The following is a 288358-nucleotide window of genomic DNA, read 5'->3' on the forward strand; positions in this document are numbered from 1 at the left end:
GACTAATGATGCTAAGGTTTTTTTTCCCTTGTGCTTCTTGGCATTTGTAAGTCTGCTTGGGAGAAAATCTACTCAAATCATTTGCCTCCCCTTAGGTTTTGAAATCTATTTTGTTTTCAAATACACAGTTCTGTGTCAACTGGTTACACCCTGCACACTAGGTTGGGATTTTTTTCTCCCTTTAGCTCCTAGGGAAAGCTGGGTCTTTATCTATTGTGGGAAATTCAGCGAGGCTTTGACAAAGTTAGGATTTACTCTGAAGTCATGTGATATTGTATAAACTGCAGATTTTATTCAGTACATGTAGACTTTCTGAGAAGAAATCTTATTTGAAAGCAAAGGAGCAGCCAACCTACAGGACAAAATGGGATGAGAGTATAAGTTAGTTTCCATTTTCTAGGTTCTCAGGCTTCTGAAATATTAATTTTAAGAGACAAGTTACAAAGCTTTACGAATACTATTTAAAAATATATAAGCAGGATGAGCATAGTGGCTCACGCCTATAATCACAGCACTTTGAAAGGCTGAGGCAGAAGAATTGCTTAAGCCCAGGAGTTCAAGATCAGCCTGGGCAACACAGTGAGACCCCTGTCTCTGCAAAAAATTTAAAACTTAGCCAGGCATGCTGGTATGTGCTTATAGTCCCAGTTACTTCTGAGGCTGAAACAGGAGGGTTAATTGAGACTGGAAGGTTGAGACTGCAGTGAGCTATGATCACACCACTGCACTCCCACATGGGTGACAGAGTGAGACTCTGTCTCAAAAAAAAAAAAAAAAAAAAAAAGGAAAAAACATAAGTGGTAATGACCATATTAACACACAATTGAATGATATAACTCAACTTTCTGTAATTATGCAATAATACATATAATGCTGTTAGCTAAAAATAATGCTTTCAATTATTTACATCTATTTAATATTTTGGTTAAAAAATAATGCTTTTGATTACTTATATCTCTTTCCACAAGTGATACTGAACATAGCCTATGAAACATATTTTGCTTGAAATGTGAAATGCAAAGTCAAATAAATACTATATCTAATTGTGGAGTCCTACACTATTTCATTAACGAAGATGCTACAGGGAGACTGAGGGACAAAAAAAAAAGACAATATAATGAAATGGAAAAAATGCTGACTTGGATGTCTAGAGTCAATGTTTTATTACAGAGTAAATCACTTAACCTCTCTGGACCTGGGTTTACAAATCTAGAAATGAAAAGGTAGGGAGCTATATAGATTTCTGAGGCCTATCTCTAAAAGTCCTATTTCCTGTTTTAATGGTATTTTATAAAATGGGTTGTGTTCAAAATGTGTGGAAAACTGTGGGTCAAATAGTTGTGATACTCTTTCAGTTACTTATCCAAAATCTATTCCCCACTTCTTCCTTGGTTTAATGTTAATTTGATTTGAGACAGCAATATGGCTAGGTCCACAGTGATGAATTGTGACTGGCCTAAGGTAATCATTGCAATTCTATTTTCAGCTTTCCTTGCTTTCCTTGCCGCTACTCATGGCCAAGTCAATGTATATGGCCATGGAACCCTCTTCATTCCAGAAGTATCTCCAAAGGATTACTTTTTTCGAGAGTATGATGGCCTAGGCTAACTATATTACAAATAGTAGATAGATAAGTGCATTTCTTGGCCAGTAAAGCCAGAATGTGTTATCTCTCAGACATTTCTTCCATAAAACATTTACTCTAATTTCTTTTTTTTTGTGAGACGGAGTCTTGCTTTGTCTCCCAGGTTGGATTGCAGGGGCGCAATCTCAGCTCACTGCAACCTCCGCCTCCCAGGTTCAAGCAATTCTCCTGCCTCAGCCTCCAGAGTAGCCGGGATTACAGGGACCCACCACCATAGCCGGCTAAGTTTTGTATTTTCAGTAGAGATGGGGTTTCACCATGTTGGCCAGGATGGTCTCGAACCCTTGATCTCAGGTGATCTGCCCACCTTGGCCTCCCAAAGTGCTGGGATTACAGGCGTGAGCCACCGCACCCGGCCTCTAATTTCTACAAATAAATAAAAACCTAAGCATTCATTTGTGTACTTGGTCTTACCTTGCCCCCATTTTTGGAAAAAAATTTAAAACAAAGGAAAAATCTGTTGGTCAAGAAGGTGCATGTCTATTAAACCCCTTGTCTATCATAAGCCTAGAGAACTTGGGAGTTAGTGAAATATAACATTTATGTTAATCAACCTTTTAGACATGGTTGTGTTGTGAAGTAAAAGCTGGAATCCAGTATTCTCAGTTCTGTGTATCATTATCACCAGCGGTGCTTTAAAGAGAAAATTACAGGTCTCTCTACATCTATCATACACCTCTTCAGATTCAATAGGTCTAGAGGTGGCTTAGACATCTATAATTTTTTAAAGTCCTACATTTGATTCTGATAGGCAGCCAAGGTGAAAACACTGTTGTATAAATCACAGAAGCTATGACTCTTCAAGATGCTTAGGTGAGTAAGGCCTTATGGCATGGTGAAAATATAACATTCTCACAGGTTTCAGGGACTCAGGTCTTTGTTCCGGCACTCGACAGCTAGGTGAGCAGATTACTTAAAACTCTTGGGCCTTAATGTGCCAGACTTAGGATAACTTTTGCTCTAGGTTTAAACAACAAGTGTTTATAAAAGCACATGGAAAATTATAAAGAGTTCAAAAACTGTTAACACCGTACTTAATGCTATTTTCCTCTTTACGGAATGTCCTTTCCCTTCTTGTATGCTGTGAAAATCCTACTATTCATTCCAGAGCACCAAGTTTAAATCTCTGAAGCCTTCCTTAAACCAACCTCACAGAAATGTTACCACATTAGCGTTTCCGCAGCACTTTGCATACTACCCCTATCACACTGGTAGTAACAATCGACAACGTCTTGTCCCCTCATTGGTCTAGTGTAAGCTCCTACAGAATCGGGGAGGGGGCGGGGGGTGTCTTAATCTCTTCAGCGTTCCCTGTGCCTAGCAATGTTAGTTGAGGTGAACCAAAACCGCTATCCTCTCATTATTGAAAACACAGAAAGAAATTGCCTTTTTAGAACCCAATTACCTATTTTTCTCTTCTTTTTCAAAAGTGGAAACTTTTCTTCAATCTACCTTTACTTGTGGAACCCCAATCTGAAAAGAAGATTGAGGGGCTGGGGGATGCTGAGATCTGCCCCGGTAATCACAACACTTATGATAACACAGGTAACAATCTATTAGTGCCTGTACCTAGTAGGTGCCTGACTACCCATGACACACATTTATCTAATTATCTCAACCATTTATAAAAGATGTGCTATTATTACCCCATTGTATTGCTACATAACTGAGGTCCAGAGGACTTAGGTAACTCGCTCAAGCAAGGTCACAAGGGCAGAAAATACGGATTTCACTCCAGAGCACCAAATCTGAACCTCTACATGCACCTTCTTCATCTGGAAACATCTGGATGATTCAGTTCCTTTAGTGTGGCTCAGAAACAAGTAACCCGGAGTTCATCTGGGCTCCCATTTGATAGAGACTATGGTAAAGTGTAACTGATCAGATGTGGAGGTGGAAGCATCGCCATGAGAACCATTTCCTCATGATGCTCCTGTCACCTGGAAGTGTCCTAACTGTAACTTTATTTTTGTTTTAAAATTTATTGTTGGAGACAGGGTCTCACTGTGTCGCCGAGGCTGCAGTGCAGTGGCGCAATCACTGCAGCCTCTACCTTCCTGGCTCAAGCGATCCTCCCGCCTCAGCCTCCTGAGTAGCTGAGACCACAGGCTCGCGCCACCACACTCGGCTAATTTTTACATTTTTTGTAGAGGTGGGGTCTCGCTTTGTTGCCCAGGCTGGTCTCGAGGTCCCAGGCTCAAGCGATCCTCCCGCCTCGGCCTCCTTAGGGATTGCAGGCGTGAGCCACAGCGCTCGGCCGCTGCAACTTTAAATTGCCCGCAAGGACTCTGCAGCCCAGCCCTGCCCACCTCACCCGGTCACCCGAGGATGCCTGTCAACGTCTGGGAGCTGCGAGCGCGGGCCGGCCAGTCGTCTGCGCGCGGCTTTTTCTTCAGGACAACGGAGGCACACCGTGCTTTGCGGTTCCCGGGTCCTTCAGGTCTCAGACCCGTCAGCCCGCCACACTCCAGCGTGTACGTTGCGATCACCTACGGCCACCACGCCCTCCTCCCGGAGCCCGCCGGCCGGAAGTGACGGCCCGGAACTACTCCCACAGGGGGGCGGGGAAGGAAGATGGCGGCGCCCGGCAGCCCGTGAGGAGAGAGGACACGGGAATCCCGGGGAGCGGCCAGACTCGTGAATTATGGCCGCATCTCCTCACACTCTCTCCTCACGCCTCCTGGCAGGTACTGTACCTGCCTTGGGCACGACCTTGGGGGAAATTCTTCTCTTATTGCCACGTGCGAGGCCGTGGTTCCGTCTGGCTGCAACCTTGGGGAGCCCTTGGCGAGGTTGGCCGGCCACCGGTGTGGTGGGGGAACTGACCTCTGGAGTAGCTTGGAGCGAAGAGGCTACGGAACTAGGGTCCAGTCTTGCACTGTGACTTTGGTGGTCCACACCGCCTCTTCCATCCGGCTTCTGCGGAAGAGCGGCGTCTTAGTGCTTCTTTCGGTTTTCAGATAGCGGAAGCTGGAGGAGAGGGCAGAGTAGAACCTTGGGGTTCCGCAGTCCTCCTTATCAGATCCTCAGCTTCTAGCCACTGGCTTGCAATGACAAGGAAGTACTTTGCTTTCCACTCAGAAGCCTTGTTCCAATATAAAGGATCATGATGACAACGGTGATGATAATGACAGTTGCAGACAGCGGGCTGTAGTCCCCCTGAGACTTTTGTCTTTGTACCGCCAGAGTGGTCTTGAATAACCTTTCACTCGAAGGAACTAGTGACAAATGTATATTGGAGCTATAATGTTCTTCCTTGACTCTTGGTAATGTCTCATCTCAAATGTCACCTTTTCAGAGAGGCCTTTATAGGGACCACCCTATATAAACTAGGGCCCCCTACCTCTTTCTGTTCACATCATTCCATTTATTTCTTTCATTATGGTTAGCACAGTCTATACTTGTTTATTTATATACTAGTTTATTATTTGTTTTTCCTAACTAGAATATAAACCTTGTGATGGCAGGGACAGTGTCCATCTCTGGTTTACCTCTGTTTCCAGTACCCAGAACATTACTTAATGTACATTGTTTGCTCCTAATAGTTATTTGTGGATGGATGCAATTTGTCCCCATGGAGATATGAAAGAGGACGTTGGGAATTGTCTTGCCCCCAGTATCTTAGATGATTAACTAATGGTTGTGTGAGGAATGCGATGCTGGTAGTGCATATTAGAGGCCAGATAAGAGAAGCCAGGGACTGCCTTTTGATCACATCCCGGAAACTTTTTTCAGTTGTCACCAACCACACACAAACTCTCTGTACCATCTGGTGATGTTGACACTGTGACTCCATGAAATTGCATTCTTCTTTTTCATAATGTTATTTTATGGCTCTCTTCTGGTCTGTGTGATCCCAGGGCAATTCATTTGACTTTTCTGGAATTGAGTTTACTCATCTGTAAAATGATGTAATTGAAGTAGGTGATCTCAAAGGTCCTGATTGGTTTGTAAAGTGGAGAGGTAGAATAGATGAAACGGGATTGGCTAGGGTTTGGTAATTGATGAAGCTTGGGGATAAGTAATGGGGGCTCATGGTACTCTTCTGCTTTTACACATGGCTGTGATTTTCTATAATGAAAAGTTGTTGTTTTTTAAAGTCCCGTGATTCTTTTTTGAATCACTTCTTTGTTACCTTCTACCATCCCTGACTGTGAATTTTCTTTGATCCTGATCCTGGGCACTCATTCTCAGAGAACTCATCCTTTTCTAGTACTTGAAATATTTCCTCTGTATGTAGGTTTTTCCAGTATGCATCCTTCAGATTAGCTGTTTTTCTGCCTTTCCATTCTATATTGTCAGCTGTAGGTCAATTCTGCTTGACTACTATGAATTCCCCAGTTCCAATGGTGGGCTGTATATGGCCCACATGGTTTGTTGCTGCATCAGTCTTTGCAGTGGTGGTATGGAAGGAATTAATGAACAGCTTACTCCCTGAAGCTGTGAACATAATTGCCAAAAACTCTGCTAGTAAGTGGCCTGTATAACTTCCTGTGATCCACTTGGAAGATTGCTAAGAGAGCTTGATGAGGAAGCAGCATGGTGGGACGAGGTGGCAGAGAAGGTAACCTGGGACAGTGTTAGTGATCGAGTAGTATCATGCCTGATTTTGCTTCTAAAAGTTCTAAGTATTTTATAGCCATTTAAAAACTAGGCACAGTAGCTCACGCCTGTAATCCCAGAACTCTGGGAGGCCAAGGTAGGTGGACCACTTGAGGTCAGGAGTTCAAGACCAGCCTGGCCAACATGGTGAAATTCCCTCTCTACTAAAAATACAAAAAAAAAAAAAGAAAAAAAGAAAAAAAGAAAAAAAAAATTCGCCAAGTGCATAGTGTGCGCCTGTAATCCCAGTTACTTGGGAGGCTGAGGCAGGGGAATAGCTTGAACCCAGGAGGCAGAGATTGTAGTGAGCCCAGATCGTGCCACTGCACTCCAGCCTGGGTGACAGAGTAAGACTCTATCTCAAAAAATAAAAAAGTAAAAATAAAAAATGTCAGCATTTTTTAGTTACTTGTCTCCTTACCTAATTTTAAACATCCTAAAATCAGGAGCCAGTGTTGATGGTGAATAATAGATATGGTGTTATGCTTCCAGAATTTTAATGTATAATCTTTGTGTATCTTCAAACTTAAATTTGTTTACACAAGGTTGAAATGTCTTTCAGTTTCTGGGCATTGATTCATAGAAATGTGACGTGTTTCAACTAAATGAAATGTCAGTTTCCTGACTGTTTTTTCTTCTTACTACCATTCTGTAAAATCTCAATTTGACCCACTTAATCTTTTTTTTTTTTTTTTTTTTTTTTTTGAGATGGAGTTTTACTCTTGTTGTCCAGACTGGAGTGCAATGGGACAATCTTGGCTCACTGCAACCTCCGCCTCCCGGGTTCAAGCAATTCTCCTGCCTCAGCCTCCTGAATAGCTGGGATTACAGGTGCCCACCACCACGGCTGGCTAAGTTTTATATTTTTAGTAGAGATGGGGTTTCACCATGTTGGCCAGGATGATCTTGAACTCCTGACCTCAGGTGATCCGCCCACTTTGGCCTCCCAAATAGCTGGGATTACAGGCATGCACCACCATGCCTGGCTAATTTTTTGTATTTAGTAGAGATGGGGTTTCACCAGGTTGGTCAGGCTGGTCTCAAACTCTTGACCTCAGGTAATCCACCCACTTAATCTTGAGAGTTATTTTCCAAGGTAGTTCCAAGACAAACACATTTTCATGTTTATGGAAAACAAGCATGTCAGTTAACTCAGGTTTGAGACTGTAATTTCAATGAAGAAGTGATTTATCTCAGTCTAAGAAAATTGTGATGTATTTCTTGGGGTTGTGATAGTTCTCCTTCCCATAGTCCAGGTGTGCTGTTTGGGCTATCTAGTCATCAAACATTATTTCCTTATTATATAAAAGTGCTCTGCTAGCTGTTGTACAAAGGTGGTGAGTAAAGGGGAATTCTTGCCATCAAGGAACTAAAATATTAGATGATGGGAACAATTTGCATGAAGAAGTGTCATACAACATGGCATAAAGTGATAGAGTAGTTCAAAAAGACAGAAAATTTGACAGAGAGTGGCATGCAAACAAGGAAACAATAGAAACATGAGCAAATTGTGAAATGTGTGGTGTTTTTAGTGGAGGGTCATGGGCAATGTTGCTTTGGTGGGTTGTGTGAGTAATATGTATTCAGGGCCGCAGGAAGAAAACTGTTGCCTCTGGGAACGTGGATTAGAGAGGAAAGGAAGTATTGAAGGCAGGAGGACTGGCTTGAATGCTGCTGTCATTACCATAGTCCAAATATAAGATGGTAAATGTAAGATGATCAGTAAAAATGGAAAGAAGTGGGCAGATCTGACCTATATTTCAGAGTAGATTGGACTTGATGGTTGTTAGGTGATAACAGGAGAGTTCAAGATGTTCCTGAAGTCTTAAATAAGTAATGGTTTTATGTGCAATAGGGAACAGAGTAGAGATTGATTGAGCATAAAACGCTCTTACAGACATTTTGCAATCCATCCATGTAGAGACACCAAGAGAGGAGATGGAAATAGGCCCAATGACTCTAGAAATGGTTTGAAGATCAGAAATTATCCTATAATTACATTTGCTCAGGGACAATATTTAGTGTTCAGAAAGAGGGAACATGACTACCTTAAGGTGGCATACATAGCAAGAATAGACACCATCTGCCACTGAGAAATAGAATGCAGAGAACCAGGAACACTTAGTGTCATGGAAGCCATCAGGAGAATCTAGTGTTGTATGGCTTGTCGGAGGCTTCAATAGGATGAGGACCAAGGCAGAGAAGCATTGAATTTGTTGATACTTGAGAGAAGTTTCAGTAGAATCTAAAAGCCAAATTTAGATACAACAAAAATAGCTTATTCCTAACTAGACTGATAGAGTCATACTTTATCGGGAACTGTTTCTTCTTCCTTTGTGTTGTCTTACCCTGCGTAGTTAAAATGTTAACCTGAAATCCATCTATTTCAATTTATTGTCATTTATTAAGAAAAATTAATGCTTTTTATTTTCTACTTTTGAAAAATTGACTGAACGGATCATTTTATATTTTCTTGAAAAGATCTGTAGCGTGGTCATTTCAGCATTAAATGTGATAAAGCATAGTGATCCTGAAATGAAAATTTTCCCTGGCCCTTCTGAAGGCTTACACTGACTTGAACAATGAGTAGGGCTGGTAAATTGCATTTATTCACAAATCTGGATTAGATTATTTCAAAGCTCAGACCCATCACACAGTGTAGCACTTACCGTAGTGGCTGGCTTTGCTTCTGGGGAGGTGTACTCATCATTTAATAAGAAGTACGAATCATTTAACCTTTCTTCCACTTCTCTCTCTTTTATAGGTTGGGTAGGAGGCTGTGTCTGGTATCTTAAAAGAAGAACTATACAGGAATCCCCTCACAAGTTCTTACATCTTTTCAGGAATGTCAATAAGCGGTGGATTACATTTCAGCACTTTAGCTTCCTCAAACGCATGGTATGTTTAGAAGACCATTCTTACTGTTACTTTCTGCCTTTGTGTTTCTCTGTTGAGGGAATTTCAGAAATTCCTATTTAATAAAAGTTTTAAGAAATACTGTTTGAAAACAACTTGTATTTAGTGTCCTTAAATTTATCCAAATCTCTTGTTTTGATTATTCTTAACCGAAAACAGAATAATTCTGGTGTTTGAGGTTAAAAGTATGATCCTGAACTTACTGATTAAGTTTAGAGAAAGACTGAAAACTTGTGGCACATTTCAACCTGGCCAAAATTGGGAAAAGCTGAACTGTTGTGATACATCTTTTAAAATTCTTTGGAGTTCTGTGACTACATCAGTAATAGAGAAATAATTGCTTTAAAAGTGTGACCCTCTCATTTTCTTTCTTTTTTTTTGAGACAGTCTCGCTCTGTCGCCCAGGCTGTAGTGCAGTGGCGCAGTCTCGGCTCACTGCAAGCTCCGCCTCCCAGGTTCATGCCATTCTCCTGCCTCAGCCTCCCGAGTAGCTGGGACTACAGGCACCAGTCACTACACCCGGTTAATTTTTTGTATTTTTATTAGAGACGGGGTTTCACTGTGTTAGCCAGGATGGTCTCGATCTCCTGACCTTGTGATCCGCCTCAGCCTCCCAAAGTGCTGGGCTTACAGGCATGAGCCACCGCGCCCGGCCAACCCTCTCATTTTCTTAAATCAGCAGTACATTTAAAAGTCTTTTTTAACAATTGCACTTCTGAGTAAATTCAAACAATTAGACACTTTTTATAATTTTCTCGGCATTTTATAATAGGTATTGATAACATACATCAATCCAGGTTGACTCTGTGAATTTGTGGGCAATATGGAACTTACTGTTAATTGCCAGCGAGGCCATTTGCATTTTCTCAGATAGAAAAAGGGTCGTAGAATGGCAGAATGGTAGCTGAAAACTCATAGTGCCAGCCTGAAAGAACAGCAAACTTATAATTTAAAGTCCTATTTTACATTTCTCTCATCTTTAACTTAAAACTTAAAATTAAATTAAAATCTTAATAAAACTCGATATGTTGATAAGAAATTTAAATTTCCAGAAATGTTCAGGCTTTTTAAGTTGGGGGGTCAAGGATAATGGTGGCTATTCAGAGGAGAAATTCAAATATGTGTAATGCCCTTTTTTATGTAAATAGAACTCTTCATTCATGAGTCTGTAATTCTTTATTAAGACTAATGTATGTAATTTCACATCTTTGCAATGTAATGGAAAAGGCTCTTAAATAGTTATCAGCATAGGTGGCTCCACTCCCAGGCCTGCCTATAGCTGGTTGTTAGCTGTTGATATGCCAATTTATTTCTGAGGCTTAGTTTCCTTATCTGTAAGTTAAAGAGAGAGAAAGAGAGAGAGATACTAATAATGATGTATCTTCTTTGACAACTGTTTAGAAGATTAAATGAGATATATATTATATAAAACTGTGAAGTACCTCACAAATAGTAGTAGTAGTTATTAATTTTGCTAGTAAGTGGTAGAGACTGTCTGACTCTGCAGCCCACGTTCTGTCTTCATCCTGCCGTGCTAGAAAATCATTCAGCCCTGGATTATGCCCTACCACTGAGCCCCTCCCTATGCTGTTTGCCTGAGAACATGGAAGGTCAACAGGTTGACTTGGGCTCTTTCTTTTTTTGTGTGTGAGACAAGGTCTCACTGTGTCGTTCAGGCTGGAGTACAATGATGCCATCACAGCTCAATCTCCTAGACTCAAACAATCCTTCTGCCTCAGCCTCCAAGTGGCTGGGACTGTGGGCATATGCCACCATGACCCACTAATTTTTTTTTTTGTTTTTGTAGAGACATTCCCTGTGTTGCTCAGTCTGGTCTCATACTCCTGGGCCCAAGGATCCTCGGATTACAGTCATGAGCCACTGTGCCCGGCTGGGCTCTTAATTATTGAAAACTTTTTTATTGTATTTGGAATGTTAAGCCTCCAGGGCAAATTCTAGAGGAGATGGATAACAAGTAAATGTATTTTTCTTTCAAGGAACGTATATTTCTATGCTTTTCTAAACTACAGAAATTGAAAACCATTACTGAGGCCTAAATTTTATTCTCCATATCTCTTAGTATAGTGATTTCCATAATTAACAGATATTAAAGCTGTGGGAAAAGCTTTCAAATAATGTAAAAGCTGAACTGATTAAAGAGATTGCTAAACAACCGTTTGAGAGCATTTGGGCCTTGGTTTTATAGTAACTTGTGCTTTTTTGTTTAGTATGTCACACAGCTGAACAGAAGCCACAACCAGCAAGTAAAACCCAAGCCAGAACCAGTAGCATCTCCTTTCCTTGAAAAAACATCTTCAGGTCAAGCCAAAGCAGACATGTATGAGATGAGACCTCTTTCACCGCCCAGCCTATCTTTGTCCAGAAAGCCAAATGAAAAGGAATTGATAGAACTAGAGCCAGCCTCAGTAATTGAAGACTCAATAGATGTACGGAAAGAGACAAAAGAGGAAAAGCGGTGGAAAGAGATGAAGCTACAAGTGTATGATTTGCCAGGAATTTTGGCTCGACTATCCAAAATCAAACTCACAGGTACTTTGTTTTTCTGATATACTTACTTATTTGAAACTTTATTTTTAGTTAAACAAAAAGCTCGTTTTATTTACCACCCGAAAAGAATAATTTGGAACTGCAGGTCCTGTCTTAGTATTTTTCCTGGCTTCAATTTAACTGGGATTTGAAATTAAATTTTCTGAATTCTATTTACACAGAATTGTAAATAGTTTTGCACTGTAAGTATTGTACTAAAAATAGTCACCCTTTCCTTTGCAATTAAAGTTGAATGTTTATCCTGCTTATTTCCTTGTCGTTAGTGTTTTTACACCTACTGTAAAGATGCATAAGATAATAAGTTTTGTCGACTTGAGTTCTGGAATGGGAAGAATTGCACTGCTGGACTTGATATGAATCCACAGTGGCTACTGAGTCTCCCAGTTCACTTCTGTGGTTTGCTTCTTGTAGAGCCTCTGGGCTTGTCACAGGTCTGTGGGGATGTAGGGTGCATTTTCCCTGAAAGGAGATTTGAACCAGATTTTGTTTTTTAACCTAATTCTAGCATCTTATGCCAAATTGTATTACCATAATTAAGTTAAGTTATTATTACAGGTTGTTACAATCACCCTGTAAGTCAGGTAGAGCATCATTATTATCCCATCGTATAGCCAAACTTTGACTTAGCTTATTCTGGGCTAACCTTGTTTAGAAGGTATGTTCTGGGTCACGCTGCAACTTGGGGGAAACCTGGTTGATTCCTCTTAAATGAGAATAAAGAGACTGAATATAATGTGGGAATAGTAAGAGTAAGCCAGGCCTCTTTGAGGACAGCAAGTGGTAAATAATGTTGGAGTCAGATGAAAAGATGAGACAGGGAGGCTTGTGAGAGCAGAGAAGGATCAGGGAAAGAGTGATTTTTTTTTTTTTTTTTTTTTTAAGAGACTTGAGCCTGAAATCCAGGGCAAAAGCAGGCAACTAGACAACTTCTCTCCTTAGCGACCAGCCTTACTTAAAGAAAGTTGTTTTTAAAGAAATGATGAATAGACACAGAGGGGTTGGTGAAGGAGCTAAAACGTCTTAGTAAGACTTACGTAATGTAACTCTAAGACAGTGAGATGAATTCTGTGTGATAACCTTGAAAACGTGTCTCAGTGGTTTATGGTCACTAAGCAAGGAATCAGCATGTTTCTAAAGAAATTCTCTTTTGTCATTTACACAAGTGGCCTGAGTGTCATGCTGCTGACATGTTAAGAATGACTATAGATAAGTTATGCTTATAAGGATGCCACCCCAAAAACGAGGCCTCTCAGCCCGTAGGCATCAGATGTGGCCTGTCAACAGCAGGAGCTTCTTTGTGTGTGCCATCACTTAGCACGTCCACCCGGCAGATTAGCTCTTGTCTCTTATCGTCCCATTTCTGTCAGTTACAGCATTCTTCACTTCCTTCAGAGGGGAAACCTTAGAACCAGTCGTCTTCACTTTTTGCTCTCCGCTCTCCCCTTCATCTTTAGTGTAATTTCTGTCACCAACAGAATCTTTCGTAAGGCCTATGAGATTTGCTTTCCCATCCTCATTTCTGAAGCTGCCATCCCAGTTTAGGTTAGAAACACGGGAGGCTGTTGGTTTTTGCAGCAGCTCCTCACTGTTCTTTTCTTTTGTCCTCTGCCCTGCTTTCCCTGCAGTTCACGCAGCCCAGGGTTGCCGAACTAACTTTCCGAAAATATTGCTTTCGATTTTCCTAGCTTATATGAGTCTATAGTTTCTCCATGTTATCTTCTTTTTCAACCCTGCTTAGTGTTAAAGGAACACTGTGACCTGGAATGATCAAACTGTTCCTCAGAATCAACCTTTTTTCCCTTTTCCCTGTCCCTCCACCCTACCATTTAGGCCAGTCCTTCCACCCCACCATACTTGTTCCCCCACCTCCATGGGAAACTGGTCTGCCTGTCTTATATCCAGTCAGATCCTTTCAAGGCCTCTGTTAATCCTGCTCTTGGTCCCAGTCTCCCTTCTCAAAACTCGGAATTGACAAGCACACTTGAGTTCAGATCTTGGCTGTCACATTTACTAGCCGGTGAGACTTTGGGCAGTTCCTTAACTTTACTGAGATGATTTCCACATCTGTAAAGCAGGAATAATAATAGATCATTTAAGAATTAAATCAAATAATTAATGTATAGAAAGCATCCAACAGCATGCTCAACACGTGGGAGACACTGCAAATTTCCAAGTAAGTATAGGTAAACATTTGATTGTCTGCTTAATGTGTGTTATATTTCCCCTAAGGTTGTTTTTGCCTATGGAGGGACTTGAGGTGAATGAATATTTACTCAGCAGGGAAGATGAGGAGGAGAATTTTAAGTAGAAGGAAGAGTCTTTGCAAAAGCAAAGAAGTCTGAGTTATCCTGGCACATTCAAAAAGCTTCAGTGTGACTTATGAGTAGCATAGTATGACCTGAGTATCATATAGGAGAGGTGCTTATTAAGATTGAAGAGTTAGGCAGTGGTCATGTTGTCATATTGGTATGTATATCAGGCTAAAGAGTTAGACCATAGCCATGGAAAGTCCTGGAAGCTTCTATGGAGGGATATGATGACTTTATGTTTTGTCTTATTTACCTTTTAAATATTTTAAAATTTCTATTAAATTAGTATAGGCTTATTATAAAAAAGAATTCAAATAATACAGAAGCATATATTTTAAACTGAGAAAGTATCCTTTCCCACCATTCTAGATTAAAAACCCCTGTGTGAAATGTCGCCTTCTGTATATAGACACATATGCAGATAGAGCTATGGTTGTAAGTTTTCTTCCACAGAAATAGGATCATTTTAAATATATATATATATACACACACACACACACACAGTTTTGCAACTTGCCATTTTCTTATGACGTATAGTTTTCACTCACAGTATTCACTGCATACTATTCCATTGTATGAATCTGCCATTATTAACTAGTCTTCTGCAGGTAAACATTTGTGATATTTCCAGGTTTTTTACCATTAAAAGCAATTCTGTGATTAACTTTTATGTATGTCTTTGTATACTCATGTGAGTCTGCCTTTAGGATCAGTATTTAGAAATGTAATAGCTAGCTTTGAACATTTAAATCTTTGGTGGAACAACAAATTTGTTTCTAAAAACATAGTATAATTTACCCTTCCCCTCAACAGCATTTGGGAATTAGACTTTCTTTTCTTTTTTTTTTTCTTTTGAGACGGAGTCTCCCTTTGTCACCCAGGCTGGAGTCCAGTGGTATGATCTCGGCTCACTGCAACCTCTGCCCCCCAGGTTCAAATGATTCTCCTGCCTCAGCCTCCCGAGTAGCTGGGATCACAGGCGCCCACCACCACACCCGGCTAATTTTTTGTATTTTTACTAGAGATGGGGTTTCACCGTGTTAGCCAGGATGGTCTCGATCTCCTGACCTTGTGATCCGCCCGCCTCGGCCTCCCAAAGTGCTGGGATTACAGGCGTGAGCCACCGTGCCCGGCCAGCATTTGGGAATTAGACTTTCTCTGTAGAGTCCACTCCTGCATAAGCAGTCTTTCCCAGTTTTGCCAGTTTGATCATTGAAAAAGATTTTGTGTGAGTTTTCATTATTTCCATTTTGGTAAGGTTTAGCATCTTTTTTCTATTTTGATCATTTGTGTTTTTTCTTCTGTTATTTAGCTCTTATATCCTTGGTCATTCCTTATTGACTTTTTAGAATTCTTTGTAAATAAAGAAAATTAGCATTTTATACATCATATGCATTACAAATATTTTTTCTCATTTTGTCCTTTTCTTTTTTTGTGGTATTTTGTTGTTTTGTTTTGTTTTATTTTGCCCCATGGAGATTTTTGACTTTTATGTATCTGTTTTTTTCATGCTTAGAAGGGTTTCATCACCCTGTGGTTACAAAAACATTCACTCATGTTTTCTTCTGATGCTTTTATATTTTTGCATATTCTCTAATGCTTTGAAACCATCTGGATTATATTTCAGTGGAAGGAATAGGCTTGATTAAGAAAACTGCTGTGGGTAGTACTATAGAGCAAGGATCACCTGTTTTTGTAGATGCAGTTTTATTGGGACACAACCACGCCCACTTGTTCTGAGCATAGATCATGCCGCAGTGACAGAGTTAATTGCAACAGAAACCTTGTGGCCTGGGAAGCCTGAAATGTTTACTATCTGGCCTTTACAGAAAAAGTTTGCTGACCTTCTATCGGAGAGCACAGACTAGTGAGAGGCAAGAATGATGGCAGACAAATAGTGGTGGTTAACTGAGAAACAACTTGGGCCTGAACTGAGGCTGTGGTGGGGAAAGAGAACAAGGGAGAGAGAGAGAAAGATAGATATATAGAGAGAAACATTAAGGGAACTGAATGAGTAGGACCTTAGCTTGATGAAGTGGATTGCTAAGGAGACATGAAATAAGAGCTGAGAGCATGGAGCTGCAGAGAGTTTGAATACCTTGAGGTGAAGCAGGTATTTTCCAGCTTCATGGGCCCTTTTGTCATTTATTATTCTAGGCTCTATCCTGCTCTCTGAGAGAGAGCAGAGTGAGCCGTCTTCTGGAGTGAAGATTCCCTGCATTCAAATCCTGGCTTTGGCTAGCTGACTGACCTTGTGCAAGTTTTAGAATCTCACCGGCTTCAGTTTACCCATCTGTAAACTAGGGGTAATAATAGTACTTCCTTCATAGGGTTGTTCTGAGTAATAAGTGAGTTAACATTTGCAAATGACGTGCAAGTGCCTAGTACATGTCAAGAACTATACACATATTTCTTAAAAAATAAATTTAATACCTGGCTACCCCCATTGGCCTTTGGATTTGCCACCCCTGCTCCAGACACGATTACGGGGTTTCAGAATGAAAAACTAGATGAATGGTGGTGTTGAGACTTAAGAGTGTAAATATGGAAGAAAGAAAAGATTTAAAGAAAACATGATGAGTTCAATTTTGGACAAGTGGAATTTGAGTTGCTACTGGCATATCCAGTGGGGCAGGGGGCTGTGAAAGGCAGGAGCTCAGAGAGAACATTAGGCTGGAAGAACCAGGGGTCTTTAGCCTGGAGCTGGCAGTGAGGTCATGGTAGTAAATGGTGTTACCGAGGATCAGTGTGTGGAGTGACCATGCTGATGGTCACCTGAACTTTGGAGCATGTCCCCTTTTAAGGATTGGATAAGGTATATAATGGACCCGACAAGGAAATAAATGGTCAGAGGGAGGAAGACCGGAAAAGACCCTGTCACAGAAGCCAAAAGACTAGATCCAGTTCATAAAGGGCAGTGATCGGGACTGGATGTCAAATGCTGGAGGTCTCCTGAGAAGCCTGGCCGGTGAGAGTTATTTTATTTGCCAATTAGGAAGTCAGTGTTGGCTGGTTGCTAAATCAGAGAATAATGATTGCTGTGTCTTCTTAGAGTCTTAAATGAGCTGCTTTAAATAATTCATTTTAAAATAATTTTAAGTTTATTATCATAATGCTTGTTTCATTAGGAACACAGGAAAATAGGATAACTTGTTTCAGATCAACTTTTCTCTTGGCCACATCTTCCTTTCCTTCATGCTGGCTATTGTTGTATTATTTCTCCTTTTATGTAGCTTATATGGTTATAAATCTGAATTGTCATTCCAGATGCAGGGTTTGATATCTAAAACATACTATCTGAAATCTCAAGAAATTAATAAAGTAATGATCTAATAGTACATACTGTGATGTATAGTGTACATCAACTCATTGGCTTCCAAATGTCAGCATGGTGATGTACACTCATGGTGGGCTTCTTAAAACAGTGGTTCCTGGCCGCTGTTTCCACTGATTCAGATTCCCTAGGGCTGGGACAGGACCCAGAGATCTGCATGTCTGACGAGGACACCAGATGATTCTGATGCAGGTGGTCCTAGACCACACTTCGAGAAAGCGAAGTAGGTGTTAGGCAGACAGCGAGTACCAGTCCCAGACCAAGTGGTCTAACTGAATGTGGAGAGAACTCACCTAGTGAGAGCCAGCGGAGCCGGTCGCTACCACTGGCAGCAGGAAAAGCCAACTGGGCAAAATCTGGACCACACAAGAGAGGCATGCAAAGCAAGACGGATGCACCACAGAAAAGGGGAGCAGCCTCACCTACACACACAGATGGAAAGGTCCCAGGGCAGTAAATTTCCCTTGTATTATTTTATATATTCCACGCCCCAGGTTTCTGGATGAACTAATTGAATTAAAGTCATTTCCTTCTGCTTATTCCATTTAAAGAAGCAGCACCCTTTGAGTGACCCCTACCCTCTTATCTGACCTTTTACCTCTCTATTTAGTTTATTACTAGAAGTCACATGTGTCTTGGAGTCAGCAGGATTTTTTATTTAAGAAAATACCTGATATCTATCAATTGATTTCTTTTGGACTCTTAACATCTCGCAGAATTCATTTATAGCTAATGATAGCCGAGGCAGAAATATCTGGGAGTCAGCGATCCCTTTCCTAGAACTAGCCTTTCTTTCTTTGCCTTCTTTTGTTTATAGCTGCAATATACGGAGGATAATTAACTGTAGAATAAGTGAAGGGCCATATAGTACTCATTTCATCTGTGGGATAGAAGGTAGCAGCAGCCTGATGCCTTGGCATTTAGGCCAGGATAGGAACCAAACATTTGCTGGTGCTAATGCCATTTAAAGATTTTTTTTTTTTTTTTAAATGAAGGGAAGTAAGACTGAGATTATAAAGAAGGAATAATATGTCTCCCTTGAGTTTCTCTTGCCAACTGAGCTATTTACAATATGTTTTTGGAGTTCATTGCATGGACCACACTGGGGTAAAGAAATTTTATTTGGATTAGGATCATAAGAGGCTTTGGTGACTCAACTGAGTTTATACTTAATATAGGTCAGTAAAAAGCAGAACTTTTTTCCAGAGGAACATCTGTGCTGAAACGCTGCAACGCGTTTTTTGAGACCAGAACACTGAAATAGATTATTTATTGGAACCAATAGATTATGCTGTTAATGGAACTGGTATGAAGTATGGTCTATCAATTTATAAATTTTTTTCTCCTAGAGCCTAGAATGCTGTTTTTTATTAAAAGAAAAAAGCAGAAATGGAGGATACACATTCATTTTAGACCACTTGTATAGTTTAAGAAGTCAACTTACTGTAATCTTCAGTTATTAAATATTTGTATTAAGGGGTTATTAGCATTCACTCAGTATGAAATGAGTGAATTACTATGATTTTTTGAACTTTATTTTTTGAAATAAGTACCTTAATAATGATATACTTACTAAATGTTATAGTATTATTTTTAATTATATGACTAATAAGTATTTATTTTTAGAAAAAATAGAAAATACAGATAAGCAAAAAGAAAAGATTGAAATCCTCCTATAATTTCACTATCTCAAAATAAAACCATTTTGAATATTTTGGTATATTCTCTTCCAGAAATTTTTTCTATGCATCTCATATATTTTTGCTTTATAAACAAATATACGATCATAGTGTAAATGCCTTCTGTGATTGAAAAAAATTAATATTCTGCTTATGTCTTTTTGTGTATCAACATGTTTACCCTGTTTTTAGTGACTTTTAAAATTTAAAAGTAGCATTTTCTTAAAACACAATCACATAATATACAGAAAGTCCCTTCAGGCCATGCAATAACCAGGGTTTTTATTTTTTTTGAGAAAAAGTTTTGCTCTTGTCGCCCAGTCTAAAGTGCAATGGTGTGATCTCGGCTCACTGCAACCTCCGCCTCCCGGGTTCAAGCCATTCTCTTGTCTCAGCCTCCTGAGTAGCTGGGATTATAGGTGCCTGCCACCGCGCCCAGTTAATTTTTGTATTTTTAGTAGAGATGGAGTTTCGCCATGTTGGCCAGGCTGGTCTTGAACTCCTGACCTCAGGTGATCCACCTGCCTCAGCCTCCCAAAGTGCTGGGATTACAGGCGTGAGTTACCATGTCCAGCCAGTAACCAGGCTTTTTGCATACAGTTTTTTAGCCTTTATCTGTGCATAGTCTGTGTTTTAATATTAGCAGTACAGCCTCTGGAGTCAGACTGGCTGGGTTGGAATCTCTGGTCTACAATTTATTGGCTTTGTGGTTACAGGCACATTTTTTTTCAAGTCTCTAAGCCTTGGTTTACTTGTCTGTACAATGGAGATAATCCTCCCAGAAAGGATTATTGTGATGATTATAAGCAATAATGTAAGCAAATGATTCACTGCCATATCCAGTAAATGTTCAAGAAAGGTTATTATTACATTAGTGCATAGATAGTTTCTATTTTGTTAGTTTTATAAAAATGGGGTTATATTACATGTTTTGTTTAGTTATTTGCTTTCTTCACTAATTGGTATATCTTCCTCATACTTCCTCATCAATATAATTAAATCTGCCTTCTCTTTTTAAAGGTTGAGAGTATTCCATACTATAGATGTATTTAGTTTATCGAACCATTTCCTTATTAATGGACATTTAAGTAGTCTCTTCTTGTTATTAAAAATAAAGACTTGTAATATCATTTTACATATATCCTTTTATGTATTTTTTCTCAAAGTTAGCTGTATGGAAGTATACCTTTATTTTTGATGGGTATATAGCATGCCATTGCATAGTTATACCATAATGTATTTATTTATTTCTCCTGTTTTAGATGTTTTTTATTTTGTTATCCTTATTATTATAAATAGTACTATAATAAATAAGCTAAATCTATAATGATTTTCTTAGGATAAGTGTATATAAGTGGCCTTGTTAGGTCAAAGGGTATGCATGGTTTTAAAGCTTTCAGTTTTCATGAACAGATTCCCCTCAAGAAAAGTTGCACCAATTCATGCTAGCCACCTCACCAATTCATGCTAGCCACCTCACCATATCTTCACCAATGAATGCTTGATGATAATGTATTTTTCTGAATAACTCTGTCAATTCAGTGTGTGAAAGTACACTTAGGTTTTTAATTTTGTACTTAATTCTGATGAGGTTTTATATTTGTCATATGCCGAGTGGTGATTTGTATTGCTTTGTTAATGGCCTGTTTGCCTCCCAGCCTTCTCTTCTGTGTTCGTCTTTGTTTATTGTTTGTAAGGATTCTTTATATATTAAAGATTTGATCTCATTATATGTATCTGTCACAAATGTCTTATGTTGTTTGTGTCTTGTTTTCATTTATCTTTGTTTTCATGTGCGAAAGTTAATTTGATGTAACCAAAGCTATTTTCTTACAAGTTTCTGGTTTTTATACCGTGCTTAGGTTTTCCCATATGACGATTTTGTAAATACAGTATTTATCTGCATTGTTAGTATTATATTTTTATGATTTTATGTTTTATAATAAAATTTATTATTGATAAGAAATGTAGTTTGGTCAGTGGTATAAGATAGAGATATTGCCAGTTTTGAATAAATCATTAACCAGTGTTTGAATGTTCTATTCACAAAGAATTTATGAAGCTCTATCCCTGGAATAAATACCTCAATTCTGCTAATATTTTAATTGGGATTTCAATGTTTATTCAGGGATGAATTGAGAACTTTACCGTTACGTCAGCTTCATTTATACAAGTCTTCTTTTATGCCTCTTGAGTTTCATAGTTTTACTTAAATAGATCAGTACATGTATTGATAAATGATTTTGGAAGTATTTAAACATTTTTTTTCAGTTGATTATTTCTTGAGTTTTTCAGGAATACAGTGAAATAATGATCAAGTTATCTCCTTTTTCATGTTTATGCTAATTATTTCATTTTCTGGTAATTGCCTCTTTGTTGTACTTTCTCTACTTGCTTTCTTCATTATAATTTTCTGCTTCATTCTGAAGGGTCTTCTGAAATGTGTTATGTAGAGTGCTGACTTGATTTTGTGCCATCTACTTTTTATTACATCTCATGACTTTTGACATTCTGCTATGGCAGTTTTTGTTTCTTGTACTACTTTTCTTAACCTACTTTGTTTCATGAGCTTTACTTTTTTCTACAGTGTACAAATTTACTTGTTCTGTTCATTCAGCTGATGTTTGTTGAGCATCTATTATATTCCAAGTATCCGCTTCTGAGTGTTGTGGACAGAATAAGGTGCAGGTGACTGACACAGTCTCTGCCCTGATAGGTCTTACTCTTCAGGAGTTTATAGTCTAGTGGGTCTGTGGTACATCTTTTTAAAAATATATTCAGCCTCTTCTTCCATGCTACTTTTTTTTTTTCTTTTATACTGTAGAATCTTTTTTAATGAGTCACACTGATTCGCTTTACCTCTCTTTATCTTCCTCTATTCCGGCAAGAAGACAACACTATCCAGACAGTAGTTACACCCCAAATGAATGTAAGCTTCATGGGGTGGGGCATTTTGTCTGTTTGCGCTGTTCTGTCTTCTGTACCTACAGCAGTGCCTGGCACATAGTAAGCGCTCATTATGTGTCGATTGAACGGATGCAGGGTTGGGTTTGTATTCATCACCTAACAGTTTCACTTGTTGTTGGAGTTCTCTCTCATTTTAAATGAGAGGAACCAAGGCCATCAGTTTGCATTTATGGAAACGAGGAGGGCACAAGCAGTGAGGGAACTTTTTCTCCAAAAGGTTTTTTTTATTTACCATGTTTCTGAAACAACAGTGCCAATGTCCTGTTTCCCAAATCTGGGTTTTGGTGTCATCTGTTTCTCCTCTCTGCATATGGTATGTCTGTGTCCAGCCTCTTCTCTGGTGCTGTGGCCTGCTGAGTTGGAAGAATACCACAGTGTGCCAAAGTATGGTGGCAGTGGGTGGCTTGCTACACTGTGTGAAGCCATCAGAAAAGTGTTCTCCCTTGTCTCAGTGAGAATTATTTCAAGGTGAGGCCCTGCTTTCATTTTTTCATGACCCTCTACTGCTTTCTAGCCCTCTAGCTATGATGTAGCTGCCTCTCAGCTCTCCTACACTGTGGTGACAAAGGGGCTTTCTGAGGAGTGGGCTCATCTGGCCATGGTTCACCCTGGCTTCTGTCCTTGCTCCTCACCAGGAAGGAATAATGAGTATGGTTAGAATAGCCTTGATTGCCCATATTTATTTCCCATATTTATCCATTCCTTATTAGTAGCTATTTATGTAGTATATTCTTTTGCTATTTAAATAATGAATGTAGTGACTCAGCCCTCAGTAACTGTCTTCAATTTAGTCTCATCTGTCCTTTATTTAACAAATGCTTCTTGAGGTTTTTAGTATCCTGTCTTTACCTAATTTATTGCTGATGCAGATTTTTCTTCGATTTTCATTTTTATTCCATCATTTCAGTTGGTTTCTGTGGGACTGGGGCTCTACAGATACTTTAGCCAATGTTCCAATTTAGACAAAAAAAAAAAAAAAAAATTTAGCTAGGCTACTCTGTTTTCTGATGATTTAGTTGTTAAGATGGGATTTAATTGCCTTAAGTTCAATATGATTTTAATTGAACTGGTTGTAAGTATAAGATGTTGTGATAGATGCTAGGGGAAGGTAAAGATAAATTTTGTAAGAATAATAATCACTCTCAAAATATATTGAGAACTTTAAAGAGGAAGAAAAAAAAACTAAGTTGAGAATTGATTCAACATCACATAAGTGAAAATTTGAAAATAAATGACTTAAGTAAAGGGTTTATTATTTCATGTGTCAAGGATTCTGAGGTTCCGAGTCTGGAGCTGGTGCTTAAGGATGTTGCCAACATACCTGGTACCTTCTTTGTCTGTTATCATTAGCTTGTGGTTTTTGTCCTCAGGACCGCAAGATGACTTCCATACCCTCATCATCATATTGTATTCTGAGCAGAAAGAAGAAATGAGGGGAAAATGTGGAAAGGCAGAAACCTCCTTATAAGACTTTGCCTTTTAATTTGGGAGGCAAAGTTCTTCATAGGAACTTACTATATCTTATTGGCCAGGAGTGTGCAACATGGCTACCTCCAGCTGCAAGGGAGGTTTTAAAGTAAGGCATAATTCTTACATCTATCATTTTAAAAGCCCAAATATCTTAAATTCAGCCTAGTCAACTCTGACAGTAGCCGACTTCTCTGTCCTGATAGCCCTCACTGGGCTCTCTCATTATGCAGTACATCCCCTTCTTGGAGGAGGACATGAAACTGCCTGCCTCTTCCCTACCCAGTTTTTCCAAAGAAAAATACAATACCACTCTTTAGTCTGCTCTGCAACTACCACCACATATGTGTGCTTCAAATGCAGTATATTTAAATGAAGACTGACTTGCCAGCTTGGCATTTACTTTTCCATTAGCAGTTGTGAATGTGTACTAATCTGGCAGCAGTTTCTCCCTATCATCTTGATAATCAAATACACATTTGGAGACTCCTGGTTTGGGTTGGGTTGTATATAGTCAGTACTGGACTGTACAACAGAGGAAAGCCAGCTAGCCCAAGTGTACGTCTTCATGAAAAAGTGTTAGTGGATGATGGAACTTCAGCCAAACCAGAAAGCAAGCCAGGTGGCAAAGCTGTTAGTGAATGTTGAAGGAGTTGAAGATCACCATAAACTTTCCTGTCTTTCACTTCTTGTTGCATTCCAGTAGTTGTTGAGGGTTTTGCCTTCTTGCTCAGTTTTCTTCTTTATCCAAGATTCTACCATCAACCTAGAAAACTTCACTATTCCTAGGAGTTCTCAAACTTCATATGCCTTCTGAGATGCTTGTTATAATGCAAATGTTTAACCATCACCTCCATAAATTCCTTCACTCTGGGTCTGGGGTAGGGTCTAGAATTGTATATTTTAATGGTCCCCATAACATACTTTGAGACACACTCTTCTAATCTGTAGAACTGATTCAGCACTCTCTCTCCTAGCTCTTCTTTACTCTCAGCACACTGCCTTGCTTCCCATTACTCACAAGAATGTTTATTTCCCATTAAGAGAGACCTCTACAACTTACAGCTAACCTAGTTTATCTGAATTCTTACCTTTTTTTGCTTTTTCTCTCCTCTGCCTGTTCTCCCCTTGTCCCCTTCCGTGGATGGCACTTTTAGCCTGACACCTGGGGTCCTCTAGATTCTGCACGTCCAAGCAGATCTCCCTCTATCTACTATGTGGAGAGGATGTTATCTGAATCACTCGAGGGAAGCAAATGATTGCCTCTCAACCTGCAGGTCAGACTTGCCTGGGTACTTAATCATCATTTTGGGTTTTATGAAAGGCTTGGTTTTTACTTCAAAGCAAAGCATTGTAGCATCTTATTTATTAAGATTAAGGAATGAAACACTTAAGATAAATGAATTTTAGAAGAATGTTGCAAGATTGTCTCAAGTTTTTGCTCAACTGTTTATTTTGGAAAACCTTTCCAAAACGTATATAAAGTTTTAAATTTACTGGTAGCTTTAAAAAATAAATAAGAAGGAAGAATAGTAAACTTGACAATTAAGAAAGAAAAGAAGAATGCTGCATGTCAGTGAGCTTTTACAAGGATGCAGAGATGCATTTTTGTTCATAGTTACTCTGCGATATTTTATCTGTAGATAGAGAGTGACTATTTGGAGCACTCTCTCAGCCTGTGGATTTTGTGCTTTCTGTTGCCCCTGTCTCAAACGCGTATACCTCACCATCTTCCGTGTTTGCCAGGTTAACTCCTTTTTTTCCTTCAGTCTTCAACTTTGACATCACTTTTGGGAAGCCTTCTGAGTTTGGAGGTCCTTCTATGTTCAGAGTTCCTCATCTGCTGAATCACTGTCACCTTGTGTTGTAATTCATGCCTGTTGACTTTTCTGAATCTTTATCAGGGTGAAAGCCCCAACATGGCCAGGACCACATCTGTCTTGTTGACTATTACATTCCCATTGCCCAGCACAGTGCCTTGCAAATAATAGGTGCTCAAAAAATAGTAGCTCAATGGAGAAAAGAAGTGTAGCGATCTAGCTTGCCACCATTTGTAGAATTTTGAACAGCTTAGCCTTTTAATTACAAATAATTATTTTACTGTACTGTAGTAGTTTAGTGGTTAGTGATGACTGAAAAGCATTGTATCTAAACTGTTAGGCAGCTGTGCATTTATAGTTACTTGATCTGCTTTTCACAGTGTCTCTTTCAAGTGCTGTGATTGTGTCTTGAAGTTTTTAGTCTGTTACGCGATTTTTGTATTCAGGATAATTGTGGAGGATTGGAGATAGCCCCACTGTGTTTCTCATAAAGTTCATCAAATTCGTGAAAACTACCGATGGAAGCTCAGAGGGATCCGCAAAGACTTTGCTTCATTCTGTTATCAGTGAATTGCTATTAGGTTTGACAAACTATCGATTTTCAGTTTTGCTTAAAGGAACAGCAACACCAATAAGGGAATTCTTTTAGTTGTTCATCATCTCAAAAGTATTTCTAAAAGATTCTTGCTAGAAAGCTCTTTTGAATGCTTAGAATGACATAAGCATCATTCTTGCCTAAACAATTAATAAGAATAAATGAAAATTCCCAAAGAAAAAGAAAACAATGATACATTAATATGTATGTATGCAGTTAGGTCCAGATGTAAATCACAAGTGAGTAATTGCACAGAAATTGCATCCTAAGTAGGTATTTCAAGGAAGTTGATTCTTCTGCAGTATTTTCGAGATTTAAATAAATGTAAAATCATTCTGGCATTTTACTGATTTGTTACATGTGTTCTGCAAAATAAGCACAGGTAGCTAAACACTAAATACCATCAAAATCAGAATGATACTCGAAATGGAGACTTAATTCTTTATTTTAAGTGTTTGTCTTGTACAATATGCTCTCTGGATAATCACAATTGTAATTTTGATATGAAACTGAGATAAAGCTTTATTTTTGTGAAAACTGTCCAACTAACAATTTCTTTTCACCAAACTCAGTTTTGAAACTACATATTTCTGCTTCTTAAAAGTTTCCGTTTTATTCATCAGTTTTAGTTTACAGGCACCAGCTTTATGGAATTTGTTTTAGTTAATTAAAAAGGTTATCAATTGTTGGTTATTGAGTATATGAAGTAAATTGAGTTTATTGAGAAGAACAAACTAAAAGCAGGATGATAAGGTAAGAAAGCTCTTTGGTTCAAGGAAAAGCTATGATTGAAAGAACAAGATTAGGATGTCACTCAGTGTTGCAAAATTAGCTTAATATAAACAGCTTTTATTTATGTATTTGTCAAGCCTGATAGATACTTCATTTTCCTTTTTCTGAATGCTAACTGTAAGTGTAAACCAAATGCTTCCTGGTGAACTGCCTTGGTGACCATACTTAAATGTTTCACTTCGGTGTCATTGTTACTTAGTAAATTTGAAGGTATGCGATTTAATTTGGTCCTAGGACTTTCAGTCTAACTTTCATCATTAATCCTATGAAAAATAAGAAAGGAAAACAGGAAGCCCTAATAAATTCTTACCTTTGCAGCTGTGATGTTAAAAACCTGTATTAAAAGTTTTATCTTTTGAACCAGAAGTGGTTATAGTTTGTAATCAGTTAGGCCCCTGATTGATATCTTTTAACGTGGCTGAGAAAAAAAAAATACCATGTCTCATGTCAATTGACTTTTCATCTGAACTTAACAATAAGCATGAGAATTACCACCTTCTGTGATATGTCTGTTGGGAAGACAACTATATTATGTGGTTCACAGAATGCTGCCTAGCTGTGAAGCCTAAAAAACTCACTTAAGTTAGAAATTCAACTATTCAAAGTTTAAGGTGCTAATAAAAAAGAGATGAAAATCATTAAGTACAGCTATTTAGTAAAAAGTACACTCTCATTTAAAAATCAAGAAAGACTTAACTCCTTCCTCTGAATTAAGTTACACGATTTTGAACTTTGAGATCTACTAACAAAAGCTTAACTCCATTGCTTCAATGCACACATAAACAAAACCACATACAAATTCATTAACTGCCTACTCTTCGTCAGCTTTCCACGTTAAACAGCTTTAAAGAGATTACATCTCAAGTTTATGGGACTTGGATTACAATGTTCCATAGTATCTGCTATCAAGGATAATGAGATATAATAGATTACAAGGGTAATTTGAAATCTAGAGAGAATCTCAGTCTCATTTAGCCAGTGGCTTTACTCTTGCTACCAGATCTTTCATCAGAATTGATAGTTATCCAAATTGATTTTTTGGACTTTTGTTTTTCCTCTTAGTTCTTTTGTGGCCAGTGCTAAAAAATAGTGAGGCGTTAAGAGACAGAGAAAGAAGAAAAGGAAGATATAGCTGACCCATTTTTTAATGTAACCTTTACAGTTATTTTTAGTTGATGATTTTAGAAAATTAAGTATAGTCATTATGCTTATGCACAGAGACCAATAGTCTCAAAGTATTGAGACTTAAAAAAAAAAAAAAAAAATTCTTGATAAAGCTGCTTCTCCAAAAAAACCTCTTATGTGTTGGAAAAGGCAAAACATTTCAAGTGGTTTACTGCTGCCCTGCAAAGTATGCTGTGAGGTTAGAACTAGGGGCCTGGCTAAATTTGTACTGCAAGTCCTGTAAAAGCCTCCATTTATGGGTGACAGATAAAGCCCCCTCTGTTGCAGAAGTAACAGCATGCGTAGCAGGGCTGCTTCTGCCCACCCCCAGTATGGGGCTCCCTCTGTGACTCCTTCCAATTCCCCCTTAAAATCTGTAGAGGAAGAAGCGTTATCATGGATCCTATGCTAAGGGTACAGTGTTAAAGCCTGTCTTGCCTGCTTTGTGATTTTATGATCAACTAGGTGATTGTGTGTTTGTATGTGCTTCATTCCTTTAGTTAGTGGAATTTCCTTTTTCTGAAAATGAGTCTCTGTAGTACTTACTAAAGAATATTCTGGCTGGGCATGGTGGCCCATGCCTGTAATCCCAGTGCCTTGGGAAGCCGAGTCAGAGGTGGAGGAATCACTTGAGGCCAGGAGTTGAAGGCTGCTGTGAGCTCTGATTGTGCCACTGCACTGCAGCCTGGGTGACAGAGCAAAACCCTGCCTCTGAAAAAAAGAGAGAGCCAAATATTACACATAAACCATATGATTCTCTTGATTAGACCTTGGTAGGTTTTACTACCAGTAATTTGCACATGGTCCTCCATATAGAAAATCAGACTTTGTACCTACAATTGCTTGCTTTGCTTTTTATTTTAGAGCCAGGTCCTCTAGTTTGTTAGTCCCGTACTTTATAAGTAAAAAGAGCCTTAAGTGTACTTAGGTATTTATGCTATATATAAAATAAATGAATAATTATATATAAACAAAATTCATGTATTCTTACTCTGATATATTCATTTTAAGATATGCAAACTGTGGGTTTAAAAAGAAAGGGTTAAAAAATTAAATATAAGTGAAAGTTCTCCTGTTTTCTTACTGTGTCCCTGAGGTATCCACACCTTTCTTTGAAGTGCAGTATTTTTGAGATTTAAATAAACGTAAAAGCATTTTGGCACACTAAAGTGCTTTGCAAATGTAAATTTTGTTTTTATCATTATTATTTTTAATGGTTAAGGGTTGCTATCTGTTCACTCCCCTGAAGGAGACAGAGAGATAACTTAGATTATAATACAGTAGCATAAGGAGTATGGTGTGAAGTGTTTTGTTGTTTCTCTAAATTCTTTTAGGCATTACTTTGAAATGTAGAGTCCAAGTGTAGTGGCCAGAGAAATATTTGATCTAGAATTTTATGAACCACATTTTAATAATTTCCAAGAGCACTACTTATTAAGCCCTTATTATTTACCAGACACTGTACTCAGTGCATTTGATATAGTCACAAACTGTTGTGTCTGTAGAAGATGCCCTCGGCATGGACAGGAGCCTGGAAGTCAAGCATGGTTGGTTACTAGCGACATTTAGCTTGGAGGGACAGAAACTGTAGGAATAGTTGGGTTTGCATGATTGAAGGGTTGTGCTAAGAAAGAAAAAGTTAATTCACTGCTGCTCCAGAACACAGAAATTGCATCTTAAGTAGGTATTTCAAGGAAGTTGATTCTGACTTGGTTGGAGAGGGAACTGTTGAGCAACTAGAGCTCTTCTGTAGCAGAAGGGGTTGCCCAGGGAGAAATAATTTCCTGTCACCAGATTTGGAGAGAATATACACTGAGATGTTGGAGAAGGGATTTACATTAGGAGAGAAATTAGACTAGTTGACCCTAAATCCTCTTTGACCTTTTTGGATTTGATTACTTGAAGTGCTGGATTTTGTTTAGCTCCTTCTACAACTGCTTAAATTTATTCAGTAACGAAGCCCTTTGTCACCACTTTTAAAATACTTACAGCGAACTCTGTTTGCGCTGTTGCCATCCTACCCAGGCCCTCATCGCCTCCCACCTAGCGCCCTGCAGTAACCTTTAAGTGGTTCCCTGGGTAAATTTTCCTCCACTCCAATCAGTCCTCTGTGTTGCTGGTAGACTAGTCCTTCTTAAGTGCTACCCTCATTACAGTACATATTAATTTTCTATTGCAGTGAAGCATATTACCACAAATTTAGCAGCTTAAAGCAACACAAAGTTATTGTTGCACTGTTTCAACAGGTAGAAGTCCAGGCATGATGTGGCTAGACACCCTGCTCAGGGTCTAACCGGGCTGAATTCAAGGTGTTGGTTGAGACTGTTCTCATCTGGGGCTTAGGGTCTTCTTCCAGGCTCACTGGTTGTTGGCAGAATTCATTTCTTTGCAACTCTAGGACTGAAGTGCCTGTTTTCCTTCTAGCTGCTGGCATGGCCGGCTCTTAGCTCTTGGAAGCAGCCTGTAGTGCTTGCTTTGCCCTTAAGTACATGGCCCTCATAAGCAGTTCTCATTGTGTATGTTTGCTTTCTTCCCGCCCAGTCAAGGATGTTTTAGTCTGTTTTCTGTTGCTTATGGAACTAGGTAATTTATAAAGAAAAGGCATTTATTTCTTACAGTTATGGAGGCTGAGAAGTCCAAGGTCCAGGGACGCCTCTGGTGAGGGTCTTCTTGACGGTGAGGACTCTTGTAGAGTCCCCGGCAGCACAAGGCATGGCATGTTGAGAGGGTTGAGTGTGCTAGCCCAAGTCTCTCTTCCTCTTCTTATAAAGCCACCAGTCTCACTCCTATGATAGTCTATTAACCCATTAATCCATTAATCCATTCATGAGGGTTGGGCCCTCCCTTCCCAATCACCGCTTATAGGCCCAACTTCTCAGTACTGCCACACTGGGGATTAAGTTTCAACATGAATTTCAGAGGGGACCAACTTTCAGACGGGGGCATATCTCACTGCGATTGTTTCAAAATTTTAAAATGCAGGCTTTTTTTTTTTTTTGAGACGTCCTTGTTCTGTTGCCCAGGCTGGAGTGCAGTGGCATCATCATAGCTCACTGCAGCCTTGAACTCGCAGGCTCAAGTCATCCTCCCACCTCAGTCTCAAGTAGCTATGACTAAAGGCACATGCCACTGAGCTGGGATAGTTTATTTTTTGTAGAACAGGGTCTCACATTGTTGTCCAGGCTGGTCTTGAACTCCTGACTTCAACGGATCCTCCCACCTCAGCCTCCCAAAGTGTTGGGATTACCGGCATGCGCCATGGCATCTGGCAAAAAATGTGTTTTTGGTTTTTGTTTTTTTTTTTAATTTTGGGAAACATGGTAGGAACTTATTCCTGGAGGAGGCAGAGGCAGATAAGAGAGCATCTGGAGCAAATGAATCCTGGACAACAGATGGGACCTAGTAGGCAGGACCATCTTTAGTGAGGGCTGCTACTGGATCTCTTCATGGAGAAGCTTGAGGTTCTCTACCTGGCCTTCCACTCAGGAGTGGGGATGAGTCAAGCTCTGTTGGTTTGGGAATATTACTCTCCTATGGGCTCCCAGAGCTATTTCTGGGCCTGCAGTGCAGTGCCTCTGGGCCTATATTAGATGGGCCATGCTTCATTGACAACATTGATTTTATGTTTATTTGTGAAAGGGCAGAATATGAGATTACCAAATAAAATATAATTTCAGGTGTTATTAATGAGGGAGTATATTGCATTCACTTTTAATGAGATTCTGGTGTTACAAAATGATTCCATGTAATGAACCCCAGGAAATCAATGAAAAGTTTAATTACAGTTATGGCAGTGTTGTATGAGAAAATCGCTTTGGTCAATTTTACTTGTACAATTTATCAGTCCTCCCTGCCTTTCTTTTTCAAATTAATTGCTTTGATGAAATAAGTATAAATACATTCTTTGTTAGCTTTTGGATTTTTTTTAGAAATGTGTTACAAAATTCAAATTTCCTTCTCTCTAGTAATAGTTGTTATTCTTTTTACATGTATTACCATTTACAATTCGTACATTTTAAAATTAGGTAGTATTTCCATTTTGTAAATTTCATCATTGTTATGTCTTACTAAAACACTGTTCTTTTCCCTTTGTTAGCTTTTTATAAATCACTTTTTGTCTCCTCAATTTATCAGTAGATGCAGTCAAACATTTGATGTACTTTCTCTATGCTTTATCACCCCATCAAGCTCGGGGGTGAATAAAAAGAATAACAAGATACTTCCTCCTCTGATTAGCAGTTTTCCTTTCATGTAACTACATACCCTTTTCAATTTTAGACAAAATGAACTTTCTTTTTAGAACATTTCTATTATTGACAGTTCAATGATTATGAGGCTTTCTTGTCCACTATAATGGTAATTGACTTAAAAAAATTTGTTAAGCGCAATACAAAATGTTGATCTGGATATTTAGAGATCTTTAAGGTATAATACATCATCCTTTGGAGTATCCCTGGGGGCTTGGCTCCAGTATCCCATCTCTAGTTTACTTATAATACCTAATGCAATGTAAATGCTATATAAATAATTGTCATACTGTATTGTTTACAGAATAATGACAGGGGAAAAAAAGCCTGTACATGCTCATTACAGACTAACTATTTTCTTTCCGAATATTTTTGATCCAAGGTTGATTGAATCCACAGATGTGGAACCCATGGATACAGAAGATTGACTATAGTCTTCTATTTTTGTGACTCTGGATTTTACTAACTATATATTGAGAAGGTTGTAGTAGATTTTCTTTTAACTATTACAGTTGTTTAAGAGTAGTAAACAACTCTACTTTTGTGTTCAGGGCCTTAAAATATAGTCAAATTTTTTTGGCTGATTTACTCTATGGAGAGAAGCAATTTATTTAGTTTGATTTTAAGAGAGAAACCTCTGCAGTCTCTTTTTCCTCAAATTCTCCCATTGATACCATCAGCCTTTCTTCTTCATGGTATCATTCTGATACAAATGAGAGGCAGCCTGGATGTTAAGGATTTTTCTTCTAGTCCTGGTTGTCACTGATGCACTGTGCAATATGTGAAGAGTCGCCTAACCCATCTGGAGAGCTCTTAAGTCTTGCAAAACAAGATTTGTCTTGTTCTTTCACACTGGCCTGTCCAGGAGGTTTTGCAGTTTACGGTGTGACAGCTACAAAGAATGAAAAAGCTTCCTCAAAGATGGGTGCTGTTTGAATATTCTAAATGGAGCTTTGTTGTTTGCTTTAAAAAAATAGTGTCTTTCTTGATGGTCATTAAATGTGTGCAGGTAAAACTAAATGGCCTATTACAGGAGAGACTGTTTGTTCCCCGTTGGCACAAGGGTGAAATGTACCTGTGACTACTGTTGTCAGAGTCTGTAATCACCATGGCATTTCCCTTTAGGCATAAGCTGTTACAGAATTAGATAGCTAAAACTTTTTCCGGAATGTTTACTTTGAAATTGAGTATTCTACCTTTGATTGCTGCCTTCTGCTCCATGTGATTCTTTGCTACTGTTAGGTACCTTGTGTGCACTTGTTGTGTTATGACTTGTAGTACCATATAAGAGCCAGAACAGGCTGTACCCCTAAGCGGAGGAGATGTGAGAGGGGACAGCACATGCTTTCTGGCCTAGACTCCCCACCTCAGCCATGCTACCTTTCTCCTAAATGTGTGTGTCTTCATGACTTCTGATTAGCCTCGTTTGCCTTCAGCTCCTAATCTGCTCATCTTCCTGTAATCTTTATCCACACCTGCACCCTCATTCCTGAACCTTGCTCTCTACTTACATCTGTGCATGTTTCTCGTTTCCTGGAGGTAAATCTTCCCCCAGGATATTCGGATGCACGCCATGTTTGGTTGGGAACGACTGACTTGAAGGAAGGACCCCTTGCCAAATACTTGTGCTCTAGGTACTTTGAATTGAGATAGTTATACTTAAGGCACCTTACAAACTACCATTGAACCCAGCCAAAGTATTTATTTGATTTAGCAATATCAAGAAATCCGTGACCCCTATTGATACTAGGGAAGGGGCTTGTTCATATGGTAGAACTATAAAGGATTATTGTAAGTTGCTGATAAGACTAGATTGAAGAACATGCCAGCCAATTCATGATGATTAGGAGGAACTACCAGTTTCTCCAGTATGTACCTGCTGATGCCGATAGTGGTGGCTTCCTGTCCGGCTTCCTGTAGCCCCTCACATGGTTACTGGACACCTATGCCCCCTTATCGTCTTGATGCATGTCTCCAAATATTCTTTATGTCTTTCATTCTTTTCCTTCCCCACATCTGTAAAGGTCTGACTTTTTCACGTACTTCTCTGCATTGTACCTGCTGCCCCTTGATTTCATCCATTCCCTCAGGCTCAGCCATGGCCTCTGGGCGACTCCAGAGCTTCATGCCTCTCCAGTCTCTCAAGTCTCCCTCCTGAGCTTTAGTTTCATATTTCATCTGTGTTCTTTCTGTTTCTACCTGGATGTCCCACGATTTCTCAAAACAGCACATGTTGCTAAGGCCACTAGCTTCATCACCTCTTTCCCTAATGTCCTTACTTCTATTAATGTTATCATTCCTTTCCATGTCACCCAAGTGCATGGCAAATGGTAAAGAGCACTTTTCCATTCATTCTTTTTTGTTGTTTTATCTTCCTACCTCTCCCAATTACCAGATCCTAACAATTCTCTAATCAAAATATCCCATTTTTACAACCCTTATTCACAATGAATTAATGGCATGGCCTCCTAAAATGTTTCTCTGTAAAACTCTCTGCCTCTCTTAAGTCATAGTGCACAGATACTTGAACTTATAGATTGCCTTCTTGCATTAGACTTTCAGTGAATCTCCACTGCCAACCAACCAAACTACAAACTCCTCAGCCTGCTATTCTGCAATCTGACAGTTGCCACCTTTTCTCCTGTTTTTCCAGTAAATACTGCTCTATGCCTAGCATAGTGATGGCCCCCCAAATACAGCAGTGAACTACACAGACCGGGGTCCTACCTTCATGGAGCTTATATTCCGGTGAGGAGTCAGTGTAGTAAGTGTCGTGAAGGAAATAAAAGGAGGATGTGAGCGAGGAAGTAACAGGGGAGGCTTACGTTAGATGAGGTGATCAGGAAGGTTTCCCTTAACAAGTAGTATTTCAGATGGGATCTGAAGGATGAAAAGGAGCCAGCCATGGAAAGAGGCAGATGAAACAAAAGTACAAGAACCCAGGGACAAGAAAGAGCTTGGAATGCTCAAAGAATAGAAGAATTCTCATGATCAGAGAACAGTGAGTGAGCTAAAGAGAGGTGTGAGATGCACTGACTGGTAGAGAAAGAGTTTACATTTTATATCAGGTATAGCATCGAAGAATTTTCAGTGTTCAAAGCAGCGATGTGATTTGATCTGTTTTCATTTTAAAAACACCACTCTGAAGAGAAGCAAGATGGAAGCAAGGAGACCAGTTGGGGGTGAGCTCTTATGGTAATTGCTTGGACTAGGTCAGGGTTTCTCAAGCTCAGCACGATTGGCATTTTAGGCTAGAAAATTATTTGTTGTTGGGGGGTATCCTATGCACCATAAGATGTTAAGAAGCATCCTCAGCCCCTGTCCACTAGAAGACAAGTAGCACCGTCCCCTCCAATCAAAAATGTTTCCAGACAATGCTAAATGTCCCCTGGGGGGCAAAACTCCCCCTGGTTAAGAACTGCTGGACTAGATGCTGGCAGTGTGATGGGTTTCTATCTCTACAGTAGGTACTATCTCTACCTCTACCTACTATAGAGATAGAGCAGACACTACTTTGTAATGAATGAGATGCAGCGAGTGACAAAGGAGATAATCAAATATGCTTCCTAGGTTTTTGGTTGGAGAATCTAGGTAGATGGTATCACGCATACTTTAGATTCTTGACATTGGTCTTCCCTTCTCTTGTGCCTGTTCTTGGAATTATCCTTGTACCTGTAATGTTGCTCACCCCACCATTCTCTTCCTTTCTCTGCATGCCCTCTAGAAGATCCATCTTAAATGCCATCTTCTTGAAGCTTTCCCAGATTTGCCCACCAATGGGGATCCTTTTTCCAGCGGATTTCTACAGCTCCGTATCAGCACCACTCTTGGACACTTTCTGGGCCTGTCAGCTTTTATAAACCCCAGGAAAGAAGCAGCAGGGCCTACCAAAAAGGAGCAGGCTTGGTGGATGCTTGAATTGTCTGGCTTTGCTTCTGTACCTCGCCTCTTCACTTGGTTCCTGTTGATGGCTTGTAGGATTATCATCTCCCACTACACATTCTCTGACCCCTGGGACCATCATCTCTTATAGGCAAGCCCACCCCTAGGCTTGTCTGGAGTTTGTCACATAATTGGGATCCTTGTTATTTGTTATTTGCTATTTTGTGTTACAATTATTAAGGTATATCTGCCATCTCCCTTTCAAATTACCCAAGAGCAAGAATAAGACCGTATACATCTTTATCCCTGACAGTACATGCTGATTACAAATTTGGTGTTCAGTAAACGTCTGTTGAATGAATAAGTGAATGATTGAATCTAGAAGACTGACCTTATTTTTTTCTCTTGAGTATGGAATTAAAAGAAAATTAACAGTTTTATATAATTAGTACATGTGGTTTTTATAATCAGGAATATGTGGATCTTTTTTAAACCAAAGATGAGCCTGTACTTTGTATTATTAATATAATCAATTAGTTTATATGAAAGATGGCTTGTTTTTTGTCTTTTTGGCCTTTACAGTTGGGACTCTCGTTGGTAACAGTGCGTCTGCTCTGTTTCTGTATCACAGGTCTAGTTGTAAGTACCACTGCAGCTGGATTTGCATTGGCTCCGGGCCCTTTTGACTGGCCCTGTTTCCTGCTTGCTTCTGTTGGGACAGGCCTCGCATCCTGTGCTGCCAACTCCATCAATCAGGTCAGTTTCACACTTCACCTAAATTATGATACTGTCACTTTTTCCTAGATGGCTGTATGGTCATATTTTTAAAAACCTTCCAAACTCATATATATTGATGAAGAAGCATTTGTAACACTATATATCCTACAGGAGCCTGTGGGTTTCATAACCAATTTGTCTTTTCTTTTGAGATGAATGGTTTTCAGATATGTTCAGGTGAGAGAGCAGTAGAGTAGATGCTTCAGATGACTAGGATTCCTCGGGTTAAAACATGTTTTTGAGCTGTCATAACTTTCTACTCTTAGCGGTATCTTTGTTTATCCGTTTCAGATACATTTCCCTGAGCTTGTCATTTTTATGCACTATTCTTTCTTGGTTTCATTTCTTTGCATTTTAAACCACCACTATAAGGAACAGAATATATTTTAAATACACATATTCAGCTATTTTTTTTAAAAATCGGTAATTTAGTACTCAGTTAACTTGGTATATGGAATAAGATTATACCCCAAAATTAGCACATTATTTTTAATACATGCCCCCCCCCATTATTTTAAACATCAAAATAATTCTTCCAAATAGTTTTTTTTTTCCCCATCTGGTCATTGTGGTCTGCCCTAACGTTGTGGCTTTCTCATTAGATACTATAGTGAAAAATGTTGGCTAGAACTTAAGGAAAATCGTTTTCATCACCAGAACACCCAAGAGGAGTTGGCACAGTTTTAAAACAGGAATTCAAGTTACCAGCAGGAAAACAGCTTGGCTGAGTGGATATATAAGTTGCTAGTCTGCAAAATATGTGAATTTAATGTGATAATGCCTCTAGCCATTATGGTTCTACAATATCTTGTCAGCTATTTGGAGAAGGATCAATCTATTTCAAATAAGTGTTTGGTCGTTGTTGTTATTGTGGATGTCAAAACAGTCTTCCAGTAAGGTTCAAATAGTGCTACCACTTTACCAAAAGGATCATCCCCTTCTATAAAGCAAGACACCATCTCTTCCAAGTAGTTTCTTCCTTTTGCTACCTTCCCATGTTTTCTGGTAGAGAGAATAAACATGATTCCGCCATGAACATATTTTTAATGAAAATGCGAATAAAAAGCAATATAAGCCAAATTGATTTCTTTGTCCACTTGGGTCTATTTTTTATTTTTTAAAGTTATTACCTCTATTTGGTTATACATCTGGGACCCGAGATTAAGCCAGGAGCACATTCTAGTTTTCAGCCTCCTTTTCTTAAATTGAAAAGCCCCATTTATCCTTGAGATACTGATTATCTCAAGGATTTAAATTATGTAGATTCAAAGAAAATGTTTAAAATAAAATATGGACATTCGGAGAAAAAAATAACTAGAAAGCATCAAATGGTTCAGAAACTCCTAAATATTATAAAAAAGAGGAGTTGTTTGAGTTGGAGCTGCTCCTCCTCCTCCCCTCTCATCCCACCCCTTTTCTTTTTAAAAATAGGTAGCTCAAGAATTTATCATGGAAAAAACCTCTCAGTTGTAGCAAGAAAGTATTTGGAGGAATAAAAATGGAATGATTTGCATTTAGGCAGAAATTGACAGAAATTGAACATAAGCCAAGGTTTTGGAAATTTTAAAAGGATGTGTTTAGGTGGCTGCTTGATTTTTAGTCTGTAGAACTATTTTTGCTATAGGGAGCGAGTTGGATTCTGTAAATTTTAAAAATACGGAGGAAAGCCACAGAATGCATGATGGGATTCTTTCTGGTACTGAAAAAGTGCAGTGTCTGCCTCTTTCCTCCTTAGGCTGGTTTTCCAGCCCTGCTCCGTATCCCACTTACACAGCGCTCTTGATCTTCCGTTGGAACTCGGTGTCATGTTCCTCCATGTGTCACTCATCCCACACAGGCCTCTGCAGTGTCCTGAGTGATGTCAGTTCTTCATCAGTGCTTGTGGTACAAATGAATTTCTCCATCTTTTTGTACCCCTCATATTGCTTCCTTCCACTTGTCTCAGGCTCTGATTTCATTTGGAAGCATCACAACACTTTAAAAATCTCAACAATTCCCGGTATAGTAGAATCCTAGTGTTATCATTGTGGTATCAGTCAGCTTCCCAAATTATAGTATTTCCCATTAATGTTAGAGATATTTTAGTTCCAGTGTTAGGCAATCTTATAAATTTAAAATAAAGGAATGCAAAACCATTTTGATTAGTGTTTTTAAATAGTGTAAGCCGAACAAAGAGCACTGAGCAATAAGGGTTCACCAGAGTTTTTGAGTAGCATATACATAAAGCAGTAGTCCTTAGCAAAAAGGAAGAGTTTACGATTCTTTTTTTAGAGAGCTAGTGTTCAAATTAAAAATACATATATGTGGTTGGTCTGTATAAAAGTTCTTCACTTTTAATAGAATTCTATGGGAGGAAAACTTTCCTTCTGTTCATATTTATAAAAAGATTCACATTTTATTTATATTTTTAATTTATTAATATTTTAGCAGTTATTCATTTAGTTCTCAGTATTCTTTGTACTCTATTTCTGTGATCTCTGTGAAAGTAGAAAAAATAAAACTTTGGAAAGCAATTTTTACATTTGTTTTAAGGAGAGAAAATGAGATTCAGCTTCTGAATTATGAAGAAGTGACTAGTGCATAAAGAGATATGTATAAGAAACCACTAACATTAAAATGTTAAAGTAAATTACATACATATTTTGTAATATATACACATGCTTCATTCGAAACTGTAGTGTGGCTTTAAAGTGCATACGCCTTCAAAGGATGGAAAAATCCATAAAATGTTTTGAATTTTGCAACTGGAAGATAAAATGTTATGGATGGTTTAACTGATCAAGTCTTGAGAAACAAGTGACAAACTGAATAGCTGAATTAACAAATTTAAAAAGATAAGAATTATCAAAAAGCTATAACAATTATTTTGAGGATTTGACATAATAGTGTTATAATAAGCTGTAATTGGGATTATTTTACCTAGGTTACATATACATGATGTTTTAGAGTGGTTATATCAGTCAATGTGTATGTCAATAAATACATTTCTACAAGATAACATTTTAGTGGTGAGATGGTATTTCATTTTATGGATGTGCCTCAACTTTCTCAACCAGTTTTCCATTGTTGCAGCTTTTTGCTTCTATAAGTAACACTGCACATGTCTCTAATTGTTTTTAAAGGACAAATTATTGGAAATGAATTGCTGGGAGGAGGGCGGCCAGTGACAGCACACATGAAACCGCTTTAACTTCAGAATATATGATCTTAACAAAATAATTAATTTTCTACATTTATACAGTGCTGTAGAATTTACAGAGCATATTTACATAAATTATTCTTAAAGGCTTATAATCCTTAAAGTAGGTGGCATTCCTTTTGTTTCTATGTGTAAAACATTTTGTTTTGCTATTGAATTAGTCTTTCAGAAGGCAACATTTAAAACGTGTTATGCAAATAATGTTTTCACTGCATATCAGTGAGAAAATATAGATAAACAAAAATAACAATAACAAATTTTATTTTACTTTTCCTTTATGCCAGACATTGTTCTGTGTTAGAGATACAGCTGGAAACAAACAAATATCTTGCTTTTGTGGTGCCTATATCTCACCACCCAAATAGATCCATTTGTTAATATTTTGGTTTATGTTATTATAGACTTCTTCACATACACACATATCTTCACATATATCACATATATGAAACATATTTAACATATGGATGTCTTCACATATATATCATATATATCTATAGTTTGGGTGTATTTTTTCATTTTAATAGTATGTCATGGACATCTCTCCATGTCACTATTTGGTATAGCATGATTTATTTTTTTTTGAGATAGGGTCTCACTCTGTCGCTCAGGCTGGAGTGCAGTGGCGCAATCTTGGCTCACTGCAACTTCCTCCACCTCCTGGGTTCAAGCAGTTCTCCTGCTGCAACCTCCCAAGTAGCTGGGATTATAGGCGCCTGCCACCATGCCCAGCTAATTTTTGTAGTTTCAGTTGAGATATGGTTTCACCAAGTTGGCCATGCTGGTCTTGAACTCCTGACCTCAAGTAATCCACCCACCTCGGCCTCCTAAAATGCTGGAATTACAGGTGTGAGCCAGTGCACCCAGCCGGCATAGCATGATTTTAAGAGTTGTATATTGATTTGTTTAATCAGTTTCTCCTTATTTGACATTTTAGGAATTTCTAGTTTTTGTCCATGTAAACAATGCTGAGCTGAAATTCTTTTAGCTAAATCTTTGCATATATCCTTATTGATTTTGATAGTTTTCTAAAAATATGTGGTCATGTCAAGAGATTCTGAGGTTTTCAAAATACAAAGTTAAAATTAAGAAAAACTACTTTAAGTAAAACTAAATGTCTTCCCAGTCTTTTGTTTGTTTGAAATCAACTTACGTTTCTGTTTATCAGTATGTTAAAGTGCTCATTACTAACGCTGTGAATTAGAAAATCTTGGCTGGCTTTATAGGTAACCCATCAGAAGTGTTCTTTTAGTTCAAGTTGTTTTGATGACTTGCGAGGTGGAGTGTGTTTATTTTTTAGTGGTTATTGGCCACTGATGCGTTTTTTTGGTCAGTTGTTTGCTAGTGAGTTTTGCCTGTTTTGTTGTTGGGATGCTTGCCTTTGTCTAAGGGCTATTGCTGTGTATAGATTGCATTGACATGTAAGGTGCAAATATTTTCTTCAGTTTTTGTCTTTAATGTTTTACAGTGCAGATGTTTCATATGTTTTTGCAGTGAGGTCTTTTTATTTTTAACACAAATGTAATACAGACATTTTAATAATTTCGCATCTTAGCACTATTAGCAATTTGGACGAGATGACTGTTGTGCGGACTGTCCTGTGCATTGCAGAGTGGCTCCAGCACCCCTATCTCCACCCACTGGACACTGACGGCGCCCACCCCCACTTGTGACAGCTGAAAATGTCTTCAGACATCGCCAAATCGTCCCTGGGGCCTCAAATCACTCCCAATTAGGAACCACTGCTTTAATAGTTTCTACTTTTGATTTTTTTTCTGAGATGTTTACCCAAGATCCTGGCTATAATTTTTGTCTCAGGCAAACCCTGGCCCACATTTCTTTTTGTTTAATTACTCGTGGATAGCTAGGGTGATCATATGTACTTCTTTATGCCTGTGTTCATGGCATAATTACTAAGAATGCCTCTTTTACTTTCAAGTGTCCTAGTTTGGACAAGTAATTATATGATCTTGCTATTCATAGCCCACCTATGCCTTCAATCTTTTATCGTAAATAAGATGTAAAAATATCTTTGTATCGAAACAAATCTCATCTTGAGTTCTTTTTTTTTTTTTTTTTTTTTTTTTTTCCTTTTTTTCCAGCAAGTGTTCCCATGAGACAAGTAGAGATTTCCTGACCACAGCCAAGGTCACCTGGCTGGCCTCAGCTTTCACCCTCTTTGTAGCTACATCTTGTTCTACTGTCAGCCTAATTGTAGTGTTTTACACACACACACACCCCCCACACACGACCGTAGAAAACATTTTATATCCATTATTACTCTGCTCTTAGTAAGTTGTTCTAGAATCTTGATGACTGATCTCCTTAGTTTTTACAATATTCCTGGCAGATTGTCTTCTCATTACTATGGCTCTGTAAGTGGACAACCTTGATGACTAGAATGCTCTTTCTCATCCTGAGCCAAAGTCAGCCTCCTTATAACTTCAATCTGTTGGTCATAGTTCTGCTATGTGGAAAAACTCAGTGTTCTTTTTTCTTTCATGTGATAATACTTCCAGTGTATCACTTTCTGACTATGGTTAGTAGCCACTTGTGGTATTGCTGTATAATTATTCATTTATATCTCTTTCCTAGAGAACTCTTGACTTCCGGAAACCAATGATTATGACTTACATATTTTGTACATCCATCACTTCTGCCTACAAGCATATAGAGCAAGACAACAGAGTACAGCTTTGAAGGAATATGTATGAGGGAGGGGAAAAAGTAGCAATAAGTGTTCATGATAACAATAATTGCAGCAAACACTTGTGCTATATGCCAAATAATGTTCTAAGCATTGTACATACATTAGATCATTTGTTTGAGTCTAGATTCATCAGGTTTCAAAAAAAGAGAGTTCTTTTGAAAGATCAAATAAATGGTGAATGAATTGATAACTTAGTCTTACCTTTAAGGAAAACCATTGATGTTCTCAGCGACTTTACTTTGGAGAAAATTAGAAGAAAGGCACAAAACATAAGTAGAGTTTCAGATCTGAGAAGCAGGTTATAATTAGAAAGGTAAGTGTGACAAGGGGATGTTATCTTTGGGATCTAGTGTATCTGTGAATGTTGCATAATTTTTGTGAAAGCAAATGAAAGATCAAGAGGTGTGAGTAAAATAGGGTCAAGAAGAGACATGCTTTTTGTTTAATACTGACAATACTTGAGAGACGTTCATGGCTGAAATAAGGTAAAAAAGAAGGGCTTTGGATAAAGAGCTCTGAAGTATAGAGTAGGTAGGGCAAAAGAAAATTTACATCTTTTTAAACTCTGAAAGGAAAAACAGGTAAAGATTTTTTTGTTTTCCCAGTGAATACGAGATTAATATCTAATGCATTTTTCTCCATTTTCCTTTTCTCTGATGTTTCTTGTGTTTTGACTATACAGTCTGCCTAGAGCAATAGAAATTGACTTTCATCTTCTATGTTGAACAAAAGTGGTTATTAAATTTGGTGTTGTATTCCAGGAGAATAAGACTTACGTTAGTGAATACCAGTGATGTGATTTATTGAACATCATACATATAAGAAAAAAATCAATATGGGAAATATATTTTTCTTCTGAATGTTGTGATTTGTTTGACTTTGATGTTTTAGCTGCTGGGCAACTAGCATTCATTCAGTGGTCTCTGAAGTTCATAACTCGTGGCTTATTCAGATGATTCAAATTAGCTACTGCACTAGATCAGGTTTGCATAGAGAGTTCTTGAATACCATGTGGGAAAGAGTCTCTAACTAAATATGGTTTTTATATATAAGGAAAATGATGAGCATTACTGAACAATGACAGAAAGAAAATGCATTTTGAATGCAGACTCTCTTTTCCTGAATTTAAATAACCTCAAATAATTTCTAAATTACATTTGATTCCCCTTTCCAGAATGATCCATCTCAGTGGAGTGAGTTTGGCATTGGTATTTATAACCAAAATAACTCCAGGTGAGGTTTTGCCAACAAATGTGGAAATTATGATAATTCGAACATGTATTTGTAAATAGTTTTTCAATAATTTACATGCCACTGGTCATTATTCACTTCTTACAACGACTCTGTGAGGTGGCATTATTCCAGTATTGTAGAAGAAGAAAATGAAGCATAATGGTACGATTGATCACACATGTCTGAAAGTGGTCAAATTGGGAGCAGAACCTGTGGACCCAGTTCACTACTATTTCCTCTCAAATGAGATGTCTTATTCCAGTCGCTACCTTGGAATCAGGCTATTCTTTATTAATATGAGTCTTTCTGCCACCAGGTTAACTGCTGACATCCTTGCCACGGTGTAGTAGAGGTGGAGTTAACATAGTGGGTGTGGTGATGTATCTACCTCTGATGACATCGAGAGGATCTAGAGCATTTACGTCTTAGTCAAACTAAGTGTTCCATTAATGTTAGCTATGATTATTGTTATTAAGATAAAAGTTTGGTCTGGTTTTGGCCCACATCTTTCACATATTCAGAATCTGAATATCTTGCAGTTATCTCCAGTCTTGGTTGAGTCTAGATTCCTGGGATTTCAGAAAAAAAAAAAAAAAAAAAATAGCTCTTTTGTAAGATGAAATAAATGATGAGTGAATTTATAACTTAGCTTTAAGGAGAACCATTGATGTTCTTAGAGACTTTATTTTGGAGAAAATTACAAGAAAGGCACAAAACATAAGTAGTTTCAGATCTGAGAAGCAGGGTCTTAATAGAGAATGAGAAGGAGACGTGTTTATTTTTCTCAGGGCACTAAGACTTGGGTTATACTGGCAAACTTTAATATGTGTATGTTACGAATATATGTATATATTTATGTCAAGTGTGTATATACTTGTTTATGAATTCTTCATATTTGAATATGTGGCGATGACTTGGGTTCCGCAGACATCGATTTTCTACTCTTCGGTAAACATTGTGGAATTATGTATGAGGTTCTGGTAAATCAAAGAAATATTGGTGGAAAAGAGTGATTCAAAAGCAGATAATTAATTGAGACATAAGGGAAGTGATACAATGTGGACTTGGGGAGTTATAATTCTTGGTGTGTATCTCTGGGTAGCATGTTGTAATTAAACCTGATTTGGGTGGCTTGGGGACTTGCTTCCTTCATCTCCCCACCACCCCCACCTAGCAGAGGTCAAAGTAGCGTTCTTTTCTAATTATCTCTTTCTTTTCTTTTCTTTTTTGAATCTTCAGTTACATTTTGCCATTCCTGATGGTTTTTGTTCTTCTGAATCCCATTAGCCTCCTAGTTCTCTGCTCTGAACCACAGACTCCCCTCCCTGTTATCTGGCTTAGATTGACTCTTGGTTGACTGATGACTGATGGCACTGATGTAAAAACTGACTGTGTGGCTGATCCCTGAGAGACTGTATCGTTTGTCTCATACTCTCTTTGCCTTAGTGACAAACTGCTTTTAAGGTTTAATTTGTGAACATTTCGATGCCTTCATATATATTTTTTACTTTAAAATTGGAATCGTTATATGATTCTGAATTCTAAACTGAGCCCCCAGACACAGAAAGGAATAGGAATTGGGGTGTCAGAGGGTGGTGGGGATGGACAGTAGAGCAGATGTTAATTGTTATACCTATGCTTCTTTAACCCAGACTACCTTTTGAGACTTCTTTGTCTGTTGCTGTTTCTAACTAGTAATAGAGCTCCAGACTGCTTTAGGCAAGCTATTAGACCTTTAAAATTTGTGTGTAAGTGATTAAGTAAATCCTAAAATTCACATTTTCATGACCACCCATTTCTGTCTTACCAATTTTCTAAGAAGTTTTAGAAAATATTGTTGGGCGAGAAAGGGAAATTACTTACCTGTGTGATTAATCTTAAGGAAAATTTCACTGTGGCATTTCCTTCAGATCCTATGCCAGATTTCTTCCGGAAGCAACGATCACAGGGGGAACAAAGAAATTCTAAAGGATTTGAATGATGGAATGTAGAGATAGGATGAAACAAAAGAGAAATTTTGGTAGTTAATCAGATTTATGTATACTTGTAATCTAGAATATCTTTATGCTTTAAAATATACCATGTAACCTTAAAATACTAAGTTAAAGTGCAGCTTTAGCTTTCATTCTGACTGGGCTTTCCTTAGTACTAAAAGATATTTACCTGCTAGCTTACAAGAAAGAAAACTGCCACTTACAAGAAGGAAAACTTTTATTTCAAAAAAGAACTACAAGTCTAATTTAATATTCCAACATTTTCATTGATATGTCTGAATAAAATTATGATCTGTTATTGCTTTTAGCAAAAGTATGATTGGTAATCTAGAAAATGCCATTGTGTTGTATTGCTGTCAGTAGATGAAGTAAGTAAAAAGGATTAAATAGTTCTGTGTATAATTCCCTTAAACAGCTAGCTGAAGATATGTGGATAAAGATTCTTCCCCTAATGTTACTGATGTAATCTACTAACTTAAAATAATGGGGATTAAATACAGCTTCTGACCTTAAGAACATATTGTTAAGACCACATTCTCAGTTCTTATAAACATGTTCAGGGATTTATAAATTAGGATATCAATAAAAGACAGAATTTACTGAGGCTGAATTCCTTTCATGATTTTCACTTACTCTGAGTGAGTGAGTGAGTGAGTGAGTGAGTGAAGAGTGTATTTGAGTGAGCATGCACAAAGTGTAATGTATTTTTCCACAAGAGGAAAAATAGTTTATAAGTTTTCCAGCAGAACATACTCAGCCATCCTAAGTACCTAGGACTTAAGTAAAGTCAGGTTACATCAGAAATGACCCTTTTTGTAAACCCTCAGTGAACCTTCAGGCTTTAAGACTTTAATACCTTTGAAAAGCAGTTCACACTTCCACAGAATTTTGTTTATTCTACTTAGTTCAAATTCAAATTATTGAGGTTGGGGAAGGCAGTTGAAATCCTCTTGACATTCACCCACCTATTAGAAAGTAATTCTGATTTGGCCGGACCAGAAAGCAGAATGCCATTACATAGTAGAAAGTGCTGATATTCTTTGCTGTTATTTTCTTGAAAGCTGTTTTCTGGAAGGATCCGTGTATATGTATTGATTACTTTTGCTGGAGATAAAAAGATTGGTCCCTACTCTGAAGCAGCTTACAGTCTGGTAGAGGAAGACAGTTGAATAAATAAGTACAATAAAACAATAACATTTGTTGGCTTTGTAACAGAATATAGGCAGTGCCTTAGGCATGTAAACGAAGGTGTAGGGAGTGGCCATTTCTACCTGTGAAGGTCACGAAAGCTTCTCAGAGAAGTGACCAGAGCATCAAAAGGTTAGATGGGTTTTTTACTAGGTATGTGCATGTGATAGGGGAACTTTCCAGACAGAGGGAGCATCATGAGTAAAGACCCAGAGTTGTGAAATTTTATAACATGAGGGGCCATTTGGGAAACTACAAACACTGCAGTGTAGCCGAAGCACAAGGTTGGGAGGATACTGTGAGATATTTGGCTAAAGAAGCAGGAGGGCAGGCCAAGAAGGGCATCATGTGCTTTGCTAAAGCAACCAGGCTTACCCTGTAGGTGTCCAGCAGCCATTGGTAGGTTTTGGTAACATAGTTAATGGCTTTCTGTTAATGTTAGGCTAGAGAAGGAAGACCTGACTTTGACCTGTAGACTGTGCATGATCTGATTCTTCTCAAGCCCCTTCTCCTTTCACTGTCCATGTCTGAACTATAGGATCTTCTAGATTTCAGCTAAAATGTCATTCATTCAACAGACATTTCAGTTGACCTAGTCATGCTCCTCTGGCATAACTTTAATTCTGTTTGTCCAATATCTTCATTTTCTCATCACAGAAAGCACCAAAAGTCAGCCCATGCATTTCAACCTCTCTTCTGTCCTCTGTTCTTGTGTACTCTGTCCCCTTGCGCCTTCCTCCCTTCACTCCCTTCATACCCAACAAAACCTGTCATTGGGTTGAACTTGTCTTGACTCCTCCACAACAATTCTGGTCTTTGAAGGAGGACATATAATTTCTATATTATCATTTACCAAAAATGGATGATGATGAAAAAGAGCTTTTTTTCTGAAAACGGAATTTTTCACAAGTAAGTAATAGAATGTAGTTTTGTCTCCTTATTTTCATGTTGAGAAAGTGAAGCATGAAATATCTCAGCAGCTTATATAGCATCAAGCCATAGGTACTGAATTTTAACTCATAGTTTCAGCTGCTAGCCATGGACAATTGTGTCTTCTTGAATTATACCCTAAAAGAGCTCATTGTTTTTAAATTTTGAAAGAGGAGGAGTGTGTTACTGCTTTAGCATTCAAAAGGTAAAATCACAGAGACTCAAAATTGCTTCAAGAAACACCTGGAAATTGCAAATGTGTTTACAATTATTTCTTTACTGATGGCATTATGTTTCAGAAAGTGCCATTAATTGTGATAGAGTAACACACAGCTCTTTGTGAAATTTAAGTCTATTAAATATCAGCACCTTCAAAGACAATAAAAATTCCAGCCTGCATTGATCTATTCCCATGTGAGGCGTTACTACAATGTATATTGTATCTTTCCATGTGAAATTCTTTGGCCTAATCGCCTCTCATTTATACTCAGTTGTCTGAGGTCAGTTTTCCATTTTGCAGTTGTCAAACAGCTGTCAAATTAAAACAGCAGATCCTAAAGTTAATTTACTTTTTGTGTCATTCCATATTAGTATACTTTTTGACTTCAGTATTTAAAGAGTTATCCACATTTCTTAAGCATCCTTTCCCTCAGTTATCCCATTTTTTCCTGCAACTGTTCACACATACATTAAGTATGATACTCTAGATACCATTATTTTCCAAGCATAGTGTTTAAAAATTCACATGAACTTTAAAAATAAACACTTGAATTAGGCATTCAGCCAATTAACTCCAGTGTTCTTTCTACAAGAAGAGAAAATCAAATCACTTTAAACATGTCATCCTTATTTTCATTGTCATGCTTATTTTCATCCTCATTTTCATCATCATTTCTATCAAGTTGAAATCTCAATAGTAATTGTACATAGAATTCATAATTGCATTCTAAATGTCAGTATAGGTTAGTATAATAGTAAAAAATTCAGCATTCATTTTTAATAATTCATTGATCAAAGAAATATTTCTGATTATGCTATTGATGTTTTACTACAAAGTACCTCAAGTTGCCAGCGGGTGACATTAACACCGTAATCCTCTGTAAAAGAAGTCCAGCCCTTAGGTGTTTGATGAATACTTTAGAGTTAAATAATTTGGTGAAAGACCTATAGTCATATCCATGTAGAACTCTTAGTTGTTAGATAGAAAATACCTAAAATGAATATTCTTAAGTTATGATAATTAGGGATTACATGTAGTTGCATAAAAATGTCTGTATATTAGTTTATTTAACCTTTTCCACTAAGGTCATTTTAATCAATAGTTGTTTGCTAATTACTTTCCATAAACTTGCAAGTTAGATAGGGTTTAATGTAATCTTTTCTAGAATTTTGACACATTCTCCTCTGAGATCTCCTAACTCCTTGTATATGGCTCTGTTACATCATTTATTAAATTGCACTTCAATATATTTTTATGCATCTGAATGTTCCACTAGCCTATGAGTCCCTCTCTTGCTATAAGGGCATATTTCATTCATCTTGATTCTTGGTACCTGACAGGCACTCAGTGAATGGCTGCTAAATAAATGAAGGAGAACATGGGTCAACAAATGAGAACATAAACTCAACAATTAAAAGGGGCTAAACACACAGTGTTACTTAGTTTCTTTATTACTCCAAATTCATCAGAGCTGTCATTTAAAAATGAAATTACATTTTAGGATGTACAGAGGAAGATAGTCCTATTGTTCGTACACATTTTCTTGGAAATCTATTAGTCAGTGAGCTTATAATAAAACAAGTTGAATTAAAATTTGGTTAACAGTCACCAGTCAGAGTGGCTATTATTAAAAAGACAAGAAATAACAGATGTTGGAGAGGATGCAGAGAAAAGGGAACTCATACCCTGTTGGTAGGAATGTAAATTAGCACAACCTTTGTGGAAAATAATATGGAGATCTCTCAAAACTAAAAATAAAACAATCATTTGATCCAGCAATCCCACTACTGGGTGTCTACTTAAAGGAAAAGAAATCAATGTATCAAAAAGATGCCCGCACTTATACATGTATCACTGCACTACCACCATAGCAAAGATATGCAGTCAACCTAAGTGTCCATCAATGGTTGATTACATAAGGAAAAAGTGGATAAGAAAATGGAATACTATTCACCCATTAAAAGGAATGAAATCATGTCTTGTGCAGCAACATGGAACCAGAGTACATTATCTTAAGTGAAACAAGTCAGACACAGAAAGATAAATACTGCGTGTTTTCACTTGTAAGTGGAAGCTAAATAATGTGTACACATGGCCATAGAATATGAAATGATTGACAGTGGAGACTCAGAAGGGTGACAGGGTTTGGAAAGGGTGGATGATGAGAAACTGGTACAATGTAAGTTACTCAGTTGGTGAATACTCTAAAAGCTCTAACTTCACCACTGTGCAATCTATACATGTAATAAAATTACATTTCTACCCCATACATTTATTTTTAAGAACATGGTATACTAAGGGAAGAGATAAAATTAAGCTAAAGTTAGTGGCAATGTAAAAGTTATTTACAACAGCAAAGCAGTTTTTTTCATATAACGCTAAATGAAATTGTGTATTTATTTCATCTTCTTTGTCATTTGAAAGCTTTTAAAAGTTACCCTTCATTAACTGGTACATCAGTCCCCCTTATCCTTTCTGGTGTTTCAGTGACCCACAGTCAACTGAGATCTGAAAATATTAAATGGAAAATTCCAGAAATAAACAGTTCCTAAGTTTAAGTTGCCAGCCATCCTGAGTAGCTATTAGTGAAAATGTATTTCAAAGATACATTTTCTCATCAGAAATTTCATTACTAGAGGAAAACACAAGCTAGGAGATACAGAAACCCAGACTCTTTCTAGATCTAACTGCCTTCTCACCAGCTCCACCTAGACTTATGCAGGACACTACAAGTGTAACATTCCTACGGCTTCTGATCTTTCTCCTCAAACCGGCTCTGACTTCCATCTCAGCTACTGTTAATCCAATCTGCTGGTTGCTCAGGCCAGAAATGCTGGAGTCATCAGTGACTCCTGGTTTCTCTCAAACCCCACATTCATGCCATCAGGAAATTATGCTGATTGCGCACGCACGCACGCGTACACACACACACACATGTGTTAGCTGTGGAAGTTGTGAGGAATGATTAGAGGATGGCTGGACTTTCCAGCCAGTTCTCACAGCCTTCACATTAGCACCACCATCATCTCTTGCCAGGGTTGTAATGACTTCTTTATTGGTATTACTACTTCTACCTTCTCCTTCTACAGCATCCTCAGCACAACATCCAGGGTGATCTTCTGGAAATATAAATGAGATCATATCCCTCTTCTCATCAGCACCTTGCAGAGGGACTCCCCTCATCCTATGTGAACATTGTGCCACCCACCCCCAACTCCTGGTTCTTCACACACTGGTCAACACGTTCTTTTCATGTTAGTTATCTTAAATTTTGAGAAAAGTAACATGGGCTTATGTTCGTGATGCTTTAATTACAAATACTTATTCATTATTTGTATTTCCCTTTTTGTTAGTTGCCAATATTGTTGTCATATCTTTTGTCCATTTGAGCATGAAGACATTTTCTTTTTAAACAACATACAAGGGCTTTTTTTTACATTAAAAACGTTAACCCTTTGTTACAACTATTTTTCTGATCCGGTCCCTTACTTAGCTCTTTATGTTTATTTTGGGTTATACGGAGTCTTTACATTTCAAAATATCACATCTTTTTTTGTTTTGTTTTGTAGTTTCTTCCTTGGGAAAGATCATTACAAAGGCTTTACATAGTAATATGTGGGTTAAAAAAAAATGTGTGAGATGGTGATTTAACTTAATTCGGTCCTAAACTGTTAGCTGGTTTTTCTGGTCTTATTTTTAAATGCCGCTCTTACAATGTGCTACATTATGCTGTATTTTGAATTTGTTACTGACTCGTTATTACAATGTGCTACATTATGCTGTATTTTGAATTTGTTACTGACTCGTTATTACAGTGTGCTACATTATGCTGTATTTTGAATTTGTTACTGACTCGTTATTCTGTTTTCAAAATCACATCCTATGTCTCTGAAACGAGAGAAGTTCCCTTATCCCCCTTGCAGGGCGTGTGACAGGGGTGTGGCTCGCTCCTTCGGTGCCCCGCTGCTCAAACCCCAAGGGGGAACATGCAGACAGGCAGGTGCAGAGGTCGTGGGGAGCATTTTTAGGCCCTGACCCAAAATCTGACCCAGCGTCTAGGGGTGAATGTTTGCAGCTCCCGAAACCCAAGTGGGCATATATTCTTTCCACTTTGCTGTCTGCTGGCGGCTTGTGTTAATCAGCTCAGTTAGACCTTCTGCCTTATCCCAAGAACAGAGGGCTTTCTGTATCCCACGTTCTTGCCCTGTATTATACCAGAAAAATCGGATCACATGTGGGCTTGGAGGATGAGTGCAATATTTTATTGGGTGGTGGACGTAGCTCTCAGCGAGATGGATGGGGAGCCAGAAGGGGAATGGAAAGGGAAGGTGGTCTTCTCCTGGAGTCAGGCCGCCCGGCTAGCTGGACTCTCCTCTGACCTTCCCGGCTGAATTCCCCTCGGCATCTGCGTTATTCCGCCGTTGATGGCCTGCCAGTGTCTGCTGATGTCTCTCAGTGTGTTTTTCTGCTTCTCTTGAAGTCCAGCTGCTCGTGTCTGTGCTCGCTAGGATCTCGAGTTTTTATGGGCACAGGATAGGTGGGCATTGCAGGCCAAAAGGCAACTTTCGGGGTGCGAAAATGTAAATGCTTGTCCTCATTCAGGTCCATGGACACAGACCTGGGGGTGGAGCCCTCACCAGGGACCCCGCCCTTCTCTACCCAGCATTTCCCTGCCACCCCCCACTCATGTAATCTGTTATTTACTTTAATATCTGAGAGAGCAAGTCTTCCCACAGTGCACTTCTTTTCCAAGACGTATTTAGTTCTTTTAATTAGTTTATTGTTTCAGATGAGGTTGAGAATTACTTTTTTAAGTTCTTTTTAAAAAGTAGGATATAATTAGAACTACATTGTATCTGCCTATGTATTTGTATAGAGTATACATCTTTGCACTATTTTAATCTTCTAACCAAATGTATTTCTTAGACTAAGACCATGTACTAACACATGATGGCAGGAGGGTGGCTAACATTAGACAATATTAAATGTGCAAATCAATGTGAAGATTAATCCATTTCAGAAGTACGGGAGAAAAGACTTAAAATTTTTTTTAAATGCTACTTTTTTCCTGATTTATCATGTTTTATATTTCATGGTAAAGTATATTTCAAAAATTTAGATCTGTATCTGTTTTTGAATGTTCCTTTCTAGGTTTTCTTTGCTCTTAGACTTTTTAGTTTCTTTAAAATAGTTCCATTTCTCACCCTTTTTCTTTTTATTTCTATAATACGTGTAGTCAGGAAGCTTTTTTTTTTCATACAAATATGTTGTCATATCTTCTCTTAGTTCTTTTAGGTATTGAGAGTAAAGGACAAATGCTTTTCAAAATTTGTTTTTCTCTAGTAGGATTGTTTTTTTCAAATAAACTTTCCCTCACCTCTCAGTATTGTTTTCCTTTTTTTATGTCGGGGAGTTTTGACAGTTTCAGTTGCTATTGTTTCCCTCTGTTTATTCATCATTGAACTCAGTGAGGTACATTCAGTTGCAGTATTTGCTCATATGCAGAGTGTGTGATAGTGTGATATTTACTGGAATCTGTAGTGTCTACAGACTTGGTGTTACAGGCCTCCTCTCTGCTCTTGTGATTGCCAATCATTGACAGGTATGTATCTCCTACCTAATGTTTATGGAGAGTTCATCTGCTCTGAGGTTACATTTCCTGGTCCTATTTCAGATATTTTGTGAAAATTTGTAATTTATGCCTTTATTAAAGCAATTTATTCATGTGTTCAACTTGTGTTCAACTGTTATTTGTGTCTTCAACTGAGCGTCTGTCACTCAGCTCTGGGGATACAATGGTAGGCAAAAAAAACCCCTGCCATGATCTTTGTTGTCAGTGGACCTATTGCCTAGTGAAGAATGAGGATAAAGATAATAATTAAATAATTATACATTTTATTTTAAAATTATAAAATTGGTTTAGTGGGAGCTGCAAATTGAGTGATACCTGGTACTACTTGAATTTGTAAAAGGGATTGAAGTGATGCTTGAGCTGAAATCCTAAAGATGAATAGGAGTTTTCTGGGCAATAGGACAAGGAAGAGGGTTCTGGGCAGAGTGAATAAGATGTGCACAAGCCCATTGACAAGAGGAAGCGTGGTTTAGAAAAACTGAGAGCCCTGTGATGAGACAGAGACAGAAAGGGGAGTGTCGAGTGAGATGAGGGTGGAGATCAGACCATGAATAGTCTTATAGACTATGTTAAGATTTTCTTTGATTTTAGTTTTGGAGCACTAGGAAACCATTGTTAGGCTTTAGAGAGAGAGACCTGATCAGATTTGTTATTTGAACCAGACTGGATACAGAGAGAATGCCCAAAAGGCCTTCTGCCATACTCTAGACAAAAGGTGATGATGCTTTACACTAGGGTGATGGTTGGGGGGATAAATTTAAAAGATATTTAAGAGATAAAATAAATGATATTTAGAGATTGATTAGCAGTGGTAGAAAGAGAGAAAGAAGTTTATGAGGATGACTCCTAGGGTGTAGCTTACAAAATTAGGTGGATAGTGATATCATTGACCACCCAGAGAGGACCTAGGTTTGGTGGAAGGATCATAATTTCGGTTTTGGACATGTTGACTTTGAGGTTGCCTTCAGTGTAGCCAAGAGGAGACATCAAGTGGATAGATGAATATATAGGTCTAGAGGTCAGAATAGAGGAGCATGTTGCAGATAGAAACTTAAGAATCATCGGCACAGAGATGGTAATTGTAGCCATGGATACTAATGAGATTAAATGACCTAGGATTAGCCTTGAAGAGCTACATAATTGAACAGCATATGGAAGAGGATGATGTTGCAGAGGACATAAAGAAGAAAACCAAGGTATCACAGAAGCAGAGGGCATATTTCAAGGAGGAAGGAAGCTTAATAGAATGCTGTCATAAGGTGATGTGAGCTGAAGACTAGAAGAGTCCATTGGATATAGTGATGAAGACACCAGTGATGACCTTAGGAAAAGCTGCTTTGTTGGTCTGTTGGATGGGGAAGCCATAGACCCACAGTGAGACAGAATTCCAGAAGATGTCATTCAGATGGGATAAAAATGAATGGTAGTTCCAGGACTTATGCAGCACGGTAGCCATGAGAAGCCAAATTAGAGACAGAAATAAGTGATGAAACATAGACCGTGAGTACAGATAATTTTACACAAAAATGATGAGTGAAAACTGTATCCTCTGGAATATAATGTCCCACAATTTGTGAAAGCTTGGCCTCTCTAATCAATGGCTTTATATCCTAAAGCTTAGATCCCTAGAAATACGGGAATTATGATGTGGAGAACCTACATCTTTGTAACACTTCCCATATAGGCACTGGTTATGTTTTCCTTCTCCATTTTCTTTCCTGACATTTTCATCTCTTTGTCCTTTGCTTCTGTAACCTGGGTGAATGTGTCATGCTCACTCTGCCTGTGACTAACTGGCTTAACTTCCTTGGGGATGGATTTTGTTCTTTAGCATTTCTAGTGCTGATTTCAATTCTGAAAATGTATTTTTAAATTTATTTGTTCATAACTTCCTTCTCTTTTTATATCTTGTCTGCCTCAGCCAGATGTATTTCATCTCACCCTTGATATCAGGCTTTATGATCTGAATTTTGTGAGTAGGAAGTAATGATTTTAAAAATTGTATATTTATTCCCAGGCACTTTCTAAAAACCATGGCAAGGAAAAGAGAATAATAAATTGAAAAACTTAAGTCAGAAGCAAGGTTAATGCTGAGGGATGCATATATTAATATCCTGCACTGTTGCTATCATGGTTGCAACTTAGTCACTTGGGCTTCGAGCAACCTAATAATTAAAGTAACAATGAAAATATCGTGAGTTCTAACAGTTGCAGTATCCTGATAGGCTGCGTACCACAATGGCTAGGAACACAGATGTGAGCCCTGGCTGTCACTACTTGTAGTTGTGTGACATGGGGCAAATTACTTTTCTATGTTTTGATTTCTTCATCTGCACAATGGAGATAGTAATAATAGTATCTATCTGCATCATTTGCTCTCATTGGAGACGGGTAAGACAGACATTACTTCTACTCCCAAAACCTAGTGGGAAATATAAGATACTTACACAAATAAATGCAGTTTAATTTATAACATAAATAAAATAAAGTGATAGAGAATATCACAGAAAAAAGATTATCTCTGGCTTGTGTGGTGGAAAGTGGTAGTGAATGCTTCCAAAGGAAGTGGTGCATTTTAGCTGGAGTACACAGGGTGTACATGATTTGCAGATGAGGAGAGGAGGATTTTAGTCAGAAGAAATAACCTGAGCCCAGAGAGGGAAGCTGCGAAGCATACTCATGTGCATGTGTGTAGTGTGGGGAGGCCTAGAATGTTAGATGGCAAAAAGGAAGTAGTTGGCCATACTGCTTGGGTCATGTTGTTGAGTATCAGAATTGCCCAGTTCTAAAGAGTTGAGATTTGATTCTGTAGGCAATAGGGAGCCATTGAAGTGGGCAAAGCCTAGAGGCATGTTGACCAGTTCAGGTATTATTGCCATCACCCCAGCAACTACAGGAAACAGGAACTTGGAAATGATGGAGATAATGCAGAAGAGGAAATGGATTTGAGGCCAAAAAGGGCCTTCATTCTGAGAAAGTTGATTTAATTTGAGCTGTAACTTTATTAGTAAACAAAGAGGCACTTGTTTGCCTGGGTGTCAGGCACCCCTTTGTGATCAGGGTCCTTATACTTATAAAACACACGAGGCTGCAAAATCTTCCGTGTGCTCTGGCAATCCCCATCAACCAACTAAATGAGTTGATACTCACCGTCTGTAATCTTACCAAATCCTTGCTTATCCACTTACAGTTTATCATCATTTGTTCAGTTAAATTTTTAAAAATAGAGGAAACCAAGAGACATTTAATATGATCATATATGATTCTGGTGAGAGAAAATTTTTTTTTCTGTACTTTTATTTGCTATTAAATGATTTTCTGTACAGGGCTGCCTGAAGCCTTGGTTAGGGGCAGTGACTCTTGGGATTATCTGAGGGAGAAAAATGCCCTTGTCCACCTATAAGGAGTCCTGGCAGTTGGCGATTGGTGCCAGGATCTCTGAGACTTGGCCTGTTCATTGCCACAGAATACATTCATTGTACCATCTCTTAGTTATCTTAAACACGAGGTTACTGGCCAGCCCATTGGCCAAAGTACTGTTGCTTCAATAAACCACATTAAATTAATATCTTTTATAATTATACATTAGCCGGAAACCAACTCAATCCTACCTGTACCCAAAGAAACCAAGATAATATTTCTCTAGTGCTTGCCTTTGGAGGAGCTGCTTCTACATGGCATCTGCGCGGTTCAAAAATGGTTTGAGAACAGCAGCCAAGCCAGGTCAGCACTGGAAAGAGAATAGCACCAAAGCGGATATGTCAGTTGGATGTGGAGAGGGAGCTAGGAGTGACAATGATAGTATAATGCCTTAGATTTTTAAAGCACTTTACAGTGCTATTTCATGTACCCTGTCTTTGATCTTCCCACAGTTCTCTGAGGCATATGGAACAGGTTTCACCACATGAGTAAAGATTAGGAAACTGAGGCCCAGAGTTAAAATTCCTTGCCTCAGCACCAGAGCTTAAACTCCAAATTCCAATTTCTTCTATCATTAAACTTACTTTTTCTACCAGCTCATGCAGTAAACTCTTGATTTGGGGAAGTTATTGCTTCAGAATTTTAAGTTGCATATTCACAATCTATCATAGTGAATCTGAAATCCAAAATGCTAAATCTCTTCTCAGCAGCATTAATTACTCAGTAATTTTCTCAAGATCATTTGGATAGAATGGACTCACAGGCCATATTATTGATGTGTGAGCCGTGAACATTAAAACTTCTTTAAGAATTCAGAATTTTTTTTCCAGTGTAGATAAAGTAGCCTAGAGCATGATGGAAACACATGAAACTAGTTTGTCTGATTAAAAAGAAAAATTTATACAAATCATAAAATTAGGAAGGCGGTTTGTAATGAAAGCCATTAAATAGAGAATGTAAATGTTATTTCTGTAGTCTATTTAGTATTACGTTTTAAGGTAGATAATGTATCCCAAAGAAACTGTGAAATCGATTAATAAATTCACTCTCCTCCAGTGTTAGGCAACGTGAGATGGAGTTAACCAGGGCTTTCTGTGGATGGAGAAGCATTCTTGTGCTCACATGGGGTGTGGAAGGGCTAACACTATGAGAACAACAGGTGCATGCAATTTCTGTTCAAGAGTAGTTTAAGTATCTTTAATCATTCCGTTTTAAGTCAAACCATATGATCTTGAGACATAGACATTTTTTCCTTTCAGTATCAAGTACTTTTTTTTCCTCAATGCTCCATATTAGTAGTACCCAGCTGTGAAACTAGGCTTGCCTTTTGTTACTTAAAAGCAGATAAAATGTTTACAACAGTTACAGTTGATTGCATGGTGGTTAGTTTCACATTTCTCACTCCTGTCAAGGTGACTGTGGGTCTCTAAAGAATAAATCAGGTTGCCTGACTCTTGTTTTCTGCTCAGTTCAGCTATAAATAGGTTAGTTGTTGCATTGAATATTGCAGGGTGACCACTCCGTTAGACTTGACAACTCTTTTTTAATGATAGAAAGAATTGCTTCGTCTCTGTAACTTGGCACAAAATTTGTGAATTGCAAGCCAAGTAGAGAGATTTGTATTTAGAGTTTATTATACTTTATTACCATTTTATCAAAGATAGGGAAGTAGAATATTTTTAGGGAAGCAGAGCCATACCCTAAGCATATTACACAGTAAGTTTTTTCCTAATTTCCATTCGCATAAAGTTAAGGGGTGAAAATCAAATTCCCTAGGACAACTCAAGGTAGATTATTTTTTCTTATTCTGTTCAGAATGTTAGAGTTTGGGAATGCTGTTGCCAGTCCCACTGTGCTTTTTTGGTCAATGTTTGTTCTCACAGTTCATGTTGCACGTGTAATTTGTTAATGGGCTTCTTGATAATTAAGATGGTATATTCATTTCATAACAGTAGGTTGTTAGGATTACATAAGAAAGGAAAAAAGTGACTTGCCATGTTCTTGCCCTCGATGGTCCGGTGCAGATACCTCTGTGGAGTGTTTTGGGGTGAAGTTCAGCTAACTGTGCTTTCCTCTTTCATTTCTTTATCTATCATAATGTGACATCTTCCTTCCCCTGTAGGATGGGCTTGTGCGGACTGAGTGTTTTGATGTTATGAGAATGTTCACATTTTAGATCTTACTTGTTTAATGTTGAGTCACAACCAGGTTATGAGCTATACTTGAAACAAATGTGCTCCAATTTTAGAAATCTTCCCTTTTGTGTAAAACTTACTTCAATCTCGTTATTTTTTCTGTTGCTTTACTAGTTTTCACTTTGAATTGAAATCCACTAAAAAATGGTCAGTAAAAGCAAGTGACAAATTGATTTATGAGATGCTGGTTGGGTTTCCCCCACTAAAATGTGAACAGTGAAATGTGAACTTCATCTTTAAACGTATTTACACAGGTTGTCACTGACGAATGCACACTGGTAAAATAGCTACAGGAATGTTTTTATCCTGCCACATCTAGTTGAAACGTTTCATGGAGGCTGTAGTTTTCAGTATGCACTGAAAATAGAAGGCTGTACTCCTACAGCTGATAGGAAGCGACAGTATGCCTGTTTTGCACAACATTGTCAGCCTATTAATAAAACTCTAAGAAAATCTTACAACTCTCTAAAATGGAATTTTAGGTTGTTATTTGTAATGTTTACAGTGTCAAATTCATTCTTTGTTGAATTAGCCTTGTGTTAAGGGGATTGCAATGAACAGGGAAAAAAATTGGCTATTGAAAAGTAAATTTTTACTTTAATACCGAAAAGCACATTGTAAAAATTTAAAACATATTCAGAGCCAGACGATGAAATGCAGCTCTTTTGGGAGGCAAATACATTTGAGAGAGGATTACAAAGGGAAATGCCTATGAGTTTAAAGAACTAAACCAGGGCTCCTGCCAGTGTTAGTAGTTGAGGCATGTGTGTATTCATCTTTATTGTATGTTCTCAGAGAGGACTTCACGGCTAATGTTCTGGGTAGTAGATGGCATCCAGTTCACTTTCGGTTTTTAAAATACATGTCAATACTTAAGTAGGGTAGACAGCAGCACTAATCATATTAAGCACAGTGTCTGAACTCGCAGTGAATGCATAATTAATGCATTGTTTTAGAGGACCTAATATATTAGTCAAGGGCAAGAGCTTCATGCATAACTTGTTCTGTGGGTGAGGAAGAGAACTATTCCACGGTGCTGTTTGTACCACCACAGCTAACTCTGCTCACTAAATCTATTTTGTTACACCTCTATTAGGAGCCAAAGCCATCAGACAACCTCCATTACAGTGTTTGCCACGGAGAACTCTCTCTGGGATAGTAAATGCTAATTCAGTGTCAATTAGAAAAATGCTTCTAACAAAACACTGCGATTAATAAGGGGTACTTGTGTTGATTCATTGCTGGGTTTTTTTTTTTCTGATTCCTTATAAGGATGCATCTTTCATTACTTTCTATTTATTATTTTAAATATGTTTAGCTTGAAGGCACTTTGCCATTTCATCTTTATTTTAAAATGTATCCAAATGTTTACTTCTCCATCAATATCCATTTAAACTTAAGCCATTTGGGTCTCACTAATTTAAATTCCTTTAGCCAATCCATTGAATAAAAGGTTCAGTATAAACTCTTGAATTACTGCATTCAAACACACTTTTAAAAGTTTCTGATTTCTATAATCCTCTTAGTTTTGAAGATGTATAATGTATATTTTAAAAATAAATTCACTTTTAATAAACATCCTGTTACCACAGCTAATTAACAACTGAAAACTAAAACTCTTTTCTCTTTGCAGTATTCTGACTTTATATAGTAGATGTGTTCAAATTTTAGTATGGTATTCTGTACTTTTATGCATATACATTTTTTAAGCTGCCTAATTGAACTGTGTGTGTTTTATGGTGACAGTGGTCACGGTTTTGTTGCTGTTATTATTTTGATGAAATTCATCTTTTGTTCAGCTCATCGATATTAGGGTGTTGGTGACAAGGGATGTCTGTTGGGTGGGAGGATGCAATGGAGTACAGCATGAGGGGGAGAACTTGCTAAATGTCCCTTTGATAACTTGGTGTTTTATTTAATTCTTTCAAGCTCCTGAAGTATTGATGTCTCTCTTTTTTTGCTTTATATAATGTTTTATTAGTATTTAAAATTTATGGGGAGATATTTACTTTAAATATTAATCAGTATGAGCATTACTGAAATATGCTAAATCTTATTGATTTGGTCTCTGATTTGTTTTTAACTTTAGAAAAAAATAGATTGTTAGTGACTCGAATTCATGTTTCCTTGAGTAATAAATAGAATCACGAATTTGGTGCAAATGACTGAATGTCCTAATCTTCATATTTTAATCTTTGAACTATAAACTTGAAAGAAAATAGTTTAATTTGACCAAAAGTGTGTTATAACTTTTGAATTACTTTTGGCTTTTTAAAAGAGAGTTAATTTTAAGGAAAGTTATAAAGAAACTTGTTTTAGCTATTTGCCATCTTCACTAAACCAAACTTTCTACTATAGATGTATATGTTTTAAAAATTGATGTTTTGAATAGATTATTGTTTGAAGAATACTTTTCCTCTGTCTCTTTTCCTGGTGTGCTACCAGTCAGTAAAGTTATAACATTGAGACATTCTGATAGAGTTCAAGACAGCTCACCTGTAAGCGTATTTTAGCTGTTTATTATTCTTACCTCAGTTACCTCAGTTTTTTCATATATTTATGTACTGAGTGCAGGGAAAGAGAAAGTATATTCTGATGTAAAATCTTCTTAATGATTATAAATAAAAATAAGCCAGTCAGTTTAAATATTTTGTACCTATAGGAATTTTTTAAATCACATACAAAAATTCAAGTGCAATTAATGCATTCTATTTATAATATTCATGTAGATCAAAGCGAAGAAATAATATTGCACTAGTGATTTCTATTAATATTATATATGTGTGTGAATGTGCTGCACTGCGAATGTATGCATTAGCCTTGTGTTTAAAATATTAACATTGTTACTCTGTCTTTTTGTATTTAAAAATTAAAAGTAATATTTTTTGTCCACTTAATGTCCTTTTATTAATTACATACTACTGAGAAGCTATTATTTTGCCCTCAAATACCAAAATAGTATTTGACCACATCAAAGTTAGCACCACCTTTAGAAGTGTTTTAAATTTTTTTCAAAAGTTGCATTTTTAATAGTAATTTGAATCTTTAAGTGTGTGTGTGTGTGTGTGTGTGGTTTTTAAATTACAGCATTGAACTTAGAAGGCCTGCCTAGCCAGTACCTCAAATTTGTTGCAGATGCTGTATATAAATCTGATTTATCTTTTTTTTTTTCTTTAAGTCTAGACGTTTTCTGTTTAATTTTACTCTTTTTGGTACCTCTAATACTAATAAGAACATTTCACTGAACTGAACTCTTAGTAAAAGAAAAAGATGTGAAAAATGAACCTCCAAATGCTTATAAATGAAAGGATTATGTAATTATTTCATTTGTATCGACTTTAATGTATTATTTCATATTAATCTATTTTAATGATGCAATTTTGAGCATTTGCATTTTCAGCAGCAGTTTTCTTTTAATTTGTCATGTATTTATGAGATTAAAATGTTAGCTGTGAACATTAGAAACAATGCTTATTTGACAAGAAAGCTCTCCCTGAAGCCATCAATTAAAAATACTAAATATCAGATATGTATTTCATTCAGTTATAACTTAATTACATTACCTGTGTTCTTTTTATTCTATTGTCTATTTCCAGACAGTAACTATTCTCAAATATTCATTTAGTCATAATAAACAATTAATGTTTAGTAGCTTAGGGTGCAAATTATCCAGAATTCTCCTGATAGGGTGTTCATATAGTAGGGATTCTGTAGGTTTTTTACACACATGAATCCTCATAAAAATGCTTTCACCAAAAATATTTAGATAATTAAATAAAAAGGACATTGGAAGAAGGGAACAGGGTGCTTCAAGAAGGAGAACTTAAGTACATTATGGATGGATTTATGATTGTACAGCTGGACTGAGTTACAGCAGGACTATAGAACCTAAACAAAAGCGGTCAACTTTAAGAAGAGCATATCTCCAGGCACATTTCAAAAATCTGTATTTCTACATTTATTTTATTTTATTTTTTATTTATTTATTTATTTTTTTTGAGACAGAGTCTTGCTCTGTTACGCCCAGGCTGGAGTGCAGTGGCGTGATCTCAGCCCAATACAATTTCTTCCTCCTGGGTTCAAGTGATTCTCATGCCTCAGCCTCTCGAGTACCTGGTATTACAGGGAAGCGCCAGACACTGGGCTAATTTTTGTACTTTTAGTAGAGACGACGGTTTCACCATATTGGCCAGGCTGGTCTTGAACTTCCGACCTGAGGTGATTGGCCCACCTTGGCCTCCCAAATTGCAGGGATTACAGGCATGAGCCATTGTGCCTGGCCTTGTTTTTTGTTTTTTTTTTTTTTAAACACTGGTTTTGCATTAGTTAAAAAAAAAATCTTCCTTTTTTGATTTCGGGTACTGCTAGATATATTGTGTTTAAATTTTAGTTCACAGAAATGAAATTTATTCTCTTTACTGAAATAACACTTTATATTTCAAAATATATGTAAATATGTCAGTGTATAAATAATGTAACCTTTCCTCAGCCGATGAGTCCCTTGCCACTAAAAACTATTTACTCAAGTTCTCAGTTTGTCCTACCTAAATTCCCTTGTTTGATTTCTAGTTATACACATTCTGGCTGAATCAGTTAAAACTTCCTATAGTATTTATGTCTTTTGTAATCTTTACCAGGATCTGATTCTTCTGTAGCAGAGCTATTTTTATTTAGGCTTATATGGATAAATCAACTCTTTCAGCCTTCTGTATTTTTCTTTGCTTTGACTGTTTCGTTAAGGCCCCTTGAGAAAACTCCCCATAATTATTTTTTTTTCATTGTGCTGAAAGCATTGTAAACCATGTGTTCCTTTAGCAAAAGACATGAAGATGCAGGCTGTTTGTGCTCAACAAAAACAGACCTCTTTACCTTGAAAAACCAACTTTAGCAGAGCTATGCTAGCAAAAGGATAGGAGGACTCTGGGTAATATAGGGGTATATAGGGTTGGTGGTCTTGTTTTTACCTATTGAGGAATCAGATTGCAAGCCCATTTCTTTTCTTCAGCCTGTGCATCAGCCTGTCTGGGAAACTCTACAGTCACATACTAAGAAGTCCACATAAATTAGTTCGTGAGGCTTCTTAATCCTAGGTGGGTATACCTGTGAGCCCTGTGTATATTCTTTCCTCTCTTCTCTTCCTGGGAGAATGTAGCGAAGGCGCTGAAGCCACCCAGTGCCAACCTGGAGTTTCAACAAAAAATTAAGAAAGTAAAAATTCTTTGGACATAAGTGAGGAGTTTCTACTCCCAATTACATTACACTGGAGAAGTGATTATCTTATAGGTGATTGTATTCTGCCTCCCTCAGAATAATTCCTCCCTTTCTAGGAAAATATTCCTCCCATTTTTGTGCATATTTTTACAACTAAAGGCACTAGATATAGTGTTGTTCTTAGGGAATTTCACCTCTTTAAGATAAAATCCGAGTAATGTCTACCAATGATTAGAAGATTTGAGACCCATCACTGGCTCTAAAGTGCAGCTTCATAGGCAATTAAAAATTCCCCGGGACTTCTGATAGAGTTAATTGTAATAGGTATTACAAATAATACATATAGTAATGTATTGCTTAAGGTCAAAGTTTGAAACAGGCCTAGAATCAAATTCTAGCTCTACTTATTAGGTGTTTGGCTTAAGTAATTCCTTCATCTCATTTACATTCAGCTCTTTCATATGTAAACTGAGGCCTGTACCATCTACCCTTATAGGATTTTTTTCTAAGAGTTAAAGTAAATCCGTTAATTTTTAAATTTTCTTTTTTGTTATCTTCTTCACCACTGTCTTTGTTTTTTGGCTGTTTTCTTTGCCAGCCTCATTGTCTTCATCATATGCATTTCCATGGCCATCTTCTTCATTGTCATCTTCATCTTTGTTGTTTGCTGTCTCTCCTTTGCTTTCTTTTCTTTCCTCCTCATTTTTCTGTTCCCCATCTTTTTCTTCTCCTTTGCTCCTCTTCACTAAATAGTCTCATCATCTCCTATAGAGCCCTTTCAAGAACCTTCTAGGACCTGTGATTCTTCAAACACTGTTTTAAAACCCATGATTTAGTCTGTGTGTGAAAAACCATCACAAAATAGGTCTTTGGTTGTACCTTCACTAAATATTAGCTTCCCAGGATAAAGAACCTAGTTCACCACTATTCCTAGTAGCACGTCATAGTGGCTTAGTAAAATTCTTCACAAGTAAAAGATTGAATTTTTATTGTGAAGTGTAATTTGGATATATTTAAGTCATTTAAATGAATGACCAGCTCATTGATTTGTAGACATCTTAAAAGGGCAGTTTATTGAAGAGGGAGTCAAAGGGCATTCCTAAGTAGTTACTGTAATTTATAAGAATAATCAGAAAGCAAGTTAAGAGAAACCAAAAGGAGATTGTTTAAATACATCTGGATGCATTCATTGAAGACAATATGCTACAACAGATGATAAGGTAGCTCTATCTGTATATAAACATATTTTTTAATACACATGATGTTTATAAAGTGAAAAAGCATGCTGGAAGGCAGTATATATGAAAATATAGATCAAAATACTAACTCTTCATATATGAGTATCAGTACTCTGGCTTATTTTTTTATTTTTCTATAAGAAATGAATTTTCTCTCATTTGTTCCGGCCCTGGCTTTTTGTAGTGAAATACTTTTAGATAACTGAATGTGACTGGATGGTCACATTATGCCATAAAATACACTGGATGAAGCAAGTAAAGCGGGTCAAGAAATAAAACATTTCATTTTAAATGTCCTGATGACAATAATTTAAAAAACAGTATTTGGAAATATTACAGGACAGATTTTCCCCTTAAAATAAATCATTCTCTTACAGCCTGTATTGTTCCCATGTAATAATAGTAAATACAAAGGAGTTTCATGAGACTGAGACAGTCACTGTAAAAAAAAAAATGTTGCGATACTGACATACATCATGCCTGGAAAGTAATTATGTAGGAGATTCTGAAGCCTAAATCAGTAGCTTTGTACAAAGTCCTTTTCACTTAGATCTTCTGACGAAAAAAATTGGGAAATTAAATTATAAAGTGATGCAAAAGTAGATTGTTTATGGGATGATTTCTTCCTTACTAGAAGTTTCTTTAGCTATTACATTGTCATCGTTTATATCTTCCTTTAAAAACACCTACATTTGCTTTCATTGGGTTTATTTTTCATAATATTCCTACATCCTATGTTAGAGTTTAATCATGAACCAAATGCCACCTCATTCTTCATCCAAACATCATGAAATCATTGCAGATGAGGTGAGGAGATAAAGTAATTGGATTAGAAATGGATGGTTTAAGTTTACACTATTTTATTATATCAGGAATTTTTGATATTTGAGATGTAGCTTTCCACAGCTGTGTGATCACTCCGTGCCTAACATACGTATACGATACCAGGTTCTGTAATTTTGTTGTTTTAAATTCTGAAGGAGGATCTGTGTAGATGGTCAAATCTATCACTTAGAAAAGTTTCATCTGAAGTAAAACTACTGATATCTCAATTGAGACAGCACAGAGGTATGATCCTTGTATTACTAAATATTTCTTCCCTTGATTTTCTGCTTTCTGTCACTTTGCATTTATAAGCACTTTACTGAATGGTGGTGGTTGTATGTGAGCATAATAGTTTGTATTTTAAAATTTTTTAGCCATAATATTTTCCTAATCTTAAACAATTAAATTTTATATATTTTATTCAGTCTTACAAATACATTTTCCCATCTTAGAATATTTTTATGAACTGTTAAATTTTCCAGAGGATATATTCGTAGTTTAACCTCTAACCTGTTAAATAATTTGAAAAGAAGAAAAAAGACATGTTTGTAGCATTATGAAACGTCTATATCAAAGAATACTCCTGGTTATTTTTTACTTTTCCATTGTTTATTCTGATGCAAAATTATAGCTTCAAATATTTATTTTCTATTTTAAAATGATTAAATATTAAGGAAATTAAATATTAAGGAAAAATATGCAATGTGACTATAGAAATATTAATAGTAATCTAATAATGTTGAAAGTACTGTGTAATTAGAACTTTAATCATTCTTATTTTCATTTCATTTTAGATTTATTTTCTAAAAGAAATAGTACAACTCAATCACTTTGGAAATTGTGTTGAGATTTTTAACTTAAAAGCTTATAACATGGTAACACTTACAGCTTGTTTAGAAATGTGGGGTGTTTGTGAAGTTCTTTACAAAGGAACCAGGTAAATCTTGGGTTAATGTTGATTTGATAAAATTCCCTAAAACTTCCCTCAAATGTATTAAAAATAAGCCAAGTTTATTAAAATAAGTCAACTGTGATTGTATTTTGTTTAATAATCAAATGTATTTTAGAAGTACATATTTACATCTAAACATGAAAATTATTAGAAAATGTTTTCATGTTTTCATGAAAGCTTCCTCATAAAGGAAGCTTTGAGAGAACCTGGTTATCCGTTAATCTTTATTACACTAATTTGGACTAACTGGATTTGTGAAAAGTTCAAATTGTGAAATAGTTTTGAAGAAATATAATATTATTATTTTTAAAATTAAATTAGAATAATTAAGTCCTTGAAGAGTTTCTTATTGTTAAAAGTAATCTGAGTGGTGGGTATTTATGTCTATTTTTGCATGACCCATAGTAGCTAATAATGTTATAAGTGAATTAACGAACATGAGTTGTAATTATACTCAATGTAATATAAAACACTTACTAAATATACTTAAAGGTACTTAAACAGTTGGGTATCAGTCATTTAAAATGCCTGCCATCACTACCAACACCACATATTATTAAAACTATGAAATGGCGCTACATGGAATAAAAGAGTTTGCTAGATGTTAATTGCTTTCATCCAGATTTCAGTCTGAATGATGGAAAAAAAACGGTAATATCTAAATTCATGAGATGGTATCATAATTGCAGATAAGGAATTTTCTTTAAAATAGTGTTTAATTCAGATTTTTATGAGTTTCAGTGTAGTCTTAATTAGTGAGATTTTAGTCGGCTTGACTTACTTTATAGGGCATAAGTGAGACTATATGTTTTCATATAGAAGTCTTTTCTTTTTTAAAAATGTGTTTAATATAGTAGATGATGGATGACTTTTACCAAGAGGAACCCTGGTATTCATAATGGTTGAGTCAGTGTTTCTGAACTCTTTTGGTTTTTCTTTGCTTTGGTGTTAAATAATTCCTTTTTATACTATAAATATTAGTAATACTTTTTAGTTACTTGTACTTTAAAGGCTTCATAATGTAGACTCCATGATGCCCTCAAATTCAACAAATATTAATGCCTAAAGGAAAAACGAATGATTCTTTATAATTGATTATATATAGATCTTTACAGAATATTTTTAGGTTTTATCTAGTTGTCTTGTACTCATGACCTTTAGGAATATTATTAATCATATGCATACATGCTTGTTAAAGTATTCTTAAAGAATGTGACGAGATAAAAAATACAGAGTTATCTTTTCTATCAGCTTTTTTTTCAACCATCAAGAACTCCAGTAAACAACATACGTGTTAGAAAATGTTTGTTTTCTGGAAAAAATTAACTGAGTTCTTACAAGTATTTTAATGGTTGTTCACATTGGAAGATGAAAAGCATCCGCCTTTGTCAGATAGTGTTTCAGAGCACAGAATAACTCTGTAAGATGCCTAATTTTGCTTTGTATGTGGGACACAGATGTTTTCACCTCCAAAAAGGGACAGCAAGCACATAAAAGGAGATCAAACTCGTTCCCAAAGAATATGTGTGGTGTGACACACGCTTGGAGAGGATTTTGAAAGTAATTAGCTGAGTAAGCTAAAAAACAGCAATGCTATTTAACTTTAATAGCAGAAAGTGTGCCTTTTAAGGTAGTAGTTTTTTAACTAGACATGGATAAATTAAATGCCCTTGGTGTTTTTTTTGTTTTTGTTTTTTTTTAAGTTAAGCTGTTTATTTAGAGATCGTCATAGATTCACATGCAGTTGTGAGAAATAATATAGAGAGATTGCATGTAGCCTTTACCTATTTTCCCACACTGGTAATGTTGCAGAACTATATAGTACAATATTACAAGCAGGATGTTGACTTTTTGTTTTAAAAATGTTTTTTGAGTCTGTCTAAATGGCCAAAGCATAACACTGTTTTATTTTATTCTGAATAAAAGGCAACAGTATATAAGATGCATATAAAAATTATCTTAAAAATTAGCCTAATAAATATATGATGAGATGTCTGTTCCAGTGTGGGCATGAAGATTCATACTATATAGAGCTGTTCATATTTGAATAGGTAAAACATTTCGAAATTTTATGTAGTATTCTCTTTGCTTCCTATGCAGTTTGTTTGTTCTAACGAAATATTTTATTTTAATCTTTTTCTTTATCTGTGTAGTATACAGATTTTATTAAGTTGAAATCTTTGAATAATTTTGGTAACCAATATTTTAATTATAAAATTTCTTTGGAACTAATGTAGCTATTTTGTTATGAATGAAAATGTGTTTATTATTAGTTTAGCAAACATATTACCAATTTTAGATATTAGGTTGGTAGTTCTCAAATTTTACCGTGTATAAAGAATCACCTGGGGACCTGACTGAAAATGCAGATACTTGTCTCCACTCCTAGATATTCTACTTTAGGTCCGAAGTGAGACCCAGGGATCTGCATTTATAATTAAGGACTGCAGAAGATTTTGATGCAGATGAACCCTGAACTGCACTTTGAGAAACACTTAATATTGAGCTTTTTACATTGTATTGTAGAAGCAATAGCGTGTTGATTTTGTACTCTAAATGTGTATAAAAAACATCATTTTGTTTTCCAAAAATAGATTTTTATTCAAATATGTAATTACTGTTTTTTCATAGTCTTACTACGTAACCTATTGGAATTTTTAGATTTCAACATTACAGTTCGGTAATACCTGTGCTCTGCAATTAAAATCTTTTTCAGACTCATGGCCAGCAACTCAGGAAAAGTAAAGGCATTTGGGTAGCAAAGAAAAGAGCTTGGAATACGGATTGAGAGCCACCCAAAAGTGCTCTGTCAATAGTTGTGTTTCATCAAATAAGTTGTTTGGATTTTGTTTTCTTCAGGCATTTTTAATTTTCTTTTTAAGTAATGACAAAAGAAATTAAAAATAGCAAGTTGGGGATTAGAGATGGAGATAGAGAGGAAGAAAACATTGGCATCAAACAAAGCAAAATGTAAAGGTGATTGATTTTAAGAAGCTAAGGAGTTTGAGCAATCTGATGTGACAGCAAGTACACTGAGTCATTCATTGGGAAAGAGATGAAATGATATTCAGTAAATTGTTTTGAAGGCTCAGAAATATGAGATATTTTAGAAATACTTCCATCAAAACTGGTTTCAGTTTCATTAATATTTGGATATGCATACAAGAAAATTACTTCATTAATCTAGAAAATTCATTTATATGCAACATCTTATTTCCCAGAGATGCCATAAAAATGAAGGGTGACTTACTCATTTGAGTTTTGAGTAACATCTTCCTTCTAAGAAAAAGCTAGGTAATTATACATACCTTTTTTTAGACTTTTTTCTTTCTGTTAGCAAAACAAAGCCTAGATGTGCTTTCCATTCATTTCCAGTTTGCTCAAACCTTGACATTTGGCTTGTGTGGGACATACTGATGTTTTAGGAAATTTCTTGCTATAAAGCACGGCTGAGACTTTGGCCGTTTGAATCCTGTACTTATTTGTTTCCTTGGTATGTACATTTCAAAACTTTCAGTGAATCTCTGACCTCAAAATACATTTTTATGGTAGCTTTTTTTAAATCATTATAAAGTTAGCAGAACAAGAACTTCAGCTTGTCTTCCAATGTTAGAAATTAATTATAGTGAAAGATGGCAAAGATGGACATGTATGGTTTTAGTCTGTTCATAAAGATATTTGCATGTGATAATTGCCTCATCTAAAAAATCAACACTTTATTAAATCTTTGGATTTTTTCATAAAGTAAAAGCTATAGTGTTTAGTATCCATTTGACATTGAAATCTTTTTGGTTATTTGTTTGTAAGTTTATATTTTTCATTGAAACTTCAAGTTTACTTAGACTGTCCTAATGATTTTTTTGTGTGTGTTTCTTTTTGAAAATCAATAAGAAGGCTGTCTAAGTCTGTGTGAGGTGGTGAGCAATTAAATGAGTAAAGGTGTTTTTAGGTGGTGTTTTTTTTTAAATTGTTTTACCAAGAGTTGGTGAGGATGCTAGAAGGCAGGCCTTCTCACTGTTGGTGAAACTAAATTGGTAATGCCTTTCTGAAGGGAAATTTTAGAAGCATAGTTTAAAATTCTTAAAAACATATATTTTCTTCAACCCAGTAATTCCATTTCTACAGGTTTTTTTCTAAATTATCAAAATATGTGCAAATATATTTATATATTATAAACGTATTAAATATTTCAATATAGAAAAAGTGATCTCAGTAAATTACGTTTTATTCATATAATGTAATACTATACAATATCATAGAAATTGCATTTCCAGATGATATTTAATGACATGGAAAGTTTCTGAGTCCTAAATGAGAAACTATTAGAATATAATAGTGTGCACAGTATGTATATGTCTGAGTGATTGGATCAGAAAATATTTATACTTTTTAACTCATTCTTCTTTTAGAAATTAATATATTCTAAGTGAAAGTAAATATTTACATCTCTTTTTAAACTGCTGAACAGAGGTAGGAGAATAAAAATAATTCTTCCCGTGTGGGTTATTATATATTTAATGCTTCCATACACAAAATTTTAAGAATAGTATTGTTAAAAGAGTGTGATTAGGGTTTCCGACTCATTTATAGGCTTTAACACTATCTAATACAAATCCCTTTAAAATAGTAAACGAATAAATGAAAGAAAAATAAATAGTATTAAGGTAGACTGGAAAGGGTATCAGTTACTGAATGCATTTTCTATGTCTAGATTAATCTTCGTGTCCTTCAACAATTTGCCTGTGTTCCTGGTTTTTCTTTCCATGCAGATTAGGTCATTATTCAGACAGAGTTTTGTGATTCTGTCAGAGCTCTTAATTCCAAGATGTTCTTAAGTGGCAGACACAATTAAGTTGTTTTTTTGTTTGTTTGTTTTGTTTTGTTTTGTTTTTACCATATTTCTACAACCTAGCAATCTTACTACACTAAAATCAACCAGATTTCTTACTGTGATTCTGATTGTTTGAAATATTTCATAATGTGGTGGTCATTAAAGGGACACAAATGAATAAAATTTCCTTACAAAGGGAATAGCGTGACTCAGCTATAATATATTGGCTTACAGCTCTTGATCAGTTCTTTTCAATAACACACACATGCACAAATAGACATCATACTGTATATGACATGTCAAAATCTGATATTTTCTCTTAATATCAAATCATGGACTTTCCAGGTCACTAAATATTATTTGTTTTTAAGGGGCTCTTAGAATATTGCGTATTGTGCCATTTTACAGATAAGCCAAACTTTACATTAACGTAGCCCACATTGTCAGACATTGAAATTATATCTAGTACATTATAAGCAACTCCACTAAAGATAAACATGCTGATTGTCCTTGTTGAAAAGAACAAAATCATTTAAAATGTTTTCTCCATAGTATCCTCCTAATGGCAACCACTGTATTGGTAGCAAGAGTAATTTTGTTTAAGTTTACATTTTATATTGTGAAGGGTTAGCCCTACCGGTTCTTGAGTGCTAGCTATATAAGTAAACATAGATTTTTGTGAAAAGCGCTCAGGTGTTCTGTACCCAGTGCCTGGTGGGCCACATTTTGGATGTACAGTATTGAGACTCATAATCGGTCCTTTCTCTAAACTTATTGTTAGCACTTTTCATTTGCATTTCTGTAGATCTTATTGTACTGCTTCCTATTATTTTATAAACAAGTGTCTTATCTCCTAAGCTGGGCCCTGAGCTGAAGCCAGGATCTTTGTCTTACACTGCCTGATTGTCTCCTCATCCCAGCATTGTCTCTTGCTCAAGTATAGTGTGCTGTGTGGTGTATTCGGCAGTAAGGAAGCAACAGAGACTCAAGACAGACTGCCTGGGATCATATCCAAGCAGTGCGACCTCCATCATTTACTTTATTTGTCTGGGCCTCAGTTTCCTCATCTTTAAAATGATGATAATGATAATGCCTCCTGAATAGGGTTACAGTGAGAATTACGTGAAGTAATACACAAAAGAACTTAGCCCAGACTTGGTAATAGTAAGCCCTTAGTAAATAGTAACTAATGGTAGTAAATTGTTCTTGATTTTTGTAAAAAGTAAGTTGGGGCATTGCTGTAGTCTCTTTTTATCAGTATAAAAAAAGGCACTGGTGTTCAATGTTTTGCATGTCTGTTATAGTCATCCAGTTACTAAACTCGCTATAGATTTTCACCTGCTTTAATAAAATTATGAATGACTATCATGAGAGGCTAACACATTAATTAACCCTCGTAATATTAGCCAGTATTGGTCTAATGAATTGTTTATAGCAAATTTGCTGGTTGACTCATAGCAAATATACTGCCTTAATCACTAAACTAAACCCACAGCTGAGAATATATACTACTTTTCAAGTAGAAAGTTGACAAAAATAAAAGGTTTTATAATTTTATTATTGAAATTTTCATAAGAAAGTTTCACATGAAATAACCTAGCTACACCTTTCCTATACCTAAATAAGTAAATGAGATTTCTTAGCAATAAAATAAATAGGTATAAAAGTTGCATAGTGATTGCAAGCTTTGGTATTTCATTCATAACCATCACCGTGTTAAGAGGAAAAAATACAGGTGGGCACATTTGAAGCCTTATACTTGGAAGGATCCCTGTGTTGACTCCAGTATTTAGTATCCAAAACTTTTTCAGCTTGCAGTGTTTGTTGATTGCCTGTCTTGCTGTACTAGATGTCTGTAACTTCTTGGAAAAAATTAGAATGTGCTAGGCCAGGCGCAGTGGCTCACGCCTGTGATCCCAGCACTTTGGGAGGCCGAGGTAGGTGGATCACCTGAAGTCAGGAGTTTGAGACCAGCCTCAACATGGAAAAACTCCATCTCTACTAAAAATACAAAATTAGCTGGGCATGGTGGTGCATGCCTGTAATCCCAGCTACTCGGGAGGCTGAGGCAGGAGAATCGCTTGAACCTGGGAGGCAGAGGTTGTGGTGAGCCTAGATCGCGCCATTGCATTCCAGCCTGGGCAAGAAGAGCGAAACTCCGTCTCAGAAAAAATATACAAAAATTAGCCAGGTGTGGTGGCAGATGCCTGTAGTCCCAGCTAAACTGAGGCAGGAGAATCGCTTGAACCTGGGAGGCGGAGGTTGCAGAGAGCCGAGATAGTGCCACTGCATTCCAGCCTGCGTGACAGAGGGAGACCCTGTCTCAAAATAAAAACAAACAAACAAAAGAAAAAGAAAAATTAGAATGTGCTATAATAGTAGTAAAAATAAAACAAAAGTTCTGAGCAATGTAGGCATGGAGAACTGCAGCTATCCATAAACAAATAAAGAAAATGTCATTCTGAAAAGCACTCAACAGTAAAGAAACCTTTTCTGATAGGGCTTCTCTTGTAAGTCTATTTGAATTGCCATCTTTTTACAAGGAACTTTCTTCCTCAAACTAACCTTCAAAAGAGTTTCTGATGAAAATTTTGCATTTCCAATGTGTTTTGGAAAGCCTGAAAGATTTAATGTGGTTTGGAAAATGTAATGTAACATTCAATTTTAAAAAATATTTCCCAACCATGTGCAAATCTTTTTGAAAGCATGTAGCCACATCGATCTGTACTTATTCTTTGTTTATGATTCGTCTCCTTTTTATTTTAATAAGATTTTTTTGACAAGAGAACAAAAAACTATAGACCTACCACTCTGAAACAAATAACAAACTGTAAATTATATTAGTATTTTAGGCATTCTTCCAGATTATTTCAGAGTAATCTTAGTTAACATTTTTAATGACTGCCTGATATTCTATCAAGTTGTTTACCATGTTTTAATCATTCTATTAGTGTTTCTTCTAATCATACCTGTTAACAACCACAGTAGACACTTTTTATGGTAGATAGATAGTTTTCTCCTCTATTTCTGTATGTATTTCCTTAATATGTAGTTTCAGAAGTGGAATTTATTAGAGATAAACTAAATTCATTAAATTTAGAGTCTCTTATGTCTTTCATGAGAACATTTTTCCTTTTCATTCATAAATGATTTTGAAACACTGTATTCTTACTTTCATATTCCTGTTTATGTTTTTGTTTTTAATGTTAAACATTTTCTATTCCAATAGTAACCTCATCTACCTGTTAAGAGGCAATATAAAATTTAGATTATTAAATAGCATGTAATATATGTGATTAGTAATCGTCAGCTAGTAATCTTCAGTGAGCTTGTTCTTCATTTAATTGCAACATTACGTCTGATCTTTTTGTTGCAAAGCTTTCAGAATCTTGACGTGTGGTGATCTGCTTTTAAAAAAGCTTTTAACAGAATTAATAAGTTGTCACATTATGATAAATGATGCCTCTAATACATTGAATTATTAAAACTATCATTTTGAAAAATTATATTAGTACAAACTAGTTTCTACTTTACTGCTATTACTCATACATTTCAAAATTCATACATGGATATCGTCTAGGATTTTTTTTGCCTAATCATGAGTTATAGTGTTAATTTAAAGTTGTAGTGTTAATTTAATTATGTTATAGTGTTAATCTATGTGTTTTAGATCTCACTTTTTATCTGAAACCGTTCGAAAATATGTATTATTAAAGGCCAGTTGACAAAATTTCCACTCCCCCTCCTCAGTGTGACTTTCCTTATTTGTATTATACCTATAAAGACTGCCCCTTACATTGGCCGGGCACAGTGGCTCACGTCTGTAATTCCAGCACTTTGGGAGGACAAGGTGGGCAGATCGCCTGAGCTCAGGAGTTGGAGACCAGCCTGGGTAATATAGTGAGACCCTGTCTCTACAAAATATACAAAATTAGCCAGGCATGGTGGTGCATGCCTGTAGTCCCAGCTACTTGGGAGGCTGAGGTGGGAGGATGGCATAGAGCCCAGCAGGCAGAGGTTGCAGTGAGCTAAGATGGTGCCACTGCTCTCCAGCCTCAGTGACAGAGCCAGTCCCTGTCTCAAAAAAAAAAAAAAAAAAAAAAAGACTACCTTTTATAAGAATTAGGAATATTTCAGTCTATTCTCATAGTGGAATAAAAATCACTGTAAACTGGATAGGCTAAAATAAATTTAGTAAGTCTTAGATGATTTAGCATTACAGACTTTTTTTTTGTAAAGACATTTATTATCTAACATTGTTTTATGTAATTGCAGATTTGATTATATTTCAGGAGTCCACTTACCTTTCAATTTGTTATGAATTTTGTTGTTGTGGTAATGATTGTTGTTTAATGTTTCAACTTGCCACATATAATTTAGAATTTCACTGCCTCACATAAGAGTAGCAGTATATGATCTGGAAGATTTTTTAAATATAGAATTGTACTAAATAGAGAATTGTGGTCCATATGACATTTCTAAAGTAAAATCTCTGCTTGGAAATGTACTCACATAAGTTTTAAAATGTCTTTTCTGTCTTGAAGTGTTCAGAATTTCTCCTGGGATCAGGTTTTCATTATGATTTTAACATGGTCATTGTCAATATCAAGCCCGTCCGCGCTGCTGTCACTCAAATAAGGGGTAACAGCCTCTGTATTAGAAAACCTGCCCTCCCAATTGCCAGAAACTAGTATTCAAGAGTCAAGTCTAGTTAGTAAGGTTAAAACCTTTTCTTTTTGGAAGTATTTTACTAAGACATTAATGCTCTTCCTTTAACTCATATTTGTCAGAAAATTAGATGTTACTTTACACAGATAGTTGTGCAAACATGGAAAAATCACATATATTTCTGGATTTTAAAAATTATGTCGAAGACAGAAAACTGTGACATAGGCAGACAGCCAATAAATACATAACCTATTGTAATTCTCTTAATATTGGGATTTGATGACCAAATGCCATTTATCTAAAGCTGCATAATTATGCCAATTAAATCATAGTCACACATCAATTATTGTTATTTATGAGTATTTAAAAATATTTGCCTGCTTTCTGAGTTAAATTGGTATTTGGCAGAAGAGTTAGAAATAAATTCCCTTTATGCCATTTTTAACTAATTAAGTCTTTTTTTCCTTAAAAACAAAGCACCATTGAAAGACTGAAAATGAACCATTGAACCCTATTATATCTTTTCTTTATTAGAAACTCTTAATAATTTGGAATTTTTATCTACGTATTTTAGAAAAGCAAACATTTCTTCCCACTTTGCTATTAAAAAGAGAACTGAAAATATTTTGTGTGTATATCAAAAACTTTTCTTCCATAGATGGACCACGTTGTTATCTTTTTCATTCTTTATGGTGGTAAGTTCATACATTACTCTCTCAGGACGTGATGACTGTGCTTGCAACACATTACAGCTTTTTGTTTGGCCTCTCAGGAAAGAAGCTATGTACTTCAGTTTTTCAGGGTTCTGGGGAATTACCCAATATTCTGTCCACTGTGCATGACAAATGTCTCACCCCGCTGTAAGAATTTTCAGCCTTTTTACATCTTTCAGCAAAGGAACTCTAGGCCCCCTCTATCATGTGGATGGTCCAATTCTACTATAAAGGCATTGCCAATAATCAGTTTGAAAGAAAAGCTAGGAACAGTTGTAAAAAGCTGTCAGTATTCAAATTAACAACTATCTTATAGATGCATATTGCCCGTGTTGTCTTCTTAAGACCTCTTTGAAAATGTCCCAGAGTATTTCAAGTACTGATTTTATTCTTTAATGCAAATATTATTATTTACTATTTATTATTGTTTTAATGGGATAGTCATTGTTTTTATTTATGATTCCAGTGTCTTCCATTGAAATGTATAAAGAAGCACATTTTGTAAGGTATTTGCTTGAAAACATACACTCCTTAAACGTGAAGATTTTTAAGTTATTTTAAAATGCTTTTCTGGAATTGGTAAGAAAGTCTTTCAGGATGGTGGAGAAAATGGGCAGTAGAGCAATTTTGCCTAAGATGAAATGCACTAGAATTGCTTGTACTCCCAACACAGCATCTCAGAGATGGAAGAAACAGAATCGTTAAAGAGAGGTTTCAAGTCACTTTGCTTAGATAATATAGTAGAAAGCTGTTATCTCCTCTCTGACCAAATCACTTCCCGTGTCATTTGGGTAGGATCTGAAGTTCGAAAACAAACTGTAATCTTAGAGGAAATGTGTAAATCTTTCAGGGTGTTATTGAACATTTTGAACATGTTGAACACTATAAAAAGCATACGCAACTGTCTTTTAAAGGTGTATTCTATATTCTCTGATAGGCAAAATGGATGAGACCTACTTTTTCCCCATTCCCCCTGGCTTCCCCTTTTTTGTTTCCCTCCTTCCCCTTCTCTCTGTTGTATAGCGTCAGGCTTTTGCTGATGATGAAGGCAACAGGTGTCAGGAGTGCTAAAGCAAGCTGGCTTTGTGCCCACAAGCCTACAGTGCAGATACTGTGTCACCCTAGCTTTTGGTGAATTGTTGTGTCCTTCCAAGAGAAGGGATAGCCCAGTTGAAATACTGCAACTCCTGAGGGATTAATGTGTTTCCTTTGCTTTATAGTTCAGAATTTTACAGTTTCTTTGTTTGGGAGTTCTCAGGTTGCTTAATGATTTCTCTGGCCTCCACCCCCACCGTGTTGTGACCAGATGTATATCATAACTGTATTTGGACCTCTGTAGATTTGCCAATTTTATTGATTAGTATGTGGTATAACCTTTTCTTTTTGAGTATATCATTTTTCTGCAGTAAATGTTCATGTTCTGTTTGTTTGTTTTTAAATGATGGCATTTTCAACTCTCTAGTATTTTTGAGAATGGATTCCAGGGTCATACTGTTGTCACATTATTTTCTCCTTGTTAATGTTGTCAGTAAGCATGCCTATTTTGTGTTATAATTGTGAGGGGATCTGCAAGGATTTATTAACTATGAAAGTCTTGTATTCATATACGATTGTGATGAAGTAGCACCAGTGGATGAAAAATTTTCTAATCTTTTAAGTCCTAGTTTGAAAGGTGTTTGGTTTTCTTTCAATTTTGCAACCTAAATAGTCTGTTAACATTAGAAGTTTTTAGTGAGCTTTAATACATTTATTTATTGTTCTTGAAAACTGGCCTTAAGAATGAACTGTTTTTAAAACAGTTTTTGCAAAGATGGAATTGTAGCCGTTGGCAGCTGTTAGAGTAGAAATTCCTTCGAGCTTATTTGGAGATTTTAGAAGGAGCTTAACCCCACCCTGGATACCCCTGTTAACTAAATATGCTGCCTACAATGTGAGCCCAAAGTTTTCTTTTCTTTTTTTTTTTTTTCCTTTTTCTGTCTCCCAAATGCTAACCTTGTGCTAAAATCAAATAATGATGCTGGGAGATTTGTGGGATTTGGGAGAGGGGTTGGGATGGGGCAAAACTGAGCATAGTTAGGTATAAATGGGAATAATACAGTTAAAAGACAACAGGCTAAATGTGCTCTACAGAAAAGGATAATGGATGGAATACATTTCCTAGAAGGTGGAAGTGGACAGGATTACCAGTCCAGGTTAGGAGAGAAGAGGTTACACAGTGGTAGCAATCATAGTAGGAAAAGGAGGGAGTGTCCTGTTTGAGGACCTCAGTGTTCAATAAAATAGAAGGCTGTGCCCTGTATTTTAGGTGTGGGGTGGGGGGTGCTATGTAGAAACATCAGATTCTTGAGAATGGACCAGATATGAAACCCTGTGGAGAGAAGCAGATTGAGTTGACTAGAGAGCACATTTGAAGTTTGTGGTTGTGTACTTGTAATGAATCCTCTTGTCCTATAAGGTGTCTTTTTCCAGCATAGCTCCACTGCTTAGGCACATGCACAGAGAAGAGTCGAATATTAGGGTAAAAACTAATAAGCCCTAGGTAGTTGGATACGTGCTTTCAATGCTGTGATGGGTCTTGACAGCCAGGGGGTAGAGTGAGTGAAGACCTGAAAGCATGCCATCCTTGAGAAACCAAAAGGTAGCTCAGAATGCTTAGAGTATAGCATGAAATAGGTAGAGAGCAAGAAAGAAAAGAGCCTGGAGAGGTAAAAGGAGGCAAGAGCTGTTATGAAGAGCTTTATAAGCCGTGTTAGAGTATTTAACTTTATTCCTTGGTAGAAAGTAACATGATAAGATTTGCATCTGACAAGATCACTTTGACTATTCTGTGAAAAATTACTAGGGGAGGATCAATACTGGACGTAGGGGAAGTAGTCAGGGGGCTGTTGTAATCTAGGCAAAATAAAATAACCTGAATTAAGGAAGTGGCACTGAGGATAGGATTAAAAAATGGGTGTATTTGAGAAATATTTTGGATCAACATTTTGCCTTCCCCTGACTTTCTGGAGAAAAAAAGGTTAATTGACTAAGGCTCCATTAATGTTGGTTTTATATTACCTCACTTTAGTAATACTTTATTAGTTTACCTAAAGAGGGTCTGTCCATATTTTGTATCATTTTGGTAGAATTTTTTTATTATCTTTTTTTCCTGACTGGAAAATTCATGGTCTTATCACGTTCTTCATAGAAATGGAAAAAACTATCCTAAAATTTATATGGAACCACAAAAGACCCAGAATAGCCAAAGATGTCCTAAGCAAAAAGAACAAAACTGGAGGAATCATATTACCTGATCAAATTATACTACAGAGCTATAGTAACCAAAGAGCATGGTACTGGCATAAAAACAGACACATAAACCAATGGAACAGAATAGAGAACCCAGAAACAAACTCACACACCTACAATGAACTTATTTTTCACAAAGGTGCCAAGAACATACACTGGGGAAAAGACAGTCCCTTCAATAAATGTGCAGGGAAAACTAGGTATTTATATGCAGAAGAATGAAACTAGACCCCTATCTCTTGCCTTACACAAAAATCAAATCAAAATGGATTAAAGACAAATCTAAGACCTCAAACTACTACAAGAAAACATTGGGGAAACTCTCTAAAACATCAGCCTGGGCAATGATTTCATGAGTAATACCCCACAAACACAGGCAACCAGAGCAAAAATGGACAAATAGGACCACATCAAGTTAAAAAGCTTCTTCACAGGAAAGGAAACAATCAACAAAGTGAAGAGACAACCCACAGAATGGGAGAAAATATTTGCAAACTACCCATCTGACAAGGGATTAATAACCAGAATGTATAGGGAGCTCAAACAACTCTCTATAGGAAAAATAATCTAATAATCTCATTTTTAAATGGGCAAAAGATTTGAATAGACATTTCTCAAAAGAAGACATACAGATGGCAGACAGGCATATGTAAAGGTGCTCAACATCATCAATTATCAGAGAAATGCAAATCAAAACTACAACGCGATATAATCTCACCCCAGTTAAAATGGCTTGTATCCAAAGGGAGACAATAACAGATGCTGGCAAGGATGTGGAGAAAAAGGAATCCTTGTACACTGTTAGTGGGAATGTGAATTATTAGTAGAGCCACTATGGAGAACAGTTTGGAGGTTCCTCAGAAAACTAACAATAGAGCTACCATATGATCCAGCACTTCCACTGCTAGGTATATACCCAAAAGAAAGGAAATCAGTATATGGAAGAGATATCTGCACTCCCATGTTTGCTGCAGCAGCTCTGTTCACAATAGTCAAGATTTGGAAGCAACCTAAGTGTCTATCAGCAGATGAATGGATAAAGAAAATGTGGTCCTCATACACAGTAGAGTACTATTCTGCCATTAAAAAGGATGAGATTCCGTCATTTGCAGCAACATGGATGGAACTGGAAATCTTTATGTTAGGTGAAATAAGCCAGGCACAGAAAGACAAACATTGCATCTTCTCAGTTATGTGTAGGATCTAAAAATCAAAACAATTGAGTCTATGGAGATAGAGAGTAGAAGGATGGTTACCAGAGGCTGGGAAGGATAGTGGGATGGTGGGGATGGTTAATGGTACAAAAAAATAGGATGAATGAATAAGGCCTAATATTTGATAGTATAGCAGGGTGACTATACAATAATAATTTAATCGTACATTTTAATAACTAAAAAAGTATAATTGAATTGTTTGTAACACAAAAGATAAGTGTTTGAGGGAATGGATATCCCATTTTCCATGATGTGACTATTATACATTGCATGACAGTATCAGAACATCTCATGTACCCCATAAATATATATACCTACTATGTACCTACAAAAATTAAAAATTAAAACAATTAAAAACAATCTTTAAAGAAAACACATGGTCTTTATAGACAGTTGAAAACTACAAAAAGGTAAAGAATAGTAAATTAGCTTACCTCTCACTATCCAGAGACAAGGATTGTAAATATTTTGATGTTTTCTCCTTCCATCTTTTTTCAGAAAGCATTGCTTGCAAATTGAGATCTCTCTGAAAGGAAAAAGGGGTCAGTTCCATAGCAGTGATTCTTGGAGCTAGTAGAAACCAGTTTAACTTTCTGAGTGTTTTACTTGTAGGATGTGGCACTTTGCCTCTGATAAGTGCTAGGTGACCTTTTAGATCCTTTATTTTTTCCTTCATGGATGAAGCCTTAAAATCCAGCCTAATGAGAGACGGCCTGAGTAATCTGTTTAGAGGAGAATATTGCCCCAATCACCACATGGAGTGAAAAGCCACTTCTGATGAATGCCAGAGCACACACATTCATTATTTCAAATGCCTCATAGGGGGAAAATCAATGGGAAGGAGTCTTACTTAGTTTGTTTATTCTAGGTAAGGCAACAGAGCATTGGTAACGAGAGAGTAATGGCTGACTGGGTGTCTTTACTGATTTGTAAGCTGAAAGTAATGGCATGTGGAATCCTGCTGGATAAGGTGCCTCTCCCTGTGCTTTATTTTTTTTTTTTGTTTGTTTTTAACATCCCTTTTAACTTGGTCTGAGATTGATTGAGACATTATCTTGAACCCTGGAAGCTGTGAGCCATATTGGAATGACAAACACTTGTTGACAGTGTTGAGAAGATGGATGGAAAAACAAACTCCCACGAGGGTCACATGTTTGTTTTCCTGTTGACTCTCTAGAAGAATGTTGCGTCCATTATTTAACGCAGGGGAAGAAAAAGTTATTATCAAATTCAGTATTTTCTGAGCCTGTCTTACAAACATCTCTGGAATACATCTGTCTTTTGCATAGGATATAATTAATCAAAGTAGGACTAGGAAGTACATCACTTAGGCTGTTCTATTTCTAGCCATTTTTGTTATCTATGTATTTTGGCTCACAGAGTTCAATAGTATCATAAGTATGTATTGTCTGTTAGAAGGATTAGTAAGTGTGTATTTTGTATCTGAGCATTAACTATTTGGATAATATATAATTATAATTAATATATATTTTAATGTATTACTCGGTAATTATATATACTATATTAAAATACAACATGTTATATTTTGTAATATAAAAGGTATTATTAGATAGGCTATAACATATATAACAATATAGTTATAATATATTAAAGTTAATATTCACTGACATTAAAATGTATATAAGAAAGCACAAACATTAGAATAGGTGTCTAATAGATATATCCATTAGTATAACACGCCCTAGATTTTTATCATGTGACCATGAGGAAAAAAAAAATGATCCATTTACTACTCTGTTAAATAGAACTGTTAATTGATTCCCAAACCGATTATGAGACGAAGACTAGTATAAATACTTACTATGTTTATATCAATTATTGCCCTTCAGATACTTAAACTAGGAATACCGTTTCTACTACAGGCAAGTTATTTTGTAGGTATGATGTATGTGAAATGAAATGATTCGAGGTTGTTAGCTTTACAGTGTATTATAAATAATTTAACTGCATCTGTCTACCGAGCATCTTCTCACTTTTTTGTAATAAAATTTTCCTTTGCTATGGAGAAAATAGTACATGTGGTTTTAGTGGCTATACTGTGTCTTTGTGTCTCTCTACCAACACCCTCCGCATGCTCGCAGGATAGTTACCTCATTCCTTGGCCATGATGATTCATGGCTGTGATGGTTCTGGACTTTTCTTGGAGCTAGGCGGAAATAAACTAGTTTTTAGGGTGGCTAGGAGTGTGGAAGGCAGGGACTACCGTTGTCATTTTGCCTGCTTCATGGAAAAAGCCTGCATGCAGGAATAAACCAAGCCAATTTAAGAGATGGGAGGAGCCCGTGTCATGATGGCATCATTTGAAATTCTGAATCTTGTCCTTCCTGAAAGCAGGTACAACCCTGTTATAAGCAATAATAAAGCCCCATTTTCCTTTGAGCTAGTTTGAGTTGTGTTTCTATCACTTGCAATCCCAAGAGCCTGAGTACTATAACAGATCCCAGGATTGCCAGAGGGCAATAAATGTGGATAAATGTGCGGGAGGATATGACTGATTGGGAAGGGAGATGGTGAGGAAGTGAACCTGAAGAAAAAAAGGAAAAGTTTACGGCCAGACACAGTGACTCACACCTGTAATCGCAGCACTCTAGGAGGCTGAGGCAAGTGGATCATTTGTGGCGAAGAGTTCGAGACCAGCCTGGACAATGTGGTGAAACCCCATCTCTACCAAAAATACAAAAAATTAGCTGGGTGTGGTGCCGTGCACCTGTGGCCCCAGCTACTTGCGAGGCTGAGGTAGGAGGATCCCTTGAGCCCGGGAGGCAGAGGTTGCAGCCAGCGTGATTGTGCCACTGTACTTTAGCCTGGGCAACAGAGTAAAACCCTGTCTCAAAAAAAAAAAAAAAGAAAAAAGTTTACAATGAAAGGAGTTCTAAAAGATTGGTGGATTTTAATGACGAAAGACTGAGAGGAAAACCTCTTTTGAACATTTAACCTAGACAGAAAATAAGTTGATTTCTGAAGAAAAGGTGTTATTCCTTTCTGTGCAATATTAACGTTTGAAATGTTTAGTCTTTGTGTATTAGGATGTTGGAGGTTAAAGGAGTCAAACCCCGTTGTAGGTTTGATTTCAACTGGAAAGGGTGGAGGCCTTGGAGGTAACCTGACCATTAGAATCGATGTCCAGTCTTTCCCTCACTTCTCTTTTATCCCATTCTGTGGCCACAGACAACTAAGAGAAAGGAGGGCATGTTTTCCGGGGGTTTGGTTTGTATGGTTCCAGGGAAAGACGTTTCAGTTGGCCCAGTTTGAATCAGATAATACACTCAGTAATCACTGTGTCCAGCAGTAGTGTAAGGTACTGGATTCTTTAGCATTTGAGACCATGAACAAGAGCCTTCAACTAGAAGAAGGCAGGTGCAGTACAAGACTGGTCCCTGACAGAATTAGCTTGACCTGGACAGCTGCCCAAATTCTGTTTACTACAGCATATTACTTTCAGTGTTCTCTGAAGTAGTGAGGGCATATGAAAAAGGGGGCCAAACAGTATATTCTAAGGGTTGATATGACTGCATTTGTCTTGTTTTCAGCACAAGTTGCCAGAGTTTTTACTTCACTGCTTCAGAAGTAGTTGGAACCAACTGAAAATGATAACATTATGAAAAACTAGTTATTATAAAGCACAGGAAAAAAAATGAGTAGACTAAAGCCAGCTGTATATAGGTTCTGAAATAACTGTTGAAGTGTTTAAATTGCTCAGTGAAATATACAGTGCTTTATATTTAGGAAATGTGGTTTAAATATCTAAATCAATAGAGTAACCCTAACTGAAAGCATTATAGTAAATGCATGAAGAACAGAATCAAGTAGCATCATGAGTTCTGATCCCTTGGTGCTAGGAAGAATTGCTGGGCCCTCGCTGAAATGAACCAGGAGTCTTGGTTAGCATGGTATTTTTGCCCAGATGTTGCTTGTCCTGCAAAATTTAAGCATTCATGGGAGTCAGATGCTGCTGCCAAGTTATGGCATCCTGGAGTTCAATTGCTATTTATTTCTATCCTTCCATGGATGATGTACCAGAAACATAGAAAAGATAGTATCTATTTTCATTCATCCAGATGAAATGACACATTAGAATTCCTGAACTAAACACACACACACACACACACACACACACACACACTCGAGAACTGCCAAGATAGTTACTTAACCACAACTTTATTTGTTAAATTAGATAACACCTTACAAGCATTTAAATCACTTGATTTGTAATTGGAATCCTCTTTTATCCCATGAAATTCAATTAAAGTACATATATCAAGTCATGAGGAAAGATTATTCCAAATACTTACAGAATGTGTTTGAATATTGGGGAAGGGAAAGAATGTGAACGTTTCAGGCAGGACCTTTTAATTACATGTAATTTCAACTAATTCAGTAAAGAAGATAGACCCTAACAAGCAAATAATTTTTCGACACTTATTATATAAATTATACATCAGTTTTAAATAATATAGTGCAGTCTGCAGATATGTTTGTTTGCACTGATGGTTTATTAAATAAATTATTTATTGAGTGCCTATTTGCATGGTACTACACCGTTTCCCCTTAACATTAAGGAATTATGAATTCACATATCTCAGGAAGTCAGCCATTTAGATTGTTAGTTAAGAGGAATATATTGAAAAACTAAATACCTTTAAGCAGTGGCTCTGTTGAAAGTAAGAGAAATTTGTATCAAAGTTTGATCAGAATGTCAGAACCACTATGCAGGATATCAGGGCTGTGTATTAGTCCGTTTTCACGCTGCTGATAAACACATACCCGAGATTGGGCAATTTACAAAAGAAAGAGGTTTAATTGGACCTACAGTTCCACATGGCTGGGGAGGTCTCACAATCATGGTGGAAGGTGAAAGGCACATCTTGCATTGCAGCAGGTAAGATAGAGAATGAGAACCAAGCGAAACAGGTTTCCCCTTATCGAACCATCAGATCTTGTGAGGCATATTCACTACCACAAGAACAGTATGGAGGAAATCGCCACCATGATTCAATTCTCTCCCACCAGGTCCCTCCCACAACACATAGAAATTATGGGAGTACAATTCAAGATGAGATTTGGTTGGGGACACACAGCCAAACCATATCAGGCTGATGTAGGGGTTAGACCTTATGCATTCCTTTGAGTTAAGCAGCCTGTGAGGCTGTTGCCCCAGTATCTAGTGCTGGGCCTGACAAAAGCAGAGCCGTCTGTAAGGGAAGTAGAAGAGAGCAAGAACAACCTGGAATCTGTGAGGATGACCTAAAATCATCAGAATAAACTAGACCACATGACTGTCTCTTGCCCTTGCCACTTCTAAACATCGGACTTTGATAATGCACATGACCTACAGAAGAGCTTGTATGTTCTCCCAAGGAGCAGCGCACATACTTGGCCCAGGATAATGAGAAGCTGGAAAAGCTCGGGGATCAGCTGCAACCCAAGGATATCTGGCAGGAGCTACAGAAACTGCAGGCCCAGCACTGCTCCAGGCCAACAGTGTGAGCCAACAGATTCACAATTGTGTGTGCTCCACTGTAGTACCTGACCTTATGCCAATTTTCCAAGTGTAAGCATGGCTACTGCTTCATTTCCAACTTCCACATCTCATGTAAGCTTCTTTTGGCCAGCCCTAACCTAAAACTGTACAGAAAGGGAATTCTGGGTAATGTAGTTCTGGATTAACTAAATTGACACAGCACAGAGCCATCACGGTTCACTCTTGTCAACTTGGCAGTCAGATACATCTTTCAGCCATACTAAACTTCCAAATAAGGTGATAGCAGAATCATGTTTTATGCCAAACACAATAAAACTTTCCCTCTTACAACCAAAAAATCACTAATTTACTCCCCAAAAGAGAATACAAGTCTCTGTTCATCTTTAGGTGCCATTCATTTCTCTTCAAGCTCCTTGATATTGCATAACTTAAATAGTGAGGTGTGAGTCTAAATACTGTTAACATATTTTACATTAAATGGTAGGAGGATAGGAGAGAGGAATAAAAAGTTTCATATATACAAATACAGTTCTATCAAAATATGAAAAAAGCATTTAGAACTGTTCTAGTCCTCATTTCTGCAACTGATCACAGGGTCATTGCTGGTATTTATAACCACTTTCTTCTGATAGCCAGTCCCTATTCTCTTTGTCCTTGGCAAACACTTTGTCCTTACCCCGTAACACAACCAAAACCTGGAACTGGAGCTTTCATATACTGCTGTGGGAATGAAAAAGTGGCACAACCACTTCGTGAAATAGTTTGAGAGTTTCCTAAGTAGTTTAAATACCTCATCTATATGATATATGTGTGTTTAGCTTTGAGAGTGAAAAGCATATGTCCTTACAAAGACTTGCACACAGATATTCATAGCTGCTTTTCTGTAATAGTTAAAAACTATTAGAAATGTTCAAATATCCATTAACCAGATATCCATCCAAAAACCAAATATCCATCAGCAAGTAAAAGGATGCACAAACTGCGATACAATTGAATATTACTCAGCAATAAAAAGGAATGAACTATTGAAACCCTCCGCAAGATGGTGAATATCAAAAGTTGTTATTTGGAGTGCTAAAAATTCAGACAAAAAGAGTCCATTTTATTTACATAAAACTCTAGAAAATGCAAGTAATGTATAGGAACACAGAACAATTCAGTGGCTGCCTGAGGACAAGAAACTTGTGAATTGGGTGGAAGAGGGGGACTACAGGGAAACATAACGAAACATTTTGGGTTGATTTGAATATATTCAGTACCTTGATTGGTGGGTGTTTTGTGGGTAAATACATAAGTTGAAACTTACCAAATTAAATAGTTTAAATATGTGTAGGTTATTGCATGTCGATTATACCTTAATAAAGATATAACTGTTAAGAAAAAGAGATTGACTCTAACAATGGATAATCTGTATTTTTATTTACCAACTAGAGTGACATTGCTATGTTGTAAAATTATAAAAGATTTATTCACTTGACCTGCTACTTTTAAATTATGTAATTCTTGATGAGTGTTTGTTCTATTTGCATTATTTTGAATTCACATAAATTGCAACCACACATCTCTTCAGTGGTTCAGACAAGTGCCATGGGGATTGAAAGGAGAGAGGGATAACATTTAAGTCAGAAGTTTAGGCTTCAGTCTAGGTAGTTGAATTTGAACTTAGTGTTAAAAGATGGGTTGGGTTTGTTAAGTGAAGATTCAAGGAACATCAGTCTAATCAATGGATGCAGACATAGGCGAGAAATGAGCAGAAGTGCATGATGTGCTACAGTCCATCACTTACACTGTCTTTTCAGATCCTCATAGTAACTTCAATAGTTAGAGAAATTATTCCCATTTGCAGCTGAGGAAACTAAGGCTTCCGACATAATTTTCTCCAACTTCAGAGTCAGAAACTGGCTGAGTCTCCAACTCCCGTGGGCAGTTTGCTCTGTTCCTGAGACAGCGACGAGTGTGACCAGGGGATAAAAATAAAGTAATTGAGAAGCTTGAAAGTAGTGTGAGGGCTGGATTAGGGATAGCCTTTGAATAACTTTCTAAGAATTTGGATTTTTCAGTGTCTGTTGGAAGTGAGCAGTGTGAGGAGTCCCTTCAGTATTTTTGAGCAAGTAATTTCATTAGGCTTCTATAGTAGTGGCAATAGCAGAGTGAACCAGGAAGGGTAGGTTCGAGAAATATTATGAAGTCCAAATAATCGGGATGTGGTGATGAATTGGATATGGTTGGCCAATGCATGGAAGAAATCAGCTGATTCTAAAGATTCTGACATAGGTTATAGAGAAGTTGTATGTTTAACAAAAAAGAATCTGGAGAGGCACTTTGATTTTCATAGGAATGTGTTGAATTCAATTTGAGACACATTGAGTCTGTGATGTTAAAACACCTAAACGAAAAAAAAAAAAAAACCAGTAATCAAGTGACTTTACAAAATTGGAGCCCAGGAGAAAGTCGGGGCTGCACACGTAGTGGTTTTATTGAAAGATAGGAGAGTGAGGCCGGGCACTGTGGCTCACGCCTGTAATCACAGCACTTTGGGAGGCCGAGACGGGTGGATCACGAGGTCAGGAGATCAAGACCATCCTGGCTAACACGGTGAAACCCCGTCTCTACTAAAATACAAAAAATTAGCCGGATGTGGTGGCGGGTGCCTGTAGTCCCAGCTACTCGGGAGGCTGAGGCAGGAGAATGGCGTGAACGCGGGAGGCGGAGCTCGCAGTGAGCCGAGATTGCGCCACCGCACTCCAGCCTGGGCGATACAGTGAGACTCCATCTCAAAAAAAAAAAAAAGATTGGAGAGTGAACACAGAAGGCAAGGGTCTGCACTTTGGGTAAGGCTCATTGTGTTGGAGGGAAAGGGAAAGATTGCTTCCTCTTCATCTCCGCTGTCACAGCCCTTGTTCAGGCCCTCATCATCTCACCTGGGGCTTCTTTACAATGTTTTCTGTCAAAATCATCCTCCAAGTGGCGGTCATAGGGATCAATCCAAAATACACCTCATACACAGCAGAGTCTTGGCATATTAGCATGGCACGTGAGACTCTCCGTGACCCTTGTCTACCTCTGGAGCTTCATCACCAGCCATGCAGCAACACTCATGGTAACAGCAAATAAACTAATCTTTAGTGAGCACATTCTGTGTGCCAGGCATCATGCGTATGTACATTATCTTAATCCTTACATCACCTGACAAGTTCTATATTATATGAAGAAATTAGGTTTACCCAGGTTGCACAGCCACTATTCAATGGTAAATCTGAATTTTTTTTTGCTTGTTTTTTGAAACAGAGTCTCGCTCTGTCATCCAGGCTGGAGTGCAGTGGCGTGATCTCAACTCACTGCAAGCTCTGCCTCCCAGGAAGGTTCACGCCATTCTCCTGCCTCAGCCTCCCAAGTTGCTGGGACTACAGGTGCCCGCCACCACGTCCAACTAATTTTTTGTATTTTTAGTAGAGACGGGGTTTCACCATGTATCCAGGATGGTCTCGATCTCCTGACCTCGTGATCCGCCCCCCTCGGCCTCCCAAAGTTCTGGGATTACAGGCATGAGCCACCGTGCCCGGCCTAAATCTGAAATTTAACCCTAATTTCTCTAGGTACAAGACTGGGCTCCTAATCGGTCTGCTGTGTTGAACTTCTCCTAGGTACTCCAGCATTTCATCAAAATTCTGCCTCCTGTGCATTTGTTTGTGCTTCCTCTGTCTGGAGTGCTTGTCCCTCCTACCCTATACCCTTAACCATCTAGCCCTGCTCAGCCTTTAAGCTTCCCTTAAAGAGTACTTGAGGAAAATCGTTCTTGCCCTTTTCTGTCTCCCTACCTGGGTTCAGAGCCCATTCTCTGGACTCCCATAATCCTTTGCACAACTCTGTCCTCCTACTGCACATGTGATTATAATTAACCAGGTTCTCTTATCTCAGTCCTTCTAGTGGATTAGGGGTTGGCAGACATTTTCCACAGAGTAAGACAGTGAACATTCTATGCTTTGTGGGATATGGGTCTCTGTTGCAACTGCCCAGCTCTGCTGTTCTGTAAAAGCAGTCATAGCAATACTTAGGCAAATGGGTGTAGCTGAATTCCAATAAAACTTTGTTTATGGACCCTGAAATTTGACTTGCATATAATTTTCACATGCCACAAGTACTCTTCTTTTAACTTACTTTCCCAATTATTAAGGAGATATAAAAAGACAGTGGCTTGGTGGGTCTTAAAAACAGGTGCAGGCTGGATTTGGCCCATTAGCTCTAGTTTGCCAACACCTGCATACTGCATAGAGTAAGAACTTCTTGAAAGCAGGTTCTGAATCTAATTGACTTTTGTATCCGCATTGTATGGTGTGTAGTAAACACTAAGGAAATTGTATGGACTGAATAGTGACCTAAAGAGGAGCATTGAGAGAATGTAGAATTAGGAGAACCCCTTTTAAGTAGTGTGTTCAAGTCAAGGCAGGACTGTTTTCAAAAGGAGGGGAACATTCTAGGCATTTATCCTGTAACAATAATTGCACACATATGCAGATACATGTTTAGGGATGTTTGTCATATAGAATGATGAACAATAACCTACCTGTTCATCTCTACGGGATTGGTTTTATGGTATATCCATTAAGTGGAATATGCTGCAGTAGATAAAAACTGCAGCTGCCACAGTTTCTTCCAACAGAAACCAATTCAAAAAAGCCACCTGTAGAGTGAACACTGCCATTTCCTAATCTAGGGTCTTCTCATGCAGCCATGGCCTCAGGCAATGCAGGTGAGGCAATGCAGACTCCTGACATTTAGTTTCTTACTCTGACTACAGCCACACACACAGGAACCCAGGTGCAGCAGTGCCCAGGAAGCTCTGAAAACTCAGGCTTGGTATACAGCTCCTTTTGCAATGCATGTAAAATGCTTCACATGTATAGCCCATTCTTCGTAAAGGTTAGCCATCAAGAGAAGAATATCTTGTATTCTTACAATTATAGATAATATATGCTCTCTTAATGCTGTGGGGATAGTGGTGGTTATCATTATTGGTATGCAGTTTTCTTTTAAAGGTCTGAGAATCACAGGTAGCTGACCATTGGTTAAATGAGCTGTAACTGGATGGTCAGTATGCCCCAAGTGTGAGGGGCTAGGGCTAGTAGATACTTAATATGAATGACAGGGAATCCTCACTGTGCGTAACACTCAGAGTGTTGTGAGTGAAGTGACTATAGTAATGTGAAAGGAATGAGAAAGAAAAAAGTAAATAATCATACTGGAAAATGTCATTGTGTTTAGGAATATCAAGACATTGTAAAAAAATTAAAAGTAGATAGTCTGTAGTACAGGATACAGGGAAAGGAAACGTATGTCAAAGTTTTTTTTAAATTAAAGGGAACACAATTTACCAGATGTCCCAAACTTACAGGGATAAATTCTACATTTCTCAAATAGTTCAGAATAAATTTTCTTTCATTTTTAACCTATACTTCTTAGCAAATCATGCTAGATGACTTGTAAAAGTACAATAAAATACAATGTTACTTATTCGTCTTTTTAGCACTAGTGTTTACTTTTTTCTAACATTTATAGAATGCATATCAAGTACAACACACTCTACAAAGAGCTATGATTCATACAGACATTAGTAAGACATGATTCCTGTCACTCAAATCTAATCAGACCAGGAATTTCTGAAATCTGTTGTTTATGTTTCTCTTGAAAAAAAAATTTTGTGGTCAAATAAATTTGGGGACCACTGCCTAAAGTAAGGTTAATTAGGTTTCTTCACTTTGGGATTTCTCAGAGATTTTATTGTACTAATATGGTTTGACCATAGAGTCAGTTATTCTTCCTGGAGCAACTCCAGGGACAGTAAGGGAACATAGCTGGGGAAATACTGACTTCAGCCTTCCATTGAATTATTGTTTCATCTGTTGATTTGGTTCTAGCCCATTGAGTCAAAGATATGCTTAAATAATAACCTGATCAGCACATTTTTTGAGTATTCTGTTTTAGCAAAAAAAGAGACAAGTAAGAGACATTAATAACAAATTTAAGAACATACTGTACAGTTTGTCAAGGTTTTGGAAAATTAGTTTTGATAATCCCTTGGGCCTTGTCTTTTAATAGGTAAACAATTAAAACTGTACTTCATTATTAGGATGACCATACCAATCTATTGTCCAAGCTAGGATGCTTTCAGAATGAAAGAGGTTTCTGTTAATGATGCTGGCACCAAGATGTGAGTTAGAACTATCCTGGACAGAACAGGATGGTTACCTTCATCACAGTATATCCTCAATTTCATCTGAGATCTTAATTATGTCAGCCCTGGTTCTTGACATCAGTAGTCCATTCCCCAGGGTCAGTTGATTCTTGGTTGATTCACAGGCTTTGGGTTGTGTGAAAGATTCTGAAATTATTTACAGCGCTAATGCTTCAAATCTGAAACTATACAAGTGACCCTTGAGTGACACGGGTTTGAACTGTGTGGGTCTACTTATACATGGATTTATTTCAATCAGCGTAGACTGCAGGATGTGAAACTTGAATATAGAGAGGGGCCACCTTTTCTCATAGGCGGGTTCTGGAGGGCCTACTGTGGGAGTTGAGTGTGTGTGGATTTGGTTATCCACACATGGGGGATCCTAGAGCCAGTCTTCTGCATTTGTCAAGGGACATACCACTTGTATGTTTAACAAGTGATTTTCAAAGTGGATAAAAGTAGATATTCCTGGCACCTAGTGCAAATTGTTTTCTTTTTTAATTTTTCTTCAAGAAGTGCCAGAGTATTGATTTATACTATCAAAATTAAAATGAAGTTCACTATAGAAAAAATGTTCAGTACTAAAGCAGAAGAAAGGAACTGTTTTATAGTTAATGTTGTCTGTCTTTTTACAGTTTTTTGAGGTGCCATTTGACTCAAACATGAATAGGACAAAGAACAGACCGCTGGTTCGTGGACAGATCAGGTAAAATCATGAACACAAGTGTCTTCCACATTATAAAGCATTCATTTGCTTGTTCATCTGAGTCATTTCCCACTATTTTGCTTTGAGCTGTGAAGTGAAAATAAAATACCCACAAAGGAACAAATTGATATGGAAATGCAGTACTTTCCACCTCTAACCAAAATGTTTTATAAAGCACTTGAGATGGATGTAAGAATGGCAGGGTTTTTTTTTTATGGTAGTAAATTATGTGATAGATTTTTTTTGTTAATTCTACTTTGAGACATAGACTTTCATTTGTAGTGGCTGAAGATGAAAACATTGCATTAACGCAAATGATTTTCAGACAGATCCATCTAGGGTCTCAGCAGAAGGATGTCTGAAATCTTACTTTTTCAGATAAACTGATAATGCTGTTGTATGCCAAGTAAAGCACTGCCTCCATCACTCTCCACCAATTTCAATTAGGTAGAACTAAAAGGCATATAAATATTTTAATATCACTAATGCTTAATAATTAAACATTTTACTTCCTGGAGACCTCTAAACCGGCATTTAAAAACTTTTTTTTTAACCTAATATATATTACAAGCCTAGAAGAATAAAAAGGGCCAAATGGTTTATACTGACTGTGATAAATCACTGGATTCTGTCTTCACGTTTCTAGGCAATGCCCTCATGGAGCTTAAAATTTATTGTGGTAACACTTGTGAATCAAATGATCACACATATTTAGGTAAAACAATAAAGGAAGCAAATGTATATGCAGTCAGATTAATCTATGCAAAAATGATCTTTAATATTATCTGGTTTTAGACATTTCTCAATGAATTTATTAAAAAGGGCAATAGAACCAGATGAAAAGATGTAAGAACAAAAAACTCACATCTACTGATACTTTATTTCTTTTTTCTGAAATATAAACAAAGGTATATGCTGTGTTTGAGGTTTAGAAACTGTCAAAAGTACTTTTATTTGGGTAGATCTGTTTTAGAGGGGAAAATGCAAAGTCTGTAACCTATCTCAAGAGCTAAAAGCTGCTGTTGCCCCTGGTAATGCTTTGGAATTTCTGTTCAGTCGTTTTTCCTCAGTGAAATTATACCCTCCTTTAGAACCAGGGAAGTGTAGGAATAGGCCCAGCAAGTAGTCTTTAAGCATAATCAGATAAAGGCTCATCTTTTTTTTTTTTTTTTTTTTTGAGACGGAGTCTCACGCTGTTGCCCAGGCTGGAGTGCAGTGGCGCGATCTCGGCTCACTGCAAGCTCCGCCTCCCGGGTTCCCGCCATTCTCCTGCCTCAGCCTCCTGAGTAGCTGGGACTACAGGCGCCCGCCACCGCGCCCGGCTAATTTTTTTTTTGTATTTTTAGTAGAGACGGGGTTTCACTGTGGTCTCGATCTCCTGACCTTGTGATCCGCCCGCCTCGGCCTCCCAAAGTGCTGGGATTACAGGCCTGAGCCACCGCGCCCGGCCAAGGCTCATCATTTTAAACAGCCCATCTTTACTTTGTCCAGCCCATCTTACTTTGTGGTGGATGCACAACCTGTTAGTACTCAGGAGGGAGCACTGGGGCCTTAGCTGTTGTAATTGGCAACACTCTCCTTTTAAAGGGGGTTTGGATCATGATCCCAAAAGACACAGTCCCAAATATTGAAGTCCCAAAAGATCAAAATTCCTAAAGTCTCGAATCCCTAATGTCCAAAGTCCCGCAAATTCCAATCACAGGATAGTAAAATCATGTTAGGTGGAACTATCACTTTATTTTTATCTTTATTTAAAGCTTAAGTATGGTTTAAGGAGATGCATATGGATGCCAGGTTGACAAGGGGTGAACTTGTGGACTTCATTATAGGTGTCAACTTGACTAGATTGAAGAATACCTAGAAACCAGGGAAAGCATTATTTTGGGTGTGTCTGTGAGGGTATTTCCAGAGGAGAATAGTGTGTGAATCTGAGTAGATAGGGAAGATTTGCCCTCAATGTTGGTGGGTAACATCCGGTTGGCTGGAGGCCGGAAGAGAACAGATAAAGAGAGCGAATTGGTGTCTCTGTAAGAGCTGGGACAGACTTATCTTCCGCTGCCTTAGACATCAGAACGCCAGGCTTGCTGGCCTTTGGACTCTAGGACATATACCAGGAGCCCCCTGGGTCCTGAGGCTTTCAGCCTGAGCTGAAAAGCTCCTAGGGTCATTGACATCCTAGGGTCTTCAGTTTGCGGATGGCCTGTCGTGGGACTTCTCAGCTACCATAATTGCATGAGCCAATTCCCCTTAACAAATCCCCTCTCATATATCTATATACACATCCTATTGGTTCTGTATCCCTGTAGAACTCTGACTAATACAGATTTGCCACTGGGGAAGCCAAAGATTATTCCTTCTTATTGTATTTCTTACAGCACAATGGAAGAGATCTGTGATATTGTTCCCTCTAAAAAAGACTGTGATAAGTTAAGTGTATGAGGCTACCTAATGGTGAAAGATAAACATTTTCAAGCTAATTATTATTGGTGCTTTGAAAGCAGAAAATTGCTTAATTGCAACAGCTGGCAATAACCAGACTTTCAAATGGATAGCATATACTTAAAAAATTTGTAGACCACAACCACTTTCGGAAAACAAGTGTAGTGAGTGTTTCGAAGACCATAGAAGTGAAAATACTGGCAAAAAATACAAGAAATCTTCCCTGTCAAATTATTCTGTCATGTACAACTTCTGCCCCTTCACACATAGCACCATGTTTGCCTTCAAAAAATGCCCTTCATCAGAGAATAAAAGGAATTCAACAAGCCCAGGAACCTTCTGAACCAAAGACACTTGCTGATATTGAAGTTCCTCTAGTGTCACAAAAAACCATTAAATGGTGACCTGTTCTTGATTAGTGATTTGACTGTCAAAGAAGACAGACTTGTTATACTTACCACTCAGTCTAATGTAGAAAAATCAGCACATGCTTCACGTTGGGTAATGGATGGCACTTTCAACTATCCCCACTTTTTTTTTTTTTAATCAACTATATAGAATATGCCCCTGTTGGATCCACAAATTCTAAAAATTATTCCCTCCTTTATGTATTAATGACTGGAAAATGTGAAGCAGTTTATGAACACTTATTTGAAGATTTGGAAGACTTTGCAAAAGAAAATGGATTGTAATCAGATCCTCAAACACAGATACAGAGTTAGGTGCAATCAAGGCATCTAAAGTGAATTTCAAGATGTTACCAATAAAGTGTATTTTTTCCATTCAGCCCAATGCATTTGGCGGAAAATTCAGATGAGCGGGTTGGCTACACGATTTGGCAACACTGAAAACCGAAAACCTCACTTTAAAAATACATTATTTGCCTGCATTGGCATTCCTTCCAACTTATGACATTCCAGGAGCTTTTAATAAATTAAAGCTGCATTTGCCTGAAGAAACCAGTAAAGTTACTGACTGGTTTGGAAATAATTATGTGCATGTTAGGATAAGATGACACGAAATGGTGCTGCTCTTCGATCACCAGTATTGTTTCCACCAAATTTATGTTCTGTATATGGGTGCATATGGAATGGATTTCCTTTTACCCAAAATAACATAGAAGCATGGCATAAGACGGGAAAATTTATTTATTTATTTATTTTTCTATTTAGAGACAGAGTCTCACTCTCTTGCCCAGGCTAGAGTGCAGTGGCGTGATCTTGGCTCACTGCAACCTCCACCTCCCAGGTTCAAGTGATTCCCCTCCCTCGGCCTCCCAAGTAGTTGGGACTACAGGTGTGTGCCACCACACCTGGCTGATTTTTTGCTATTTTTGTAGAGACGGGGTTTTGCCATGTTGGCCAGGCTGTTCTTGAACTCCTGACCTCAAGTGATCCTCCTGGCTTGGCCTCCCAAAGTGCTGGGATTACAGGCATGAGCTACCGTGCCCAGCCGGGAAAATTTAATAAGGCATGCTCATGTCAGTTTATATCAAATCATAGAAGAGTTTCAAAAAGATCAGAACCACATTGAAAATGAATGTGAATGTATTCTCCAAGGAGAGCCGTGTCTTAAAAGAAAAAAAGCAGCTATTCATCGTGATGCAAGAAATCAAGATATGGGTAATGATTATGAAAGTCGGCCTGCTCTAATGGACTGTCTCTGTTCAATTGCTCATAATCTATCCCTGTAATACTCTTTCATTTGTCTAATTTTCTTTTTTAGTTTTTTTCTTTCTCTTCAGTTTTATTCACCATTTTAAATTGTCGGCATTGTTTTTACAATTCACTATGCTATGTATTTCATCTTCACATCATTTCCAATTCCGGAGGTGTAGATTGTGTAAGGCCTTTTAGAGTTCTAATTCAATTTGTGCGTTTTTTGCAAACCTGACTCCACAAAGTGCATTATCACAAATTTGACTTTGTGTATTAGCATTGTGCATGGATGTAAAAACACTGACAGTTCCTCAACAAATGGAAAGATGTCCTTTTTATCCATCTGTGTTTGTGAAAGATAGAAGTTCTCAAGATCTTGGCTCTGGGGACTGCGTATGTGGTGATGGTGACCCATCATGGTTTTTGAGCAGTCTTGTGAAAAGACTTAGGTTGTTTGTCATGGCATTTCAGAGGAACACAGTTTTACCGCTGGCTGCACACCATCACCATTCATAGTGATACGGATTTATACATTTCCTTTGTTTGACCTCTTTCTTTATGAATAAGGTTTGTCTGCTTTTAACTGTTATGCCCATGTGACTGTCATTAGTATACCAGAGTGTTTATGCTTGCACAAATGAATATGTTATTATTGCCTATTTTATTGTGTAAAGTGGCTTATAAAGTGTTCTATCATGTTTTTGTATGTTTCTCAAATTCCCTTTCAAAAATGTACAGATATCTTTTAAAGAATTTTTAAATTATTTTTTCCAGAATTATATTTTCAGGATTTTGATCTTTTGGGATTTTAGACTTTAAGGATTTTGATTTTTCAAGATTTCAACATTTGGGATTATGGCGTTCTGTTGAGGAAAATAAACAACGGGTTTCTAAAGCGTCCCTTTGTGCAAGCCATAGACAAAATGGCAAAGAATAGATCCCAGTGAGAACCATTTAGAGTATGTGGCCTTGAAGCAAGTGAGGAACAAGAAGCCATTGGCCAGACATTATAGCCCAAAGATGTATCTCTAGCTATTCAGCTAGATCCAGAGATTAAATTGAGTCAGTGAAAGAAAGAAGAGAAGGTGTCATTGTTACGTGTATATCAGGTGATTAGGATCAAAGAGATCACGTAGGGAAAGTGTTCTCCCACATAGCATGATTGTAAACTGGGCTGAAGGTCAAATGGGTTTGCCCAGGACAGTCCTGGTTTGCCCCCACAGAATTATTGATAACGTCCTGTTTCCCTTTCAACAATGCCCAGTTTGGATGATAACAATAATGCCACACTGTACAGAGGGAAATATGATTCTGATGCTCACAGAATTTCCTTATTTCTGAGGCTGTTTCATGCAAATTGGCATTGCTTATTTTGCTTAGAAGAGAAAAACATATAAATGTAAAGTATAATGTATCTAAATTATTATAGTTTCCAGGTATGCAGGCATACCTGATTTTATTGCACTTTGCTTTATTATGCTTCACAGATACTACATTTTTTACAAATTGAAGGTCTGTGGCAAGCCTGCAGCAGACAAGTCTGTTGGTGCCATTTTTCCAGCAGCACATGGTCACTTTGTGTCTCTGTGTCACACTTTCATAATTCATAAAATATTTCAAGCTTTTTGTTATTATTATATCTGGCATGGTGATCTGTGATCAGTGGTGTTTGATGTTACTATTGTAATTGTTTTGGGACACCACCAACTGTGCCTATAGAAGACAGCAAACTTAATCGATAAGTGGTTGTGTGTGTTTTGACTGCTTCACCAACTGGCAGTTTCCCCATCTCTCCCCTGCTCCTTGGACCTCCTTCTTCCCTGAGAACCAACAATATTGAAATTAGCCCAATTAATAACCCTACAATAGCCTTGTGTGTAGAAGTGAAAGGAAAAATTGCATGTCTCTCACTTTAAGTCAAAAGCTAGAAACGATTAAGCTTAATGAGGAAGGTGGCATGTTGAAAGCTGAGATAGGCTGAAGGCTAGGCGTCTGGCCCCAAACAGCCAAGTTGTGAATGTAAAGGACAAGTTATTGGAGGAAATTAAAAGTGCTACTTCAGTGAATACACAAATGATAAGAAAGTGAAATAGTCTTATTGCTGATATGAAGAATGTTTTAGTGATCTGGCTAGATCTAAGCAGCCACAGCATTACCTCACACGAAAGCCTAATCCAAAGCAAGGCCCTAACTCTCTTCAGTTTTATGAAGGCCGAGAGAGGTGAGGAAACTGCAGAAGAAGCGTTTGAAACTGGCAGGGATTGGTTCATGAGGTTTAAGAAAATAAGCCATCTTCAAAACAAAAAGTACAAGGTGAAGCAGCAAGTGCTAATGGAGAAGCTGCAGCAAGTTATCCAGAATATCTAGCTATAAGTTCATTGATGAACGTGGCCAAACTAAACAATAGAGTTTTCATATCAACAAAACAACCCTCTATTGGAAGAAGATGCCATCTAGGACTTCGATAGCTAGAGGGGAGTAGTGAATGCCTGGCTTCAAAACTTCAAAGGATAGGCTAACTCTCTCATTAGAGGCTAAGGCTGATGCTATCTTTAGGTTGAAGCCAGTGCTCATTTACCATTCCAAAAATCCTAAGACTCTTAAGAGTTACACTAAATCTACTCTGCCTGTACTCTATAAATGGAAAAACAAAGCCTGGATACCAGTACATCTGTTTACAACATGGTTTACTGAATATTTTGAAACCTATTGCTCAGAGGAAAAGATTGCCTGTAAAGTATTACTGCTTATTGACAATGCACCTGGTCACCCAAGAGCTCTGATGGAGATATACAAGGAAACTAATGTTTTCATGCCTGCCAACATAACATCCATTCTGCAGCCCTGGATCAAAGAGTCATTTCGACTTTTTTTTTTTTTTTTTTTTTTTGAGACAGTCTCCCTCTGTCACTCAGGCTGGAGTACAGTGGTGCAATCTCTACTCACTACAACCTCCACCTCCTGGGTTCAAGCGATTCTCCTGCCTCAGCCTCTTGAGTAGCTGGGATTACAGGCATGCGCCACCACTCCTGGCTAATTTGTGTGGGTGTGTCTGTATTTTTAGTAGAGATGGGGTTTCACCGTTTCGGTCAGGCTGGTCTCGAACTCTGGACCTTGTGATCTGCCCGCCTCAGCCTCCCAAAGTGCTGGGATTACAACCATGATTGACTTTTTAGTTTTATTTAAGAAATACATTTTGTAAGGCTGTTCCCATAGATCGTGATTCCTCCGTTGGATCTGGGCAAAGCAAATTGAAAACTGTCTGGAAAGGATTCACCATTCTACATGCCACGAAAAACATTCATGATTCAGGGAGGAGGTTAAAATGTCAACATTAACAGGGGTTTGAAAAAAGTTGCTTCCAACTCTAATGTATGACATTGGGGAGTTTAATACTTCAGTGGAGGCAGATATGAAAGAAATAGCAAGAGAATGAGAATTAGAAGTAGACCCTAAAGATGTGACTGGATTGCTGCAATCTCATGATAAAACTTGAACACATGAAGAATTGCTTCTTATGGATGAGTAAAGAAAGTGGTTTCTTGAGACCTAATGTATTTCTGACGAAGATGCTGTGAACATTGTTGAAATGAAAACAAAGGATTTAAAATTTTATATTAACTTGATAGATAAAGCAGTGTCAGAGTTTGAGAGGACTAATTCCAATTTTGAAAGAAGTTCTACTGTGGGTAAATTGCTATCAAATAGCATTGCATTCTGTAGAAAAATCTTTCATGAAACGGAGAGTCAATCAGTTGGGCAGTGTATTAGTTCATTTTCACACTGATACAAAGAACTACTGAGACTGGGTCATTTATAAAGAAAAGAGATTTAATTGACTCACAATTCCACATGGCTGGGGAGGCCTCAGGAAATTTACAGTCATAGTAGAAGGTGAAGCAGAAGCAAGCACCTTCCTACATGGTAGCAGGAGACAGAAAGGCAAAGGGAGAACTGCCACAAACTTTTAAACCATCAGATCTTGTGAGAACTCCCTATCATGAGAACAGCATAGGGGAAACCACACCCATGATCCAACCACCACCTCCCAGCAGGTCCCTCCCTCGACATGTGAGAATTACAATTTGAGATGAGATTTGGCAGGGACACAGAGCCAAACCGTATCATTCCGCCCCTGGCTCCTCCCAAATCTCATGTCCTTCTCACATTTCAATACACAATCATGCCTTCCCAACAGTCCCTCAAAGTCTTAACTCATTCCAGCATTAACTCAAAAGTCCAAGTCCAAAGTCCCATCTGAGACAAGGGAAATCCCTTTCACCTATGAGCCTATAAAATCAAAAACAAGTTAGTTACCCACAAGATACAATGAGGGCACAGGCATTGGCTAAACGCTCCCATTCCAAGTGGGAGAAATTGGCCAAAACAAAGGGGCTGCAGGCCCCATGCATGTCCGAAACCCAAAAGGACAATCATTAAATCTTGAAGCTCCAAAATAATCTCCTTTGACTCCATGTCTCACATCCAGGGCACACTGTTGCAAGAGTTGGGCTCCCAAGGCCTTGGGCAGTTCTGCTTCTGTGGCTTTTCAGGGTACAGCCCTCATGACTGCTTTCACGGGCTACCCTTGAGTGTCTGTGGCTTTTCCAGGCACATGGTGCAGGCTGTCAGTGGATCTACCATTCTGAGGTCTGGAGGATAGTAGCTGTCTTCTCACAGCTCCACTAGGCAGTGCTCCAGTGAGGACTCTGTATAAAGGCTCTGCCCTGGCAGAGGTTCTCCATGAGGGCTCAGCCCTTGCATGCAGCAGACTTCTGCCTGGACATCCAGGCATTTCCATACTCTGAAATCTAGGCAGAGGCTCCCGAAGCCCAGCTGTTGTCTTCTGTGCACCTGCAGGCCCAACACCATGTGGAAGCAACCAAGGCTTGGGGCTTGCACCTTCTGAAGGCATAGCTTGAGCTGTACCTTGGCTCTTTCTAGCCACAGCTAGAGCTGGAACGGCTGGGACACAGGGCTGTACAGAAGCTGTACAGAGCAGCAGGGCCCTGGCCTCAGCCCATGAAGCCATTTTTCACTCCTATGCCTCTGGGCCTGTGATGGGAGGGGCTGCAGCAAAGATCTCTGGAATACTCTGGAGAGATTTTTCCCATTCTCTTGGCAATTAACATTCTGCTCTTCATTCTTATGCAAATTTCTACAGGCAGCTTGAATTTCTCTGCAGAAAATGAGTTTTTCTTTTCTACCACATGGTCAGACTGTAAATCTTTCAAACTTTTACATTCTGCCTACCTTTTAAACGTAAGTTCTAACTTCAGACCATCTATTTGTGAATGCATATGACTGTACACCTTCAGAAAAAATCAGGTCACCTCTTGAATGCTTTGCTGCTTAGAAATTTCTTCTGCCAGGTATCCTAAATCATCTCTCTCAAGTTCAAAGTTCCACAGATCTCTAGGACAGGGGCATAATATCTCTTTGCTAAAGCATAGCAAGAGTGACCTTTACTCCAATTCCCAATAATTTCCTTGTCACCATCTGAGACCACCTTAGCCTGGATTTCATTGTCCATATCACTGTCAGCATTTTGGTTAAAACCATTCAACAAGTCTCCAGGAAGTTCCAAACATTCCCACATCTTCCTGTCTTTTTCTGAGCCCTTCAAACTTTTCCAACCTCTGCCCACTACCCAGCTCCAAAGTCGCTTCCACATTTTCAGGTATCTTCATAACAGCACCCCACTCCTGGTACCAATTTTCTGTATTAGTCCATTTTCACACTGCTATAAAGAACTACCTGAGACTGGGTCGTTTATAAAGAAAAGACATTTAATTGACTCACAGTTCCACATGGCTGGGGAGGCCATATGGACAAACAAACTGACTTGTTTGAACATTTCTGGCAAATCGTTCTGGCTATAATGATTGTTGTAATGAGGGAGTTAGACTTAGAGCCTCCTTTTATTCCCTGGCAAAGAACACACCTTTGAGTTCATATGTCACATATTAGGGACTCACATTGAAGAGTGAATCCTTTGGTTTGGATGTGGTTTGTTTGTCCTCACCAAAACTTGTGTTGAAAGTTGATCCCTGATGTGTTGGTGTTGGGAGGTAGGGCCTAGTGGGAGGTGTTTGGGTTATGGGATCAGATTCTTCATGAATGGCTTGGTGCTGTTGTCATGGTGAATCCGTTTTTGCTCTCAGGAGACTGGATTAGTTCTCATAGGAATGGATTAGTCTCTGAGAGAGTGGGTTGCCATAAAGCAGGATGCCCTCAGGTTTTCCCATTTGTACATGTCTGCTTCCCTGTTGACCTTCTTTGCTGTATTTTGATGCTGTGTGAAAGCTCTCACCAGAAGCCAGAGCCATGCCCTTGAACTTCACAGCCTACAGAACAGTGAGCTAAGTAACTTCTTTTTTTTTTATAAATTACCCAGTCTCAGGTATTGTTTTATAGCAACATGAAATGGACTAATATAGTGAGTAAACCCACTTTACAAGTTGAGTCTGCAAACTCAGTCATGCAATTAAGGAAAATGTCGGAGAAGTTTAACCTCTTAATAGAAAGATTAAATATTATCCAGTTTTAACTTGGTGACTGGAAAAAGCCAATTAGCAATTTTACAAATTTTTATGTAATAAATAACATGTGAGTCTTCAGGCATTCTTCATATGATGATCATGGTCTAATGAAAAGTGTTACTTAACTGACTCTAAGCATGACAAGTCATTTAATTAATCTCTCCACATTACTGGTTCCTCATGTGTAAAGAACAATCATAATTGCTAACCTAGGCCAGGTGCATGGTTCACACCTGTAATTTCAACACTTTGGGAGGCAAAGGTGGGCAGACCACTTGAGGCCAGGAGTTTGAGACCAACCTGAGCAACATAGTGGGACCTTGTTTTTACAAAAAAAAAAAAAAAAATTAAAATTAGCTGTACATGGTGGCACGCTCCTGTCATCACAGCTACTTGGAGACTGAGGCGGGAGAATTGCTTGAGCTCTGGATTTGGAGGTTCCAGTGAGCTATGATTGCACCACTGCACTCCAGCCTGGGGAACAGAATGAGACCCTGTCTCAGGGAAAAGAAAAATCCTAACCTGTTCATCTCATAACATTATTATGGATATAATAATAAGATCACTAAAATCATGTAAATAAAAGTACGTTGTTAGGGAAGAGGTTTAAAGCTGTAGAGAAATGTTGAGTTGTTTACAGAATTTGAATGTCTTTTTAAAATTTGCTTTAAAATATACTTGTCAGCTAATAACATAAAAAAGAAATTCAAGTTATTTTCAAAGGATGGGGAGGAGTAAGCAAAAACACTTGCTGAATAAGTGAACTCAGAGTGAAAACTGTGTGTTTCCATTATGATTAAGTTGGTAGGCAAAAACACTCAGTGGAAAGTAGAGTGGCGGGTTATTGAAACTTTCCCTCATACTATCATCATCAGAACACTTTTGTGGAGAGTGTTGTCTATGTAGAAAAGGGTGCTAGTTCCTAAGGTTGCAGAGAGGTGAATAACATGGTCTTCATTCTCTTGCAATCACGTCAAGGAGATGGCAACACACGTGCATTAAAAGGACACTAAGTGTTGTCAAAGGTACATTTCACTCAACAAATGTGTTTTTTTAATGCACACGCCAGCCGGGCATGGTGCTCGACCCTAGAGGCGCAGTGGTGATGAAGACACACTTCTGTGTCTCGTGGGATTCTGAGTCATGAAGCATCTCATGTGTGTAACGTGCTAAATACCACAGACAGGCCCACTGTGACGTGGGAGCACAAAGAGGAGTATCTGCCTCAAACTGAGGAGGACAAGGATTACTTCTCAGGGAATGAGTCTTGAAGCTGAGAACCAGAGGATGAGTAAGAAATAAGCCATTCTGCCTGTTCCCTGCTGAGCTCTTGTTTCTGTTCCTTCCTCCTCCACCTACTCTAGTTTGGTGGTCCTTAACCTCCTCCTCATCTCACTTCCCTGCATTTACTACACTCCACACTGTCTGTACCTCCAGCCCAGATTGCTTTTCTGAGCCTAGTTCCTTTGAAAATCTATTGGGCTGCCCCTGCAGGCAGCTCACATTTGTATGTTTTACCCCAATTCACTTTCATTCCCAAATCTTTTTCCTTAATACCTTAATTTATGTTCCAAAGTCAGGCACCTATAAAGCCATCCTAGACACTCTTTTTGTTATCCCCTTCATCTGATTACTCAACAAATTGTGTCTTTTCAACCCCCTGGTTTACCCTGGAATCTATGCCCTCTCACCTCAGTGCTTTAGCTTCAGACCATCATCAGTTTTGCGTGGGTTATTACAGCACATCCCAGCTGATTTCTCTGCCTTCTTCCTAACCCTCCTTCCATCTGTCTTCCACTCAGCTGGCAGATAGGTCTCCCGTAAGTGATCAATCACTCTTTCACCAAACATATTCAAGACAAAACACGTATCTTTGCTGTGGTGAAAAGTACTGCAATAAACATGAGTACAGGTATCTTTTTGATTTATATTGATTTCTTTCCTTTTGGGTAGATAGTAGTGGGATTGCTGGATCAAATGGTAGTTCTGTTTTTAGTTCTTTGGGAGATCGCCATACTCTTTTCCATAGAGGCTATACTAATTTACATGCCCATCAACAGTGTGTAAGAGTTCCCTTTTCTCTGCATCCTCATCAACATCTTCATTTTTTGTCTTTTTATAATAACAATAGCTATTCTGACTGAGGTAAAATGATATCTCTTTGTGGTTTTAATTTGCATTACTCTGATGATTAGTGATGTTGAGCATTTTCTTGTATACGTTTTGGCTATTCGTATGTTTTCTTTTTTTCTTTTTCTTTTTTTTTTTCTTTTGAGACAGGTCCTGCTCTGTTACCCAGGCTGGAGTGCAGTGGCAGGACTATGGCTCACTGCACCCTCAACCTCCGGAACTCGTGATCCTCCCACCTCAGCCTCCCAAGTAGCTGGAATTACAGGTGCCAGTCGCTGGGCCTAGGTAATTTTTTTTACTTTCTGTGGCTGGTCTCGAACTCCTGGGCTCAAACGTTTCTCCTCCCTCAGCCTCCTGAAGTGCTGGGATTACAAGTGCAAGCCAGCACACCCAGCTAATTTTTTTTTTAATTTTTTGTAGACACAGGGTCTCACTATGTCACCCAGGCTGGTCTCAAACTCCTGGCCTCAAGTGATCTTTCCATCTTGGCCTCCCAAAATGCTGGGATTACAGGCATGAGCCACCATGTATGGCTTCTTTCAAAAAATGTCATGTCATTTGCCCACATTTCCATGGCATTATTTGTTTGTTTGTTTTTACTATTGAGCTGTTTGAATTCCTTGTACATTCTGGGTATTAACACTGTCGCATGAACAGTTGTAGGCACCATTGTCAATACTGTATTACAGAGGTGAACAAAACAGACAAAATTCTTGCTGTCGTGGAGCTTGCATGCTAGCCATTATATGTGGCAGGTAGCTAATGCTTAATAATGGATGGATGGACAGGTGGATGGATGATAGAGAAAGAAATGACCTCCCAGGTGGGAGAAATACAGAAGTAAAGATACCAAAGAAGGAATACATAGCTTCTGCTGTCAAGGCGATGAGAAGGTTATTAGGACAGGAGTGGAGAATGAGGAAAGAGACAAAATGAACATCAAGATAGAGAGTCAGGCTGTAGACCTTGACAGAAATATAGGTTTTGGATAGGTAGAGAATGAAGCAAAGACCATATCAGGCAAGATGAACATGGTGAGCAAAGGTGCAAAGACGGGAGTGCAAAATATATGTGTAAGGATAAAAACAGGCAACCCGGCCAGCGGTGGAGGGAAGAATGTGTATAGGAGAATTGTGAGGAAGTTAAACTGGGAAGAGGTTAAGGAAAATGTATGGACCAGACTACACTGTGAGGGCTGTTCTGTGGGAATTGGACCTTGGTCCATGTTGTTCTGGAGCTCCTAACTAGTACATAGTAAGGCAAGAGAGAGAAAGAAAAGGCACATACATTGGAAAGAAATGAAATTCTTTTCACAATGTGATTGTTTACATGGAAAATTCAAAGGAATCTACAGAAAAGCTACCAGCAGTAATTAGTAAATCTAGCACGGGTAAAGGATACAAGGTCAGTATACCAAAATCACCTGTGGGATTCCACTTCCAGCATGGCAACATGGGCTGCTCCCCAGTGAAACTGGGCTCGGCAAAGGACTCTTCGATAAAGCACAAAAGCCACAAACCACGCAAGAAACGTAGATAAACTGTACTTCATCAAAATTAAAAACTTCTGCTCTTCAGAAGACACTTAAAATGAAAATATAAGCCACAGAGTAGGAGATGACATTTGTAAAACACAGACATGGTAAAGAACTCATGTCCAGAATACAGAAAGAAGTCTTAAACTCATTAAGAAAACCATCTTAAAAGTAGACAAAAGGGGCTGGGCACAGTGACTCACACCTGTAATCCTAGCCCTTTAGGAGGCCAAAGCAGGAGGATTGCTTGAGCCCAGGAGTTTGAGACCAGTCTGTGCAATATAGTGAGACCTCATCTTTACAAAATTTTTTTTAAAAATTAGACAGGTATGGTGGCATGTGCCTGTAGTCCCAACTACTTGGGAGGCTGAGGAGGGAGGATCACTCGAGCCCAGGAAGCAGACATTGCAGTCAGCTAAGATCACACTGGTGCACTCTAGTCTGGGTGACGGAGCAAGACCTTGTCTCAAAAAAAAAAAAAAAAAAAAAAAAAAAGTGCGTAAAAGATTTAAATAGGCCCTACTCCAAAGATGAAATACAGATGTTAAATAAGCAAAAGATTTTCAGCGTCAGTAATCATTAGGGGAAATGCAAATTAAAAACACAATGAGATACCACTACACACCGATTAGCATAATTAACATTTATTAAAAGCAACAATACAGTGCTGACAAGGGTGTGGAATACCTGAGGCTCTCATATATTGCTAGTGTGAATGCAGAATGGTACAATCCATTCGGAGAACAGTTTGGCAGATTTCAATAAATTTAAACAAAATTTACCATACAATCCCACTCCTGTGTATGTGTGGACACATGTCCATACAAAGATCTGTACATGAATATTAGCTTAAATATCCCTAAAGACAACCTAAACATCCCTCAGCTGGTGAATGGATGAACAAATTACGGCTGAAATACTACTTAGAAATAAAAAGGAACAAACCACTGGTACATGCAGTGACACGGGTGTGTTTCAGAAGCACTCTGTTAAGTGAAAGAAGACAGAGACAAAAGACGACGTGCCGTATGATGCTATTTATGTGACATTTCAGAAAGCCAAAACTAGGCACAGAAGTAAGGTCAGTGGTTACCAGGAACTGGGGGGTGACAGGAGGGAACTGGCTACAGAGGGGCATAAGAAACTGTTTGAAAAGATAAATTTATATGCTCTATATCTTGATTGTGGTAGTGGTTACGCTGTGTTTACCTTTTTTTTTTTTTTTTAACTCAGAACTAACGGTACACTTGAAATTGATAAATTTGTATATGAAAAATTAGAGTCTGTTTTAGACTAGATTTTCAGAGCACTTGGTTTTTCCTTGGGGAATAGAATGCTATAGTTTGTAGAACATAAGATTTTGGGGTCCGACTGCCTGGAATCAAAGCCTAGCTCCTCTGCCTGCTTCACCATGCAACCCTGACCATATTACTTAACTTCTCTGAGGCTCTATTTCCTCACCTATAAAATGAGGATCGTGCCTTCCACCTCACAGAGTTATGTGAGAAAACGACTGTTCTCATAAAGCCATCAGTAAATGATACTGTTGTCCTCATTGTTACTACTTTTTTCAGAACTGTGTCCTAAGCATCTCTGGATGTAATGCTCTGTGCTAAATGCTGGAATATGACCAGCGTGACCTGATCCCTGCCTTCATTCCAGTCCAGTGGGGAAGGTAGAACATCAGCCAGTGAACAGATGAGCTCTAAAACATCATTCTAGGTGGGCATCAATGGTACCAAGGAAAGAGACAGAATGATAATACAGAACAACTGGGAGAGAGCACTCCAGAGCAGGAAGGCACTGGGAGGGAGTGGATTGGAGTTGAGACCTGAAGGAGAGTGATGCGGAGATCTGGGGGAACACACGGTGGCTAGAGTGGGCTTGTACCTGACACTATAAATAGAAAGGCCAGTGTGGTGAGAACATAATGAACAAGGGGCAGGGTGGCACAAGATGAAGTCAGAAGGGCTGGAACGCCGTGCGCAGTGGGAGAAGCCAGAAGTGAGTTGTACAAAGGGGGCTGGTGTGACCAGATTTAGGTTAAAAGAACCCTTTAGCTGCCTGGGTAAAATAGACCATAGAATCCCAGGAGAGAGACTTGGGACAGCTCCCGGCATGACTTGATGATAGCTTGGACCAGGGTGGTCACAGCAGAAGTTCTGCTGTTACTCAGCTCAGAATTCAGGCTGGCTACCATTGCCTATCTTCTCTGAAATGTTCCCATCTCTATTACCTATGTGTATCTTCACCTTTATTACAGTGCTATAGCTCTGTCTACCTGTAATTCATTACAAGGGAAAGGAGCAAAGGAGACACTAGAACATAATCCCAGAGAAGGTGCCACTGCTTTGTTCACTCAAATCCTCATAGCCATCACCAACAGAAATACATTTCTGTTTAGCCAGGCTGCCGATGCTTGTGCTGTGAAGACAGAACAGCGTAAACCCCGCAGGGAAACTGAACGCCATAGAATTCTCCACCTCTCCTCTACTGAGAGTCTTCTTAAAGGCAGAATGGTTTGAATGCCCAGCCATCTAAATATAGTCTTTTCTTTGTTCCTTCTTTTAATTTAACTCAAATCCTAGTGAGCACAGTCATTATTTTCCAGAATTGCACATACATAACCTTCTGTGTACTTTATGGATGAGTTCAGGGGATTTTAAAGGATAATTTTGAATATAATATAGTTTCACCTTAGGGCTGACCTAAATAAACGGAATAAACTGCAGCTCTACTGTTTCAAGAAACTGAAAATGCATCTGGTCCTATTACAGCTTTGAGTGCCCGTCTTGGTGCTGCTTGCCTGTTTGTTACTGGGCTCCCTTTTGTCTATGTTGTTTCAAACGATGGAGAAAGTGACCTTGAATATATTTAATAAACAAGGAACAGTAAGATAATTGACTGTTTTTGAAATAGTTACAGTAAAAACCCTTTACGTTTTAAGCAACATAGAAATTTTCTATAAATTTTTTTTTTTTTTTGCAAATCAAAGGGGAAAATGTTTATAGCTAAAATACCATTAAAATACCATTTAATGAGAATAAAATCAATGCAATGACATTATCATTTGTTTCATCTTCCCAAGGAGAATAGAGAGGACAGTAGTTAAGTTTTAGTTATGTTGATTGCTTATGTAAAATGCTGATTCCTGCCAGCAGTCGCCAGGTGTCTCTCACACTGCTGGGAGAGGAATGTCTTGTCTTCTTCATCTGGTCGCCCACGTCACAGTTCTAGGGGCTTCTGGCACTGGCGCAGGGCAGAGCTGTGCTTCCTTGAGAGGGTGCCAGGCATTTACTTTGGTTGCTTCATTCTAGTCTGGGAGCAGACACAAAAGGGAAAAGAAAGAAAATACCATTTCCATATATCTGAGGTATCACTTATAATTTAAAAAAAAAAAAAAATGGTTGTCTTATCATGTTCGGGAAAATTCTGGTCTTCCTGTTTTCCTTCTATTTAAATTCATCCAAAAACTTCCAGGGACACAATTTTGACCATCCGTTCCAGAAAAGACTGTGGCCTTACAATAATTGCAAGTGGTTAATAGAAACATCCTTTTGCAGCTTCTATTTACCAAATGTAGTTCCTGTAGAAACACTTGACCCCGTGGCTTTCTGCTTTTTATGTCAGCTCTGGGGCCTTTATGATAGAATTATTTATCAGAGTCTTTAATGGCTCGGGGCCACCTGATGAACTTGAGTACGCTGTACATCACATCACTTAGGAAGCTTCCCAGATGCTCATGGGTAAATCTAGAGTCATGGTGCATTTGGCTAAAGAGCTGCACATGAGGAAGTCTGGAGAGAACTGCTCCAGAGGGGTCACAATGGAGCTGTCTTAACCTCTGCTGTCACCTTCTCACCACAGAGTTTATCCCTGTTAACTTGGAGCCACACAACTGCATCTGTTCCCCTTAGGCTGTGTCAGCACAGCCACCTCACAGCCTCAGGGACCCATGGCTTCCATTCTGGATACCCACACTGGTAAGTGGGACTTGGCAGAGGCAAAATCAAGTAGTTTGTTTCTGACACTTCTGAGCCCGTTTCTTCGCCACTTTTATATCGTCACTAGTAACTCCCTTCCCTGTACCTCTTACATGTCACACAGGCAGCCGGTGTCCTTGAACGCCTTCCACTTAACAAAGCTCCATATCTGCTTGCAACACTGGCCCTAATAGGATAAATGGATTTAGTAGTTTTAGAGTGGCCAAGAGGAGGGGACGGCAGAAGAGACAAGTGGTTAAAAGTGAATGTTCTCAATATTTCTTCTAAAATATACCTCAGTTCTTCTCAGGAGGATATAAAACCAAGTGTTTTGCCCCAGCAGATTATATAGCTGCACAGTCTAACACCTATTTTGGAATGTTTCTGGGGGTCCTTGGGACCCCTTTTCTATCTTATGGTCTTCCGTGCTGTAAGACCTGGAGACCAGCTGGCCTGAATGGAGGTTGTGGGGCCTGAGGGCTCTCCCAGCACCTCTGCCAGCCCTGCTGCCTCATTGGTTCCTTCTCTTCCGACTTCATATTTGACAGGTTGTCCTGTCTTAGACAAAAATCTATTAAATTTGCCGCTCCATCCAGTTACTCTTCTGTTTACCTTCTTTGTAGCCAGACTTCTGGAAAGAGTGGCCTGCTCACCAGTTCACTAGTTACAGTTCAGCTTCCAGCCTTACTATTCATCTCTGCTTTTCTCTGTACTTTCACTGCATTTTTCTCTCTGTGTGTGGGCCCTTCCAATCCTGATCACTCTTCACTTAAATGGACTCATATCAAAATGGCAACCTCAGCCTTAACCCTTAGGTCCTCCAGCTGAGTTCCCTATCCCAACTCCAAATCTTTATGAGAGAAAATTTGATGGCTCCAGCGTGGGCCTGATAGTTCCTCCCTGGGCCATTTCCCTGGGACAAAGGAAAGGGTTATGAGGACAATTAAGCATTAGGGATGGGAATGGGAGGACAAAAGTACCTAAGGCAAAGGGAGGGATCCAGGGCAGCTTCCACAGCACTTGGCCAGATGTGTATCTCAAGCTATGATTCTGCTTTGTAACTTTCTAGCTGTAATCCACCTCCCCAACTTTCAACACACACGTTACGTCAAATTATTTCTGTGTGTTATAATTAAAGCCAAAAAGATTCTTAATATTTACCAAGTCTTATATTTTGCTTCAGAGATGTGTTTCCTAGTTCCATTAAAATTGGAGTTTCTGTTCACGTTCTCCTTGTTTTCAGAGAAGACAGAGAGATAGACACCTTTAATCTACCATCTCTTATCAAACCTGAGGTCCTTGAGACTTACATTTTTAAGGTATCTTACACATTTTTTTAGTGATATCCTTTTTGCTGGTCTATCCTAATTTAATCTTTCTTAAGGTTGTCAAGACCTACTGTTTCTTTTAAATATTTTGGAATCATATAATTATTTTCTTCAATTCATCAAGAATGTATTGATCACCTGTAATGTACAAGCACTGTCAGTTTTATTTTTATAATGCTCAAAGCTTTATAATCTGGGTGAAAAACCTAGCCACATGTATAAAATGCTTAACAGACAGCATAAGGCAGCCCAGAAATATGTGTTGAATGAAATGAATAGAACGGTACAAACAAGAATTTCTCTGGAAAGTCAGACAAAGAAGAAGGACAGAGTGGACAGTGAAAGCTTCCTGCAGGCGGAGCCAGGACCGGGCCTTTCTTCTTGTTATTTCAGAGACATCTGTATTTTGATTATGTCTCTTTTGAATTATCTGTTTTCCAGCTTGGTGACGCTGACAGGGAAATAATACATGTCAGCATTAGTTTTTCCAACTTAATGGGTCAGATGAGAGTGATCCATAACATGTAAGCTTTAGGTGTGGGCTGTAAGCAGGAGAGATTGCATGATAAGAGCAGAGCAAAGGGTTATTTAGAGAGGATAAATTAAAACCCTTGGAATCGGGGTCAGTCAATACCTGGTTTTGAAATGAATGATGAAAATGGAGTTTTAGAAATGAAATGAATGGATTGTTTAGTTGGCATTATTAACTTAAAGAACAGGGTTTAGCTTAAGTATTATAGGGCTTTCCAGGAGACATTTTTCAAATTTACTGAGGGTTTTACCAGTAAGCACTTAAGCAAATGTAAACATTTTGTGGGCTGCAGGGGAGCTGTGGATATTATTCATCACCCAGGCACACTAGTCTAGTAGACGGGTACCCAGCCAGGCTAAAGCTCTGCAGAGTTTCTAAGGATTGTTATGATTACTCTCTTGGTGTGTATATATTGCTAATGTAATAAGAACATAAACATTTTACAAGTATAGAAATTTCTTTTTTTTTTTTTTTTTTTAGTGTTAACCAGTAAAGTGGCAGGAAGAACAAATTTGGCCTCAACTTAATAATAGTGGTGTTAATGTAGAGAACTTACCCTTAAAATAAAACTACTCTCTATTAACCATGCTATGAAGAGTTCACAAAAACTTTTTGTACATACTGTGATGCTTAGTCGTTACAAAGGTTGAACAAGAGGAACGCTGCTGGGATTTTCTGAAAGTTACACTCCTCTCATCATGAGAAAAAAGAAAGCATTTGTGACTATTTTGAAGCATTGTGAGTTGTGGCAGTATTCCTAGGGATGAAGGATTCTTCTGTTCTCATCTCCCTTTTTATAACCAGAAAATACCCAGATATTCTAATAAATATGAATATGAAGAGTTAACTGTCATAGTAACTTAGTCTGTCACTTGTAGCCAATTAAAACATATGTTTTAGGAGCAAATATCTTTTACTAATAATCTAGGATCATTTTACCTAATGTCCCTTGACTTTGATTCCTCTCTTCTCACATAAGATGATGTGAAAAGATGGGACACAATCAAATGCTGTTTTCATTGGTTGGTGTTACATGAGTGGAAGTCTCACGATAGTGTTCTCTCTTTTGCATGGTTTGTAAAGGTTCATTTGGGCACCATTCTTAAGTACAGAGAATATAAAGATGAATAGTGCAGAGTCACTGCACTAAAAAAAATATGGCATAATGGGATGGGCAGGCACAGCAGCAGCTCATGTTAGTATAAGGACTAAGAAGTGCTGTGAGAACTCAGGGACAGACATGGAGACCAACCATGGGGAGGGGCTCAGGACGGCGAGAACAGAGATAGAAAATGTCCTTGGAGGAGTTTTTTGATGTCTAAGCTGAGTCTTAGAGGATGAGTAAGAGATGGCCATACAAAAGATAGAGAGAAGTGTTTCGGGGGCAAGGGGGTCAATTCTAGGGCAAAGGAGCTAGATAGATGCACAGTTAATTAGATACCTTCACAGAACAGATCAGAGATGGCAAAATGATGGCCAACAGACCAAATCCCAAAGAGGCAATTTTTTGTTTGGCCTGCTGTGCCAACCTGGTCCTTGTAGATGTCTGCGTTTGTAAACACGGTCCCTGGCCAAAGGTCCTGGTCCTGAGGGGCAGGTAAGGAGATGGAGTCAGAGGTCAGCACCTATACCTTCAGGTAGCTACACGTGCATGCCACTCCCGGTCTCCAAAGCAGCAGAGATGGATAGTTTTATTTCCCAGCTTCATTCTTTATAAATTTCAAAGACTCTTTAAAATTTGTTGACCCTATTTTGTGCAGGTGAACAAAGGTATTTTTTTGATAGAGTCCTATAAATTAAAAATAAGGAGGCAGATCAGAGAATTCAACTATCTGACTCAGTGAGGAGAAAGGAAAAGTATGTGTCTCTCACGTGGCAGGCACTGGATGTTTTGGAATCCAGGAGCAATGGAGGGATTCAGTAGGTGGTCCCTGCCCTCAAGGAATTGGAAAAACAAACTAAGAGATTGGACTACTATGCTGGAAACCCTGATTTTCATGACTGGGACAGTAGGAATCACTTCTCCTTAAAAATCCCAGAGTCTTTGTACAAATTACCCTTAATTTAAGCTGAGTTGGTATAGCATAATTCAGGGGTCACCACGTGCTCCCCTGTGAATTCGAAGGCTGAATCTCAGTGGTCAGCAATGGGGAAGATTCATTTTGGTCTTTTTTTTCTTTTTTTTTTTTTTATAGGCAATCTTTCTTCTCTTCCTTCTAGATTAATAAGATTCTTTCAGTCCGCTTTCAAAACTCATACAGTGTAGATCTGGTTTGTTTTCTTCCTTGAAAAAAAATTGTTAATATAATACCACAATCTCTGAGCCAAACATCATGTTGCATGCCTATAATCGCAGCTACTCAGGAGGCTGAGGTGGGAGAATCACTTGTCGCCAAGAGTTTGAGCACTTTTTAGAGATGGGACCCCATTTCTTAAATAAATAAATAAATAAATAAAAAGGTGTCCGTGTGTGTGAAACCACAGTCTCCATGTTCTGAATCTAATTATGCCAAATATATTTTCTTATATTCCTCGCATTTCTTTTAAACATGTTTTAAAATTTACTTTTCTCTTAAAATAGATTTTGTTTTCTCCTTTTCTTCACAATTTCCTTAAGTTCTGAATTTGCATCAGTCGTCTGCCAGTCTATAGTATCTATAACTTGAGACATGTTCAGAAATAGAAAACTCCTAAATAAGATTCTGGGGAGACATTTTCAAAACAGTTTTCGGTAGAGACTTTCTCCAGAAACTCATTTCCAAGCTCCAGTGTGGGATTTATGCAGGAAATTAAAGTTAAATTGTCTTGGTTTGATTAAGGTTCTGCATTCTCTTTTGTTTTTGAAGAAAGGATATTTTATTTTGTAATTTCAAAATCATTTATTCTGGAGGAATGACCAAGAAGTATGAAATTAATTTTTGTCTAAACTAATTACCTGCAGAGCTGCTCAAAATATAAAGCTTTCTTGACTGAACATTTCATAGGCTTCCCTGAGACATTGCTTAACAGAAAGGCCGCGTTTCTCCAGGAAGTTATTTAAAAGTCAGGTAATTTAAATTACATTTATTAAGTGTAATACATAGGCACCAAATTAAAGCTTGTTTCTCTCTTATTTGTTCTTAATTTCTGTAGAAAATTATACTTTCGTAGAGCTATGTAAGGGCTGATGTTTAGTAAACAAAACAGTGTTATATTTAAATAGGAGAAAAAAATAATTCATAGAAATGTGTGGACCAATTTTTCCCCACTCTCAATCCATCAGTTTGTGTTCTACAGTAGCCTTGGGCGGGAAAGGCAGAAGTAGAAAAATCCCAAGCATTGATGTTCAGTAAAAAGACATCTTAATGTAAAATGTAATTCAGTTTTGTGTATAAGTTTTGAAACAAATCATCATTCAACCCTCAGCATGAACCACGAACCTATTTGCATGCATGAGTGAATGAATATAAAAGAATTTTTTTGTTCAAGAAAATTACTCTTTTTCTGCCCACCCCCTATCAAGTAGTGCTGTTTTTCTTATTCATACATTTATTCTGTGTTGTTGAACATTAAAACTTTTTTGCAATATTATCACACCCTGTTCTACTCTATTTCAGATTGTTCCTATATAAATTCAGTCCAGCAAGAATCACTCACAGAGATATTAATTCCTCTGTTCTTAATAAAAGGCCATTATAGCCACCAGTGCAGTGGTGCAAGAACACCAACATTTAAAAAACATGTTTTGTATGTGATCAATCTAGCTTTTCAATATACCACTTTTTGTAATTTGGTATAATAAAATTAAATTCTAAATAAAATTAAAATTGAAGATTAAAAGAGTGGTATATTCATAAGTCTTTATACGTCTGACAAAATACATCGGGGAAACAATTTATGGCAAGTTTATCAGCCCCTCCCTCCAGCTCCATTTACATAGGTCCTTCCTATTTAAATTATTCTGTCTTATTTCATCTGTTCTTTCTTGTAGCTGACTTTACAATTGGAGAGTTCATAGTACTTACATGTATTCGTTTAAGGTCTGTCTTCCTTTCTAGACTAAACTCTTGTTGTTTTGTTCACTGCTGTACAGCCACACTTAGCATAGTGACTGACTCTCTAGGCAATGAGAAATTTTAATGAATGAGTGAATGAACAAGTCAACACTATATGCTCATTTAACAAGCACTTTTTAAGTGCTTTATTTACATCATTGTATTTAATTCTTAAGACAACTCTATAAAATACCTCCCATCTTACAGATGAAGAATCTAAGGCCAACAGATGAAATAATTTGCTCAAGATCACATGACTAAAGTGAAAACCCACCTTCCCTATTGTCTTTTTATTGAACCTTTTTACCTAAGCAAGTTTGCCTTGAGTTTCAGTCTTGCCACTGAAAGAGCCCTACTACACCCTTTCAGGTGAGGAAACCAAGGACCAGAGAGGTTAAATAAGTTGCCCACTTTTAAATACCTAGCTAACATCAGAGTCAGAACTAGAATGCAGGCCACCTGATCCTACTCAGCATGCTTAGTTATGCCAACATGAGGAAACCAGAATATAACACTAATAATAGAAAGTATTAAAGTATTTTTAAAACATATTTCCTATGAAAAATCCCAACAGTTGGAATAGTAGAGTGAGTACAGTGGACCCTCGACATACTCATGGCCCAAAATCAACAATTATCAAGACTTTTACTACACTTGCTTCATCTTGCCCTTTAAGTACTTTTAATGATCAAAACACTTGTAGCTGTATGATTAAATTAAAACAAAGTAGATAGTGCAGGCAAGTCAGAAGTCTAAGGATATATCCAAAGTTCCTCTGCTAATTGATAACAGAGCTAGTTCAAAGCCCTCTGTTCTTCCACTGGAACATGCCAAGAGGCATATAATGAAAGACAACTGAAAGTGGGTGACCTAACCAGGCCTGCCACAGTCGGCACTGGAGTGGTGCGGTTTATGTTGACTCAGCATATGTAGCATGACCAGATGGGGACCAGCATCACATTTGTAATGGTATAGTAGTTATCAAATCTCAGAGAGCTTCCAGACCACAGGGATTCCTAACAAGTTCCCAGGTGATGCTGATGGTCCAGGAGCCACACTTAGAATCATGATGTGGAGGATCTACCTGGAAATTCCAATGAGGCCTTCTTTCCTAAGGTAACTGAGTCCAGAGATGCCAAAGGAGGCCAGCTTAGCCTTTCTCCTCCTTATCTTGCTTCTAGAAACCAGATGTCAGGGTACCACTTGAACTGGAAGCAAACTGCTAAGGAATTTAAATGATAAAAAGGAGTAAAAGGACTAATAAAAAAGAAACATATTTCACAAAAAATTTAAATATTGAATAAATTATGAAAGGAGAAAACTCAGGTGTGTGTGTGTATATGTGTGTGTCTCCAGGCTTGGGGTGCTTTCAAAAATCCGTCTAGGAATGGGAAGAGCAGATGGTTTTTGTTTGTTTGTTTTATCAAAGGCTAAATGGTATGATTAGGAGAAAAAGTATATAGAGTAATTGACCTGAAATAACAAGAAATCAGTCCTTGACATAATAGTGTTTGAGATCGCTGAGATTTAGGTCTGACCACATTTTATGAGCACTAAGGCAGAAAATCATAGTTGTGTTTAACTGAGATGAAAAATGAACACTCTTTTCTAACCCTTTTCTATCTAAAAGATAGATCTCTTGATTAAAACAGCTAAACTTCAACAACCTGAATATAACCATGATATTTAAAGATTTCATGGTAAATCAAACTTAATAACCCACATATCATTTGCTATATTCTCTCTTTATTCCAAACCCGTTATTATTGCTTGTCCTTTTTCTACATACAGTTCCAAAGAGAGTCCTTTACTCTTTTTTTACTGATGTCTCATTATATACAAATATTCTAAAGAAAATCCTGTAGTTACCCCTTTATTTAACTTTTTTCCTCTGCCTTATTTCACATAAGAGTTCAAGTAACTTGCAAAGATATGTAAAATGTGACAAAATAGTCCAGAAAAAGAAGACTAAGGAGAGACAAAGTGGAGCCAAGAATAATAGAACTAAAAGTGGAAACCACGATCACCCTGGTGTCATTAGACCAAAGAGCCATTCAGTGGGAGAGGAGGGCCCGCTCTCTGCTGGTCTAATGTGCTCCACCAATGCATTTTAGGAAATCTGGAAGATAGATTAAAGATACAAGCTAGCTGAAGGCTGTTTCTCTCAACGAAACATTTGATAAAAATTATGTGGTGGTGTGCCCATGATTCTTCTTCCTTTAAAATGCCTAACTTGAGCCTCTCTTGGGAGGTGAATTAAACAAATGCTTGTCTCTCTTCGCTGACTTTCACATGGCAGGCAGAGTAATCCTTCTAAAAGGCAGATCTGATCATTTTCTTCCCCTTTTTAAAAACTAGAAGACTCACTGAGTCTGCATTTGCCCAGAGGTCTCTGTATGTGGCCTTCCTAATTTCTGTGTTCCCTTGATACCTCCTACCCTCATTCTGCTCTCCAGATAGGTGGAACATAAATTTGCCATTCTTCTCCCCTTTGGCCCTCTCACATGCCGTTCCCACTGCCTGCAACTCCCCTCTCCACCCTTTCCGCCCATCTCCCACCCATCCATCAGGTCTCAGTTTAAACATCACTTCCTCCTAGAAACACGCCCTGTCCACCACCCGGCATAAACTAGGTTAGGTGTCCCTGACTGCCCTGTGTTCCACTTGCTGTGCCACACGTGCTTGCCTTTGCCCACTGAACTGACCACCACTACAGCATCAGTCCCCCAGGACAAGGACCACACCTGTCTTGCTTACCATATTATATCCAGTTGTTTTGATTTCAGGGAATGCAGTATTAGGCTATGTGCATAATGGAGTAAACTGAAGGTGCTTTTAAGCCCACAGGAGGCTACTCCCAGGTGTTGGCATCCCAACTCAAGACTCTGGCCACCCCAGGCCCTCAGCAGACCCAGGAAAGAAGAGGCTCAGCAAGTTGTATTACACTAGTGTGCCCCACGTACAGTTGGGAGACTCTGGGTTACACCGAAGAGCCAACAAATGAGCCTGAGTATAGATCCTGTTTCCAAGTTATTTTACTTGCCTTGAGTCTCAGTTTCTCATTGCTGAAATGAGGTAATGCTATCTCAGTAAACTTGTCTTGTTTGTTAATTTTAAGGTGTTATTTTTTTTAAGAAACTCAATACTGTTTTTTAATCCTATTGGCAAATTTTATTTTTTGTTTTGCTTTGTTTTTAATGCCACACCTAGTGTTGATACAGGTTCTAGGAGATGGTGCTCTCACATAGTGCTGGTGGGAGTGTCAACTTGTGTGCAGACTCCCTGGAGTACAGCCTGGCAGTACATGTCAAAATCCCTACAACATGTGCATATCATCTGACTTCGCAGTTTCACATCTAGGAATTTATCTTCAGAATTTCTCCTAACCAGAGCTGTGAACAAAAGTCTACCCATAAGATATTTATCCCAGCATCCTTTTTGATTTTTAAAAATGGAAAAAGACTGAACATCTAAAAAAAAAAGTATATTGGTTCAATTAATTGTGGTGTATCCAAAGAATAAGCCACTATGTGTTATAAATATTAATGATGATTAAAATATATATTTAATAGCCTGGGGAAATTATTAAGATATATTGAAATGAATCAGGGAATAAAACCACAATTTAGCATATTCTCAATTTTTTTAAGTAGTTATATCATTGGAAAAAGGCTGGGAAGATATCAACTAGTATGTTTCTCTGAATAACTCATTAAGAATTTCTTCTCTGTGATTTTCTAGAGTTGCCAATTTTCTGAATTGGATGTATATCACTTTTGTTATAAATGTTTTAGGAAAAATGAAACATAAAAGGAAAAATAAATTTCACACAGTTTGCAATTGGAATACCTTTGCCCATAACACAAGAAAGCTCTGAAGTGCACCGATTCAGGGCTCCTCATGCCAGGGGGGGATGGGTTCCTTCAGGTACCTGAATGCTGAGAGTGATCATGGCATCCTGGGTAAAGAGGTTCATTTTCGTTTGCATGGCCCGTCAACCTACCCAGTTCTCATTCATGGCCTTGTGCACATTGATATAAATACCAAAATTGAGCCACATCATTTTCTGTGATTTTAACAAAGGTCAGAAACTAAACTTTACATAAAATGGCCTATCTCAATAAATTAAATTCATGTGTGCTTTTCCAAAAGGGCTTTTCATAACACTAATACCTTTGAATCCAACTGGCCTCCACAGAACTTGGAGAAGGAATAAACAACCTTCTTCAATTTTTTTTTTTTTTTTAACACAAGGGCCAATTCACGAAAAATAAAATGTTTATCAGCCACCACATTTTTCTGTCTCCCAAAATAAAGCTAGTTTTTTAGAGTCTCATAGGAAAAAAAAAAAAAAATCTGTTCTTATGAGCTATAAATTACCTTATTGGAAGAACAACATTATAATATGTGTACTGCTTTTTAGCTATTTCAGTTTCCTTTCTGGGTATATGGGAGATGTAACAACACAGAGGTATCTTTGTAATCTTTCATCTGGAAATTAATATTGTGTGCCATGTTGGGAAGGTAGATGGTCCCAGATAATATGATGTATGAGGGAACTTCAAAAAGTTTATGGAAAAAAATAGAATTAAAAGATTAAAATTTAAAAAAAAAACAAAAAACAAAAAACTTATTTCTCAACCTAATCTCCATCAAGGTCAAGACACTTTCGTAAGCAATGATACCAGCCATTTAGTCTATCTGTAAAGAACTCACGGAGTCCTGGGAATTTAACCATGGCAAAGCATTCTTTTTTACATTATTAACTGAAGAGAAATGGATTCCCTTTAAAGACTTTTTAAGATGAGGAAACAAAAAGAAGGCAGAAGGAGCCAAATCAGGACAGTGAAGTGGATGCTTAATGATTTCCCATCCAAATGCTCACAAGGTTGCCCGTGTTTGATGAGAGGAATGAGCAGGAACATCCTGGAGAAGGACTGTCTGGGGAAGCCTTCCCAGTCATTTTTCTGCTAAAGCCTTGCTAATTTTTTTCAAAACACTCTCATAATAAGTAGATGTTATTGCTCTTTAGCCCTCTGGAAAGGAATCAAGTAAAATACTTTCAGCATCCCAAAACACTATGGCCATGAACTTTGCTCTTGATCTGTCTACTTTTTCTTTGACTGGACCACTGGCACCTCTTGATAGCCATTGCTTTGATTGTCTTTGTGTTCAGGATTGTAGTGGTAAAGCCATGTTTCACCTCCTGTTATATATTCATTTTCTTTTTTTTTTTTTTTTTTGAGACAGAGTCTCGCCCAGTCGCCCAGGCTGGAGTGCAGTGGTGTGATCTCAGTTCACTGCAAGCTCCGCCTCCCGGGTTCACACCATTCTCCTGCCTCAGCCTCCCGAGTAGCTGGGACTACAGGCGCCCGCCGCCACGCCCGGCTAATTTTTTGCATTTTTAGTAGAGACGGGGTTTCACCGTGTTAGCCAGGATGGTCTCGATCTCCTGACCTCTTGATCTGCCCGCCTCGGCCTCCCAAAGTGCTGGGATTACAGGCGTGAGCCACCGCGCCCGGCTCTTCTTTTTTTTTTTTTTTCCCCCCGAAGAAATGCTTCAGGATCTTGATCCCATTTGTTTAAAATTTCCATTGAAAGCTCTGCTCTTGTCTGCAGCCAATCTGGGTGCAACGGTTTTGGCACCCACTGAGTGGAAAGTTAGCTCAACTTTAATTTTTCCATCAGTGTTGTGTGAGCTATACCAATTGAGATGTCTATGGTATTGGTGGTTGTTTCTACTGTTAACCGTTGGTCCACTTAAATTAGGGCATGACAAAGATTCATTTTTTCCTCACAAATTGATGTGGATGGTTTGCAGCTATGGACTTTAATCTTCAGCATCATCTGTTCTTAAACAAGTTATCCATCTGTAAACTGCTGATCTGCGGGGGCATTGTCCCCGTAAACTTCTTGTAAAGAATCAATGATTTCACTGTTCTTCCATCCAAACGTTAGCATAAATTTGATATTTGTTCTTGCTTCTGTTTTAGCAGAATTCATGTTGCTTTGATAAGGGCTCTTTTCAAACGGATGTCTTATCCTTCTTAGTGCCTCAAACTCGATCCTATTCAGACATGTTATAACAAGTTAGTACCAGTTTATTTTGGTGCAAAAAATTTTTGAAATCCATGCATAGTCTTTTCATAATATGCATTTTCCATAAACTTTTTGAAGTCCCCTTGTTTATCTCCACCTTAGAAAAATGTGTTTCAGCAGTTGGTGAGGGATACAGTTGAGGAACAAATAGGAAACTGAGGGATGGAAGAGATAGAGACAAGGAATGCATGTGGTCCACTCCATCAGGATGCTTGGCTTTGAAGAGTGTTGAAGCAAGAGGGGTATTACCTTGGGGGAAATATGAAGAAAGTAATTTATTTGATGCTGGAGGTTAATAGACAGTAGATATAAAAGATAAAAGACAGATTAGGGAGGAGATTAAATAAAAACAGTTTAATCTTTAAAAGGAGTGAAGACAGCCTCTTCTGAAATGGGAGAAAGGAAGTAAATCTGAGGGCATTTGTCACTGTTGTATAAGAGGGAAGGGCATCTGTTAAGGCGTCTTGGGAGCTAGAGTGAACCTGGAGCCTTGAGAAGGCAGGAGAGGAGTTAAAATAGCCACTATAAGGAACGAAAATGGAAATCAGCCCTGGCTAAGCACCCGCACTGTTAAGCCATCCCTTGAAATGGGGCCAGTTAGTATGAGTGTAGGGCTTTCCCAGCAGGAGCAGAGACAGTAGGTTATTGAGCAGATCCAGGGTGGGAATGTTGGACAGAAAAGGCAGAGTGGATTATTGAGGGTACCTGAGTGAGTGTTGTGGAAGTAACTGACCACAGGGTTCAGAAGAGATGGCCCAGGAACAGGTGGGTGGAAATGCCCCCTCAGGGCAGAACATGCACTCGGAAGTCTCTCAGCTGTAATTTGTGGTTCTTCTGTCACAAGCACCTTGACAGCAACATAGCCCTTGTATTTTCTCATTTTTCCATGAAAATTCCCATTCTGTTGGTTCACTCTTTGGGCACAGTGGCTGCAGGCCTGATAGGAAAGAGTCAGGCCTGGCCCCCATAGCAGAGTGGTAGAGTGGTGGCCAGAATTCTCCATCAAGTCACTACTCGCTTTCATATTCTGTTGCCCTGACTTCATTCAGTACTGTAGTTCCAGCTGCTAGGCTCTCCCCTGACTCCCTCCCAGCTGAATTCTAACTCGTCATAATTCTACAAGTTGGTCTTTTTCCTGGACTAACATAATTCTACAAGTTAGTCTTTTTCCTGGAGGGGCCGTCTCATAGATACAGGCCTTCTCTCCTGCCATGGGAACACTGCAGCCCTGTGCATAGAAGGGTATCATCTCACATGTGTGCACGTAGGGTAAAGACTGCCTCTTTAGGGAATCGGCTGTTTTTAAAACCAGAGCACCCTAGAAGCTGCACACTGGTGACTCTTGCTTGCCAAGAAGCGCGTCGTGGAATCTGTAATCCAGCAGGGTCACTGAACACTACACAAACATACCTTATTCAGAAGTGGAATTATGGCTTCTGCTAGGAGAAGGCAGGCTTGAGTAACCTCCTTAGGTTTCTCAAGAAAGAATAAACAAACATGCATATAAGCAGGAACTAGTAGATCCAATTTATCTAGACTCTCAAAAAGCCTTTCACAAGATTCCATACAAAGTCTACTTTTAGAAGTTGGCTCTTTTGAGCAACAGGCTTATAATAATCATTATCGTTGTAGAGTTTTAGATGATGGGTTTCATTTACATAAATAACATTGTGCGACCTCCCCTTGAAAATCCCGTGTCCATAAGTCACTTTACGGCACTGGTACTACACAACGGCCACCTGGTGTTTACTGTTATCGGGAACCGGTAATGCTGAGCCTGTAATTCATTACAGACATTGTAATGAAGGCAGTCAGAGGCACACCATTGTTACTCATGATCACTAATTAAGTGACATTATAATAAAGTATAAATACAGGGGGAGAACTGCTTCCAGAATTCAGGTTCTATTTTCTGCTCAAATCTTCCAATATTGTGTTTGAAGTGGTTTGCTCATGACTAAATATAAAATGGAACAATGTGCAGAGGAGGCATTGTCTCAGTCAGGCTTCACTTCAACCCTAGGAGGAAGAGAGGATCATTTCTCTTGTAGAAAGGAGTAAGTGAAACCTAGCTGTCTTATAGCCAGGAAGGGACACAACCTATATGAATCCAGAACACTCTAACCCTGACTCTCTTAACCACTCTACTCTTAGCCAGCAAAATCAAGAAGAGCAGCCAGAGCTCCCACACACATATTCTGTCTTATTGTAAGTTTGTTTCCTAAGAGGATTCCCCATATCCAGGAATAAGCCAGATCAGTACTGCCTCTACTGGATGGGTGGATTATTTGCACTTTGTCAGTGCCGATTCTAGGTAGTGCGATTGAGTTGCGTCGGAGATGATCACTCCATGTTCTCTGCTCTTTTCCAGCCCATTGCTAGCTGTGGCCTTTGCCACTTGTTGTGCTGTGCCGGGAGTTGCCATTCTGACCTGGGGGGTGAATCCACTCACAGGAGCCCTGGGGCTCTTCAATATTTTTCTGTATACCTGCTGCTACACACCACTGAAGAGGATCAGCATTGTCAACACATGGGTCGGAGCCGTGGTTGGGGCCATCCCGCCTGTCATGGGCTGGACAGCGGCCACGGGCAGCCTCGATGCTGGTAAGTGTTCCGCGGTGTGGAGTCTCACATGAGCACACTCTGGTCAAGGAGGCATTTCCTCCCCGAGCTGTCGCACTTGGTTCGGTTCCACTTCATCCCACACTAATTCTTTTGGCAAATGTGCTGATGCCGCAGACTGAAATTCTGTGGACGCAGAGTCAAGGGAGACCATGTCATCGTGGCTGGTGGGTGGACATGACATACACTTTCCCTTGTAGGGAATGACTGAGAGAAAACAAAAGAAAGAGTGCTGCCTGCCTGTGACTACAGGTGGATAAAGAAAGTACCTGAAGCCACGATGAAAATCACAAACCAAGCTAGGACTAACCAATTCATGGGGCGGGGAGAAGGTATCTGGATCCGACCTCCAGTCTCCCATCAAAGGGGTGTCATCTCACGAGCCAGCCTCTTGTGTTCTCCTCTTATGAAAGGGCAGATTATTTTCATTAGTTTCTCATTTATTTTTATATGATTTGCTTAAATTGTTCATACTGTCTACAATAAAACCATTGAAAGATTTCTATATTTTTTTGCTGATATGTCACAACTAAATTTGTGGGGTGAAAATAGCTCATTTTTACCATCTGTAAGGGAAGTTTCACAGTCTAATTAGTCAAGTAATTAGTGTTTTTGACCGACACTTAGGAAGGAAGTGGTGAGGTTTCCTGCAATATATGTAAGTACATATTTTTCACATGAGAGATCAAAAGGCAGTTGACCATAAACCGTTACCCTGTAAGCCACATTTCTGAAACTTTTCATAAAAGCTCTTACACTCCAATTTGGCAGGCTTACAAATGCGATTACACCTTTACCATGATTGTCTCTTAGAATGGTTTTAATATCCTGTAAAGGTCGGATTTTAATGAATCTACAAATATCATATTCTAAAGCGTATGTGCTTGTGTGTTCTCTGATAAACCTAAAACCAGAGCCCCACCCACGTGGGAGGTAGTGTCAGCAAAGCGGTGGTGAATAAGGAAGCCAGCAGCGCTGCCTGGATTGGGAGCCCGACCCCACCACTCGTGAGCTGTGTGCATCCTTCTCGGCTGAACTCAGCCTCCTTCTGCCACTGTCTCCTCATCTCCCACGTGGGGCTAATAGTCTTCTCCCCTCCTGGAGTCACTGTGAGGATGAAACAAGTTGTTATTTGTAAAGTGCTGGACCATGGCGAGGGCTCAATTTGGGACCCGTATGCTGTTGTTATCAATCAGGAGTCCTCCTTCATACAGTGGAGGGACTGGCACAGATCAGGAACTGGAAGATTTTGTTTGGTTTGTAAACTGAGCAATGCAGCCTTGTCCTCTGGCTGTTATTTTGAAGACTGAGGCGCCTGCAGGCCTGGTGGGAAAGAGTGCTGGGGTCCTTTTGTGAGGTTTGGATTGGGAAAGAGAAGCGAGGGTTTAACGCCCGGGCTTGGCATCCCTAGGCTAGACGACATCTGCATGTTCACCCTGGTTTATAGTTGACCTTCACAGAGCACAGCTGCACACCACCAGCCCTCCCGCTCCCAGTCATGTTCCTCTTCCTTAGTTCCACCTGGAGCTCATCTGACTTGACCCCAACTCCCTCTCTCCCTTAACGCAAGTATCCTCTTCCCTCTTATTCCCCTCAAACCTTTGTAGTGATTGTGCAGACATTTGAGGTGGAGACCATGACAGACAGTGCGGAACTGCCTAAGCTGTGCATGGGGAGTATCCCCGTCCTCAAGGGTGTAGCCCCACTTCAGCACTTGGGTTCCTGCACCGAGTCACCTGCCTATCTGATGGAGACACCCCATCCCTGGCAGGAGTGCCTGAACCCTATTCAACTTCCTCAAACCTGGCACAAAGCAACAAGAACCTTCTGTATCTGGGAAGACCCAGACAGGGCCAGAGTCAGAGCCACGGATTACAGCCTTAGGGACAGGTAGCACAGGAGACTGATATGGGCAGTTCAGTCCCCGGCCATGGAGAACTTGGTCACCACTGTTGTGCAGTGTTGTCCTAGGGCCCAGGTTCTTGCTGAGGGCTAGAGGCCCTTGTCACACTTCCAGGCAGTTTCTCTCCTGAAGAGAGCCTCAGCATGTGCAGGCTGGAGTTGCCTCCCCGGAGGCTAGAGAAAAAGAACTTTTCAAAAGTCCTCACTTAGGAGTGCACATTCAGGCAAGAGCCCTCATTTGTTTAGGGATAGTCTGGATTTGGCTAAACTGCTAATAGTCATATTAATTTTTTTTTTTTTTTTTTTTTTTGAGACGGAGTCTCGCTCTGTCGCCCAGGCTGGAGTGCAGTGGCCGGATCTCAGCTCACTGCAAGCTCCGCCTCCCGGGTTCACGCCATTCTCCTGCCTCAGCCTCCCGAGTAGCTGGGACTACAGGCGCCCGCCACCGCGCCCGGCTAGTTTTTTGTATTTTTTAGTAGAGACGGGGTTTCACCGTGTTAGCCAGGATGGTCTCGATCTCCTGACCTCGTGATCCGCCCGTCTCGGCCTCCCAAAGTGCTGGGATTACAGGCTTGAGCCACCGCGCCCGGCCAATAGTCATATTTAAAATAAATGTTTTTAATGTTGATTATAGTCTTTCTATAATACAGATTGAATCATTTGTATACCAACTCATTAATGATGGACAGCTAAGGGCAGCTCATCCCTTGTTTAGGTAGCAGAATGAAAGTACATATTTGTCTTGGAAAGCGAGACCCCTTATCTACCTCAGTAGAACCTGGTATAAAACAGAGCAGCCTGAAAGACGTGTATAACTACAAAGAGAAGTTCCCTGGGCAGTTTTTGAGGTTGGCATCTATTACAGTATATCCTTTTACTTTAAATCTTAAAGATACATTGTGGGGCACACAGTAACAACATGACTTACTGCCCCCAGAATCCTAATTAATTGCAGATCAAACCATAGGCTTAAAGCCTTGTCAAGATTATACAGAAAGAATACTGCTACTTTACATAATGCTTTAAACTACTTCAAAAAAGTTTCCAAACATTAATTCGATAGAACCAACTTGAGATAAGCAGCAAATACTTAATTGAATGAACAAATCAGTGAATATAGGTACCTTCCATTTTACAGGTGACAGAATCTAAGAGAATGTATTTTTAAAAGATTTTTATTGCTGGGATTTTAGGAACTGGGTTGAATATGGTTTTATATTGCTTAGTCATCTTCTAGAGCTGTACTGTCTTATATGGTAGCCACTAGGCTCAAGTGGCTATTTAAATTTAAATTTATACTAAACTTTAAAATTCAGTTACCCAGTCCCATTAGCCGTATTTCAAATGCCCAAAGGCACATGTACCTAGTAGCTACACTATCCAGAGCACAGATGTAAAACATTTCCATTATTGCAGAATGTTCACTTAGACCGTACTGCCTAGGTGGAAAGATTGATGTCCTTATGAATCTATATTTCATCATCCTCACCTGAATATGTACTTCAAATAATGAGACTGTACCTGTGGTCTCACTGAAGTCTAAAACAGTGGTTCGCAAACTTCAGTGCACACGATAATTACCTGGAGAGCTTGCTAACACAGAAATTCCCGGGCCCTACCCCTGGAACTTCTGAGTTCAGTGGGCTGGTATGGAGTCTGAGAATTTTTATTTCTAACAAGTTTCTAGTTGTTGCTGATGCCCGTGGTCCAGGGACCACATGTTAAGAACCACCAGTTTGCAAAGATAGAACCAGAGAGAGCTCTAGCCATTAGAATATCTTAAAAATACCTAGAGATTAGGGCATGGGCAGATGGTATTATTTGAGATGTACTAATGATATCAACAGGGGGGATATCTCTCATCTGGGTTCTTGTCTTAGGGGACGTGTATAGTTATAAAGAGCCCTTCTGAGAAAAAAAAATGGCCAAAAAGGCTTCCCTTCTTCTGTGGTATTGCCAAGCACTTAATCTTTGAGCCCCTAAAGATGGATCACTTTGGATAGCCACCTTTATAAACTGGTCCCCATCATCGCTTCATCATGCAAGTGTCAACTGGGGGCCTACTGTTTGCCAGGCATTGAGAGACACTAACATCACTAAAATCCAGTGAGTGTCCTCAGGAAATCATGTCTCAGGGTCTTTGGGGAGAGGCAGGCAGGTAATCAAATGACTGAGTGATCTAAGAGCTTTCGCAGGGTATCTTCAGAGGGCTGTGGGCTCTCTTAACTTATCCCAAACTGGTCCCAGATGACTTTGGTGAAGAAAGACTACAGAATTAAGTCATGACCAGTCTACTTGAGGAGGAAGTATGCTTTCCAAGAAGAGGGAAGAGCCTGTACAAAGGCTTACAGGCCTGAAAGCCAGTGCACAGTGGGGTGGGGACACGCGCAAGGATGAGCCACCTATAGAGGAACTCATACTTCATTCAGTGGTGAGAAAGCCCCACTGGAGCTTGAGGCAGCCTAACAGCAGGGCCATACTTTCAGGATCATTTAACAGTGTGCTGCAGGTTCTCCGAGGTATTGGAGAGTCAGTACATTGCAGAAGCCTGCCTTTATTGTCCTTCCAAGCCTGTGTGCCTCCTCTCACCTCCTACTTCCTCTCCTCCACTTCCTTCTCTCTGCACTAGAGCTCCACCTACCCTAGACCTGCCCCCCCCACACTCTCTTTGCCCTACCTAGTTAATTTAACATTTTGCCTCTTAAGTAGTGAAGCGTCAATCTGATCATCCTTTGAAGAAACAGCTTGTTACCACCAGTGACCCTCCAAGTGGGGAAATGGATGAAGGATACGTGTTTGAAGGGAGGCAGGTTGCGCTGAACATACTCCCTTATGAGCCAGGACATCAAATAGCCAGCACCAACCTTTAGTCACCCAGTCACCTTGACTGTGGATACTTTTGCAAAAGCCCTTCCTGGGGCTCAGTAGATGGTAGTCAAGATGGAGAGGAAGCAGCTGGGCAAAGATTTGAAATGGAAATCCTGCAGCCTCGTGTATTGAAGGCCCAGCTAACCATCTGGTTTGGAGGGGAGATATTTCCAGATTGGTAGATATAGAAAACACTGTGCATTCGAGGCAGCCCGTGGGTCACAGGGCTCCCCCAAGCAAGGAAATGCAGCATGTCGGGAAGTTCCTTTTCCCCTTTGTGGTGTCTGGATCATTTCGCGGTTTTTGTGGTGGCTACGAGGTCACATTAAGAATTCCAAGGGGCCTTGAGCACCGAAGAAATTGTGATGCCCTCTCTCTTCCTGCAAAGACATAAAATATAAAATAACTCTAAGGATGTTCCATGGGATTCTGATTGTTTTTTCCCCCCCACAACTACTTTGACTTTTTAAAAAATCAGACAGTGTAAAGGAACTTCTAATTGTTCTCGATGCCCGGTGAGAGGTGTGGGTCCCACGCAGGTGTCTGACCTGCCTGCTTCGGGAATCCAGCATGGGGTGAGTGAGGTAAGATGGCAGGGTGAAGAAAATGACACGGATGAGAAGACAGCCGTTGTAAAAGCTAAGCAAATGTGAATTGTTCTTAATGTTTGCTGTTTTATAACTGCACAATGAACTGTAAGCAGCTCAGCTTTTGTCCCCATCACAGTGCCAACAGCTTTCAGTCCAGTGCTTGCTACAGAGAGTGCTGTGCTGCAAAGCGCAGGTCCAGCCCAGAGAACACTCCTTGTGGTCATTCTGTCAGGAAAGTCGGGTCTCTGCAGTCCCGCTGCTTCTGTGCACAGGAAATAACTTCATTTTACAAAGCCCTTCTGTCTATAAAGGTAATCATTACAATGGGATTTTACTTGTGTCCATTTTCCTCTGAGCCTCAGAATTAGGCCTTTTCCTCTCACCTGCCTAATTACCTTGTCTTAATTCTTTTTTAGTATTCTGCTAACAGCAGAAAACATTAAAAATGCTTCCTAGCTAAAATTCAGGAAAGGCAGAATGAGAGGGTTGCTTTCTGACCCCTGGTCTAGCCAGCTTGTTGTCACCAGAACTGCAGTACTGGGTTTGATCCTGCACACAGGGAATGGCAATGACAGAAGTGACCTGCTGGAGCTCCGGTGAAGGAGTCCACTCTGAGGAGGTAGCGGAGGGAGGGGACTGCAGATAAGTGCCCAGCCGACGTTCCAGCTGCAAGCAGGCCTGGAGCCACACGCATTAGGCCTCTCAGCAGTGTTTATCTCCAGAGACTATTAGTGTATCTCAGAGGCTTTGAGTTAAATCCCCTCCCCCTCCTTCTGGCCAAGGCCCCCTCTTTTCATCACTCCCATATCTTAGAAAGGTTCAGGTTCTTTTTCCTCATTTTCCTAAATTTGAATAAATCCCATGTTTTGGGAGTGTATGGATTGGGCCTCCGTAATGACCATCTTGTAGAGTGGATTTGCAGTCGCCTGTGGCTTGTAATTCAAATGTGTGTTAAGCATTAATTATGTCACCCAACATTTAGTTACAAATGAGGACTTAGAAATGGGCTCTTATCAGGAAGTGACACTGGGCAGATGGATGGTTTTAGTAACAAAAAGAGAATGAGATTTTTTGCCCTCAGCTGGTAAACTACAAAATGTTCAGTGCTGTTTCACTTTATTTACCTCTCTTATTCCTGGATGAGAAAGTAGAGTCAGAGTGAATTTATTCACTCACTCATTCAACAAATATTTATGGAAGGCTTACTAAGTACCAGGTACTGTTTAACCCACGCACTTAACGATTTCCTTTATAATGCTGCCTCAGTTTGAAACCAAGCTTGCAAATGAGTATCTGTGTCTGTGTTCACTTTGTATAAGATTTTACTATAACTAGCCTTAGCACTCCAGATTAAGTTATAGTAGCCTTGGAGCTCCAGATTAAGCTAAATGATGTTTTTAAAGACAAAATAAGGAACATTTTCATGGGAACATTAGCAAACAAACAATATTTAGAACACTATATTCTCTTGAAAGACCAAAAAAAAAAAGAGAGAACTATGAAAGAACATGCTAGAAATTATGTTGCAAGCCCCCAGATTGGTGGTATAATTGGAGGCAAACTGGTACCAAGGGCGCTGAGGTCTTGTCAGTTGTGCTGTGTTGACCATAATTGATCACTAGCTTTGAGGGAGCTGGGCCAGTGCCTTCCTGAATGAATGATAGATGACGGTGTGGTAGGCCAGCCTCTGGTAGACGTGTGCCTGGAGCAGAATGCACATGTAACTAGTATTCTTCAATGAATTAATATTTAAGTGATAAGGATGGAAAGACCTTCCAACATGAGCTAAGGGAGTAGGAAGCATTTGAATTTCAGAGAGGATTCACAGGTGCTTGAAATGTCCTTCCAAGGAAATGGCAAGAAGAGAAAAAGGGGAGCACTGTTTTCAGAGTCAGAGCTTTTTGCTTCCTTTACTCCCGTCTTCCTCTCTAAGTGAAACCTCCCCATGACTCTGCCTGGAGGGAGGCAGCACACAATGAGGTGAGGGAGAGGAGAGAATCCAGCTCCCTCCCGCCCCCTGAGCCTCTCCATTATTCCTAAGCTACTAGCAAAGAATTCTTCAAGGGCAAGCAGTTATTGCCCACTCTATTTCCTATTTTCAGGGGACTTTTAATCTTCCCTTTTGTCGCCTGTGCAGTTGATAAACTGGCCCCACATCCTCTTCCCTTTATCTGCAGCACCATAGAAGTCTATTGCACTGTTGAGGCTGATCTGTTTCACAAGCTCCTTTGTGTTGCCCCTCAAAAGAAAGGCTTTGAAATCTGTGACCATGAAGCTCTGGGTTTGGCTTTGCTTCCCCAGCTAGCCCCCAGTCTACATAACCACATAACCCTGAAAGCACAAATAGAGCCGGCCATGGAGCAGACGCGCTACCGTGGGCCCCATCAGAGAGGAGCCTATTGTACTGGCGAGGGAAGACCTCCCAAACCCAGCACCAAGGTTCACTGGAGCTAGGGTTCTTTATCCTTTGCAAGGCCATGCGTGGATGGTGAGTGACAATGGGTTTGGGGGGTGGGGTGGGAAGGTGCCCACTGGGCAGTCAGAGAAAGCAAGCCGAAACCGATGAACTCCATTCCACAGGGAATTTCCTGACAGAGTCAGCTCCAGCTTGAGGATTTTTGTCTCCATTCCATTCCGATACCATTTAGCTGGAATTGCCTTAGTTTTGTCAGCAAAGTGATGGAGGTGTGCCGTGGACAAGAGCATTTCTGAACAATGGACAGAGGTGGAAATAATTGCGATTCTCCTCCAGTCTGTATGTCGTCGGATGTTTGATAGAAGTTTCAAGAGAATGTAAAAATACATACATTTTCAACGAGTCATCAGGAAGATATTAATGAGCCTTGCCCCACCTAATACAGCCCTCTAATCAGAGCCAGGTGCCACTGGATGAGGGTTCCCTCCAGCTGTTCTCACACACACTACTGCGCATGTGCCCTTCTCCATTTTCTGAGTAAGGAGGGAAGTAATGATGCCCTGCACACCTGGACATTCTGTGGAGTTGCCTCTGCAGTGGGATTTCGGCCCCATGTTCTCAGGAAGCTGTCGTGCTCTGGAGAGCCATGTCTACAGATATGCCACGTAGATTTTCAGAATTTTCTATGTTCATAGACTAGCAAGTAATCGATTAACAGAAAGGAAGTGCACGTTTCTTTCCAATGTGATTAAACCAAATATGTACAGAGATTGTGCAGGGTTAGGCAGGAAAATGGGAAGATACGGTTAAAAGAAGTCAAAAGCACATGGTTTGTGTGAATGGATTGAAACTCAGAGACCAGTTTTAGATCTCAGTTTACAAATTCTTCCAGGAAGCCTTCCCTGACCTCTCAAGGCTGAATTAAGTGTTCTCCTGCCCTGCACTAAGTAACATTCACCGTGGACTGTAATCCCTTTGTGTTGTCTTTCTCCCTGGCCAGACACCAGCAGAGGACTTTGAAAACAGACTGTCCTATATCTAGGGGCACACAGTCCAGATTTGTTGTCATAGATGACAGACCCAATAAAAATGGACTGCTTTAGGAGCTTGAGGCAGAGGAGATGAGTGGAATACTTATCTTGAAGGAAGGTGAGGTCTTTGAATTAGTCCACTGAGTGCTTTATGTTTACTCCACAAGGAAGGTGGGTTCCACCACAGCCCCGGCACTAATTCAAGTCTTCCTGTTCTAGTTCACCTTATCTTGATGAAGAGAGTAATTAGTTTTCAGCTTTTATAGGAGGAGAGGCAGTTGAAGCATATCAAGTAAAGCTGTGTGTGGGTGGTGGTTTTCTGATTACAATCCATTAAGGCTAGGCTGTGATTTCCAAACCTCCTTCATTTGCGACATGAGCCAAACCCACACCCAATTTCCTCTTACAGAAAGCAGCATGCTACTCTCAGGAAAATGATTTCTTTAATTATGTTTATTTTAAGCAGAAGCATTACTGAAAAAGTGTATTGAGCAAAACAAAATACTTCGGTTGACACACACAAGAAAAGGAGGGCTTTTGAGAAAGACAAGGAAAATCCCACATTTGGAGCTGGTGTTTTAGCCATTTTCCAGCTGAGGTTGCTCATTCTGAGCCATTTCTAGAGCAAAGCAGACACTGAGCCCTGAATGATCCAATCCCTCCCCCCATTTCTAAGTTATCACTGATGTTGTTTTTCTTGAAAGACACTTCCCCCTGTGCTTGTGGCTGTCATACTGCAAACTCTGAATCTGAGACAGCTTGTGAGCTGGGGCTGGGCTTCTCTGTACGTCGTGTTCAAAGTCTCAGCATGACCCTGCGCCCCGAGACAACACTTCCTCTTACCAGTCACTTTAAAATCCAGAGGTCACTTTATTTCCCATCAAAATATAAAGAAGTCTCCTTGCATCACCCTGTTTACTCCATCAGTTGCACCTGAGCATTCCAACCTTTCCTCTGTCCTTTTGAATTCCCTGGCAGTACTCACTGCCAAGTGAATGCCATCTGGTTGATGGTTTTGTTGTTAAAACAGATCTCTCTCTCTTTTTTTTTTAAGGTACTAGAAAATGCTTCTGCAATTTTTTCTTTCAGCAAGCCTTCCTCTGCCCACAGCATCCAACAGTCCATTGATGTAGGAATGTCACTAATTTGAGTCTCTCGTGTGGCAACAACTTTCTTTTTTTTTTTTTTTTTTTTGAGACGGAGTCTCGCTCTGTAGCCCAGGCTAGAGTGCAGTGGCCGGATCTCAGCTCACTGCAAGCTCCGCCTCCCGGGTTCACGCCATTCTCCGGCCTCAGCCTCCCGAGTAGCTGGGACTACAGGCGCCCGCCACCTCGCCCGGCTAGTTTTTTGTATTTCTTAGTAGAGACGGGGTTTCACCGTGTTAGCGAGGATGGTCTCGATCTCCTGACCTCGTGATCCGCCCATCTCGGCCTCCCAAAGTGCTGGGATTACAGGCTTGAGCCACCGCGCCCGGCCTTTTTTTTTTTTTTTTTAAGAATTGGTGTCCTTAATCCCAGCACTTTGGGAGGCCGAGACGGGTGGATCACGAGGTCAGGAGTTCGAGACCATCCTGGCTAACACGGTGAAACCCCGTCTCTACTAAAAAATACAAAAAACTAGCCGAGCGAGGTGGCGGGCGCCTGTAGTCCAGGCTACTCGGGAGGCTGAGGCAGGAGAATGGCGTAAAAACCCGGGAGGCAGAGCTTGCAGTGAGCTGAGATCCGGCCACTGCACTCCAGCCTGGGCGACACAGCGAGACTCCGTCTCAAAAAAAAAAAAAAAAAAAAAAAAATTGGTGTCTTGCTCTGTCACTCAGGCTGGAGTACAGTGGTGCAGTCATAGTTCACTGCAGCCTACAACTCCCAGGCTCAAGCAATCCTCCCTCTTCAGACTCCCAAGTAGGTCGGACTATAGGCATGTGGCCCCTTGCCTAATTTTTTTTTTTTTTTTTTTAGAGATGGGGTCTTGCTATGTTGCCCCAGATAACCAATCACATTCTAACAGAAGGTGCTAATATCTTGTGCCAGTAGTGCTGAATATCATCAGGCAAATTAATCTTTCTCATCTATAAGACGATGATAATGGTACCTATAGGCGGGGTTGTTGTAAAGATTAGAAAGCATATGTGTAACTGCCTGGCACATGACAGCCACAGGCATTTCAACTGAGATGTCTATCATGTACCTCAAAGTTAAAATAGTCAAAAATAAAACTGGTTGTGTCTCTACCATGAGCACACTCACTAGTGTCTGTCCTAGGGTTCCCCACCTGAATAACCCCCCTCTGCCATCCCCTCTGTCTCTCGACTCCCAGCCTGTTCTCCCCCTGCGCTGGGGGAAGACCCCACTCCTTATCTTGATTTCCAGATGCCTTCCCAGCCCCTTCTTGTAACTCTCCCTTCCTCATTCCAGCCTCCATGCTGTCCCAGAGGCCTACTGGGACCTTTCCCAGCATCTGATAGAGTTCTGCTTGCCATTAGTTGAGTCATGGCTTAAATATCACCTATGGAAAGGCTTTCCCCGAGCACTCAGTCTCAAGTCACCCCCATTGCATTACCCTGTTTTGAGTCTAGTCTCAAAATAGCGATCAGCACTGTTACTTATGTTTATGTCCATCTCCCTCTAGACTTTAAGCAGGACTTTGTCTTGATTGCCACTGCCTTTCTAGCACCCAGAATTGTGCCTACATGTGAGACACCTGTCAACTGTTTACCAGGTTAATGGATTCAATAAATAGTAGCTGCTCCTATTATCAGCGTTAAAATTAAATTTTTATACATATATATACACGTATGTATCTTAGTTCATGCAAACACACTCAACTATATATACACATATATATGTATGTATAAATACATAATTTAAGGTTAAAAATGAATTTGGGGAATTTGACAGTAACCCTACTGAAATAGGGACCCTAAAATCAGGTCTTTGTTATATTTCCTCCCATACTGGAAGACTGAAAAGGGGTTGACTGACTTATGGAAGCCACAGAAAACTATTCATGGATATAAAAGGAAGCCCTCATCCCTCTTAAATCATCTGTACCCACACAAATTCCACTCGGTAAACTACAACTGCCCTGCCTGATAAACGTAACTCAGAAATGATTAAGTTTCTCTCCAGAACAATGTGCATTAAAAATCCTCCTCCTTTCTTTTAGATGACTTGCAAAGCCTGCCCCTAGTGTCACTCTGCATTCTCCGCTGTTGAGAAATACAGATCAGAGATTAAAGGAGGAGCTGGTTCCTTCTCATGCTCATTGGCATTTGCACAAACAGGGGCCCCTCAGTGGCTTATAGCCTCAGACTTATTTTCTGAAGTATTCTGCATTATGTAAAGTGCTCTGTCTCCTGGTGAGTTCTGCCTAGCAATAGCCCCCAGCTCCCTTTTTCTGAACATTCCCACAGACCAGAGGCTTAAAAGATCCTCATTACCTGAAATAGGACTGTGGTTACAAATCCTCAACCTCTTCTCCCTCTGGGCAGGATGGCGCTTTCCAGGGTAGATGACACAGTGGGTTGGTGAACTCTCAATTCTCTGCCAGGGACCCCATGGGAAGGCAGTTCCAAAGGAGGGGAAGGAGAAGGTAGACAGAATCCTACAGTTCGCCTGACGGGTTCCCAAGCCAGTGTTGGGAAACAGTGATCTTGGGGATAGCTTAGAGTAAATCCACTTTTTTTCCACATTGGCTCCCACGATGAGTTTGGGCGCACTTTACTACAATATTATTACTTACTTTCTATGTTCTAATGCCTGGAGATTCACAGGTAAGTGAACATACCCTAAGAAGTTCACCTCAGGTAGGAAATGCAGATACATAAATGTCTGCCTGGATTACTCAGGAAAAGACGCTTACAGTTGCTTATCAGAGACCATACCCACACTCTGGCTGCCAGACCCTCTTTGTGACTTTCCCCTTAGATATCCCAAAGGCATCTCAGACTGAACACACCCAAGGTCACACTTACAACCTCCTCTCCTCTTCTTCCCTGCTTGTCTCAATGAGTGGTGTCTCCATGGACCCATAAGCCCAGGACTTGCTATTGATACCTCCTCCCTGTCTCCTCCCCTCCTTACTTACACTGCATGCACATCCTGTCCCTTTGCCTCCCAAATTCCTTCCAAATTCACCTTCTTGGCATCTCTACTGTCACCATCCTGATCCTAACTACTGTCATCCTTCATCCCCTCACTCCTCATCTCCTGATTGATCCTTCCATACCTGCTTTAGGCCCCTCCAGTGTGTCCTTCACAAATAGGATCACTTAGCACTGGTGCCCCTCCCCTCACCCCCTACACACATAGGTGCACACACTCACGCAGGCACACATGCTCAGCACTCATATACGTTAAGATCCTTCCGTGGCTTTCTGTTGCTTTTAGAATAGCAAAGTCAAGGCCGAGTGCAGTGGCTCATGCCTGTAATCTCTGTACTTTGAGAGGCTGAGGCAGGAGGATTGCTTGGGGCCAGGAGTTCAAGGCCAGCCTGGGCAACATGGTGAGACCCCATCTCTACAAAAAATTGTTTTAAAAAGTTTTCTGAGTTTGGTGGCGTGCACCTATCGTGCCAGCTATTCAGGAGGCTGAGATAGGAGGATGACCTGAGCCCAAGAGATCGAGGCTGCAGTGAGCTGAGACCATGCCACCGCACTCCAGCCAGCCTTGTCCTGAAGAACTTTCCCTGTCATTCTCAGCACTCCAGCCAAGCCACACCACCTTCCTTTTTTTCCTCATGCGGTAAACTTGACTTTTTTAACATATATAGTTCTGTGACTCCTAACACGTGTTAATCTTTTTTTTTACACCACCCACACCTCAAACCTTCCAGCCCCAAGGCCTTTATGAATACTGTCCCCTCCACTAGCCCTGACTTGACAAGGTCACCACTCTGTCCAGCTCAGCTCAGACATCCCTTCCTCAGAGAAGCCTCCTCTGGTCCCCTAGACTCAGTCATCTCTTGTTGTGTGTCTTCACTGCACCATGCTCTTTTCCTCACTGCATTTGGAGTGGTGACTTTAGAGTGACTAGTGTGGCTCTTGACGTCCACCTCCTTGAGCGAAGGGTCTGCTCAGTGCAGGCAGGAGCACGTGTAGATTGTTGCTCGCCATGGTATCCCCAGTGCCTAGCACGGTGCTTACCCCATGGTAGGCGCCCAGGGAGCATTCTTGGTGTGAGTACTCAATCACCTGCACAGGAATAGCCAACCCTTGCCTTCCAGCCCCCACCCTGCTGCCTGTCCTTAGGTGGCTTCGTGCATGTCATAGAAGGACGCTGGCCTAAAAATCAAGCAGCCATGTTTTGAATTGCCCTTCCACCTCTTTTTGGAGAACTTGACATTGTCTGATTTTTTTTTCAATGAAGATTATGAATCTACCTCAAAATCCAATGGTCAGGATTAAATGGGGCAAACTATGAGAGTAGGGTCTGTCATATAATAGGAGCTCAGCGGACAGCAGCCTTCATTCCACCCGTGTGGGTGCTGGGGAGACTGTTCCAGAGAAAGGGGCAAAATGGTGCTCAGGGTATTATGTCCTTGTTGAAAACTTACAAAGACATGGACGAGTTATCATTGTACTCTGGGACCGTTTTGCCTTTATGACTCATTTTATTTAGCACATGTGGTTTTTCACACCTCCTGCTTGTGCCATTGTGCCAGGCTCTGGGGGATGGTGAGAGGAATGTGGCAGGCATGTGCCCTGGAAGCCCTGGTGAAACAGGTAAACAGATCAGAGCCAGGGTGTGACAAACCCGTCTGCAGGTACATCCAGCTCTGTGTCAGTGCTGAGCCGGGAGCGCCAACAGCCCTGGGAAGGGAACCAGGGTTCACGGAACAGGCAGAGCTGACTCGCAGCATCCTCCAGGTTACAGCACTGCTTCCACCTGCCTGAAGCCACACACCCAGGTCCCAGCAGGCGGAAATGGAGCTCAGCGCTCTAGCACAGAGGTTGCACCCGGAGGTGGTACTGAAGTAGATACTGAATTCCCTACGGTGTTTGTCCGTGTGTAGGGGCTTCTTTCCTCCCCACAATGTGGGAAGGCATGAGGAGCACCAGGTGGGCAGGAGCCACCGATGCTAAGGGTTCTGCAGCGCAGGCAGCGTTCCTGTGAAGCAGGGTCCGAGCCAGACCCCACAGCCTCCTGCCCCCAGGCACGCAGGCACCCCCAGGTGAGAAAGGAGGCATCTTAGCTCATCGGCTGCCCCACCAGCCTGATGTAAGCACCTGTCTCCCAGCCACCCTGTGATATAGGCAGGCAGTGATGAGAGCACAGGGTGGCAGAGCTTCTGAGCTGCCAGGCAGACTGTCCCAGGAGAGGAAACCATTCTTTGGAAATCTCTGGTGATGACTGCCTCTGTCTCCCTCTCCTGCCCTGACCCCAACACAGGTGCATTTCTCCTGGGAGGAATCCTCTACTCCTGGCAGTTTCCTCATTTCAACGCCCTCAGCTGGGGCCTCCGTGAAGACTACTCCCGGGGCGGCTACTGCATGATGTCGGTCACCCATCCGGGCCTGTGCCGGCGCGTGGCGCTGCGCCACTGCCTGGCCCTGCTCGTGCTGTCCGCAGCAGCTCCTGTCCTGGACATCACCACGTGGACCTTCCCCTTCGTGGCCCTTCCCATCAACGCCTACATCTCCTACCTCGGCTTCCGCTTCTACGTGGACGCAGACCGCAGGAGCTCGCGGAGACTGTTCTTCTGCAGCCTGTGGCACCTGCCGCTGCTGCTGCTGCTCATGCTCACCTGCAAGCGGCCGCGCGGGGACGAGGACGCGGCGCCCCCTCCCAGCTGAGCGCATGGGGACGCCCACTGCTCCTTTCCCTCCACTGCCAGGCGAGCATGTTGTGGTAATTCTGCATCACAAGAAGAGAAAATGCTGGGCTTAGAACAAGATTATAAATGAATTTGGTGCTCAGTGATCACTTGACGGTTTTTTTTAAGAAGAATACCCAAAATGTTCCCCAAAGAAGAACTGCATCAGCTCAGTCAGTGAACACAAAAAAGGAATATTTTTCCCGTTGAGGGTCTTTATATATAATCTCTCCTCCATCCCCACCCTCCATTCTGTTTCTTCTTCCTCACATGGGTATACACATACACAGCTTCCTCCTTACCCCCACACCACACACACACTCCACCTGCCCAGCGGAGTGGCACTTTGTGGCCAGACAGCGTGAACCTCATGATCTGCTGTCTGTAGTTCTGTGAGCTCAGGTTCCTCAAGGGCCTCGTGGCATCCCCTTCGTGGTGACTGAGCCAGGGCCTACATTTTTGATTTTCCCCACCCCACACATTCTCAGCCATAGTCCTTCTAACAATGCCAATAGCTGGGACCCGGCTGCTGTGCCCTGGGACTGGGGATTCCACATGCTTGCCTAGGGAGTCTCAAGCTGGACTGCCAGCCCCTGTCCTCCCTTCACCCCCATTGCGTATGAGCATTTCAGAAGTCCAAGAAGTCACAGGCATCTTTATAGTTCACATTAACATACACTATTGGAAGTATTTCCTTCAGAAAGGGTAGCCCTGGACTTAATACCAACCGGATACCTCTGGTCCCCACCCCATTACTGTACCTCGGTAGTCACTACTGTGGGTCGCCGCTGCTCTGCTACACAGCACAGCTTTTTCAAGGCTGTATTGAGAAGGGAAGTTAGGAATAAGGGTGTGCTGGGCTAACCAGCCCACAGAGCTCACATTCCTGTCCCTTGGGTGAAAAATACTTGTCCATCCTGATATCTCCTGAATTCAGAAGTTGGCCTCCACATGTGCAATGGCTTTAAGAGCCAGAAGACGAGTTCTGGGAATTTTGCGAGTTATCCTGTGGCCAGGTGTGGCCTCAGGTACCAAACAGGGTTACCTGTAGCTCTTTGGTCCTTTGTACTCCCACGGGTCTGCAGAGTCCCATCTGCCCAAAGGTCTTGAAGCTTGACAGGATGTTTTCATTACTCAGTCTCCCAGGGCACTGCTGGTCTGTAGGGATTCGTTGGCCGGAGTGGGAGAGTTGCACAGCATTTAAACAGAGTTCTCTTGAAAATGTCTAAAGGGATTGTAGGTAGATAACATCCATCACTGTTTCCACTTATCTGAAATCTTCCCTCTTGGCTGCCCCCAGGTTGTTTACTGTGGAGAACAATGCATAGGAATGTCCGGAAAGCGCCTCTACAACTTGTTACAGCCTTCACGCTTGTACAATTCATGGATTCTCTTTTCCTTCCACAATAAAACGGTATACAAGAACAGGAGTGCGTGTGACGTCATTGGAATTAATCATCCTGTGCCGAGTTCACACCGTTTCTGGTAGAGCTGGCAACACTTGATCACGCCTTCAAGAGCTGGCAGAGGGCGCGTGGGGAGGTTGCTTTTGTTTTGTAAATTTACAAATTATAGTTGTGTATATTTATGAGGTAAAAAAGTGATGTTATGATTTATGAAGACAATTGGAATAATGAAATCGAGCTGATGAATGTATTCATTACCTCAGACACTTATTTTTGTGGTAAGAATATTTTTAATGTACTCAGTAATTTTGAAATTATAATACATTATTTACTGCATTCATACAGCGTGTGATGTATGTCAAAGGGAGGAGACATAATCGTCCTAAACTGACTTTGTACCCTTTCACCATCTTGTCCCCGTTCCGTTCAACTCCTGGCCTCTCTAACCACCATTCTATTGTCTTCTTCAAGTCTGATTATTCTGGATTCCACATATAAGTATGAACCAATGCAATATTTATCTTTCTGTGCCTTATTAAGTTGAGAACTTTCACCTTTTCATTTAAGAGCAGCACTTTCTGGCTCCTCTGACATCTCTGGATTGCCAGCATCACTACTCTTGCACTGTGAGGCCATGATTAAGCAAAATAAAGGTTACTGAGCACAAGCTCAGTAAGCAAAATAAAGGTTACTGAGCACAAGCTCTGCCACCACAGTCGGATTTGATAACCGAGTTGGCTGCTAAGTGACTCATGGGTGGGACGGTATCCAGCATGGATCTGCTGGACAAAGAGAGAATTCAGGTCCCGAGCAGGTGATGCTAGATTGCATCACACTACTAAGTACAACACACAATCTAAAACTTCTGGAATGTTTATTTCTGTAATTTTCTATTTACTATTTTTGGACCTTGGTTGACCATGGGTAACTGAAACAGTGGAAAGAGAAACCACGGATAAGGGAGAACTGCTATACATATCTGCCTGCCTGGAGAAAAATAAAGCAATATACCTGCTTCTTGTTTGTTGGAAACCCAAACATAATTGACCTGCTGGACAGATTACACTTTTTAGCATCTTTTGGCCACTATTTCCTAACTGCAAGATGTGAAGATATGCTCTGCATCAAAGAGGCTCTCGTGTTCACTTACTAATTCAGAGTCCATCACTCAGTGGCTGGGCTCCGCCATGCACATCACAGAGCATCTGAGAGGCAAGGTATCCACCAGCGTGGAACAACTCTGTGCTTGCATTCTGATCATGCCTCATGCCTCACACTTCAGCTTGCATGACGCCACCAACTTGAGCCCTCTGAAAATCCCGTCTGACCACTGCTCACCTCCTCTACCACCACCAGGTTGGTTGAACCACCCGTCTATCCGAGACACATGCCTGCAAGACATGCCTGCAATTTATTTTCCTCTTTGCCCCAGCCCTGTCTGTTTTTCACACGGCAGCCAGCATGATCCCTCTAAGCTACCAGGCAGATCCTGCTATTCCCATTCTCCACCCTGTCATTGCTTCCCTACTTGGTCCCATGCCATCTGGTCCCATGCCATCTGGTCCTGCTCCCCTCTCTGATCTTGGAAATACCTTCTTGCCACACCTACTGTCCTGCCTACAGATCTCCATGCTTTTCCTCAATACTCAAGCACACCCGCTGTGGTGTATTCATATTGATAACTCCTGTTCCCTCTGCGTGGGGTCCTCTCATTTCATTGAGATGACACCTCCTTAGAGAGGCCTTTTTTGGCCACCTTACCAAATAGCACTCCTGTCCCCACCCCCAGTGCTTATTACTTCCTTGCTGTGCTTTGCTTTTTGCTTTTTTTTTTTTTTTTTTTTTTTGAGATGGAGTCTTATTCTGTTGCCCAGGCTGGAGTGCAATGGTGCAATCTTGGCTTACTTCAACCTTCGCCTCCTGGGTTCAAGCGATTCTCCTGCCTTAGCCTTCCAAGTAGCTGGGATTACAGGCACCATCTTGCCCGGGTAATTTTGTATTTTAGTAGAGATGGGGTTTCACCATGTTGGTCAGGCTGGTCTCGAACTCCTGACCTCAGTTAACACTACTTCATGTTCTATGTCTGTTTACATATCTCATTATTTAATGACTGTCTTCCCTGGAATATAAGTTCCGTGAAGGCAAGGACTGTATCTTTGCATCACTTTATCTCCAGCTTCTAGAACAAATGCTTAGCACAGAGTAGGTGCTCAATAAATGCCTTTTCCTGAACAAATAAAAGAATAATCCCATCTGGGTTGTATGAAGTCCCTGTGGTCAGAGGGAAACAGCCTGTTAGCCTGGGATAAAGAATGAATGGATTTGGAAAGGTATTGAAGACATGTGGTTCCATGAGAAAAGATGGCTTCCACATAGTCCTTATCTGGCTGGTGCAATCACTCTTCCCACTCCTGACTTCAGGACTCTGTCCCCAGGCTGCACCAACCAGAATGCACTCCACTGCCTCCAGGCCACCACCCCACAGCTTCTACTTGTTTCTGGAATTGCCTTTTCTAACTTCAAACTTCCACCCCCCCACCCCCCCCGCCCCGCCGCCACAGCCATTCCTGATGTATTCATTTCCCATAGCACCTATTAATATGTGCCATACACTTTTCACTTGTTACTGACTACCGACCACCACCCCTGAACTGTAAACTCAGTAGGGCAGAAATATCTGTTTCTCACTGCTGTGTCCACAGGCACCTAGAACAGAAGACAATCCATAAGTGATCATGTGATGGGTGCTTCATCAATGATGAAAGGAATGAACGAGTACCTTTTATGGCATGGTGGGAGGCGGAGGTGGTGGGAGCACTTGAAGGTGGAGGAGATTGGTACATGCCTGCCCCTTGTGACTGAATCTGGAACAGGTGCACCCTTCTACCTGCTTTGTTAAGAAAACTGCCAAAGTCGAACCAAGGCAAGTGACTATTTCTTCCTAGTTTGACTCATTCATCAATTTTCATCATTTTCTGTATCTTCAGGGGTACTTTGACTTAACTCCTGAAGGGGTGGCCTGCCTCTCCACACCTGTGGGTGTTTCTCGTTAGGTGGAACGAGAGACTTGAGAAAAGAAATGAGACTGAGACAAAGTATAGAGAAAGAAAAAGTGGGCCCAGGAGACCGGTGCTCAGCATACAGAGGACCCTCAGTATTTATTGATCATTATCTTTACCATCGAAGAAAAAGGGAAGTGGCAGGATAATAGGATCATCGTAGGGAGAAGGTCAGCAGTAAGACATATGAATAAAGATCTCTATGACATAAGTTTAAGGAAAAGTGCTGTGCCTTGATATGCATATGTAAACATCTCCATAAACCTTTTTAGTGCATAAAGAGCAGCACTGCTAGCAAGTCCCACCTTTCGCCCTAAGGCGGTTTTCTCCTTTCTCAGTAAACAGAACATACAATCGGGTTTTACACCGAGATGTTCCATTGCCCAGGGACGGGCAGGAGACAGATGCTTTTCTCTGTCTCAACTGCCAAGAGGCCTTCTTTCCTCTTATACTAGTCCTCCTCAGCACAGACCCGTCACGGGTGTCAGGCTGGGGGACGATCAGGTCTTTCCCTTCCCACGAGGCCATATTTCAGACTATCACATGGGGAGAAACCTTGGACAATACCTAGCTTTCCTAGGCAGAAATTCCTGCGACCTTTGGCAGAGTACGTGTCCCTGGGTACTTGAGAATAAGAGAATGGTGATGACTTTTCACAAGCATACTGCCTTCAGGCACTTGTTTAACAAAGCACACGCTGCACAGCCCAAAATCCATTAAACCTCGAGTCACCACAGCACATGTCTCTTGCAAGGACAAGGTTGGGGGTAGGGTCACAGATTAACAGCATCTCAAATTCACAATAAAATGGAGTCTCTTATGTCTACTTCTTTCTATATAGACACAGTAACAGTCCGATCGCTCTTTTCCCCACAACTACTTAGTAACAAAGAGTTTTCAGCCCAGTAAATTAAGTTGGATTCTTGACCAATATTTTTACTTTTTAAATGCATTAGCAGAGAATCTAGTGTCTGTCTCCATCTTCATCCCTCATCATCTGCCACTAAAGGCTTTGCTTTAACTCACTTCCACCAGATAGGAGCTCAGGCGTCACCTCCTGAGCACCAGCGTCATGCATCCAGATCACCGTAAATGAGGGGGTTTATAAATTGGGGACCTGCCTGTGAAGTAGAAGCCAAGACAATGAGGACTCCCAGATGCAGAGAAGGTCAAGAGGGCAGGTGGACCCCATTCAGGGAAAGAGGGTGCAGTTCCAGGGTCGTGGGAAAAGCCTGTCTTTCCTCACCAGCCGGCAGCCAGGGGGCGCTGCAGGCTGGGGCGCTGTGAAGCTGCTGTTGGCTGAGGGCACCCCACTCAGCAAAACGGGGCCAGAGCCGGGGATTCAGGAGAGGGCGGGGCGAGGACCGCACAGGGCACAGTGGGCGAGGCAAAGCAAAGTTCTTGGTTGAGTAACCCCACTCCGCCCCATCCCAAACGTCCAAAGAGAGGCAAGGTGACCGAGACAATCTGAAGATGAGCCAGACACACCAAACAAGGTCCTCAGCCCTCCCCAGCTTCAACAAACACAGAAAGCAAGAAGCCAGGAATCAAAACAGAGACCCATGGAGAGGACAGCCACCTTCCGCCCACCCGCCAGCTATCCTGTGCCCACTGAGCACGAGGCTGTGAGTGAGGCCTCGTGTCGGGGAGTGAGATGCACCCGAATATTCCCAGCCCCCAGGAGCACACTCCGGAGGTTTCCGGGAGAGGCAGTGCAGCCATGAGGTGAGAGTAAAAGGAGCCTTCCCCTCCCTCCCACCCCCAACCCCCGTTCCTAACCTAGAATCCTCCAGCCTCGCCTGTGCCACTCTCAGGACCCGCCACCTGACTTAGGGCTGCCTTTGTGCAGCCTGGCTGGGGGCTTCTCAACATCCGCTTCTCCATGATCCTGACTCTTGTGTCCCTTGATCTGGCTCTCAGGGTCCTTCCTTCCAGGCTCCATCTCTGTCACAGGGCTGGTCTGGCCATAGGCCCTGACTCTATAAGGGGACTTGAGCCAAACCGAGCACTCAGCCCAGCCCATGACTTTTTTTTTTATGGGATATTCTAGCGTCTACGCATCACCGCAGTTGTGTTTCTGTGTCTCAAAGGAAATAGTTCAGCATAGGTGATTGGTCATTAGGCCAAACACTAGTAGGGGGAGTGGGGAGGAGAGAAGGCACTTCAAGCAGAGAGCAGGGTGAGCAAAGGCCCAGGGTGAAGGGGCATCGAGTGTTTGGGGAGCATGGTCAGTTCTGCATGGCTGGAGTATAGGGGCCAGGAGAAGCTGGAGGATGAGGTTCAAGAGAGAAGTGGAGGGACCAGATATGGCCAACTTTATGTTTGCCCAACTAAGTCGTCTAGACTTTACCCTAAGGGCACTAGGGAGCCATTGAAGAGTAAAGCTAGAAAGTAGCATGATCATGTTTGTGCTTTAGAAAGAAAATCCAGGCACAGAGCAGAAGGTGGATGGGAAGAACTGGGAAGACCAGGGGAGCAATCATGGGTCTGAATCTGGGCAGACGAGGGAGAGGGAGAGCAGAGGAAACTCCGCAGGGTTGATTGGGGTGAGAGAAGATCCTGGGATATTCCCGGGGTCCCAGCTTGAGGACAAGGTGGTGCCTTCGCTCAAGGGGAGTACCCCTTGCATTTCTCATGTCCCCTTTTCTCCCTTTGCCTGTGGTCACCAGTATCCCAATTGCTGGTCTCAGCTCTAGTGGAAGACCCAGGCTGCCTCAGCCTGGCCCCCAGCCCCTCACGCTCACATAATCCTGCCTCCCCCGACACTGCAGACTCCAGGCCACCCAAGCCTCTGCCTGGAATCTCCCCACTGCCTGGCACTTGGGAAATAGCTTCCCTGGCCAGTCCCAGCTGCAGTCTCCTGCTGTGGTGTGGTGTGGTGTGCTGAATGACCAGCTCATTGAAGACAAGGTGCGTTGCCTTTGCTCTAACAGAGTGGCCCCACGGTTCCCCTCAGTCAACTGCCTCTGCCTGGAAGGTGCTCAAAGCAGGAACTCCTCTGATTTTTCTCTCCATCCAAGTCTCCCCAACCTGAATAACCCACCAACCTATTCAGTCAGAGGGTCTGAATTCATTTGACAAAAAGGAAGAATGGGATTGCTTGCCTTAAAACCGACCCAAACTATGGCTGATGTCCAGAACCCTCACACAGCCATTTGACACTTAGTCACGTCAAAAATAGAAATGATCTCCCCAGAACCAGACAAGCAGAAAAAACTCTTCCCTACTAAGCCCGTTGTCTATTTGTAGACAGCCATTCCCATAGGGCTGCGTCCTCATGAGCTGACCATTAACCAACCTTCCTGTATCCATCTGGACACTTAATTGCAAGTGACAGGAATTCCAACTAAAACTGAATTGATCAAAAATAGGAATGTGTTGGTTCATATAGTTGGAAAGAAGCACACTGGCTTCCGGCAAGACTTGCTCCTGGCCACAGCTCTTTTGAAGCTCTCTCCCTTTAAGATACTGAGACCCCTTAAACAATTATTCATTCCTTTATTTCTCTATATTTAGCTACCTTGGGCCAGGTACTGTTTCAGGTACTGGGAATGCAGCAGTGAACAGAAGAGTTAAAAATCCCTGCCCTCGTGCCTATAATATATCTCTAGAAAAAAAATGCAAAAAACCTAGTAACTGGGGTTGCCTCTGGGGTGAGGAACTGTCGGGCTGGGAAAAGCTTCTTACTCAAACCCAGTAAGAAAGAGGAAGTCTTGGAATTGAGATGCAGGACCTAATTGGTCTGATTCAGGGTTGGTGCCCATTTTTGATTCACTGAGCCTGGCTCGAATCAATCAGAGGCTGCGTGTAGAACACAGTCTTCCCTTCCCATGACTAAAGGTTTGGGAAATGTGGTAGGAAGAGGGCGGAGGAAGGGGAAATTCCTTCCAGTTTGGTCATCAGAGACTTTGGGGTCAGGAGCTCTAAGGGAGTGGGCCCCAGGGCCTTGGAGAGGAGTGCCAGTCAAGGCTGGGCCCAGCTCCTCTGCAGACCCTCAGACTCTCCCACCCACAGCCAAGAGGCAAGGCTGTCCCGAACATTTTACACCTGTGGTCTCAGTTTATTGTAAGGAAAGACCACATTTATATATAGTCCCAGATTAAGGTCAGCCTATTACAAGGCCATTAACACGAAGACAACCCAGGACATTTTACTACCTGCTCTTTAAACCAAATCCACCCCTACCGCCTGGGATTTCCCAAGACAGCGCCATGTTCAGGGAAGACAGAGCCACAGTCAGGGCTAAGGCCACATCCCGTCAAAAGCACCTGAATCAGCACCTTTAAACTTCAGCAGCTTTCTTCTCGAAATAAAATGTGGCTTGGAAGCCACTTTCACTTTCTTAGGAATGCCTTAAGGAAAATCCTTCGGGGTTGAAGAGCCAGAAATGAGCTAGCAATGTTTATTTTTCACAGTAGCCCCATGCTCTGAATTTATGTGGGGAGTGGAAAGGGAGGCCACTAAATTCTCCTTAGCCCCAACCCTGCTGGGGGAACAGCTCATGCCCAGATACTTCAGGAAAGAGGAGAGCATCTGCCTCAAGCACGGCTGCTGCCGCCCGGGAAGTGGTCCTCTTCCCCAGAATTGTCCCTGCTCCCTCATCTAGAAAGGGACACTTGGCATTCTCCACGACGCATTTTCATGCTAATGCGTTTAGTCAAAAAGAGGAGCCCAAACAGATGTGGGCCATTTGGCAGGGATGTCGTTCATTTGTTAGCAAGTGCAAAAGGCTCGTTGGCAGGATATTAAATATTACCTTGGCTATTCACAAACACTTCATATTTCAAGAATGGAAGGGAGGCGAGGGCTGCATCCAATAAATCAGCCTTTGTCAAAGAGGCAGAAAGAGGCAAACATTTGATAAATCTATGTCATTGTGCTCAGAGATCAAAGGCCCTAACATATGTATTTGTGCAACTGGCATTCCAGCAGACAACTATAACAAACCGAGGTTGGGACAGCTGGGGAAGAAGAATTAGCCAGTTCTAATTCGTAATTAGCCTGGCCTCGGGAGAGGTGAGCGGGTGTCCTGGCTGAGCTCTCAGAGGGGTAGAGGAAAGAGACAGGGCAGAAAGGGGGCTCCTTCTAGGCCCTGGGTTGTGCCAATGGCGCCATCTGGTCTCTGAACCTGCTCCAACATGAAGGCCACTTCGAGACGAACATAGTTAGTGACAGCCTCACAGTCCCCAAAGTCAAAAGACAAAATGCATTGGCTGTTGGGCACAGCTGGAAACCAGAGTAGTCAACATGGTTTGTGGAAGATCCCAGGCTGGCCCAGGACCTCCTCGGTCTCTGCTGCCCCTCGCACTGGTCTGACATTTTCCTATTCTCCCATGGCCGCCTCCTTTCTCTCTCCTGCCTTCACTCTGCTTTCTCTCCAGCCTGTGCTCTGGATATATCCATGGTTCTAAGTTGGAACCACCTGTGTCTCTGGAAAGACCTTGACAGCCCCATCCACCAGCTCCTGTCACCGTGCCTGACGTGTCCACCAGTGCAGGCTGTGCTTCAGCGTGACCTTGCCCTCTGCAGGCAGCCTCTGGTGAAGGGCTCGTGTGCTGTTGGGCAGAGCGGTCCCTACAGTTTCAACAGGATGGCTCAGTTCACTGAGAACCAAGAGTCAGGTGATACCTGGAACCGGGCGGGTGGGAAAGACTCAGTTGCAATCCAAGCAGACTTTTCACAGTGGGTGGGTACCAGGGGAGAGCTGGGCTTCTTTGTTTCAAAGAAAAGGCCATGTGCTCTCTCCTTACCTGGCTCCCACTCCAGCTGCCCCCAGCCCCGTACCCACCCCTCAGCCTGCTCCTGACATCTTGCTGCTTCATTTGGTCATGCTTACTTGGCAAAATCTTCAACCGCCGGGGAGAGCCAACTTTGCGTACTCACACCTGCGCTTGACCAGCTGCTGGCATCAGGGAAACATGGACCGGCCTCATGGCCACTCAGGGCCCAGCGCTGATGCCCCAGGACCACAGCCCTGTCACATCTTACATCCCACACACTCTTCTCTGCCTCTCCTCCCCATCCCTGGCTCTCTGTTCCCACGGTGATCTGTCCCTGCTCCTGTCTGAAGCCGGTCCCTCTCCTTGTGCGTTTAATTTCATCTCCTCATCCACTCAGACATTGCTCCAGAAACTCTCCTGTTCCCTCTCCTACAAAGCCAGTTTCTTATTTTCTATTAGATCTTTCTCACAAACTTAAAAAATGCTATTTTGCCCATTTGAAGAGAAAACAAGACAGACACCCTCTTGATTCCTCTTCCCCTGCTGGCCACCACCTCATTTCTTTGCTCACATCTGCAGCAGAATTTGCAAGGATCGTCTACACTTGCTGTGTTCATTACCCTCTGTGTCAGCCTGCTCAGGCTGCCATAACAAAATACCATTGATTGGGTGACCTAAGCCACAGAAATGTATTTTCTCACAGTTCCAGAGGCTTTTCAGAAAAGACCCTTCTGGATTTTCAGAAAATCTCACTGATATCTTCAGAGTATATCCAGTACCCACAACCAATCTTGGAAGTCCAAGATCAAGCTTTCGACCTATTCACTTTCTGCCAAGAGCCCACCTCCTGGCTTACAGACAATGAAGGCACACTGTCCTCCCTGGCCTTTCCTCTGAGCATGCTCCTGGAGTGAGCCAGAGCAAGCCCTCTGGTGTCTCTTTCTTTTGTTTTTTGATATAGGGGCTCACTCTGTTGCCCAGGCAGGAGTGCAGTGGCACGATCACAACTCACTGCAGCCTCAAACTCCCCAGACTCAGATGATCCTCCGGCCACAGCTTCCAAGTAGCTGGGACTACAGGCACATGCACCATGCCTACCCAGCTGATTTCTTTGTATTTTTAGTAGAGACAGGGCTTCACCATGTCCCTCAGTCTGGTCTCAAACACCAGGCTCAAGAGATCCATCTGCCTCGGCCTCCCAAAGTGCTGGGAATACAGGAGGAAGCCACCACACCTGGCCTCTGCTGTCTCTTTATAAGGACGCTAATCCTCTTAGGTCAAGGCCCCACCCTCATGACCTCATTTAACCCTAATTACTTCCTCACTCCAAATACAGCCATACTGAGGATTCGGGCTTTCATGGATGAATTTGGGGGGGACATAAACATTTAGTCCCCAACACCCTGCTCCCATGATCCCTTCAACCCACCAAACAGGCTCCTGCACCCACCAGTCAACTGTAATCGCTCTTGTCAACATCACGCCTTGCCGCCACACTGCTAAATCCACAGGGTGAGTCTTCACCCTCATCTTACTTGACCTCTCAGCAGCACTTCACCCAGCTGAGTACTCTCTCCTCCTTGATTCACTTTCTTCTCTTGGCTTCTGGTACACCATGCTCCTTGTTTTTCTTCCTACTTCACAGTTTGCTCCTTGTCTGCCTGTTTTCCTGGTTCTTCTCTCTCAATCTCTTAATGTTGGAGCACTCCAGGGCTCAGTCCTCAATCTTCTTCTTTCTTTTTTCTGTTTTTGAAACAGAGTCTCACTCTTGTTGCCCAGGCTGGAGTGCAATGGCGTGATGTCGGCTGACTGCAACCGACAGTAAGTGGAACTCACTGAACCCTCCAGGGTTCAAGCAATTCTCCTGCCTTAGCCTCCCAGTAGCTGAGATTCCAGGTGCCCACCACCAAACCCGGCTAATTTTTGTATTTTTAGTAGAGATGGGGTTTCACCATGTTAGCCAGGCTGGTCTTGAACTCCTGACTTCAGGTGATTCGCCCACCTCGGCCCCTCAAAGTGCTGGGATTGCAGGCGTGAGCCACTTCACCCAGACTGGTGATGCAATCCAGTCTCAAGACTGTAAATACCACCTAGATGCTTAGCAACTCCTAAATGTGCCTTTCCAGCTTAGGTTTTTACAGCCATCTCCAGACTTATCGATCCAATTGCCCCTTCATTTCTGCTGAAATGCCTAAAAGACATTGCAAACTCAGCATGCCCCAGATGGACTCCTCATCTTCCCCCCAGATATTCACAACCTTCCACATCTTTGTTGACAGCAACTCCGTTCTTTCATTTGTTCAGCTCAATTCTTTACACCCTCCTCTCTTTCTCTCATATCCCAATTTTTCAGGAAATCCTGCTGACTGTATCTTCAGGGTGTATCCAGTATCCAGTTGCTTCTCACTTCTCATTATCTGCACAACTCTCATCATCTTTTGCCTGCGTTGCTCGAAAAGCGCTCTTTCCTTCCAATCTTGCCCTCTTTTTTTTTTTTTTTTTGAGATGGAGTCTAGCTCTGTCGCCCAGACTGGAGTGCCGTGGCATGATCTTGGCTCACTGCAACCTCTGCCTCCTGGATTCAATCGATTCTCCTGCCTCAGCCTCCCAAGTACCACGCCCAGCTAATTTTTGTATTTTTAGTAGAGATGGTGCCCACCACAGCTGAGGTGAGGGTTCTGCTATATCTCCCCAGCTTCTGGGACCCAGACTGATAGAGTAGCCATCATCTTAAATGTTGGTGGTCTCTGTAGTGAAGAGAAAGGCCCAGAAAGTCTCACACTGGCAGTGAAATGCTCCAGCTTACAGATGACGCCCATCATTTCCACTTAAAATGTCCCTCCACCCCAACAAGAGGCCATGATGTGCAACCTACTGTTCATAAAGACACGGGCTGAGACAGAACAGCACTCGACTCCCATAGGAAGCGTCTTCTCTGAGACAAGGCAAACACGGAGTTTGTCAATAAAAAAGTTCAAAGGAGAAAATTACCTGGAGGAGACTTAATGTCAAGCAGATAAGAGCTTTGTGTAGCTGTAGAGAAAGTCTGTAATGGTCCTTCTCCAAGGTAAAATATTCAAAAGTAGGGAGAAGATATGAAGTGATCAGTAATAATAAATTAGTGAAGGATGGCTAATCGCTCCTAAATGTGCTTGCTTCTTCTTTAGGGTTATTGTTTTTCATCTATGTTTGCACTTTTTTTTTTTTTTCCCCCGAGATGGAGTCTAGCTCTATCACCAGGCTGGAGTGCAGTGGTGCGATCTGGGCTCACTGCTACCTCCACCTCCCGGGTTCACGGGATTCTCCTACCTCAGCCTCCAGAGTAGCTGGGATTACAGGCATGTGCTGCCACGCCCGACTAATTTTTATATTTTTAGTAGAGATGGGGTTTCACCATGTTGGTCAGGATAGTCTCAATCTCCCGACCTCGTGATGCGCCCACCTTGGCCTCCCAAAGTGTTGGGATTACAGGCGTGAGCCACTGCGCCTGGCCCGCACATTTTTGCATGTACCAAATACGTTAAAACTTTTAGCTTCCAAAGATTTTGCCACCATTGTTTCATTAATGAACTCTCATTGCTCATGAAGAAGGTAGTTTGTACCTGGAATGGAATATTACAAATGACTGTCCCTAAAATGTAGACTTGTCTCACTCAGAGTGAGCCAGTGGCATTAGAGGTCCTTCCATCTAAGGTTTGGACATTTGAGGTCTTTGTCACATTGTAATGTAGTGGTTAGTTAAATGTCATCCTTGGTATCTTGGAACTTAGTCCATTGCATTATTGAGACCGAGATCCTTGGGCTATTTTTCCAAAGACTTGCTGACAGATGAAGACATACATCAGAGACAAAAAATAAAGTTTCTTTCAACTCTGATATTCTTCACTGTTCTAATTATGCCCATCCTTGAGGAACTGTTTCAAACATCACCACCAAGAGAAATGCTTGTTTACTCCTAGCCTTATGAATTGCAACTTTGGTTTGCCAGGGGCCAGCATCTCCCTTCTACTAAGTGGAGACAGTGCTCAGTACGTGAATACATAGCACCTATTTCGTTCCAAGTGATTAGGTTCCTAACCCGACCATTGTAATCCCATTTCATTTATAAGGAATTGGTTTAGAACAGGCATGTGACTCAATCCTGGCCAATGAGACATGAGGGGACTGTGCTACACAGCTTCTGGGAAAGGCCTTATTTGTAAGATACAAGGCCCCTCCTCTTTCTCTGTGTGTGTGGTACTTGGATGGGATCCCTGTAACTATTTCAGGGAAGAACAAACCTAGAAGATCTGTAGCAAAACAAAATCAGGACCTCTGGACTTACTGTTATTTGTGATGATACATTGCCCTTCTATGTAAAACAACTTGAGCAGGGCCTTCAGTCACTGGCAGCCAAAAGCATCCTAATTGACAACGTAAAGAAGACTTGCAAGGTTCTTCACCTAGCTTCCCATGACACACATCATTTCTATAGGGATACCATTGGAAGCCCCAAGGAATGTGCTACCAAGGCCCTGATCCTGGTGCTATTTTTACCAGCCAATAGGAACAAAAGTAAAATAAGTGCAGATGGGTAGGCAGCTTCCTCCGAGCCCTGCCTGGTGGAATACATGGAGCCATTTGGCTGATCTTCACGGAGGAGATCACAGGCGAGTGCCCACCATCTGTTGTATTAACTCTTGCCCATAATCTTGATTTATAAAAGGCCCTCTAGGATTTTCCCACCTAATTGCTTTGGATCTGAAATGGTCACTTCAAAGATTACAATTCCTGATATATAGATGGATGGGGCTGGAAGTTTAACTCATGAGTTAAGGGAAGCAGAGAAAGATCTGAAGCCTCTTTCTCGTTGTGACGGGCCAACAGGTATTTGCAAACTGCAAGGACATGAATGTTCACAACATATCTGTACAGAAATCTTTTGTTATCTAATGACATGGACCACAGCATCCTTGGCAGCATTTTTGGTCATAGGCCAGGGTTTCTTATCTTCAGCACTGTTGACATTTTGGGCCATGTAATTCTTTGTTGTGGGAGGCTGTCCTGTGCATCATAGGATTTTAGCAGCATTCCTGGCCTCTACCCCACAGATGCCAGTAGCATCACCCAGTTGTGAAAAACAAAGATGTTTTCATGCATAGCCAAATGTCCCCTGCCAACAAAATCTCCCCCAGTGAGAACCGCTGTCTTAGAACTACACTCAAATATCTTCAGATTTAAAAAAAAAAAAAATGTAGTGAGCATTCTGTTATTTTCACCACCAACCTATCCATTTATGTTTATTCTGGTAAGGGCACCCTGACTTCCCTCTGCTACTCTGTCCATGGGGTTTGGATGGGGCTGACTCTAACCAGGTACCCTAGGTGGCATGTTACATGGACTTGATCAGTGGGAGTACAGCATCCTCTTGACCACAGTGATCTGTTCGACGACTGATGCTGGGTCCAATTCATGATCTGTACAGTCATGTTGAGGACTTTGACATGAACTCTTGGACTTGCGTTTGTGAGAATATAAGCCTGGAATTGCCAGCTGCCGTCCTGCCACCCCAAAAAGAGCCTCTCTGGAAAAGCAGCCAATAGAGATGAAAGTAGAACAAAGAGAAGGGGAGAGACCAGTTCATGATGACATTATCTAAGCCTCTGAATCCAGCGATGTCTAATGCCAGGTTTCTCTCTTGGATTTTTCATAGTCATGAGCCCATCAATTTATTTTGGGCATAAGCCATTTTGTGTTACATTTCCTCTTATATGCAAAGGATCCTTATGGTAACATTTAATTAGATTTTTAAAAATATTTTTAAATTGATGCAAAATAGATGTGTATAATTTCAGGATGCATGTGACAACTTCATAAATGTATATCAGGTGTAAAGATCTAATCAGTGTACTTTGGATAGTCATCACCTTAAATATTTGTCTTTTGTTAATGCTAGACACATTCATGTTATTCTCTTCTAGCTATTTTGGAATGTAAAATAAATTATTGTGAACTATAACCATCCTACTGATCTAACACTGGGTCTTAACTTTTTCTACCAAAACATATATTTGCTGATCTGCTTGCAATCTATAAACTTGCTTTCCCTTTACAATATCCATAGCCTTTTCTGCACTAGAGTTATAGGTTACCCGGAAGATTACAGTTTTCCTCTTTGCTAGTTTCTCTATGTTTAGGCAATTCTCAAGAATGCTTTGGGGTTGAACAATAAGGCTGAGGACAGGTAGAGAAATTCACTTTGGAAGAAGTGGGACCCTCTTCCTCTGGGCTTAGATAGCAGGGTAAACAGGTGGTGCAATGGTCAATTTTATGTGTCAATCTGACTGAACCATGGGGTACCCAGATATTATTCTGGGTATATCTGCAAGGATGTTTCTGGATGAGATTAACATCAGAATCAGGAGTAAAGCAAATTGCCCTCCCTAATATGGGATGGCCTCATCCAATCCATTGAAGGCCTGAATAGAACAAAAAGGTCAAGTAAGGAGAAACTTTGCCTGTCTAAGTGCTTGAACTGGATATCAGTCTTCTCCTGCCTTTGGACTTGGATTTGGACTGGAAATTACACCATCGGCTCTCCTATTTCTCAGCCTTTCAGACTCAGACTGGAACTACGTCATCAGCTCTCCTGGGTCCTCATCTTGCTGAATGCAGATCTTGGAACTTCTCAGCTGCTATAACCACATAAGCCAATTTCTTATAATAAATCTCTCTCTCAAAGAGAATGCTTATACACTGTTGGTGGAGATGTAAACTAGTACAATCTCTATGGAAAATGATATAGAGATTTCTCAAAGAGTTAAAAATAGAACTACCATTTAATCCAGCAATTCTATTGCTATCTACTCAAAGGAAAAGAAATCATTATATCAAAACACACCTGCACTCATATGTTTACCACAGCACTCTTCACAATAACAAAGTCATGGAATCAACCTAAGGGCCATTAATGGACGACCAGATAAAGAAAATGTGGCACATATGCCGTGGAATACTGCTCAGCTATAAAAAAGAATAAAATCATGTCTTTCACAGCAAAATGGATACAACTGGAGTCCATTATTCTAAATGAAATAACTCAGAAACAGAAAGTCAAATACCACATGTTCTCACAAATAAATAGGAGCTAAACAATGTGTGCCTATGGACACATGGAGTGTAATAATAGACATTGAAGATTTCAAAAGGAGGGAAGCAGGTGAGGGATGAGAAATTACATCTTGAGTACAATGTACACTATTCAGGTGAAGGTTACACTAAATGCTCAGACTTCACCACTGCAATATACCAACGTAACAAAACTGTACTTATATGCACTTATATCCCCTAAATCTATATAAATTAAAAATCTCTTTCTGTCCGTATATACGTGTGTTTGTATGTGTGGCATACACACACACACACATATATATATTATCCTGTTGGTTCTGTTTCTCTGAAGAACTCAGACGAACACAAATGGGTTTTGGCAGAACAAGTGTGTAAGGGGGAAATCTATGCCTTCCCTTGATTCAAGCTTTCTCGCCCCTACCTTTTTATACTTCTCCAATGTGGATGAGGCTGCCCTGTTAAATTAACCTTTGCCACTTCACTGAGAAAGGATCCCAGAGCTTTAGAAAGTTTCAGAGGAAGGAGTAGGGCATGGGGGGCACAAGGCTATAAAAAACTTTAATAAAATCTTTATGTAATTCGGAATAACTTGGTAATTTCTGAGAACTACACTCAACTGTCTACAAATTGACAAAACTTTATATAGTGGACACCTTGTTACTTTCACCATCAAGCTATCCATTCATGTTCATTCTGCTATGGGTACCCTGACTTCCATGGTAGGGGGACACCTTTATATCTTTATTTCATATCTGGTTGGGACCAGAACTGCCTGGACAGAAGTTGCCTAAACTGGAAAAAAAAAAAAAAAAAAAGCATATTTATATGCAAATGTTATAGATTCCTCCCAAAGCACTGTTTTTATTTGTGGGCTATAGGCAGGTGGCATTAGAAAAATTGATGCTTATTCATAAAACCTGGCATGGTTTCCTATGTTTAGAATAGGAAGATGAACACACCTTGAGACTCTGGTAAGAAGTAAGGTCTTTGTCACCCAGAAAATGAACATATGCCAATTCTGCAAACACATTTAGAGCATGTATGGCTCCCCTGATGCTTATCCATGGATTTCCTGAAGAAATCAGGCTGTGGGGAGAAATCAGGCTGTCTCTAGTATGGTGGGGTGGTTTCTTAACAGATCTTTGCCCTACTCCTTTCAGATGTCTTAGTTCCCTGACTAAGCCAGACTGCTTCTGAAGATCCAATGAGCATCTGGATTCATTCAGTCTGCATACTGCTGGAACAACCATGCATTTGAAAGTCATACACACCCAGATTCAAATTCTGGTCTGCTATTCAGTTGTGTGATACGGGCATGCATTGCCACTCCTGCAAACTCTGGCTTGTACCCTCATCTGTAATAATCTGGTACAATAAGCTGGGAGGAGGTATTGGAGTAAATAATCCATATTCTTTCCTCTTCTATAGAAAAAAAAAGAAAGAAAGAAAACAACTGTCTTTTCTTCTACTACCCACAAACAGAACTTCTGGATCCCAAATGTGTGATTGTTTTTCCCACACCAAGCAATTCTCTGCAGACACCAACTGGGTGTCCTGCAATTTAATTCAATTCTGACACTGTCTACCTGGAGTTAGTGCAGACCCCTCAGGTTAAGGGCTTGGTCCCATGAGAGTGTCCCCACATCAGACACCCAGTAGCATGTCAAGGCTGTCACCTGTACTTATGACCAATGGCTATAAATCTGAGGTTTTCACAAACCCCTCCTTGGGTTAGATAATTGGCTAAAACAGCTCACTCAGGAAAATAGTTTACTTACCCCATTCCTGATTTATTATAAAAGGATACAACTTAGGAACACAGCCAGATGGAAGAGATGCTAAGAGCAAGGTATGGGAGGGACATGGAGCTTCCATGCCCTCTCTGGGCGTGACAGCCTCCCAGCACCTTCATGTGTTCAATCTGGAAGCTCTCTGAACCCTGTCTTTTTGGGTTTCTATGGTGACTTTGTTATGTAAGCATGGTTGATTAAATCATTGGCCATTGGTGATTAGAATCAATCTCCAGCCCCTCTCCCCTCCCAAGAAAATTTCCCCTGAAAATTCCAATCTTCTAATTATATATTAGTTCCCCTGGCAGCCAACCCCCTATTCTTTGGGGCTTTCCAAAAGTTACCTCATCAACATAAACTCAAGTGTGTTTGAAAGGGCCCTGTATGAGCAATAGAAGATGCTCCTTTCACCTTTAGGGCTTTCGTCACTTAAGAAATTATGAGGGTGTCAGGAGTTCTATCCTAGGAACTTGGATGAAGACCAAATATATATTTATTATAAATCACCATATCACACCTCTATGGCGTGCTGCCTCACTGAACTTTTAGTTTGACTAATGGTTCAATTGAATTGCCCAATTGTTTTGGCCTCATGTAGACACAGCCAGAGGCTATGAAGTAGAACAAGATTTTTTTTTTTAAGTCATAATGCCTCAAAGTGTAGGGTGTAGGCGTGTGTATATGTTTGCATGTCAAAGCGTCTGGCTGAGTCTCCTTGTTTGCTTTACCCACTCATTCAAGGCAACTGGTGCTTTCTATTTCTGTTTAGGTGCTAAGCTCATGATCTCCCCACTACTCCTACCTTCATACAACAAGGCTTCCTAAAGAAGACGTAAATCTTCTACTCATGCTGTTTCCTCTTAACATCTCTATAGCAGCATTTGGTACCTCGCATTTCTGTTCTTGTGCTTCAAGGGTAAGCGTTTGCATTTCATAGGCATCGAACAGTGCCTGCTGCAGAACATGTTAATGGAATCATACCCTCCATCTCTTCAGCCTTCATTTCCCCCCTGTGTACCCCTAGATTCTCTAGGAGCCATGGTTTAGGATGCCTGACCAGCCCTTCCTTCCTTCCTCCTCATATGCATTAGTTTCCTGGGGCAGCTGTAACAAGTCGCCATAAACTGAGAGGCTTAAACTAATAGAAATGTGCTTTCTCACAGTTATGAAGGACAGAGGTCCATAATCTGTATCACTGGGCAAAAATCAAGGTGTCCATAGGTGTGAGTTTCCTCCAGAGGCTCTAGGGGAGAATCCTTCCTTGCTTATTTCAGCTTCTCATGACCCCTGGCATTCCTTGGGTTCTAATGCTATCACTCCAATCTCTGCCTCCTTTGTCAGTTTGTCTTGTCGTGTGTGTGTGTGTGTGTGTGTGTGCATGTGTGTGTGTGTGTGCATCAATTCTCCCTCTCCCTGTCTCATATAAAGATATATCCAGCTGGGCGCTGTGGCTCCTGCCTGTAATCCTAGCACTTTGGGAGGTCAAGGTGGGTAGATCATGAGAGCAGGAGTTTGAGACTATCCTGGCCAATATGGAGAAACCCCGACTCTACTGAAAATACCAAAATTAGCCAGGCATAGGGGTGTGCATCTGTAATCCCAGCTACTCGGGAGGCTGAGGCAGGAGAATCACTTGAACCCGGGAGGCAGAGTTTGCAGTGAGCTGAGATCACACCATTGAACTCCAGCCTGGGCAACATAGAGAGAATCTGTCCCCTAACCCCTGCCCCCCCCGCCACACACACACACAAAAGACATATATCCTCACTTAGAACCCTGGGGATAACCCAGAATAACCTACCCATGGCAAGATCCTTGATATGGCCTGGATGTTTGTCCCGTCCAAATCCAATGTTGAAACGTTATCCCCAGTGTTGGAGGTAGGGCCTACCGGGAGGTATTTGGGTCATGAGTATGGATCCCTCATGAATGGCTTAGTGCTCTCCCTGCAGTAATAAGCTAAGGCAAGAGCTGGCTGTTGAAAAGACATAGCATCTCACTTGCTCCTTCTCTCATCATGTGACATGCCTGCTCCCTCTTTGCCTCCTGCCACGATTGGAAGCTTCCTGAGGCCTTCACCAGAAGCAGATGCCAGCACAATACTTACTGTAACTTACTGTTACAGTCTGCAGAACCATGAGCCAAATAAACCTCTTTTTAAAAATAAATTACCTAGGTCCGGTCCGGTATTCCTTTATATATTTAGCTAATCTTTAGATCTGGTTCTTCCCTCTTCCCAGTTCTGGAGGAGGACACAAAGAGACTAATACAGTCCTTCACTTAATCTCATCTTTTGTCACATAATATAATATCACAGTTCCTGATGGTTAGAGCCTGATATCTTCGTGGGACATTTTTCAACCTACTGCACTATAGACAGCCCAAGGGAAGGAGCATGTGCGTGCTCCAGGCAAACGTATCTACCTGACCACAGCTGAATGCTTTAATAATGGGCTCCTGACTCAGAAGAACCACTCCACAGGCTGGATAGAACCAGTCAGATAGTGTGTGGGGGCCAACTTCAAATTGCTAAGAGAGCCCATTAGCAGTTAGGAGCCGCAGAGTAACATGGTATCTATAAGGTCAGGAGGTGGCATGGCAAGCCATATCCACATGAGTACATGGTAAAGGTGAGGGACAGCCCAGGAGCCCACAGGGGCTGGTCTGCAGAAGATTGGAGAAAATAACAGAGGTTTTCATAGGGGACACCCTTCAGACCCCTTAGAGAGGGAAGGCTCCTTCTCAGTTATGAGATTTATGTTCCAATTTCCCTGGTGATCAGCCCACTTTATCCTAGATATCCATTAAGTTAACTTTTGCATCCTTAAAAAAAAAAAAAACTTACTATGTTTAAAGTAGTTTAAGTTAGTTGCTATTCTTTGCACCCTAAGATCCCAACCCAAACACTCCTCTCCCTCATTTGCATGACCTCAGTGGAGCCCTGTATCCCACTGAGGGTAGATTCTCTTTTACCTTAAACTTTCTTCTGTTTCTTCTAATCTCTCATCCTAACTGAAGCCTCCCCAGTGGCAGCTAACTTGCGCAATGGCGCTAAGACTGTCTCCCTGCACCCTCACAGGGGTGGGCAGAAGACACAGACACCCTCCTCCACATCTACATCCCATCTATACCCATCCCTCTCACCAGTTTCCCATTAGTATCACCTAAAATTCAAGCCATTTGTCTGTTCAATTCTTGCCAAATAATCACTGCTTTCATTCCCTTCCTACCAGAACTCGTCTCCATCTCTTAGATAATTTCAACCCTGTATTTATCCTTCTTGTTCTCTTTATATCCCCTGCCATAATCCTCATTGACAACAACATCCATTTTTAATGACCCAGTGGTTCCCTTTGATCTCATAGCTTTCAGCCTCCCAGCCTTGTTTGATTTCCAGCTCCACTTCCCATCTGCCACCCACAGGCAGGGCTGCATCTTTAGATCTGGTTCTTCCCTCCTCCCAGTTCTGGAGGAGGAGTTACGCTGGACACAAATGTTGCTCACCTGAAATTTCTTCTACTTCCCTTTTCTTTTTCCTCTGTAGGCAGCCCCAGCTGTGCCCAGGCATCCTTTGTTTTAGTTTTCTGGGGCGGCTGTAACAAATTACCACAAACTGGTGGCTTAAAACAACAGAATTTATTCTCTTGCAGTTCTGGACACCAGACATTTGAAATCAAGGTATGGGCAGTCATGTTCCTCCTGCAGGCTCCAGACGAGAATCCGTTCCTTGCCACCTCCCGCTTCTGGTGACTTCAGGCATTCCTTGGTTTTGGATGACGTCACTCTAATCTCTGCCTCTGCCTTTACGTGGACTTCTCCTCTGTGACTCCCTTTGATCTCATAGTTTTCAGCCTCCCAGCTAAGAGAAAACCCTCCTTTTCTCTGTAAGGACACTTGTCACTAGATTGAGCGTCCACCCTAATCCAGCATGATCTCATCTCAACATCCTTCACTTAATTACATCTGTAAAGACTTCTTTACCAAATAAGGTCCCAGTCACAGATTCCTGGTGGTCATACCTTTTGAGGGGCCTTCCATTTGAACCACTGCACCTCTCTACTTTTCGAACATGAAAGACACACCACACCACAGTGTATGGGATTTGGCTTCCGGAGCAGCCAACACGGAATTGATGATGCAATCTGGAAGTGTGACAAAGTAACCAGACTGATGAACACTGACCATTGAGAGGCAAGAGAAGGAGGAGACTGGGTAGATAAATGCCTCCACCCTCTCCTGTGAACCCCCTTCCACACTACCGGGGACGGCATGTGTGCTAAGAGAACAAGCCTGCTAGGCCGGGCTACCATCCAAGCTCTTAATGAAGTGAATGCCCACAAGGTAACAACCTCACTCCCTCCCTTCACTACTCATCCACACCTTGTTCTTCTCAAACTTTTGAGCCTTACCTCTTGTCTCAAGCTTTGTTTCCTAGAGGAATCTGGGCTATGGCTCATGCCCTGTGTTTCCATTGAACAGAAAGTGGTGCAGGTCATTTCCCCAGCATAAGTTGCTCAGTTCTTGTACCACTTGACTTGTTCTGCAGACCACAGATGATTGCAGGAGAGATCTGTAGGCTGCCTAGTGCCCTACAGGGGTCTTGGAACTGCAGCCCTGCCCGGCAGGGGCTTGCCAAACCAGAGACAGAATAACTGGAACAACCAGAATTGCTGTCAGAAGCTGTGTAGATGGAGCGTACCCCATGGGGAGAGGGACAGCAGAAGAAGGAGAAGCTGAAAGACAAGGAAAAGAGGCAGGTGCAGAAACAGAGAGCAACTGGGCTATAGTAAGGGGATAGACCAGAGGTGCTCCCTGCTGGAGGGTGGAAGAGAAGCAGGGTGATCGGTCTCTCTGAGATCTGATTGAGCAGCATTGGTAAGGTGTCTAGAGGGATTAGGGTGGCTGTGGACAGTGTGCTCTGTGCTTCCTCTGCCCTAAGCATCCTTACAATGAACTCCTATCCCCAGAGGTAAGAGGTCACCCTGACTCCTTGCAGCCTAAAAATGCTTAATGAACACAAGTAGAGGGTGTTGGTGCCTAACTTCCCTGGAGCTCCCACTAAACGTGCTCTTGGCATCACTAGACATTTAATCATTGCACCATTGTCCCCGCCCACAAATAGGCCACTTCCTCATTTTACCCAGTTGACCACTGAGTATGACGATTATGTCATCAATGTAATCATCCTAGGCTTTCATGTCTCAATCTTTTCCTCTGTCATGCCTCACAGATTTATAAATATCTTATTCCCTCTACTTTTTTTATTGTAGTAAAATATACCTAAGATTTACTATTTTCACCATTTTTAAGTGTACTATTCAGTGGCATTGAGTACACTCACAATGTTGTATAATCATCACCACTATTTATTTCCAAAGCTTTTAAATCATCCCAAACAGAAAATCTGTATCCATTAAATAATAACTCTCCATTCCTTCCTACCCAATCCCTGGTAACCGCTATTCTATTTTCTGTCTCTATGAATTTGCCTATTTTAAGTACCTCATATAAAAGGAATCATACAATCTTTGTCCTTTTGGGTCTGGCTTATTGTACTTAGCATGATGTTGTCAAGGTTCATCCATGTTATAGCATGCATAAGGGTTCATATATATTTGCATACATATGCATATATACACATACATATTTATATATATATGATTTATGTATAGACTATATTTTGTTTATTCGTCTGTTGATAGACATTTGAGTTGTTTCCACCTTTTAGTTATTGTGAATAATGTTGCTGTAAACATTAATCTACAAGTATCTGTTTGAGTCCCTGCTTTCACTTTGAGGTATATAACTAGGTGTAGAATTACTAAATTATATGGTAATTCTATGTTTAGCTTTGTGAACATATGCCAAAGTGTTTTCTCCAGCAGCAGCACAATTTTAATTCCCACCAGCAATGTGTGAGGGTTCTAATTTCTCCACATCTTTGCCAACAATTGATATTTTCCATTTTTAAAAAAATTGGCTGGGCACAGTGGCTCATGCCTGTAATCCCAGCACTTTGGGATGCCGAGGCGGGTCAATCACCTGAGGTGAGGAGTTCAAGACCAGCTTGGTCAACTTGGTGAAACCTCGTCTCTGCTAAAAATACACAAAATTAGACTGGTGTGGTGGCAGGCGCCTGTAATCCCAGCTACTTGGGAGGCTGAGACAGGAGAATCGCTTGAACCTGGGAGGCGGAGTTTGCAGTGAGCTAAGAGCATGCCATTGCATTTCAGCCTGGTGAAAAAAGTGAAACTCTGTCTCAAAAAAAAATTTAAAAATCATAGTCATTATAATGTGTGGGAAGTGGTGTCTAATTGTGGTTCTGATTTTCATTTCCCCCAGTGGCTACTGATGTTCACATCTTTTCATGAACTTATTGGCCATATGTATACTTCTTTGGAGGATTGCCTATTCAAGTTCTTTGCCCATTTTTGAATTGGGTTGTTTGCATTTTTGTTCTTGAGCTGTAGGCGTTATTTACATATTCTAGATATTAATTCCTTATTAGACATATGATTTGCAAATTTTTTCCCACTCTGTGAATTGTCTTTTCATTTTCTTGATAGTATTCTTTGATACATAAAAGTTTTTAATTTTGATCATATCTATTTATCTATTTTTTCCTTTTGTTGTCTGTGCTTTTGATGTCACATTGAAGAAATCACTGCCAAATCCAATGCCATGATTTTCTGCTAAGTTTTCTTGTAAAACTTTTATAGTTTTAGCTCTTGGGTTTAGGTCTTTGATCTACTTTGAGTAAATTTTTGTATATTATGTAAGATAAAGGTCCAATACTCTTTTGCTTAGAAATATTCCATTTTCTCAGAACTATTTGTTGAAAAGGCTGTCTTTTCATATTGATTGATGTGGCACCCACATTGAAAATCAATTGACCATAGACAAAGTGTTTTGGTTTTTGTTTTTTTCCTCTCTGTTCTATTCCATTGGTCTATGTGTCTGTCTTTATGCCAGTATCACATTGTCTTCATTACTGTAGCTTTTAGTAAGTTTTTAAATCAGAAAATGTGAGCCTCTAAGTTTGTTCTTCTTTTTCAAAATTGTTTTGGCTATTCAGGGTCTCTTGAGATTCCATTATGAATTTTAAAATGGGTTTTTCTATTTCACAAAAATGCCAATGGGATTTTGATAAGGATTGAATCGAATCTGTAGAATATTTTGTGTAGTGTTATTATTTTAACAAAACGAATTCTTCCAAACTATGAATAGATGCTGTCTGTTCATTTATGTATGTATTCATTAATTACTTTTAGCAAAGTTATATAGTTTTCAGTGTACAAATCCTTCACCTTCCTGGTGAAGTTTATTCCTAAGTGTTGAATTCCTTTTTATAGTAATGTAAATGAAATTACTTTCTTGATTTCCTATTTGGGTTGCTTATTGTTAGTGAATAGAAATGAAACTGCTTTTTGAGTGTTGATTTTGTATCCTGCAATGTTGCTAAATATATTTATTAGCTTTAGAAGTTTGCACGTGTATATGTGGATTCTTTAAGTTTTTTTACATGTAAGATGGCATCATCTGCAGATTATTTCCCTTCTTCCTTTTTTTCCCAATTTTAATTTTTTAATTTATTTTTTCTTGTCTAGTTGCTCTGCCTGGAATTTTCAATACTATGTTAAATAGGAGCAGTAAAAGCTGACATTATTATCTTTTGCCTGATTATAGGGGAAAAGCTTGCAGTCTTTCACCATTGTATGTAATGATAACTGTGGGCTTTTCATAATGGCCTTTATCATGTTGAGGAAGCTCCTTTCTTTTATTCCTAGTTTACTGAGTATTTTTATAATGAAAGAGTGTTGAATTTTGTCAAATGTTTGTTCTACATCAATTAAAATGAACATTTAGGTTTTTTCTTCATTACATTAATGTGGACTATCACATTGATTGATTTTCATATATTGAACCATTCTTCCATTCCAGGAAAAATCCTACTTGATCATGATGTATAATCTTTTTAATATACTGCTGAATTCATTTTACTATTATTTTATTGAGTAGTTCTGCATCAATATAGAATAATTTTGCTGCTTTCTGTAAGTTTTAGCATGTAGTTTTTTCATTTTCATTTTTCTCAAGTTATCTTTAAATTTCTTTTCTGATTTCTCTTTGACCCATTGGTTTTTTAAGAACGTGTTTAATGTGTTAAGAATTGTTTGATTTCCACATACTTGTGAATTTTTCTGTTTTCACTCTGTAATTGATTTCTAATTTCATTCTATTGTGATTAGAAAAGATACTTGGAATTGGCCAGGCATGGTGGCTCATGCCTTTAATCCCAGCACTTTGGGAGGCTGAGGCGGGCAGATCACAAGGTCAGGAGATTGAGACCATCCTGGCTAACATGGTAAAACCCTGTCTCTACTAAAAATACAAAAAAATTAGCCAGGCATAGTGGTGGGCGCCTGTAGTCCCAGCTGCTTGGGAGGCTGAGGCAGGAGAATGATGTGAACCTGGGAGGCGGAGCTTGCAGTGAGCCGAGATCATGCCACTGCACTCCAGCCTGGGAGATAGAGTGAGACTCCATCTCAAAAAAAAAAAAAAAGAAAAGAAAAGATAAAAGAAACAATAATCTGTGATAATGGTAAATACATGAGCAAATAGAAAAGCCAGTATTATTTTAATTTTGGTTTATGACTCCAGTTATTTTTTTCTGCATAATTTAAGGCAAAGGCATAAAAATAGTTAAAATATGTTTTTGGACATACAATGTATAAAGATGTAATATGTAATATCAATAATATAAAGAGGTAAAGAAAGAGTTGTATAGGAGCAAGATTTTTATATGATATTGAATGGGTATCAATTCAAATTAGATTGTTATAACTTTAGAGGGTTAAATGTAGGTGTCATGGTAACCACAAAGAAAGTATATATAAGTATATGTAGAATATACAGAAAAAGAAATGAGAAGGGAATCAAAACATGTCACTAAAAAAAAAATCAACTAAACACAAAAGAAGGTAGTAATAGAGACAATGAGGGACAAGAAAAGCTGTAAGACACACAGCAATCAAATAGAAAAATGGCAGATGTCCTTTCTTATTAGTAATTACTTTAAATGTAAATGAATTAAACTCTCCAATAAAAAGGCAGTGACTGGCAAAATGAAAAGAAAGTCACCCAACTATATGCTGTCTAAAAGAGATCTAAAGTCACAAATAGGTCAAAAGTGAAAGGATGGACTACGATACATCATACAAATAGGAACCAAAAGAGAGTTATATGGGCTATACTGTTGTCAGACAAAATCAATTTTTTTTTTTTTTTTTTTGAGATGGAGTCTGGCTCTGTCGCCCAGGCTGGAGTGCAGTGGCCGGATCTCAGCTCACTGCAAGCTCCGCCTCCCGGGTTTACGCCATTCTCCTGCCTCAGCCTCCGGAGTAGCTGGGACTACAGGTGCCCGCCACCTCGCCCGGCTAGTTTTTTTGTATTTTTTAGTAGAGACGGGGTTTCACCGTGTTAGCCAGGATGGTCTCGATCTCCTGACCTCGTGATCTGCCCGTCTCGGCCTCCCAAAGTGCTGGGATTACAGGCTTGAGCCACCGCGCCCGGCCGACAAAATCAATTTTAAGTCAAAAACTGTTACTTGGAATGTTTTAATTTCTTTCTCATTCTCGAAAGACAGTTTTGCCAGATACAGAATTCTTGGTTGATATTATTTCCCAGCACTTTAAATATACCATCCCCCTGCTCTTAATTTGTGTTGATATAAGTCTCTTTGAGTTTATCCTACTTGGAGCTTGTTGAGATTCTTGGATTTATAGGTTCATGTATTTCATCAAATGTAGGCCATTTTTGGCCATTATTTCTCCAACCTTATCGTCCCTTTATCTCTCTATTCTCATTGTTGGGGGCCCCTAACGTAACGTTGGTCTACTTTATTATGTCCCACAGGTCCCTTAGGCTCTGTTCACATCTTTTTATTCTTTTTTATATCTGCTTCATACTCAGTAATTTCAATTGTCCTATCTTTAAGTTTGGCAGTTCTTTCTTCTGCCTGTTCAAATCTGCTTTTGAACCCCTCTTCTGAATTTTTTTTAAATTTAAGTTATTGTACTTTTCTTCTCCAGATTTTCTGTTTCCTCTTTATAATTTCTTTCTCTTTAATGATATTCTCATTTTGTTCATATATTGTTTTCCTGATTTCATTTTCTGTATTCTCCTTTAGCCCTTTGGACATACTTAATGCAGTTGTCTTAAAGTCTTTGTCAAAAGAGTCTAAATGTCTGGGATTCCTTAGGACAGCTTTTGTCAGTTTATTTTGTTCCTCTGAAAAGTGGGTCATGTTTTCCTGTTTCTTTTTATGCTTTGTGATTTTTTTGTTTAAAACTGGATATTTTACTATTATTATGTTGTAACCGAAGATCAGATTTTCTTCCCAGTTTTCTGAAGGTTTCTATTTGATTAGTTTTGTTTGGGTTTTCTGTTTGTTTTGATTGTTGAAGGCTACAATAGTCCAATTATTTTGAGACTTTTCCAAACCATTTTTGTGACAACAATTGCTTGTCATTCGTGGTCATTTAAGTCTTAAATTTTTTTTGGCTTGTGTTCAGCTAAAGATTGAGAGAGATTTCCTTGAATGCTGGGAGGTAAAACAAACAAGCAAACAAAAAATATGCACACAAAACATACTCATAGATAAAAGAGGAAAAAACACCTCTCCAGTGTTTACATATTGGCTTTGTGCTAAGGCACTCCTTCAACACTCAGCTAGGCTTTCACTAAGCCTATGGCAAAATCTTAAGGTCTTTTTAGGTCTTTTCCAAGCATGCATCTTGACCTGGGCATGTACATGGCTCTCTCAGTTCCTCCATATATATGGAGCAGTTTTTTTGTTTGTTCGTCTGTTTGTTTTTGAGACGGAGTCTCGCTCTGTCGCCCAGGCTGGAGTGCAGTGGCGTGATCTCGGCTCACTGCAAGCTCCACCTCCCAGGTTCACGCGTTTCTCCTGCCTCAGCCTCCCGAGTAGCTGGGACTACAGGCGCCTGCCACCACGCCTGGCTAATTTTTTGTATTTTTAGTAGAGATGGGGTTTCACCGTGTTAGCCAAGATGGTCTTGATCTCCTGACCTGGTGATCCGCCCGCCTCAGCCTCCTAAAGCGCTGGGATTACAGGCATGAGCCACCATGCCCAGCAATATGGGGCAGTTTTTAAAGCCCAATTTCCCAAAGAATCTCACCCCAGGCACTTGTGGGTCTTTAGTCCACCTTGCAGCTTTATGAGCAGTGCCTACTGTTCTTCCCATCTAAGTTCCAAGTTAGGTGAAGCAGAGATGAGTGCCTGGCATGTGTCCTTCAAGTATCCCACAGACAGGTTAAAACAGACACACAATAATTTGTAAATGAGGTCTACTCTGTTTCCTCTGGTTTGTAGAACCAGGGTCCCAAATCGGAACATGAGCTGCTACCACCTACTTCGAGGCCAAGACAACCACTGTGCCAGGAAAGAGCTGGGGTGAGGACAAGAGAAAATGCCAGAGATTTGTCCCACTATTTTGAATCTGATGTATGTATTCATTTTAATTTGTCATTCTCAGGAGTTGTGTAAACTCTTGACATTTTTTCAGAGTTCTCACAAGGTTGATTCTGTCTGTTTCTACTTGTTTTTTCAACGTTTCTGTACAGGAGTGAGAGCTTCTAGCTTCCTAGTCTGCCATTTTTCTCTGCTCTTTCCTCCAGTTTTGCCACCACTTTGTGTGAAAAAGACAAATAGCATTTTCTAAGTATCTTCTATGTGACTGTAAGCACTAGGCATATTGCAGCAAATGAAATATATGCAATTCCTTTCCTCATACAGCTTCTCTTCTAGTGGGAGAGACCAATAAACAAATAACAGAGATAATTGTAAGTTCTAATGTGTGATATGAAGGGGCGGGGGGAAAGACTAATATAGCATCTAATATAATATCAGGAATGACTGGATTGGTGGGGGCTGAGGGTGGGATTTTTCTGGGATTCCAGGGAAAGTCCCTCTGAACCGGGCATATCTGAGTGAGATCTGAAGGCTGGAAAGCAGAAAACCATGTAAAGAGTGTGGACAAAGAACACCAGGCAAATGGATGGCATTGGCAATCCTATGCTGTATGAACCTGCTTGCAGGACTGAAGGGCAACTGCTGAATCTGCAGGGCTGTGAGTAGGAGAGAACACATGAGGAGGCAGGGACTGGACAGCGGTTGAAGGTCACTTGAAGTTCAGTGGGAAGCTGTATGTTAAGCAGGAGAGTGACGTGCTCAGATTGATCTTTTTTTTTTTTTTTTTTTTTTTTTTGGAGATGGAGTCTCGCTCTGTTGCCCAGGCTGGAGTGCAGTGGCACGATCTTGGCTCACTGCAAGCTCCGCCTCCCAGGTTCACACCTTTCTCCTGCCTCAGCCTCCCGAGTAGCTGGGACTACAGGCACCCACCACCATGCCCAGCTAAATTTTTTGTATTTTTAGTATTTCACCATGTTAGCCAGGATGATCTCGAACTCCTGACCTCATGATCCACCCGCCTCGGCCTCCCAGAGTGCTGGGATTACAGGTGTGAGCCACTGTTCCCAGCCTCTGATTGATCTTTTAACCTTACTTGTTGCTGAGTGGAGAACTGATTGGAGGGTGGTATTATGGGAGTAGGGAGGCTACCTGGAAGGATGTTTGTAATAGTCCAGAGAGATGGAGTAGTAGTTTGGACTAAGGTAGAGATAGAAATGCAGAGAAGGGGGATATGTGGCTATATCATGGTGGAGGATGTGGCAGGGCTTTGTGATAGAATGGACAGGATAGATGAGAGGAAGAGCAAGAAACTTAAGAATAACTCCTGGTTTTGTATACATGATGAATAGATGATTATGCACTTTATTGTACTGGGGGAAATTTGAAGGAAGAAAGATTTCTCTTGATTTATCTTGAAATATCTATAAAAGCTCTAGTGGAAATGTTGGTTAGGGAGAACATATGAGGCTGTGGTTTAGACATGAGAAGACCAGGCTGGAGATGTCAGTGTGGAAGCCCTCAAAACATAGAATTTATCAAAACAGAAGAATGGATGAGATCACCTAGGGAGAGTGTATAAGAAGAAAAGAAGAGGAAAACCTAGAAACCACCATTCAGAGGCCAAGTGGATGGGGCGGGGGGGAAGCAGCAAAAGAATGGCCTAACATTAGCTAGGCCCTAAAACATGTCCAGATCAGACCGCCTGAGTGCCAGGATTTACTGAAATAAACTTTCTCCAGAATTACTCAATGGAGTCTAATGGCTGGAATCATGACTTAGATAGTATCTGTGTTTATACTCAGCAGTCACTGACGCCAAAGGCAGATGGAAGGTCACGGAATGCTGCTCTAAAAGGTTGGTAAATGCTTTCTGTAGGGGCAAATAGATCCCCCAGGCCTCTTCCAGAACTATGCTCCTATGATGCCAACTTGCTGTGCAGGAATTAGTGAGGCTTCCTCAGTTGCTTGAGGAAATATTTATTTGTTTCTGAGCCACCGAAAGGATATAGGACAGATGGAGGGAGAGAGAGTCCTTGTATACAGCTGCCTCAGTTTCTACCTGCATTCACTTTTTATGTTCATGAATTAAATCAGTATGTCTTTTTCCATTTTGTAATGAATGTATATCTTTCTAATATCTATACTTAATTATATCAAGATTGTTCTATAGACTGTGTCTGAAAGAGTGCCCTCGGGCATTCTCATTTCCAACCGTGTCTCTGTTGCCAGCACAGTACCCAGACCAAGGAGTAAATAAAGGCCAAATGGGTGAGCAAACGAATAAGTGAATGGAGGCTCTGAGCTAGTGGAGGATCCAGAAACTCATTTCCTTTAGAATCTCAGGGGTCTGAAGCAGACCATAGACTGATATTATCCATATAAGTCTTTAAATGGACATTAAAATTTCTTACTGTAATGAAATAATCCAAGGCACTTAATTGCTTTTGTGACTTTCAGAAACAACAATTTGTTGGTCGTTTACTGGAGGTCTAGGATTGTACCAGGCACTGGGTGGGGGGGGGGGCAGGATTGGAGGAGGGTTTACAAAGAAGTGGAAGAAAACTGATCTTCAGCTTGCAAACTAAGACATAGGGAAGAAAATGAACAGTACAGGAGAGGAATGGCTGTGTCAGTGGTGGTCTGCGGTCTATGCGTCCCCCTACGAGGAGACTTATGGAGCAAGAGGCTCTCGTGTGGAGGAATAGTGACAGTGTTACAGTCTAGATGACCTGCAGCAGGAGGTCACTTCACTTTGTGGAAAGTTGGTGTTCTCCTTTATAAAAAGGGATGTTTTGGCCAGGTGCGGTGGCTCACGCCTGTAATTCCAGCACTTAGGGAAGCTGAGGCAGGCAGATCATGAGGTCAAGAGATCGAGAACATCCTGGCCAACATGGTGAAACCCCATCTCTACTAAAAATACAAAAATTAGCTGAGCATGGTGGCGGGCGCCTGTAATCCCAGCTACTCGGGAGGCTGAGGCGGGAGAATCGCTTGAACAAGGGAGTCAGAGGTTGCAGTGAGCGGAGATCGCACCACTGCACTCCAGCCTGGTGACAGAGCAAGACTCCGTCTAAAAAAAAGGTGGGGAGGGAATGTTTAGATTCTGTGCACACAGAAGTCCTTTCCACTCTAACACTGTCATTCCTCTTTGTCTTCAGTAACTATCTAAAAGGAGGGAACAGGAGCCAGAGGTTACAAGCTGGAGTTCTACCGTCTGAATCGATGGTGCAGGCTTGTGTTTGGCTCATCAATGAATGGCTCCACAGCTCTTTTCAAATTTTATTTCAAATTTGTAACCCTTAAAATCAACTCATGTTTAACATTCAGGTGATTTCAGTAACCCCAGTTTTCCAGCTTTGCCGGAAAGATCAGATCTGACAACACCAGGCAAATAGCAGTCTGGAGGTGGCCACGCTGCTTTCCTGTTGACCTTGGGCCTCATCTTTGTCTTACGCGGCCTGTCTGTGTCTGTAGACCAAGTTTCAAAACAGGTGTAAGGATCAGAAGGAATTCAAAATGTAACCCGCAGGCAAGTGATTCTCGGGGAGCATGTGGATGTTGGTGTGGGTGGGAGAGGGCTCCCCAGTGGGGTAGGAACCTAGCAAGGTTTTCCAAGCCTGGAGATTCCGATGGTACCCTCCCTTCATATCCTTAGCTGAGAATCACAGGGTGTCATAAGCAACAGCAAAGAGCATCCCGTCAGGGCAGGTGAGGGGCGTGCACTGATCATTTCAGTGATGATAGCAAGATCCAGTGTTCACTGAATGCCTGCTTGGGCCTGTCACTGCTCTAAGGCCCTTCCAAGCATGATTGACCCCATTTTACAGAGGAAAGGGGGGCATGAAGAGATTAGTAGCTTTCCAAAGAGCTCCAGATGGCAAGAACAGAGCTAGACAGTCTTACTTCACGTGAAACCAAGGTGAAGCAAGGTAACACAAGAACAAAGCTAGGGCCAGGTGTGGTGGCTCATGCCTGTAATCCCAACACTGGGAGACCAAGGCGGGTGAATCACCTGAGGTCAGGAGTTCGAGATGAGCCGGACCAACAGGGCGAAACCCCATCTCTACTAAAACTACAAAAATTAGCTGGGCGTGGTGGAGTTCTCCTGCAATCCTAGCTACTCGGGAGGCTGAGGCAGGAGACTTGATTAAACACGGGAGATGGAGGTTTCAGTGAGCTGAGATCGTGCCACTGCACTCCAGCCTGGGCAACAGAGCGAGACACTGTCTCAAAAAAAAAAAAAAAAAAAAAAAAAAAGAACAGAGCTAGATAGTCTCTCTGAAACCAAGGTTGAGGGCCACAGATGTGCACAACCAAGGAGCCCCACAGGCCTTTGAGTGGGAGGGCGACAGGCAGAAATTGGTGTTGGTGAGGATTGATCTGGATGGCTGGAACAGAGCCTGGGTACTGCATACTAATTGAATTGTTGATAATGGCTGGAAAAGCAATTTCCTGCCAAGCACTTTTACCGTTAACCTCCTCAGGATGAATTCTGAAGGAAACCAAGTAAGAGGCAATCTGGGTTTTGTAAGTCAGGCTCTTTTTTTGATAGATTCACATTTGTGCTGTTGTGCCTCCCAGATAGAAACAAGGGTTAAAAGTGTGATTGTGGGCTGGGCGCTGTGGCTCAAGCCTGTAATCCCAGCACTTTGGGAGACCGAGACGGGAGGATCACGAGGTCAGGAGATCGAGACCATCCTGGCTAACATGGTGAAACCCTGTCTCTACTAAAAAAAATACAAAAAACTAGCCGGGCGAGGTGGCGGGCGCCTGTAGTCCCAGCTACTCGGGAAGCTGAGGCAGGAGAATGGGGTAAACCCGGGAGGCGGAGCTTGCAGTGGGCTGAGATCCGGCCACTGCACCCCAGCCTGGGCGACAGAGCGAGCCTCCATCTCAAAAAAAAAAAAAAAAAGTGTGATTGTGGCCTCCGGAAGTTTAAAAACTGGGCAGAGCGCTGTGAAGACAAAGCCCGCCATTCAGTTACATAACTGATTTTCATGGATGGCTTATGAAAGTCAACATCATTATTTTATACTCACACGCTTACCTCACGAAAACTACCAGGCGTTCCTATTTCAAGCGGGTTTCCCAAAAGCTCAAAGTTTGGGGAATCATAAGCTGCTAATGGAAGTCAATGGGAAAATCATATTCCTTGCGTGGCCAATTTTTCCATAATGCACTTAGCAAAGTGAAGGAGACGAGTCTAGCATTTATGACGACAGGAGACTCACTTATCTCTTGCTTCAGCCTGTTTGGAGACTGCTGGGAATTGAAAATGAGGAATAGGTTACAAAGGTGATTTCCAGAGGGAGAGAGAGTGGAAAATGGAAAAGAATGGTCAGAAAGGAAAGGAGAGAATGCATCAGCAGTGAGGTGAGTGTGGATGACGTTTCCAGTGGAAATAAAGGGACAGTGACCCTCAGCATGGAAACCTCTGGAATCCGCAGCCCTTCGGATGAGAAATGGAGCAAGGGGTAGTGAGCGTTTGCATTTATTCAAACCAGGTTGGCAAATCTGGTGACTATTCACAAAACAGGGTAGCAAACATCTGCCTGGCTGCAGGGAACATTCCAGGGTGAACAAATCTCAAGATTTAGAAGGAATCCCACATTATATTTCCACGGGTTTGGTTTGGGAAAACTCCCTGTATGACTTCGGCAAGTCTGTGGCTGTTCGTGGATCAAATACAAGGGCCAATAACTTCTTGCCACTTTAAGAGGAATCGGATTGAAATGTATGCAGGCCTTTGGGAGGTAGGTTATCAGAATCACTGATGCCTCCACATACCTCTGAGGATTTTCTCTTCGATTAAAATGACAAGATTCCTTTTTAGCCAATATGTAAGTCAAATCTGGTTCAAAGGCTCTCAAACTACCACCTGCTACTTCAAAAGCTCTTTCAATTCCCTGAGCAATTTACTTCAGGGCAATTGAACTCCTGGGTGTGGTTCGTACCATTTTCTAACCAGGCCGTCTCTATTTGAGGAAGAGTCCGTTTCTGCAAGCAGATTTTCAGCACAGACCTGTTCATGTAAGTGTGTGTTAGCCTTTCTAGCTGTGATGGTGGAGGTGGAAAAAAGGTCACATTTCGATGGCTGAAAAATACACATAGGCCAAAATTTTAAGGGCATTGATAGGAAATTTGCATTTTCATCCAATTTAAAAAATTAAATGTTGCAGTGACTGAAAATTCCCCATCCCCAGCAGTACTATAAGTTTGTTATCCTATAAACTGGGCTCAAGTATTAGTAAAAACACGCTAAAGCACACTTATTAGGAAAACACAAATCAAAAATACAATGAGATACCACCCCACTTCCATTAGCATCATTACTAGTAAAAAAAAAAAACCCACAAAAAAATCACAGGTGTCAGTGAGGCTATAGAGAAAGTGGAATGTTGGTGCTCTGTGGGTAGGAGTGGAAAATGGTGTAGCCGCTGTAGAAGACAGCATGTTAGTTTTTCAAAAAATTAAACATAGAATTACCATATGATACAGTAATTCCAGCTCTGGGCATCTGCTCCAAAAAAAGTTAAAGCAGGGTCTCAAAGAGATATTTGTACGTCTGTGTTCATAGCAGCATTCTTAACAATAGCTAAAAGGTGGAAACAATCTACTGTCCATCAATGGACGAATGGTTAAGAAAAATGTGGTATATACACAAAATGGAATATTATTCAGCCTTGAAAAGGAAGGAAGTTTGGACAACATGGATAAATCTTGAGGACATTATGCTAAGTGAAATAAGCCAGTTACAAAAAGACAGGTATGGTGTGATTTCTACTTGCATGAGGTACCCAGAGTAGTCAGATTGCTAGAGACAGAGAGTAGAATGGGGGTTGCCAGTGGTTAGGGGAGGGAGGAATGGAGAGTTGTTGCTTAATGAGTTTTGCAAGATGAAAAGAGTCTGGAGACTGTGAGTGTGAACAATGTCAATATACTTACCACTATGAACTGTAAACTTAAAGAGGGCTACCACAACTACAAATAAAAAGTAAAAATTAAAAAAAAAAGAAAGAAAGAAAAGCAAAATGCTAAGGGAGTAATTCTCAAACTTGAGCACACAGCAGAAGCCACCTGGAGGTCTTGTTACAGTAACACAGAGTGCTGTAACACTGCTTCTGAACCAGTTCCCAGGTGATACTAATACTGCTGGTCCAAGGAGCACACTTTGAGAACCACTGTTCCTAGGGTTCCACAAAGGACATCTTTTCTCTTTCAAAAACAAAGGGAACCTGCTGGATTGTTTGCAAACAACCCATGGTACCTTTGTAGAAATAGCCACATTCTACAAAGTGAAATTTAAATATTGCTGAACTTGTACAATGTGTCAGGTATATTATTAGGCACCTTACACTTACACTTTAATTTAATCCACCCAAGCTAATCTATTTATTCAACGAATATACATGGAAAGCCTGTAAGCAGGTATTTTCCTAGTGGAGGAGAAAGATGATCCAATGAGTGGGCACATAAATTACCAATAGTACTGGGAAGGAAAAAAATGGAGTTGAGCTGGAGAAGACCTACCTTTAATAAAATGATCAGAAAAGGACTCTGAAGAGTGGCATTTAAACTGAAACTAAAGGTTGAGAAGGAGGCAATCATTCAAGATTGAGGTAAAGGGCAGTTACAAGGAGAGGAATTAGCAGTGCAAAGTTCCAGTGAGGAGGAAAAGCACTTGGAATATTTAAGGGGTTGAAATAAGGCCTGTGTAACTGGATTGCAGTGATCACCTAGAGTGTTGACGGGATGAGTTGAGAAGGTTGGCAGGAGCTGGGGCATGCAGAGGCTTACAACCTGTGACACAGTGTGAGGACCTGAAGTATTTGGGGAAGATACTGGTAACTTATAAGCAGCAAAGGGGATATGGTGAGTGTTTTAAAGCTCCTACTGGCTGTAATTGGAAAGTGGGATTGGAGGTAGGCCAAGGATGGAAAGAGGGAGGTGGGTTAGAAGACTGTTGCGCAAGACCGGGGAAAAGAAGACGGACACTTGGATCAGACCAGTAGCAATGATGGTGAAGAGAAGAGTGGAGACTCAAGCTTTGAGTCTCAGTGGAACTGACAAGACATGCCGATAGATTGGATATGGAAGGTGGAGGGAAGAAGGAAATCAAGGATTCATCTCAGGTTTCTAGCTTGAAAAATTATGAGAGATAAGGATGAGGGGAGCAAAACTGGGGTGAAATCAAGATTCCTATCCTAAGTAAAATTTGATGTTTCTGGGAGACATCCAAGTGGAACTGTTAATAAATCATTGGGTGTTATGAGTCTAGACCTCAGAAAAAAATCTAGGCTGGGCGTGTACCTTTGGAGTCATCGTAAAATGGAAAATATTTTAAGCCATTGGACTCGGCAAAATCATCTAGGACAGGACTTCTCAACCTAGGCACTTTTGACTTTTGGAGCCAGATAATTCTTGGTGGGGTCGGGGAGGGGGACTGTCTTGTGCATTTTCGATGTTTAGCAGCATCTCTGACCTTTACCCTCTAGATGTCAGTAGCACTTTTCCCAGTTGTGACAACCAAAAATGTCTCCAGGCATTGTCAAATGTCCTTTGAGAAAGGGGATGAAGACAAAATCGCCCCTGCTTGAAAGCCACTGAGCTAGGGAGTGAGTACGGAATACGCAAAGGAAATGAAGATGAGATACAGTGAACAGTTAGGTGCGTCAACTTAAAAGAAAACATAGAATCTATACATTTGGAAAAGGAGACTATTTCTTGTCAGGGGTTACAGCCTACAAGGTAGTCATCCCACAGGCTGGGAAACACAAAGCCTGAAAGACAGACACTTTGAAGGAGGAGGGGTTGAAGCAGGAGCTTTATACTGGTCAGGTTGACTAAACATACATATTCAACAGATGACAGGAGGAGCTATGAATATTCACAAAGGTGGTCCTGACACATACATCCCGAACAAACATGCGTGTCACATATAACCCATGTTCACTTTGGGTGGAGACTGAACATATAAATGTGTTACAATTAGCCCCTATATGTCAAAAGGCCTTTTCAGGACACAAAGATTACTCAAGTGTGCAATCTCTGTCAACTGGCCAGAACCAGTCCATGATCACTGGTCTCATCAGGAGAAAGCTACTGAAATCAGTCTCTTGTCCAGTCCAAGCTACGAGACTGATTTCAGTAGCTTTCCGTCGAACACGGATTCAGTTAAGTCAGCATCAGTGAGCTGGATGAGTTTTAATTGTTTTAATATTGTTTATCTTGAGGCCAGTACTTGTTTAGCTGCTAGAGAAAAAGAACAACCTTGTGGTAGTTAGAACGTAATTTCTTCTTGAAATGTAGGGTACATGAATTAACCCTTGCCTGGCATGGCCTTCTGTCCTGTTTATAATTTGTTTGTTGTGGTGGTGGTTGTTTTTGAGACAGGATCTCACTACAGTTGCCTAGGCTATAGTACAGTGGCACGATCTCGGCTCACTGCAGCCTTGAAGTGATCCTCAACCTCCTGAGTTCAGGTGATCCTCCCACCTAAGCCTCCCAAGTGTTGGGACTACAGGCATGTGCCATCATGCCTGACTTATTTTTTGTATTTGTAGCAGAGACAAGGTTTTGCCATGTTGCTCAGGCTGGTTTCAAACTCCTGGACTCAAGCAATCTGCCTGTCTTGGCCTCCCAAAGTGCTGGGATTACAGGCATGAGCCACCGCACCTGGCCTATAATTTGATATCTTATTGCCATAAAGAGTTCATTATGTCAGTCTTATAATCTCTATTTTAACATTAATATTAGCTGGTTGTGATGGCTCACATCTATAATCCTAGCGCTTTGGGAGGCCAAGGTGGGGGACTGCTTGAGTCCAGGAGTTCAAGACGAGCCTGGGCAAAATAGCGAAACTTCATCTCTATAAAAAATACATAAATTAGCCAGGCATGGTGGTGCATGCCTGTAAGTCCCAGCTATTTGCGAAGTCATGGTGGGAGAACTGCTTGGCCTATAAGTCTCAGCTATTTAGGAGGCTGAGGTGGGAGGACTGCTTGAGCCCAGGAGGTCCAGGCTGCAGTGAGCTGTCATGGTGCCACTTCACTCCAGCCTGGGTGACAGAGTGAGACTGTCTCAAAAAATAATAATAAAAAAATAATAACATTACTGCTGGTCAGTTGTGTCTAAACCACAGACGGGAGAGGGGGCATAATGAGGCATGTCTGACCTGCCATCCCATCATGACTGGGAACTCAGTTTTAAGTTTTTTCTGTGGTACCCTTGACCAACAGGGAGTTCTTTCATTGGTGAGGGTGGGGTTAGGATTTTATTTTTAATTTAGAGATGAAGGAAAAAAAACAAAACAGAACAGTGTGAGGTATCAGGAGCCAAAAGAGGTGAGTATCAAGCAGGACACAATGGTCAACAGTATCTAATGCTGCTGAGATCCTATGCAAGATAAGGACAGAAAAGTGTGCACTGGCTCCCTGGGGGAATCAGGGGACTCTGGGAAGATGGCGTCATCCCAACTGTGTGCAACTTCCTCTTCCCTCCCAACCTCAATGCCAAACTCCTTCCAAGAGACAAGCAGCAGCCAAAAGCAAGTGTCTGAATTTTGCTACTACAGACTCATGGACAGTTGGGAGAGAAAGTGCTCTCCATTCCCATGAGGGTTCCGGTTCCTGGCCTTCCTGGCTCCAGAAAGTGTAAAGAGGTGGCCCAAGTCGTCTCTTTCCATTCCGATGGGAGTTCAAAGACATGGCGTCTTCCTTGTATGTTTCTGTAGGGAGTTGACAACCTTGCCTCACTGGCTGTAGGCTCTTGGGGACAGGCTGCTGACCCTGTCACCACTCAAGGCGGCACCATCTATTGTCCTACAGCAGCAGGAACGGAGCCCCATTGAAAGGACTTGGGGAAGAGAGTAACATACCAAGGGGACCCAGCAGGCGGAGAGAGAAGGAGCAAGCAGAACCTTCACAAGAGATCCTTAAAAAATAAAGCTCTTGGGGGAAGACAAGACAAAGGAGCACAGTTTAGGACATTTAAGTATAACACAAACAAAACATTGTGAATTTTTTGTTTGTCTGTTTGTTTTTAAGACGGAGTTTCACTCTTGTTGCCCAGGCTAGAGTGCAATGGCACAATCTCCGCTCACCACAACCTCCACCTCCCAGGTTCAAGTGATTCTCCTACCTCAGCCTCCCGAGTAGCAGGGATTATAGGCACCCGCCACCTCGCACGGCTAATTTTGAATTTTTAGTAGAGATGGGGTTTCTCCATGTTGTTCAGGTTGGTCTCAAACTCCCGACCTCAGGTGATGCGCCCACCTCGGCCTCCCAAAGTGCTGGGATTACAGGCATGAGCCACCGTGCCTGGCTGAACATGGTGAATTTTTTAAACCCATAATTTGGAACAAAACATTCAGTAGATGGACCAGGTAGACCCTGGTGAGTTCCAAACAAGTTGCTTGGAAGATCAAGTGAAAGAAATATTTCCAAGACCAGAGCAAAAATACCACAGGAAAAGAAAATAGGAAGGAAAAGATGGAATACTTGGCGTTAAGTCAAGGAGTTATAACAAGTAAAAAATAAAGATGCCAATGGAAGTAAACTGAATGGAAGGGGAGGCAATAGTTCAACCAACAAGAAGGAATTTACCTTGAGAGGAAGATTTGACACTCTGGGTTGAAGAGTTTTACTAAATTCCTGAAAGGATTGTCAGGAACTTTACCTATCATGAGAAATCTGACAACTCCAAGAACAAAGAGAAATACTTACAAGTTTCTAGATAATGCAGTTACATAGAGGCAAAAAAACCAATCAGACTGACACATAACCAAAAGTTTATAAAAATACATTTACAGACAACCAACATTTTGAAAAATTTATTAATTTCTTGCATATGTCTATAGCAAACTTAAAGATACCCACTGTTTCCATTATCAATTGCTGCATAAGAAACGACCTCAAAACTTAGTGACTTAAGATGACAGTGTATTGTTTCTTGTGATCGTGTTGGCTAGCTGGGTAGTTCTTTTATGCATCCCACTTAGGTGGCAATGTTCATCTGGAGGAGCAGTTGGGAACTGACCTCAGTTGAGTGTCGGAGGCAGATGAGCTGGTTGGGCTTCTGTCTCCAAGAGATCTTTCATCACGAAGAAGGTGGTGGCAATGTTCCAATATGCCCCAATGCACAAGGGCTTCTTACAACTCCACTTGAGTCATGTTTGCTGATGTGTCATTGGACAAATCAAGGCGCATGGTCAAATCTGTGTCAAATGAAATCAGTATGGGAGATGAAAATGTAAGGGTATAAATGCCAAGTGGTGTGGATTAATGAGGTCCGTTAATGTAACCGTCTACCACAACCACCAGAAGAATAAAAATACCATCTATAGCTTCCAAATCAGGAAAAGAACAAGGGGTGGAAATGCAGAAAACACAGTTCAACACAAGGTAGAAAATTAGGGGAAAAGAAGCAAAGATAAAGGGTGGCAAATAACATCTTAAATAAAATGGTAAAAATAAGTGCAACTACTTCATTATTTGCAATATAAAAAGGGATTCAATTGTCTCTGTAATACTTTATTTAAAAATAAGTTATGAAGGCCAGTCGCAGTGGCTCACACCTTTAATCCCAGTACTTTGGGAGGCTGAGGCAGGTGAACTGTTTGAGCCCAAGAGTTAGAGACCAGCCTGGGCAACAGAATGAGACCCTATCTCTACAAAAAATAAAAAACAAAATTAGGCGTGGTGGTGTGCCTGTAGTCCCACATACTCAGGAGGCTGAAATGAAAAGATTGCTAGAGTCCAGGAAGTTGAGGCTTCAGTGAGCTGAGACAATATCACTGCACTCCAGCCTGGGCAACACAGCAAGACCCTGCCTCAAATAATAAATAAATACATACATACATAAATACATAAATAAATGTAAAATATTTGGATAATGGAATCACAGATGTTTGTTATATCACTTTCTGTGTTTTTAAAAACTATTCTCTAAATATTTCTGAATACATTGTTTAAAATGTATTGTTTTAAACTGAGTAAAAGAAAAAGGCATAGTTCACAGAGGAATTGTATTTTAAATCTTATTAAAAAGTGAGGAGTAGACAATACAAAATGCTAGCAAGGATGTAGAGCAACGGGAACTCCCGTTTGTTGTTCATGGGAATGTAAAATGGTACCGCCACTTTCAAAGACTGTTTGACAGTTTTTTACATATTCTTACCATAGGACCCAGAAATTGCACTCTTTTATCTTTACCCAAATGAGTTGAAAACTCACATCAATGCTGAAAACTAACTGTAGATGCTTATAGCAGCTTTATTCATGATTACCAAAACTTGGAAGCAACCAAGATATCCTTCGATACGCAAATGGATAAACAAACTGTGGCATCTCCATACAATGCAGTAAAATAAATGCACTATCAAGCCCTGAAAAGAGGACATAGAGGAACTTTAAATGCACACTACTGGCCGGGCGCGGTGGCTCAAGCCTGTAATCCCAGCACTTTGGGAGGCCGAGATGGGCGGATCACGAGGTCAGGAGATCGAGACCATCCTGGCTAACACGGTGAAACCCCGTCTCTACTAAAAAATACAAAAAACTAGCCGGGCGAGGTGGCGGGCGCCTGTAGTCCCAGCTACTCCGGAGGCTGAGCCAGGAGAATGGCGTAAACCCGGCAGGCAGAGCTTGCAGTGAGCTGAGATCTGGCCACTGCACTCCAGCCTGGGTGACAGAGCGAGACTCCATCTCAAAAAAAAAAAAAAAAAAAAAAAATGCACACTACTGAGTGAAAGAAACCCATCTGAAAAGGCTACATCTTGCATGATTCCAGCCGTATGACTGTCTTAGTTCATTTGTGCTGCTACAACAAAGTGCCTGAGACTTGAGTAATTTACAAGGAATGGAAATTTATTTCTTACTGTCCTGGAGGCTGGTAGTCTAAAATCAAGGTGCTGATGGGTTCGGTGTCTGGCAAGGGCTGCTCTCCACTTCCATGACATTGCATTTGTTGTTGCATCCTCTGATGGGAGGTACACAGTGTCCCCTATGGGAGGGACAGAAGGGGTGAAAAAGGACAAGCTCCCTGTTGAGCCCTTTCATAAGAGCACCAAGTACCATTCATGAGGGTAAAGCCCTCACAGCTCCATCCCCTCTTAAAGGCCACACTTCTTAACACCATCACATTGGCCATTAAGTTTCAATATATGAATCTGGGGAACACATTCAGATCATAGCAATGTCATTCTGGAACAGACAAAAATGTGGAGACAGTGGTTGCCAGGGGTTAGTGGGGAGGGAGGGATGAACAGTCAGGGCACAGACAATTTTTAGGGCAGTGAAACTGTTCTATATGGTGGATTCATGTCAGTATACATTTGTCCAAACCCCTAGAATGTACACCACCAAAAGTGAACCCTAATGTAAACTGTGAACTTCCATTAATAATAATTTATTAATATTGGCTCATCAATTGTAACAAATGTACCATGCTAATGCAAAAAGTTAACAACAGGGGAAACTCTGTGTGTGTGTGTCTGTGTGTGTGTCTGTGTGTGTTTCTGTGTGTGTGTTTGTGTGTGTTTCTGTGTATGTCTGTGTGTCTGTGTGCGTGTCTGTGTTTGTGTCTGTCTGTGTGTCTGTGTGTCTGTGTGTGTGTCTGTGTGTGTCTGTGTGTCTGTGTCTGTGTATGTGTGTCTGTGTGTCTGTGTTTGTGTCTGTGTGTGTATTTGTGTATGTCTGTGTGTGTGTGACTGTGTGTGTGTGTCTGTGTGTGTGTGTCTCTGTGTGTGTGTGTCTGTGTGTGTCTGTGTGTCTGTGTGTCTGTGTCTGTGTGTGTGTCTCTGTGTGTGTGTGTGTGTGTCTGTGTGTCTGTGTGTCTGTGTCTGTGTGTGTGTCTCTGTGTGTGTGTGTGTCTGTGTTAAAGGAGATATATAGAAACTCTCTGTACTTTCCACTCAATTTTTATGTAAACTGCTCTAAAAAATAAAACTCATTACAAAAAAAATTGCTGAGGAAGAATAATAATTCCCTAACTCTCAAAGAATTACAAATAACATGACCCTTCTGAAAAACAAGATTAAAGAATGGACAGGTTCATATAAAATGCTAAAAAAAAAAAAAAGAAGAAGAAAAAGAAAAGCAAGCTGCTGACAGATGGCAGAAAAGAGTGAAAGAGAAGAACAAAATGAACAAGTAAAAAAATGAAAATAATTGAATTGTTCAGAGATCAACTAGACAGGCTAAAGGAAATGATACACACATTAAACATTGGAGAATAAGATTTGAAACTATTATACAGAAAAGTATAAGCATGAAAGACAAAGGAGATGTATTGAGTTCATAATTAGTATAGTTACATGTTGCCTAACGACAAGAATATGTCTGAGAAGTGTGTACTTGGTCATTTTGTTGTTGTACAAACATCACAGAGTGTATTTACATGAACCTAGATGGCATAGCCTACTATATACCTAGGCTGCATGGTACAGCCTATTGCTTCTAGGTTACAAACCTGTAGAGCATGTTACTGTACTGAGTACTATAGGCAATCATAGCATGAGGGTAATGGTTTGTGTATCTAAGATACAGTAAAAACACAGTATTATAATCTTATGGGACCACTGTCTTCTATGTGGTCCTTTTGTTGACCAAAAGGTTGTTTTGCAGCCCATGACCGTATTCTGAAAAATAGAATAAAACAAGCAAAATAGAAAAAAAAAAAAAAACTAAAAATATACTCCTTAAGCAGTGAGTAAACCATGAAGGTGGAAACATATTATGTTTCAATTAAAATTGATACAGAAAAGTCAACGTCAAAATAGCTGCTAGTGAAGCTATTCGGCTTTAAAAGTAGCAGATAATTTGAGTCAAAGTTTTGGAAAAGCATGTTTTGCAAAGTTCTTCCCTTGAATTCAACTGTAAAGATGCCACCGAAGCAAGAGATCCCAGACTTTAGGGTGGGGAAAACACCAGAAGCCTTAGGAAGGTAGAAGGTTTTTGTATTTCATTGTGGGGAAGAAAAATGGTACCTAAAGTAGAAGGGGGCCAGTTGTCACCATAGGAAATAGGTGAAGGAGGAGCTTTGTTTCCCCACCACCTCCCCTACACGTAATTACAATGTAAGGATGCAGCAATTAGAAATTACAGTGCTAGCTGGGGTGTGGTGGCTCACGCCTATAATCCCAGCACTTTGAGAGGCCAAGGCAGGAGGATTGCTTGAGTCCAGGAGTTAAAGACCAGCTTGGGCAACATAGTGAGACTCTGTCTCCACAAAATAATAAGCAAAATTAGCTGGGTGTGGTAGCACACACCAGAAGTCTCAGCTACTCCGGAGGCTGAGGTGGGAGGATTGCTTAAACCCAGAGTTCAAGGCTATAATGAGCCATGATAGCACCACTGCACTCCAGCCTGGGTGACAGAGTGAGACCCTGTCTCAAAAAAGAAAATAAAAGAAATAATGGTACCCTGAGCTCAGGTACTTGAAGTTTCCCTGACAGTGGGAGTCATCTGAAGTTAGTAGGAAGAAGGTTCCATAGGTAGTAGTTGAACTCCATTGACAACACCAGACTTCCTGTTACCCTAAAAAAACAAGTGGAGCAGGCACAGGCTATGGCCTGGGATTTTTGTCCTTCCCAACTAAATATTATCTACTAAGCGGCTGATAGCCCCCAGGAACATGAGCTCACTGAGAAAAAAAATAGACAATTGAGGCATGCAAACTAACAGTTAAAAAATAGATACGGTGGATATAACACATATAGTGGTTGAAATAAAATATTCAATGGGCCAGGCGTGGTGGCACACGCCTGTAATCCCAGCACTTTGGGAGGCCGAGGTGGGCGGATCATGAGGTCAGGAGATCCAGACTGTCTTGGCTAACACGGTGAAACCCCATCTCTACTAAAAATACAAAAAATTAGCCGGACGTGGTGGCGGGTGCCTGTACTCCCAGCTTCTCGGGAGGCTGAGGCAGGAGAATGGCGTGAACCCGGGAGGCGGAGCTTGCAGTGAGCCGAGATCAGGCCACCACACTCCAGCCTGGGCGACAGAGTGAGACTCCGTCTCAAAAAAAAAAAAAAAAAAAAAAATTCAATGAATGTGAGAAATTGCAGAATGAACACAAAGAATGAACTAGCAACATCCTTTGCCAGTAGAGAACAAAACAAGTTTCATTCAATTCTAAGTGGAAAGAAATAGTACATTTTAACCAAAGATTCTCTACTCCGTCAAATTTTTCATCAAGTATTAAAGGCAACAGACAGATGTTCTCAAGCAGGTAAGACAACAAAAAATACAGCATCAGTGAATACTTCTCAAACAACAAACAATAACCAATCTTTCTATGATCGCCAGCCAACTATAATGTATCAAAAATGAAGTTTTCAGATTTCTTGGCTCCTGCGAGTCACATAAACATAAAACTGAAAGTAGAGAACTCCAGGAATTGTAGTTAAGACTACAAATATTATCAATCGTGATAGAGTAAAATAAAATGTACACTGCTTCATTTTTTTAAGTTGGAAGGATGAAAGCAAGTATATATGCTTATTTACCTATTTTTTAAGATTAAGGAGTGAATAAATGCTGTCAACAGGGAAAATGTGTAGTTTAAAAAATGAGTCCAGACACAACCATTGTACTTTTTTTTTTTTTCTTTTGAGACGGAGTCTCACTCTGTCGCCCAGGCTGGAGTGCAGTGGTGCGATCTCAGTTCACTGCAACCTCTGCTTCCCAGGTTTAAGTGATTCTCCTACCTCAGCCTCCCAAGTAGCTGGGACTATAGATGCGCACCACCATGCCCAGCTAAGTTTTGTATTTTTAGTAGAGACACAGTTTCACCGTGTTGGCCAAGATGGTCTCAATCTCTTGACTTCGTAATCCGCCCGCCTCGGCCTCCCAAAGTGCTGGGATTACAAGTGTGAGCCACCGTGCCTAGCCTGTACTCTCTTCTTAACTTTAGAGGTACCATTTAGGAAACCATACTCCCATGGCATTGGAGCGGCTCCGATGCCCGCCCGGAAGGGAGGGCTCTGGTCCCGGCCTCGCAGCAGCAGGACAGCCTGGAGGAGTGGAGCAGGGGGCAGCCGCGGAAAGGAAAATGTGTTTGGAGGTAAGGAAAGCATAAAGAGACATTTATAACTTCGATCATTTTTAAGTTGTCGTTACTTATAGTCAATGTTTCTAAGAAACATACACTGATAGACAGCAATCACCCACACCACAGAACATTGGTCTTTAATGCTGCCATTTGGGAAAGGAAAAGAGGGGAGGAGAGGAATGTATACTTTTTTGCTTATATGCGCAAACAATGTTTGGCAGTTTGGGGTCAGAGTCATATTCTGTATTTCTTACACATTCGATCCTTTTCAGGGCGTGTATAAATTTTTCATCACTGAAGAAAAAAACTAGCTTAATAAAAAGAAAATGACAGGTGAAAGGTAAAAACTGTTCATACATTTTGCTATGAAGAGAAGCAAAAAAAAAAAAAAGAGTATGTTTGGATGCTGATGGGAACCATACTATAGAGGAGAGGTGCAGGTTGAGTTCCTTGGGAAGTGTACAGGAAGCATATAAACCAACGCATATAGCACCCGCACCTGTAGAAGGGAGGAGGAGGAAGCAGGCGTGGGCACGGGGAGAAGATCAGCTATGATGGAGCCCAACATCCTTTGCCCGACTCACAAGAAGCTCTAGAGATTGAACAGCCCTTTGGAGATGTCCGAAGTTGGATTGAGAAGAGCAAGCCTTTAGCTTCTACATCAGTCACTGGCTAGGGGTCACCCGGGAAGCAGCATACCTACCCTTCAGCCTAGCTGCTCTCTGCAATGGTGGAGAGGCGGGCTGCAGGAGGCCATGTTGACAGCATGCCAGTGGCTAGGGCAGCAAGTCCTTCACTGATGCAGTGCTGGTGGCCCATCAGTGTCCACCACAGGGAGATGGCTCAGGGACAAGGAGATAGCAAAGGCTGAGAAGCAAAGCACTATTGAGGTTCACTGTCTGTTGGAATTAGCCTGCAACTTCCTCCGCTATGACAAGTGTGGAGTGCCAACTGGTGTGGAGGCTTGGTGGTGGAAGGGATAGATCATCCCCTGTCAGCATCTACATGCTCAAAGACACTTTGAGAAATGTTATCTCTTGCAGGACAGAAGGCTAAGAAATGTTTGTCTCAGAGACTGGGAAAGCGGGCCTCCTGGGAACACTTAGGAGAGTGGCAGAGCACCTTTATGTGCTTATAGGAGTGGGAAAATTAAAGCAGGACCAGTCATCTCTATCACGTTTCCCTCCATCAACTCCGTGGCTCAGGCCAGGAAAGTTGAAGGCAGAATTGTCCTGGAGGATTTCCAATGCTAGAAGCATCATGGAGGAAGAGAAGGGCTGGAGGTATTTGTAGGAGAAGAGGACAAATGGAGGACCACAGGTGGCTGGGGGTACTGAGGCTCAGAAGTATTCTACAGCTTGACTAGACTCGGAAAAGCAAGGCAGCTCTGGCGTATCTTATGCCGGTAAACAGAAGAGCATGTGACTTACAAAGGGGCTGGAGGAGAAGAGTACACCCAGGAACGGCATAGTGCCTTGGCTCTGGTGAGTGGGAGCTGTCCTTGATGTCCGAGGCCTGAAGCGGGAGGAGAACAATGGTAACAGAACCAGGTGATTGGCAGGCTGTGCGGAGAGGGCTTCCCGACAGGGGCCTGGACTTCCAGGTGAGGGAAGCAGCCAGCCCTTCAGGAGACAGCCTGCGGAATAGGGGCCTCTCCCTCAGTCTCCCCATCCTTCCATTCCCTGCCCCATTCTCTAGGAGACAAGGGAGGCTCCGGCCCAGAAAAGGATGCCGCGTGGAAGAAGAATTTGAAATCAGCCCACACCTCTACTCCTCATGACACAAGTCATCAAACCAACCTGAGTGTCAAAATCTTATTGATAGGCCAAGAGCAGTCATCCTTCGCCTGTAGTTTGCAGAGGGCTCCTCATACATGGCAGCGCTTCCTGTGACAATGTCAGAGGGTCCAACTGGGACTGGAGAGTGCACCATTCCCAAGGCGCAGTGGGAGCTCGCTCTGGGAAGCATTTATTCCCTCTCCGCAGAGCCTTCCAGCCACTCTTGCAAGGAATTTCTCATCCCTGTCGTCGGCTTGGCCAGCGGCATCCGCGGGGCTGCGCCAGTGCCGGTCTCTGGCCAGGGGCTCCCGAGACATCCAGGAGCTCTGACGACGGCAGCCTCCCCACTAACCCCCAACAAAGGTACAGCGGGAGTCTAGGCCCAGATAAAGTTCCCTTCCCAGTCCACTGGGGAGACAACTGACCGCGGCTGCCCCTTGCTCCGCTCCCGGCTGTCCCGCAGCTGCGAGACCGGGGCCAGAGCGCTCCCTTCCGGGCGGGCATCGGAGCCGCTGCGGCGCCGACCGCGCTTCACGCCCGGGCCGCGGAAAAAGGCGGAGCGAGCTGGCAGCTGCTAACCCCCGAGGCGCCGCCTCGCTGGCTAGGGGCGCGGGAGGAGGGTCCGGATTCCGGTGGCAGGAACGGGGGCTCTGGACCACCGGTTCAGGCGGCCCTAGGAAATGCCTGCTTTGCGGTCCCGCAGAGGGTGTGGGGGAGCTCGGCCCCGGAGGGCGGCTGTTGGGGAGGCGGAGCTGGCCGCAGGGCCGGAGCAGCTGCGGAGCCTCCCATCACGAGCCTAGAATCTGAGAAACTTCAGGCGGAAAATACTGCGGGGATCTTTTGGCTCAAGTCTCCCATTCTACAGATGTGAAATTTTAGAGTGACCCTATTGGGGTCGCACAGAGGGTTGTTGGCAGCAGTACCTGGGGAAAGAGGGAGAGGAGAGAGCCCCTGTGGCGGCCCTGCCCTGTCCTAAAGGAGAGGGGCTGCCTCCCAGATGCCCTCAGAGGCCCTAGCTGCGCACCCCATTAGGTAATACCAAACAAATCCACCAAAATAAAACACAAACCATATAGGCGTGCTGAAATAGAATTCTCTCCTTTCTCCATTTCCAAATGCAAACATTTTGAATGAGTTTATCAGAGGTAAACCCTTTCCCTCGGTTTTAGTGGTGGCAGTTTGATGATGCCCAGGGTCCAAGCGTGGGGACCCCCGCACTGCTGAGCTAAAGGTTAAGGGCAGAAGCTCAAACTGGGTTCACGGTTAATTTGGCTACCAGTTCTGTCCAGGTTTGAGCCTTGGGTTCTGCATCTGCGGAATGGGAATATGGTTGGGAGAGGTAGCGCTTGCCAAGGGTGAACCAAGAGCGACGGCTGAGCGTGGGAATTTCACGGCGCAGCCTGCGACTCTCTAGAGCAATGGGAGGATCAGCTGGGTGGGCCAAAGGGCCAAAGCGTGAGTTCGCCGCCCAGGTCGTCCTCTGGCGCCGCTTCCCAGCCCGCCCGGGCGCTGTCCAGGCCCCAGACGACCCTCCAACGTTGTGCCGGGAAGGCCCCGCGGCACGGTGAGCACCGCGAACTCCCTTATCGTTCTCAATAGTGACAATTGAATAGACGCCAGGTGGGCCGGGCCCTAGACTCAGCTGTGGGAGCTCAGCTCTGCTCTGCAGTCAGAACAATTTCCGACGCCCACATCTTTACCTCTACTCCCTCCTTCCCTCAATCCACCCCCGGAAAAAAGAAATGTCAAATGTATTCAGCTGCCTCGATTTGTAATTGCTCACTTATTAGACTGTACTAATCCTCAGAACAGGGACCTTTTTTATTGGGATTATCAAAATCCTTAAAACACTGGAAGACTCACACCCAGGCAGGCCTGAAGTTAGCCACATGGGAGCTACAATTCGCCTAACACACACCTATACAACATGAATTTTCCACCTAAATAACATAAAATTTGAAGACACTCCCTACGGAGACACTATTTTCTCCTCACATTTCCAAGTAGAGTCGGGTTAGTGCTCAGAAATATATTTGTTCTCATGTTTTAGAAGTTTAAAATAAATGGATTAGATTAAAAAATTAAGAGCGAATAAGTCATTTCGAAGAACAAACACAACCTCCCAGTGAGAGAGGGAAAGAAAAGCTAGAAAGAAGTTATTGCTGAGAATATAAAAGCGGGAGGGAAATCCTCTGCCTCATTTATTTCTCCCTCAACAGTTTTGTAAGAAAACGTCTTGGGCTCAAAGTAGTTGCAAAGAAGTGTCCCGTAGCACAGCCAGGGCACACGGGTCCGGTGCTGGCGGCTGTGCTATCTGAATCCTCTCTGACCATTACCGCTGCTCAGGCACATTTTCAAACCAGAGGTGCTAACGTCAATCTGGATTTCTCAGTCTGCTTCCGAAGGTGGGGGACCGGGACCCAGGGTGGGGCTGCGTAAACTCGGGGACACTTGGGAACATTTACTCAGGAAGTGAGAGGAGCCGGCTGCTGGCGGCTGGTCCTGGACAGCGTGGTCGAGGGACCAGGACTCAGGTCGGTTCCGCTGCGCCAGCCTTCGCCGACAGTGATGTAAGTACAGTGCGGGCGGCGGTTCCCGGTGAGTCACTTCGTGAGTGACAGTCAGTCCCGGGGGTCGCGCTGGGGTCAGAATCGGAAGGAATGTTCTGTCCCCGGAACCGCTTGCAACCGGGAGTTGGAGGTCCTCTGGCCCCGCAGAGGCTGGGTTGCAGGCATCGAAAACTTCCTGAACACGACCAGTACGAACTTGATCTCGAGCTTCCGAACTCCAAACGCCTGGGCAAGAATTCAGCACAGCGTAGCACCGCTCACCCGCACTTCCCCCAGCTAGCGGTGGTTGTTTCTTGGAAGACGCGCTTATCCGCCCCGTCCTGGGTGAGTGGGTCATTTTGCCAAAGAAAATGTGGTTGGGGGTGCCTTCGAGTAGACTTTCACTATTAAATAAGTGCACCTCAGTGATGGATTTGTTCCAAATTGATGTTTGACTTTTAAAAAAGCGGTGGCGAGTGACAACACGAAATAATCAGTGTCACAGGTTAGCAAATCAAACTGTCTCCTAAATTAAGGCAAATGTTGGCTTTATATCTATTCAGGGAAAAGGGGGAGATGGAAAATTTTCTCAAACCTAAAGTCTCCAACAAACTCATATCCAGATAAAACTGCCTACACGTGACTCCCACACACACGTTTCGACCAGGAAACTTTCATTTACCAGACTCTCTCTTCCTGTTAATTTCTCCTGTCTCTTTTCCCCTCCCCAACCTACTTTCGGCAGTTTGGAAGGCTGGAGATTTTTGTTAAGGACACTTTACACTGATCTCAGTTAACCGGCAGGCCAAGCTAACCAGGCAAAGAAGGAAAGACACACACACACACACACACACACACACACACACGACAGCGATTTCCAAACACTCTTTCTGCTTTAACTTCCTAATCCCGTGCCTGTTCAGGAAGGGCCTCCGAATAAGTCTCCGGCGTGGGTTGGGGAGGGGGGGTTCGAGTGCCTAGTGCATCTCCGGCCCTGCTCTCCCTCCTCCAACCGCCTCCCTACTCTGCAACACGTAAGCATCACGAAACCTCCTGCGAAACATCTGGATGGGGACTCGTGTCCCAACATCTGGGCAACTACCGCCAAGGCTGACTTCTAGGGAACGAGTGCGGAAATGCATGCGGGTGCGGGAACGCACCACTCAGTAGGGTGGGACCTCTCCCAGCGCTCGGTCACTGCAGTATTCTTCCCACCATCTGCTCCTGTCACCAGCCCCTAACTCCGCCCCTCTGGGCCCGCCCCTTGTTCCGCAGCCAATGGCAATCCCCGACCGCCCTACACCGCCCAGAAGCCTTTCCACACCCCCACGTCTTGGGAGAGGGTTGGCTGCTGAGAGCTCGGCGAAGTGTCTGTATTTGCATGGCGTTCGGGATTTTTGGTAGGTAGAGCAGCCCGTCACTCTGGAAGGCCGGGACCGCCCACTCCACCTCGGTCCTCAGCTCTCTTCCTGCGCAGTTCGCCTCCGCAGCCTCTGCGGGGAAGTGCCGGGGCTGCTCCAGGCTCAGTTCTTAGGACTGCAAGGAGGCAGCCCCGGCGTGCGGCGGGGCGCACCGTCTAGAGTGGCCAGGGCGCGGGAGTGCAACGTCCTCCAGGCCCCGAGCGCGTCGTCGCGCCCCAGGAGCAGACCCTCGGCCAGCAGTTACCGCCGTCCCGACTTTCCGTTGCAGTTGCAGCTCCTGCCGGGCAATATGTCAAGAGCCGCCGCCGCTACAGCTGCCGCCGCCACCTGGGGAAGAGCAGCAGCAGCAGCGGCGGCCGCGGGCACGCGGGGGCAATAAACCCAGCCACACAGGCGTCCAGCGGGCCGGGAAACCCTCTCTGCGCTCACTGCCTGGCGGGACCCACGCCATGTGCTGAGCCATGCCCCTGGTCGCGCCCGCGGGCAGCGCATGGGGCAGCGCCTGAGTGGCGGCAGATCTTGCCTCGATGTCCCCGGCCGGCTCCTACCGCAGCCGCCGCCGCCCCCGCCGCCGGTGAGGAGGAAGCTCGCGCTGCTCTTCGCCATGCTCTGCGTCTGGCTCTATATGTTCCTGTACTCTTGCGCCGGCTCCTGCGCCGCCGCGCCGGGGCTGCTGCTGCTGGGCTCCGGGTCTCGCGCCGCACACGCCCCGCCAGCCCTGGCCACAGCTCTGGACGGGACGCCCCCCAGGCTGCCGTTCCGGGCGCAGCCAGCCACCCCACTGGCTTCAGGCAAGGAGATGGCCGAGGGCGCTGCGAGCCCTGAGGAGCAGAGCCCCGAGGTGCCGGACTCCCCAAGCCCCATCTCCAGCTTCTTCAGTGGGTCTGGGAGCAAGCAGCTGCCGCAGGCCATCATCATCGGCGTGAAGAAGGGCGGCACGCGGGCGCTGCTGGAGTTTCTGCGCGTGCACCCCGACGTGCGCGCCGTGGGCGCGGAGCCCCATTTCTTCGATCGCAGCTACGACAAGGGCCTCGCTTGGTACCGGTGAGTTTCCCTGCCAGGGGCAGGGTCTCCATCGTCGATTCAGACCCCGAGCGAAGGGAGACATGGCGTATGATAGGGAAGTGGCAGTGTTACCGCTTCGGACCACCCGGGGCGGGGCAGGGAAACCACCGCAGATTGCGCCGCGCATCCTGTCGGGGTGAGGTGAGGGTTGCGCTCCGCTCGGTTCTCGTCAAAACACCAGAAAGTTCTCGCGGAGCACTGGCGGCTCAGTGGTCTATGGTGCCTTTGAATTAATCAGGCGACCTCGCCGCAAAGAAGAAGGGCAGCGTCTGAGACCGCGCTCAGCAAAGCGAGCCACCCTCCAACCATGGCGGTATCCGACTCGAATAGTATTTTATGACCCGTCTTAAATTTTTCCTCCCGGAGCCCGAGACGCTGGGAATGTTCTGCGCCCCTTTGGTTGGTCTCCGCCCTCAAAGAACTTCTAGAGCAGCTTCTGCTTCCCAGATGGGGAGAGGGGGTGGGGGCCGTGGCGTCCCGCCGAGGCTGCAGAGTCTCTTAACTTTTTGTTACAGTCCGCCTGGTTACCGGAACCCCAAGGGGGTCAGACCCGCCTCGCTCGCGAGCTGCCTGGGCTCGGGAGGGTGAGCTGGGCGGGTGGCCCGGCACCTCCGCCTGGCGGGCGGGCGGGCGGCGCGCAGAGCGTGGAGTTGTGCTGGTCCCTGTCGGGCAAAGGCGCGCACTGCAACCGGCTGGAGCGGCGCGCGGCTTTGAAGGCGTCCGGGCCCCCGGGCACCGCCGCCCGTTTCCGCCTCCCTGGCCTCGGTGCTGGGATAGCGAAAGCAAGGACGCGTGTCTCCGCGGGGCTTTTACACGTCCGGGGCAAAGAATATTCGGGGGCCCATTGATTGAGAAATGAGGGTTGCTTTGAGGTCGCGGTTTCCGGAAATTCTGTTCTCGACTCGGGTTGCGGGTCAGGTTCCAAAGGGACAGCGGCCCCCGGGTCATAATCACTACCTCTGCCCACTGCTTTCCGCAGCTGCTGGTCTTTGGGGTGAGCTGTTGGGATTCCCGAGCTTCGGGTAAGGTGCGAGTGGGCAGGAGGTCTAGATTTCGACCTCCGGTAACTGTCTTCAACCAGAGGCTCAGGTACCGACCCCCACCTTTTTGTTGGGGTCTCCACCCGCAACCCCAGCCAACACGACGTTCAGGCACCCCTCCAGGCCCAATTAGCTTCACAGAGGCTCGAGACTTGGGAAAACAAAAGAGGAGAAGAGAACTGAACCCCTCTCCCTGTGCCCACCCCACTCTCGGGACCTGGGTGGGATGGAGAATAAAAGAGGGCTGACCCCGCGGATTAAAACCGCTCCCTTCCCAGCCTCGTCCTACCCCTTCCCCTTTGTCCTTAATGTTTTTTATTATTGTCAGGAGTTGCCCAAGTCTCGAGGTTTAGCCAGCTGTGACAGTCACCCTTCCCACCGTTCCCAGGCTGTGACCCATTCTCGGGATACTGGTGGACAAGAATGGGGGGCTCTGGAGTCCGACGCCTGGATTCACGTCCCGGTTAGTCGCGTGAACCTCGATGCTCTCATCTGTGCAGTGGGAGTAATGCAAGTTCTGGGCAGGGATGGGAAGAGTGAATGCGCTGGTACGGTAAGGTGCCTCGCAGGCACGTGAGGACCTCTCTAATTGTTAGCTATTGTCATCGATTGTATTGTTATTACTTCTACCACCACCACTCCCCCTCCTCCTGGGATGGTGATTCCAGGGCCGGGCGGCAGGCTATAACTAGCGCCCTTCCAGGTGGAACCCGCCAGAGCCCCGAGGCAGCCTAGGATTTTCTGAGATCAGACACACTTGGGGCCGGGTTGGGAGGGAACTGGCAGGAAAAGGACTGAACCCTTAATGTCAGGCGGTTTTGAAGCACCTGGGGCAAGCTATGGAAATCCCCACAGGAGGGCTCACGCAGTCTCGTAGGCGGCTGCCCTCCACCTGCCACGTTCTTTTTGATTGACTGAAAAACGCTGAATGAAGAACGAAGTCGCATGGAAACCCTCGCCGCGCGCCAGCAGCGGAGAGCGCAGCCCGGGAGGTTCGGGTGGGTACTTGCGCCCGGGGGGCTGCTCTGCGAGCGGCCACGCACGGCGGCTGGACCTAGGGGGTCGCAAGGGCTTGGCTGGGCCGCCGGAGGCGGGAGGTTCTTCGTCCTCCTGAGCCATCTCTCAGAACTGACAAGCACGACTCCCGGGTCCAGGAGGCACAGGGCGGACCGGGCGGCCGGAGGAGCCCACTGTAAATGCCGCAACTGGCCCCAAACACTGCGTTCCTGGACTGCACCAGCACCGTCTGGCGCGGCCGCAGGGTTGGTGGATATTTTCTAAGGGGGAAAAAATATTTCAAATGCTATCTGTTTACTTTAAAAATTTCAATTACCTAAGAATAATGAATGGATGTCTGGGCAAAGATATGGACGTCACAATTATTTTGAAGGCGGCCTTTTTAACTTTAAACAGACCACGCCGCCAGGAGGAGACTCCTGACCCAGAGCGCTTTATCTGAAATCTGGTGCGCAGAGTGCACCCTTCGCCCGCGTTGGAGTTCTCTCCTGTCTGCCAAGCTTTGCTCCTTGCCAGAGGTGTGCGCCATTGTACCTCCGCTCTGTCCCTGCAGTCAGGCAGCCAATTGGAGAAGAGTATAAATAGTAATTAACCAGGGAGAGTTGTAATTCAGAAACCTGGTTAAAACAAGTCCTCAAAAACTAGAGAATATGAGAGTGGGGAGACATTTTGAAGGCATTAAGAACAAAAAACGATGGGCACGAATGGTTGAGTCTGAGGATCAGCATCGTAATCTGTTAGAGAACGAGGTCGTGGCTGTGTCTGGGAGTCGTTAACGGGTTTAATCGGTTGATACACAGCCTGCTAGTGGCCTAACCAGTAGCCCAGGGCCTGGCAGATTTGCATGACATCTCGGAATTTGATTGCTCTTCCTTCCACTTGGCAAAAGGAGACACCATCAGCAGGATCAGGAGGGGTCACGGAGAGATGGAACCCACCGAGGTGGTGCCCAGAGCTGACCGTGCCACTGGCCAGAGAGTGGGAGCCTTTCTACCTCCTTGACCCCGCAAAAATCAAACGTGCTAGTACGGACTGTCCATCCACACTGGAACTGCAGTTGGTTTTAGTCTGCGATGATGACTCTTCTCGGTTGACTTTTCCAATTCGTTATGCAACCCTCTTGAATCAGGCCTCCCAAACTTAGCAGGCACCACAGAGAGGTTCATCAAGCAGGCTGGTGAAACTGGGTGTTATCTCCTGTTCCATGGGTACCCCATAGTGTTTGGGAAACATGGGGCTGTGTTTCAGGACAATTTCACATATGCCAAGGTGGAGAAAGCACCTGCCCTGTACATTTACCCTTGGGATGTTAATTTAAACTTTGAATGGTCAAAAAAATAAATCTGTAACTTTGAAAGTTTCACTTTGTGATTTTACTGAAGTGTTGGTAAATATTCTGAAATTTTAATGACCTCCGTTTGGGAATTAAGTTAGCGAAATATTGCGTAATTATCGTTTGTTATACAAAAATATGCCTTAGACTGTACAGCGGCAGAAACCCCCTCTACCACCTCTGCCTCCCTTTCCCAGTCTGGGTCATACAAAATAAGCTGACACTTTAATGCTCTGGCCAACATTAAACAAAGTATATTGTGTGTGTGTGTGTGTGTGTGTGTGTGTGTGTGTGTGTGTGTGTGGCATAATAATGGTGGTAGCTAACACTTACCGAATGTTTTCCCTATGTGCCAGGCACTGTTTCAAGTTTTACAGGATTAGCAAATTTAATCCTCATTACAGTTCTGTGAAGTAGGTGCTTTTACAGATGAGGAAACACAGGCACAGAGAGGTTAAGCAATGTGCCCAAGATCTCACAGCTGGGAAGAACCAAAGCTAATGTACCAACTCAGGCAGTTCTGCTTCAGAGATCATTCTGGATCATTCTGGATCACGCTTCCTCGCTTAAGTGATCGAAGCGGGATATTTATCATATAGCATGGGTCCAAAACTGAGTTTGCCTTAGAAGAGTTTGACAGCTTTCTGACATGCCTTTAGTGGTCTCAGTGCAGACTGCAGATTTTGTCATTCACTTGAAAACAATATCAGCCCCCAAACAGGCTAGTTACTACATCTAACATTGGTTAATAACTAGAGTGAGGATAATCACACCACTGTGTCAGTTTCATTTTTCTGCAAAGGACAGTTGGAATCAAGGGAGTCATTAAAATGACAAAAAATCCCTCAAGCATCCGGACAGAGAAAACATAGTGAGTGTCCCTCTTGAGATTTATCTTCTGCCATTTGCCCTTTTTAAGGCTGGGAGGTTGTGGGGTTAAATGACATGTTCCAGAACTTCGTGAAATTAATTTATTCATAAAAAAGAGTGCCCTCAAATCAAGTCCATAATTAACTTGTACTGATTAATCAGCAGACAATTACAGCTAACACTTTCAGCAGATTTTTTTAGAATGAAAATAGAAAACTCTGTAACTTCAGAAATCTCTCGCTTGAAGGCTAATAGCTGAAAATAGCAATATTCCCTACATTTTCAATGTAACAAATGCTGAGAAAACAAAACTGCCCCCTATTTTTGTAGTCTACTTCAGAAAACCTGGTAGCAAAGAATGTTTCTGTCTTCACTGAGGGAAATTTAAGATAAGATCTGATTGGGGATAATCCATTTTGAAGTAATTGCACTCTCTCAGTCCCAGAGTTTAAACCAAGTATGTAACTCACTTCCAAGATGCTGGGTGAAGATTAAAAAAAAAAAAAATCTACATTTGTATGCAACAATTTGAAATACAAACCATCATGTTACAAAGCTGTCAAGATTTATTAGCAAGACAGTGGAGCATGTGTTGAACTCTGTTTTTAATTAGGCACCTAAATTAGACCATAAAATGGTTGATTAATCTTCTACAAGTTGAAGGGAAAATATAACATAAATTAACCTAATCATAAGTGTTTTCCCAGATGCTCTGAGTTAATAAAATAGTCAAAATTTAATAGCAACCCATTTGTTTTAGATAAATATGATGCTAAAATATATGAATTAGATTACACTTATTATCTTCCAAATGATATGTTATTATTGAACAGGTCTCTAAAAATTAGGTTGCAGTACATGTCTTCAAAAATATTTATCAAAATAGAATACTACAAGTAGAAATTACATGTTGGCTAAACTAGATTATGTTTTTTAATTGAATCTGATAATTGAAAATTTATAATTTAGCACAGACTAGTATTTGTGAAAGATAGTTTTCCAGCTAAAGTTGTATTGCTTGAAACTTTAAAATGACCTGTCACAGCTTCTGAGTTTCTAGTTTGATGTTTTAGTCTGAAAAAAAAAAATTTTTTTTTTAATATTTTGAAAAGTCAATGTCACATAACCTCATCCCACGTATGTATGCTAATTTATCTTTTGGTTTATAATATGTTGTAGGAATAAGGTTTTCTGGTTATACGAAATGACTCCTTGAATCACTAAAATTATTTATAATTAAAAGCACACCAGGAATTTTTAAAAAGACAAACTCACCAGTCAGCTAGTTTTATGAATCAGGGAGGTGGCATTTATTTAAAGCTTCAGAACTGAAATACGTGACTTAGGCTGCTTGCCGACTGGTTTCTATGTCAGTAGTTTTTTGAATACTTTATGTTCTCACTCTATGAACATGGAAATTAAGTTGATTGACAGAAACACAAAATGCCTACTCTAAAGGCAGGGCATAATGAGCATTTCTTTTGCTGTGAATAGAGTTAGTTTCCAAATAGGGCGCTACCTCTCTCATTTAACAGTCGATGATTTCAGACAGTAAGAGAAATTTCAATCCTAGGCTGTTGGGACAGTCAGGAATTCCAGCAAAATGAGTCCCCCAAGTATGTGGCATATTTTAAAGGGTAATGAAAACAATATGCTGCCTACCTCGAATGAAAACATTTACCATGACCGAAAAGAAATGAGATACTGATATCTTTGAAAACTAATTTTAAGTAGAGCATGAAACTTTTTATATATTTAAAACATTACCTTGTTGGAACTCTCGGGTTTCTCTCAAACTATGCCAAAATAAAACTAACATCAAATAAAACTGATGTTCGTGCATGCTGATTTTTATTTCTGGTTTTTTCTTGTCAAGAGATTTGGGGAAAAGTTTAGGATGTGAGAAGCAATTACCATCTTAATAAAATGATAATAAATAATTTTTATGGCAACCAAGAGGCTATGTGTTAAAATACTGCTAATGCTAATAAGACCCACCATTAATTTTATTTGTACATAGATAAAAGTGGTATAAATTTCCTTTATGAGTTCTTTTAAATACAAATTTCACACAATTCCTGTAACCTGAAAAATATCAAAAATATATTTTTACTGGCTCATTCAGAAAATGTACTTCACTGTGTCGTGGATGAAACATGTTTAAATAGCAAAGTTGTACTGCACAGGTTTTGCCTCCCAAAGATTGCTGTTTGTAAAAATTATGAGTGCGTATCTTTAGATTTAGAGCTGGTTGAAGAGTACTGTCCGAGCGGAGTTTATATTTTCCGGACAGCAAAAAAAAGTACACCCACCATACAGTGTTGGAATAAGATATTTTTGTTCTAAATATGGCAAATGTGAAAAAATAAGACTCTGGTTTAACATCAAGTTGATTGTGTTTCGGCCCAGACTCTCTCGCCAAGGGGTCACTGTTTTAAACACCGTTGCCTAGAATGTGAACGATTCCATGTGTGTCCGTGAAGCACCTTACACGTAGAATTCAGAATCCCTGTTTTCTCCCAAGTTTTTTGCCCCACACTACTTAACACTGTCACCCTTGCTTAGAAACCCATAAAATGCTGAAAGATGGTTCTGGGCAACGTGAGGTTTGAGAAGCAAATGGAGAGTGAAAGAAACATTGGGAAGAGCAGTGAGAATCCCACTCGTGATTTAATGAATGGAGCTGGGGGGAGAGCCGTCCCCCTTTTTCAGGTCTGGGGACGGAAGTGTCCAGCAGGGCCCCAGCGGCCCACGACGTTGCCACGTGTCCGCTCCTTTCGGGAGCAAGGGGGGCGTTGGCTTGGACATTGCGTTGTGGAAGGGTGGCCGGGGGCGCTGCCACGGGCAGGGAAAATGGCTCCGAGTCGCCCGGCCTCGGGCATCAATCGGCGAGGCCCTGGTGTCGCGCGGGATCGCCGCCTCTGGCCCAGGGGCCGCTGAGCCGGAGACAGATGGCGGAGCTTCCCAGTGCGGGGGCAGGGCTGGCAGCCGAGACTGGGGCCGCCTCCCCCGCCCCTCTGCCGGCCGGGTAGTCTGCCGTGGCCACGTGACCAGCCCCGCCGTGCGGCCTCACCTGTTGGGCTGAGCCTGGCTGAGTTGCTTGCACCCGAGGTGGGCGGTGCCGGCGGGACCCGTCTTCGCGCTGATTGGGTGGAGGGGCTGCGGAGAGACCAATGGGGTTCCGCCTGAGAGGAGAACCCCGCCCAGAGAGGCGGGCTGAGCGGGTGCGCCCCGCCCCCGCCGGTGCTGGCCTGGCTGTTCCGCTGCTCAGCTTCTACTCCGCGCTGCTGATTTGGTCCTGAGCTGCCTTCGCTTTCCAAGTCGAGCCTATCAGCTGATCTATTGTACTCTATTCCTTTGGTTCATCTCTCTTTGTCCTGTCTGCACCCTCCTGCACAAATTCTCCTGTTTTCTGGAGCGGAGATGTGTGTTTCCCGAATGTTCGGCTCCCGAGTCCTGCAGGGAGACCGCCTCGCCTTAGGCAGCCCTCGCTGGCAGGACGTGGGCCCTAGTGGATTCTTTACAGCCAGAGAGGACACTTCGGCTTTTTCCGACCTTATTTTGGATCTGGGAAGCGGGAGGGGTCGCTGGCAAGAAAGTGAATTTAGTTGAGTCAGTTTGCAAAGAGCACGCTTTTCGTTTCTCCCTTTCCCCGCCCCCTTTTCTCTTTGGGGGAAAGAAATGGATAATCCTTTTTCCACCCACTTCTATAATGGGTGCCTGTAAGGCGATTCCGCAGATTCGGGAGATAACATAGAATACCTTGATTTCCATAATTTGGCCCATTAAGTGACTGGATGAAGAGAAAGTGAGAAGGACTGGGATGGAGAGGAGAGGAGAGGAGGAAAAGGCCAGTAAATCTCAAGCCCCCTCCTATTCCTGAATCTCACCTGGACTCAGACCGAGTGGTCCGTCCTCTCCCCAGCACCTTCCCCGCTGCTCACTCATGTAAGGCTAGTCCTAACCCTAAGCCGTGTGCACAGGACCCTGCAGCCGCTCTTACCCGGAGGAGGGGAAGGAAGGCTCTCCTGGACAGTCTCAGAGGGGAGAGGGGATCTCTCCTCGTGGGCACTGATAAGCCCACCCATTTCTAGTGCTGCCCAAGGTGGACTCAGCCCACAAACGCCCCAGCCCCAGCCTTTGCGGATAGGCTTCCTCCGTGGTGCCAAGAACTCTTGTGGATTTGAAAAAGGCAACCTTTTTCCTCGCGTTTCTAAAGGCCTATGAAAAGGGCACGTCGGGAAGTGCACATAAGACGTTGAACATTGTTGCATGAGATGTTGAAGAAATACAAAATTTCGTGATTACTTCCATTAAAAAAGTACAGTTTCCCTGGGGAGAGACACACACACACAGAGCACACAATTAGAGACCAGTAATTCTCTTCCAGATAGCTCCTGGTGCCGTTTCCTAGCTGAGCAGCCTCTCCCTGCCCGTCCTGGCCTTGTGCACCGGAAACTCTCCTGGCTGGGTCCAGCCCTTCCTCTTGATGTGCTGTCGGGCTGGTCCCTGGTGCCCTCTTCTCTGATTGTTCCAGTCTGCCTCCGGGCACTTAGCATATGCTAGTGCTGCCAGTTGACACAGATACACAAAGCAGTAAACATCCTGTTCCCACGGAAGATCCCCAAGTGTGTGGGTGGATGAGTGTGGGAAGTAATGGGGTAAAGAGAGAAAGGCAGTGATCATTACCTTATCATTGATTTAAAATACTTATTAATGGAGGAAGTCAAAGGTGACCATTTAAAATCCTTTTCTACAGTCAATGAATAATACATTCGTATAAATCGTGTTTACTTACTTTTTCACTCATCTAACAAGGATTTATTGAGCACTTTTTAAAATATATATATATATATATATATATATTTTTTTTTTTTTTTTAAGACGGGGTCTTGTTCTGTCACCTAGGCTGGAGTGCAGTGGCACAACGTCTACCTCACCGGCTCAGGCGATTCTCCCACCTCAGTCTCTGGTGTAGCAGGGACTACAGGTGCACACCACCATGCCTGGCTAATTAAAAAAAAAAAAAAAATGTGTAGAGATGAAATCTCACTATGCTAGCCCAGGCTGGTCTCAAACTCCTAGACTCAAGCAGTTCGCCCTCCTCAACCTCTCAAAGTGCTGGAATTACAGGTGTGAGCCACCACGCCAGACCCAGAACATATTTTTAGAGTCGTTTTAGGTTCACAGCAAAATTTAATAAAGTACACAGATTTCCCAAATACCCATCACTCCTACACACACACAGCCTCCCACTATCAACATCCTCTACCAGACTGGTACATTTGTTACAACTGATGAACCCGCATTTGACACATCATCCATCACTCAGGGTCCGTAGTTTACGTTAAGGCTCGCTGTTGGTGTTGTACATTGCATAGGTTTGGACAAATGCGTAATGACCTGTATCCCACATTATAGTAGCATTCAGGGTAGTTTTACTGCCTCAAAAATCCCATCGGAGCACTTGCTCTTATCTAGTGCAAAGCAGCACTTAAAGCACTGAGGAAGTACAGGAGCCATGAACTTGTCCCTGAGAAGCCTGTTTTAGTCAGTGGACTGACATCTACGGGCTCAAGGAGATCTGCAGGCAATTTAAGCCTGATTTTTTATTTTTATTTTTGAAATCATTAGTCCTACTAAATTACTGGTAAATCTGAAAACCATTTGAGGAGGAAGCAGAAGCATGAGATAAGGTAGTACGAATTTTCAAATGTGATTTTTGCATTTTACTTTTCCAGTAGCTTTCCGAAGAGGGCTAAGGAGGTAAGAAGGGGCCAGAAAGTCAGCGACTGTGTGATTTTAAAAAAAGGAAAAAAAATATGTCTTAGCCTCAGTATGCAAAAACTTGCTGTGTGCAGGCGAGTGGGCCAGGCGCTTACTTAATCTTAACAGTGATGCTTCCTGTGTGATTTCCGTTATTTTCCAAGGGAGGAAACGGAAACTCACAGAGATTGCCTAAGGTCATACAGCTGTATCTGTAGGTGGCTCTACCTCTTGGACCTAAGGAAGAAGGGAATGACTCCCTGAGGGCCTTTCAAACTCCACAACTTGGAGGCTGTCTACCTGGCTGCAATTCAATGCCATGTTCCTTCTGGACCAGTTTAAGCCATCTCTTCTGTTGTTTCTTTCCTCCCAAAGATGTAGACTTTTCCACTTAAAAGCATTTGCAAGGTTCTGTTTTTTCATCCATTTTTCTGTCCCTATTCTCTTTTACTCCCCACACTGGTTCCTAGCCTGTCTCTGTTGCTATGATGCCCGTGTTGATGGTGGCAGTCTTCAACCACGCCATCCGTGTGTCAACCCAGCACTTTCCTGCCATCCCTGTAGCCCTTGCCCCAACATCTGTGCATTTGACTCCCCTTCTCTGACTGAGGCCTGCTCCCACCCCCTCCTCTACCAACTCATCCCTTCTCTCCCACCTGCCCTTGGCGCTGCCCCCCAAAACCACGACACTCAGATTCTCAGCTCTTGGGATCACACTGACATCCCCCCTCCAACATTTTACACTCTGGGGCCCATTGCTTCTGAGCTATATTGTCCAGCACCGTGAACGCCCCACCCGTGGAGACACTGGGTTTTGTACAGTCCCCAGCAGGTGTGCATGAAAATGTCTTTTTTTTTTTTTTTTTTTCCAACACAGAGTCTTGCTCTTTCAACCAGGCTGGATTGCAGTGGCATGATCTCGGCTCACTGCAACCTCCGCCTCTTGGGTTCACGCAATTCTCCTGCCTCAGCTTCCTGAGTAGCTGGGATTTCAGGCGCCCACCACCACACCCAGCTAATTTTTTTTTTTTTTTTTTTTTTTTTTCAGTAGAGATGGGGTTTCACCATGTTTGGCCAGCCTGGTCTCGAACTCGTGACCTTGTGATCCGCCCGCCTTGGCCTCTCAAAGTGCTGGGATAACAGGCGTGAGCCACTGCCCCTGGCCAAAAATGTCTTATATAAAGCTGATCCGGCCCATCCCAACTTCATGCGCTCCACGGAGAACTTGGCCCTTACTTACTCTGCAGCTGCTAGCTCTGCTAGTCACCACCCTTACCTGTGCCAAGACGGCTTGTGTGCATTGTTTCTCTGCAGGACATCCTCTTCCTTGAAGCACCAGTTAATTTAGCTCTCCCTACACAAAAGGAGAAACCTCGGAGAGATGGCAGCCCGCATATGAACACCACTCTCTTAACCACTTCTCGACATGGCTTTATTTTATACCTTCCCCAAGACTTCCCCCGTTCATTTCTTTTCTTTCTTTTTTTTTTTTTTTCTGAGATGGAGTTTCACTCTTGTTGCCCAGGCTGGAATGCAATGATGTGATCTCAGCTCACTGCAACCTCCATCTCCCAGGTTCAAGTGATTCTCCTGCCTCGGCCTCCCAAGTAGCTGGGATTACAGGCATACGCCACCACACCTGACTAACTTTGTATTTTTAGTAGAGGTGGGGTTTCACCATGTTGCCCAGGCTGGTCTCGAACTCCTGACCTCAGGTGATCCACCCGCCTTGGCCTCACAAAGTGCTGCAATTATAGGCATGAGCCACCGTGCCTGGCCCCCTCCATTATTTCTAAGGAAGTGCTGTGTTATCTCTTTTCAGTATTATTTGAAAGAAATCTCAGACATTACATTGTTTATAAATCTGTGGGGTTTGGGTTTCTTTTTTTGTTTTGTTTTGTTTTTTTAATACGGAGTTTTGCTCTTGTGGCCCAGGCTAGAGTGCAATGGCGCACTCTCGGCTCACTGCAACCTCTGCCTCCCGAGTTCAAGCGATTCTCCTGCCTCAGCCTCCCAAGTAGCTGGGATTACAGGCATGAGCCACCAGGCCCGGCTAATTTTGTATTATTAGTAGAGACGGGGTTTCTCCATGTTGGTCAGGCTGGTCTTGAACTCCCGACCTCAGGTGATGCACCCGCCTCGGCCTCCCAAAGTACTGGGATTACAGGCGTGCGCCACCCTGCCAGGCCTGGGTTTCTTATTTAAATTTTTATTTACATACTTATCGAAAAGTATACAAATCAGAAGTGCACGACCTGATGACTTTTCACAAGGCAAACATACAAGTATGTTGTTGGTAACAAGCGCCAAGAAGTGGCAGTTCAAGAACCCCCAAAGCTACCTCTATATGCCCTTCTGGTCACTGTCCCCATCCCAAGAACAACCACTATCTCACCTTCTACCACCACCGGTTAGTTTTGCCTGTTGTTGAACCTAATATCAATGAAGCCTAACAGTGAATGTTCATGGGTTTTTGTGGGTTTTTTTGAGACAGGAGTCTTGCTCTGCCACCCAGGCTGGAGTGCAGTGGTGCCATCTCGGCTCACTGCAAGCTCCGCCTCCTGGGTTCACACCATTCTCCTGCCTCAGCCTCCAGAGTAGCTGGGGCTACAGGCGCCCGCCACCACCCCCAGCTAAGTTTTTGTATTTTTATAGAGACGAGGTTTCACCGTGTTAGCCAGGATGGTCTTGATCTTCTGACCTCGTGATCCGCCCTCCTCGGCCTCCCAAAGTGCTGGGATTACAGGCGTGAGCCACCGCGCCCGGCCATTCATGGAGTTTTAAAACATGCACATGTATTGCCTATGTTGACAGGCTGGGAGATTTCACATACAAATCCAGATTTCCTGCTGCTTTTGTAAAGGATGGGACAGTACCATGCCTGCCTTTCTCATGGCAACAAATGGCTGGACCTGGTGAGCCCCTGGGCTTTTAGATGGGGGATTCTTCTCTCCTTCCCACATTCCGCCCTCCCTGCCCCTTCCTGTCTCACACTTGGGCAGCTTCTCTCATTTGTTACCAGAGTGGGGAGCTGCAAACGGTTTTCCCACTTTTTTCAGGTATGTACATTTCAGGATTAAATGTCCTCAATCCAGTTCATCACGGGCATTCTTGTGAGAGTTGGGCAGGAGCTTTTATCTATTTGGCTTTTTCATTTTACACCTTCATAGGGATCGCAGGAGAGGATGTGTGGAGGTCTGCTTAGCTGGCTGCCCATTAAAATCAGAATCACCGTGATGATGAAATCATTTTCAGTGACATGCATCTCCTATTTTTTACTTTTTTAGTTCCCTAACTGACTTTTCTTTTATCGGGTTTCCCAGTTGGTGAGTCTTAAGGTCAGCCTTTTGCTGTGGATACATTGTGATGTGACCTAGTCAGGTCACTCAGTTATTCTGGTGTCAGCAGAATACCCGATGTGTACCATAGAAATTGGAACCAGCAGCGTTTCCTAAACCAGTTCTCAGCCAACTCTGCTGTAGGACCACGTTTTCCCCCAATCCACTGTGGCTCAATTTGTTGTCCTATGACATGCGACAAGCACACAGAGCGTGCCATGTGCCTCCTGCCATACAATTAGCAACGCGCACACTGGCCAGTGAGTTCATTGATCATATGGCCTTGGATGCTGTCGCAATGTCAAATTACTTATAATAGGTTTAAATGCTTCCTCTCAGGTTTTGCATGTATCTCCTCCAGGACAATTTGTGGGTAGTCTTGCAGGTCACACTTTGAGATGCACTGTTCCACGCTTCTTTGAGTGAAGAGAAAGTTCTTCTGGGTGCCGTGGCTCATGCCTGTAATCCCAGCACTTTGGGAGGCCGAGGTAGGTGGATCACCTGAGGTCAGGAGTTCGAGACCAGCCTGACCAACATGGTGAAATCCCGTCTCTGCTAAAAATACAAAAAATTAGCCAAATGTGGTAGTGGGTGCCTGCAATCCGTAATCCCAGCTACTCGGGAGGCTGGGGCAGGAGAATCACTTGAACCTGGGAGGTGGAGGTGGCAGTGAGCTGAGATCGTACCATTGCATTCCAGCCTGGGCAACAAGAGCAAGATTCCATAACAAAACAAAACAAAAAAAGATTGATTAATAGAGTGTAGAAAAAAAAAAAAAAGAGTTCCATGTTAGCATATTAAAGGCCCTGATAAATACTGCGGCTAAAAACAAAAATATTTATAAATTAAAGTAAATAAATGTTTGTTTCACCTAGCACTTCCCCCACGAGTACAGAACCCTTCTTTCATTCATACCTACCAGCATCCTGAGACATTGTGTCCATCCAGGTGCCAATTTGGGCCATACTGGCCAAACAGGTCTCTGAAGTTTCTTGTAGTTCTAAGAGTCCGACCCTAATCCAGTGCTCCCGCTCTCTCTCCATCCACCTTTACCCCTTGCAGCAGGCTTCCTATTCCTATAGCTTGAGTTCTTCCTCTCCTGCACATCTCCCATTGTGATGTCATCTCAAACCTAATATGTTTGCACCCTCCCCGGGCCCCAGATGATTGCTGCAAAAAGAATAAAGAGCGAGAAGTGGAGTTGCAGTGAATCAAGGACCCTGGATAAAAAGTGGCTGAGGCTGAGGCCGAGGCCAGGGGAACAGACTTGCTGATTAGGATTTCAAGTCAGGTCTTGCAGAAAGCTCCTTTGGTAGGCCTCCGCTTGCTGTTATTCCGTAAGCAGGCTAATTGCAGGTTCAGCTTTCCCCCAAGCAGCTTATGTCTGTTTTCAAAGGTAAGTGTTCTGGGTCGGTGGTGTTTATGGAGCAAGATGTTTGATGGTGTTGGAAAAGGTGAAGCCTTTTTTCAGCCTGCCTGGCACTGTGTAGCTCCTCTTGGGGTCTGGGTATGTTTTATGCTGGCTCCGAGACGATTGCTCACCCTGGGTGTAATGTTGAGGCCTTCGCTAAATAACGTGAGTGCCACATGTAAACATTGGCGGCCTTGAGCTGCAATCGAAGCCAATAACTTTCTTTAAAAATGCCTTTTCCCCTTTTTGTGTGGCCAAGGGGAACACTGAAAAGCGTTCTGCAGTTCACACAGCACCAGAAACAAAGGAAACTTTCAGATTAGGTGTCACTGGGGAAGGAGGCGAGTGGAGCCTTTTAACAGAGAGAGATGGGGATTGATTTACCTGTTTGTATAAAACTAAAGTTACAGGAGTATCTGGATTTCTCCTGCAAGCACTCTAAGCTTGCCATAGTTATCTTATTATCTCCTGATACACTTACCATAGATTCGTCGTATTCAGGGAAATTGTAACACCTGCATGGATAGCCTGCTCACGTCTACCTGAGCCCTTGCTCTGGAGGAGGCGTTTGGCAAGGACATTTCACATGGTTTGTGGGTGAACAGTTTCACACCAGAGTGGGATCCTCTATTGCATGTACTCGACTAGCTTTTCATTCTTATCACACTTCCCTTCCTATAAAGTTACGTATCTTTTAAAGGGAAATTTAATACCCACCTTCTCTTTCTGTGCAGCCTTGTGAAAATCAGGCAATAACAAGGGCAGCCTTATTGCCAGTGTATGACCAGAGCATCTAGATGGCACTACTGGTGGAATATCATCTTGTCTACCATTCATTCATTCATTCATTCATTCATTCATTCATTCGTTCATTCCTTCGTTCATGATTTTATCTACCAGACAGTTTTGGAACTCCTAGAATGGGTCAAGTGATAGGCAGACATTTGGGAAAACAAGGTTTTAAGCCGTTGTTCAAATCCTCAAGGAACTCACCATCTTGGTCAAGGGGCCATGGCGAGAGGTGTATAGAACAAAGTAAGAAATGCTGTAGAAGCAGAGAGAGGAGAGAAAGAGGCCCAAAGAAAAAGCCACCATCCAGCTGGGCTCTGAAGCATGGATAGGAGCTTGCTGGCTGGTTGTCCTGGAAACTGATCAGAATATTCAGGACTGGGAAGCTCTGTGTGAAAAAGGCCCAGAGAAGCACACAAGAGTACTGCAGCCTGGGCAGAACAGTGAGGGTGCCTGGGACTGGGGGAGAGAGGAGTCCGGAGGCTGGCTCAGAGGTGGAGAGGCCGGAATGGCACATTAAAGAGAGGACTTTTATCCTACAGACAGGGAGTTTTTCGGGCCAGCAGAGCTCCTATACCAGAGATATTCACAAGCTTTCTATGAGTTGTGAATTCAAATTCTTTTCATGTATTTGCAAGGAAAATTTAAAAATTTGTGATTTCAAGACAGAGAAAGCAAAAAAACACATAGATGGTTTTCTAAGATGAACCACATTTAGCTGTGCTGAGCGATTCAAGTAAGGCTCCCAAAGGAACAAGCAGCAGTTTGTGGTGTTTGCAAATATGGCTGGGACGTGCTTCCTCATCCCCACTCGTTGCCCCTGCAGAATCCACACACCCCTCTCCCTGCCGCCTCCCTGGGTAGCTTGGGTAACTGTCCTCGGCACCTTCATTCTGTGGTTTGAAGTATTGAGGGAAAGAGAGCCATTCTCCAACTCCCCGCCAGGCTCCCCAGGCCAGCTTCTCCAGCCCGACGGTGTGGAGAGGGAGGTAGTCTGCAGACTGGGCCCTGCCACCTCTCCTCTCCCTTCACCAGTGCTGCTGAGAGAGGATCCCTGTCATTCTTCAGGAGGGGCATGTCAGCAGGCACAGTGGGAGAGGAGATGAGGGAATGCCACGTTTGGCCACGACTCTCTGGCTCAACCAGACAGGGTCGGAGCGAACCTTCGCCCTCAGTCTCAGAATTGCGAGCAGTCTAAAGCAGCCACACTTGGCTCCTGCTTGCCAGCACTCCCAGTGTGATGTAGTCCTGGGCCCATCACTCACTGTGGTTAAGTTTAGCAATCTTCCTTGTTAGCGTATAAAAGTGATTGCAGTTATTGATAAGGTCTAGCTCAGAATTGGGTTGCCCCGATCAGATCCTATTTCTGTTTAGAGGAGACAGAGAAGAGAGGCTGAGAGGTAGACTCAAGAGGACACAGCCAGGAGGCAGCTGGTTAGGGAGCTGCCACTGTGGCTGGGTGGCCCCCTGCCCTGGCTGTGTCTCCTTCCCATCTGTCTCCTCCAAGGGAATGTTCAGTCTTTCACTGTTATTTTTAGGGTGGTGTTTTCTTCCAGTCCCAGCTGGAAACAGAAGTACAGAACAGACCCATGACTGTTTTGGGTTCTGTGAAAAGAGCATTTGCCAGGCAGCAGATGTACTGGCTTCCTCAAGACTGAAGCTTTCGCTGGTTTCGAGGACTTTGATGGAAGCCACCTCATTTTACCCAGATGGTGTCTTTTTGGGGATGTGGGTTTGGGGGATGGGAAGTGCAAAAGCACATCAGCAAGGGCTGTGAGTTTTTTGTGGTTGATCAGCCTCCAGATGTGGCAGATGGATCATAGGTGCCAGAAGCTCGGGTGCGGAGAGGGGCACTAGCAGACAGCAGCGGTCTGGGCTGCAGGTAAAGATGCCTCCTGAGTGATTGCAAGCCCAAGTGTAGTGGTGGGCTTAGATTCTGTCTCACACATGCCCTCCATAGACAGTTTTCTAGCAGCTTGTCGGTTACATTCTGATTTGGATTTGGTGCTGTTTTGTCTCCATTCTAAAATCCTTTGGCTTCTCTTTACTCAGAGTGTATTGAGAGAACAGGTACCATGTACCCTCCTCCCAGAGGAGACCATCATTAGGGCAGTCCCTGAGGATTGATTATATCCATTTGGAAACCAACAGTGGGCACAGGGAAGAGGGGGAGGAATCAGGTTAATTCTAGTTAGCTCTTTTTTTCTCTGTATCTGAATGTCCACTGATTTTCGTTTTGTTCCTTAGAATTTAAGTACTGACTTTATTAATTTATTGAGCATCTACTCTGGGTCAGGCTCTGGGATTCAAAGATTTGTTCATTTCACAAATATCATCGGATGCCTATTTTATGAGCACTGTTCCTGCCCTCCTGTAGCTTACATTCGAGTAGGGAGATGGGCGGTAAAGAAATAAACAAGTAGACTAATAAAAATATAATGTCACCAAGAGTGAGAGGGTAGACAGTTTTGTGGGAGAGGGTGATGGGAGAAAAGGGACAGTATAGGCTGGAGGTCAGGAGGGACTTTTTTTTATTTCAGTAGTTTTTGGGGAACAGGTGGTTTTTGGTTACATGGATAAGTTCTTTAGTGGTGATTTCTGAGATTTTGGTGCACCAGTCACCCAAGCAATGTACACTGTACCCAATGTTTAGTCTTCGATTCCTCACCACCCTCCCGCCGAGTCCCCAAAGTCCATTATATCATTCTTATGCTTTTCCATAGCAAGACCTTTTTAAAAAGGTGAAAAGGTAAAAAGATGAGGACAGAGAGGGTCAGAGAAGCAGATCTTAGTGTGGGATGCCAGCGTGTATGGGGCTTTATGAATGGAAGGGACAGGACCTGTCCTACATTTTAGAAAAACCCTGACTGCTTTGCAGAGACAGACTGTAGAGCGTGAGAATAAAGGGAGAGGGTGAGAAGGCTAAATACAGTATGGCATGATACTTGCAAAAAGAGAAGTAGTTCAAAAACAAACCCTACAGAGGGAGAATTTCAATCTGTCTAGGCAGGGAGGAGCTGCACTGGGAAGGCTTCAGGGAGGAGGTGACATGGGAGTGAAATTTTGATGGATGAATAAGAGTTCATGTACAGATTGGGTGGGAAAGAAGATCTTGGCAGAAGGAATGCCTGTGAAAAGGCAAGGAGGTTCCTATGAAAAAATATGGTTGGTGCAGGGACAGACCAGGAGAAGAGAGTAACACCACGAGGGGGATCGAGGATGTTTGTAAGTAAGCCTTAATCTCGTGACATCAAAGGGTAACTAGTACAGGTTATCCTGCGCTTTTTTTTTTTTTTCTTTTTCCAGTATGTCAGCTCAGAAGTGGGAATTGTAAGATGCTGTTGAGTAGCGTTGAACACAAATGGCTTTTGCTGGTGATCAAAAAAGATGCCACTCAGAAAAAAGGGCCAGCGCCAGAGATCCTCTCAGGATGTGTTCCAGGTTCCACGTCCTCGAATCTGGTTGCTTTCTGCCTGTCTGGAAGGAGTCTTTCATTAGGCTGAAGCCATGTAATTAGAAATTCCATTTCTCAGCTCCACGGACCTACAATGCGAACAGCCCCGTTGGCCGCTCAGTTCCAGCATTCAGTGCCAGGCTGCCAGTGCCAAAATGCCCAACCTGGTAATTAAGAGGTGGCTCTGCAGGCACACACCTGTTCTGAGTGTGCAATTAGTGCCTGCCGCCCTTCTTACTGAGCTCAGCCCTCTGCACAGACCATTTGCAGGGACGGTGGGGTGTGTGTGTACAACCTTGATTTACTGTGCATTTTCTGAACACCAAAGTAAGGCAGTCTCACTCCTTTTGTTGTTCAAAAAGAGAAATTGTAAAGGAAGACCAGCTGGGAGTGCCTGAGGATGGAGTTTGGACAAGCATTTGGTGGTGGATCTTTTCCCCGGGATTGCTCACTCATCAGACACTTTTCTGTCTACATTCCAGGTTTATAGCTAGGCTAATTTAATTTCCAGCTGAGAGGCTACTCCCCATATGATGGTAATCTCAAATAGTTAATGAGCTAGAAGAGGAGGCAGCCTATTGGATTGATTCTGGCTCCTCGGCTCAGTAGTTTAGCCGTCCTAATTTATTAGCCTGTTCGTCTCCTGGTTCGAGAGGCTTGTTCAGCCTGGCACAGCTTCATGTATCTTCCTTCTTCTAAAGATGGATTGAACTTGACTTCTGGCCTCTGAACCTTTAGAATCAGCTCTCTTTTCCATTTACACACTTGGTTTATTCAAAGGGAAGAAGGAGGGGAGAGGGGATAGCCTTGGGTCGGTTCATGAGCCCACGATACCCGTAAAGCACGTTGTGAAATTCCAGTTTTCTTTCCAGCTGGGTTTGTATCACCAGCAGAACCTTTTAGGTGAGCTGCCTTGAGCAACTCTGGCCTGTAATATTAGTTCCAGAATGTGGGTAAGTGATGTTTTTCTTCCATAGAACACTGATGAGGTTGAAAAAAATACTGGCTGAAGTATGTAAAACAGAATAAGAATTGTGACAGAGGAATGAGGGCTGTGGTTTGAAGAGGCTAATCTGGTTATTTTCAGTTTTGTGATCATTCTTTTCAGTGGGATTGAGTGACAAATGAACTCCTAAAATAAAGGCATTGGTGCAGAAGTGCAAAGAACCAGTAAAAGATTTAGCTTCCACTTTCTAAATTAATTTTTCTCTCATATATATATGTGTATATATATATATATACACACATCACCATCGTTATCATCATCATCTCTTTTATATATGTATGTATAAAGTGCTGTTTATTTCATTATAATTTACAGGCCCTATAACTCCAAAAAATTAATTTAAACCCAAACCTTTTTTTAAATTGTCGGATAGGAAAATAAGATGAAAATCTCTTTAGAAAGGGGGTGGGTAATTAGAGATGAGTCAGAGGTGGGGTGGTTACTATAGTTGAGCATTTTGATCTAGAAGGTTCTTAGAAATGTAGAGAAGTAGGATGAGCATGAGACTCAGCGTTTCACATTCTGGATTTTGAGTCCCTGCTTTGCTATATTGCCCAGTATTTGATCTGGGGCCACTCAGTCTCCCCTCCCTCAGCCTCACCGTCCCTTCTCTAAAAGGAAGGAAACAGCCCTTCATTGTTATTACACTGAGCCAATGAGATCCTGAATATCTAGTCCTTTGTGGCGGGTAAAGTGCTATGCAAATCTTAGAGCTGACATCATGATGACCAAGGGAAAGAGAATCATCTTCTGATAAAAGGGAAGACTATTTATTCTTTCCAGGAGGCAAACTTATTTTTCTGTAGCATGAACTTTGAGTATTGGACTGGACAGTTTCTTTGCGATTTCACAAAACTGTGCGGACTCATCATTTCAATGCTTAATAAAATATAAAGGCAGATCTCATGTGTGTGTAGTTCAGGGAGAGTGTTTGGGTGGGCCTAAGTGTTATGCTAACCTCCCAGATGGATGAAATCTAGAAAGTCTGGAAGAGTCCATGTCCTCTCTCTCCCATTCACTGACGCCTAACACAGATCATGTCAACCAGGCTTTTGACCAGCAGAACAGCCAACCAGCCAGTGGCTGGTGGGTAGCTGTTGGGCTGTGCCAAGGCTCTTAATCTGGGCCCACAGTGGTGCTGGAATCTGTGAATCTCCTGAAGTTGAGAACCGAGAATTGTCTGTATGTCTTTTTTTTTTTTTAAGACAGAGTCTCACCCTGTCACCCAAGCTGGAGTGCAATGGCGCGATCTCGGCTCACTGCAACCTCTGCCTCCTGGGTTCAAGTGATTCTCCTGCCTCAGCCTCCTGAGTAGTTGGGATTACAGGCGTGTGCCACTATGCCCGGCTAATTTTTTGTATCTTTAGTAGAGACGGGGTTTCACCATGTTGGCCAGTCTGGTCTTGAACTCGTAACCTGGTGATCCACCCGCCTCGGCTTCCCAAAGTGCTGGGGATTATAGGCGCGAGCCACTGTGCCCGGCCGTGTATATGTCTTATACCTGCATTTTGCCACACAGAGGGTGCATTCCTTTACTCAGATTCTCTGCAGCTCCTAAAAGCTCCAGATCTCTGCTCCTTGGTACTGCACTGGGGAATTTGTATACCTTTTTGCAATCAGCAAGGGTAGCATTCTGTTGTAATATTTAATAAGACCTATTTCTGTTCTGAACAAGTGAAGAATCATCTATCTTCAGAGGAAGGAGGAGCCCAGGAAAGGGGATCCTTCCTTGGATAGACACATTTGTCTGATAAAGAAAGCTATCTCAATTCCAGATTCATTGAGATAACTTCGTATTGGATGTAAGGAGGCTGATGACTGCACCAGCTTTAGCTCTGTAGTTGGTTGATTCCGTTCCTCAGTTTGTTGCCTGATATAGTCCTGACTGTCTCCAAGTGACAAGTGAATCGATGTGCGTTTAGCAAACCCAGGAAAACATTGTCTTTGGAGAGGTTTGAGCTTGATTAATCTCCAAAACGTGCTAATGGGGCAATAGAGACCCCAGCTCTTGTTCTCTCCTTTGGGTGGTGTTTGCTTGTGGGCTTAATGCCCTGTGTTCCCAGCCCAGGGAATTGGAAATTGATTCATTTGGGAAAGTAACAGCTTAAAGGTCTTTACTTGATTTTGTCAGAGAATAGAGAACACCACTGAGCTTTTCAGAGACAGGCAATAAATTATTCTTGGTGCACCCCCAACCCCTGCCCCCAACCCCAACCTAGGCTGATTCATCTGCCCAGAATGAGCCTTTCTGGACCCAGGAGACCTTTTCTAGCCTATAATCTGGGGTTATTCTTACCTTCTCTCAGTTTTGATCTGTTTTTACACATGGACACAGGACCTAAATCTTCATTTGTTTATAACATTTCTTGGATGAACACCTAAATTCTTCCTCACCCTCTACCCCTAAAACTACCTGGGTTGCTGCTACTTCTGTGGGTGTACGCAAAGTACTTTAGTGTCATGCCCTTGATCAACTTCGCTTAAAAATCGAGGGTGCTCCTTGTCCCCACTTCTTTCTCCATCTCTAACCTGTTACTGGCTTTTCTTTTTATCTTCCTTTAAAACGTTTGTTTGTTTATTTATTTTTAGAGATGAGGGTCTTGCCATGTTGCCCAGGCTGGTCTTGAACTCCTGGCCCCAAGCAATCCTCCAGTCTCAGCTTCCTGAGTAGCAAAATGTTTAGAATTAGCTGCCCCTTCTTTTACATCCTCACTATCCCCTCCCCATTCAGATCTACACAATTTCATTTATTTTTATCTATCATTTGTTTTTTAAAAATATATTTTAGAGACAGAGTCTTGCTCTGTTGCCCAGGCTAGAGTGCAATGGTGTGATCATAGCTCACTGCAGCCTCGACCTCCTGGACTCAAGTGATCCTCCTGCTTCAGCCTCCTGAGTAGCTGGGACTACAGGCACACCATAACGCCTGGCTAATTTTAAAAAATTTTTGTACAGATAGGGTCTCCACTGTGTTACCCAGGTTGGTCTTAAACTCTTGGGCTCAAGCAATCCTCCCATCTTGGCCTCCTAAGGTGCCGGAATCATAGGTGTGAGCCACCATTAAAGTGATTCTTAAAAATGATATATAAAGCACAAAAAGCACATAAAACATGACAGTTAAAGAAGAAAACCAAAAGTGGGCATGTAAGATGGACCCAGGAGTTGTCCTAAGAAACGTACCCCAAATGACTATGGACCTGATCCACAGCTTTCTCACAGCTTTTAAAAAGGGTAAACCTTAATTACACAAATCACAAAAACAAGCTGTTTGCTCAAAGAGAACCATGACTGTTCTTAGTATTAAGCCGAGGGGTTGGCATAAAGAGGTTGCCATGGGGCAATGGCTACTGGCACAGATAGAGCCCCTGCAAGAAGCACATGGTTAATCCAGCCTTTTTGTTAAAGGATAATTTTCTTAGAAAAAGCTAAAATCATGCTCTCATCCAGGTATACAATGACTATGTTAAAAGCCTTATTTCACTCATTATTAATGAAGGAACCAGACAAATGTTACCATTGGTTCAAAGGAGAAGTCAAAAGAATACAAATTTACTTGGACTTAAATTGACGAATAGATGAGAAACTGACCTCTTCCACAGAGTAGGAGGTAGAGAAGAAAGTCCATAGAACTCCCACCAGAAAGAATTTATTTGCATATCTCTGGTCAAGAATCAAGACTTATATTGGATTCCTGGATTGCTGTCTATATAATTTAGAAAGTTGCAGAGTCTCTCAAAAGCAATAAAAGGCTAGAGTCAGATAGTCAGCGAGCATGCTCTAAACAATGCAAGTTTTCCACTGGAGACACCTAGTGATCTTTTTTTTGCTTATTCCATATTTCTTCACATTTTAAAAATACTAGTCTTCAGCAGGCTCGTGGAGTTTATAATCAGCTCAAAGCCTAAGCCTGTTTAAGATATGCTGCTGGTGAGCTCTGGCTCCCTGACGCCTAACGCAAGATTTTCATGCCGCCAACCTCCTACATTTTCTGTGGCTTCTCATTGCCTCAGAGGTCAAATCCAAATTCTGTCTAGCATTTGTTCCTGCATTTGTTGACTCTTCCTTTATCTAGCAACCATTTATTTTTGCCACAGTGCAAATAAACCAGTCCTCACACCCTTGGAGGACTGCTGTAGCAGATGGATAGAGGTTATGATGATTCCGTGTGTGTGTGTGCATGTATGTGTGTGTGCATTTTCAGGAAGGAATGTAATAGTTATGAAAAAGGAACAAGGAGGGAAGTCCATGGGGGCCAAGAAACTTCATGACCCACTGGAGAAACCACAGGTGCTTTGCTGATAGCTGGAGTGAAGCAGAGTTGGAAGGAGGGTTGGAAAGAGAGTGAGGGAGGAACTTAGAATTCCCTTGGAGTGAATGAATGCACATGTGCCCTGCCAGGGAGTTTGCAGATCATTCTCAACACAGCGAGAAGCTATGAACATTTCCAGATTTGGCTTTCGGAAAGATGTCTGTGGAAGCAAAGGATGGAGGGATGGGCAGAGTGGATGAGGGTATTCCCAGCCTACTTTCCAACCCATTTTTCTAACCTTATTTGCCATCATTTCTTAAAAACAAATAGAAAAACAAAAAACGAAAACTTCAGTCCTGGCTAAATGGCCCAATGGCTGTCTCATTGAGTAGGCTTTGTTCATGTTTCTAAATAGGAACATCGTTTGTTCCTGATTTCTTCACTTCTACCTTCCCTTGGGGCAGGCTCAAAGAAGCTTCAGGACCCGGGCCATGGCTCACGCCTGTAATCCAAGCACTATGGGAGGCCAAGGCGAGTGGATCACTTGAGGTCAGGAGTTTGAAACCAGCCTGACCAACATGATGAAACCCCATCTCGACTAAAAATACAAAAAACTAGCTGGACGTGGTGGTGCGCACCTGTAATCCCAGCTACTCAGGAGACTGAGGCAGGAGAACTGCTTGAACCCAGGAGGTGGTGTTTGCAGTGCACGGAGATCACACCACTGCACTCCAGCCTGGGCAACAAGAGCGAAACTGTGTCTTAAAAAAGAAGAAGAAGAAGAAGAAGCTTCAGTTGCCCCGAGCACAACCTCTGGGTGCCAATTTTTCACGTTTCTCATTTTTGAGTCAAGTATATAATATCTCTTGGTAAACCTGTGTGTGGAATTTCTCTCGACATAAACGGTAAGCCCCTGGAGGGCAAGAATCATCCCGATCAACAACACTTACTGGCCATGTCACTGACTCCTTCATCATCATGACAAATATTAAACTTAAATTTGAGTTTTCTTTCCTCTTGCTGCTACCTAGGAGACATTTGCCATCCCCTGAGGGATGCTTGGGAATGCAAACTAACTGTAATAATAATTAAAGCAAAATAATAAGTAATAATTAACACGAATCTGCCAATTAGTGCAATTTTTCTCATTGTTATTAACTGTAACCATTTATTAGTCTGAACAGACATTAATTGCTGGCCACCAGCAGTAAAGCATTCCAAGTTCAATGGGGAGATGGGCTCAGAGTTTGCTGTGATCCACAGGTAAAATAAAGAACTCTGATCTTACCACATTTGTTGTGTGTTTTTGCTTAGCATTTAAGTTCAAGACTTTTATGGGTATAGCCACTTAATGTCATTGTGTCACTTAATGTAATGGGTGTGATGATACATATATGTATCATCTTTGGGCATCAGGATACTGAGACCATTTACCCTTCTGAAACCTGGCCCCACCTGTTTATTATTCCAAGTTGCCCTTGATTCACCACTGAGTCTCTAGATACATTTGCATCATGACCTCCAGTCATTAGCTTTAAGCCTGGCTAGTTGATTCCTTTTCTTTCATTCATGTATTTTTTCATTCAACAAATATTTTCAAGTGCTTGCAATGCCTGGCGTTTTGCTGTTTTTCCTGTTTTTTTGTTTTTTTTTTTTTAGATAGAGTCTTTAAAACTCACAGTCTAAACAAATACAAGACAAAACATGGAAAGCAATAAGTTTCAATTAGAGATTTTGTTTTTAGAAATGGTCATTAGGCTTAAAAATAGTCACAGGGTCAGTTTTTCACCAGGCCAGTGCAGGGTAAAAGGCTAATCTCACTTGTAATTCTTAGCAGCTCTCTCACTGATGGTTTAGTTACTTAATCTCCTTGGTGTTTACTGTGTCGTTCCTTAGCAGTGGGGAATGGGAGACAAACGGGAATGCTTTGTCTAAAGCACAGAAAAGTTGCTGGAAGTTTTAAGACTCACCAGTTAGGCAACATCATCTACCAAAACGCTCTCATAGAATGTAACAGATAATCATGGAACCTGAGCAAATAATGTGGAACCTTTGTCCATAGCTTCAGCCTCTAACGCTTTCCTTCTCTCATATCTTTGGAGGTGAAATGCACAAGGCAGGTTGGACTCTGTATACTGATCTGTTGCAAATGTTTTGGGCTTTTAGAATAAATGGTTGACCATGACAGTGAAAAGATGAGAATGTAGGGAGGTTGGGCTTACTTTTCTCCTGTTGAAAGTTGGTTCTGGGTAACATCTAAACTTCACAAGATGAGAATTCCAAAAAGGCTGGGGAAGGGGGTGTGGACTTTAATTGATGGGTGTCCAATTAGAGTTTCCATTGGCATTGCCATGTCTCTTGTTTTCTTGAGACATCTCTTGGTCAACCTCAAGCACATGGACAAGCCAATTAGGAAGAAGTACTGATGACAGGAAGGAGTGTGAAAGGAGAAACAGTACCCTTTACTTTGTCTGTAGCATCTCAAGTTTTATACTCACTGGGATCTTCTCTCTGGTTAGAAATTGCCTCTTTTGCACCTGGCAAGGTGGCACACACCTGTGTAATCCCAACACTTTGAGAGGCTGTGCTAGGTGGATCACTTGAGCCCAGAAGTTTAAGACCAGCCTGAGAAATATGGCAAAACCCTGTCTCTACAAAATAAAATAATACAAAACAAGAGTGAGCGAGCACTTCATTTCTTTTCTAAAATGTTGTTGAGCTATTTAAAGCCTATGATAACAGAGGTTTATTTGCACTCGCTTCCCTTCATTTTAGTTGAACTCAAGCTTATGTCTTCAGATTTTTATTGACTTAGTTAACCTTGTACTGTTTTTAGTGGATTGCCATGAAGTAGAGTTCTGTTGGTTGAGCACAAGGGAAGCAGAGAGCTGGATGGAGCCATTACCTCATGACTTAAGTCAAGCGCTGATTGAAATTTCTCTTGTCCCAAACTCCTACTGGTCCTGCACTCAGGAGGTAGGGAAGGTCGCTGATGATACTGAGTCTTCCCACAGTGGTTGTTTCTTTTTAGTAGCCTCAGATGGACCCCTGCCCCTAAACTGGGGCTGTTTCTCTCCTTCTCAACCTAATTGTTTGCCATGAGAAGAGAAAGAAAGAAAGAAAGAGAGAGAGAGAGGGAGAGAGAGGAAAGACGGAAGGAAGGAAGGAGGGAGAAGGGGAAGAAAGATAGAAAGAAAGAGAGAGAGAGAGTGGAAGGAAGGGAGGGAGGAAGGAAGGGAGGGAAAGAAAGAAAGAAAGAGAAAGAAAGAAAGGAGAGAGAGAGGAAGGAAGGAAAGAAAGGAGAGAGAAAGGAAAGGAAAGAAGAAAAAAAGAAAGAAAGAAAAAGAAAAAAGAAAGAAAGAAAGAAAGAAAGAAAGAAGGAAGGAAGGAAAGAAGGAGAGAGAAGAAAAGAAAAGAAAGAGCTTGTATTAAAAGCTGCCTCATTTTCCATTCCTCCTTGGCTGATCATCCAGTTCATTCAGTGATGTTAACCCCAGAAGGAGACTCAGTTTTCCTTTCTCTCCAACATCCTACAGGGAGACTAAGAAAGAGGGCACCAAAAATGGAATGCTTCATACCACAAGGGGAAAATTACAGGAAATGCAAACTCTTTTAAATATTTGTTGTTACATGAGCCTTTAAATTTAAAAACCAATTTTATGTCTCTTCTTCCTTAACAGCATTTCTCTCATCCAGAGCCAAATGCCAAGGGAGATATAAAGAGGGGATGCGAGTGGGATGCATCCCACCTTACCCTTAGGTAGGGTTTTGCTGCTTTCAGAGTGTATCCACCTACAAACTACACTGGATTCTTGGAAGAATTTTTTCGTAAAAGCGGCAGGACAAATGTTTTACAGATGAGAGAAGACGGCCCTTGCCTGAGGCCACACAGCCTGACCTTGAACTCCACTTTTCTTTTGATTCACCAGACTGAGTGCCTCATTTTAGGGTACATTTGACATTGAACACCATCTGATGACACCTCCTGGGGGTGGCCTGTACTGATGCCCTTGGGGTGCGTTTTGTACATATTCAAACATCAAATATTTATAGAGGTTCTACTTAACCTTTGCCAGCTTGTGCCACCCTACTGCTGGCTGTAGGAGGAAGTGGTATGTGGGGAGTGGTGGGAGAAAAGGTAGTTGTAATAACTTTAGAGCTGAGGAACACCCTTTTAAAGCAATCCATTAATTTTTATACATGGAGAACTGAGTCCAAGCTTTTGAGGGTCTTGTCCGAGTACCTCTTGTCCGTGTCCGGGCAGGAACAGGAACCTGGGGTTTCATATGCCCAGTGCCCACTCTGCTTTGAGCAGTCCCTCCCCCTATCCTGTTTCTCTCCTGGTTTCCCAGTGTGTGTGTGTTGCTTGCGGGTGGAGGTTTAGTGATTTTCATCAATTCTGTGTTGACTGGTGTTGCAGAGTGTTTTGGAAGCTCTCTGGCTGAAGGCCTGTTTACAAACATTTACACTGTGCTACCAAGGGTACAGGGAAAGCTGCTTTTCTTGGGAATGAAGCTGGGAGCAGGGAGGGGACGATAGAGGCATGTGGGGGGGAAAAAAAAAAGCGAATTGCAAGCTGCCTGCTGGAGGAATGACCCTTTGTTGCCAAGAAAGTAACCCACATAGGGCTGGAGCCCCCACCAGCCCAGAAAAAAAGAAGGGTGTTACAGATAGGGAAGCTAGGACTCATCAGAGACAAAACGTTGGCCCAGCGTGTGCAGAGAAGAATCCGTCCAAGCAGGAAACAACAGAACCACTTCAACTGCCGTTGGATTTCGGTGCCCTCCTCCCCTTCTTTCTGGGTACTCAGCTCTGCCCCGCCCCTACCCATGGGCAGCACTAATTTTACTTTCTAAAAAGTCTGCTTCCCAGAAAACTCTTGTTCTTTCTTTATAATGATTTTATTTCTAAGTTGGATTTTGTTTTTGCTTTTTTCTCCCCCGCGCGCTCCTAGGAAATAGGACACAGGATCACTGATTTCACAGGATTTGTCCCGGCGTACAGTGAGGTCCTGTAAACAGGAGCAGTACCCCAGAGAGCTCACCCACAAAAGACTATTAGCTTTTAATTGAAACCCTCCCTCCACCCCCACCCCCAGCCCCTTCCAGGAACAGGAACTTTTGGCCATTGTGAAGCGGGGCCTATAAACGAGGATTCTGCCCCAATGAAAGGGATCTTGGGTTGACCCAGAGAAGCGAGATGCTCTTTTGAGCCCCACCCCCTTATGGTATTCAAGGGCTTTTCACTTTCTGAGCAGTATTGAAATTCTAGGACAATGGAGGCCAAATCCTTGTGGTGGGGGTTGGGGGCTAGGCGTGGAGAAAGGAGAGAGGGGCTGGAAGAGGAGGAGGGCTGGGGAGTCCATCCTTTGTTATTTTTCTTCTTTCCTACCCATTACCTTTAAAACATTTAAAAAAAGGAAAGAGAAAAGGCCTAGTAAACTTTTAATGAATAATGACATCACTTCCGGAAGCCCTACGGATCCTGCTGCGAAATCGGAAATTGAGAGCCAGTAACTATTTACAATTTCAGTTCAAATTATTTTAAACCCTCCCAAAGGAGTTCTTTGATATGCAAACATCTCCTCCAAATGGAGATAATTATTTATGGAGATGTGGGCCTTTGAAGGGAGTTCTCAGAAAAGGTGGCTTTGAGGCTTCCTAGGAAAGCAAGGAGGTTCCAGATAAGGAGTGGCAGGGCTGATACACATCTTCCGCCCGGCCGCCTCCCGCCAAACCCCACTCCCTGGGATGAAAGCTGCTTTCAAGAAGAAACTTCCCGGAGTTACAACTTGCAGTTCAAGTTACAGCTCTCCTCTGTCATTGTCCCCATGACTGTGTTACGTTTTCTGGGAAAACGCTTTTCGCATCCCTGGCTGGGTGTCTTATCTTTCAGTAGAAGAAGAAAGGGGAGAGGAGAGACTGCAACCTTTGTCTTTTTGACCCCTGAGGTTCCCTGTGATGTATAAGGTCATGTGGAAAGATCCCGGGCAGTTTTGGGGAGGAGAATATTTAAGATTAGTACATTGGCTTTCGGAGAAGACAGTAGTTTGGGCCGTGCTTGTTGCTATAGAAAATGCTGTGATTAGGACTCTAATGACCTTGCGGCCTACTCTTTCTTTTTTCCTTGCATTTTCTTTTGAAAACACTTTAACGCATTGGTCTGGAGTACCAGATGCCCTCCCCGCATAACCTGCGAGCGTCTTCCACCTCTAGGACTTGCCTGGCAGCTAGGAAGTTTGCTTCTTGGAAGCGTCCTCTACCCTCCCCCATTCCCAGCTAACCTAAAAGTCTGCAACCGCTCCCACCGCCCTTTCAAGCTGGTCACCTGAGTAGGTGTCACCGATCTCCCTGGAATGGGAAGATTGAGCAACTGGTCCAGTCAACGCTGAGCCTGAAATAAGCCCTCAGCTTCCATCCCACCGGTTTGGAATGTGGGTGCCTCATTTCCCTTATTATCACATTTCCTTCCCCAGGGAACAGAGCAGGAGCTAAGGATCCAGCTCCAAGCAGCAGAAGCCAAGGAGGGGCTTGGGTAACCCCATTCAGCACGGTGAGGGTACAGAGCAGAGTCCCTTATAACCGAGGGGCATCCTTTCATAAAAGAGGACCTTTTATTTATTTATTTTTTTAATGTCTTAGGCTAAGACGTGCTGACTTTGACAAATCTCAGTTTTACTGAGTAGGAAGAAGAGTTTTTCTTTTTCGTGAGTGCGTGGCGGTGGTTGCTAGGGGTTTCAAGACCAGCAAAGCTGCGCATGCTCCCTGTACCCTAGGAAGCGCCCGCAGTTCCAAAACTACAGGTGATGAGAGTAATACCGATGATATTGGCCTTGGTTAAGGGGTGAGACCCTGTTCGTCCCCAGAGGAGAAAATGATTGTTCTAGTAGGAAAGAAACGAGAGAGATGGGGTCTGTCAAAGAAAACCAGAGCCATAGTCGTCAAAGTGATATAAAAACAGATTTTATTCAACAACTATTGCAGCAAAGGAAGAGAGACCTCAGAACTGGCCTCAGTTCCTAATACAGCATGGACAAGTGGGGATTTATAGGCAAGGTGCTGTGGGTGAGGGGGTGGGGTAGGGCGTGGGAGGAGTAGGGGATGTCTTTGGGCAGGGGGTGAGAGGTTGTCAGTGGTTAGAAAATGACTAAGAGGAGTCATCGGGGTCCAGGGATTCTGGCTAAACCCACCTAACCAGATTCTTACTGAAGACAGGCCAGGGTGGCCCAACATCACCTGAGGGATGGTAGAGGCTGAGAACTTTTTTTTTTTTTTTTTTTTTTTGGAGACAGAGTTTCGCTCTTGTTGCCCAGGCTGGAGTGCAGTGGTGCGATCTTGGCTGACCGCACCCTCTCCCGGGGGGTTCAAGTGATTCTCCTGCCTCAGCCCCCTGAGTAGCTGGGATTACAGGCATGCGCTACCATGCCCAGCTAATTTTTGTATTTTCAGTAGAGGGGTTTCTCCATGTTGGTCAGGCTGGTCTTGAACTCCTGACCTCAAGGTGATCCGCCCTCCTCGGCCTCCCAAAGTGTTGGGATTACAGACGTGAGCCACCACCACGCCCGGCCAAGGCTGAGAACCTTTGATCAGCTTTAGAGGATGGGGTATTCTAGCTAAACCAACTCAGTAGAATTAATTGCTAAAATTGGACATTGCAGAGACAAAGAGAAAGACAAAAGTTGAGGCCTCGTTGAAAAGTTTGGGGGAGCCTGAGTCGTTTGATTGGGAGAAGAATCTTTGCCAGATTCCAGTGTTTTTTCATGTTTGTTTGTTTTTTTAATTGACTTAATTTTAAGAGGAGTTATAGGTTCACAGCAAAATTGAAGGGAAGGTACAGATATTTATTTATTTATTGAGATAGAGTCTCACTGTGTGGCTTAGGCTTTAGTGCAGTGGATATTCAGAGGCGCAATTATAGCCAGTACAGCCTCAAAGTCCTGGGCTCAAGTAATCCTCCTTCCTCAGGGCCTCTGAGTAGCTGAGATTACAGGCGTGCCAGCATGCCAGGTTCATCAGGGATTTCTTATATACTCCTACTCACCCCCAACATGCATAAACTCACCCATTATCAATATTTCCTACCAAAGTGATACAATAGATGAACCTACATTGGCATCTCATTATCACCCAAAGTTCATAGTTTACACTGGGGTTCACTGGTGGTGTTGCATAGTCTATGGGTTTGGACATACGTATAATGACATGGAACCTACATGTTATTTTCCTGCAGGATAGTTTCACTGCCCTAAAATATTCTCTGAATCATCTCTTTTTGCCCTTCACCCAACCCCCAGGATCCCAGTGTTTTCTTTTTGAGTTTAGCTGCTGATGCTGGTCGGTTTATCAGGCACTGAAAAACCTGTGCTCTCTATTTCCTTTGCTCTTTTTAAGGAGGCATCCTTATTTCCTAGACAGATTTGTGGCTGTGTAGATGCTAGGAACAAGTTTTGCTTTGGAGTGGGGAGGGGGGAAACATAGCCTTCCTAGAAATCTTGATTCTTGTGTTTGTAAAGATTTCTCTTTGTCACATTTTTGAGTTGTGACTTATCAGAGGCTGGACCTGGGCTTCCTGGAAGGTAAAGCGGATGTGACGTCACAATTTCCTGTCCCGTGCTCTTGGGATTGGTGTGAGAACAGTTTATCAGAATGGGCAGACCCTCTGCAGATTCCACTGCTGAACTAATTTTATAAATGAAGAAGCTGAGGCCCAGAAAGGCCCAGAAAAGCTGAAGCTCTTGGGATTGGTGTGAGAACAGTTTATCAGAATGGGCAGAACCTCTGGAGACTCCACTGCTGAGCTAATTTTACAGATGAGGAAGCTGAAGCCCAGGAAAGTAACCACTGGGACATGCCGATTAGGAGCAGATATCTTCACAAAAATAGCTTGTCTTTAAAGAAAAAAAAACAGTAAATATATCAGTTATATGAAGACTTGGCCAGATGCGGTGGCTCATGCCTGTAGTCCCAACATTTTGGGAGGCCAAGGTGGGTGGATCACTTGAGGTCAGGAGTTTGACACCAGCCTGTCCAACATGATGAAACCCCATCTCTACTAAAAATACAAAAATTAGCTGGGCATGGTGGCAGACACCTGTAATCTCAGCTACTCTGGAAGTTGAGGCAGGAGAATCACTTGAACCCAGGAGGTGTAGGTTGCAGAAAGCCGAGATTGCACCACTGCACTCCAGCCGGGGCAACAGAGCAAGACTCCATCTCAAAAAAAAAAAAAACAAAGAAAAGAAAAAGGAAAAAAAATTTCTATGTCTCTACTGACCATTTTTTCATTTCAATCAATATTTTCCCCAAAGCAGTGTCAAAACAAGGATTTGGGCAACCTTTGGCCCTTTCAAAGGGAACTTGTAAAATCTTCATTGGAAGAGGCTGAATAAGTGGATTTTGGGAAATGCTAGAATTGTTCTCCCTCTTGGTGATAGTGGTGGTTACATAATTCTATGCATTTGTCAAAATTATTGGAACTAGACACCAAGAATGATTTTCATTCTATATAAGTTAAAAAGTATGTTTAAAAAAAGAAAAAGAATCTTTGTTGGAATTCAGAAAACATGGGGTATTTCTGCAACTAAACAAGGAAGTCATTTTCCTAACGGGCCAGGAGAAGTGGGTGGGGTGAAGGTTTCCTTTGCTCTTCCCAGTTTTCCTCAATTGGTTTGGAAAACTGGGCCTACCCCCACTCAATGTGGGCTGCAGCTTGCTCTCCTCTCTGAAGCACATTAACTTCCATCATCTGTTTTACATAAATTTCCAGGCATCTGTTTGCCTGTTGTGAGTTAGGTTACGCCCATTTCAATAATCTTCTTTTTTTATTGTTGTGTAATTTACCAGTTCAAACAGTAACTTCAATTGCTGGGCTATAGGAGGAGGGATATCACCCGAGGAAAGGAAGAAGCAGAAGAAGAAATTAGGGCAACATTTGGTACTGGGTAACATCAGAATTACAGGGCTTTTTAGAACCACTCTGGTTCATTTTAATTTCCTACGCCTTTAGCCTTCAAGGTTGGTTTTTAATAGTCCATTTCTAGCTGCAGTATTTAAGAGCCCCAGCAAAAGCTGGGATGCTTTAGTGGTAAAGTCTCGTGTTTCTCCAAAGCCCTGGGACCGCCGTTCCCCAGTGGGAAACTGATTTGACAGGAAGTCGGCTCATCTTCTCGGCTGACCTCTCTATTCTGGAGAGGAAAGGCAAGGAGCAGAGGCTATCTCCCACTGCGGATGGATATTCTAAATCCTCAAACGTGATTCTGAGCATCCTGCCTCAAGATTGGGAAAAAGGAAAACGAGAATTTATGCCATGAATTCATCTTACTTTCATGGAATTTTTTTCTTTTAAAGGAGAACTTAGTGCCTTCCTTTCCTTTTCCTTCCTTCTGTCCTTTCTTTCTTTCCTTTTTTATATAAAGAAAGGAATTTATTTCTTACAGTTCTGGAGGCTGACAAGACCAAGATTTCAGGGACACATCTGGTGAGGGCTTTCTTGCTGGTGGGGACTCTGTTGAGTCCTGAGGCTGCTTGAGGCGTCCCACGGCGAGAGGCAGAGTGCACTTACACACTCTAAAAGAGCACGGAGTTTAATTTGCAGCCACAAACTCTTATACAAGCATAAATTAGACAATTTAATACTAGTATTATTCTTTACCTGTCTTTCTTCTGCTTAGTGTAATATTATTTAACTTTTGATGATGAAAGAATTAGATACCTCTGTTAGCTTTTCTTTATCACACCAGTAGACGTGGACTTATCTTTCTTCTAGTTTCCTTTCATTTGTTTTGTTTTACTGGTAGCCTGATTCCTATTGGGTAACCAACTCTCAGAGGGGTGTGAGTGTGTGTTTAGGGGCAACAAGTATCTTAGGCTGATTGGATTTTTTTTTTTTTTTTTAGATGGAGTCTCGCTCCATCACCCAGGCTGGAGTGCAGTAGCACGATTTCAGCTCACTGCAACCTCCGTCTCCTAGGTTCAAGTGATTCTCCTGCCTCAACCTCCTGAGTAGCTGGGAATACAGGAGCCCACCACCATGCCTGGCTAATTTTTTTTTTTTTTTTTGTATTTTTAGTAGAAATGGGGTTTTGTCATGTTGGCCAGGCTAGTCTCGAACCCCTGGCCTCAGGTGATCTGCCCGCCTCAGCCTCCCACAGTGCTGGGATTACAGGCGTGAGCCATCGCACTTGGCCTGCCTGATTGGAATGCTTTTCTTTTCTCTGCAGTTTGTAGACCATCAGGACACAAGCCCTCACTGGCCCTGGGAGGTGGTCTACAGGCATCTGAGCGTGTGACCCTCACTCCTCTAGCCTTGACTCAAATAGCTAGTCTTGGATTAGCTGAACAAGTTTCAGTTCTGCTGACAATGTTGTTTTCTCACTTTTTTCCCCACAGTGGTGGACCTCTATACCCACATAGTACCTCCACTTAGGCGCACATGAATATCAGCAGAATAAATGACTAGATCATGACAAGTTCCAGGCCCACAGATACCACAGCATAATGGTTTCCAGTCCTGGTTGCACATTAGAATCATCTAAAATAATCCCATGTTGAAGCCCCACCCATCCAGGGCCTGATTCAATGGGTGTGGGGAGGGACCAGACATTTAATGCTGGTTGAAAGCACCCTGCATGATTTAAAATGCAACTAAGGGCCGGGCACCGTGGCTCAAGCCTGTAATTCCAGCACTTTGGGAGGCTGAGACGGGCGGATCGCGAGGTCAGGAGATCGAGACCATCCTGGCTAACATGAAGCAAGAGAATGGCGTGAACCCGGGAGGCGGAGCTTGCAGTGAGCTGAGATCTGGCCACTGCACTCCAGCCTGGGTGACAGAGCAAGACTCCGTCTCAAAAAATAAAAATAAAAATAAAAAATAAAATAAAATAAAATGCAACTAGGATGAAACTGAGTGACACAGAGGTGGCATATACCTTTTTTTTTTTTTTTTTTTTTGAGACAGAGTCTTGTTCTGTCACCAGGCTGGAGTGCAGTGGTGCAATCTCACCTCACTGCAACCTCCACCTCTCGGGTTCAAATGATTTCCCCTGCCTCAGCCTCCTGAGTAACTGGGACTACAGGTGCACGCCACCATGCCCGGCTAATTTTTTTATTTTAGTAGAGATGGGGTTTCACCATGTTGGCCAGGATGGTCTCGATCTCCTGACCTTGTGATCCAACCATCTTGGCCTCCCAAAGTGCTGAGATTACAGGCGTGAGCCACCGCGCCCGGCCTATATACCTTTCTTTGTTTTTGTTTGTTTGTTGAGACGCGGTTTTGCTCTTGTTGCCCAGGCTGGAGTGCAATGGCACCATCTCGGCTCACTGCAACCTCCACCTCTCAGGTTCAAGTGATTCTCCTGCCTCAGCCTCCCAAGTAGCTGGGATTACAGGTGGGAGCCGCTACGCCTGGCTAATTTTTGTATTTTTACTAGAGACGAGGTTTCACCATGTTGGCCAGTCTGGTCTCAAACTCCTGACCTCAGGTGATCTAGCTGCCTCGGCCTCCCATAGTGCTGGGATTACAGGCGTGAGCCACCACACCCAGCCTGGCTTAATACCTTTCTTGAAATATCCTTAAACAAATTGAAAGCCTGAAATACTCCAAATCCTCCTGGTTCTCAGAATCATGCACTATGGCCCAGTTTTTTGAGGCCACTGGTGGTCCTGGAAGTTCACTGTGCTTGTCATCCCCAAACCTTAATGGGGTGACGAGCCTGCTTTGCCCTTAGGTTTAATTGAAGAAGTAGGATCTTTCTTGGGTTCTGTCACCCTGTGTTCATGTGGGCACACATATCTGGATAGTATCTCCTAGGCTCGTCCCAAGGACTACTGTTGTGGGCTGTGAGCATTGTGTCTTCCTTAGCTTTGGACTGGAGATGCTGTCTAGCCCCATCGGCCTCACAAACGTCTATTAGTGATATGTGCCAGATTTATGTGCTTTTCAAAAAGCTATCCGTTCCTGCCCACGCGGTAAAGAGGGGAAGAAGAGGTAAGGCAGCGTTGCTGGAGAGGAGGTGCTGTTGCAATGATTGGTCATTTTCCAGGCCCCATAGAAGGCAGTTAACAATGGGAACATGTAAACCAAAGAACCTTATTGTTTCGAAATTGGAGGCCTGTTTGAACAGTTATGATCGGCAGTGATCTGATGAGCACTGAAATACCGATTAGGCTACTAATCTATGAATGAAAGAAAAAAATACAGAAATCTATTTAAAGAGAGGACAGGTGTGTAGCTCTACATGTTCTAAATCATATTAAGAAGAAGCAAAGGTGTGTTAAAGAGAGAGGATCATCATGAATGGAAGGAGGCCCATCAGGAGAGCTGACTACACATCCCAACTCTCTGACCCGCAGCTGGTGACCCATCTCCAAGCGAGTCACCCTCTCTCCTTTAGACTCAGTGTCTTCATTTGAATTGGAGATTACAGTAACTACCACAAAGGCGCTAAAGTAGGTGATAAAGCAGGTGAAAGTTCGCGCTATATAATTATGAGCTCTGACTATCCCTTTGAGAAACTGGCTTTCATAATGAGTGACTCAATTAACCTGCATCATATGCTCACTGTGGGGGCCAGCCTGGGGCTGGACAGGCTGCTGAGGTTGCTGGGATGGGCACGCAGATTCCATGTGAGGGGGTCTCACCCTCGGCCACATCCTCATCCTTTCTTCTCTGTGCCACTGTTGAGATCAGAGAGGTTTCTGAGAGTGAGGGCAGGAAAGCGTGCCTAGAGGAGGGGCGGAGGAAGAGGAAGGTGTGCCCAGTTAGTGAATGGAAAGAACTTGACTCCAGGACTGCGTGGTGGCGGGGTGAGGGTGGCGGAAGAAGAGCAGCCAAAGGGGCAAAGAGGGACTTGCCTGGATGGGTCTGTGCCAGGAGCCGTTCACACACTTCTCAGGCCTGCCATGCTTCTCACTTGGTGTGACAAAGGTTCTTTGCTTGACCAAACTTCAGTCTGCCTCCTGAACCTTCTCCCAGAACCTCCTGTGCACTTCCTTGTAAAACCCAGTCTTAGCAAAGGCCCCTGATAAGTCATTTTAGCATTAACTCCTCACCCTTGATATCTTATCAGGTTCCTCAGCCTCCACCAGCCCCCAGGTGATGTCTGGTCACTTTGGCCTGTCTTCAGAGAGAGTCCCATTAGATCGGTTTAGCCAGAATTTCCCTTATCCCTCATGGCACCTCGTAGTAATTTTCTACCCACTGACTCCACCCTGATCCTTGGTTATAAACCCCGCTTGCCCATGCTGTGTTCTGAGTTGAGGCCAGTCTGTCTCCCCGTCACTGCAAGACTCCATTGCAGTGGGTCTCTATACCTATCACGATGGTCCTGAATAAAGTCTTTGCTACTGTGATTTAACAAGCGTGATTGACTAATTTTTTCTTTTTTTTTCTTTTGAGACAGAGTCTCGCCCTGTTGCCCAGGCTGGAGTGCCGTGGCGCAATCTCAGCTCACTGCAACCTCCGCCTCCCAGGCTCAAGAGATTCTCCTGTCTCAGCCTCCCGAGTAGCCAGGATTACAGGCATGTGTGCCACCATGCTCAGCTCATTTTGTATTTTTAGGAGAGATGGGGTTTCACCATGTTGGCCAGGCTGGTCTCGAACTCCTGACCTCAAGTGGACCTCGGCCTCCTAAAGTGCTGGGATTCCAGGCGTGAGCCACCGAGCCCGGCTGAGTAATTTTTTTCTGTAACAGATGGATCCACAGGGGCATGCTGGGAGATGCCAGGGTCTGAGCCCAGCGCCTACTACAGATGTGTCCCAGGAAGCCTTTGGAGAGGGCTCAGGAGGCATTTGCCAAAATGATAAATTCTGTTGTGGATCTCACTTCTCAGCCACTGCTTGTCTGCACCCAGGTATGCTGAGGGGAGCGCAGCCCCAGAGCCTCCACTGGACAAGGGCTTAGAAGTCTCTGTCACAGCAGTAGTTCCCCTGGCTCGGTTATTTTCACAATAATCAAAATAAATTCTGAGGCTCCTTGAGTGCTTTCTGACACATGTAGACAAACACCAGACCGTCCTGGGGAGAGGGGCTCTTATATGGTTGAGGGGACCAGCAGGCGGTCGAGCACAGTAAATCTGCCCACAGCTCAGGGAATCTTTATTTATGGTTGATCTCTCATTTCCTTTTTACTAGCTTTATTATGTGGTTTCTTATACACAATTGCCAATTTAGCATTCTGTTCAGCTACTGACAAACCCTTCTTTAGGGCCAGTGAGGAAATTCCAGCTGCAGAGTTCAGGGAAGGTTGTGGACCCCAGGCAGGCTGAAAGCAGAATCCAGCATTCCTGCACTTAGCCTCTTCCAGGAGCCAAACCTCCCTCATTGCCCCACTGTGGGGTAGAACTGAATGAGTGACAAGTCCCCTGCGCAAAAACCTTGCTTCCTTACATCCTTTCCAAGATCCTGTCAACAGAAGATAATTGATAACATTTTTCTAACAGCCTACTAGGTACCAAGCTGGGTACAAAGCTAACTTTGCAGTTCTTTCAAGAGCCCTGGGAGGCAAACATCATCTTTTTTTTTTTTTTTTTTTTTTTTTTTTAAATTCAGATGAGAAAACTGCAGCATGAACAGATTAAGTGATATATCCCCCAGGGTCACACACCTTAGTAAATGGAGGTGCTGAGAGTCAAACTTGGTGGCCTGACTTCCAAGCCCATGCTAGGTCAGACTGACACCGAGTATGCCCCTAAACCCCCTTCTCTGCAACGGCCCTGAAGAACCCTGGGGTTTGGTATATTCCTTCAATCGTGGTGATAATGCTTTGATTCTGAATATTAACCTCTTGTAAACTGTCTAGTTGCAGATGGTTTAACACAGAGGAAGAAGAAGTTGGGCTTTATCTGACTTGACCTGCTTTTTGGTCAAATGCAAAATAAGTTGCGAGCCGAGACTCTCTCTAATCCTCAACCACATTAGGCTGATGACACTGCTACATTAATTTAAGTGGTTAATGGGCAAAGTGGGTCAATCCAGCTTTAGCTTAAACCAAGGCTGACTGCAGTGCTGCTGCGCAATCTTCCTTAAGGGAAAAGCACCCTTCTTCAAACTCCCTGTTGGCAGTCCGGAAGAAGGAGTGCCTGCCCTCTAGAGAATTGCCTTTTCTGTCTCCTGTGATAAAGTTTCTGTTGTTTCCCTATCAGTGCTAGACAGGGCAATTGTGGTCTCTGTGGATTAAGATGGCTTGAAGCTTAGAATGCCTTACTGAGAGGTAAATATTTGGTCAAAAATAATGTGGAAATTGTCTTTTTTTTTCCCCTTTAATTCCTGTGCCTAGGCAGGAATCAATCAGAAATCTCTATTCCATAGTAGATAGCTAATAGATGATATAGCCGCTAACGTGATATCTAGAATAATCGCAGGCACACAATAAATGATCCGACTTGTAAATAATAACTTGCCTGATTGTAGATCTGTGGCCAAAGCTTAGTATCCACTTAGATTACACACCTCCTTTTGATGCATACACGCTAGCACTTATTCACATATGCTGAATTTTGGTTCTATCACATGCCATAAACTGTGTATTGAGCAACTTAATAACGATAATAATAATGACAGTAGTAGTGGCTGATATTTGTCAAGTATATTCCATATGTCAGGTGTGTTCTAATCATATTATAATGATTAATTGTTTAATCCTCATTAAACTTCCATGAATACGTATTGGTAGCTCCATTTTTGTGGACGAGAAAAAGAAGCCCAGAAAAGTTAAATAACTTATTCAAAGTGACATAACTTATAAGTGGTAGAGTCAGGATTTAAACCTAGGCAGTCTGACTTTAGAGCCCAAATTCCTTAACTAATTTAAGGAGCTAATTTAAGCTAAACTGAGTCAGCTTTATGACTTTCATTTAATTTTTTTCCTTTTTTTAAAAAATTATTTGTAATAAATAATTGTGCATATTTTGGGGGTACAAGATGATATTTTGATCTACGTTTACATTCCAGAAAGGTTTAATCAATGGCCAAGAGCAGTGGCTCACACCTTTAATCCCAGCACTTTGGGAGGCCGAGGCAGGTAGATCACAAGGTCAGGAGATCGAGACCATCCTGGCCAACATGGTGAAACCCCGTCTCTACTAAAAATACAATAATTAGCTGGGCGTGGTTGTGGGCGCCTGTAGTCCCAGCTACTCAGGAGATTGAGGCAGGAGAATTGCTTGAACCTGAGAGACAGAGGTTGCAGTGAGCCGAGACAATGCCACTGCACTCTAGCCTGGGTGACAGAGCGAGACTCCGTCTCAAAAAAAAAAAGAAAGATTCAATCAAGCAAATCAACATATCCATCACCTCACCAACTTATCATTTTTTGTGTGTGGTAAACTTGAAAATCTGTTTTTGTAGAAGTTTTGAAATACACAATACATTATTATTAACTGTGGTCACTGTGCAGTGAAATAGATCACTACAACTTATTTCTCCAGTCTAACTGAAACTTAGAACCCCTTGATCAACATCTTGTCTTTCATCATCTTCCCTTTAATCCCCCAACCAGCCGCTGGTAACCACATTTTTACTCTCTTTCTGTGAGACTAGCTTTTTAGATTCTACATATAAATGAGATAACACAGTATTGTCTTTCTGTGCTGATTTATTTCACTTAACATAATGTCTTACAGTTGCATTCATGTTATTGCAAATGACAGAATTTCCTTCTTTTTAAAGGTTGTATAATATTTCATTGTGCATATATACTACACTTAAAAAATCTATTCTCCGTTGATAGATACTTAAGTGGCTTCCATATCTTGTCAATTTTGAATAATGCTATTATAAAACGAACAGGGAAATGCAGATATTTCTTTGACATACCAATTTCAATTCCTTTGTATATATATATATCCAGAAATGGGATTGCTGGATCTAAGCTCATTTAATTTGTTTCTTTTTTTTTTTTTTTTTTTTTTTCTGAGAGGGAGTCTCACTCTGTCACCCAGGCTGGAGTGCAGTGGCGCCATTTCAGTTCACTGCAAGCTCCGCCTCCCAGGTTCACGCCTCCCAGGTTCACGCCTCCCAGGTTCACGCAGTTCTCCTGCCTTAGCCTGGGACTACAGGCGCCCGCCACCACGCCTGGCTAATTTTTTTGCTTTTTTAGTAGAGATGGGGTTTCATCGTGTGAGGCAAGATGGTCTCGATCTCTTGACCTCGTGATCCGCCCATCTCGGCCTCCCAAAGTGTTGGGATTGCAGGCGTGAGCCGCCGTGCCCAGCCTTTTTTTCTTTTTTCTTTTTTTGAGACGGAGTTTCGCTCTTGTTGCCCAGGCGGGAATGCAATAGCACCATCTCGACGCACTGCAACCTCCGCTTCCCTGGTTCCAGCAATTCTTCTGCTCAGCCTCCCAAGTAGCTGGGATTACAGACATGCACCACCACGCCCGGATAATTTATTTTTAGTTTTTAGTAGAAACGGGGTTTTGCCATTTTGTCCAGGCTGGTCTCGGTCTCCTGACCTCAGGTGATCTGCCGGCCTCCCCCTCCCAAAGTGCTGGGATTAATGGCGTAAGCCACTGTGCCCAGCGCGTTTTTGTTGTTGTTGTTGTTGTTGTTTTATAATTTCAACTTTTGTTTTAGATTCAGGGGATACATATGCAGGTATTTGTTAAGTGGGTATATTGCGTGATGCTGATATTTGGGGTACCATTGATCCCGTCACCCAGGCCGTGAGCATAGTACCCCCTCTAAAGTATTTTTGGAGGTTTCTAGAATTGTGTCTTGGGAATTTTCTCGTGGCATGTATCAGTTTACTTACCTGATGTCACCGAATTTTTTGACTGCTGTGTGCTTTGTTGCTTTGCGGAGTAAAGGCTTTGTCAGCAGTCACTGTGACAAAGCTGGAACAACTGGGCTGGACCCAAGGGATGTTTTCCTTCTGGTGTCCACGGCACATTTGCCTGGGTTTGGCAAGTGTGGGAAGGCGGACTAGCGGCAGGACTCATGGACAGTGAAATCTCTGGGAATCCTGGGTGCTATATTTTTAGGAAAGGCACTTACCAGAGGCCGAAGGCTTTTGTATTTTGGCACGAGATGCTTGGGGGCAATCTGAAAGCTGCGAAAATAAGGGAAGGTTATACCCACAAGAGGATTTTAGAGAAACAGGTAGCTTGCTCTTTCAACCTTGGTGAAGGGGCCTTCATGTTTCCGGTAGATGGTACCTGCCCTCCACACCAGGTGGGATGCTAATGTACCTTTCATCTCTAAAGTTCCACTTGCATTTTTACATGTTTCTACCACTGCTTCCAGAAATAAGAGGGAGCTGGGATTAGAAGTGGTGACCTTAAGACGTGTGGCCAGAGAGGAGTCACCTTCTGACCCCGGTTTGTTTGCTTGCTTTTCTCAGGGACCTGATGCCCAGAACCCTGGACGGGCAGATCACCATGGAGAAGACGCCCAGTTACTTCGTCACGCGGGAGGCGCCCGCGCGCATCTCGGCCATGTCCAAGGACACCAAGCTCATCGTGGTGGTGCGGGACCCGGTGACCAGGGCCATCTCGGACTACACACAGACGCTGTCCAAGCGGCCCGACATCCCCACCTTCGAGAGCTTGACGTTCAAAAACAGGACGACGGGCCTCATCGACACGTCGTGGAGCGCCATCCAGATCGGCATCTACGCCAAGCACCTGGAGCATTGGCTGCGCCACTTCCCCATCCGCCAGATGCTCTTCGTGAGCGGCGAGCGGCTCATCAGCGACCCGGCCGGCGAGCTGGGCCGCGTGCAGGACTTCCTGGGCCTCAAGCGGATCATCACGGACAAGCACTTCTACTTCAACAAGACCAAGGGCTTCCCCTGCCTGAAAAAGGCGGAGGGCAGCAGCCGGCCCCACTGCCTGGGCAAGACCAAGGGCAGGACCCACCCTGAGATCGACCGCGAGGTGGTGCACAGGCTGCGCGAGTTCTACCGGCCTTTCAACCTCAAGTTCTACCAGATGACCGGGCACGACTTTGGCTGGGATTGAACAGACCAGGGCTGTGTACCTTACCCACGTGGCTTATCTATTGACAGAGATTATATGTATGTAAAATGTACAGAAATCTATTTTATAATAATTTATTTTTAATTCATAAGCAATTAATTCACTAAGCTGCCTAGCCACACTCTTGAGAGAGTTAGCTTCATAATCTGTTAACATTCCAAAGTGTTTAACTCTAAAATTTTGTTCTCTTCCTCACAATTGATGGTGCTTCCATTTCTTTCTTCTCCCCTACCTGTTATATTTAAAACAAAGAAAAGCACAACTTGAGATTTTTGTTGTTACGGGTATTCAGCCTTCAGTCACCGTCTGAGTTCTCCAGTTGCTGCCTCCTTGTCTTGTCTTGGGTCTCCCATTCCAGCTTCCCTGTCTCTTCCTGCCTGTGTACCTCCTAGGAACGCTGAGCTGCCTCAACAGGGCTGTATTCTGAAGGGCAGACCTCATGTCACAGCCTCCTTGCAGATGTAGGTCCAATGATGTAGCCCGAAAGCCACAGGGCTAGGGTTCTGTCCCCACCTCCATTCAGTACATGGAGGAATCTCTCACTCCCTTTACAAGGACATCCACATCCTTTATTTTATTTTATTTTATTTTTTTTGGAGATGGAGTCTTATTCTTGTTGCCCAGGCTGGAGTGCAATGGCTCAATGTGGGCTAACCACAACTTCCGCCTCCTGGTTCAAGCAATTCTCCTGTCTCAACCTCCCAAATAGTTGGGATTACAGGCATGCACCACCACACCTGGCTAATTTTGTATTTTTAGTAGAGACAGGGTTTCTCCATGTTGGTCAGGCTGGTCTCGAACTCCCGACCTCAGGTGATCCGCCTGCCTTGGCCTCCCAAAGTGCTGGGATTACAGGCATGAGCCACTGCGCCCGCTATCCACATCCTTTTAGAGTCAGATTGCTAGGGTCCATTGACTTCAGCTTTTGATTTTTAAAGGATGGCCCTGTATCCTCCTCTGCCCCATTCCCTGGTTCATTAACCAGTGTGAAGTGTATGCAGATTGTTGCCCCTTCTTTCGAAGGTCACATGTGTGAGATGCTTGGGTGCTGCTTTAGAAATCAAGATGATCTCCTTTAATTTGCATGAAACTACACCATGCCGCATTCCCCAGGCAGACGGTTCTGCTTTGACACACCAAAGAATCCCGTAGGCTAGCAGAGCCGCCGGCACAAACCAAGGGTGCTGGGTGTCGAGACTCAGAGGGGTCAGCTGTGTCCCTCGGCATCAGTGTCTACCAAGGTGCTGCTAGGTACAGAGCCAGCCAGTGTTGGGCAGCAGGCTCACAGCCTCAATAGGCAGAAAGGACAAAGGCCTCAAAAGGACAGGCAGCCTGGCCGAGGAAGGGAGTCTGACACCTCAGCTTGATGTGTCTTTGGAATTCCTAGCTCATCTCAGAGTGATCTCTCAGAGTGATAATATGGGTGGTAGCCAGTGGCCAAACAGCAAGAACGAAGAGTGGCCCTTGTAAAAAAAAAAAAAAAAGAAGGTTGGGAAAGCTGGCCCCATGTTGCTTGTAAACCCTTGAGCCTGATGCTCATACAGCTGTCCCTTGTTTTAGCCAGGTCTTGACAGAAGGGTTAGCAGCACTGTCACTGATGTGCAGAATGCTTTCCCCATGCCTCTCTGTTGGTTTATAACAGTTGGGTAACCAGATAGCAATACAGTGGCAATTGAGTAGCCATATAGTAATACAGGGGCAGTTGGTTAAACATATAGCAATATCACATAATGACATGTTTAATTTAACCTCAGTTTTTTAAACCTTTTAAACCAGAATGCCTCTACCGTAAAAGGATTGTGATTTCAGTTATACTTCCATCAAGGAATATGTGGGAAGATAGACATATCGTCAAAATGGTTGGGATGGGATAGTTACAAAGGACACTTCTGTATGTTGTATGGGATCACTTGCCTGATAGTGTAAGAAACATTGTATGAAAAGAGGAAAAGATAATTCATTTTTGGAAATTGATCAGAGATGTCACTGGTCTTTAAGTGATGTCTTGAAAATCCGGTTTGTATTTGCCCAAAAGTTTTAGCCTACATCTAACTAGCTTACACTTAGCAGCCAAACCATCATTGTGTAGGTTCTGTTTTGGAGGAAGCTCATGGGGGATCTGCGCATGTCAGGTTTCTCCCTGTTCTCCAATGCTATATCCATTTCTTAGCTTTTCCACTGTCTCCAGAAAGTAATGTGGGACCTGCACTTAGGGAAATACCTGAATCATAGTGTGGTTCTGCCTTCTTGATGAGTGGGTGTGAAAAACACCTGCAAAAGGGTGCTAATTGGTCATGCATTTTTTCATTTATTTGAAATCAAACTGAGAACACCTCTTTTCAGTTTACAGCATAACTTGGCTTGAAGTAAAAGGCAGTATCCAAGTCTTTTACCTGGTCTTGCCCTGTCTAATTTCTGACCACTCGGATGGTCTGATGTGGCTGTCGATGTGGAACTACGGAAGAGTTGAGAGAAGAGTATGCAACAAAGCCATAGGAAAACACGCAGGAGCTTTTCCCTCCCCTTCAGGGCCCCGCCCTCTTTCCAAGCTGGACAATGTTTTATTACATTCTTTATTCCCTGCCTTAAAACTGAAACAGGAAATTTTCTGGTAGAAGGAGGGTCATTTAGTCATGAACACTGAAGTGAGTCAAAATTCTATTCTGGGTCAAATCCTTGAATTCCAACAGATGTCCATAATTAGTACGGATGGAATACAGCAAGTTTTTCTATCTAAGACAAATCAAGCATCATGTACATCTCCTCATAAGGGTCTGATGGCTTAAAGTTCCTGACAGATCTGGTGGCAGCATCTGCCGGAGCTTGCACCCCGTCATCTGACGGTCATCTTCCTCCTGCGGAAGTTAGGTAACGTAAGCCTTAGATTTCTCCCTGTTCTAGCAATCTGCAAGACCACCAAGCTTAACTTTTTAGCTACCAGAAGACAAACACCCTTTTCTGTTTCGGCAATTTGTCCTGGCATGTGTTTTGGGCTTCCTCCAATTTACAGGAAAAGCTCGGATATTCATTGGAATATTTTATTTTTTTTTTCCTCAGTTTTGTTTCTTTTCTCATTTAAAAACAAACAAAAAGTTCAACCAAAAAAAAATTGGGAGGTTTTTCTTGTTTCTATCTAGTTCATGCTTTCTTTGCGGTGTTTGAACAGTAGTCTGTTAACTTAGTAGGTGGTACCTGGAAAGGTATTTTAAGTGTAGTGACTGTTTAATAAATACTTAATTGGATGACGGAGGAGGAGAAATTGTTTTCTTCCCAGGATTCTCTTTGGGGGTCATTTTGAGTGACAGATACATTTTAGACATTTGGAGAAACAGTTTCAGATCCTGCCAGGATATTTTTGTAAAAAAGGATAATGGAAGGTTCCAGTATACTAGAAACAGTACATATCTAAGACGCTGACACAGAAGCTAATGTGACTTTTCTTTTCAGCTTGTCAAGAGGATGGCCAATAAAACTTAAAAGGTGTGGTTAGATGGTTTTTCACTTTTGTGACATTAATTTATCACTGAGTCTCATTCAACCCAGTAATCTAAAATACTGTGCAAATTCTAGCAGTATGTCTTTGATAACTTGGATGTTAGGATAGCCAATATGTACAAAAAATTAAATCAAGTATTTTGTCCTATGTATAACACAAATTAATTTTACACAGAGAAAGATGTTTCTAGGCAAATGAAATTCTGGTAATTCATACTATTTCTTTGTATGAACAAATAAAATATATTTTGCCAACATGTGGGTACCTTTATGTCTTCTTAAGTATTTCAGAAAGACAAGGTAGCAATGTTTTATTTAATAATCCCACGTGCGCGCATGCGCACTTACACACACACACACACACACACACACACACACAGTCATTCTGAGGGCTGGCTGATCTTTCAGATTTTAAAGGGTGCAATCCAATATACAACTAATCCACAAGCATTTAGGGTGGATTTTTTTTTTTTTTTTATAAATGACTCTGAAGACAAGATAGGTGAGAGGGGCTCATGTGCCCCGGTGGAGCTTCCCTGCAGCCCCCAGGAAGTGCTGTCCATGACACAGGATTCCAAGAATACTGAAGCCACTGCCTGCCCTAGTCTTTCAGTGCCACAGGTTCGTGTGCATGGGCAGCCACATGTCACACGACAGGTGCAATGTGAGCACAGCTCCTATTGCTGGGTGGATTTTGATAATAGGTGCCTTCTCTTCTCACTTTTACAGAGCGTTCTTCTGTTAGGTGGAGATCCTTATCTGCAAGACAGAGACAGAAAGGACTCAGATGAGGCAGCATTTCTGTGTCTTTTTTTTTTTTTTTTTTTTTGAGACGGAGTCTCACTCTGTCGCCCAGGCTGGAGTGCAGTGGCGCGATCCTGGCTCACTGCAAGTTCCGCCGCCTCCCGGGTTCAAGCCATTCTCCTGCCTCAGCCTCCCTAGAAGCTGGGACTACAGGCGCCCGCCACCACACCCGGCTAATTTTTTTGTATTTTTATAGAGACGGGGTTTCACCGTGTTCGCCAGGACGGTCTTGATCTCCTGACCTCATGATCCGCCCGCCTCGGCCTCCCAAAGTGCTGGGATTACAGGCTTGAGCCACCGCGCCCGGCAGCATTTCTGTGTCTTTAATCCGTCTCAAACTACCTTCTGCTTACTTTTGACCTGGCACACCATCTGTACAATTAGTATTTGCTACTTTAACCATTTGATTCACACTCTGATTTTACTTAACTTTAAAAGGAAACATATTTTAAGGAAAAAACCATGATGTCTTGCCATCAAGAGATCATCATTTTTAAAAGGCACAATGACAGCAAAGCAATGCTGTTCATTTCTAGCCAGAGAGTATCACTGAAGCCACACTAGCCTTACCTTAGGCTCACTCGCTGCTCCTGGCAAAGATTCTACAGTTCAAGACTGGCACATAAGTGAGATTTGCATCTTGCCATGAAGAATAAATGGGACTTGGTGAAGGAATGACTTACTCAATGTTATTCGTGGTTAGGTCTCTAAAATATGGGTGCCCACCTCCCAACCCCAAATCATCTCTGGCAGTTCTCTTGGTTTTCTGACATTTTTGGAAACACTGTGCCTCCCACTAAGAAAATACCTCGGAGAGGCACGGAGTTGAAAATTAGTCTAGCGTTTTGGGAAAGCAGTGGAAAGAAATCCCTGACTTAACTAGAACAGGGTGTAAGTGCGTCAGTCAGAAAACGAGCCTTACTTAAGATTTGGTTTTCAAAAGCTAGCATTCTGTGGAGACTAGTTTCTTCAAAGCTAGAAATTGGCCACTCAGTGACATAGGTGTGTGAAATAGAAGTGTTGACTTGACTTTGCACCCCATCTCATCAATTTTATGCTTTTTCTACAGAAAGACAACAAAATGGACCTAAAATCTAGTTTTTATTTATTTATTTTTTTTGAGATGGAATTTTGCTCTTGTTAAAAGGCACAATGAAAGCAAATCAATGCTGTTAATTTCTAGTTGTGTTGTATTAACATTGCTGTTAATTTCTAGTTCTTATTGCCCAGGCTGGAGTGCAATGGCACGATTTCGTTCACTGCAACCTCTGCCTCCCAGGGTCAAGCGATTCTCCTGCCTCAACCTCCCAAGTAGCTGGGATTACAGGCATGCGCCACCATGCCTGGCTAATTTTTTGTATTTTTAGTAGAGATGGGGCTTCTCCGGGTTGGTCAGGCTGGTCTTGAACTCGTGACCTCAAGTGATCCACCCACCTCAGCCTCCCAAAGTGCTGGGACTACAGGTGTGAGCCACTGTGCCCGGCACAAAATCTGCTTATTAACCTGATGGCACAGTTTAGAGCAGTGGTCATCGAGCTTGGGCAAATATTCAAATGACCTGAAGAAACTTCAAGAGATTCCAAAGCCTGGTTGGACACGGTGGCTCACGCAAGTAATACCAGCACTTTGGGAGGCAAGGTGGGTGGATGGCTTGAGCCCAGGAGCTTAAGACCCGCCTGGGCAACATGACAAAACCCTATCTCTCCAAAAAATACAGAAACGAGCCGGGTGTGGTGGCACACTTGTGGTCCCAGCTACCTAAGAGGATGAGGCACCCACTCGAGCCCTGGAAGTCAAGGCTGCAGAGAACTGTGATCGTGCCACTGATCTCCAGCCTGGGTGATAGAGGGAGACCCTGTCTCAAAAAAGAAAAAAAAAAATTCTGAAGCCTGAACACAATTCAGACCAATAACATTTAGAAACACTAGGGGCAGAGGCCTTAACATGGGTATATTTAAGAAGCTCCCCAAGAGATTCTAATGTATATACAAGGTTAAAAGCCATTAGTCTGGAGTAGTTCTCAAAGTGTGGTCCCTGAACCACAGAGCATCACATAGAAGCTTGGGAGACATGCAAATTCCTGCCCGCCTCAGACCTACTGAATTAGAAACACAGGGTTTAACAAGCACTCTAGGTAATTCTGACTCGCACCTAGTTAGAGCATAGACTTCCTATCTTTTTTAAATTAGACGGTTTGGACTGTTGATGAAAGCTGTTTTCCTCTGTACCATGCATTTCACCAGTAAGGTCAGTTATGAAGCTGTCTTTCCAGTTAACTCTAGATCTCCCTTAAGGAAACTCCTGCATAGTTGCTGTTGCGGCATTTCAAATAGTTCCAAGACTGCTGGGCCCTCTTTTATCAGTCAGCTCCCAACTGTCATCCATAATATATTTCTGGAACCTCCTGAAAATGAAACGATAGACTTGTATATCATAAGGCATTTATTTTAAGAGAGCTAAAAAATCTTTTACATCCCTAATTTCCCCTCACCTAGATTCAATGTCCCACAATGTATTCCCAATGTTTTGGACATGATCAACCATTATTTCTCCTTATCCTTCACAACGGAACCCACAGTTGACTACCTAAAGCACACTGGCTGGTCATTCACGGTCAAAGATTTAGCCTGGCCATGTGGCCATCATGTTCTCAATTATAACAAGCTCATGGCCGGGCACAGTGGCTCAAGCCTGTAATCCCAGCACTTTGGGAGGCCGAGAGGGGCGGATCACTGGGTCAGGAAATCGAGACCATCCTGGCTAACATGGTGAAACCCCGTCTCTACTAAAAAAATACAAAAAACTAGCCGGGCGAGGTGGCGGGCGCCTATGGCCCCAGCTACTCCGGAGGCTGAGGCAGGAGAATGACGTGAACCCGGGAGGCGGAGCTTGCAGTGAGCTGAGATCTGGCCACTGCACTCCAGCCTGGGCGACAGAGCCAGACTCCGTCTCAAAAAACAAACAAACAAACAAACAAACAAACAAAAAAACAAAAAAACAAGCTCATATAAACCTACAGTTGCTATCATTAGCATCTAGTTTCGTTTTTCTATTCTTACTTACTATTATGTGCTAAAGATGATTAAGTAATCATCTTATTGCACAAAGTCAGTTGTAATTACGTATCTGTGGTCTCACAGACAGCCTTCCCCATTTGAGAGTTTGGGAACTTTTGCTTCCATGCAACAGACTTTTTAATGAACTAAAAGTGGCTCAAGGACCTCAGTATACCATGTCTCCTGAGAAAGGTGCATATACGGAATTGAAATTCCGCCCGCTGGACTTGACTTTATACCTACAAGAAGGTGTTAGAGGCTCCTTTACATCTTCTCTGTTGATCCCCAGCACCTCCTGCTCTGGTGGCTCCTTGGATATGTAGAAGCTATTTATAATACCTCACTTGTTAAGAAACCCTGACCTCAAAACATTCAGGCCTTGCATGCTTTCTGTTTCTATATATTTGAAAAGAGAAGAGAGGGGCAGGAAGCCTCCTTTGGAAGCAGTAAACAACAGGAAGCCTCCAGAGCTTCTAAGGAAGGGAGGCATCTTAGGAGAGGGATGTCCAGAGTAGTGTACTTTGGATATGATATTCTCTGTGAATTGGAACACGAAGAAGCTGAAGTCAAAGGTCAATTCATTCATCCAGGGTTATTTACCAAGTGTCTACTGCTGGTAGGGACGCAACCCTAAACAAGAAATGCTTCCTGCTTCAAGGAATTTGCATTCCATGGGGGAGTTGAAGGACAAGGGAAGATGCAACCACAATGCAGTGTGACAAGGGCCCTGATGAGTTGAGGTGTTGTGGGGTGAGAAGTGGGGGGTGGGGGCTCATGGTAGAGGGAGGGTCAAGGCTATAAATCTGGTAAGATGTAGCCATGTGATGGGATGGGGAGGTAGAGGGACATTATCCCATGCAAAGATCTAGATGTGAAAAAAATACTGCCTGTAGGAAATTGCAGGCCATTCAGCAGGAAAGCAGCCTGGAGAGGATGGTGGGAGAAGTGAAGACGGCTCTGGAGGGAATAAACAAGATTGTGGCTGGGTGCGGTGGCTCTCGCCTATAATGCCAGCACTTTGGGAGACTGAGGCAGGCGGATCACAAGGTCGGGAGATTGAGACCAGCCTGGCCAACATGGTGAGACCCCGTCTCTACTAAAAATACAAAAATTACCTGGATGTGATGGTGGGCGCCTGTAATCCTAGCTACTCGGGAGGCTGAGGCAGGAGAATCGTTTGAACCAGGGAGTTGGAAGTTGCAGTGAGCCGAGACCGTACCACTGCACTCCAGCCTGGCGACAGAGCGAGACTCCGTCTCAAAAAACACAAAAACAAACAAACAAAACCCAGAAAATTGTATTGCAGGCAAATTAAGAGCAATCCAGCTGCTTTTGAGCTCCCAACTCCTTTCTCCAGTTGCCCACCTGACATCTCTATTTGGATGTCTCCATAAGCATCTGAAAGATAAACATTCCTAAATCTCCACTAATCTCTCCTTCTGGGAGTGCTCAAGCTAGAAAACTTGGAGTCATTTTTGACATCTTTTTCTCCCACATTCCTTACATCCAATCCATCACTAAGTGCTGTCAAGACAACTTCCAGAAAATTTCCCAAATCCATCCACTTCTTTGTATCTCCCCTGACACTATCACCCTGTATAAGCTATAGTCCTATAAGCTGAGTCACTGTGGCAGCCTTTCCCTGGCTTCCATGATGTCCTCCTCCTACTTCCTCCAACCAAGTTTGCTCACAATAAGGGAGGAGACCACCCCTCATATCACCTTATGCCCTCATATCATCTTATGCCCAATTTCTGCCTCCAATGAAAGAAGAAGTAAAAACTAAAAGGCAGAAATGAAATCCACAGGCAGGCCGGGCGCGGTGGCTCAAGCCTGTAATCCCAGCACTTTGGGAGGCCGAGGTGGGTGGATCACTGGGTCAGGAGATCGAGACCATCCTGGCTAACATGGTGAAACCCCGTCTCTACTAAAAATACAAAAAACTAGCCGGGCGTGGTGGCGGGCGCCTGTAGTCCCAGCTACTCGGAGGCTGAGGCAGGAGAATGGCGTAAACCCGGGAGGCGGAGCTTGCAGTGAGCCGAGATCCGGCCACTGCACTCCAACCTGGGTGACACAGCGAGAATCTGTCTCAAAAAAAAAAAAAAAAAGAAATCCGGCACTGCACCCTGGGCCTGGTAGTTGAAGATCGACCCCTGACCTAATCGGTTCTGTTATCTATAGATTACAGACATTGTATAGAAGTGCACTGTGAAAATCCCTATCCTGTTTTGTTCCGATCTAATTATCGGTGCATGAAGCTCCCAGTCACATACCCCATGCTTGCTCAATCAATCACCACCCTCTCACACGCACCCCCTTAGAGTTGTGAGTCCTTAAAAGGGACAGGAATTGCTCACTCGGGGAGCTCTGCTCTTGAGACAGGAGTCTTGCCAATGACCCTGGCCGAATAAACTCCTTCCATCTTTAACTTGGTGTCTGAGGAACTTTGTCTGCCGCTCGTCCTGCTACAACAACAGCTGGAGGGATCTTTTAAAACTCAAATTGGACTGTGTACTCCTCCTGCTCTCAGCCCTTAAATAGCCTCCCATTACGTTTCAGATAAATGTCAACTCCTTAATGTGTCTGGGAAGGCTTGACTCAGGCTCATTATTGTATACTTATGCCTCCTTGGTCCCCCTGCTCCAGCCACATCATTTCCTTCAGCTCCTAGAAGGATCCACATTCCCATTGCTGGATGCATTTCTTCCAACGCCTTGCCTGGTTAACTTATACTCTACTTCCCCAACCCTGCCCATGACTTTCTCAGTGAGGACTTCTTTAACTCCCTATGGTAGACTACTACCCCAGTGAACCCTGTCTCCTGGCATTCACACCCTTGGGTAACCCTTTCCAACACTGATCTAGCTGCTGGGCTTGTGACAGAAGACAACAGAAACACTCTTGAGCCCATTCCTGGACAAGCTGTTAATTGGCCTGCCCACTTCTGCTTCCTCTCTTCCGATGCTCCCTTTTGGAAGCTTGTTTCTATGCTTTGAGAAGCCCAAACCACAGAGAGACCACGTATAGGCATTTTGGTCAATAGCCTCAGTTGAGCTCCCAGCTGGCAGCCAGCATCAACTAAGAAGGGAAGAGACCACCCCTCATATCATCTTATGCCCAATTTCTGCCTCCAAAGAAAGAAGAAATAAAAACTAAAAGGCAGAAATGAAATCCACAGGCAGACAGCCCAGCACCGCACCCTGGGCCTGGTAGTTAAAGATCAACCCCTGACCTAATCGGTTATGTTATCTATAGATTACAGACATTGTATAGAAATGCACTGTGAAAATCCCTATCATGTTTTGTTCTGATCTAATTACCAGTGCATGGAGCCCCCAGTCAGGTACCCCATGCTTGCTCAATCAATCAAGACCCTCTCACATGCACCCCCTTAGAGTTGTGAGTCCTTAAAAGAGACAGGAATTGCTCACCCGGGGAGCTTGGCTTTTGAGACAGGAGACTTGCCGATGCCCCCAGCTGAATAAATACCTTCCTTCTTTAACTCAGTGTCTGAGGAGTTTTGTCTGCGGCTCCTTCTGCTACACTGCCACCACATTAATCATCCCTCTTGGGTGTCCTAGCCCTGTTGAGCCCCCAATTGACTGCAGATCTATCATATGGAACAAAAGAACCACCCAGCTGAGCCCAGGCAACCAACAAAATCAAGAGACATCATAACTGATTTTTCTTTTAAGCCACTAAGTTTTGGGGTGATTTAAAATTCAAATAATAGATAATTGGAACAATCCCCAGTCAAATAAACTTCTGCTCTTTTTTTTTTTTTTTTAGCTCAGAAAATCCAATCCCCTTTCTTCAGAGCAATTGTCACATTTGTAGTTATGTATGTATTTGTGAGTTTGCTTATTGTCTTTCTTCGGCACTAGTCTGCAATTTCCATGACAGAAGAGATCATGACTTCTAATTTGCCAGCAAGGTATTTTCGATAGCACCTAAGAGTTGCTTAATTATCTGTTGCATGAAAGAATAAGGCATTTAGATTATATCCTGAGGGGGAAAGGATAAGAGTTTTAAACAGATGAGTGACAAGATAGTTTTACATGGAAGGAAAAAAAGGGATATTTGGAAAGCTAGCTTTTAATGAGGGCACAATGCGTCTAAGAGAGCTTTTCTCATGGTTTAGAAACAGTAAGATCGTGGGGGTCTGAAAAGAGAAGACTTTGGGCATAGTTTGGGTGAGAGAGGATAAGACAGAGAGAGGTTAAAAGTGTACTAGAAATAATGTGAACTGTGACTTCCTTGGGCAGAAAAAAAGTAAATTAAGGGATTCTCATTTTCTGGAGATGAACTCTGGAGATAGGCATTTAGGGAGGCAGCTTCTGGTAGCCCCAGGCATTCCTTGGCTTTTGGCAGCAAAACTCCAGCCTCTGCCTCTGTGGTCACATGGCTGCCTTCCCTCTGTGTCTGTGTCTTTACATGGCATTCTCCTCCCAGGGGCCGTGTCCAAATCCCCCTCTTCTTATAAGGACACCAGTCATATTGGGCACCTAATGACCTCATTTTAACTTGATTACTTCTGCAAAGATCCTATTTCCAAATAAGCTCACATGAAGGGGTGGCCTGCCCCTCCACAGCTGTGGGCGTTTCTCGTTAGGTGGAACGAGAGACTTGAGAAAAGAAATGAGACACAGAGACAAAGTATAGAGAAAGAAAAAGTGGGCCCAGGGGACCAGCGCTCAGCATACAGAGGACCCACGCCGGCACTGGTCTCTGAGTTCCCTCAGTATTTATTGATCATTATCTTTACCATCTTAGAAAAAGGGAAGTGGCAGGGTAATAAGATCATCCTAGGGAGAAGGTCAGCAGTAAAACGTGAATAAAGATCTCTGGGACATGAATAAGTTTAAGGAAAAGTGCTGTGCCTTGATATGCATATGCAAACATCTTCATAAACCTTTTTAGTGCATAAAGAGCTGTATTGTGCTAGCAAGTCCCACCTTTCACCCTAAGGCGGTTTTTCCTTTCTCAGTAAACAGAACATACAATCGGGTTTTACACCGAGATGTTCCATTGCCCAGGGACGGGCAGGAGACAGATGCTTTTCTCTATCTCAACTGCCAAGAGGCCTTCTTTCCTCTTATACTAGTCCTCCTCAGCACATACCCTTCACGCGTGTCAGGCTGGGGGACAATCAGGTCTTTCCCTTCCCACGAGGCCATATTTCAGACTATCACGTGGGGAGAAACCTTGGACAATACCTAGCTTTCCTAGGCAGAGGCCCCTGCGACCTTTGGCAGTGTATGTGTCCCTGGGTACTTGAGATTAAGAGAATGGTGATGATTTTTCACAAGCATACTGCCTTCAGGCACTTGTTTAACAAAGCACACCCTGAACAGCCCAAAATCCATTAAACCTTGAGTCACCACAGCACATGTCTCTTGCAAGGACAAGGTTGGGGGTAGGGTCACAGATTAACAGCATCTCAAATACAGAACAAAATGGAGTCTCTCATGTCTACTTCTTTCTATATAGACAAGATAACAGTCTGATCTTTCTTTTCCCCACACTCACATCCACAGGTACTAGGGGTTAGCATTTCATTGTATCTTTCTGAGGGTTACAGTTCAACCCCTAACAGCCTGACACCTAAGTTAGGTTGTTACTGGGAGGTGTTCTCATTCCGCTCTGGCATGCAACTCCAAAGTCTTTCTTAATTGCTACAGGCTTTGTGAACCTTGACAGTGGACTATTGGAGACGTTGGCTCTGCTCTTGGGAAATGAAGAGAAGATCTGGGAATTGTGTGAGAGAGGGAAGGGATCCATCACAATGGAACACCAGGAAATGTGAGCCTCAGAAGTAAAAGATAAGCAGGGGCTTCCTGTGGTTCCGCTTTGGTTATTTTATTTGGTTATGAAAGAAAAGCATGACCTCTGAAGGCTGTGGAATTTAGGAAAAACCCAAGTTACTATCAGATTAGCACTTTTAAAAGATGATGTTGGCCTCTGGGGAAAATAGATTGGAAGAATTAGGAATAGAGATAAAGGGGTCCCTTGGAGGCACAGCTGCAGGGACCCGGATGGGCAATGATGGCGGCCAGGACTATGGTAATGTGTTGAAGATGGAGGGAAGTCAATGAGTCTGGGAACCATATAGAGCAAACTGAAGGAATTTAGGAGGTAAGGATGCAGGAAGGAGGACAAACAGGCTTTTAGGTTCAACACTTGGGTAAATATTAATGCTAAAGCTTTGATGGGAAACTAACAAGGGGGAACACATTGTTGCAGTAACAATGTGTTACTCCAACATTACTCACTTAAGAATGAGGGCTGGCCTGGCACGGTGACTCATGCCTGTAATCCCAGCACTTTGGGAGGCCAAGGCAGGAGGATCACGAGGTCAGGAGTTTAAGATCAGCCTCGCTAACATAGTAAAACCCCGTCTCTAACAAAACACACAAAAACCAAAAAAATTAGCTGGGTGTGGTGGCACATGCCTGTAGTCCCAGCTACTCAGAGGCTGATGCAGGAGAATCACTTGCACCCAGGAAGCAGAGGTTGCAGTGAGCCGAGACCACATCATTGCACTACAGCCCGGGTGACAGAGCGAGACTCTATCTCAAAAAAAAAAAAAAAATTAAATTAAAAAAAATAAAGAATGAGGGCCTAGACAGGGTGGTGGCTGGAAAGGGTTCCGACACGCTTACTAACCCCTGCTTTTCCAGTTGGTTTGCTTTCCTAATGTTCTAACATGGCCATGGTTCGATTGTGTGAGGTCCTTAAGTGTCTGGGAACCCAGAAAATCAGGTTGAACCTTTAGAAGTCAGAGAAAATCTTGGCTGAACTGAGGACTCTGGGGAAAAAAATCATATTATTTTACTAAGCTTAAAAAATAATCAGTGGCCGGGCGCGGTGGCTCAAGCCTGTAATCCCAGCACTTTGGGAGGCCGAGACGGGCGGATCATGAGGTCAGGAGATCGAGACCATCCTGGCTAACACGGTGAAACCCCGTCTCTACTAAAAATACAAAAAACTAGCCGGGCGAGGTGGCGGGCGCCTGTAGTCCCAGCTACTCAGGAGGCTGAGGCAGGAGAACGGCATAAACCTGGGAGGCGGAGCTTGCAGTGAGCTGAGATCCGGCCACTGCACTCCAACCTGGGCGACAGAGCGAGACTCCGTCTCAAAAAAAAAAAAAAAAAAAAAAAAAATCATTTATTTTGTTACAAAATTTTACTCTGATATTGTATCAATTTAGCTTTTTTTCCTTAATGATCCATGGACCAGAAAATGTATAAACATTGATAATGTGCTAAATAGTTGCAGAACATTCTCACTTTAAGTGTTTATTCTTCAGTGCTTCTTGGGCTCCTACAGATCCTGGCATTTGTACAACATCAAAGGAACATATTACACGGGGCGTTGTATTAGGCAGAGTTCTCCAGAAAAATAGAACCTCTATATATATGTATACACACACACACACACACACACACACACGTTTATTATAGGGATTGTCTGACATGATTATGGTGGCCGTGAAGTCGCCATTTACTGCCTGCAAACTGGAGAACCAGGAGAGCTGCTGGTATAATTACGTCCGAGTCTGAGGCCAGAGAATCCCTATCTCCAATGTTTAAGGGCAGGAGAAGCTGGATGTCCCAGTTCAAGAAGAGAGAGAAAATTCACCTTTCCTCCACCTTTTGATTCTATTAGGCTGCCAGTGGACTGGTTGATGCCCATTCATACTGGTGAGGGCAGATCCTCTTCACTCAGCCTACTGATTTAGCAGATAATCTCTTCCAGAAAGGTGGTCACAGACACACCAGAAATAATGTTGTCCCAGCTACCTGGGCATCCTTTTTTTTTTTTTTTTTTTTTTTTTTTGAGACGGAGTCTCACTGTGTTGCCCAGGCTGGAGTGCAGTGGCCGGATCTCAGCTCACTGCAAGCTCTGCCTCCCGGGTTTTTACGCCATTCTCCTGCCTCAACCTCCCGAGTAGCCGGGACTACAGGCGCCCGCCACCTCGCCCGGCTAGTTTTTTGTATTTTTTAGTAGAGACGGGGTTTCACCGTGTTAGCCAGGATGGTCTCGAACTCCTGACCTCGTGATCCGCCCGTCTCGGCCTCCCAAAGTGCTGGGATTACAGGCTTGAGCCACCGCGCCCGGCCGGCATCCTTTAGCTTGGTCAAATTGACACATAAAATTAATCACCACGAGTGTCAAGTGATTTGAATTGGTGATTGGTGACACGGTATAGTGCAGTTCAACTTTAACCCTCTTTATCATGATGATGTTAAGGCATCGAGTTGGTACTTATTAAATCTGTCAAGCTCTTTCAATAAGATGAAGTATCTTTTGTATCTGTGTGTATGTATGAGTAATCAGCTCTATTTGAGGCCTGCAAGTGCCATTTTAAAGATCCGAATGTGGCTGACCGTATGAGTCTTTGTCTTCTGCCCAAATGACCCTTTACTTATGTCATGTTAGGGTCTGAAAATTGGTTCTGTGGGAAAATAGGAGAAAGGGAATCCAGTAAGAATGGGATCTATGCACAGTCTAAGAATAGGGGACTCTCATTACTTCAGTTCCCCCAACTTGAGATTCTTATACCTTCTACATACAGGCTCGGTCCATTCCACTCCAGATTTGAAGCTCTGCACCATCATTTGCTAGTTCCGTTGCCTTGGGAAAATTAGTGAAACTCTCTGAACCCAAGATTCCTTAACAATAGCTTGGAGTCCATAATACAGGCCTAACAAGTATACAAAGATTAAAAGAGATTTCATCTGCAAAACACTTCCCATACCATCTGGCACATAGTTAATATTTGATAAACATTGCTTTCCTTCATTCACTCCTCTTGAGTTAATTTTGATCAGGGTGGAATGAATATTAAAAGCATAGGGTTCATTTTTCGTAGTACCTCAAAACAGTCCCATTTTTATAAACCTGGTGTTTGATGGTGCAGGGTGAGTCCTTCAAACCCCAGTAGTCTCAAAGCTGTGGAAGTTTCTTCTGCCCTTGTGCCATTGGCTCAGACCATCTGAATGAGATTCTGCCTCAGTTTACCTGCTTTAGGATTTCCTGTTTCCTCTGGAATTAGAGACTTCCTGGACTTCAATCTGTTTGGGTCCCTAAGGCCCTGGGCAGCTCTTATACCCACTCTGATCTCTGTTCCTCTGCAGACATGGGTTTGAGCCCAGCTCTGAACAGCCATTTGGTACTTGGTGATCCTCATCCTGCTGCCGGTCAGCTTTGTGCATTCTGAGCCATCTGTTCTCCATGCAGAGCCCCTCTTGGGGATTAAACCGCCATGACTGTTGGTGAGGCGCTGCCCCACAGCGGCACCAGGAGGCCAGCTCTTGGCCAGGAGGGTTTCCCCAGCCTATGCACCCTCAGCATCTCTCACTTCTACACTCCTCTCCCACCACTGAGAGGATGGTGGGGATGTTGTGGGCAGGAAGGTCACACAGTCCCCCAGGTGTGAAGACACGATGCACACTGGGACTCAATCTGTGCCTATGAAAGAGGAAGCATAGTTGTTCAATCCGAGGTCACAGAGGAAGAACTGGGAGCCAGTGACTAATATGAGGCAGTCTGATCTCTCCCAAGCAAGGGACTCTGCTTTACCCTGCAAAAGGAAACACTTCCAGTTAGCTCCTCCCTCGCTGCCTCCCTTACATGCAACTTTGTTTCCTTCACCAGCCTCTGGCTGAAGCCCCCACCCTTCCTCCTTTTTCTCCACGTCCCTCTCTCCTTTTGCAGCCCAGGTCAAATTCTGTTTCCTTTTCCAACTCGTTTTTGGACACTGAAGTCCACATGTTGTCATCTCCTTGTTTTGAACATGGATTGCCTATTTTCCCTAGCATACACGCTTTAGCATTTTGCAATTGTTACTTAGAGATCTCCAGAGAAACAGAGCCTATAGGATGTACATAGATACACAGAAAGACATTTATTATGAGGGATTGGCTCAGGTGAATCGTGTGAATATGCAGGCTGAGAAGCGCCACGGTCTATCCTCTGTGAGCTGGAGACCTGGCAAAGCCAGTGGTGTGGTTCCAGTCCAAACCTGAAGACCTAAGAGCCAGGGGAGCCAGTAGTGTAGGTCTGAGTCTGAGTCCAAAAGCCCGAGAACTAGGAGGATTGACATCTGAGGGCAGGAGAAGATGGATGCCCCAGCTCAAACACAGAGCAAATTCGCCCTTCCTCTGCCTTTTTGTTCTATTTCATCCTCAGTGGATTGGATGATGCCCACCCATATTGGTGAGGGTGAATCTTTTTTTTTTTTTTTTTTTTTTGAGACGGAGTTTCGCTCTTGTTGCCTAAGCTGGAGTGCTCACCACAACCTCTGCCTCCCAAGTTCAGCGTTAAAGCAGGGTTCTCCTGCCTCAGCCTCTGGAGTAGCTGGGATTGCAGGCATGCGCCATCATGTCCAGCTAATTTTGTATTTTTAGTAGAGATGGGGTTTCTCCATGTTGGTCAGGCTGGTCTCGAACTCCCAACCTCAGGTGATCCACCTGTCTCAGCCTCCCAAAGTGCTGGGATTACAAGCGTGAGCCACTGAATCTGGCCATGGTGAGGGTGAATCTTCTTTACACAATTGGTGGATTCAAATGCCAATCTCTTCCAGAAACACCCTCACAGACACACCCAGAAATAATGTTCACCAGCTATCTGGGCATCCCTTAGCCTGGTCAGGTTGACACATAATATCAACCATTACAGTGATGCAGTACTATTGCCTGTTCTCTAGTCCTATCCATTAGTCTATTCTCTCAGACATTTTCATCTGCTGAGGGATCTCACAGGCTTCCTTGGGTCTCTGCCTGCCAAGATTCACTTCCTATCACCTTGGTCTCCCTGTCTCCCTGTCTCCGATCCTACCTTGTTGTCACAGAGTGCAAGTTGTCACAGAGTGCGAGTTGGGATATTTCTCATTTGTTGTCAGAAATATTCTTCGCACAATTGAGAAGGCAGGAGTCAAAGCAGTGACTAAGCGTCCAGCCAGATTCTTACTCCAAGCAACACATTGGCTCCCACAGCCCCACCCACAGATGTGTTCAGTTTGTCTCACCAGGGTAAGAATTCTTAGCAGCATATTACGCTTAGACTGAAGTCTCAGAGAGGTAACTAAAGTAGTTATTCAGCTTCCAGGGAGCTGAACCATGGCTTAGACTCCAGTCTCGCTCTGAAGTCTACCTTTTTTCCAGTACAATACTCTGCCTCAACTGGTAAAACAAATACGGACAAGAAGAAGAGTGGATCCCTGGGGCCAGGTGTCTTCTCCTGGAGCTGCTTTATTCTTCCTGGGCAGCTCACCCCCATCCTGTTCCGCTATTTCCAAGCTTATCCGAACTGCAGCCCACGGGCCGTATGTGACCCAGGACAGCTTTGAATGCAGCTCAACACAAATTGGTAAACTTTCTTGAAACATTATGATATTTTTTGTGGCAGGTTTTTTTTTTTTTTAGGTCATCAGCTATTGGTATTGTTAGTGTATTTTATGTGTGGCCCAGGGAAGCCAAAACATTGGACACCCCTGCTCCCCTCCCCTCCTCTCCTCTCCCCTTTTCTCCCCTCCCCTTCCCTCCCCCCCTTTTCCCTCCCCTCCCCATCCCTCCCCTCCCTTCCTCTCCCCTCCCCTTTTCTCCCCTCCCCTTTTCTCCCCTCCTCTTCCCTCCCCTCCTGTCTTCTGTCTTCTCTCCTCCCCACCCTCCCCTCCTCTCCCTTTCCCTCCCCTCCTCCCCCTTTCCGTCCCCTCCTCCCTCCCCTCCCCTCCCCCCCTCCCCCCCTCCCCTCCCATCTTCTCTCCATTCCTCTCTCCCATGGCCTTGTGGACTGGGCTGTTACTTGGGAGTTATACTGCAGATTATGACATCTATTCAAACTCTTCATGCACCATTAACATCTTTTTAATTTTTATTTATTTATTTATTTTTTGCCTGCTGTTCCGTGAACGGGCTGGACTGTGTTGTTTTAGAGAATAGAAATATTTTAAGTCTCTGAAAAAAAGTAAATTCTGACCTGAAGAGTTTGTAAAATCCAATTCCTCATCTTCTTGACCATTGCCAGTCCCAAAGTTGGTGGAATAACATTTCAAAATGTCATCCAGAAATTGGCCTGGATACGCGGTGACTGATGACGGGCCTGACAGCTCTGGCACTTAGCTTGGAATTTATGAATCCAAAGCTTTAAAACTTTACCCAAGAAAGTTTTCTCAAGTACCGCTATTTCCACCTAATTAAGGACTGTCACACAATTATAATTTATTTACAGCTATCATTCATATGTAGAGTAGAATTATCTAAGTTTAAAAAAAAATTTCTAATGATTTTTATGCATTAACTCAATCAAGGGGCTTTCTAAAAAGCATATCTTTCCTCTTCTGGATAAAAATAATTAATGCCTACTTATTATAGGAAATTTAGAAATTATAGAGAAATGTGCTGACAACATAAAAATCACAGGAATCCTACCACCTGGAAATAATCACGGAGAACACTTTTAGGATAATATTTTAAGTTTTTTTTCTGTGTAGAATTGCATGTGCATTTATATGTGTATATGATAAAACTGGATAAGAAGATATAGTTTGTGTCTTGCTTTATTTATTTAACATTACAGTGTAAATTATTACCCTTTACCAATAAATATTTGCAGAAAACATTTTTTTAAATTTTATTTTGCTTCAACTCATTTCACAGCCAAGAAAACAGAATTTTTAATGATTTCCAGCTAGTTCATCTTATGGATTTATCATAATTTGTTTGGCCCTTCCCCTATTATTTGAATTCTGGACGTTTCTAATTTTTTACTACTTTAAATCACGTTTAAATGAAAATTTATACATACTTTTCTATTTTGGAAACTTTTTTTCGTCTACATGTAAATAGAATCAGTAGAATGGATACAGGCTCAAAGGCTGTGATCTTTTTTTTTTCGTTTTTTGTTTTTTGAGACAGAGTTTCGCTCTTGTTGCCCAGGTTGGAGTGTGGTGGCATGACCGTGGCTCACTGCAACCTCCGCCTCCTGGGTTGCAAGTGATTCTCCTGTCTCAGCCTCCTGAGCAGCTGGGGTTACAGAGTGTACGCCACCACCCCCTGCTAATTTTTTGTATTTTTAGTAGAGATGGGGTTTCACCATTTAGGCCAGGCTGGTCTCGAACTCCTGACCTTAGGTGATCCATCCACCTCAGCCTCCCAAAGTGCTGGGATTACAGGCATGAGCCACCACGCCTGGCCTGGCTGTGATCTTTATGAAGACTTCAAGTCACTCGTTTCTCTCTTCGCAAGCAATAGTTACAAGAAGAAAAGTGATTCTTCTCTAGTAGTGAGTGAAAAAAGTAAGATGATATAAAATTAAATGTTTATTGTTATCTCAATGATTTAAAACACATAAAAATATTGGAATGATATATTCTAGTGATTGCCTCTGAGGAACAGGTTATCTTTCACTTTGCTAGACATTTAGATGTTTAAACACTAAGGATTCTTATGTATAGGCATATCCATTGTGAAACCCCATCTCTACTAAAACTACAAAAATAAGCTGGGTGTGGTGACACGCACCTGTAGTCCCAGCTACTCTGGAGGCTGAGGCAGGAGAATCACTTGAACCCGGTAGGCAGAGGTTGCAGTGAGCCGAGACTGAGCTATTGCACGTCAGCCTGGGTGACGACAGCGCGAGATTCTGTGTCCAAAAAAAAAATTCTTTGGGAAATGAACGATCTACCCTATATTATGCTCTCTGCTGTGTCCTATCTGAATGGAATCATAAAACTTCAAAGTGCTCTCCGGGAAGAAAAAAGATTCCAGGATCAAACTTGTTTAGAGAACACTGAACTTACTAGAGTTAAACAAGTCTGCTAATATGTGTACAATTGCCACCATATAGCCACAGCAATATTTTTGAACTAGAAATAGGATCATGTCTCTCTTTGACTTCAATGCATTCCCATTGCACTTAGAGTCAAATCTGAACCCTGTGTGGTGACTTTGACCACCCTATGTGGTAGATCCCTCAACCTCTTCAGCCTCAGTTTGCAAATCTCCCCTTTGCTCCTAATCTCTTGATAGGTATGTCTTCTTGATTCTTGAGCAGGTTAAGTCCTTTTCTGTTTCCAGGATTTTGTTTCTCCTTTGTGTTCTGCCTGGAGCAATACATTCTTATTCTTTAGGTCTCCAAGAGGCCCTTCTTGACCACTCCATCTGAAGAAGACCCCTCACAACCTGGTTTATTTTCCTCCAGTGAACTCACAATTCAAATGCAAACCTGCTGAGTGCATTGGAAAGGGTAGACATTTTGGCTTGTGTTGCTTATAACAGAATACCTGAAATTGGGTTTTTTATAAAGAAAAGGAATTTATTTCGCATAGTTACGGAGACTGAGACATCCAAGATCGAGGGCTGCGTCAGGTGAGGGTTTGTTTTCTTGCTGGTGGGGACTCTGCAGAGTTCCGAGGAGGTGCAGGGCATCACACAGCAACTGGGCTAAGCATGCCAGCTCAGGTCTCTCTTCCTCTTCTTGTAAAGTCCACAGTCCCACTCCCATGGTAACCCATCAATCCATTAGCCTATTAATCCATCAATTCGTGAATGAATTAATCTATTTATGGGAGTAGAGTCCTCGTGACCCACTCATCTCTTAAAGGCCCCACCTCTCAATATTGTTACATTGGGAATTAAATTTCAACCTGAGTTTTGGAGCAGATACATATTCAAACCATAGTAGCTTATTTTCCAGATTTGCTTCAAATCTCTACTGTCAAAGACAATTGGTCAAGCCAATAATCCCTTTGTGTTTTCAGTTATAACTTAATGCATTCTAAAATTAACTGGGTTTGGAATATTCATGATGCCATTATGAATATCTACAATAAGAGAAGACAATTGCATCAAACCAACTAGCTATGTGATCTCTATTGTATCAAATGGCTCATTCACTAATTCCCCATCCCCCATAGGCCCTGTGAATTCACTAAATGAAACCACAGTATTGATTGGTGGAATTTCTTTGGAAATTAATAAGAACATTAGATTTTTTCCTGAACTGGGGAGCTTGAATGGGCTGAGCTGGAGCACTGTGTAGTCACAACCCAAGTGCTGCCCTTTCATAAGTCAGACCTGTAACATTACCTTCATTTGAAAGTCCTTGAATGTGCTTTCATCAGCTCTGTAAGTAAACTTTAGTCCATCAGTCAACTAGTTGGTGCCAACCATATGGGAATCTCTGGGGGGTTACAGAGTGGCACATGCTCCTGGTCATCCACTCAGGTATTTGTGTACTCCTTGGAGGAACAGGTCAACAAGAGGATAGGATGTTAGAACTTGAAAAGCCCTTGGAGATCCCAGAGCCTCCCCCTCGACTTTGCAGATGGAGGAACCGAGGTCTAGAGATGTGGGAAGAATGGCAGTGGAGCGGACATGAAGTCAGAGCTGCTGAAACACAGGTCTCTTGATTCTTTGTTTAGAGACCCTTTGTATTAGTCCTTTTTCATACTGTTATGAAGAATTGCCAGAGACTGAGTAATTTACAAAGGACAGAGGTTTAATTGATTCATAGTTCAGCGTGGCTGGGGAGGCCTCAGGAAACTTACAATCATGGCCGAAGGTGAGGGGGAAGCAATGCACTTTCTTCACAAAGCAGCAGGGAGGAGAATTGCCAAGTGAAGGGGGAAGAGCCCCATATAAAACCATCAGATCTTGTGAGAACTCACTCATTATCACAAAAACAGCATGGGGGAATCACTCCCACGATTCAATTACCTCCACTTGGCCCCTCCCTTGACACATGGGGATTACAGTGTTTACAATTCAGGATGAGATTTGGGTGGGGACACAAAGCCTAACCATGTCACCCTTCCACTACAATGCAGTCATACTACCAGAAATTAATACTCAGTACAACAGTGAGGGCAAGGCCACAGTGCATACATTATCAACAGTCAAGCAAGAGGCCCAGAGGATGAGGGCCAAGCAGTGGAGCAGTCAGCGCTCTACCATGAGTAGGAGCAGGCAGGTGGCTTGGCGAGGTCACGAAGACTATGCTTGCAAAGTGGAATTGAATCCAGAGGAGAAACAAGAAACCAGGGCATAACCGGTGGGGGGATTTCAGGGAGGGTCTCAAAGAACCAAGGAAAAACGTGAATGCATTCTTGATGCTCAGGGATCCATCATTGCTTTCTGTAGGCCCTGGACCTGCATTCTGTCCCACAAACCTTGAACAGCTGCTGCTGCTTCTTCTTCTTTTTTTTTTTTTTTGAGACAGTGTCTCACTTTATCACCCAGGCTGGGGTGCAGTGGTATGATCACGGCTTACTGCAGCCGCAACCTCCTGGGCTCAAGCAGTCCTCTCACCTCAGCCCCTAAGTAGCTGGGACTACAGGTGTGAACCACCATGTCCAATTATATATTTTTATTTTTATTTTTATTTTTTTTATTGATGCGGGGTCTCACTATGTTGCCCAGTCTGGTCTGAACTCCTGGGCTTAAGCTATCCTTCTGCCTCAGCCTCCCAAAGTGCTGGGATTCCAGGCCTGAGCCCCTGCCCCTGGCCTTTTTCCTTTGTAAAGCTGGTAAACATTCCCTCCATGCATATGCCATGTTCTGTTTATTCGTTCATTCATTGATGGACATCTGCAGTGCTTCCCCCTTTGGCTACTGTGCATATTGCTGCTATGAACATGGCCAAGTCATTATCTGGGACCTTGCTTTCAATTCTTTTGGGTGTGCACTCTTAAATATTCTTTTGTACGGGTTCACACTGTAAATTCTCCCCCTAAGGAGAAACTCACAGTCATACTGACCTCTCCCAATTCACAAAGTAGAGGCAGAAGTGCCTCACACTGATTGGGGTGAGCAACTCTCCAGGGTTTACATGGGGCTAACGGTTTTACTCCTCCCTTAGAGGTGCAGGAGGCCAGAGGACCTTTTCCCCTGATGACCATCAAGAGTGCACGTTATTACAAGCTACACGGCAGTAATGGGAACTCTGGGCTGAATGTTATGGTTGCCCTCTGCCACCTCCCCGCTAAATGGTTGTAAAAATGGGGGAGTGTGTGGGTGAGGGATGATTGTTACCTTAATTATTTTAAAGTCTTGAGAAATTAATCAGTGTCCTGATGATTGTTTACACTGGGCCATACAAGGACTGACGGCAGCACAGCGAGCTTGTCCAGCTGTTCCCAGATGTTGAAAGGAGCCATCAGGAAAATCGAGGAGGCTCATGAACAGTGAAGCTGAGAATATTTTCCTAATGATGTGTAACTAGTAAAAAATGAACTATTTGGTTTCTACCCTAAATTTAGTTTAATCCATGACCTTTATTTTCTCAGAAATGAGGGAGTCTATGACTACTGGACCCCTTCAAAAATGGTAGCTCTCTCCCCGGATGCAATGAGGGTTTCCTTTAACTGAAAAATATGGCCATGATACAAAGGCATAGATTTTCAGAGACCTGCTTTATTTAGCCATGCAAACAACTTGTTAATAGCACCTAATTGTTTTATAAAGATCAGAAGACGTAAGTTTGCCATCAAATTTGGTTTTATTGATTCCTCTCATAGACTTCTTTATTGCAATAATTTCATACTATTTATGAGAAGAGGGTTCACTACACGCTGTTAGCCCCAGACGAGGCACAGTGAGAATTTAGTCACTCATCCACCTGTTCAAAGGATATTGATCAAAAACCTACTAGGAACCACAGGTCTCAGTGGGGCTTACCTCTAAGAGGAGTCTGAGGAAAGGAATGGGGGTTCAGGTAGTTTATTTGTGAGATCACCCCAGGATGCAGGAATGAGAGAGGAGAAAAGTGAGGCAAGGAAAGGCAGAGAGCCCATGAAGGTCGTGTTAAGGAGGAGGGCTCCATCCTGCTGTGGACACTCTGAGAAAACATGTGGAGCGTCTGAGAATGGTCCATGAAGAGGATAGGGGTGGGGTTGGGCGTTTCCTCCTGCCCCTCATTGGTTGAGATGAACCCCTGGAGACATTGATGTGTCTGCATATCTCTAGCAAACTCCTAAATAGAAAGAAGCAGAGACTTGAGGTAGGACGCCATCGGTTTGCTGGCACCTGTCCTCCTTCCCCGCAGGTCAACCCAAAGGTGGGGCATGATGACACAGAGCTGGGCAGTGCTGGCATCTGCTATCCCATATGTGGTGCTGATGCTAGGGATAGAGAGAGGCACAAAAGAGATACCACCTCTGCTCTCATGCATGAGGGAAGACAGGCTCTAAACAAAGAAGCGCATGTGAGTGTCTTATTGTGATAAATGCCATACGGGAGATAGCCAAGGTATGTGCATTAAGGGGAGTCTGACCAAGTCTGGAGATTGAGATTATTTCTAACTCAAAATAAATGAAGTCTTAATTTGTATGATTCACAAATTGGTGTTGTGATTAATTCCTATAAATTTTTGTGCTCATCCTGATTATCCAAGAATGTAGAGTACCAGGTGACAATCTCATTCTAGAACCTTCGGGAGGTCCTAGCAGCCTGAGAGCATGGCTGGGTTGTTCTGATTGAAATGACTGAGCAGGTATGATGGAGTGGTTTATGCATGGATGCATTTAGAAATAATATGTATTTACTAAATGTAAGAATAATAATCTGTCTCTTGCAAAATCATACACACACACATATATACCTCCTGTAAATGTCAGAAACATGTATGTATTTGTGTACACATACATGCATATGTATATATACTTCTTATAGTCAAAATTACACCAAACATACAGGTTTACATCTTATTTTTAGTTGATATTATTTTTAAAGGATTATAATTTTTATGATACTTTTGATGAGCAAATATAGAATGTGGTATACTCTATAGCATGAATATACTATAATTTGCTTTTATGTCCAATTCTATTATTAGAATGTAAATTGCTTCCAGGTTCATGTAATTTTAATCAGTACTTCAGTGGATATCTTGAGCATAAACCTGCGTCTGAATTTTGGAAAATTTTTTGGTATAGATTTATAAAATTCTAATTTCTAGGTCAAACAGAATAAAATTTTTAAGGGTTTTAATAAGTGTTATCAAATTACTTTTCAGAAAAAATGAAGTAGGGATACAAATTTTTTTAAAAATTACTCGAACATTTGGGTTCTCTTGATTAATCTTTTTGTTAAAACAATCAGTATGGTTTTATGTTCAGGGTTTTTAAATGCTTTTATTTTCATTATTGGGAAAAGAGAGAATGAAAAATATTGCCTGAGCCCTATCCCATCAGATAGAATGCCAATGTTTTTATATAGATGTAACTAAAATATACTATAATTTTCTTTTTTTTTTTTTTTTTTTGAGACAGAGTTTCACTCTGCCGCCCAGGCTGGAACGCAGTGGCATGATCTCAACTCACTGCAACCTCCGCCTCCCGGGTTCAAGTGATTCTCCTGTCTCAGCCTCCTGACAGCTGGGATTAGAGGCATGTGCCACCACACCCAGCTAATTTTTGTATAATTTTTAGTGGAGATGGGATTTCTCCATGTTGGCCAGGCTGGTCTCAAACTCCCGACCTGAGGTGATCCACCCACTTCGGCTTTCCAAAGTACTGGGATTATAGGCGTGAGCCACCGTGCCCAGCCAAGATATTATAATTTTCAAGTATTTTCTCTTTCTTTTCTTTTTGACAAGTCCCGGAATTTTTTTTTTTTTTTTTTGGTCACTGACATGTGGACCTTGTTTGTGAGTATATATGGGGAGTAGGTACGTATGTGTACATATATGTGTGTGTGTTGGGGGGATCAATGAAATGCTAGCCATGTCCTCCATTTTTTTCTCTTTTTCTTTTCTTTCTTTGTTTTTTGTTTTTTTTTTTTGTTTTTTGCTTTTTTTTTTTGAGACAGAGTCTTGTTCTGTTGCTCAGGCTGGAGTACAGTGGCTCGATCTCTGCTCACTGCAACCTCTGCCTCCTAGGCTCAAGTGATTCTCTTGTCTCAGCCTCCCAAGTAGTTGGGATTACCAGCATGCCCGGCTAATTTTTGTAGTTTTAGTAGAGACAGGGTTTCACTATGTTGGCCAGGCTGGTCTCGAACTCCTGACCTCAGGTGATCCCACCTCAGCCTCCCAAAGTGCTGGGATTACAGGCGTGGCTCCCCGTACCCAGTCAAAATATTCTAATTGTCAAGTATTTTCTGTTTCTTTTCTTTTTGGCAAGTCCCTCATTTTTTTATAGATCACTGACAATATGAACCTTGTTTGTGAGTATACACGGAAAGCATGTACATATGTGTACATGTATGTGTGTGTGTGTGTGTCAGGGGGATCAATGAAATGCTAACCATGCCCTCATTTTTTGCCTTTCACTCTTAGTGTAGGTAGGCTTTTCTTTGTTATTATTTTATGTTATTTTTTAGGGATGACGTCTCTCTATGTTGCCACTGTCTATGGAGTGCTATTCACAGGTACCATTGTAGTTTGCTATAGTCTCGAACTGCTGGGCTCAGGATTTCCTGCCTCACTCTCCTGACTACCAGCATAAGCCATCATGCCTAGCTAATGTTTTTAACCAGGAATTTGAATTGGCATCATTTCGTTCAGAATGACGTGTTTATATTCTTGATGAGGTAATTTTTGAAGGCCTAATCTACGAACCAAAGCATGGATGCCTTAGGGAGGAATTTACTTTTGTTTTCTAAATGAAAATGTTAGAATGTTTTTGTTTTCTACAGAACGTTTTTAAAACTTCAATCGGCATGAGAATTTCTGTTTTCTCAACCATGACTCTCTCATGAAGTAAACAGTGCCAGGCCGCCCTCCCTTCCACGAGCTTAGAAACTTGGTTTTTTCATTGCAGTTTCTCTTACTTTCAGATCGGAAGTAGGAGGGAAAGCCAGGAGGCCTTGAACTGCTGGGCTCTTTCTCATCTATTTACCTACTTCTATCAGCCTGACCATTGGAACTGAAGAGTCGATTAGGTCAAATGGTTGGTCAATGCAAGTTAAACAAGTTACTTGCTTAAAAAGAAAGAAACAAAATAATAAAAGCAACCTTTTTTCTTTTAACCACTCAATGGACCAAATGAAATTCTCTCCCTCACCCCTTCCCACTCTGTGCCTGTGCTGTTGACGGTCAGTTGAGGCTGCCAGGACAGAGGAGTGACTAGGACAAAAGAGCATGATAACACTTGAAGTTTTGGCCAACAGAGGGGTCAGAGGCCGGAAAAGCAAACGGAGATCAAGGGACAGAGATAACTGGGGGCAAAGCCCATGCAAATACTCGGTGACCAGGAGAGTGGCCGTGTGGAGAAGCAGGGCAGGAATGTGACCACCCAGCCAGGCGGGGGGCTGCTGGCGTGGAGGCAGCTGCCTGCAGCCTGGCCCAGCTGCGTTTTCTCCTCTTTCACCCTGGTGAGAACTATTCTTCCTTGGCTTCTGCCTGGGGACCCTATAGGTGCTGAAAATGGAATGCAGCTGGCAGGTAGTCGAGGGACAGTGAAAATGTGGACCCTCTGCAAAGGCAGTGCCCTGATATTGAGGGAAAAAAAAAAAAGAGCTTTATTGCTTCTTGTCAGGCTATACTATGTTATAGGAAGAGTTGGGTTCCCCCAGAGAGAAAGTGCAGAGGGTGCTGGCAGCAGGATCCTCAGTTTGTAAGAACACACTCACTGCTCTCAGGGAGCCGACAAAATCTTTAAAAAGGGTAATTGAAGGTTCGACGTTTGACATGTAAAATCAAGTCGTAGCTTGGGTTTTCCAGAAGCAGTCCCTGAGACAAAGATTTTAGTATAAACAGTTTATTTGGGAGGCGATCCTGGGAAACACCAGAAGGGAAGTAGGAAATTGAAATGTTGAAGGAAGCCAATCAAATATGCATTATTGAGCAGATGGCCCCTGTGACCCACTAGGCTCAGTATCTCTGGGGAACCCCCAGAGAGAGTGTGGAGCAAATTCCAGAATTATGCCATCCAAGGGGAAAGGGAGCTGAGTCATTCATCTCTCAGCTGTTGCAAGCTATTGGTGGAGGGATTTTCCCAAGAGGCATTACCTCCCAGGCTTGTCCCCACTTTGCCTGAGTGGCCTCCAGTGGTCAGACAGAACCCAAAGGAGAAGAGCCAGGGTGCAGATTGGCAGAAGCTATTCTGGCCCATGAGCAGAGCATCAAGAATGTGGGCTGCAAAAGGTGAGTTGGTGTCCTACATTGCTAGGAAAGCTCAGCATTGCACTCACAGAGATATCCAAGATTCAGCCAGGAGAGTCCTTATTATTTACTCCCCCACTAATGATCATCCCATCAATTTCATTGATCAAAAGAGACAGGAATACAGTTCCTCCGGCAGCTGGGTCTCCAGCCCTTCCATCTGTTTTGGTGGTTTTTGTTACAAACTTCAGGAATGTATCTCAAGTAATGAGATTTTTTTTTTTTTAAATTAATCACTCCTTTGTACAAATCCAGGCTTATGATGAAAGGCAATATGAATTACAACAACTTCTGAGGCAGCAAATGCCTGGATAAAATAATCAAGAGAGAAAGCTCAGTGGACAGTCATGGAACCACATATGTCCGTTTGCCAAGTTCGTAATTTTTGAGATAGCAGCCTTCTGACAATTTTGATGTATGTCTCACATAATCATCTACTATCTTAATTTGTAACATTTCTTTTAAACTCACCAGAGGGCATATTCTTTCAGAAGCTCAATTATGTGCAGTTAGTTGTTTGACAACACTTTTGGCAAATGGTTATTAAGAGAGTAGGATCTGTGCTTTTGACAAACAGGACAGTGCAAGATTCCCAGCACGTGCTGCTGGGAGGGTACCCAGGGCGTGAGACAAATCTCCTGCAGATTTTTTGAGAAACGTCATACATTGATTAGCATGGAGACTGAGAAGTTGTGACTTCCTATGCTGTAGGGTACACTCCCAGTGAGGAAGGGGAAAGAGGAAAGTCATTTAACAAATGTTTATTGAGGGTTTACTATGTACCAAATCAGAGATTCTTTTTGGTCTCAGGACACTTTTCACTCTTAAAAAGTACGAAACCCACCAAGTGCTGTTGTTTATGTGGGCTATATCTACTGATATTAATCATATTTTAGACGTTAGAACTGAGAATCATGTTAAAAATTATTAATCCATTTAAAAATAATAAAACCACTATATATTAACATAAGAACATATTATGGAAAATAATTATATTTTCTCAAAGAAAAGACTATGTATCAGGAAGAGTGGCATTGCTTTAACTTTTTGCAAATCTGTTTTGTGTCTGGCTTGGTAGATAGAAGACAGCTGAATTTTTATATCTGATTCTGCATGTAATTTGTTGTAATATTTTGTTTGGTGGAAGCATATGAAGAGAATCTGGCCTCACACAAATATATGGTTGGAAAGAGGAAGAGTATTTTAAAAGCCTTTTAGATAATCGTGTATATTTTTCTTTTTTTTGTTTTTTTTGAGACGGAGTCTCACTCTGTTGCCCAGGCTGGAGTGCAGTGGCGCGATCTCGGCTTACTGCAAGCTCCGCCTCCCGGGTTCACGCCATTCTCCTGCCTCAGCCTCCCAAGTAGCTGGGATTACAGGCCCCTGCCACCTCGCCCGGCTAATTTTTTGTATTTTTAGTAGAGACGGGGTTTCACCGTGTTAGCCAGGATGGTCTCTATCTCCTGACCTCGTATCCGCCCGTCTCGGCCTCCCAAAGTGCTGGGATTACAGGTGTGAGCCACCGCGCCCGGCCAATCGTGTATATTTTTCTTTGATGTGATACCCAAACTTGACAAGTAGTGTGTTGATCTTTCTTTTCTTTTCTCCCTCCTTCCTTCCTCCCTTCCTCCCTCCTTTCTCCTCCTCCTCTTCCTTCTTCTTTTCTTCTTCACCTTTTTTTTTTTTTGAGACGGAGTCTCGCTGTGTCACCAGGCTGGAGTGCAATGGTGTGATCTCCACTCACCACAACCTCCGCCTCCCAGGTTCAGGTGATTCCCTCGATAGCCTCTCGGAGTAGCTGGGACTATAAGCGTGCACTACCACGCCCGGCTAATTTTTTTTTTTTTTTTTTTTTTTAGTAGAGGCGGGGTTTCACCATGTTGGCCAGGATGGTCTCGATCCCCTGACCTTGTGATTCACTCACCTCGGCCTCACAAAGTGCTGGGATTACAGGCTTGAGTCACCGTGCCCGGCCACTTCTTCACCATTTTTAAGTGAACATTAACATCACTGTCAACCATCACCATCATCTCCAGAACTCTTTTCATCTTGCGAAACTGAAACGCTGCATCCATTAAACAATAACTCTCCAGTCCTGACTTCCCCCAGGTCCTGGCAATTTCCATTCTGCTTTCTGTTTCTATGAATTTGACGGCTCTGTGCACTTCATATGAGTGGAATCATACAGTATTTATCTTTTTGTGACTTGCTTATTTCACTTAGCATGTCTTCAAGGTTCATCCATGTTGTAGAATGGGTCCAAATTTCCTTCCTTTTTCAGGCTGAATAATATCCCAATTACATATGTATACCACATTTCATTCATTCATTCATTCATTCATTCATTCGTTCATTCGTTCGTTCGTTCATCTATTCCTTCAAGGACACTCGGATTACATCCACTTTTTGGTTATTGTGAATATTGCTGCTATGAAGATAGTTGCACAAATGCCTGATTGAGTCCCTGCTTTTACTTCTTTTGGTTATATACCCAGAAGCAGAATTACTAAGATTGTGTGGTAATTCTATTTTTAATTTTTTGAGTAATTGCCATACCATTAAGTAGTAGTTTCTTAAAGGTTAGTTACAAGATGGAATCTGAAACCATATTAATGAACTTTTGTGACCCGTTACATTAAAATTCATTGGTCTGCCTTGCACATTGAATAAATCTTTAACCCACACGTGATTCTTCAGTTTGCATGGGCCATTTGGAAAAGACTTGTTCGCTGAATTATGTAGCTTTTCCAAATAACAGTTCATCTTTAATATAATATAAAACAATCACATCCATTGCCCCTCATATCATCAGAAAAATCTTCAAAGCATAGCAAGCTGTTAAGTTCATGGTGGCTGATACAATTCTGGTTTTCACTTGAAAGCATGTATTTAATCATTAGCAACAAATGCTGCCAATTGTTTTCCTTGAAGTGGCAGTCTCACTTTGTTCATTTTCAAGAATGTATCTATCACTTACTCAAGTCCTAATCACGATAATTTGTAGTTTTTTAAGTAATAATGATATCTACGGGGGTAGGAAAAAACTATTTTGAGAGTAGTTTGGATTTCATAGACTTCCTGCAAGTTGCCTTGGGGATGGCCAGGGTCTGTGAGCTGTCATTTGAGAACCACTGTATAAATACAATGCTGCTTGGCTGAAAATTCATACACATACTAAACACATATGTATAGTATATCTCTTATTTGTTAAGAAAACTTATTTTTGCTATTCGAAAAGAACACAGATCTATAAATGAAAATTCACTGAAGCAAACATATGACCGTAAAAATCAGCAGTAATCTTATCACCGATGAAATAGCTATATTTAATAATACACTACCTGTGCTTCTAGATAACTACCTCTATCTATTTATCTACATATTTACCTTTTTTTTTTTTTTTTTTTTGAGGCGGAGTCTTGCTCTGTTGCCCAGGCTGGAGTGCAGTGGCCAGATATCAAGCTCACTGTAAGCTCCGCCTCCCAGGTTTACACCATTCTCCTGCCTCAGCCTCCCGAGTAGCTCGGACTACAGGCTCCCGCCACCTCGCCCGGCTAGTTTTTTGTATTTTTTAGTAGAGACGGGTTTTCACCGTGTTAGCCAGGATGGTCTCGATCTCCTTACCTCGTGATCTGCCCGTCTCGGCCTCCCAAAGTGCTGGGATTACAGGCTTGAGCCACCGCGCCAGGCCCATATTTACCTTTTAACAATAAAATCCTATTAAACAAATTATTATGTAACCTGCTTTGTTTGTATAATGATATGGGATAAATATCTTCCCTGCCATTAAACATTCTCATGAAGATACTTTTTAAGAAAAGGCTTTACATTGAATCATATGGCTATATCAAAATTTATTTTTGTATTTATTTTTTTGAGATGGAATCTCACTCTGTTGCCCAGGCTGGAGTGCAATGGAGTGATCTTGGCTCACTACAGCTTTTGCCTCCCAGGTTCAAGCAGTTCTCCTCCCTCAGCCTCCCGAGTAGCTGGGATAACAGGCATGTGCCACCACACTCGGCTATTTTTTTTTTGTTTTTGTATTTTTAGTAGAGAAGGGGTTTCACCATATTGGCCAGGCTGGTCTCAAACTTCTGACCTTGTGATCCGTCCACCTTGGCTTCCCAAAGTGCTGGGATTACAGGCATGAGCCACCATGCCCGGTCTCAAAATTTATTTTAACCAAAGTCAGGAGTTACTTGTTATAAAAATTCTGCATGTATCATTCTTTTTTCTTTTTTTAAATTTGAGACAGGGTGTCTTTGTCAGCCAGGCTGGAGTACACTGGCATGATCTCAGCTCACTGCAGACTCAGCTTCCCTAGGCTCATGCAATCCTCCCATCTCAGCTTCCCAAGTAGCTGGGACTACAGCACATGCCATCGCGCCCAGCTAATTTTTGAATTGTTTGTAGAGACGAAGTTTTGCCATGTTGCTCAGGCTGGTCTCAAACTCCTGGCCTCAAGCAACCACCTGCTTTAGCCTCTCAAAGTGCTGGAATTACATGCATGAGCTACTCTGCCTGGCCCTTTCTTTTTTTTTGGAGACAGAGTCCCACTCTGCCATCCAGACTGGAGGAGTGCAGTGGCACGATCTAGGCTCACTGCAGCCTCTGCCTCCCAGGTCCAGGCAATTCTCATGCCTCAGCCTTCTGAGTAGCTGGGATTATAGGCCTGCACCACCATACCTGGCAAATTTTTGTATTTTTAGTAGAGATGGGGTTTCACTATGTTGGCCAGGGTGGTCTTGAGCTTTTGAGCTCAAAGTGATCCACCCACCTCAGCCTCCCAAAGTGCTGGGATTACAGGCGTGAGCCACTGTGCCCAGCCCATCTAACATTTTCTGACTCGACCATTTGGTTGTGTATCAAACGTGTAGAAAGAGGGTAGAGTTGATTATGGTCCTCTAATATTCTTATTAATATTATTTTTGATTGTAGGAAAATACATATAACAGAGAATTTATCATCTCAGCCACTTTTAAGGGTACAGTTCAGTTGTGTTAAGTACATTCACATTGTTGTGTAACTATTACCACCATCCTTCTCCAAAACTTTTTCATCTTGCAAAACTGAAGCTCTATACCCATTAAACACCTCCCAGCCCCTGGTAATTTCTATTCTAGTTTTTGCCTCTACTCTAGGTACCTCATATGAGTGGAATCACCCAATATTTGTCTTTTTGTGACTGGCTTATTGTACTTAGCATAGCTGGCCCACTGATTTTAATAGCCTGCTTTTATGAGCCAGCACCAGGATGGTTCGATTAGTGTGTTTCAAATGGATAACATTAGGATTTTCACATTCCTGAACAAATTTGGTCAGGAAAGGGGATGTATAAACAGTGTTATTGCTTTTGAGAGGGATAATTTGTCTAAATGAGTTTTCAGAAGAAATGGCACAGCATCACTGTTAATGAGGTTGTCAGTGAATGTCTATCTATTTAAAGAAGAACAAAACCAGAATTTCAGGCATGTATTTTCTTGCCATTTTGTGGCAAGAAGCATAATATCCTGGACCAGAAGGGTTTTAAAATCACTGACAGTTTATTGTCTTTTTTTTTTTTTTTTTTTTTGAGACGGAGTCTCGCTCTGTCACCCAGGCTGGAGTGCAGTGGCCGGATCTCAGCTCACTGCAAGCTCCGCCTCCCGGGTTCACGCCATTCTCCTGCCTCAGCCTCCCGAGTAGCTGGGACTACAGGCGCCTGCCACCTCGCCCGGCTAAGTTTTTGTATTTTTAGTAGAGACGGGGTTTCACTGTGTTACCCAGGATGGTCTCGATCTCCTGACCTCGTGATCCACCCGTCTCGGCCTCCCAAAGTGCTGGGATTACAGGCTTGAGCCACCGCGCCCGGCCAGTTTATTGTCTTTACCCTTCCTCTAAGACTGAAGGACTCCTCATTTCAATGGCCAGTTTGGAACAACTGTTCTTGTTCTGATAGAATGTTGCAGCATTAGGTTTGTCTTGGTAGAAATTCGAGGGTAGTATAAGCACCACAACCCAAAGCATTGTGTCGGTGGCATTCCAACTCTTTTGTTTTTCGAGACAGTTTCACTCTTGTTGCCCAGGCTGGAGTGCAATGGCATGATCTTGGCTCACTGCAACCCCCGTCTCCTGGGTTCAAGTGATTCTTCTGCCTCAGCCTCCCTAGTAGCTGGGATTACAGGTACCTGTCACCTGCTAATTTTTTTGTATTTATAGTAGAGACGGGGTTTCACTATGTTGGTCAGGCTGGTCTCCAACTCCTGACCTCAGGTCATCCAGCCACCTAAGCCTACCAAAGCGCTGGGATTACAGGCGTGAGACACCACGCCTGGCCAGCATTCCAATTCTTCATTAAAATTAATTTCGACTATCAAGAAAGTCTAAAAAAATCGAACACTCAAAGGATTTCAGAAGATGCTGTACAGACGTGGAAGGCTGCCTGTGTAGAAGAGGGAGGACCCGTGGCAGGAGCTTCTGACTTCCACTGATGATTTGCTTTGCGCCAGACACACATTTATTGAGTGTGTCAGTTCATCTCATTTTACAAAAATGCTGTGAGGTGTTGGGGCCGGGTGCGGTGGCTCACGCCTATTATCCCAGCACTTTGGGAGGCTGAGGCGGGCGGATCACGAGATCAGTAGGTCGAGACCATCCTGGCTAACACGGTGAAATCCCGTCTCTACTAAAAATACAAAAAAAAAAAAACTAGCCGGGCGAGGTGGCGGGCGCCTGTAGTCCCAGCTACTCAGGAGGCTGAGGCAGGAGAATGGTGTGAACCCGGGAGGCGGAGCTTGCAGTGAGCCGAGATGGCGCCACTGCACTCCAGCCTGGGCGACAGAGCCAGACTCCGTCTCAAAAAAAAAAAAAAAAAAAATGCTATAGGTGCCTCTTCTTAGTGCTATTTTAACAAGTGAAGAAACAGAAGAGAGAAGGGTTATATAATTTTTTAAAATCACAGAACCGAGAAGTGAAGGAACAGGGTTTGAATTCAGGCAGTCCAATTCCAGACTCTTTGGAGCTTAATAAGCCTATCCTGAGATTCCTCATCTCTCCACAGATGGCTAAGTATTTATTAGACTGGCCTGTTGAAGAAAAAACCTTTAAAAAATAATATAACACTTTAACCTAAAAATTAGTAATAAAATAGAAAGCAGTAGAAGTAATATTTTTTGTGGTAATATAAACCTCTGATAAAAGTTTTTTGATACATGTTTTTTGGAAATATTTTTGGGAGCTTTGCAAGTCGGAACATTTGAAAACTCTCTTCTAATCTACAAATGATTTTGGAAGAGAATGATTGTACCAAATCTGATTTTATTCGAAATGAGAAAAGATTAAAATTATTTAAACCCAGTAGGTAAAAAGCTACTCCACTACCTTGGTGATCACTTTAATTGTCTGGAATACATCAATGGAATGTTAGTCAAACACAAAATAAGAGACTGCCTTCAACATAGTACATGAAAATTATTTCCTTTACCAAAAACAGAATCAGGAATAGCTCTGTTTTAAGAAAAATGTTATTAAACAAAGCAAATGTGTAAAGCAGGCAAAGTGGATCACACCCAAATGACCACATGCCCAGCAAGTATAAGTAAACATTTTAATGGCCTTTCCTCCTTGTTATAGTGATATATGAAGCTATGCATTACTTTTTAAACCAAGCAATCAGATTTAGCAGAATAAGCCTATGCATTTCATCCAGGATTATGACAGCGGATTAGGTAAGGCCTACAGGGACGGGACAGCCGGTGAGCGGGCTCCCAACCACCTACTGAAAATTTAAAGGCGTTTTCTGTTTTCAGATCCCTATCACGTTCTCTACTTTCCTGCAAGAGGCAGATTATTGCGGTCCCCTGGGAGCCACTCAGAGGGGTCTCAGGGCACAGAGGTTATTTGATTCAATTACAAGAAATTCGATGAATATCTACAAGGAACTCAGAGCTGTGATGGGTGAGAACAGTTTTGGAAATATGGAAACGATGAATAAGGCAATGTGCCGGCTCCTAAGGGTTTGTGGTCTTTTTTAGGGAGAGGAGAAAAAAGTGCATGAAGTAAAGAAAAAGCAGGGAATGAGAGAAAAAATGGAGGAGCGAGTGCCACAGTCCAGTCAGTAAGTGCTACATCAGTGCCCGGAAGAGCGAGAAAGAGAGGATGGAGACTGTGCTGGGAAGTCCAAGACACAGGGGCTGCGAGGATGGTAGCTAACACAATAGTGGTCCCCCGCAAAGAAGCAAAGCAATGGCATAGAACTAAGAGCTCTAACTCAAGACAATTTTCCTGAAATACAAAAACTACATTTTGAAAATTATCATATTCCTGAGAATATTAACCCAGAATGACCAACACTGAGACATATTCTAGCAACATTTGGGGGCTTACAAAAAAGAAAAGAAATCCTTTGAGCAAGAACCTGACCCAGAAAGTGAATTCGATTATCATCAGATTTTCGACAACGATGTTTTATGCCAGAAAAAAAGTACAGTAACATCTTTCAGACAGCCCCTTCCTGAAGATTCTCCTAAAGGACTAGCTGTAGACAAGCACAATGGCTAGAGGACAGTCACACAGGACTGGGGTTGGTAGTTACTCTAGAGCTAAGATTAAATGAGGGCTAAACCAGAGGCGGGACAGTGCATATGATGGTTATACGATCTGACAATGCAGATATGGGATGACCACAAAAATAGGGGGAAATGGGAGAGCATATGAAAACATTATTTTGTTTGGTTTTTGAGACAATCTGTTGCCCAGGTTGGAGTGCAATGGTGGCCTCATAACTTACTGTAACCTGGAACTCCTGGACTTAAGCAATCCTCCTAACTCAGCCTCCCAAATAGCTGGGACTACAGGTGCATGCCACCACACTGAGCTAATTTTTTTTTTTTTTTTTTTGTAGAGACTGGATGTTGCTATGTTGCCCAGGCAGGTCTCAAACTCCTGGCCCCAAGTGATCCTCCCACCTTGGCCTTCGAAAGTGCTGGGATTACAGGTGTAAGCCACTGTGCCTGGCCTGAAAGCATTTTTTTTAAACAACTCTCATAAATTATATCAACTGTTAGAGTATGATATTGCTATTCTGATACTGCGGTGTGTAGTATGGGATAAGCAGTCACCTTTTTATATTCTGTACCTTTCACCTAACCTCGGGATAGATCACTGGACACAACATCAACCTTTTACTTCTCTTTGTAAACCAAGCTATTTATTTATTTGTTTATTTTTACCAGCAGTGACTTTGGAGGCTTGCTTTAATAACACCACTCCTTCTCAACTTCCCAGGTTTCCGTCTCTGTGCGAAGGGCTTCCATTCATTCCTGGTGTCCTTCTTGCCGTATTCCTGGCTGTCTAGGTTTAGCATATTTTGAAATCTGGAAGAATATTTATCTTCAGACTGGTAGGGATTTTTGTTTATTTTATTAATCTCTAAAGGTCTGTCCTGGACCACTGACAGCCATTGTCCATTTCAAACTCGATTGTTAGCAGAATTAACCTGTCATTTCACGGAAATAGTCTGCGGTGCTGGAAACTGAAACTTTCGCACCCAGGACTTTACTAGGCATTTGGTTCAGTGTGGTTTATTTGGATGTCACCGAATGGCCAACGGCTTAGTTTGCTTCTCTTCCTTTTGTATTTTCCAAGGCAGAAAGGAGAAAATGCTGGGTACTCATCACTCAGAAGCATGTGTTTTATTTTGCTTCATAGACTTTTCTCCATGTGATTATGATTTACGTGTTTATGACTCTCTCCCCATAACAGCAGGGCCCTTTGTTTGCTGTTGTTTCTGCAGCACTTGGTGCTGATGGCATTTCAATAAATATTTGTTGAATGAATGAATGGGATGATTTTAGATATTATGTATTTGTGATAAAGCAGATATGTGCATTCTTTTTTTTTTTTTTTTGACACAAGTCTCCCTCTGTTGCCCATGCTGGAGTGCCCATGTTGGAATACAGTGGCACGATCTCGGTTCACTGCAACCTCCACCTCCCGAGTTCAGGCGATTCTCCAGCCTCAGCCTCCCGAGTAGTTGGGACCACAAGCGCGTGCCACTACACCCGGCCAACTTTTTGTATTTTTAGTAGAGACGTGGTTTCACTATGTTGGTCAGGCTGGTCCTGAACTCCTGACCTCAAATGATCCACCCGCCTCAGCCTCCCAAGCTACTGGGATTACAGGCATGAGCCACTGTGTCTGGCTGATATGTGCATTCTTGAAGGAAGGCTCTATGAAGGGTAGTAGGCTTTATCACCGACATTTGGAATAGGAGATGGAAAGGTACAGGGAATTTTGTCAAATGCCAGAGACATATTCCCAAAGTTACCTTGGCCACCTATTGTTCTTAAGATTGTCTACACAGCTGCCGGACTTAAGAGAGTCAGTTTCAGTTTTTTTCTCTGCCAAATAACTAGCTGTTGCATGATATTTTGCCTAAATAAATGAATAAATGAATGAATAAAACACATTATTATTTTAATTGAATGAGACAGAGTGGGGTTATTACTCAGCAAGAATGTATCCTATCACTAAGTATATTTTTAGTAAGAAAGAAAATTAGTTTTTTGGGCTATAAGAAAGAGGAGGTGGGAAGATCCTCAGGCCTTACCCTACACGTTCCTCAATAAAACCCTGTAATGCTCTTGTCCTGGGCTTCAGCTCTGAGACCATTCCAGAAGTCAGAAAGAGGAGAACACAGCCGGGCACTGTGGCTCACGCCTTTCATCCCAGCACTTTGGGAGGCCGAGGCAGGTAGATCACTTGAGGTCAGGAGTTCAAGACCAGCCTGACCAACATGGAGAAACCCTGTCTCTATAAAAAATACAAAGTTAACTAGGTGTGGTGGTGTGCGCCTGTAATGTCAGCTACTCTGGAGGCTGAGGCAGGAGAATCACTTGAACCCGGAAGGCAGAGGTTGCGGTGAGCCGAGATTGTGCCATTGCACTCCAGCCTGGGTAATAAGAGTGAAACTCTGTCTTAAAAAAAAAAAAAAAAAGAAAAAAACAAAGAAGAATAAAGAGAACACAGGCTTCAAGTGATAGGGCTGCCGTGCACAGCTGGAAACACTGAACCTTCCCTTTGTCTGCTACACACAGCTAAGGAGCTGCCTGTTCTTTCCAGCACCTAAGGGTCTGTGATAGGTGAAGCCTGGCTCTGGGGTCCCCTCACTGTCCCTATCAGGCCTTGGACACAGAGGGGTCATGAGCACCTTAGCTGAGTGAGGTGAGTGACAGTTGCTCAAGTGTTTTAGACAGGCAAGTTGTCCCCTAGTCATGGACACAAAAGGGCCTGGGAGAAAGGAGGACTCCAGAGAGGGAAAAAAAATGAAAATCAGAGACCCAGACCTGAGAGAGAGAGAGAGAGAGAGAGAGAGAGAGAGAGAGAGAGATGATAGATTTAAAGCCTTTAGATGAGGACTGGAGACTTGGGGTCTAAGAGGATATTGGGGGCCTGGGAGACTTGCTAAACCGCTGAAAAAATACACAAAAATTTAAATATTTAAAGCTTTATGTGTTTCCAGATTCAAAAGCAAAAAAGAAGACTATGATAAAATGTCTTCCTCCCACTCCTGTAAGTCTCCAACCCCTGGCCTACCAGCGATCTCCCTTGAGGCGTTCACTATTTCCTGTGCATTTTTCCAGAGCTACATTACACATAAAAAAGCAAATGCATCAATAAGTGTTTCCTTTAAAAAATAAATAAATAGAAACTTGCTATATATATTGTTTTCATCTTAAATTTTAGACATTTGATATTCTATCTGGAGGGTTCATCCATATCAATGCATAGCGTTTCCTCGTTTGACGGCTGTATATTATTTCATGGTATGGATTTATGATACTGTATTTTACCAGTGACTTGATGGACGTTGACATAGTATGCAATCTTCTGCTATTACAGCCAAAGCTGCCACAACTAATCCTATATTTAGGTTATTCCGTTAAGTCTGAGAATATGTTTCTCTGGGAGACAAATTCTGAGAAGTGGACTTTCTGGACAAAGGATATATGTGTTTGTGATTTTGACAGATTTTTGCCAAAATGCCTACTATAGAAGTTGTATCAATTTACACACTCTGGCAATTTATGAGAGAGTTCTATAACCACGTTTTAATGGGCACTCGAGACCTTGTAGGCAGCCAGAAGGGGGCTGTTAAAGGTCTGAATGCTACAGTGACCATAGTTTTGAAATAAAAAAAATGAGGACCCAGGAGGTACACTTATGGGGAAAACAGGACAGAATATTTATACTAGAGAGTGCTGTGAATTCTCTGGAACCTGTGGTCACATTGATGGGCTCAGATACGCGTGGAAATGCATGCAGAGACTTGTAATGTACTCAGTGGATGTCTGTTGCCTCAAGTTCATTTTGGCAGAAGTTGTACTACGCCTTTTTTTTTTTTTTTTTTTTTTTTTGAGACGGAGTCTCGCTCTGTCGCGTAGGCTGGAGTGCAGTGGCCGGATCTCGGCTCACTGCAAGCTCCGCCTCCCGGGTTCACGCCATTCTCCTGCCTCAGCCTCCCGAGTAGCTGGGACTACAGGCGCCCGCCACCTCGCCCGGCTAGTTTTTTGTATTTTTTAGTAGAGACAGGGTTTCTCCGTGTTCGCAGGATGGTCTCGATCTCCTGACCTCGTGATCCGCCCGTCTCGGCCTCCCAAAGTGCTGGGATTACAGGCTTGAGCCACCGTGCCCAGCGACTTTTTTTTTTTTTTTTATTGGAATCTTGCTCTGTTGCCCAGGCTGGAATGCAGTGGCACTATCTCGGCTCAACACAACCTCTGCCTCTTGTGTTCAAGCCATTCTCCCGCCTCAGCCTCCCAAGTAGCTGGGACTACAGGTGCGAGCCACCACACCCAGCTAATTTTTGTATTTTGCGCAGAGACGGGTTTCACCAATGTTGGCCAGGCTGGTCCTGAACTCCTGACCACATGATCCACCCGCTTCATCCTCCCAAAGTGCTGGGATTACAGCCGTGAGCCACCGCACCCGGCCATACTAAGACATTAACATAGTAAGACATAAGACTTAGACATACTAAACATACTAAGACATTTAAAGGCTCAGTTCTGTGATTCCTCACAGCCTCAGGCCAAGGCATTCTTCGGCCACCAGAGCACTTGATTCTTATTTTATTTTATTTTGAAAGAAGGTGGGGAGATCACATATTAGGGAGTGATTTCTGTATAATCGATGAGCTCAGCAGTGGCACCGGTCCAATTTCATCATTAAGGCCGTGTGTACATGATGTGAAAACAACCTGTGAATTCCATCCATTCAAATCATCGGAGTGTTGTGGGGGGTGCAGGAGGAGACCAGTTAAATGGATTGTTAGATTTAATTGACTGGCTGCTTGAACTGATGAGACAGTTCCATTAAAATGGTCGATCCAATTAGGTCATGTAAGATGATTGAAAATACAGGATCAATTGCTTCTGGTTTCATGTTTTCATTCAGTGCAGACTTAGCTGTCGGAGTACCCGGCAACATCTTCATGCCTCGTATCTCATTTTAGCATCTGGGTGGCCAAAGTGTGACTTGGACTTCCAATGTGTGCCATTTAACCCTGGACAAAGCTCAGGCAAGGCAAACAGTACACTTCAAGAGTAATAGCAATGAGGACAGTTTACTCTCGTTTTTATTGCATTTTGGATCACAGAGGGATGCAAACAGCATAATCTTTTTAAGAGGTTCGGCTCTCTAACAGTCTTAATCCAGTCCTGGAATAACAGTGATATGCATGTTTGTTGTCATTATTTTATGGGCACATCCTCCTAAACACATTGCCAAAGAAACTCTTGGTTAATTTCTTTAAAATTTGGTCACAATTCACCACCAGGTGCAAGATTGAGCCATGTGGTTAAATAGCAAGCATTGCATGATGATCTGAGATACAGACCAGAACCGATTTTATTCAATGAAAAGCTGCAAATGCAAATAGAGTTCTTTATCAAAACTGCTAATCTCAGCAATGTTAAATGACATATTATATACTATAGTAATGCTTTTTTGTTATGAAAGAAAATATCCATGCCAAATTTGGAAAATAAATAAAAGAAAAGAAAAATCCCCAGACCCTCTCCAGCCAAATGTTATTATCCACTTTAAATTTTCTTTGCGAAGGGGTGGGAAAAACAAATCAAATTAAATCTGTATTTTGGGCTTATTTATTTCCTGTAAGATAAGAAAATTGAGATTAAGCTATCAAAAAAGCATCTAGGTATAATTTGGACCCTTTGTAATCCTAACTGTGGGCACGAATTTTATTAGAGCCTTCTTTAATTTTGGGAGAAAGCTTTTCCACCGCTCTAAATCTCTAAATGGAAATTATTAAAGTACCTGGGCCTTCACTTTCTCTCCTAGGAATAAGAGTTTACCTGATGATGCTTTTTGCAGATGAGACAGAAAATCCTAGTTTTCCTTGGTAATGTTTCATATTAACTCTGAGCTGACTTCAAGAAATCCCAAAACGTGCCAGCGTTCAATTCCATCCCACGGCCTTTGTGGTGGCAACTGCCAATCGGAAGCTGCCCTGTCTTTGGGAACAAGGTCAAATGAGTTGATTCTCTGCTGGCTTTCTGACGCTATTTTTTTTTTAATTGAATTCCAAGTGAAATCATTCTCTGAACAAGTGACCATTTTTACTTATTTATTTAATTTATTTATTTATTTATTTTATTTTATTTTATTTTATTATTTATTTATTTATTTATTTATTTATTTATTTATTTATTTATTTTTGAGACGGAGTCTCGCTCTGTCGCCCAGGCTGGAGTGCAGTGGCTGGATCTCAGCTCACTGCAAGCTCCGCCTCCCGGGTTCACGCCATTCTCCTGCCTCGGCCTCCTGAGTAGCTGGGACTACAGGCGCCCGCCACCTCGCCTGACTAGTTTTTCGTATTTTTTAGTAGAGACAGGGTTTCACCGTGTTCGCCAGGATGGTCTCGATCTCCTGACCTCGTGATCCACCCGTCTCGGCCTCCCAAAGTGCTGGGATTACAGGCTTGAACCACCGCGCCCTGCCACAAGTGGCCATTTTTAAAGGCTGCTCCCAACCCTGTTTTTGAAATTCACACATCTCAATGAAGGCCAAAAAACTGTTTTCTGAAAGAATCAAGCTCTCTTTCGATAGAAATAATTTTAAACAACTTAAAAAAGAAAATAAAAGAAAAACCTAAACTCAACAAGATAAAGAAAGGGAGAAAGATATTGAACCGGTATCCATGTAATTTCATTGACAGACAAGCTGAGGGAAGCGCAGGATGCCTATTTTATTGAGCATTTACTATGAGCCATGCACTTCTGCTCATTTCACCTCATAAAATCAAGGCATGGGAAACTGAGATTTACATATGAGAGGTGGGGCTAGAAGGAAGAGAGGGAAAAGAGGAAGAGAGCTTTCCAAAGCCTGGGTCTCCTTCCCCATCCTTTTTTATTGTGATAAAATATCTAACATACAATATAAGATTTACCATTTTAACTATTTTTAAGTGTACAATTCAGTAGCATTGTTTACATTCACGATGTTGCGTAACCATTACCACTATTTCCCAAACTTTTCAACAGATACTTTGTAACCCTTAAGCAATGGGTCCCTAATCCCCCTCCCCCTGCCCTCTGCTAATGTCTATTCTACTGTCTGTCTCTATGAATTTGACTACTCTAAGTGCCTCAGATAAGCAGAATCATACACTGTTTGTCTTTTTGTGACTGGCTTACTACATTTAGCATACTATCTTCAAGGTTCATCCACGTTGTAACATGTGTCAGAACTTCATTCCTTTTCAAGGCTGCATAATGTTCCACTGTGTGTACCCACCACATTTTCTTTACCCATTTACCTGTTGATGGA

General features: G+C 42.0%; 2 protein-coding genes and 2 long non-coding RNA genes across 5 annotated transcripts in view; 3 read left to right on the forward strand and 1 right to left on the reverse strand.

Moving 5' to 3' along the window:
• Positions 1-270: 270 nt before the first annotated feature.
• Positions 271-4200, reverse strand: LOC105473528 (uncharacterized). Its single transcript, XR_982282.2, has 2 exons — positions 3960-4200; positions 271-352 (listed from the first exon to the last, which is right to left on the reverse strand). It is a non-coding gene; the product is annotated as an uncharacterized lncRNA (long non-coding RNA).
• Positions 4186-144806, forward strand: LOC105473529 (cytochrome c oxidase assembly factor heme A:farnesyltransferase COX10). Of its 2 annotated transcripts, XM_011727347.2 has the most exons (8): positions 4186-4332; positions 9012-9145; positions 11392-11713; positions 36619-36743; positions 94793-94863; positions 127514-127746; positions 142958-143402; positions 144682-144806. In XM_011727347.2, the coding sequence occupies exons 1-7, from the start codon at positions 4290-4292 to the stop codon at positions 143359-143361; spliced, it is 1332 nt and encodes a 443-aa protein (XP_011725649.2). In that variant the 5' UTR covers positions 4186-4289; the 3' UTR covers positions 143362-143402; positions 144682-144806. The 2 variants fall into 2 exon arrangements, with proteins under 2 accessions (XP_011725649.2, XP_011725646.2); XM_011727344.2 differs by having other exon boundaries at positions 142958-144806.
• Positions 144807-197794: 52988 nt separating this feature from the next.
• Positions 197795-244558, forward strand: LOC105473527 (heparan sulfate glucosamine 3-O-sulfotransferase 3B1). Its single transcript, XM_011727343.2, has 2 exons — positions 197795-198805; positions 242435-244558. The coding sequence occupies exons 1-2, from the start codon at positions 198252-198254 to the stop codon at positions 243051-243053; spliced, it is 1173 nt and encodes a 390-aa protein (XP_011725645.2). The 5' UTR covers positions 197795-198251; the 3' UTR covers positions 243054-244558.
• Positions 244559-271633: 27075 nt separating this feature from the next.
• Positions 271634-288358, forward strand: part of LOC105473526 (uncharacterized) — a 52957-nt gene continuing 36232 nt past the window's right edge. Inside the window, exon 1 of the long non-coding RNA XR_011615403.1 lies at positions 271634-272512. This is a non-coding gene — a long non-coding RNA (uncharacterized lncRNA). The remainder of the gene's footprint in view (positions 272513-288358) is intronic.

Source organism: Macaca nemestrina, chromosome 17 (assembly GCF_043159975.1).
Source record: "Macaca nemestrina isolate mMacNem1 chromosome 17, mMacNem.hap1, whole genome shotgun sequence".
Taxonomy (NCBI): domain Eukaryota; kingdom Metazoa; phylum Chordata; class Mammalia; order Primates; family Cercopithecidae; genus Macaca; species Macaca nemestrina.

Coding starts and splice junctions, on each gene's coding strand:
- LOC105473529 (XM_011727344.2), top strand. CDS start 4,290: ATGGCCGCATCTCCTCACACTCTCTCCTCACGCCTCCTGGCAG. Junction 4,333..9,011: donor CTCCTCACGCCTCCTGGCAG/GTACTGTACCTG, acceptor TCTCTTTTATAG/GTTGGGTAGGAGGCTGTGTC. Junction 94,864..127,513: donor CTGGTTCGTGGACAGATCAG/GTAAAATCATGA, acceptor GCTCTTTTCCAG/CCCATTGCTAGCTGTGGCCT.
- LOC105473527 (XM_011727343.2), top strand. CDS start 198,252: ATGGGGCAGCGCCTGAGTGGCGGCAGATCTTGCCTCGATGTCCCCGGC. Junction 198,806..242,434: donor AAGGGCCTCGCTTGGTACCG/GTGAGTTTCCCT, acceptor TGCTTTTCTCAG/GGACCTGATGCCCAGAACCC.